The sequence below is a fragment of the Cnephaeus nilssonii genome (genome assembly GCF_951640355.1).
Source record: "Cnephaeus nilssonii genome assembly, chromosome: 6".
Classification (NCBI taxonomy): Eukaryota; Metazoa; Chordata; class Mammalia; order Chiroptera; family Vespertilionidae; genus Cnephaeus; species Cnephaeus nilssonii.
In genome coordinates, this window is record NC_137077.1 from 95,795,384 (window position 1) to 96,071,354 (window position 275,971).

A 275,971-nucleotide genomic window follows, 5' to 3' on the forward strand; every position below is an offset into this window, starting at 1 on the left:
CACACTGATGTTTGCCCCTAAGGCAGCTGGGTGTGGCATGCATGCAGGGCCTGCAGGTGTTTCTAGATCTAACAGACAACCCTGGCCATTGCCACTGGGCTGGGCCTCAGGCAGGAGCAATGGAGGCTTGTTCCAAGGGTAGTCAAGGAAAGCTCTCCAACAGATGGAGGTAGGACTTATTGCCTACTGAATGTTCACATGTGTTTGCTATGTACTAGGGGTTTGATATACATCATCTCATTTTACTCTCACAAATTGTGCAAGTGAGAATGACATGAATATTTCCTTTTACAGAGGGGAAGCGGGGGTTTGCAGTATGATTCTTCCCTGTATGGTTCTGTTTGGAGATAATAAAGTGCACTAACTCACTTATGACCTCTAACACCCAGTGACTCAGGGTCCAAATCCTCACTGCTACTGAGAGAACAGAGTCCTTCCTGTGCCCAAGCTCAGTTACTGCTACACTGCAGCTACTGCTGTGGAGGCCAAAAGTCCCACCCCACAGCCTGTAAGAGGCAAGGAAGCCAAGCTCTGAGAGTGTCTTCCATGCATGCTGATGGGCCACGCATGGCTCTGTCACTGTCCACTCATGGAGGGAGACCCAGTGGATTTATGGCCTGTGGGTGCTCTAGCAAAATACCCAAATAGAGTGGTTTAAAACAATACAAAATATTTTTCTAGAGGTCAGAATCCAGAAATCAGTTTCCCTGGGCTAAAATCAAGGTGCTGGGCTAAATTCCTTCTGGAAGCTCTAGGGGAGAATCCGTTTCCTTATCTTTCCAGCTTCTGGAAGCCCATTCCCCCATCATTCCACCACCTGCTCTGTTGTAGCACCTCCCACTGCTGATTGTGACCTTGTTGCCTCCCTCACAGGATTCTTATGATTATATTTAGGCCCTATTGGGATAATTAGGGTAACCTTCCCATCTCAAGATCTTCACCTTAGTCATATCTGCAAAGTACCCTTTTACCATGTGAGGTAACCTTTGCAGGTTTCCAGGATTGGGCAGTAGACACCTTCAGGAGCCATTATTCAGCTGACCCCACCCAGAATTCACCCAAGGAGCCAGGGTCCAGGGGCAGGATCAATAGGCCAAGTAAAAAATTCACATGGAAATGTAAACTTCAAAATATTGAAAGTATAGAAGAGACAAACCATCCACTGCCACATGAACAAAGCAACACCTTTGATTTTTTTCCTGTTTCCCCTCTTGTCATTGGCTCAATGCAGACATGCTTTTATGTAATCACAGTATCAGATGAATACAATTTTCTGTGCTGCTTTTTTCACTTAATATATATTTTAAAGTATTTGTAATTATAACTGAGAACCTGTTTTAAATTATTTTTAACATAAGGAAGGTAAGATACTTCTTTAAAACACTAGGGACCACTGAGAATAACAGAGTGCAAAAGGATTGTACCCCTGTGTTCTTGCCAGGACCACTATCATCATTCCTGCCCTAAAGTCAACATTAGGGCCCCAGCCCCAGTCCTCTGACGTTATGCCCCTGGACAGTCTGAGATGCTTTAAATAGAAAGCTTTAGAAATGTCTCATTTCTCCAGAGAGGACATACAGATGGTCAATAGACATATGAAAAAATGATCAACATCACTAATCATCAGAGAAACGCAAATTAAAACCACAATAAGCTACCACTTCACACCCGTCAGAATGGCCATCATCAATAAATCGACAAACAACAAGTGTTGTCCAGGATGTGGAGAAAAGGGAACCATTGTGCACTGTTGGTGGGAATGCAGATTGGTGCAGCCACTGTGGAAAATAGTATGAAGGGGAGCTCACTGTATGGGAGAACATATTTGGCAATGATACATCTGATTAAGGGTTAATATCCAAAATATATAAGGAACTCATACAACCTAACAAAAGGAAAATAAACAATCCAATTAAAAAATGGGCAAAGGACCTAAATAGACACTTCTCCAAAGAGGACATAGAAACATATGAAAAGATGCTCAAAGTCAGTGATCATCAGAGAGATGCAAATTAAAATGACCATGAGGTATCACCTCACACCTGTCAGAATAGCTACGATCAATAAAACAACAAATGACAAGTGCTGGTGAGAATGTAGAGAAAAGGAAACCCTAGTATACTGCTGGTGGGAATGCAGACTGGTGCAGCCATTATGGAAAAAAGTATGGAGTTTTCTAAAATAATTAAATATGGAACTGCCATTTGACCCAGTCATCCCACTCCTAGGAATACATCCTAAGAAACCCAAAACACCAATCAGAAAGAATGTGAACCTCTATGTTTATAGCAGCACAATTTACAATAGCTAAGATCTGGAAACAGCCCAAGTGCCCATCAGTAGATGAGTGGATAAAAAAACTGTGGGACATTTACACTGTGGAATACTATGCAGCAGTAAAAAAGAAGAACCTCTTCCCCTTTGAGACAGCATGGAGGGACCTGGAGAGTATCATGCTAAGTGAAATAAGTCAGAGAAAAACAAGGATCACATGATCTCACTCATATGTGGAATCTAAGCAACAAAATAAACTGATGAACAGAGTGGATCCAGAGACATGGAAGCATGGAACAGAGTGTGGAATCTCAGAGGGAAGGTGGATGGGTAGGAGGTAATCAACCAAGGACCTTGAATGCATATATACATGGCCCATGGACACAGACAATGGGGTGGTAAGGGCCTGGGGAGGGGTGCCGGGGCAGGCTGGAGGGGGTCAATGGGGGGAAGGAGGGGACATCTGTAATACTTTCAACAATAAAGAATTCAAAAAAAAGAAAACAGTATGAAGGTTCCAAAAAATTAAAAATGGAGCTGCCATCTGACTCAACAATTTTACTTCTGGGTATTTATCCAAAGAAATACAAAATACTAATTAAAAATATATGTACCCCTATGTTCATTGCAGCATTGTTTACAATAGCCTAGATATGGAAGCAACCTAGGTGTTCATCGATAGACAATTGAATAAAGAAGATGTGGTACATATGTACAATGGAATATTACTAAGACATAAAAAGAATGAAATTTTGTGACAACATGGATGGACCTAGAGGGTATTATGCTAAATGAAATACATCAGACAGAGAAGGATAAAAGCCATATAATTTCACTTACATGTGGAGTCTAAAAAACAAAATAAATGAACAAACAAAACAGAAACAAACTCATACAGACAGAAGACAAACTGATGGTTTCCAGATGGGAGGGGGAGGAGTGGGTATAAAAGGTAAAAAAGATTAAGAAGTACAAATTGCCAGTTATAAAAACATGGGTGTAAAGTACAGTATAGGGAATAGCATTATAACTATGTATAGTGTCAGATGGGTACTATATTTATTGGGGGGGGGATCACGTTGTACGTCATATAAATGTCTAATCACTATGTTGTACACCTGAAACTAATATAATATGGTATGTCAACTGTAATTGAAAAATAATTTTTTAAAATGTGTCTAACCCTTCCCTATCATTTGTAATCCCTTTGCTTTCTGCTGATGCAAAGGACATGTAGGAGTCACATGGATGGTGGGGAAGAGAAGAGGAAATAAATACATTAGAGGGAACACTGAGCAGACACCAGCCTGTGTATTAGTATAAATTTATTTCTGAACTCACCCCAGCCCAGCAGCTGAGCCATTAGAAGGCTGTCATGCTGGCTGACTGTTTGGGCCTCTCTTATACTTGAAGTATTTCCTGCTGAAACAGCAGCTGCATATGCCCCCCACCGAGAAGGAAAAAACAGCCAGCATTAAAAATGGCCTGAAAGTTTACTCAGTTCTTGCATCCAAAGGTTATTCTGAATCTATTTTCTCGTGTTAATCCTATCAAGGTAAAGCAGGAGCAACTTTGACTGCCTAAGAAAAAAGCCCAACCCAACCCGTGGGCCTGTGGTTTCAATAATTAGCTCAATGTGCTAATGAGAGTCTTTAGGGAGAACAGCAATAATTAATGGGTGAATTTCACTTTAATAAATGTATAAGCAATTTTCTAAATGCAGATGGCCGAGTCCGCCCTGATGGCTGCACCTAGAGCCACTCAATATGGTAAGTGTCTGAGGAAAGTGGTTAATTTGTAAAATGCTCCATGATCCTGATTAGAAGAGAAATAATGCTTATGTTTGCTTTCCAATGTATTATTCATCTCACAGTCCAACAACGCCATCCTCACCCCCGCTGCCCCCCATCACAGTGTCCTAAGGCTTTTTGTTGCTCTATTGTCCTAAATGGGAAGACACCTATCTCCCTCCTGGGGGGCGGGGGGTGGGTAACTGGGCTCCCCCGTCTATGAGCTTTCTCTCACAGTTTCTATTCCCAAGGCCAGCCCGGGTCTTTATCTTCTCTCTCTGAAAACCCTAAAGGGCCAGACTATGGTCCAAGTGAGATCACTGGCACTGTTTAGAGAAGGTGCCTTCCAGGAAATATGACACTCCATAGCCATCGTTTCTCTAAGAACTAATTTGCTAGTAGTTGGTTATAGACATTTACAAACACCAGTGATAAAAAAGTAAAAATACCAGTGATGACAGGGAGCTAGGAGAAGAAGTGAATTCCTGTCTTCTTTGAACCAACCCTGAGGGTCAGCTTTGTCTTCCGATGTCACGGGTGAACCTGGGCTCTGATTTGAATCGGGATTTCGAGGCCCGTGGAGCTGCTCTTGCCAATGGATTCAGCACTTCCTTGGGTGCCCCTGTTGGGAAGACACAGCTACAATGCAATCAAACTGATTTGCAGCAATGGACCTGAAAAATTACAATAAGTCAAAATCCATAATGAGCCTTATTGTGACAGTAAGATCTGTTTAACATATTCTCTATTAGCTAGACTCAAACTGATTGCAAACTCCAATGAAATGGAAATGCTTAGGCCTGTGATTTGGTGTTTTAAGAATCAAAATGGGAAAGTGCTCCCGCTCATTGCTATTGCTTAGGGAAAAGATGAACGACAAGAACACCTGTTTGTGCCTGGAGCAGGCTCCTACTGCACTGGGCGTTTCTCACTCACCGGAGACCCTGGTCACCGTCGTGCACCCCACACACCTGCACTGATACTCAGGAGATGACTGAGGAACTGCAAGTGCATCTGAACAGGCCCGCCTCACTGGTGTTTGTCTGACACGCCTGAAGGGGAGGTAAGGTGCCACATTCAAGGGACACTTTCATGTACATGAAGTGGAATATTTTTGCCTTCAATATACAATGAGTAGCAAACTAAGTTAATTAGATGCTACGATTTGATAAATAGACTCTGAATCCAGCACAAAAGTCCAAAGCAGTCACAGAATCTGTATGGTCCCAGAATCACAGGGTTTTACTAAGAATCAGAGTGGGATTTGGGCTGTCAAGTTTTCATAGATGAGAAGAGGTTGGGGGACTTGCTCAAAGCTGCTGGATAAAGCAGCTCCCTACCTACAGACAGCCAGACGGCGTTCTTCAAGACCCATGGGGAAGCTGAGAGCTGCCTGCTGGCTTTTTTCTTGCCAACCCCCCTCTGGGCCATCATCGCTGTGGGCTTGGCTGGATTCTAGTCTTGGGAGTAAGTAGGCTGTTAAATTTAGACAAGGGCAACAGTTAGCAAAGTGAAGAAGCCAGTATGGCCATGTCAGCATGCACAGCAGCTCTACCAGATGTAATTGATGTGTCTGCTGGAGCCACCCTCCTAATTCATGGATCCTGGGAAGGCAGGAGAGCAGTGATCTGTGTCTCATTTTATAAGGAAGCTTAAGAAGAGACATTCAGGCCTGATTCCCTCCCAGGATATTGGTTATTGGGAATTGAATCTTTTTTTTTTTTAAGTGCTTAGAAAATTCCTGCTGAAGAGTTAGAAGAGTGTGTGAAGGGCCAGGAGCACACAAACCCTCTGGACACGGGGCAGAGGCCCTGACTAAACCAGGTGAGCCCCTCTTCTCTGTTATGGGAAAGCAAGGACCACTGACAGTCAGCCTCCATGGCTGGGGCTGAGTCGTGGGCTTTATGGTCTATTCTGAGAAGCCCTCTTACCCATATGGCATTGAGATGGAGACTGAATTACTCCTGTGGCGATGTTAAAAATACCAGAGGAATTGTGTAGACCCTGTACACCCTCCACTGGGTGTGCCAACTGGAGATTTTCATCTCTTAAGTGATTCATTCGTTTATTCAATAGATCTTTAATTGATCACTTTTTTTTTTTTTTTTTTTTTTTGCCAGAGACTAGTGTTGGCAATAAGATAGTGAGGAGAGTGGATTCAGGTCCTGTCTGCATGGAGGGTACAGTGTAGCAGTGGAGAGCAAGTAAAAGGATAATCGCCATTATAGATCAATAAGGTAACACACCCCGAGCTTTGTTATGGGAATGGTGGTGGTGGTGCCTTGGGTGTTCATGGGATAGGTGGGACTAGCTGAGCCAGCAGGTGCAGGCTCTAGATAGCTGAGAGATCTTACAGTCAGAATGCCCAAGATTACTGTCTTGTCCCTGCCACTCACCTGTTCTGTGACTTTGGGTAAGTACACGGAACATGTGTGAGCCTGTAAGCTATACAGCACCCATGGTAACTGTTGGCTGGCCAAGAGTTCTTGGCCAGAAATTCAGTTTGTTGAGGGAAATTCAGTTTATTCCGTTAACAATAACACCAGTCTAAGCAGCAGAGAGGGCCTGGGTGTCTGTCACAGGTACATGGTAGCGGAGTTCACAAAGTAAGGCTGGTCTCGGGCAGGGCGGTCCTGCAGGTCAATGGGCTGGTCCCTGACCTCAGGCCTGACCCTAAGGCTCTGTTTTGCATTTCCTGAGACAGTTAGATGGGGAGTACTTGGGGCATCAAGAGAGACACTCCTGTGTTGGAAGCTATTATACATTCTGAAATCAGAAAGCTTTCCTAACTTTTTCTTCTTGCTCTCCTCTAGGCAGAATTAGCTCAATCCAGGTCACATTCACTCCTGTCCGTGAGCCCCGCTATTCAGAGGAAGACAGGCCCATATTCTTTTCTCTATCTTCTCACTGGAAGCATAAGAGGTGGTTCACCTGTCCTGTGCATGTCTGTAGGAGAGTTTAAGTTCATAGTTTAGGTTTTAGAGTGCAATCTGAGCCCATTAGAGAGAGATTGGGCTCCTGACATACACGGAAAACAGTGCATTAGCCTATTTCCTTCCCGTAAAGACCTGTAAAAGCCAGTGTGATTTGTGCAGAATGAGGCTGATGCAGCCAGCCATTGGCTTGGGAAACCCCAGAGGCCCAGACAAGGTCAAAGAAGGGCTGGATGGGGGCAGGTGAAGGAACAAAGTTCTGTGCCTGATATGAATGTGAACTACTTTATCTTAATACTCATAGTCATCAGATGGGTTCCCCATGAGACCCATTTTATGGATGGGGAAGCTGAGGCTCAAGCCATTTGCAGAGCCAGTTGGGAAGGAGGTGGTGGAGCCGGCTGCTGCTGACTCCCACTAGGAGTGGAGCAGCCCCAGAGGGGAAAGTCTCTGGGGAGACAGAGCCTCACAAGCAGCCCCACGGGGTTCAAATCCTGCCTCTGCACTCACCAGCAGTCTTGGGTAGGTTCTTTTTTTTTTTTTTAATATATTTTATTGATTTTTTTCACAGAGAGGAAGAGAGAGGGATAGAGATCGGTGAGAGAGAAACATCTATCAGCTGCCTCCTGCACCCCCCCCCCGCCCCCACTGGGGATGTGACCGCAACCAAGGTACATGCCCTTGACTGGAATCGAACCTTGGACCCCTGAGTCCGCAGGCCGACGCTCTATCCACTGAGCCAAACCGGTTTCGGCTTGGGTAGGTTCTTGAACACAGTCCTTGACTTGTGTGATCTCAGTTTCCTCATGTAAGTAACCTTGCTTCACAGGACAGTGTGGGAAATAAAAGCAGAGAATGCACCAATGTGCTTATCCCAGCACCTGTGTCTTGGACTAAATAAGGGAAAATACAAAAACAAACAAACAACCCCCCCCCCACACACACACACACACAAAAGCCAAGTGTCCCGGAGCCATCTCCAGCTGCCCTAAAAGCCTTGATGTGGGGAAGCTTTAGTCTGCTCAGCATAGGTCCAGGCAGGGGTAGACAGCACATGGAACAGCAGCTTCCAGCTCATTCCCCGGACTTTTGCCTTGGGATTCCTGGCTTCCTCATCTAGGAGCAGGGGTAATTGCGTGGCCCACCCTTTGGGGAAACTTTGAGGATCATTCATAATTATTTAGAACGCTTTGAGCGCTCAGGGTTAAGGTTGATCATGATGATGATCATCGCTAGGACACTGTGTCTAATGAACTCATCATATGTTTTGCCTAGGAACCACATCTTCGAAAATCATTATTTGTAATTTTGCAAATAGGATGGCCCCAGCCTGATCAGCTGCCAGCCAGGAGACTTACAGGAAGACCCAGGAGGGCCCTGTACTGAGTCTCTGAGCATCCCAAAGGTGGAGTGGGGACAAACCACCTGCTTGAGAGTCCCTTGCTTCTGAGTCAGTAGTTACCACACAAATATAGATGCTGGAATCAAAATAGCTCTTTCTAAGCTGCTGAGAACCAGTTGGCACCCTCCTTCTCTCCCTCTTCCAGGTCCGTGGTCCACCTACATGTTACCTCTTCCCAAATCACTGCAATCAGGATGCTCACCTGAATGTTCTTTGAAAGAGCACTTATTATCAAATGCTAACTGTTCTAGGAGCTGTGGAAGGAAGCTTTTTCCTCCTCGGCTGCTCAGAGGCTGTTAGGGCTGTGGTTGCAGAGAAGGAAGAAGCAGATCATTTGAGATGGGGGGTAGGAGGGATGGGAGAGGGAGACAAGTTGTGGTGACTCTGATGTGGATTTGAGGGGGTTGCTGAAGGCCACTTGCCTTCTTTAAGGGGCTTGGTGGCCCCAGGAGGCAGGAAGCATGCCTTCTTTTTAGAGGAGCTCCGATTTCGCAACCCCAGCACCCAGCTGGTCTACCAGTCACTATGGTTTGCAGCTGGTGGAGGGAGGAGAGCAAGGGATGCTCATGGAGAGGTGAGTGGGGACCACAGATGCACGCACACACACCGAGTGGGGTGCCTGCCCTGGTGTAGAGAAGAGTGATCCTGTGGGAAGGACACAGGGAGGGACCCAAGACACCAGCAACACCTCTGCCACTTGGCTCCTGCGTCTCAGCTGGCCATGGGAAGAGTTCACCGCAAAGGTCGCTTCTGGCTGACTCCATCGTCTCTGTACCTTGCAGATACCATGTTAAGAAGCTGGTGCAAATCAAAGGTCATGTGTGATGTGGATCCCAAGATGCTTCCAGAATCGCTATGCAAGCTGCACCTGTTCCCCTTTGGGTCCTCGTTTTGCCTCTTCTTAGTAGCTCTGTTGTTGCCTGAACTCCTTACAGGCTCCAAGTTCTTTGGAAATCCAACAGTGTGCTAGGGTCTGCTATTTACCGATAATCTGGAGGCTTCCTGAGGCAGAACTGAAACCAGCACTTAAAGGGGAAAGATGGTGGGACTGGGCTCTGGAGATCTCTGAGTGGTATCCACGGAGTGGTCTGCTCACATGCCCTGCATTGGAAGGCAACATGGCCTTGGGAACCCTGTGTGCTACCCTGAGAGGCCTCATGAATCATCTCCACCTTGTTATTAATTCAGCTTACACAGCTCCTGACTGGGCTGCTGCCCGATGCAACGTTTTCAATGTACCTCATGTATGAGGAGCTCAAGAGAGCATAATGTGTAACTACGTCTTCTTAACAAGTCACTCACTGCATTGTGAGGGACAATTCTTTCATTGATGTCTGATTGAGGAAAAGTAGACCTCTGCTATGGAGAGTCTCTGAGTAATTTTGTCCTAAAACAATGACCTAGAAGCAATCAACGGCAAGCCCTGTTAGGGAAATGGGGCTTTCCATGGGTGGCTTTGAACAACTCAGAAGTCATAGACCCAAGTGATGGACAAATTCCCAGGTTCAGACCCACTAGGTAGTCTGAATACTCTGAATGCCACTTCTCCAAGCCCAATGGTGCTGAAGAGGACTTCCCCAGTGTGGCCTCCCGGGAGGGATTGGGGCACACTCCAGTGCCATCTGTTGGTGATCATGCAGCAAGTTTGAGGGTGTTCTCTGCAGAAGCTTTTTACCTGTGGGGTTTATTATCCTGCTTGGAGCTCCTTTAAATGATGACAATCCATGCCAGCATTGTTGCCTCTGGTCTGTTTACTCCCAGCTCTCTTTAGGGAGGAAAAGGCTGGAAACTGTGTCCTAATGGCCAATTAGTCCTAATGCTGCGTAGTGTTGACTGTTTAGTTACCACCATATTGTGTACAAAACTAATTGTGCTGAAAGCAAATGAATGGTCAGGAAACAAACAGGCTACTAGAAAATAATTACTTGGAGTGTCTCTCTTTAGTACCTGCGCAGCAGATTTCATTATCGTCAACAGCCTCTAAGCTGCTCGAAATAGTGGTATTTGTCATTTTCATAGAAACTTGATAATGACATTAATTTATCTTAATGGCCTGTTCTATTGTTATAAATAGTAAAATTAGCTTAAATTGTCTTGCTTTGGCTGGTTTTGGATGGCTGCAGAGGCCCTGCGGTAGCCGACGAGTAGATAATTTGGTGTGCTTGACAGATTTCCAATAATTTGTTATGTGGAACATGAGTAATGCTAGTACCATTAATGTTCATTTTCCTCTAAATTCATTACTGCCCTTTTCCCTTTTATCTTTTTTAATGTCTGGGCCATTTTTCTATATTTCAAGTGGAGCTACAGAGCCTGTTCATATTCAGCCGGCTATTAACATTCTGCACATAGCGAACCTCCCCCAGAAACGGCTCCTTATGAAATGGTGAGCCTGGTCGCTGTTCAGGACAGAAAAACAGGAGGAATGGGGAGCTTCCTGTATCAGGGCCTGGGTATAATTAAGTCAAATGTAATTTTAAAGAAATTTAAATGTTTTTCATTTTATGGCAAAGGTAAAACATACTCAAGGGAGAATCAAAGAAGGCCTAAACGCATTAATACCACCCGTGCCTCCCTTTTCATATCACCCCTGCTTCAACAACATGTGGCATTTCATCAAAGGTGAGTGGGCAACATTCTCTATTCATCCGATTCTAATTAATCCCCAAAAATGTTGTAACTAGTTTCATTTGTCTAAGCAGATATGTTGACATAATATCTGGGAACAAACGGGAAGACTATCACCAGAAAAACTCGTAGAATTGAGTTTATTCACTTTTAGTTCCAAATCTTTGTCTGTATAGGCTGGGAAAGACCACAGAATCAGTTGCTTCCATCTCTCCCCATTTTCCAAATACATCTCTTCTTTTTTCATGTCACGATATGAAGGCTTCTGAGTAATAAACGGGATGATTAGAGATTTTTTAAATTTTAATAATGTGCATGTTTTGCCTAACAAACATGAAAAAAAAAATGTGTGCAGCCATTATCCTGGACAGGGAAAGGACATAGAGACTCAAAGCTATTTTTTGTGTGGGTTTTTTGTTTGTTTGTTTGTTTTGACAACTTGGGCAGAATGGAGGTTGAAAGGTCAGTGCTTATAGATGCGAATTCTTAGCCTGAGAGCCACAAGCCAGCCCCCGACCTCCATCACCCTAGGTGAAAATGCTCCTCTGGGGTACAGTGAAAATATAAGCATAATTAGTGAGAAATAGGCTATAAAACTGTGTCTTTTAAAACAGTAAACTTAACAGAAAAGAGTTACTTTCTTACGATGCTTTGTTCTCAAGATGAGAGCAATTCTCCTTCCTGTAAATGTGCACAACCCGCCCATGGTCTCACTGGGGTGCTGAGGACGGAAGAGGCACCAAATCTTTAAAATGAGACCCTGGACATTTCTGTCAAACCAAAAGTCCTCAGATGACGACTTTCCCACTGAAATAGCAAATAATCATTTAAATACCTTTTTCTGTTCATGAGACAGAATGATTTCTTTTTTCCACTGATACAAACAGATTTTAAAAGCAGCCTGCTCAATAAGATCACTCAAATGTACTCTCGAGTGTATGCCCGGGCCCTTCAAATCTTGGGGGTGGGGGGTGAGGGGAGATGAAAGATAATGTACTAATAATGTGATGTATCAGAGGGGCAATTCATAAAATATTTATCCTAAAGCAGAAAATGTGTCTATCTGCCTTGTTCATTTATAAAATAATAGTTTAGGGGAATTAGGTACCAGCTAAATCCCTTAGTCAATGTGCTTGGTTTCACTGAGAGTCCATTAGACTAGGTTATGTATCTGCTAGGAAGATGCAGCCTGTCAGTGGAGCATAATGGATCATGAAAGATAAATGGAATTAGGCAATTGAATAATTAGAGTAGTGTCTGCCAGCACAGCTCTAAGTAAAGGGTGCAGGAACTTCCATTAGAAACCTCCATTTCCATGGTTAGAAATCCATTGGGGGAAATTTGGCTGGTGCTGGAAGTTAGTGCTCTTTGGGGAACTAAGGGGAAGACTCTCCCCATGGGTATCCTGGTACCCAAGGCCAATGTTGGGTGATTTAGGAGCCACAATGCTAAGAGGAACTTGAGGTCTGTCCGTATCCCTACCTAAGTAGGTCTCCCATGCACCAGATTTGATGGAACGGAACATTTCCCTGGGGAGGGGCCAGTGTGATCTGCTCCTCTGTCCTCAGGCTTGGAGCACCCAGAGATGCCTTAGGAAAAGGCTTTGCTGTGAATGGTGTGCCCTGGGCTTGTGCCTTATACAACCTTCACAGCAGTGCTCAGCCACCCTTTGAGGGCCACTTCTCCCACACGTGCACAGTGCCTGGCACACAGGGGCTGCTCAACAATATCTGATTAATGAACAAAGAAATTATGACTTTTACTGAATTCAGTGAGAAATGAGAGAAGACAAATTGCAAACAAAGATGGCCCCACCACCTCTGACAATATTAGACAAGACAACCTGACAGCCTTTGACAAGACAAGGTTAGAAGAAGAATAGGTGCCACTTCCCACAGGCCCGTTATGAGAAGAGACTAGGTCTCTGGGTCACTTTTAAGTAACCCCAGAATCTATTCGTGACTCATTAAGCATTTTTTGAGCAGCTACAACATGCTAGGCTATGCCAGGTGATAGCAGTACAAAGATGACTCGCAAGCTCCTGCCTCGAGGGCTCCTGGATCCTGGGGCCCATCCCGATGGAAGAGAGGACTGTTTCAGCGCAGGGGGCCTGTGGAAGGCGTCTCCATGTGCCTGGGGGGCCTGCGGAGTCCAAGGACATTTGTGTGTGGTAAAAACTGCATAAACATGCAGATGTTAATTTCAACTCAACAGCTTCTAGCTCTGAAAACTATTGCTGGAAGGAAAAAAGGTTTTTATTAAAGATGTGAAAATCACCTGGCCTTTGGCTTGGCCTCTTATTAGCGGGGAGACCTTGGGCAGGTCACTGAAGGTCTTTAAGTCCCAGTTTTCTTGGTGTTCATGGAGTTCTAAGAGCCAGCTCACAGGGGCCTGGGGATTGAGTGAGAGGCAGTACACCTGAGTGTGCTGTGAACGCTAAATGTTCACATTCTGGTTATGGCCCTCACTATTGACTGGAAGTTCAAACAAGTTCGTGTAGCTTTTATTCATGAAACACGTTTGAATCAGGTCATGTTGGCCTATTTCATAGAGGAGACTGAGACTTCAGAAGGCTCAGGTATTTGCTCAAGTCGATGGCTGTAACTAATGACATGGAAGGGCCCAAACTCAGGTCTGCTGGGCACAGAGGCCTTGGCAGCAGGTTTTGTTTGGCCCGCACAGAGTGGTCCTGGCACAGCAGGACAGGTGCTGGCTGTGTGTGCGGACAGTCTTCACATGCAAATCCGTGATGTTATGCATAAAAAAAGTAGTGTTCAAAGCCACGAACAAATTCTTAATTATGCACATTTTATATCTCCTGATATGTAATAAAGGGGCCTATTTTCTCCTTTCTTAAAGTAGTAAGTTGGAGGGAAAGTCAGTCCTTCCATGATTTCCAGGGATTTGGGGATGGTGGTGAGCAAAAAGAGGGCGCAAAGCTGCAGGTATAGTAAAATCTTGTTTATAACAGTAACAAGAAAATCAACTGGTGGCATTTGGTGAGTTTTTGTGATAAAAATGTTGTCATCATTATTTTACTGAATACTCATAGCAACCCATGAGGTAAGAATTATTCTAATGTTCTCAGCAAGAAAACTGAGGTTGGGAGGGTGTGGTGGAAGAGAGAGACAGCGGTATATTTTGCTGTTCCTGAAAATAGGCTTCTTCACTCTGTAGGGACCTGGGTGTTATTACTTCTTGGTGAATTCTTACAGTTTTCCAATTAACGAGGAGAGAATGGGGTATTCTCTCCATATGCAGTTTGACATCCCATCAAAGAAGACTGACGGGCCTGGCTTGGGTCACATGCCCTTTCCTGAAGCCATCGCTATGGTCAAGGGAGTTGAGTAATATAATTGACCCAGTGAGAGCTGGGCCCTTAAATCAAACAAACACCCATGTCTTGTTGGAGAGCACAAGAGACTTGTTTGGAAAGTTTGTAAGGAGGACATTCTGAGAAAAGGGAAGTGTGTGAAAGGCCGTCTGCCCTGTTTATCAGAATTCCTACGTAGGAGAGACTTAGGGGAGTGTCGAAGGCGGCACCCCTAATTATTCCTTGACCTTTCCACACAAGCCTGTGCATGTGCAGACCCCCGGGTGTTTACTGGAATCCTTATGCTTAATCCCTGGATGCCTTTGCCTAGAGGACAATTTAAACACGTGTGTCTTCCCAAGATTACTCACCCTACTGATGGTATCAAAAGATAAAAATTCCAATAAAAGCCTAATGAGGCAGGCAATCGAGGCTGCCTGGCTTCTTCAGTTGGGCCGTCCCTTAGCCCTCACCCCCACAGTGAAACTGTGTTGGAGTAATCTGTTCATCCATCATTCAGGGCTGCTGGTCAGCCCAGGCAAGGTGGTACTCCGTGTGAGGACCGAGGAATGCAATGAAACACTGCGGAATCCTCGAAAACAAAGAGGAAGGAGATGAAAGTAACTGTGCAGTAAGTCATTGGAGCCCGCTTGGGATTTCCAAGTTCAAGCGAATTGTTTTTCAGCTAAGGTTTCACAATTAGTCAGCAACTGTCCACCGAGTAACATCTCTCTGTTACTTAAAAGTTATTAAATGCAAATGGTGCCTATAATTTATAATCCTTGGTTCCCTGATGATGGAACATTAGATGTTGCTCTCTGGAACAAGTAGGCAGGAATTTAAAGAGAAATCAGGCTCAGGGAAAACAAGTGTCTTTATCATCTTTAGCTATGTGGGCTTTCGTTCGAGCTGCACCATGCCCATTTCATATTGAGATCAAAAGCCTACAGAACACCAGGAGGATTTACCACCGCCCCTCCTCCTGAAGTAGAGCCTGTAAAGCCTGTAATACCTAAGGCCTCCAATCCTCTGCCTCCTGATTTGGAAGGCTCAGAAAGAAAAAAATATGGGAAATAATCATTTAAACCCCCCAACTCTTTTTCCTGGGAGGATTACACCTGTAGAAGTGCCTTCCAGCAGGCTGCAGAAATAGCAGTGGGGGGCCACTCTGATTTTTGTAAAAAAAATGATAGTATTTTCACCTTAAAGCCACTGAAGGCAAGTGAGTTATCTCTGTTACAAAATTTACCAAGAAAATGCCTTGAGTAGTAATAACTGGCTTTAAATGTCAAAGTTGTTAAGTCAAAATAAATAAAACTAAAATGAAGGTTATATGATAAAGCTTTTTCAGTGGTAATTATATATGCCTAAACATAGTTTTCCAAAGTGTTTGGTAACTTAAAACTTTGGAGTTTGCTGGATTAAATAGTAAAAATTCTTAAATATCTAGGTATTTTTAAATTACAGGATACTGAAATACTAATCTGAATTTGCCATGTATGGAAAATCTAGAGGATGGATTTGAATCTGTTAACAAATAAGTATTGTATTTTATTAATATCTCTTACAATGTGAATGTATTGCTAATCTAAGGAATGTTCATTACTTATATTTCACCTAAAAATTAAGGCTTCTAAGGGTTAAGAATTCTAACTAATTAGAAAGAAAGTATGGCTTTGGTGTAATAAAGCATAAGGTATGGAGATGCATTTTGAAGGAAAAAGAAAGTGTTTTCTAGAGCTGGTTATTTCTGAAAGTTGTAAGGTTTCTGAAGAAAGATTTGTGAAAGTTGTAGAATTTTGTGAAGTGAAATGTTGAAAGGAAGTTATGTAAATGATACAGTCCAGTAAGCCAGGACAAGTAGAATAGAGAAATTGAGATGGTTAAACAGCAATTTGGAGCCATCTAGTAAATCTTATCTTCCCTAAACCAAGGACACTTAATAGTAAATGACTAGAGGCCCAATGCATGAAGATTCGTGCAAGAATGGGCCTTCCTTCCCCTGGCTGCCAGCACTGCCTTTGCTCTGGCCGGAGCAGCCTTTCTGCTCCAGCCTGAAGCCGCCTTTCTGCCTTCCCATGCTGCCCAGAGGCCTGGAGCAGCTAGGGTAGTGTGGAATGCCTGGCCCCCCAGCCACTCAGTGCCTGTGTATGCAAATTAACCCACTATCTTTGTTGGGTTAATTTGAATACTCACTCCTGATTGGCTGGTGGGCGTCGTGAAGGTACGGTCAATTAGCATGTTACTCTTTTATTAGGTAGATTTGCATTTTGCCTCCCTAACCAAAGGGTATAACAGATGGTAAATAACTTATATCAATGTACTCAGGGAGACTGATCACAGAAATCCAATTAGTGTCATTTGCTGACCACACCCAAGGTCAAATGAAGTTAGAAACTTTTTCTGGACCTAGAATTGGCTTTAGATCATTCCAATAGGCCTTCTGAAATGCTTCAAGTGTTTGTTTTCTCTCTCATGAAGGAAAATTTTCTGCTTAAGGTACATGGGAAGGTTTGTCAAACAATAACTATATTATGCTTTCATTTATAGCTCTAATGGTTATTCTGAAATCTTGTGTTTTGCAGAAAGGACAAGATTCCATGTCATTTGCAAGTATTGCTGATTCTTAAACTTTTTGTTTTTCTGATATAAGGAAGCATTTTTAAAGCAAATTTGGTAAATTATATATATTCTCCCCACCTGTAACTCCAGAATTTGGCAATTCTTAATAAGTGGCAATACATTTTTTTATATGAATTCAATAAGACCTGTTTCCAATTGTAGCTATTTTAACCAAGATAAACTGATAATGGACCTGCTTATAGCAGCCATGGCTTCGCTGCCTTTTGTAGAACTTGGTCCATCCAGCATTCCACGGGAATCCCTTACAATCCACAAGGGCAGGCCATCGTTGAACGTGCCCATGCTACCCTGAAGGGTATGCTAGTAAAACAAAAAAGTGGGAATATGGGACTCAAGGACCCTGCTATAATACTTTCCAAAGCACTCTTTACCCTTAATTTTTTTTAATTTGAATGATTGCTTTCTATCCCCCGTAGAGTGTCACTTTACTTCTTTAGCACTAGCGCAAACCACAAGTCTTATGGCGAGACATGGACATTAATAACTGGATGGGACCCAATGAATTATTAACATGGGGGAGAGGATATGCCTGTGTTTCTACCCCCACAGGGCTGCTGTACATTCCAGCTCACCGGATTAAACCCTGCCATGGCATGGCGTGGGACTGATCCTCTTCTAGAAATGAAGAATTTGGGCCTGGGGACTCCAGAGCCCCGTACATTGCCCCTTCCCTGGACCCAGATGGTCCCTGGAACAACCTGGAGTATGATGAAGAAGCTGATGGCAGAGTCTGAGCAATTATTGGAGCATACTCACACTCCACGCATTCCAGATAACTAACCATTGCTCTTTTTGTTTTTCTTATAGTCTGTAAAATCAGAACTCCAGCTGTAAACACGCTTCACGGACCCTGACATTCCAAAGCAGAAAGTTCACCACCTCCCTCTGTCTTCTATATTCAGCAAAACAAAAAAGGAGGAGATGTTGGGGAGCACAAGAGACTTGGTTGGAAAGTTTGTAAGGAGGACATTCTGATAAAAGGGAAGTGTGTGGAAGGCCGCCTGCCCTGTTTATCGGAATTCCGACTTAGGGGAGTGTCGAAGGTGGTGCCCCTAATTATTTCTTGACCTTTCCAAACAAGTCTATGTGCATATATAGACCCCAGGTGTTTACTGGCATCCTTATGCTTAATCCCTGGATGCCCTTTCCTAGAGTACAATGTAAATACATGTGTCCTCCCAAGATTACTCACCCTACTGATGATATCAAAAGATAAAAATTCCAATAAAGGCCTAACGAGGCAGGTCATTGAGGTGGCCTGGCTCCTTCAGTGGGCCATCCTTTAGCCCTCTTCCCGCCCCCTGCCCCCAGTCAAACTGTGTTGGAGTAATCTGTTCATTCATCCATCATTCAGGGCTTCTGGTCAGCCCTGGCAATGTCTTATACCTGATTTTAAGGGAGCTGCATCTGATCTATCAACATTAAAAAAGCACAAGTGACAAAAGAAAAAAAATAGATGAACTGAACTTTATTACAGTTAAAAACCTTTGTGCTTCATTATCAAGAAAGTAAAAAGACAACTCAGAAAAGGAGACGCACATAATACATTTATAAGGGACTTCTATCGAGATAATATTGTTAACGAAAAAAAACCATTGAAACCTGTAAAGAATTTTGTGAGTTTATTTGAGCCAAACTGTCGACATATGCCGGGAAGCAGAACCTCAATGAATTGAGATAATGCTCCGAAGAATGCAGGGTTACATCTATTTTTATACATTGCCATCAAAGGAGGGACATAGGTGGGCTACATGAAATTCATTGGATAAAGTCAAACGGTGGGAAACCCCTGGGATTGGACAAAAAGTAAAATGATGGACACATACTTAGGTGGGTACAGGAACAATTAACATGATAATGAAGGAATTTGAGGCATCTGTCCTGGCGCCTACCACATTTGGTTGTGCCCCAGGGGCGCTAGCAAAAGAAGGAAGTTACAAGTTACCTAGACATCTCACAGATATGTTATCTTAGAGGCAAAAAGGCAAATGGGCTCAGGAAAGAAGATCTAAGTTGATCTTTGTCAGGGAAGATATCAGCTTAGGAATGACTGCCCACTATAACCTGTTTGTAGTTAAATATTTAATTTTCAGACCATCTTTTGTGGTTATTTTAGGTCTCTGAGTTTTCAAGACTGCCACACAGGCCTCCCCTGAGCTTGTCAGGTTAGCAGGTGGCTTCTTTCGTTCACAATATAAAAAACTCTTGCAATACAACAAGAAAAAGATAATCCAAAGGATTCAGATACACATTTCTCTGAAAGATCTACAAATGGCCAATAAGCCCAAGAGAAGATGCTCGGCATCATTGCTCATTAAAGTCATGCAAGTCAAAACTACAATGAGACCCACATTGCACCCACTGAGAAGGCTATCAGAAAAGACAATAACAAATGTTAGCAAGGGTGTGGAAAATTGGGCCCTCATATATTGCTAGAGGGAATGTAAAACGGTGCAGCTATTTTGGAAAACAGTTTGACAATTCCTCAAAAAGTTAAACATGGAATTACATATGACTCAGCAATTCCACTCCTAGGAGTATACCCAAGAAAATTGAAAACATATATCCACACTAAAATTTGTATATGAAGTTTCATAGCAACATTATTCATAATAGCCCAAAAGTAGACACAACCCAAATGTGCATTAACTGATGAATAAACAAAATGTGAGGTAGCCATACAATGGGATATTATTCAGCCATAAAAAGAATGTTGTACCAATACATGCTACAACATTGGTGAAACTTAAAAATATAATGCTAAGTGCAAGAAGCCAGTCATCAGAGACTAAATAGTGTATAATTCTAGTTATATGACATGCCCTAAATTGGCAAATACATAGAGATAGAAAGTAAATTAGTTGTTGCCAGGGGAAGGAAGATTGAATATTGATTGCTAATGGCTACAGGTTTTTTTTGAGGGTGATGAAAATATTCTAGAATTACACATTGATGGTGGTTTCACAACTTTGTGAATATATTGAATTGAACATTTTTAATGTAAAGAATTAAAAAGCAATTGGCCCTTGCTGGTTTGGCTCAGTGGATAGAGCATCGGCCTGTGGACTGAAGGGTCCTGGTTTGATTCCTGTCAAGGGCACATGCCTCAGTTGTAGGGTCCTCCCCAGTCCAGGCCCTGGTCAGGGTGCATGCAGGGTGCAACCAATCTATATGTTTCTCTCACACCAATACTTCTCTCTGTCTTTCCCTCTTTCTTCCATGCTCTCTAAAAACCAATGGAAAGATATCCTCAGGTGAGGATTAAAAAAAAAAAAAGCAATTGAATTTCTATGCATCAGTGATACATTTAGAAAATATAAATATATATTGTTTATAATATCAGCAAAAGCATGAAATATGTAGAAATAAATCTAACAAAAATAATTTTTAGAGAAAAATTAAAAGGCATTGAAATATTTTATTTTTCATTTTAGCAGCTTTTCATGAAAGTTTTATATAAGATTTTTGTACTCTTGCATTTATTCTGTTGTTTCTTCCTTATATTTTCCTTTTTATTTTCTCTTGACAAGATTGGTTTTAGACTCAAGGGGCACTGATATGCCTTTCATAGCTCTTGCTCTGGTCGCAAGTCACAAAGGGATTGAACTGGTGTGTCAGCGATGGCCACAAAGGGAAGAGCTGAAAACATACTGAAAAGACCCTCAAAATGTAAAAAAATGAAGTTCATGGATAGAAAATGTTAATATGGTAAATATGTCAGTCCTCTCTGAATAATCTCAATGTAATTCCAATCAACATGCCAATGGGCTTTTTCAAGGATCTTAGCAAACTGAATCTAATATTTATGTAAGAGTAAAGAACTAAGAGCAGACTAAGAATATCTGAAGAAGAAAAAGGCAGAGGGACTCTCATATCAAATATAAAGTCTTGCCCTCCCTCCCTTCCACTCTCTCTAAAAAGCAATGGAAAAAAAAAAAAATCCTCAGGTGAGGATTAACAAAAAACAAAAACAAAAGTCTTATTATACAGCTGTTACCATTGGGAAAAAAAAAATTGAATTCATGTGTAACACCATGTAGAAAGACCAATTTTGATGGAAGAAAGACTTAAATGTGAAAGGCATAACCTAAATATAGGAGAGTATCATAATGACATAGACATAAGGAAGAATTTCCTTTTTTAAAATTAAATGTATTGGGGTAACTTTGGTTAATAAGATTATATAGGTTTTGCTTTGGCCAGTGTGGCTCAGTTGGTTGGAGCATTGTCCCATATACCAAAAAGTCAAAGTTTCGATTCCCAGTCGAGGCACATACCCCAGTTGTGGGTTTAATCCCTGGTCAGGGAGAGTTTGTGAGGCAACTGATCGATGTTTCACTCTCATATCTATGTTTTTCTCTTTATCTCTCTCCCTGTTTCTCTCTCTATATAAAAAAATTATATAGGTTTCAAGTATAAAGTTCTATGATACATCATCATTTGCATTGTGTGCCCACCACCCAAAGTTAAATCTTCTTCTGTCATCATTTATTTCACCCCTTTGCCCTTTAATACCCCCAACCCCTTCCCTCTGGTAACCACCATACTATTGTCTGTGTCTAGGAGTTTTTGTTTCCTTGTTTTTCTTGATTGTTCATTTGTTGCTTTCAGTTTATAACACACATATGAGTGAAATCACATAGTTCTTAACTCTTTCTATTGACTTATTTTGCTTAGCATGGAATTCTCAATATGCATCCATGTTGCTGCAAATGGAAGTATTTAATCTTTTCTTGTGGCCGAGTAGTATTCCATTGTGCATATGTACCACATCTTCTTTATAATCATCTAGTGAAGGACACTTCAGTTGTTTCCATATCTTGGCCACCGTAAATAAGGTTGCAATGAACATAGGGATGCATATATCTTTGCAAATAAATGTTTTCAAATTTTGGGGGTAGGTATCCAGAAGAGGGATTGCTGGGTCATATGGTAATTCTATTCCTAATTTTTTGAGGAATAGACTCTATACTATTTTCTATAGTGGCTGTATCTACCAGCAGTGAATGAGGGCTCATTTTTCTCCACAGCCTCTCCAACACTTGTTGTTATTTGTCTTGTTGATAACAGCTATTCTAACAGGTGTGAGGTGATATCTCATCGTAGTTTGATTTGCATTTCCCTAATAGCTAGTGAAGTTGAGCATCTTTTCTAACACTTGCTGGCCATTTATGTCTTCTTGGCAGAAGTGTCTGCTCAGGTCCTCTGCCCACTTTTCAAATGGATTGCTTGTTTGTTTGTTTTTGGTGTTGAGTTGTGTGAGTTCTTTATATATTTTGAATATTAACCTCCTGTTGGAGCTGTTGTTTGCAAATATCTTTTCCCATTCAGTTGGTTGCCTTTTTGTCCTTTCGGCAGTTTCTTTTGCTGTGCAGAAGCTTTTTAGTTTGATACAGTCCCATTCATTTATTTTTGCCTTCACTTGTCTTTGGGGCCAAATTCATAAAACCTTCTATAAGACTCAGGTCCATATGTTTAGTGCTTAGGTTTCTTCTATGTAATTTGTTGTTTCAGGTCTTATATTTAGGTTTTTGATGCATTTTGAGTTGTTTTTTGTATATGGGGATAAATAGTAGTTTAGTTTAATTCTTTGTACATGGCTTTCCAATTTTTCCAGCAACCATTTATTGAAGAGGCTTTCTTTTCTCTATTGTATGTTTTTGGCTCCTTTGTCAAAAGTTATTTGCCCATATGCATGTGGGTTTATTTCTGGGCTCTCAATCCTGTCCCATTGGTCTGTGTGTCTGTGTGTCTGTTTTTCTGCCAATACAATACTGTTTTATTTCAGAGAGAGAGGAAAGGAGAGAGAGAGAAAAACAAACATCGATGTGACAGAGAAACATTGACCAACTGCCTCCTTCTCTCCCCCTACTTGGGATCGAGCCCTCAACCCCGGGCATGTGCCCTGATGGGGAATCAAACCAATGACCTTTTGGTGCATGGGACAACACTCAATCAACCGAGCAACACTGGCCAGGGCTACAATGCTATTTTGATTATTGTTGCTTTGTAGTATAATTTGCAGTCAGGGAGCATGATACCTCCAACTTCATTCTTTTTTTTTTTCTCTTTCAGGATTCTTTTGGCTATTTGAGGTCTTTTGTGGTTCCACACAAATCTGTTGATGTTTTGTCCTTTTTTTTTTTTTTTTTAATGCCATTGGGAGTTTGATGGAGATTGCATAAAATCTATATATTGCTTTGGGTAATACAAACATTTTAACTATGTTGATTTGTCCAATCCATGAACATGGAACAGTTTTCCAGTTTTGTTGTAGCTTTTAAAATAATGCTTTGTAGTTTTTAGTATCTAGGTCCTTTACATCCTTTGTTGAGTTTATTCCTAGATATTTTATTGTTTTTGTTTCAATTGCAAAAGGAATTTTGTTCCATTTCCCCCCTGAAATGTCATTGTTAGTATATAGGAATGCAGTGGATTTTTGTACACTATTTCTAAAAAAATATTTTTAATTGATTTTTAGAGAGAGAGGAAGGGAGAGGAATAGAGAGATAGAAACATTGATGATAGAGACACATCAGTGGGCTGCCTCCTGCACGTCCCCTACTGGGAATTGAGCCTGCAACCTGGGCATTTGCCCTGACCTGGAATCAAACTGGTGACCTCTTCGTTCCTGGGTCGATGCTCCACCGTTGAGCCACACCAGCCAAGCTGTACATTGATTTTGTATCCTGCCATTGTATGTATTTATTTATTGTTTCTAATAATATTTTAATGGTATATTCCTTCTGTGCTCATTTTATTGAGTGTTTTAATCATAAGAGGATGTGTATCTAATCAAATGCTTTTTCTGCATCTATTTTTATCCTTTAATTTGTTAATATGGGGTATTATATTGATCGATTTGCATATGTTGAACACTTGATTGTGATGTATTATCTTTTTTTAAATAAAAAAAACCTTTATTGAAAGTATTACATATGTCCCCTCTTTTCCCCATTGACCCCTTCTAGCCCACCCTGCCCCCTGCCCCAGGCCTTCACCACCCTATTTCTGTGTCCTTGGGTTATGCAGATATGCATACAAGTTTTTGGTTGATCTCTTTCCACCCACCCACCCTCCCCTGCATTTGTATTATCTTTTTGATGTATTGTATCCAATTTGCTAATATTTTGTTTAGGATTTTTGCATCTGTATTCATAAGAGATATTGGTTTGTAGTTTTCTATTTTTGTGTTGTCCTTGCCAGGTTTTGGTATCAGGGTTATATTGGCTTCATAAAATGTGTAAGGAGGTATTGCCTGTTCTTTGATTTTTTTGAAGAGTTCGAGAAGGATATGTATCAAATCTTTGACTGTTTGGTAGAATTCACTAGCGAAGCCATCTGGTCCTGATCTTTTACTTTTTGGGAGAGTTTTGAGAGTTGTTTCAATTTCCTCACTGTTGATCAGTCGATTTAGATTTTTCCATTTCTTCACGATTCAGTCTAGGAAGGTTATATATTTCTAGTAACTCTTTTATTCTTTCTTTCTTTCTTTCTTTCTTTCTTTCTTTCTTTCTTTCTTTCTTTCTTTCTTTCTTTCTTTCTTCCTTCCTTCCTTCCTTCCTTCCTTCCTTCCTTCCTTCCTTCCTTCCTTCCTTCCTTCCTTCCTTCCTTCCTTTCTTTCTTTCTTTCTTCTTTCTTTCTTTCTTTCTTTCTTTCTTTCTTTCTTTCTTCTTTCTTTCTTCCTCCATCCTTCCCTCTCTCCCTCTCCCTCTCCCTCTCCCTCTCCCTCTCCCTCTCCCTCTCCCTCTCCCTCTCCCTCTCCCTCTCCCTCTCCCTCTCCCTCTCCCTCTCCCTCTCCCCCCCCCTCTCTCTTTCTTTCTTTCTTTCTTTCTTTCTTTCTTTCTTTCTTTCTTTCTCCTCACCCAAGGGTATTTTTTAAATTGATTTTTAGAGAGTGGAAGAGAAGGGGAGAGACAGAGAGAAACATTGATGTGAAAGAGACACATTGACTGGTTTCCTCCCGCACACACCCCAACCGGGGCCAGGGATTGAGCCTGCATTCAATATAGGTGCCCTTGACTGGAATTGAACCCACAACCCTTCAGTCCATGGGCTGGCACTGTAACCACTGAGCAAAACCAGCTAGGCAACTTATCCATTTCTTCTAGGTTATTGAATTTGGTGGCAGACAGTCTTTCATAGTATTCTTATATGATCTTTGTTTTTCTGTGATGCCTGTGGTAACTTCTCTTTTATTTCTGATTTTATTTATTTGAGTCCTTTCTCTTTTTTCCTTAGTGAGTAAGTCTAGCCAGAGGTTTGTCAATTTTATTAATCTTTTTAAAGAACCAGCTCTTCCTTGCATTAAGTTTTTGTATAGTCTCTTTGTTCTCTGTTTCACTTAATTCTGCTCTAATTTTGTTGTTGTTGTTAATCCTCACCCAAGGATATTCTTCCATTGGTTTTTAGAGAGACTGGAAGGAAGGGGGAGACACACAGAGAGAAACATAGATGTGAAAGAGACACATCAATTGGCTGCCTTCCACACGCACTCCAACCAGGCCAGGGATGAGCCTGCAACTGAGGTACGTGCCCTTGACCAGAATTGAACCTGCAACCCCTCAGTCTATGCTCCAATGCTATATCCACTGGGCCAAACCAACTAGGGCAAATTCTGCTCTAATTTTTATTATATCCTTTCTTCTGCGGACTTTGGGCTGCTTTTGGTTTTTGTTTGTTTGTTGTGTTGTGTTTTCTAGTTCTTTGAGATGCGTGTTAGGTTGTTTACTTGGAATTTTTCTTGTTTTTTGAGATAGCTTGTAATGATATAAACTTCCCTCTTACTACTGCATTCACTTCATCCCAAAAGTTTTGTCATTCTCATTTGTCTCTACGTGTTTTTTGATCTCACCTTTTATTTCTTCTTTGACCCAGTCATTTTTTAATAGCATGTTATTTAATCTCCACATATTTGTGGGTGGATGAGGCTTGTTTCCTTTTTTTGCAGTTGATTTCTAATTTCAACGCATTGTAGTATGAGAATATGCTTGGTATGATTTCAATAAGATTCAATAAGGAAGAATTTCTTAAACAAGTTCCCCACAGTACTAGTTATGAAGAGAAGATTAGTAAATGCAATTACATGAAAATTGAGAACTCCATTAATCAAAGACAACATAAAGGGAATTGAAAGACAATGCATAGTGGTATCCTGGATTGTCCTGGAAAAACAGGTAACAGCTGAATAAAATCTAGAATTTTGTTAACAGTCACATATACCAATGTTGGTTTCTTTGTTTTGGCAAATGCACCTTGGTAATGTAAGATGTGAACATTAGGAAAAGTTGGGTAAGTAGGGGATGAAATTTTCTGCACAACCTTTGCAACTCTTCTGTAAATCTAAAATTATTCCAAAATAAAAATTTTAATAATCTGGGAACTGATTTTTGCAATATATATCATCAATAAAGTATTAATTTTAAAGCAGTACAAAATATCAATATGAAATAGTCATGCTATAAAAAAAAATGGGCCCAAGTCATGAACAGATATTTTTCAGAAGAGGAGAAGTTAATGGCAAATAAACTTTAGGGAAGATGACAAACGCATCTTAATAAACAGACAACTATAAATTAAAGCAACAGTGTCATCCCATCTCAATCAATCCTCATGAACTGCTGGTAAGAATGTAAAATGGTACAGCCACTTGAGAAACAATTGGGAGGCCGAGCGATTCCTTTTCTAGGTATATACCCTAGCGTTGCTGTTGCTTTTGCACCTGGGTGCCAAGAGGCATCTGGAAAAATGTCCGCAGCAACATTGCTTAGAAAATACAAAAGCTGGAAGTGACCGAAATGTCCATCAATAGGAGAATGGATAAGGAAATCACACGGTGACCACACAATGGAATATTATACAGCAGTGAAAATGGGTGACTGTCAGCAATATGCACAAGTAAGGATGAATCTTAGGAACAATGTTGAATCAGAAAAGTCTCAGAAAAACCAACATATAGCATAATATATATTTTTAAATATATTTTATTGATTTTTTACAGAGAGGAAGAGAGAGGGATAGAGAGTTAGAAACATCGATGAGAGAGAAACATCGATCAGCTGCCTCTTGCACACCCCCTACTGGGGATGTGCCCGCAGCCAAGGTACATGCCCTTGACCGGAATCGAACCTGGGACCCTTCAGTCCGCAGGCTGACGCTCTATCCACTGAGCCAAACCGGTTTCGGCGATAATATTTTATGAAGTTCAAAATCAAGCAAAATCCAACTTTATATTATAAAACTATAACTAAAAAACACACACCAAGGAGTTGATAAACAGAAAATTTAAGATAATGGTTGCCCCAGGGTTGAGGATAAGGCAGGGGGATAGGTTCATCCTGGGTGACATACTTGTTTTTAGGTCAGAGGGTGGGTTCGCACATGTTTCCAAAATTTATGAGAGAGTTTTTTGTTTGTTTGTTTGTTTTTTTACTCTAGTGTTTCTAGAGGGAAATGAAATCTTTTAAAGTCTTCAAGAGATAATGGAAGCATCCCCCTGTCTTCTCAGCTGGAATTAATGCCAGAATGCACAAAAGACGGCTGGTCTTAGTCACTTTATGGAGAGGACATGGTGGGTGCATCAGGTGAAGTGCTGTTCAGCCTCTCACCAAACCTGCACCGGGAACGGTGAGTGCTCACCGAGATGGGAGGGACTTAGCTTTGTCCACAAGGTCTCTACACAAAACCTTCTGGAGACCTGGCTGCATGCTGAAATGCGTGGGATCATCAAGAAGTGCCTCTTCCCTCTGAGCCCCGATCTGCCCCCTACAATTCCCAACTCAGCACCAGCTCAGCTGTCTGTGGAGATGTCTGCACTCTCCCACCAGCCGTGCAAACTGATGGAGACAGCAGGTGTGTGCCCGGGGCATTCCAGGGTAAACATCTGTATTTCCTCCATCATAACGCACTTGACAAGGATCCCAGAACTCCCTTCCGGACACAGTCCATATTCTGTTGTCCCCCTTTGGGAGTGCCCACAGGAACTGGATGTGACTCGCTCAGAACAAAGGACAATGGGCACTCCCTCCCTTCCGGTAGACACTATGCTCCAGCTGTTAATAAAACTGAAAACTGCTCGGGCAGCCAGGTTACATGTTAATTCACAGGGAGTTTGGGGCAATCAAGAATTTCTAACTCCCCTCCCACCCGTCTTGTACTTATGCAATTAATGATTTGAACCTAAATGAGACACTTTACCTTTTAAAAGCTCATCATTTTAGTTTCAGCGTATTAAGATCTTTTTGAATCCTGATATTTGGTCTGCTGACCTTTCAGCTGTCCCACCTAGCTTTGTGCCATCCTGAGGTAAAATACCGCCTAGGAGAACGCCAAGAACAAACTCTGACCTGTGACATCTCAGTCTCTTCCCAGTGGCCTTTGAAGCATTGAAAATTAGTTAATATCATTTTTAACCATATCTTAATAACTCCGGATATAGTAACAGCCACTTCTCATCTCAGAAATCTTTTTTTAATTTTTTAAATTACTTTTGTCCTAGCTGGTTTGGCTCAGTGGATAGAGCGTCAGCCTGCTGATTAAAGGGTCCTGGGTTTGATTCTGGTCAAGGACACATGCTCGGGTTGCAGGCTCGATCCCCATAGAGGGCATGCAGGAGGTAGCTGATCAATAATTCACCTTCTATCTTTCCCTTCATCTCCCTTCCTCTCTGAAATCAATAAAAAATATTTTTTAAAAATTACTTTCACCATGGAGATTATGCTCTCAGGCCATTTTATCCCCAGTTCAGGCAGGCCAGCATGTTATTCTTTTTGTTTAGGTGGTGGTATAATTAACATTATATTAGTTTTAGGTGTACAATGTAATGATTTTATATTTGTATATATTGGAAAATGACCACCGTAAGTCCAGTTAACATCCATCCCCATACATACTTACACAATTTTTTTCTTGTGAGGAAGGCAAGATCTATTCTTTTAGCAATTTTGAAGTATATAGTAGATTATTATTATTAACTATAGTCACATTGCTGTACATTACAACCCCAGGACTTACTTATTTTATAGCTGAAAATTTGTATCTTTTTGACCCCCTTCACCCATTTTGCTTGCCCCTACACCCTGCCTCTGGCAACCACCAATCTGTTCTATGTATCTATGAGCTTTCTTAAAATTTTAGATTCCACATATAAGTGAGATCATATGGTATTTGTCTTTCTCTGTCTGACTTATTTCACCTAGTGTAATTAGCATAATACCCTGAAGGTGCATTCATGTTATCACAAATGGCAAGATTTCACTCTTTTTTTAAAATTTCCATCTCAGAATATTTTTAAGAAAATGATTTTAGAGAGAGGAAGGAGGAGGGAGGGAGGGAGGGAGAAAGAGAGAGAGAGAGAGAGAGAGAGAGAGAGAGAGAGAGAGAGAGAGAGAGAGGAGAGAAACATCAATTGGTTGCCTGCAGGACACACCCAAACTAGGGACTGAACCTTCAACCTAGGTATGTGCCCTGATTGGGAATTGAACCCACAACCTTTCAATGTACTGGACGACACTCCAACCAACTAAGCCACCCAGCCAGGGAAAGATTTCATTTTTTTTATGGCTAAATAGTATTCAGTATTCCATTTTGTGTGTGTGCGTGTCCATCGATGGACACTTAGGTTGTTTCTGTATCTTCGCTGTTGTAAATAACGCTGCGGTGAACATGGGGCACATATAGCTTTTCAAGTTAGTGTTTCCACAACCCTCCACTCTGTTTTCCTTAGTGGCTGCAACAATCTACATTCCCACTAACCATGTACAAGAGTTACCTTTTCTCCTTATCTTTACCAACACTTGTTATCCCTTGTCTTTTTGATGATAGCCACTCTGACTGTTGTGAAGTGATATCTCATCGTGATTTTGATTTGCATTTCCCTGATAACTAGTGATGCTGAGCAGCTTTTCAGGTATCTGTTGGCCATTGGTAAGGATTGTTATTCTTACTAAAATGTCTTACTAAAGTGTCTGCACTGAATCAAATGTCCAGACAGTCAAACCTTGGGAAGTCCATAACAGCTTCTCACTAATTTCTCCAGAATCTTTTACTGTGTTCTTGATGTCATGTTTCTATGTCACTCACCCTCTTTTATTACCTAAACTCCTTTCATCTTTATCCTTCTTAGGTTTCTTTTAACCACCAGCACGTGTCTAACTTAATTTTGAAAAAATTTCCTGGTGCCCATAAAGATGAAATCCCCCAAAAGCAGGTAATTTGGATGTGGGGAGAAAGGAGTAACAATGGAATGTCCTGACCCAAAATGTTCCTGAAGTCCCCTCCCAGCTACGGGGCCCGATACAGGGACTTGGGAGCAGGGGTAAGAGGTGCCAACTGATGAGCCGGTAAGTTCCACCCCAGATGTGTCTGGCAGGAGGGGCCAAGGGCCAAGGAAGTGCATCCTGAAGTTACTTTACTTATTTCTAATCTCTCCAACGGAAGTGCTAACACTCCCTGTGCAGGGCTCGCTTTGCTCTGGGTCAGGGGGCCAGGTGCTGCTTTTACCTGTCCCTTCCCAGCGAGTGTCTGTGGAAAATGCTCCGCCTCTCTGAACCTGAGTTTCTTCCTTGTCCATAGGAGGTCCATCCACATGTCCTCTAAGGTCTCTTGCAGGGTTAAATAGCAGGTGCGAGGTACTTTTCCTGAGTTCCGTGTTCGTCAGCGTAACACACAGACTGAGGTTTGGTTAGTCCCTGGTTAAATAGTTCAGTTTTTATTTTGAAGAAACACCTACCGCACAGAGTGCGTAGGAGGAACGTTTGCATCACATGAATTATTTTCCCATTTGAAACCCAGAATCTCACTCAAATGGCTTCCCAACCCATATTGTACTGAAGTATCTTGTTTATTCCATTAACTATTCACAGAGTCAACTGGGGAAACATTGTTATTAATTTCAATGGAAAGCTAAAATGCAGTTCATTTTCTATAATTGCAGGCCCACAGTCTAAAGAGCCAGCAAAAGCTTTTAATCTGAGGCATTTTTAGAGGAGTATGATCAGAATTACATTGAACATCTTTTGAAGGTACATAATTATGAAAGCCTCAGTGACATTGGCATCCAAAGAGCTCTATACCATAGATGATAAACTCGCATGCAATGAACAAGCCAAATTGCTGTCTTCGTTTACTCAGGATGGAGAAATGCCCACGGGAAGGGGGGCAATGCTTGCACACCTTGCTCTTCTATTTCATGCCAATGATGTGAGCTCTTCATACCTGGGAGGGCATACTCCCTCTCCCCTCGTACATGTAAGATTTGTGTGGCCTCAGAGAGCCTGCCCTCCTGCTAGGGCCTCACTCACACCGCTTCCCTGGGCAGGACGGGGAGCTAACTCTGGGGAGCACCCGAGGGTGGACACGCCCTCCGGCCACCAGAGGGCGCGAGGACGCGTGCAGCCCCACGTCCCTCCGCACCCCCCACCCCTGCTCAGTCGGGGGTCGCGCAGCTCCGAGGTTCCGAAGCCCCCGCCGCCGCAGTGGCCCAGAAAAAACGAACCAGTCCCTCCTTCTTCCAGACTCTCCCGAGCCTCACGTGTTTGCTCAGGGCTGGCATTCGTGGTCACAACTCGATGCGGACAGAGCCTCACAGGAGGAAGGGCGGGCGCAGAGGGGGAGTGACCCTGAACAGCCACAGGGAGCCGCCGGCCCCGGCAGGGTGCCTCGCCAGCACCGCGACGCCGAAACAGGCCCGCAGACGGTGAGACACCGCGTGCAGGAGAGCGCTTGTCAGTTTCCATTCAAAACCGCAAGTCATTTCACAAACTACCCGGCGACAGCTGCCCGGCGGCGAGGAGAACGCAGAGACAGCCAGGCGTGGCCCGCGCGCCCCAGGCTGCCAGCCTGGGCCCATCGGCACTGACCCCCGCGGGGGGTGGTTGGCGAGCGGCGGGGGGCGGAGAGGGAAGCATTCCTGCCGAAGGGGACGGTCCGCAAGGCGCAGGGAGGCAGTGAGCAGCCAGCCGGCTCTGGCGGACGGGAGGTCCGAGGTGGAGAGGCACAGAGGCAGCAGCGGGCACAAACGCAGGAGGACAATGGAGAGCTGCGCACGGGAAGGCAGGCTGGGGCCGGGGGGCTGGCTCCCCTGTGCACATCGGGCAGGAAGGGCGTCTGGACCCCTCCCAGGGCCCTGAGGAGCCAGCGGCGGCGGCAGGGCCAGATGTGCCGTTTACCTGGACGACCCTGGGCCTTCGCTGTCACCGTAGTTAGATGGGGGAGGAGGCGCTTTTACCTCCGTGGGCAGAGGACACAGTGAAGCCAACTCCTTACTTCACAGCGTCCCTTGGGGTGGGGGTGGGGGGCATCCTCTTCAGTGTCTCTGGGTGGTAGGGAGAAAACATTAGAATTCTATTTTTTTCCCCAAAAAAACTAAAAAAATTAAACTTTGCAAATAGTTAAAATACAGATTGATGCTGGCATCCTCATCCAGTCTGAATGTCAAAAGCACACTCGCCGAAACTGGTTTGGCTCAGTGGATAGAGCGTCGGCCTGCAGACTGAAAGGTCCCAGGTTCGAGTCCGGTCAAGGGCATGTACATTGGTTGCGGGCACATCCCCAGTAGGAGGTGTGCAGGAGGCAGCTGATCGATGTTTCTAACTCTCTATCTCTCTCCCTTCCTCTCTGTAAAAAATCAATAAAGTATATATTTTTAAAAAAGCACACATTATGCAGTAGGTAAGATAAGCCATTAAAAAGAGAGGTGGTCCTCAGAAAGGGGTATCAGAGGGAACCCTTGTATCTCTACTTGTTTTCAACTTGTTGTGACGTGAGTACTTTGTAAACACCCGTTAAGTAGATTTAAGGATTTTATCATTTAGTGTTAACTAAATTAAACCTTGAAAATGGATGGGAGCATTAAAAAAGATTAATGCAAAGAAATGGCAGATTGACATTATCAGGAATGAAGGCACAAGTGAACACCGAGAGAATGGCCGAGCTGAGGCCGCTGGACCCTTCACCACAGAAGGAGCAGCGAGGGGCCGTCAGAGCGGACAGGCGTAGGCCGCCAGCGTTAGTTTTAGGGAAGCCAGCAAGCCCATCATTTTAAGAAAAAGATGATTTAACAGTAAGTGAGACCATAATTTTCTTCCCCCAGAGGAAATGTATGCTATTGGGAGAGCATTTTGGAAATAGAAGGGTTGGAAAAACGCTCATATATGGACCTGAAATTGAAAAAACAGAATTTTCTAATTATATGAAAATCTACCAAATCTCTCCTTACAGTATTTTGAAACCATTTGTCCAAAATGTAAAATTGTGAGACCTTTTGAGTAGCACGCAAAAACAGACTGCCATCAGAAAAGATGAAAATTTGCTAGCAGAAGTGAATGTGTAAGCCTCGTCCAAAATGCACTTCACCCACAGGGACTGACCAGTCTCAGGGACCCATCTTATTTGCTGTGACTGCCAAGTACCAAGGTAAACTAAATTCTACAACCAGTCTTTCCAGATTTCTGTATCACAAAATGCAAAATTCAGGTTAAAAAATAAATGATGAGCCCTGGCCAGTGTGACTCAGTTGGTCGGACGCCATCCGGAGCTGCAGGAGGTTGCTGGTTCGATTCCCGGTCAAGGGCACGTTGCTTGATCCCCAGTGGGAGTGGGGGGGTGGGGTGGGTGGTGGTAGGCGGGGGCGTGCAGAAGGCAGCTGATGGGTGTTGTGCTCTCACATTGATGTCTCTCTCTCTAAAAATCAATAAACTATTCTTTAAAAAATAAAATAAAAGATGCTAGTCAGATTGCTTTAACTAAGTTATTAATAGAGAAAAATTAATTTTACATTTTTAATAAACTAAAGCCATTTAAAATAGTGTTTTTTCTCTTATCTTCACATTCTGTTTTATAATGAGCTTATATGTTAGTAGATATAATTGATAATTAATACTCCTGTGTTTTAGAGCTGGAAGGGGAAGTGCTCATAATTCTTCACTGAGGCGGCACACAATCTTAAAGGTGAGGAAATCTGCTTGGATGAGCAGCACGGTTTGCATCATCTCTGAGCTCTTCCCCCCCCCCCCCGGGGGCACTGCAGCCCGGTCCCGTGCCGGAAGCCCTTGAGAAGTGGTGTGCAGACACCCTGTCCCACGGCTCTCTGTTCCTTCTTTGTGTGGAACCTTGGTGCCTGCCCGCAGTGAGGGAGCAAGACTGTCAGCAGGAGGGGAACTGTGGACCCTGCAGAAGGAAGGCTGTTCTGGAAACAGATGGGCTGGGAAGGGGCCTGAAGCCTGGTGGGACCCGGGACAGTGAGGGATGAAGTTAGAAAGGTGAGGGGGCTGTTGGGAGGAGGGGTGAGAGGCCAGGGAGGCCCCAGGCTGTAATTCCAACCTGGACCACAAGCTGTTTCACCTGGCAGCACTTTGGGACCTGAAAGAAACAGCAAAGCCTCGGTGCCCCTCCTGAAGGCGCTTAGAGTACTTTTGTCAAAGCGAGGCTTCCACGCGTGAGAAGGTGCAGCACGCGCGCGCGCGCGCACACACACACACACACACACACACACACACACACACACACGAAAGTGGAACCCTGGAGAGGCCCACACCAAAGCTCAGGTCATGAGATGCCCCGTGGGCTGGGGGTCTGAGCACCCTGAGAGCTGGCTAGGGGAGCCGTAAGAGGAGCATGTGGGGGAAAGTGCGTGGCAGGCAGGGTTGGGGCTGAGGGATTATATGTGAGAAGAAATTGAAGAGAGAAGAATGGAAATGAAGGTTCAGCCCTCTGGAACTAGGGGCTCCCGTGACCCTGGGGTGCGAGAACAGAGGGGCACTTGAAATTCAGCCACAAACACCTTGAAAGCCCAGCCAAAACGCAACAGAAAAGAGTGATTGGAAATAAGTGTGATTAAAGCAGTGTATGAGGCGGTGAAAGAAAAAGAGCAGAAGGAGGCGAGGAGGAAAGGGGCGGAACTGAGGCACGGCACCAAAGAGCGGTGCGGAGGGGCCCACAGTGGGAGAGGCGGGTGGGGAGGAGAGCAGGCAGGGAAACCTGGGGTTATTTAGACTGACCCGTGTCAGCCACTCCTCATTCATCCCAAACCCACCCTGGGCACAGCCTTGTGGGTGCAGCAGTGACCTTGACAGCCCTGGACTGTAGCGTGTACTCGGTGGGTTCAGCAGGTCTGCTCCTGGCGGGATCACCCCGACTCGTGCTCAGACAGCCGTGTTCTTGAAGGGCCTGCAGCCCAGGCCCCTGTAGCTGGCCCGGGGGCGGGCAGGGCCACTGGCTGCGCCTTTGGAGGACAGGCATTCTGTCAAGGACACATGGTGTTTCTAAGAAGCCCTTTCTCATATTAACGTCTTCACTAAAGGAAATCCCATCTATAAAATCATGTGAAGACAACTGTGCATTGCATATTGTTCTTATCATGCAGCAGCATAAAACAAATTGGAGCTGGGCAGATCACCAAGTCTGTCCAGGCAGCAGGAACCGTCTGGCAGGGGCTGATGGGGCTGGGCCACGGGGGCAATGTTTCCATCTCCCCCCTGCTGCCTAGCCATGGCAAATGGTGACAAGAGAATTGTGATGATGGGGAGGCAAATGTTAGGCAAGAAGACAAAGGCAAAAGCAGGTTAGAATGTAGATTTCTGACTCCTGATCAATGCTTATGCACAAAGTCAAAGGGATGGAGCCCATAGCTGGTGTGGGATCTTTCTGGCGCTCATGTGAACGTGGGACAGAATGTAGCATAATGGATTCCAAGCCCCAGGAGCTAACCTCTGTGCCTCAGTTTCCTCTGCCTGTAAAATTGGGATAATTGCAGTATTTACCTTCGGAGCTTATGAAGGGTGAAAGGGTAAATGCATGTGTACACTGCTTAGCATATAGTCAACTTTCAGTTAGTATTTGTAAATTCCCTTAACCACAGAAACCAAATACTATTTTTTTTTCAGGTTGAGATGTGGCATTTCTGGAGTTCTCCAGATCTTTTACTGAATTCAATGTCAAGTTCTCAACATATGCAGTCTCTGAATCCCAAAGTGCCCTTGAGAATTTCTGCAAAGATAAGTAATGTCAGAGTCAAGAGCAGGAATTGAGACCGTCCACAAAATTCCTCTGTTTAGAAATTAAAATGGAAAATTGGAAAGTAAACAGCTCAGATAGAAAGGATGGGCTGAAATTAGCTGGTTTGACACTATGAACCAAGAATGCCAATCCTTTTCAAAGTCAAGGATAAGAATCAATCAGAACATAAATTTAGTGCAGTTTGCAACTTTGCAAAAGTCCTACTCAGTAGAATTTTAACTCCTGACCTCTCCGAAGGTCTGCAGAGTACAGTAACATTATTTCTTTTTCACCTGACTTGTCTACTTGCACTGTAAATGCCCCAAATGGCAGGACTGGCCTACTCAGTTTCACGTTTGTTGAGTGCATGTGGACGGCTCCCATCATGGGGAAGACCGATGGGAGAGGAGGTGGGAAGCATTTCTCTCTGTTTTCAGGCTGTGCAGTGTGACCAGGAGACCGAGGAAGTGCAGTGAGGTGTCCCGCTTGGGCAGTGGGGAGGGCCAGGGAGGTGGAAGGTCTGGTTTCTCGTGTTTTTTCACTTGCCAGTGATGTGCAAATAAGTCACTTACCCTGGGTTTTCTTTAGCAAATGGGACTATCAATGCCAAATGTACGTCATAAAGGTATGATGAGAATCACATGAAAAATGTGTGATGAATGCTACAAGAGTGAAAGTAAACCGTTTACTGTGTTGAATGTTAGACAAATGCAGGGCCACTGTGTCAGACATTTGTCACCTGTGCTTCTTGAACATGTAGAGAAGGTAAACACTAGCAAATTTGCCTCAAAATGAAGCCAAAACAGGTCAGCAAAAATGAATAAATCACTTTCATGTGTTTCTAGTACAGAATCACTGTACCAATTCCAAACTACAGGGGTCTGGCTAACAACAGCCATTTTTCACTTCCAAACTTTTTTGTTGGTTTATTGCTATTGTGCTATGTCTATGGTGGAAAATTTCAAACATTCCCTTACTTCCTCTATTCCCTTATCCCATTTTTTTCTTCGTTCGCTGCAGAAATCTTCTGTTTGAAAGCAGATCCCAGATACATGTTATTTCATCAACAAACACTTGCACATTCTACCCAACTTCTTGCAACAGCAGCCTGTGAACGCCTCGCTGCCTCAGCCTCCACTCCTTAACCCTTTGCCTTTCCCAGCTCAAACTCACTGTGCAATCTGTTCTCTTAAACGTCACCAAGGATGTAATCCAGACTGTCTTACAATTTCCATCCTCTGAAGCTCATGACTGTTGAATTTAAATCAGTGAGCACTGCACAAACGCCATGTTCCAGGCAGTTAGGTATGTGGGGGCTGCATATCCAGACCTCGGAGGAGGTCACGGCCCCTGAAGGCACAGCTGTGCGGGGACAGAATGCACACACAACGGAAGCGCTGACCACAGGGGGAGGAAAGAATTTGGAGGGCCCTAGCTCATTTGGCTCAGTGGATAGAGCGTTGGTCTGCTGACTGAAGGGCCTCGGGTTTGATTCCAGTCAAGGGCACATGCCTAGGTGTGGGCTCGATCCCCAGTAGGGGGCTTGCAGGAGGCAGCTGATCAATGATGTTGATCATCTCTCTCATCATTGATGTTTCTATCTCTCTCCCTCTCTTCCCTTCCTGTCTGAAATGAATAAAAATGTATTTAAAAAAAAAAGAATTTGGAGGAACAGTGCTGGTGCTGGGAAACCTTACTGCAGCTGGCATTTGAGCTGGGCTTGGAAGGATCATCAGGGCTTGACAGGCTGGGATCATATGTTCCTGGGGGTGGAACAGCATGAGCAGAAGTCTAGCCCGCACAGAGCGTTGGGCCATGTCTGGGGAAGGTGACTCACTTCTGTGATGAAGGTGCATGGGAGAACCTGCTGATTAGTGTGTGGTGCTTAGAACACTCACAATAGGACCAGAGTTCACAGAGGAAACTAAAGGTAGATAACTCCCTTGTAGCATAATCTTCATGATTCCCAGGGATGCGTAAGTATAGTGCAGGTCTTTTAGGCTAGTAAGTGGCAGGAGCAGATCTCGGCTTGCCTGTCCCTGTCCACTGTGCCACAGAGCTGGCCTCCATGTAAAACAGTACCTTGTGTGTACTAGCACAGAGCAGCTTTTGCCACAGAGCAGAAGGAAAAGAGAAGTGTCCAGCTAGCGTGCTGTTACCCAGCAAGGGCTCACTGCCCAGTGTGCATAGAAGCCAACATTATGGCACCAGCTTTGGAGAAAAGGAACAAGCTCTCTTGAGAAATCAACGGGCAAGGAGACAGGCTCAAATCTGTCTCTCCACCCAGGGTCTCGGCACCAGATATTCCCGAGCAGCAGACCCTTTGCTTCTGAAAGCGTTCGGGCCCTCGGGCTGCGGTCGGTCCCAGTCCTTTAGTTCTGTGGGGAGAAACTTTGGTTCCGCGTGTAATTCGCAACATTTTCTCCTCTGCACATGCTTTGGCTGCATAACTTGCAGTTTTGTTCTGTTGCCTCTGAAAAACAAATCAGTATCTTGTAAAAAACATGATAGGGCCAATTTGAGCTGGTTTTGCAGTCACAGTGCCATGAGCCCAGAGCCCATCACATGGGCACAGCCGTCTCAGAGTGGGTGCCTCCAAATGGGACAGGAGCTTCGATAGCCATTGGACAGTTACGCACAGCGCATCGCGCAAGTGACCCGTGATGCCTCCTTAGAGGCCTTCCCTACCACCTCTCATTCATTCCCACCCCATGCTCTCCATCCACCTGTCTTCATTCTCTCCATAGCATTTATCACCACCTAAAATTATATTGCTTATTTTATTGTTTGTCATCCCCTTCTTTAGATTGTCAGGTCAGAGAGCCAACAACTTGGTCTTGGCAACTGATGGATTCTGAGCACCTAGAACAGTACCTGGCACACGATAGATGCTCAATGTTTGTGGGGTAAAAGGAAAACATTAGTAAGGGTTTGTGTATTGTGCTTGCCTAAGGCCCATTTAAATATTTTTTTCTCCCAGTTTCCACACTACAGTTGGAAAGAGGGACAGGGACAAACTATTTCTGAAAGAGCAGCCACTCAGACTTGCCAACAGGGGAAAAACCTGAAGTGAAGTAGGAGGGCCCTGTCATGAAGCACCAAGCAGGAGTTACATGGCCAGGTTACAGAAGTGATTCTCATGCCAGGAACACGGACAAGGACCCTCAGTTCTAAGGTTCTATGATTTCGGGTCAATGTGGGAAAGACTACTCAGGGTGTGGGGACTTGGATGACATGAGGACATCGTAGCCTTTGAGATGACTTCTGAATGAGAGGAGACAAGAACTCATTTTCCTTAAACATTTACAAATTACCCGCAGGGTAAGCTTTGCTGCTTGTGAGCACCCACCAGTCTCCACAGGCACCCACCTACCTCAGCATAGGCTGGGACCCTAGGCAGGAGTCTAGCCCACAGCGCCAAGGCCAGGCGAGGAGCCGGGCTCAGACCACGCAGGCCCGCTGCACAGAGGAAGCAGGCAGAGAGAGGGCAAATCTACACAACTGTCTGGGCATCGCCTCCCTGGAAAGTCAGCTGGTGAGAGAGGTTCTCAGTCACAGGTATGTGCTCAACACATCCAAGGACCAAAGATGTTCTTAGATTGATTCTAGAATTGTGTGCGAAACAAGATTTTTAATACAATCCAGGCAAAGTAAGGAAAAACTTTATTTTTAACTAGATGTTAAAAAAAACAACTTTATTTTTAAAATTTGTGCACGGGGGGTTGTCCCTCAGCCCAGCCTGCACCCTCTCCAATCTGGGACCCCTCGGGGGATGTCAAACTGCTGATTTAGGCCCCATCTCGCAGGGGCCTAAACTGGCAGTCAGACATCCCTCTCACAATCTGGGACTGCTGGCTCCTAACCACTCGCCTGACTGCCTACCTGATTGCCCTTAACTGCTTCTGCCTGCCAGCCTGAGCGCCCCCAACTGCCCTCCCCTGCAGGCCTGGTCCTGCCCAACTGCCCTCCCCTGCTGGCCTGTTTGCCCCCAACTGCCCTCCCCTGCTGGCCTGTTCGCCCCTAACTGCCCTCCCCTGCTGGCCTGATCACCCCTAACTGCCCTCCCCTGCTGGCCATCTTGTGGCAGCCATCTTGTGGTGGCCATCTTTTGACGACATGGGGGTGGCCAACTTTTGATGACACGAGGGCGCGAGGGCCATCTAGGCTTTTGTTAGTAAAGAGAGCTGCCTTCACCCTCAGAACCTTGACAATGGACTTCTCAGCCATCAAATCCTAAAGCAATAAATCTTTCTAACTTGACCGCTCTTAAAGTCAAGTCTGTAGGCAATCCAAGGAAGGGTTATGGTTGGGTTCACCTGAAACTGTAAACTATTGAGGAAACAAGGCCGGCAGAGTTTGTGAAATAGCCCAACTTCAAAGCGTTACTTGCAGGTGAGTGAACAGCTCAGATGGAAATCTTTGTGTCTGGCTTGGGGCTGCAGCCACCTTCTCCTGTGGGAGGCACCTGTGTTTGGTGCCCTCAGGTCTCCAAGGCTAGTCTTCCACTGCTGTGTGATTACATTTCAGCCTCTTCCCCCTTAGACACTTGCCTGCCAGTAGGCACTGCACTTATATGTACAACTTTACTTCTAAAGAGCTTTTGTGTTGCCATAGAAATTAATTGGTAGCTTAATTAAATGGAAGATTTGCACTGTAAAATGGCAAAAGAGCTTTTTGATAAGGACCCTGAGAGTTGAAGCCTTCAATAGTAGAGAAGAGAGACTGAAGAGGGAAAGCACAATTATGAATTCCTAGCCAGTGACCGGGCAGCAATTTACCAGCCCCGTGTAATCTATACAGCATACTGCCAAACATGGACAAATGGAATAAAGTCTGAATTATGAAGGATAAAGTTCACTGTTTTAAAGAAATCATCCAGAAACATTTTGGTGATTGCCAGATGGGAGGGGTGGTGGTGGAGGAATAGGTAAAAGAGGTGCAGGGATTAAGAAGTACAAGTTGGTTGTTACATATTAGTCATGGGGATGTAAAGCACAGCACAGGGAATACAGTCAGTAATAGTCTAATAGCTATGTGTGGTGTCAGACGGGTGCAAAATTTATCAGGATGATCACTTAGTAAGTTATGTAATGTCTAATTACTGGGGTGTACACCCAAAACTAATATGATACTGTATGGCAATTGTAATTGAAAAATAAAAAATGATTAAAAAAAAAAAGAAGTGATCCAGAGCCCATCAATTCACTGTGCGCATAGCTGGTGCTGAATTAATTCTTGCTGAAATGACTCAGTGGAAAGGAAATATACCAAGCAGTTGAACGTGCATGGGTATTCTTCAAGTGCTGAGGGCAACTTGAAGACAGCACGCTTCAGCATGCAGCTTCCACATCCATTTGTTAATTCTTTATATAAAGTGCCAAGTTAACTTCTGCTCTAAGCACTCAAACACCCAACGAGGTAAGTCTGAATTAATGAGGCTTTGCTACACTGTAACATGGAAACTTCAGGCATGATGAGCTGGTGACAACCCTTTGAAGCTGAAATTCAGGTTTGCTAACTTCAAATGTAATTTTAACCATTTAACTGACTAAAGCTTCAAGTTTTGGAGGAACCAAAAAGCAACAGCCCACTTTAGTACACAGAGTGGAAATCAACTTTGGAAGTTGCAGCAATGGGATCTGCAGACTCCATGTCTTTCAGGGAGAAGAGTGGTCTTTTAGGGACGAGGAAGCACAGGACTGGCCGACAACCTGTGGGCACCGTGCAGCAGTTCCATGAGAAAACGGGCCCTCTGACGCTGCCTTCCAACTTTTCCTACAAAACATGCCTCTGGGTTTATAAACACAAGCTTCATTTGCTCCAGCGAAGTTGGTGGCAGGTATCTTTGCTGGACTGCTTTTTCCCTCCAGCCCCCAGCCCTCCAAAAGAGAAACTGCTTTAGTGATCCAAACAGCTAACTGGCAACATGATGGTGGCGATGCTGCTACATCCCAAGCGTTTATGACATCTGCCCTGACCCGCGGACTTCAGCTTCACTGTCCAGGTCTACAAGTTGCCTGTAATCCCCTCTGGGCCTTCTGTTTCCTACACGTTCTGCTTCCATTACTGTAATGTTAAGAGCTACCATGACCTGTAGTTATGTCAGTTTTTCTGTATTTCACATAGCACAGAAACTAGATCTAAACAAATCTTAGACTAATTAAAAAATGAGCCGAAACCGGTTTGGCTCAGTGGATAGAGCGTCAGCCTGCGGACCGAAGGGTCCCAGGTTCGATTCCAGTCAAGGGCATGTACCTTGGTTGTGGGCACATCCCCAATGGGGGTGTACAGGAGGCAGCTGATCGATGTTTCTCTCTCATCGGTGTTTCTAACTCTCTATCTCTCTCCCTTCCTCTCTGTAAAAAATCAATAAAATATATTAAAAAAAAAAACAACAGGGAGGAAGCATATACTAGCCAACATATTAGACTGGAGGGTGACTGGAGACAAGTTCCCTGCGTGGTGCACAGGAAGGGGAAAGCTATTGACCAACTTAAGACCTAACGTTAAGTACGCACAAAGAGAAATGGAAGGGTAAGCACTAAATGAGCAGAAACAGACATGTTCAGTGGAAGAAAACATAAAGCACAGAGAGCAAAGTAAGTTGAAAGCACAACGTAAGAAAGAAAAAATAAAATAATGTAAATGGACAAAAGAAGAAATTGGCAGAAGAAATTTCAAAAGCAGATAAAAAACAGAACCTGCTATTTATACATTTGTCTACATTGTAATGATAAACTGCAGTTTATCACATCGTTACAAATTGAAAAGAGAAGTCACAAATCAGGGGAAGGTATACTCACCACAGATAATCCACTCAGTGTTAATATCCTGAATAAAAAATTTATATAAGGAAAGTGCAAACAACCTATTAGAAAATGGTCAAACAAGTTATTCACCAAAGAGGATACTGGAATGGCTGGTAAACATGTGAAAAGATACTAGATTTCACCAGTAATCAGGAAAATGCAAATCGAAACCACAATGAGACGCCATTTCACCCCCTTAATTCTGGTTGATTCTTCTGTGGAGCTAGTGCTGAATAACCACTGCCCTAGAGAAACTCGCCTGGGTGCACAAGGAAGCTTAGTTCTCAGTGGTCACAGCAGCATTGCCAATGATGGCAAAAAACAAACAAACAAACAAACAAAAAACAAAAAACAAAAAAACAAACAAACGGGGGGGGGGGACGGGGGAGGAGGAGAATAATTGTTCATCAACTAAAAAACAGTATAAAATTGTCAGTCACTGACTATATAGCCATGAACATGAACTTGAACTACATACAACAAACATGAATGCTGTTGAAGCAAAATCAGTTAGTTGCTGAACACCACATAAGCATGGCATCACTTCTATAAAAGCATGCACAACAAAACTGTATTTGAAGGCTAAAGAGGTTGTATAATTATGACGAGACTCCTGGGGAGACCAGAAAGAAAGTGGATCCTTTAGAGAAGGACCTTCAATAGTAGTGGCTGTTTCACTTTGGTCAGTGGGTACACGTATTGTCATTTTCACAACTTTTTGTGTTGGAGAACTGTTATAAAGAGTGAAAAAGCACAAAATGAAGACAACTCTTCTGGGAATTTTACTATGAAATAGCAGAGTCAAGGGAGGGTTTTTAGGAAAGAAATATGTTCCTGATATTCTTAACCAGGGATCCTGCTTCCTTGCTTGCACCACAGACAAGACCTTCCCTTTGTAGCGCCAGCGCCAGAGGCCCCTCATTCCCCTGGCAGCTTAAAAAAAAAAAAAATAGAGCAGATTCCCTGCTCCTTGATCGTGGGCTGTGCAGTGACTTCTGGGGCAAGAGTTAGAGGAAAGAGTAACTTTATTGTGGAGAAACCTGATAAACACAACTGAGGTCAACATCAAACCAAGTCATAAATCATGTCGACAGTACATACTAGTAACTTAATCTGACATAAGGGAAATGGCACTTTACTGTGATTTTCCTTCCCCAAACCAGTAACCCCAGTCTAATCATGAGAAAAACCAACAAATTCCAGTAAATGGCCTTGTACAACATCGCTGACCGGTGACATGGTCAAGATCCTCACAAGGGGACGTCTGACAGAATGGCACAGCCAACAGGAGCCTGGAAAGAAATGACTAGTGTGTCCTGATGGGATCCTGGAACAGAAGATGAATACCAGGCCTAGGTTCTTCCTCTGGGATAGCCTGGGCTCTGCAGAATGAACATAATCTCTGATATTTAATGTCTTTTAAAAACTGCTACAGACAGTGACCATCAAACACCTACCTGACAAGTTTGTTTTCTTCCGTTAAGTGCACATCCATGACTACAAAAATATCCTAATATATAAAAAGCCAGGGGGCGTCATGACCGATACAACCGGACAGACACCCGAACAACAGGCTGCATGGGGCAACCAGGCTGGCAGGGGGGTTAGTGAGGGGCGACCAAACGACTGAACAGCAGGCTGCGTGGGGCGACCAGGCTGGCAGGGGGGTTAGTGAGGGGCGACCAAACGACTGAACAGCAGGCTGCGTGGGGCGACCAGGCCGGCAGGGGGGCAGTTGGGGAGTTGGCAACCAGGCCAGCGGGGGAGGGAGGGCAGTTGGGGCAACCAGGCCAGCATGGGGGGCAGTTGGGGGTGACCAGGCTGGCAGGGGGGGAGTTGGGGGCAACCAGGCCGGCAGGCAGAGGTGATTAGGGGTGATCAGGCTGGCAGTGGGGGCATTTAGGGGCAATCAGGCAGGCAGGCAGAGGCGGTTAGGGGTGATCAGGCTGCGGGGGGCTGTTGGGAGCAACCTGGCTGGCAGAGGGGGGGGGAGTTGGGGGCAACCAGGCAGTTGGGGATGACCAGGCTGGTGGGGGGGGGCAGTAAGGGGTGACTAGGCCGGTGGGGGGCAGTAGCAGGCGACCAGGCTGGCAGAGGGGGCAGTTAGGGGCAACCAGACCGGCAGGGGGGGCAGTTGGGGCGATTAGGCAGGCAGGCAGAGGCGGTTAGGGGTGATCAGGCTGGCAAGGGGGGCAGTTAGGGGCGATCAGGAAGGTAGGAACCAGTGGTCCTGGATTGTGAGAGGGTCCAGGCTGGGCTGAGGGGACCCCTCCGCCCCCGTGCACAAACTTTATGCACCAGGCCTCTAGTAATTTAATAAAACCTTTTAAGAGAGAAAAAATGCTTGCCCCAAGAGGTGGGTAAAATTTCTTAAGAGGCAATGTCACTTGAGCCAAGTTAGCTCCTGTGGACACAGGAGGGCAAAGATGTGAGGGTGTGGGTGGTGGTTTAGATCTGAATCAAGGAAAGGTGGAAGGTACAGTTGAAGAATAGGCAGGGGCCACATTTTGAAGAGACTTTCATGCTGTGCCATGCCCTTCTGACCTCCTCCTGCACAGCAGAGAACCACTGGCAAATTTTAAACAGGGCAAGGATATGGTCAGAACGATGGTCAAAATTAGTGTTTAGAAAAGTTTCTCTGATAGGAGTCCAGATTGAAGATGGAATGGGCCTGGCTGCGTGGCTCAGTTGGTTGGAGCATCATCCTGTGCACCAGAAAAGATGGCGGGTTTGATCCTGATTGGGGTGCATGCGGGAGGCAACTGATTGGTGTTTCTCAGATTGATGTTTCTCTCTCTCCTTTCCTCTCTCTCTAAAATCAATAAACATATCCTTGGGTGAGAAAGAAAGAAGAAAAGAAGGAAAGACAGAAGGAAGGAAGGAAGGGAGGGAGGGAGGGAGGGATGGAGGGAGGGAAGGGAGGGAAAGTAGGCCAATGCTTGGAGATACTGTTTTAGTTTGGAGGACTGAGATGGTGTACCTTAAAGCAATAGGACATTCATACTATAGACTGTGGTAGCTAAGACTTAGGGCAACAATGGTATTCAAAATTACAAGATGGCTATCAAAGATGGTACTTAAAACTGTGACAGTCATTAGGTAGAAAGTGGTCAGAGCCATAAAACATACAAATATGAAGGCTGGCTGAGGTTCCATCACAAGGAGGGTAATTCTCTTGCAAGTGGAAGTGGAGGTAAGAGGGAGCAAGATGCGGTTGTGTTCAAGCTACGCCTCCAGATACAGGGCCATGTGAGATGCACAGAAGGGAGAGCACTGCAGGGAAGCGGCAGAGGGAACTCTGTCAGCCTGTGTATGGGGGCAGCACGGAGGGCAGGGGGAGCCTGCTGGAGTACGGAGGCGTAAACAGGACTGCAGCGTCATCTGAAAAACCAGATTAGGGATCAGACACAGTGGCCTTGGTTTGAACTTAACTTACTAGAAAACCAAGGACAAGTTTCTTTTCATTAAATTTTTTTTTTTTTTTGATGCAGGGAATGATAAAGCTCCAGAAAAATAGAAACCACGTCAGGGCAGCCTGGCCTGGTAAGTGCTGTGACAATGAAAACGTGAGGAGACCATGGCTTCTGTCCAATAGAAATACAAGGTGAGCCATATATGTAATTCAAACTTTCCTGGTAACCATGTTTTTAAAAAATGTAAAAATAGCCCTAGCCAGTTTGGCTCAGTGGGTAGAGCATTGGCCCACGGAGTGAAGGGTCCTGGGTTCGATTCCGGTCAAGGGCATGAACCTTGGTTGCAGGCTCTATCCCTAGTGGGGGTTGTGCAGGAGGCAGCTAATCAATGCTTCTCTCACATTGATATTTCTAACTTTCTAACCCTCTCCCTTCCTCTCTGTAAAAATCAATTCTATTTTTAAAAATGTACAAATAGATGGGTGAAATTAACTTTAATAATCCTACATAATAAAAGCGTAGTATGCAAATTGTCCCCTTGACTGGAGTTCATCCGGGAGTCCGACCAGGGGGCAGGCAGGCCGGGTGAAGGGAGGGAGGCCCTGGCGCTGGCAGGCCGCTAGGGGAAGGGAGGGAGGCCCCAGCTGGGGGAAGGGAGTACCCGGCTGGCAGTCAGCAGCCACTAGGGACCCTACCAGTGCACGAATTTTGTGCACTGGGCCTCTAGTATATGTTATATAATCCATATGTCCAGGGTATTATCATTTCAACATGTAGCACTGGTCGCAATTCAGGCACTCAGTAACCACCTGTCTAGAGGTACTGCACAAGCAAAGAAAGTTACTAGGGATCATATGCCTAGAGGAATGAGAACTAGAAGATGGATTTGTGATCCTGAGGTTTAAGCTTGGGATACTGTAATGACAACAATGGTGCACAAACAAAAATAAGGATCACACATTGAGTTAACATCTGCTGTTCCAGAAAAGATACAATGCTGCTATTATGGAATTGATGACTTTTATTTCCATCAAGAATGATCATCACATCATTATTTAAACATATCTGGAAAATCCTGAAATAATTTAAACTGAAGGCACAGAACAAATAGAAATATTTAACTGTTTAAGCTTCAAATGACAAAATTCAAATATTTCAACAGTAACAATAAATTATGAATAAATTTCCATCACCAAATATCATTCTGACCAAAAGCTATATAATCTTTTGTAATAAAACCAAATTAGCTTAAGCTGATTTCAAGATTTCCATAATAAAAATAATATTGAAAAGTATTTCTTCTTTCAGAATACTCATTATACCACTGGGTTCAATGAAAACTATTTTATATATAACAAAGTAGCAATTAGGGTATTTGTGCATGGATGGCCACTCCCCAAGAAATGACTCATTTTTACAAAATGTTTTAAAAAATAGCAAAGTGGGTTACAAAATTCTACTTGGGGAGTAGGAATAAAACTTGTTCCATGTCAATTAGAATATCAAAGCATTTCAATATCAAATTGCTTCCAAAGCCAATCATGACATAACAGTAATATACTGCATGGGGCATTCCACTGTATCTTGGTTACCTGTCAACTACAGTGTGGCTAAGGGGTTGAACAAGTTAGTAATAATTATTCCATTTCTTATTTATTCAAAAGAGATATATTTTAAAAAATCATTATAAAACTAACTGGAATAATTGGTGACATGCTAGAATACAATGAGCACAGCAATGCAATTGCTAAGTTTGAAAACAAAGTGGTCATGCTTCATAATACACTGTAGTTATTTTGAAATACATTCTCTGATCATCAACACCATTCATTACAGAGGTCATTTGTAAATTAGCTCAGATTCTGAACTAGGTTTCTAATGAAACTTTTTTCAAGTATGCACAATATTAATAAGGTAAGGATATTTTTATCTTATTCACGCCTTTATGTGTTCTTCTGAAGGACAACCATAATGAATAAAGGACAAACATAATGGGCTGGTCATAGCTTTCAAAAACTTCTCAAAAAATATGAAATAGTCTAGTGACCAAAAACTGATAGAAAGATATTCACATCTAAAATCTACTATTTCAGGTTTAAAAAAAAACATAGAATTTTTCACTTTTTTAAAAAAATAATTAAGTTCGTAAGTAAAGGAATAATGATGAAAAAGAAGGGTTTCTAAAACACTCAATCTTACCGAATAAAATTTTAACAGTTTAGCTTCTCCTACTTAGCTGTGTTTGGTAAGTGTGTCTTGAATGGTTTTATCTTTATGATCTAATTGCATAAATCACAAAAACATATCCAGCCAGGTTTATTGACAGAAGAATAATACAAACTCTAGAAAATAATTTTAGCAAAAACTGCTTTAAAATTTTCCTACATAAAACATTCCTTTGGAAATGAATCTTTAATGCTTTTGGACTGTTCAAGTATATGCAGCTTTTAACATCTCCAGTGCTAAACTATAATTATCTGCCAAATTCCTGTCACTGGATAATGTTATCTTTTATTCTCTAATATTCTAATAAAGGTATGGTTTTTTTAAAAATAAATTTCTTGTGGTGTCAAAATTATTTCTTCATCATCTCTGAGCACTGAGAGATTAAAGAAGAAATAAGCCAGAAAAATCACCTTATAAACAGTATGAAGTTTTGAAATGTTGGCATCTATGAAAAATAAGAAATGGTTACCATCCAAATTTAAAATCTATCCATTCCTGGCATTGGCAGTAACAGTAATAGCAAATGCTATTGCTCCTGTCTTCACTGATACCAGTCTTGGGCATGTGTCACTCATTATCTGGTTGAGTCAGTGAAAACAAAGAGCCACCAGAAGTCCTCGGACCTAGCTGGCTGGGTCACAGTTTTGACCGACTTCACTCGTTATTGTAAGTCACATTCTGAAAATATGAACTCATAGGATTAGTGGAAGACTGTTTCCGAGAGGAAAGAAATGTGGCTAACTAGAGTTAAACCACTTAAATAACAACAGAAGGACAGAAGGACAATCTTAGTGGTTTGGGGCCCTGCATATACCAGCTGTGCCAGTAGCTCCTAACAACCAGAATATACAATTTAAAAAAAGGGTTTTCTTTTCGAAAACCTAAAAAAGAAAGATGTTTGACTCAAAACCAATTTCAAAATCTATACCAGGCTGCCAGGCCAGCAAATAACGGTCAGAGTGACTTTGTTCCTCTGCTCCTTCAACATGGGAACTAATGCGGAATGGCTCATGCCCACAGTTGACAGGCCGTTCACAGCCACGATCATATCTCCACATCTGGACAAAGACAGACAGAAACAGAAACAGACTGTCATGATTTTCATGATATTAAAACCATTTAAAAATATGTCTTTATTGATTTGAGAGAAAGAGGAAGGGAGAGGGAGAAACACTGATTACCTTGAGATTTGTTTAGCACCGTGGTCGGCAAACTCATTAGTCAACAGAGCCAAATATCAACAGCACAACGATTGAAATTTCTTTTGAGAACGAATTTTTTTAAACTTAAACTTCTTCTAACGCCACTTCTTCAAAATAGACTTGCCCAGGCCATGGTATTTTGTGGAAGAGCCACCCTCAAAGGGCCAAAGAGCCGCATGTGGCTCTGGAGCCACAGTTTGCCGACCACGAGTTTAGCATAAAAATCAGTTTAACTTAACCATTAATTGTCAATGATTAAAGTGTATTATCTACTGTGAGAAACATCTGGGGTGAATTTTTAAGTCTATGTTGGTTTTCCATGGCCAATTATCCCTCTGCCACCCTCTCTCCTTTAACCAGTGGGTGATTTCAAGGGCAAGAAGAATAATTTTCATGTAAGCATAAGGCAAAATATAATTAGGCGAATAAATCTATCTTTTATGATTTTTGGTCTTTAGTTTGTAATATGAACATACTATTTTATTGTTAGCTACCTCAACTTCTTTTTTGAAGTAGGTGGAATGCAAATTATACACTAACAGAGACTCAATCTGGTTAATTTAGCTAAGAGAATGGCTAATTCATTTCCCCCTACTCTTTCCTTGTAAAATAATGCTTTCCATTTTACAAAATAATCTGATAAAAGACTTATCTGGAGTGTACCAAACCTGACCAACTTTTCACAATATTATTTTAATGTCACTTTCTGTTTGCAAACACTGTAATCTCTCCGTTTGTGCTGCATTTTGCCTACGATGTCAATTTAATTTTTGCGAATTAGTTCTTTCATCAAAAACTAGGCACTAAGAACTTATAATCACCCACCTCCTCTTGGTTTGTATAATCTTTTGATATAACACCTCATTCTTTTCCCTGCACCTGAGTTTTGAAAAAGAAAAGAGGGTTGCACGGAGGCTGAGCAAGTACTTTCTGCCCAGTGGTGACAACTGGCCAAGGGGTTAGTGGGAAAGGCTCTGGAGCCAGGCAGTCTGGGTTTGAGTTGCAGTCAACCACTTTCAGCTGTTTGATTGTGGGCAAGTTTCTTAACCTTCCTAAGCCTTAGTTATCTGGTTTATAAATGGGAATTACAACACCTCCTAGGGCCGTGGTCGGCAAACTGCGGCTCGTGAGCCACATGCGGCTCTTTGGCCCCTTGAGTGTGGCTCTTCCACAAAATACCACAGCCTGGGTGAGTCTATTTTGAAGAAGTGGCGTTAGAAGAAGTTTAAGTTTAAAAAATTTGGTTCTCAAAAGAAATTTCAATCGTTGTACTGTTGATATTTGGCTCTGTTGACTAATGAGTTTGCCAACCACTGTCCTAGGGTTAAGAGGATTTGATAATCCAATCAATCCCAAGCACCTAGCACTGTGCCTGGCACACTGTCAACTATCACACACTCGTTCATTAAATATTTGTTGAGACCTTACTACATATGCAAGGCACTGCTCTGGCTACCAGGGATGTAACAACAAATATAACGAAGTCCCCTCTCCCCCTCCCTGCGTGGAGCTTGCATAAATATATTGTTAGGGAGATGTAAGTGCTGTGGAGAAAAACACAGCAGAGGCATCTAATGACAGGACTAGACCTGAGTGAATTGTGTGGCAAAACTGCTCCGAGCTAGTCACATCAGTATGTGAAGTGCAATGACTCAGGTTCAGGCCTGTCATCAGATTAGCAAAATACAGCTATGAGTGGCAAGATTGTTAAGGTAATGCTTTGTCTACATCAGGGTTGGCAATATTTTCCTATAAAGGGCCAGATGGTAAATAACTATTTTAGGCTTTGCCAATCATATGGTCTCTGTCACAACAAATCAACTCTGCCACTGTAGCTCAGAAGCAGTGACACACAACATGTAAACAAGTGAGCATGGCCATGTTCCTATAAAACTTTATTTACAAAAACAGTTGCATTTTGGAGCTGATCCCTGGTCTAGATCATATCCGTCACAACAAACATGAATCACATCAGTAAATAACAAGACTCACTTTAATCTTCCATCATAATAAGCAGGAGTTCCCAAGACAATGGTTTTAATGAAGAAAGGCTGATTGGTGTGGTTCTCTTCATATCCACCAACAATACTAAAGCCCCAACTTCCCAAGTAGCTTCTTCGTAAAACTATATCATGGCAGCTATGAAGGGAACTATAAACAAATATAACAAATACAGACATCAAGAAACAATCAATGGAGGCAATTACAGCCTGCTCATCTTTGTTATAACTGCACACCATGTCATACTTTCCATCACTAGGAAAAGAAAAATGGGCTACTTTATTTTCTTCTGAATGTATTATTTTGACCACCCATTTTCCAGCACAGATGCAGTTCTACATAGACTTGAATTTCTTTCACTTTTTTCAGTCTTCTCTTCCCAAGTGAATAACACACACACACACACACACACACACACACACACACACACACACACAGGATTTAAGTAAACTTGGTTATAAGTTACACCTCAGAAATTGTGTAAAATGGTTCTGAACCTATATTTTCTCTCTTACTGTCAACAGGTCCTCCATTCTAACATCCATTGGTACCTTCAAAATTTGTATGGTGGTACGCTTGGCTGGGGTGGCTAGGAGGTTAGAGCATCGACCCATGGACTGAAGGGTCCCAGGTTTGATTCCTGGTTAAGGGCATGTATCTGGGTTGCAGGTTCCATCCCTGGCCTTGGCTGGGGCATGTATGGGAGATAACCAACTGATGTTTCTCTCTCTTCCCCCTCTCCTCCTATCCCTTCCACTCTCTCTAAAAAATAAATGGAAAAAATATCATTGGGTGAGGATTAACAAAAACAAAACAACAAAAAAAGTGGTATGAGGGTCTAGTACTGCTGACTTCAGCACTCAATTGAAAGAAAATGAGTAGAGCAGATTCCCCAAAAATGTAAGATCACTATCCATCTTTTTAATCTACCCAAGGAGTTAGAATTTGTTGTATTTTCCTTTTTCACTTAACATGCTTCCATTTTAAGAGAGACTCCAATTGAAAAAATAGGGAACTCAAATCTGGAAAATAGTAACAAAAATCTCCCATTTCAATTTTGGTGCATGGAATAAACAGATATCTAGTAGCTAAATCATCTGTCATAAAAAAATCTCTCTCCACAAGGTCCACATACAAGGTCCCTACAGGTCCCTGAGACATGAATTCTATTACAATTTTAGGCCTCTTTGTTGTTTTTTTAAATTTATTTTATTGATATCAGAGAGGAAGGGAGATGGAGAGACAGAAACATCAATGATCAGACAGAATCACTGATTGGCTGCCTCCAGTATGCCCCCCACTGGGGATCTGGCCCACAACCTGTGCCTGCACCCTGACCAGGAATTGAACTGTGACCTCCTGGTTCATAGGTCGATACTCAATCACTGAGCCACAGTGACCTGGCAGCCTTTTTGTTTGTTTTTAACCAAGAAGACAAGTCAGCAAGTTAGATTATAAACAAACTAGAGGCCCGGTGCACGAAATTCATGCACGGGGTGTGTGTGTGTGTGTGTGTGTGTGTGTGTGTGTCCCCCTCAGCCCGGCCTGCACCCTCTCCAATCTGGGACTCCTCGAAGGATGTCCTACTGCTGGTTTACAGGGATCGGGCCTAAACCGGCAGTCGGACATCCCTCTCCCAATCCAGGACTGCTGGCTCCTAAACGCTCACCTGCCTGCCTGATTGCCCCTAACCACTCTGCCTGCCAGCCTGCTCGCCCCCAAATGCCCCCCCACCAGCCTGATCACCCCCAACTGCCCCCTGTGCCAGTGTACTCGCCCCCAACTGCCTCCCCTGCCAGCCTGCTCACCCCCAACTGCCCCCCCTGCTGGCCTGTTTGCCCCCACCTTCCCTCCCCACTGGCCTGCTCGCCCCCAACTGCCCCCCTGCTGGTCTGCTCACTCCAAACTGCCCCCCCCCTGCTGTCCTGATCACCTCCAACTGATCCCCACTGATGGGGTGAGGGGCTGAGGGCTGTTTTCAGGCTGGCCACACCCCCTTCAAAGTAGGGGTCCCCACTGGGGTGCCTGACCAGCCTGGGTGAGGGGATGGTGGCTGTTTGCAGGCTGGCCAAGCCCCCCCAGCAGGGACCCTCACCCCATGGGAGTGTGGCCAACCTGGGTGAGGAGCTGAGGGCTGTTTTCAGGCTGGCCATGCCCCCCAGCGATCCAGGATCCCAGCCCCTCCTTTTTATCTTTTCTTTCTTTTTTTTTCAGTGCCTCCTTGAGTGGAGGCCAGGGCCGGCTGGAAGCAGGTATCTGGGATTTATTTATCTTCTATAATTGAAACTTTGTACCCTTGAGCGGAGGCCAGGGCCGGCTAGAAGCAGGTATCTGGGATTTATTTATCTTCTACAATTGAAACTTTGTAGCCTTGAGCGGAGGCCAGGGCCAGCCAGGGCGGGTGGGAAGCGTGGCTTCCTCCATTGCTGGGGGCAACCCAAGCCTCCTGCTTGCTCCAGCTCTGTGGCCACCGCCATCTTTGTTGGGCTAATTTGCATACTGGCTCCTGATTGGCTGTGGGTGTAGCGGAGTGATGGTCAATTTGCATGTTTCTCTTTTATCAGTGTAGATAATCTAATAATCCAATTGTATAATCTAATAATATCCTTGTTTTTTTATTGTTCTTTCTGTGAAAGTACTTTATAAACCAAAGTACTATACAAATTCTAGTTATTACAAATTTATTCCAAATGAAGCTAGGTAGCCCAGAAATTGACACATTCTTATCCTGTATTTTTACTTTAAATGAGTAATTTTCATACTTTGTTAAGAATCAAAATGTTTCATCATAGTTCGGTTTTAGGATTCTTTTATATGTTAAGAATCTAAGCTGATTTGGAAACAAAGATACAAAACACATTCTTCCCACCTCAATATCAAATTATGCAATAATCACCTGGAGGTTCCAAGTGTTTCCATGACCAGACACTGACCAAGTTCAGAACACCTTGGCTGGTCAGTCAGTCATGAAGCAGTGAATTCTTTAGAAACATGGGTAGGAGCAGCTATGCTTGAATACCAATCATTGGGCTTAAGACTCTTATGTTCAATAAAAACTGAGTTTTATACCCAGCCTTTTTAGGAGAGTTAAAAGCATTAAGAACAAAGGGCTTTTAGAAAGCCTTCTGGGATAGGACAAGGCTCCACACTTTGACCCCATGAACATGAAGTCTAAGCATGTATCAGAATGAACCTTGATAATGACAGCTTTCCTGAGCAAGAGACTGAACGTCCCCTCTCATTGCCTGCCCACTTATGAGCCTTAACAAAAACAGACAAATGGATTTATTAATTTTTATAAACAGATGTCTTTTTAGCTTAGTTCTTATTATCACATTTACCTTTTAAATATAAGCTAAAAAATGACCATTTTCTTTTGTAACTTGATTTGATGTTGCTACTTTTATCTAAAATTTACTGGGTTACACACTAATAAAAGTTGTAATTATGATCCTATCTAATAAAAGGGTAATATGCAAATTAACCAGCACTCCATCACAAAGATGCCGGTGCCCATAGCCACAAGATGGCAGCACCCAGTCCTCTCAGCCCCACCGGAGTCCCCCAGTCCCGGGGGGGTGGCCGCTGAGAGTGGGCAGCGTGAGCGGCCTGGCGGAATGCTTGCTTCATTGCTACAACAAAGCAAGCGTTCCACCCTGGCCGTGGAGTCCTCTGGGCAGCGGGCACAGAGCGGTGTGTGTGTGGGGGGGATGCTTGCGTCATCACCCTGGCGACGAGGCAAGCATTCCGTGCTCGGCTGCGAATGGGCCTCTGGGCTGTGGAGAGCCTCTGGGCAGCGGGCGCGGAGCGGCCAGGCCCCGCAAAGAGCTATTGGCGCACAGATTCGTGCACAGGGCTACTAGTTACTTCATAAAGCAACAACAAAAGCTGTCAGTACCTTGGAAGCCCAAGCCACATGACCCACGATGGGGACCAACTGGCATCATACTCGTTTTCACTGAAAGTGCTTGGCTGCTCATCCGTGGCCTGGGTGGCCTCCTCAACAACCTGGACCTCAAGGGCTTTAAGGGCAACAGCAGGGGATGCAGCACTGGCTTTCAGCATAGCAACAGCCTCACTATGACTTAAATTGGTCAAATCAATGCCATTGATATTCAATAACACATCACCTGTTCAAATGACAAGACAAAAAAATAAAAAAAAGAATGAGCTGCGCTACTAAGTGATTATCTCCCTGTAAATTCTTCTACTGGTAAGCTAATCAACAAAAGTTAGTTTCAATGACTCAGATGAGATAAGGTAAAAGACCATTTTTTTCTTCTTTGTAATTTTTATAATACTGAGAAAAAATTCGACTCATGAAAATCACTCCAGCCCTGGCCGGTTTGGCTCAGTGGATAGAGTGTCGACTTGCGAACTGAAAGGTCCCAGGTTCGATTCTGGTCAAGGGCACATGCCTGGGTTGTGAGCTCGATCCCCAGTGGGGGACTTGCAGGAGGCAGCCAATCCATGATTCTCTCTCATCATGGATGTTTCTATCTCTCCCTCCCTCTTCCTTCCTCTCTGAAATCAATAAAACATATATATATATATAAAAGAAAATAATTCCAAAACAATTCAAAAATTTAAAATAATTTCATAGTATATAAGGAGAAGTGTGGCTTGAGGGACTGTGATTCCACTGGAAGTCCAAATCCTTGGCCCTGGCATGTCATAGGTTTAGCTGAGTACAGGCCCTTGCACATTCAGTTCTCTTCTTTGAGCTTCAATGATTTCTACTGTTCTTTCCAATTCAAAAATTATGTGACACTTTGCTAACTTAGACATGAATTTTTAATATTCTATGTTTACACAGTTTTATACATAAAGACAGCCCTACATAGTTCACTCAGTGCACACATATCAGAATATGTAGAGGAGTATATTCTTGGGCCTACACAAAGAAATTAAACTAGTGATTTAAACATCTTTTCCTTGAGGGAGAAAAAAAGTATTTGTTCCTCTGTCAAATAATATGATAAAAAAGGCAGTGAGGATTAAATAAAAGGCTAGGAAGAAAAAGATTACTTCTGTAGGAAGCACACACACTTGTATCAAGAAGTCTACATAAAACCTCCTCTCCCAATTCATCTATTATTCAGATTGTTAAAGCAAAACATTTTCATTGTAGAAAATTTAGAAAACATAATAAATAATAAAAAGGAAATAAAATTACCCCCCCCCAATTCTATAACTGGACAAATAACTGTAAAAAATAGCAGCCTTTTAAAGATATTATTCATATAACATTCAATTCATTCTAAGTTACAATTTTATGGTTTTTAGTATAGTCACAGAGCTGTAGAACCATCACCCATCATTTTAAGATCAACCTTCAAAAGACATGTACCCATTAACAGTCACTTTTCTTCCCCCAGGCCTAAGTAATTTAGAAAACATAATAAATAATAAAAAGGAAATAAAATTACCTCCCCCCCCCAATTCTATAACTGGACAAATAACTGTAAAAAATAGCAGCCTTTTAAAGATATTATTCATATAACATTCAATTCATTCTAAGTTATAATTTTATGGTTTTTAGTATAGTCACAGAGCTGTAGAACCATCACCCATCATTTTAAGATCAACCTTCAAAAGACATGTACCCATTAACAGTCACTTTTCTTCCCCCAGGCCTAAGTAATCACTAATCTACTTTCTATCTCTATAGATCTTCCCATCTGGGCATGCCATATAAATGGAACCACATGTGGTCTTTTGTGACTGGCTTCTTCTTTCCATAGGCATAATGTTTTCAAGGTTCACCTATACTGTAGCTTGTGTCAATGCTTCATTCCTCATTATAGCCAAATAACATTCCATTGTATGGATATACCACATATGTTAATCCATTTGTTAACTGACAGATATTTGGGTTGCTTCTACTTTTTGGTTATTTTGAAAAATACTGCTATGAAACTTTATGTACAAGTTTTTGTGTGGTCACATATTTCCATTTCTTTAGGAACAGAATTGTTATAGATCAGATGGTAACACTATGTTTAACTTTTTTGAGGAACTGCTAAACTCTTTTCCAAAACAGTTGCACCAATTTACATTTCCACAGGCAATATCTGAAAGTTCCAATTTTTCCACATCCTTGCCAATGTTTGCTATTGCCTTTTTTTATTATATTTATCCTTGTGAGTGTGAAGTGGCTTTGATTTGCATTTCCCTAATAACTAATGACACTGTGCATCTTTTCCTGGGATTACTGGCCACCTGTATATATCCTTTGGAGAAATGTCTATTCAGATCCTTTGCTCGTTTTTCAATTGGGTTATTTACCGTTTTACATATTGAGTTGTAAGAGTTCTTTATGTACTCTAAATACAAGTCCTTCATCAGATATACAATTTACAAATATTTTCTCCCATTCTGTGGGTTATCTTTTCACTTTCTTGGTGGTGTGGGTCCATCATCAAACTTGCAATTTTGATGAAGTCGTTTATCTATTTTGTCATTGTTGCTTGTGTTTTTGGTGTCATATCTAAGAAAACCACCACCTACTCCAAGGTCATGAGTTTTCCTCTGAATGTTGTAGATCTTACATTTAGGTCTTGGATTCATAATAAGTTAATTTTTGTATGTGGCTTGAGGTAGGAATCCAACTTCACTCTTGAAAAAATAGCTTTTAAGACTCACTTTTCCACATGAATAAACCAAGTGTATGAAGAATGCTGTTTTTACCACTACCACCCCCACATACACAAATAATATAGTATTGATGTGGAATGTGAACTTCTAAATGTGTTAATCCCTAAACTCACTATATTTTTAAAGTTTGACTTTGCTCCACGTCCTCTGTGAACCCGTCCCACTTTAGTTTAAACAACATTTGTATTTTGGAGATGGTCCTTCTGAGAATCTAGCCTGCCATCATGTAGGAAACATAAATTTCTTAGAGAGTCTTTTCTAGCATAAAATAGTCCAACAGTCTCCATAACTGTTAGTAAATGCCAAGCTTCAGCAATTTTCCTTTACAGTAGGCATTTTTCTACCCTTATAGAGAGGTTTTATGCTTATATATGCAAGGGACATTTTAAAGAATTAAAAAAGTAATGTTTAAAAGAAAACGTTGTACATATTTTTTACGTACATAGTTGAATTCAGGGAGAAGATGTAGTGACATCATTGACATTACTGACAAACCTATCTTACCTCTCTTGATTCTGCCATCGCGTGCAAGGCAGCCATGAGGCGGCACACTGGTCACAAAGATGGGCAGTTCCCCACTCTTACTTCCTCTGCCCCCAGCTACTGTCATTCCAAGGGACTCGTGAGGTTCCTTCTTTACAGTAATGTGTTTTTCTTGGCAAGTAACACACTGGGTAAGATCCTAAATCATGGGAGGAAAATTTTGTGGAATATATTTATTGGAATGAATATAAAACGAGGACAGCTTAAACTAATGTAAAAACTTATGTGGTAACTGTAATTTTTTTTTATCACTCAGTACAGAACTGAAAGTAATACACAGTTCCTCATAGGAGGAACTGATCACTGTGGATCACGTCAAACTTTGGATTACCATTTTTTCGTATGACTATGGAACTAAAACAACTTAGGACTATTGGCATGTGGAGGTTAAAGTAAAACAAGCACATCATTTATATAGTTACCTTAAAGTCCAAGATATGATCAATTCTATAATCAATTCTATAAAAGTAAATAATGTTTGAGTGTTAAGATTCTAAATATGAGCCAATTAACTTTTCTTCCATCTTTCTTCCCTATTCTTTGAAAGTAAAGTTGACAGTACAAGATTATATTAATGTTACTAACAATGTCAACAATGGAAATATATGAATTATATTTACAGAATTTTAACATTTCCTTTAGTGGCATAAATTCAAAGATTTGACATGCACATATCTGTTAACCAGGTCCTAGAATTCCAGGCCATGTGCTTTCTCTGTTCCTGGACCCCTGCACTCCTGAAATTTTTATTAAGAGAACTATTTGTAATAATAGCAGAGCATTCCTAGAAATAGTTATGACCTAGCAGAAAACCTGTAAATGTCTTAAGGTGGTCTCCTACCTAAAGGTATGAAATCTATGTTAGTATTCTTCAAAATGGGGCAAAATCATTTATTATGAGGACAAGTCATGTAAACCCAGCCTTGAGGATATTTACTTAAGAGTTTCAGCTCTCAGGTATTTCATTATTTAAGGGTAGGAATTCTATTCCTCTGCCAGCTGAGATGTATGCATTTTTTTTTCCTGGAACAAAACTTAACGTCAATGGTTTTACTGGGTAAGCTTTAAGGAAACTTCTTAGGGTTCAACACCATATGAGTGCTTATCCAAGCAGCTACACAGAAGCTTATTAGTAGACAAATATATATTTTAATTTTTAACGATTATAATCACCTGAACAGGTTATTTTGTGAATTTGTGTTTTGGCTTTCCCTAGGAGACCTTTATTTTTCTACATCAGATTTGACATAATAAGTGCAAGAGTAAATAACTAAATTAACTCTTAAAAGTATATTTCATGTGGTTGTTCCAACTAACAGGTTTGCAGAGTACCTAGAATAAGAATAAATTCAGCATTACTATGTAAAACACTGTGACTTAAAATTAAAGAGAATAAGAATTAGCAGAGTTAAAAGAGAAAAATATATGTGCTCCAAACAAAATGAAGCAGTTATCTATATGAATGTTGAAATAATTAAACACAATTTTAAAAATTGTCTTATGTCTTAAAATTACAATGTTGTCAGACATCCATATCTCAAATCATTGTAGAATTCAATGACATAAAAGATTCAATAATCAACTTTTGGCTTATCCTACAATTCTTTAGGAATATTTATCTTGTAAAGCAAGGACAAGCTATCTGAAACGACTACTATTAAAAATTTCTGTTCAAAACACTAACTCCTTTTTCATAGTCATCGTTATGAAGGCAAAATTACAGGTTTCCCTCATACATTTTGGTTTTTGTTCAAAAATGAGAACAAAGACTGTGGTTATAATTGTGTGTACGTATTAACTAAACCAAAGATCAGTGACAAGTCTATACTTAAACTCAGAAAACCAGATAAACTTGATGGGTCAAAAATACTCATGTCTTTAAGCAATGCTTTTTTAGGGTACCCGTGACATTCCAAAGGTAATTACTTTCTCAAATATTGTACTTACATTAAGAAGCCATTTTAACACACAGGTAACTTCTATAGTTTTTAAGCAGACCAATGAATAAGTTTTTGTTTGGTAAAGTAATTTAATTTTACTTAAGGAAAGTCACTTTAGAACCTCACATTTAGCTTATATTTTCACACAGTTGGGTGAATGTAATTGTTGAAAAAATCCTGGCCAATCAGAAGTTGAGTTCACGCAAAGGATCCAATGAAGTAAATAATATAAAAAAATGCAGTGAAGTACCACCCTTTTTTGATTTCTGGAACTAAGGTTAGAGAGTATCAAAATTCTCAGTACAGATATACATGTCCTAGGAATATATTATAATACCAGTGAAATATTAATGAAGCTGTAAAAATGCTCAACATATGGAAACTTAAAATAATTTAGGGTAGTATTCCTATTAAGCTATAATATTAAAAAAGTGCTATACTAGTACCTATGAAAATGTATGATTTATACGTTTAATAATCACATATCTAATTCTGTTGTTGCAGGCAACCTGCTCGATTGCGAAGTATAAACTTGTCCATCACTGTCTTCATTTTGCTTTTTCAGTCAGACAACCAACTGTTGCATTTAAATGAGCAACCCAAGATAAAGCCCACTTTCAAGGAAGACTAAATAGAAATTTTTTTCTGGAAGATCTAACATTTCTCATCAATCACCTGGCAGAGGGGACCTTCTTCACTAAGAAACCATCTCTATTGTCTGAAGAACTGAGACAACAGAGTCACTCTCCAAGACAGCAAAATATGCACATTTCACCTCCTCAACACCTATGTTCACCTTCTCCAACAGAATAACAGCCTTCATTTACATTTTACCAGCTTGTAACAATGATCCTTTGAGGGTGGATAAATTAAAACACACAAACAAACACAACACCTCACCTTATGTGAGCTGGGTCTGCTGTAATACAGTGGCTGCGCATGGTGCTGGCTGCTGCTCTGAGTTCCTGCTTCTCGGATAGTGTTACCAGGCGGGGGTTTCCCTGGTCTAGCAATTGTTAAATTGACCCTTTCTCCACTAGCCTGGAGAAAACACACATACATACATTACCACCAGTCATTAATGAAGCTTCTCATTGTAAAAATTATAGGCAGTATAATTTCCAATGCACTTATCATTATACCAGAGCCTTGTTTGGGTAGTAAACGCAAGCACCTGGTGGTGAGGAAGAAGGAGGTTCATTTCATGAGTTAATATTTTAAAACTTTTGCAGGTGAATCACACACACAGAGCTCCTGGATATGCCCTCCCCAACTCTACCTCCAAAATAACCAAGGCAAAGCAGTAAAACTGCCTGTGTTCTCATCTAAAAGTAAGGTAACTTTTTATTTTATTTTTTAAATATACTTTTTATTGATTTCAGAGAGGAAGGGGGAGATAGAAACATCGATGATAAGAGAGAATCATTGATCAGCAGCCTCCTGCATTCCCCCTACTGGGGATTGAGCCCACAACCCAGGCTGTGCCCTTGATCGGAATCAAACCTGGGACCCTTTAGTCCACAGGCCAAGGCTCTATCCACTGAGCCAAACCAGTAAGATAACTTTTTAAAAATTCTTCTTTGCCCTTTCAATACTAGCCCTGGCACTGAGAGGGTCACAGCAAAGGAAAGAAGATAGAAAGGAAGAAATGATTCAAAACTTAATTAAAATCCATTGTGACTTTTGCAATAAATTTTATGGTGGCTACTTTGGAAGTAATAATCGAAACTATGCACAGCTTTGTTTTTGCTTGCGATAGGTTTGAGTCAAAATAGGACCAAATTTTTTAACAGTCCTGAAAAGAATGATTATAGATTATAACAAGACTATACACACACACACTCTCTCTCTCTCTCTCTCTCTCACACACACACACACACACACACACACACACACACACACACACAGACTCACACACACACACACACACACACACACTCACACACACACACACTCACACACACACACACACACACACACACTTTATGAGTATGACACAGCCACATGTCCCTAAGGATCATTATGATAAGTTACTTTAGAGGTTTATGATGATTATTTTAAATTTAGAAGTCCATTATCTATATATCTGTATTTTAAACAGAGACTCATATCTAGTATATTTTTAAAATACTTTGTTACTTAATTTTTACTTTAAATTATTTTATCTTTGTTTTTTAATGTACAAGCTTAATTTATTTGATGTTGACTCTTGGTCATGACCACAATTTCCAATTTTATTATTATTTTTCTGGGAAAATAGGATAGCCTACTTTCAAGGAATTGTGGTAGAAAGAGGGGAACTCCCTCATAACTATAGTCAACAATGTTAAGAAATTACTCCATTTTTAGTTCTTAAATGGAAAATAAGTGATAACCAACTTTAAGACACCAATGAAAATCATTTTCTTATTCAAACATTTTACTGCACTAAATAGTTTCAGACAAGTTCTTTAGAATAACTGAAAGAAGAGTTAATACATAGCCATACTTCCAAAGCAGAGCCTGGGGCTTGATCTAAAGGATAAATAACAAAGTAGAATGTTTAGGATTCTGACACTTCAGGTTGTTAGATCACACAGCGTGAAGTGGTGAGACGCTCCCTTTGTGACTTCATTTCGATGTACAGGATCATTTTCATTATGCTTAACACCTGGTAACTACTAAATATTTCAGAATCAGCACTTCAACTTTACTGGAAAACCCCTGTTTACGAAACTTTAAACAGAAACGAATCATTGATCTTAGATTGCTTCAAAGACAAAATTCTTTGCATGTGATGGAAGTGGGCAATTAGACTTGAAACAACGAATCAACATTTGTGTTTAGGCTAACTTTAAACAGACTGCACATGTAATATTCCAGGGTTTCAAACACAGCAAAAGAGTTGTGTTAAAGTCAAGATATTTTAAAATGCAGGATGCCCAAATGACAATACCCATGATTCATAAATAAGTAGCATGCTTTGTTATTGGGTGTATAAATTAGTATGGTCTGATCTTTACAGAAGGAAGTTTAGCAAAATGTCTTAAACTTGAAAACAAAACATAAGTTATAGAACACAACATGCCCACAGGCATTAAAAATCATGACGTGAATCTACACTTACTGTTATGATAAGAAGTCCACAACATACTGTTGACGTAAAGAAAAAGTTGCAAACTCAGAATTTATAAGGTAAGTGCATAATGTTAAGTATTTGTGTAAATATGTACCTATTTACCTGTGGACAAACACATAAAAAATGTTTGTAATGATGTTCTTCAAAACATTAATGTTGACATTTTGGGATTATTAGATTGAATGTGATTTTAACTTCCTTCTTTATTTTCTGTATTTTGTATTTATGATTCTCTTTATGGGACATGGAATACATTTCTTTTTCCCACAAAGAAACTTAAATTGACCAACTTCAGTTTTCTATACTTTGAGGAAACTATGATGCAACTATTTAACTAGTTGCATTATAAAAATCAAAATATACAATATATTATTATGAAAAAAAATTTAATGTATTTTCTACCTGTGTATGTACATTTTTTCACATTTTGGTTAGAAATTTAGTGAGGACTGCCCTGGCTGGTTTGGCTCAGTGGATAGAGTGTCAGCCTGCGGACTGAAGGGTCCCGGGTTCGATTCTGGTCGGGGGCATGTGCCTTGGTTGTGGGCACATCCCCAGTGTGGGGTGTGCAGGAGGCAGCTGATAGATGTTTCTCTCTTATCTATGTTTCTAACTCTCTATCCCTCTCCTTTCCTCTCTGTAAATATCAATAAAATGTATATAAAAAAAAAAAGAAATTTAGAGAGGAACATCTACTTAGGAATTGAGTATTTTAACACTGCCTGAAATATATCTAGTCAATCTATTTATCTGTATCTTACTGATCTGATTTCTCACTATATAAAGTCTACTCAACTCTCCTGTTTCCTTTAATAAATCCCATAATTGGATTAACTTTCTTTTTTCCCCCCCCCTTCTCCTCTCACCAACCTGGCCCTTTCATGATGTACTTGTCCTCACCAGGGCAGCTGCTGGCTGGTATCCACAAGTAAAGGTCCGAATTACTGCCTCTGATTTCAAGAAATTTTAAGGCACCCAATTTCTTTAAATCTCGTCTATGAACTGAGACCAATAACTGAATCTTCCCTCAATGCAATGTGGCTGTGTGTTTCTGTAAGGCTATACTGAACCAAAAAGTTTTAAAAAGGAGTAAGTTATAGAGGTTTGAGAATTGGTTTTCTTATAATCTTAAATATTCATTATTATTTGATTCTGTGTAGTACACACATGTTTAGTGACTATCCACCTACTTTAATTCCTGATGCTCAATTATATTAATTCTTGATTTTCTTTAGAGTGTTCTTTTGGGCTTACTTTTAAAAAAAGGCACTTTTGTTTCACCCTGATCTCTGTAGGAGATACCCACATTGGGTTAAATGCCATGGCATGTTCCAGAACCTGAAATCTTCTCTGGGTCATTTTCTAAATTTATCTGGTTTAATACTCTTACTAAAAAAACATGGTTTTTCTGTGATAATAACTATCCTTACTTTCTTTACAGGGATACTGTGAGATTATTATGTGTTTGAATTGCTTTAAATTCCTTAAGATGAAAAAAAAAGGCATTATAGGGATAACAGTTATTCTTAACAAAAAAAGACTTTCTATTTTTATGTATCTTAAAGTGAAGAAGGAAAGGTAAGAGATGAGGTAAGTCACAACCTTGGTAATCACAGATCCTTTGAACCTTCCTTTTCTCCTCTGTTATATGTGGACAACACCGTACGCTATGTCTACTGCTAGATGGAGCCAAGGGAGCAAAGGAGAAAGGCAACTTTAGAGACTGCACTCTATAAATAGCCAGGCTAAAAGTTCATGGAACACAGTGCTCAGGAAAGATTCTATCTATAATGAAGTTATACGACTGTGGATTTCGAAGAATTTAAATAGCTGTGCTGGCTTTTTCCAATGAAATATCAAATATGCCCAGATTTTTATGTTATTGGCTGATGAAAACAAAATACTGATATATGGTAACAAAGACCAAGCATCTGGAATGCATGTCTCAAGTGTACCTGAATGATCTGTGCAGCCAACTCAGGAGTTCCGTGCTTCAGGTCATGCCCATTGATGGCGAGCACCCGATCGTTGCTGCTGAGTCTCCCATCCTGTGCAGCAAGCCCCCCTTCCAGCAGGTCAAGAATAAAAACTCCTGGCTCATCTGTCCTTCGTACAAGTTTGATGCCAAGCTGTTCACCATAGTCTCGTTTATGAAGAACCACATGGAAAATCTCTTCTCGTGGAGAGTTCCCATCAGAATGGCTATTCGCTCGGTTACCAAAGCGTCTCTCTCGCAGCACAGTGAGCTGTAGGGTGCTGCAGGGCTGTGAAAGGACAGCTCTGGCATAGTTGTGCGACACATTGCTAATATCATAGTTGTTGACCTAAAAACAAAACAAAACAAAAAAAGAATTATGACCATACTGTGACTATCTCCCCTACCCCCATTTACAGAAATAACATTTCCCAAGGAAACTAACATTGTAAAAATGATATACAATCATTATTTACAAAGAAATCCACTCTAAAGACATTTTAAAGTACAGAATTCCTAAAATTAACTTATAATTAGCATTAAGTAGAGAATAGCAGTTAGGATTACAGCGTTAATGACAGTCTTGAATTAGCATCCTTGGTTCTGCTATGTACTAGCTGGATGACCGAGGGTCATTATAGAACTTGTCTGAGTGTGTTTCCTTATGTGGAAAATGTGTTATACATGTGGGATTGAAATTAAGGTAGGAAGAAAAAATATATATTCAATGTATATGGGGAATCAGAAGAAATTACAAAATTCTAATGTTTTACATATAAGAACAGCAAAACTCACCTTCATATACTTTAGGTTCCACAGTACCATGATTTTTCAAGTTTTAAATTTATGAATAAGAACAAAATGATACAAATTAACAGAATTAAAATTGATACCTGAAGAATCTGGTCTCCAGCAAGGAGCCTTCCATCTCTGGCAATTATCCCATCCCGATAGACTTCCTGGATAACAATGTTAATCAGTGGTGTTTCATTGCCACCCACAATGCTAATTCCTAACTGAATGTAAGGATTAGATCGGTGAATTTCAATCGTGGTGATTTCACCTTCTGGTAAACTAGGTGGCTGTTGTGTGGCTGCGAAGTTAAAAATGAGAAAGAAAAAAGAAAGAAAATAAATGTTTTATATTTTGATGTTCTTCAGGTAAATAAGTCATCTTATGTTAATATATGATTAATAACTAACAATACCACTGGATAAGAAAAAGATAGTGACAAAAAATATCTGTATGTTAATATTATCTAAACATTTCCTCTTCCGAAGGTGATCAGTATATAACCAACAAATAGCTACCATGTATCAGATCACTAGGGAAGACACAATGATCTGATAAAGAAATATTGAAAGACAGTCATCTTGTCCTAACTGGTAAGAGAAAGTCTGAACCATTAACAACTGTGAACATGCAAGGCAGTTTAAGGAAAAGACTAACTCTGTGGTATGTAATCACCATGGATGCTGAGAGAGTAATCACAGCTGTAAGAGAGCTGTACGAGGTGAGCCTTGGGAGATGAAAAAAGTTATAGCTGTGGCAGGGAAAATTGGAAATGTTTAGTCAAATTTGAAAATTTTAAGGGAAAATCATATTTAAAAGTAAATACCAAGGGCCAACTACAAGATATGCCCAATATCTGGGACTACAGGCTTTCTGTTTGCTCCTAGTGGTTATACAGTCAGATTGGTGGCTGACAGCAGAGTGCAGTAGTCACAAGTGTGGCTTTGGAGACAGATATCCAGCCATTTCCTGGCAGTATGAGCTTGACCAATTAATCTCTCAAGACTCAATTTTCTCACCATTAAAAAAAATAAACCCCATAATATTGTAACAAGCACTTAATCAGTTAATTTATATGAAGTGCTTGGCCCAGGGCCTGACACAGAGTAAGCACTTAATCCAAGGTATTATTTTTGTCATTCTTGATGTTACTGATTTTTTAGTCAAGAAGCAACAAAGTCTGAACACAGGAGCAAACAAGAAGAAGCTGTTAATGACTAGCAAATTCATGAACTATAACAGAAGAGGGTGGGGGCACCTTCCTCCAGGGCAAAGGTCACGTTCTGTTTCTAAAATGCCAATTGTTTGAATTATAGACTTGGGTGATTCCACCCTATCTCAATAAAATCATTTTTTTTAAGAGGAAAAAAATGCACGTTGGAAAATCGGAGGGAGAAGTAGGAAGGAAGCAAATGTCTGATTTGAAAACATAGAAAAGAAAGAGGTGGCTAGCACATACTATCAGCAATGGTGCTCTCCTCGAAGGCAGGGTTGTCCAGGCCAGGCTCCTCAGTCCACACAGGAAGAGAGGCCGAGGTCAAGTTCCGTTCGGCAGGCACTGTGCCTGTCCCTGAGCAGTCCGTTTCGGGTGGAGAGGTACCTGGGAGATCTATTATAGTGGTTCCATTTTCATTCTCAATCTCTGTCTGAGTTTTACTGGTTTTCCTTCTCTCTAGGGCAACTCTCTGATGAGAAGCTCCAGGACATCTAGAAAGAGAATATCAGGTGGTTTCCAGATTATTTGAAAGGAGAAAAAATGTGATTAATGGCTCGTACCACAACGAAAGAATGGCAGTGGCTTCTATTGCACAAAGCACCTAGAGGTACCCATAAGGATACACAATTCCACTTGAAGTAAGTTCTTACCACTTCACATAGCGAATTTAAAACAAGGCATCAGCATAAACAATGGTTTGGTATATATCTCAAAGAATGTTTCAATAAAAATTTGGGCATATATTAGTACCAGAGACATACACACCAGTATAGTATACAGCAGTGATGGGCAACCTTTTGAGCTTGGTGAGTCAAACTTCACCAAAAAACTGAGCATAACTCGGGTAGTGTGTCACTTTGAGGAAAAAACATTATTTCGCAAATGTTTCATTCTCAGGAGCAGCAAATGTTTCATCCTCGGCATGCGGCCGCCTCAGTGGCCGCGTGTCATCAGAAATGGCTACGCGTGTCAGTGCTGACACGCGTGTCATAGGTTCGCCATCACTGGTATACAGTATAGTTGTCTCAATACTGCAAGACTTATTCTGAAATTCTGAGTATAACCCTTTCTACAGGTTTACTGCCTGGACTGGACTGGACTGGAAATCATATTCTTCTTCCTCAATAAGCCCTTAAGTGCTTAGACCTTAATGCCCATATGCCTGACTCTGCACTCTCACTGCCGATGTCAAACATTTACTCATTAATGATAGCAAAACACTGAATGTTTACAATTTGTAGGAAAACACAGCAAAGGCCCAAATAACTTTATAATAGACATGGAAGGAAATAAAGAAAACATATCTCCTAGTTTGTAAAATTAGAATTGCAATAGTAGAATTACAGTTATGTTAAGTTAAACATATATTCCAAGTACTTGGGAAACTTACATAAGTACTAAGAAATAAGAACTATTAACTTGTTTGATTTTATTTATTTAAGCAAACAAAAGGGCACAAAGGTGCTTGTTTAAACATTTAAATAAAGTTTTACACAGATATTAGAAGTGTCTTTTCCATCATGTACTGGAGAACATGACTAATACCCAGTTTGAAGGGTGGGAGAAGGAAAGGGGATTAGTGGAGAGCTAGATGCACATCCCTACAGCCCAACATGACTCAGACACCATGTTGGGGTAAGCAGGCACACAATTTTATGTCTAGGGTTGTAGATCTTCATTCAATGACAATATTGTTTAAAAATGTAGCATTTTGATAAAAATTAAGTATAGGATTAAATTAAATTAAAATGGAAAGCTATCTCTTAAGTATAACAAAAATAAATTTTCCCTCATGAACTAAAGATTTAAGTCCTGGATTTCAAGTTCTTGAAAAGAATCATTAAGAAGATTTTACTCAACTTTCTCCCACTAGTTATTTTCTATTCCCCTCATTAAGAAGATGACTGACTTCCCTTACTGCACTGCTGTGCAGCACTCTAGGGAATGTTCCTACAAGGACTTGACAAGTAAGTTTAAAAACTGTATCACTGAAAAACTATTTTTGTAAGTACGTTTAATTAGAAATGCATTTAAAAAATACTTACTTCAATAAAAAATTGAGACAAAACTGCATCATAAAAAATATTTGTGACTAAACAGATAAATATTCAAGTTCCAAAATGTATATCATACACAAATATATACAGGGGCAATAGCTAGTCTTCAATGAAAAACATGGACTAGGAAAGGGAAATACAAATAGAATGTGAACACTGGGAATTAGCCTAGGGAACACAAAAAAACTCCTACAAACTAAATAACTACAAAGCTTATCTTATTGTTGTTAAAAATGCAAAATTAATTTTAAAAAGAAAATCTAAAGTTGTTAGAGAGGTAAAAAAACAAGTATACTTAAATTCCCAATGGGGCAGCAAATTGCTAATAGGAACTAAATAAAAATACTTTAAAATATCATGTGAAAATACAAAAGAGTGATCTTAGCCAGCACTGGAGAAAGCTACAGAAAGAACCTTTGAGAATAACCATCCTATATAATAAAAGCCTAATATGCAAATTGACTGAACAGCAGAACAACCGGTTGCTATGATGCGCACTGACCACCAGGGGGCAGACACTCAACACAGGAGCTGCCCCCAACCCGCAGGCCCCAGGCCGGCCAAGGCGGGTGCCCGTGGAGGCCCTCCTGATCACCCCGCTGGTCACCCTGCAGAGGGAGGTGACTGGCAGCAGCAGTGGGGAGATCGGAGGGCAGGGCCAGTCAGTGAGTGGGCTGGGGGGCTCCTGCAGAGGGAGGTGACCGATGGTGGCGGCGGGGCGATGGGGGGCGGGGCTGGCTGGTGAGCGGGCCAGTGCTGCCCCCCTATTGACCCCAGGGTGGGTGCCAGCAGGGGCCCCTGATCGCCCCACCAGTCGCCCCACAGAGGGAGGTGACCAGTGGCGGTGGCGGGGGGTGGGGCTGATGATGAGAAGGCAGCGCCAGGCTGGCCAAGGCAGGTGCCAGCGGGGGCCCCCCAATCGCCCTGCCAGTTACCTCACAGATCGGCCTTGATCGCTGGCCAGGCCTAGGGACCCTACCCGTGCACAAATTCCATGCACCGGCCCTCTAGTCTATATACTAAAGAGGTAATATGCAAATTGTCCATTACGGCATCATAGTAATGACCATTCAACAGGCAGCACATGCAGCAGGGGGACTTGTGTGAGGCTCGCTTCCCTGCCCCAGGCGCTGGGCCGGGGAATGAGTCTGTCCCCGCCTGGTGCCGGAGTCCTCTTTTTCTCCCGGGTGCCCGCGCCCGACAAACACCCCCACGACACTCTGCCTGGGGATGCCACCAACCCCCTGCCTGAGTTGGGGGGGCCGAGGGGTGACACCCACACAACAGAAGGCCGGCTCTCGGGGAGCGGTCGGCAGACACCAACCGGGGGGTGCGAGCGCTGGTGGTGACTCCCGGGAGGGGTCGCACATGCAAGTTGAGAGGGTGTGAAGGAAGGGCCTGGTGCAACAACAGAGAGTGGACATCAAGGTAAGGCACCGGACCTGGATGGGCCACCTGGTAAACAACGCAGGGATCCCACCGCCACAGACACACAGGGCAGCCCCACGACACCTGGGACACTGGTCAATCCTCCCAAGCGCACAACCTCAAAGCCTCGAAGCCTCCTCCTGCTGCGTGGACCCGGCCCTGCCACTGTGGAGACCACAGGCAACCCTCACACCACAGGGAAGCCGCTGTGGCTTTCTCCAGCCGTCCATCCATTCATCTGCCTGGTTCGACCCGGATGGGGGCTTGCATCCTGGGCAGAACGCCCCCTGAGGACAAGCCGGGCCCCAACTGTGCCTGCACCAGCATGCCTGTTGCCTGCGAATTCGGGACAGGAGCGGACAGAGAGCCGCTCGAGGCGTGGGAGCGGGCACTCCGGGGGACGAGAAAGGCCTCCGTACTCCCCGCCCCCCGCTTTATCTATTTATTTATTTTTTAAGTTTGTTTGTTTGTTTATTTATTTATTTATTTATTTTTATATTTTATTGATTTTTTACAGAGTGGAAGAGAGAGGGATAGAGAGCTAGAAACATCAATGAGAGAGAAACATCGATCAGCTGCCTCCTGCACACCCCCTACTGGGGATGTGCCTGCAACCAAGGTACATGCCCTTGACCGGAATCGAACCTGGGACCCTTGAGTCCGCAGGCCGATGCTCTATCCACTGAGCCAAACCGGTTTCGGCACCCCCTCCCCCCCCCCCCCCCCCCCCGCTTTAGCATGCAACAGGAGAAAAGCCTTGCGTGAGCACATAACACAGTGGTCCCCAACTTGGAGCCGGGAGGCGCAGGCCACGGTAGGCAAGACACAGCTGCATTGTTGCTTGGCCCCTCAAAGCTGGTGCGAGAGGGGCCCGAGTGCCCAAATGAGGATATCCCCCGAGGGCTCCCGGATTGGAGAGGGTGCAGGTCGGGCTGAGGGGACCCCCCCGCCCCCGGCCGTGCACAAATTTCATGCACCGGGCCTCTAGTATTGAAATAAGATGGAACAGATGAGTAGATTGAGAAAGAACAACTAGACAAGAGGAGACAATGAGAGCAAGACTTCAAGTAATCAAGGGAGACAAGAGTGTCACCAAAGAAAATGTGGCCAATAACGCAAATGCCACATAAGGGACAAATAAGATAAAGACCAAAAACCATTAGTTTAAGTATTGAAAAAATCATGGTGACCCCAGAAAGAACACTTTTGATGTTGAAGGCAAAAACCCAAACTATAATGCCAGCATTTCTGTTACCTTAATACAAGCATCTACAAAAACGTCACACTAAGAATTACAAGGCTTAAGTGAGTAAGAGAATTGAGAAAGACCATGCAAAACCTCTACACCTGGGAATTGGAATGGCTGCTAATGGGGATGAGATTTCTTTTTGGAGTGTTGAAAATGGTCTAAAAATGTGATTGTAATGATGACTGTGAACATACTAAAAATTACTAAAGTGTACACTTTAAAAATAGATTGACTTTTATGGTATGTGAAATATATCTCAATAAACTGCCCCCCCCCCAAAAAAAAAAAAAAAAAAGACTACAGGGAATGAGTATATCAGAGCAGTTTGGCCAGAGAAAAGCCCAGACCAGACAGACAACTCAGAGCCATCATTCCTAAAGTTTGCAAATACTTGAAACTGAAAGAAAATGAGGAAAGACCAACATTTGTAAAGTATCTAATATGTACCAATCACATGTAAAAACCTTTACATACAGAATTTTAGTGAATCCTCACAATCACTCTATTATCCCAATCTTACAAAATGGGAAACTTGAAAGTCAACTAAGGCACCATCACATCGCTGTTAAATTGCAGAGCCAAAGTCAAAACACACTCAGATCTGATTTCAAAGATGTTTCCTCTTTCCACTTTGTCATACTAAATTCATGCTTATGGAGTTCTTTCTCTAGGCCTTATAAATTGAGTTTGTTCCAGAAACTTGTACCTAGAAACACAATTATAGAATGTAAGAATGAGAAAGGCCTCGGTGATCATTAAAAAAATATACCAAAATCACAAACAACAACAAAAACCCATCCATCTTATTAAATGGAGTATTTAATAATACAATACAAACTGCAACTGGCATTAGGGGACATAACTTGGATTATTCAAGCAGGTAACTCAGTGTAGCAGAAGTCTAGTATAGAAGATATTACAAATAAAAACAATAGAAACAAAATACATGCAACATTTAACTTCTCAGACAATGCAAATGGAAGTGGACCTCTGAGACGGTAGTCTGCCCTTAAAAGAGGCAATGGAGGCAGTATGAATTGCTAGGCTGTACTTTCCCAGGGAGGGCGCTCTATTGCAGCTTTGTTTTTTAAATTTTTAAAATAAAATCAAAAAGCTCTTACAGCAACCAGAGCCAAACTAAGGGACTTTTTCCCTTTCTGCTGAAGGTTATACTTCCATTACCATTAGTCTGGCTCTTCTTATGGAGAAAAAATTACATAAAACTTATGATATAGTTGCATCATTCCCTGATATAACTATGATTCACATTGGGAAATACACAGTGTAACAGAATACACTATCTTATTAGTAGTAGTATTAGTGTCAGAGGTGGGGCAGCTGTAATAGAAGTAAAATAAAACAATGCATGGTTAGAAGTAAAATAAAACACAATGCATGGTAAATGTCAGCACAATGACAAGTACTTAATGAAACTCAAATAATATGAGCATCTTAGAAACAAGAAAAATGAGCCCGGACTGTGGTTGAGCATCAACTGATGAACCAAGAAGTCACGGTTCGATTCCTGGTCAGGGCACATGCCGGGTTGTGGGCTCGGTCCGCACCGTGGGGTCTGTAGGAGGCAGTTGATCGATGATTGTCTCTCATCATTGATGTTTCTATCTCTCTCTCCCTTTGCCTCTCTGAAATCAATACAAATATATTAAAAAAAAAAGAAAAATGATAAAAATAGTTATGGATTAAAATATGCAAAAATAAATTCAAGTGATGTCAGTGAAAATGGTAGGTTAAGGGTACCTGAAAAACCTCTCCTTCATAAAGCAATGCGAACACTGGCAAACACTGTTAGACCCAACTATTTCTGAGTTCTTGAAATTAGCCAAAGTTTGGTAGCAAGCCAAAGTGCATTTACCAGTATTCAAGAAAAATGTCTAAATTTCAGTACAAACAGTGAGCTCTATGGCATTTGAACGTGCCCTGTTCTCGTCCTCATCTCCTTAGCTCCACAGAAGCCTGGAAAAACAATGGTCCATAATCACAGTTTGGTAGCCATTGGAAGGGTAAACTGGCATGCTTTCAAAGCCCCGTTTCTAGAGAATTGTCATTAATTGACCTGTTGATTCCCTGAAAGACCCCACTCACAAGGATGTCTTTTAACTAACCTGACTTGGAGCTCACCCAGTAAAATCAACCTTTACACTGGGGGCATTCATTGGGGGGAAAAAATCAGAGGCAACTGTTTAAGATTGTGGCTGCCTGAGGTAGGCAAAAAAGGCTAATCGAAAGTGTTATTGTTGTTTTTTAAAACTAGGGATAGAAATTTCCATAGGGGTTCTGACATGTCCAGGCTGTGTGCATGCATCTGAAATAACTGAGAAGGCACTAAGCTCTCACTTCTGGCTAATATTGATATTTTGTGAAAACCAGCAATGAAGGCTAAGGAGGAATTGTCTATTGCCTGAGTGTTGAAGATGTGCCCCACCATGAACAGAGTCCCCCAGAAATACTGGGAAATTTATTGGTTACAGGCATTTAAGGAATTACCTGTCTGACCATTAGCTGGCCATAAGCTGAGCAAAGATTTTGCAGAATTAGTTTAGAAATGTCACTGGACAAATAGACAACAAACAAGTCCTGAAAAAGGATGAAAATCTGATTTCCAGAGTTTCTATATTACATTATTTAAAATGTCGAGTGTTCAATAAAAATTTTAAAAACATCCAAAGAAACAAATGAGTATGGCCCACACACAGGAAAAATAGCAGTCAACAGAAACTGTCCCCAGACATTTGCCTTATCACTAGACAATGACTTAAATAAAATATTACAAAAGTGTTCAAAGAACAAAGGAACCATGTCTAAAAACCCAAGGAAAATATCAGATTGTTCTACCAAATAAAAATATCAATACAGAAATATAAGTTATAATAAAAACCAAATAGAAATTCTGTATTTAAAAAATGAATAAATGAAATGAAGAACTCACAGCAGATTTGAACAGGCAGAAGAAAGAATTGGTGAACTTGAAGTTAGGTCAATTGAGATTACCAGTCTGAGGAATAGAAAGAAAAAATAAATAAAAGAATGGATAGAGTCTCAAGAACCTGTGAGACACTATAAAAAAATATTAGATATGTATAATGGGAGTGCCACAAAAAGTCAGAGAGAAAGGGGCAGAAAGAATATTTAAACACAAAATGACCAAAATCTTCCCAAGTATGATGAATCTTGAAAGCAGCAAGAGAGAAATATCTCATTACATAGAAGTGACCCTCAATAAGATTGGCAGCTGATTTCAGAAACCATGGAAATCAGAAGGCATGGATGACATATTCAAACTGCTAAAAAGAAAAAGAAAACAAAACAACAAAATCACAAGACTCTCAACCAAGGTGTCTATATCCAGCAAAACTATCCTTCAAAAAACAGGAGAACTGAAGACATTCCCAGATACTAGCAAACAAAAACAAAGATTTTGTTACTAGCAGATCTGCCATACAAGAAATACTAATCTTTCTGGTTGATATGAAAGGTATTTAGACAGCAACACAATCCACATGAAGAAATAAATAGCACTGACACTGAGGAAAGTCACTTAGATAAATATGAAAACAGCATAAACATATTTTTATAGTTCTTTTTTTGTTATATCTGGTTTAAAAGACAACCACAAAAAAATAATTTTAATTCTGTTTTGACAGGTATATAATGCATAAAGATGTAATTTGTATAACCATAACAGCACAAAGGCAGGAGGAAGGAATGGAGCTATATATGAGTTTTTATATACCAGTGAAATTAAATTAGTATTAATCTGAACTAGATTGTTATAAATTACAATGTTAATTGTAATCCCTAGCACAAACGCTAAGAAAACAAAACAAAAAAATATATATCTGGCCGCTGTTGCTCAGTTGGTTGGAGCATTGCTCCATATACCAAAAGGTCCGGCGGGTTTGATTCCCAGGCAGGACACATACCTAAGTTGTGAGTTTGATCCCTGGTGGTGGTGGTGGTGGAGGGATGCAGGAGGCAACTGATCAGTGTTTTATCTCGCACATCCATGTTTCTCTCTCTCTCTCTCTGGAATAAATTTAAAAACGTATATATATGAACAGAAATGACAAAAGAATTAAAATGACATACTAGAAAATATCTAACTTAAGAGGGAAAAACTGGAGGAATAGATAAACAAATAGAAATGAGATATAGAAACAAGTAGCAAAGTGGCAGACATAAATCTTACCTTATCAGTAATTATATCAAATATAAACAAATTAAACACTCCAATGAAAAGTCAGTGATTGGCAGAACAGATTAAAAAGAAAACATGATCAACTATATACTGACTACAAGAGACACACATCAGATTCAAAGACACAAATAGGTAAAAATTAAAAGGAGAAACAAAGATACACCATGCAAATAGTATCTTTTAAAATATATATATTTTTATTGATTTCAAAGAGAAAGGGAGAGGGAAAGAGAGATAGAAACATCAATGATGAGAGAGAATCATTGGCTGCATCCTGCACACCCCCTACTGGGTATTGAGCCCACAACCTGGGCATGTGCCCTTGACTGGAATTAAACTTGGGACTCTTCAGTCCACGGGTCTATGTTCTATCCACTGAACCAAATCGGCGAGGGAGCAAATAGTATCTTAAAGAGGACTATGTGGGTATACTAATTTCAGACACGATAGACTTTAAGACAAAAATTATTTCTAGTGAAAAGAACATTTTACAATATGAAAGGTTCAATTTATTAATAAGTTATGACAATTATAAACATAACTACAACATATCCCCAAATACATGAAGCAAAAATTATAGAATTGCCTGGCTGGCGTGGCTTGGTGGTTGAGCATCTACCTATGAACCAGGAGGTCCTGGTTCGATTCCTGGTCGTGGCCCGGGTTGTGGACTCGATCTCCACTAGGGGGCGTGTAGGAGGCAGCCAATCAATGGTTCTCTCTCATCATTGATGTTTTTATCTCCCTCCCTCTCTCTTCCTCTCTGAAATAAATAAAATATATATTTTAAAAAATTACAGAATTAAAATAAATAATTCAACAATAGTAATCTAAGATTTCAGTACCCTACTTTCAATAATAGATACAACAACTAGGTATAAAAACATGAAAAAATAGACTAACCTAATAGATATCTATAGAACACTTCACCCATCAATAGCGGAATACACATTCTTCTGGAGTAGATAAGAAGCATTTTCCAGGATAGACCATAAGCTAGGCCATAAAAAAAGAGCCTCAATAAAATTGAAAGGATTGAGTTGTACACAGCATGTTCTCCAATCACAATTAATTCAAATTGATCAAAGACCGAAATATAAGAGCTATAACTAAAAAAGTCTTAGTGTAGATCTCCGTGACCTTGGAGTAGGCAATGATTTCTTAGATGTGACACTAAAACCAAGCAAACAAAGAAAAAATAGATAAACTGAACTTCATAAAAATTAAACGTGCTTGTCCTTGAAAGGACATAGGAAAGTGAAAAGACAATCGATAGAATGTGAAAAAATATTTAAAAGCTGTGTATGTAATAAGGTTCTATAACCAGAATATACATAAAATGCTAAAAACTGACAAAAACACAATCCATTATAAAAATGGACTAATAATTTTGAACATTTGTTCATGTGCTTATTGGCCATTCAAATATCATCCTTGAAGAAATATCTATTCAGACCCTTTGTCCACTTAAAATTGAATGACTTGAGCCCTGGACAATTATCGAATGTTGGCCCAAGCATCGAAGAGTCATGGATTCCATTCCAGGTCAAAGGTATGTACCTGGGTTGTAGGTTTGATATCCAGCCCCCAGGCAAGGCGTGTGCAGGAGTCAACCAAACAATGTGTCTCTCTCACATCAATGTTTCTTTCTCTCTCTTTCTCCCCCCACCCTCCCCACTCTCTTTAGAAATCAATGGAAAATATATCCTTAAGTGAAGATAAACAAAAAAACTGAATGACTTGAGTTTTTATTAACTACTAGAGGCCTGGTGTGTGAAATTTGTGCATGGGGGTGTGTGTCCCTCAGCCCAGCCTTCACCCTCTCCAATCTGGGACCCCTCGAGGGATGTCCAACTGCCCGTTTAGGCCCGAAACGGGCAGTTGGACATCCCTCTCACAATCCAGGACTGCTGGCTCCCAACTGCTCGCCTGCCTGCCTTCCTGATTGCCCCTAACCACTTCTGCCTGCCAGCCTGATAACCCCCTAACCAGTCCCCTGCCAGCCTGATTGCTGCCTAACTGCTCTCCTGCCAGCCTGTTTGCTCCTAACTGTCCTCCCCTGCAGGCCTGGTCACCCCTAACTGCCCTCCCCTGGAGGCCTGGTCCCCCCCAACTGCTCTCCCCTGCAGGCCTGGGTCCCTCCCAACTGCCCTCCCCTGCTGGCCTGATCGCCCACAACTGCCCTCCTCTGCTGGCCATCTTGTGGTGGCCATCTTGTGTCCACATGGGGGCAGCAATCTTGTGTGTTGGAGTGATGGTCAATTTGCATATTACTCTTTTATTAGATAGGATAGAGGCCTGGTGCATGGGTGGGGCCGGCTGGTTTGCCCCGAAGGGTGTCCCAGATCAGGTTGGGGGTTCCCTTGGGGCGTGGGGTGGCCTGGGCGAGGGGCCTGTGGTGGTTTGCAGGCTGGGCACGCCTCCCGGCGACCCAAGTGGAGGCCCTGGGATCTGGGATTTATTTATCTTCTATAATTGAAACTTTGTAGCCTTTAGCAGAGGCCAGGGCGGTAGGAAAGCTTGGCTTCCTCCATCGCTGGGGAAACCCAAGCCTCATGCTAACTCTGTGGCCACAGCCATTTTTGTTGGGATTTATTTATCTTCTATAATTGAAACTTTATAGCCTTGAGTGGAGGCCACGGCAGGCCAGGAAGCTTGGCTTCCTCCATTGCCAGGGGCAACTCAAGCCTCCTGCTCTCTCCAGCTCCGTGGCTGCCGCCATTTTTGTTGGGATTTATTTATCTTCTATAATTGAAACTTTGTAGCCTTGAGTGGAGTTCAGGGCAGGCCAGGGTGGGCGGAAAGCTTGGCTTCCTCCATCACTGGGGAAACCCAAGCCTCCTGCTCACTCTGTGGCCGCAGCCATTTTTGTTAGGATTTATTTATCTTCTATAATTGAAACTCTGTAGCCTTGAGAGGAGGCAGGGCAGGCCAGGCAGAAAGCTTGGCTTCCTCCATTGCCAGGGAAACCCAAGCCTCCTGCTAGCTCCGTGGCCACAGCCATCTTGGTTGGGTTAATTTGCATACTCACTCCTGATTGGCTAGTGGGCATGGCTTGTGGGTGTAGCAGAGGTACGATCAATTTGCATATTACTCTTTTATTAGATAGGATAAGAACTCTATATAGCCTGGATACTAGACTCTTACCAGATACATGATTTGAACATATGTATATCTGTTTTTCACATTATATATGAGAAATGAATGTTGGTAAGAATGTGGCAAACTAACCCTAGCTGGTTTGGTTCAGTGGATAGAGCTTCGGCCTGAGATTGAAGGGTCAAGGACACATGCCTGGGTTATGGGCTTGATCCCCAGTGAGGGGCGTGCAGGATGCAGCCAATCAATGATTCCCTCTCATCATTAATGTTTTCTATTTCTCTCCCTCTCCCTTCCTCTCTGAAATCAATAAAAATATATTTTTAAAAATGTGCAAACTCAAACTTCCCCCAAGCTAAAATGTGAATGTAAAAGAGCAATCTTGCCTCAGCCTATCCTGACCCATAAAGACTTCAAAACCATTAGATGAAACCTGGCTATTGTGGCTCAGTAGATTGGCTCAGTAGATAAGAGCATTGGCTCACGCACTGAAGGGTCCCTGGTTGGGTTCCCGGTCAAGGGCATGTAGTTGGGTTGCAGGTTCATCCCTGGTCCCAGTGGAGGCGCGTGCGGGCGGCAACCAATTGATGTGTATCTCTCACATTGATGTTTCTCTCTCTCTCTCTCTCTCTCTCTCTCTCTCTCTCTTTCTCCCCATCCCTACTTCCCTTGCACTTTCTCTAAAAATATCAATGGGTAAGGATTAACAAAACACAAACAATCAAAAACACCATTTGATGATCTAGGAAAGGTCTCAGCATGGAAAAAGACTTCTTTAAAGGTTTTCTCTATAGTGTACACACTTTTTACCAGAATGTTAAATTGTTATGTTTTTTAAAGAGGAAAATAATGTGGTCCTGAACCTTGTCATAAACTAGGGCAAATGCTCAATTTAACAACAAAAAAAATAATATTTACAATTTCCATAAGCTTTACATTTTAAATTATTGAGGGTGAGGCAGGAATGAGGGGTAGAGCAGGGGAGGAGGGATGTTTTAAAGATGATGGTGTTTGGCAGAATTTCACAAAGTAACTACTAAAATGTAATATGCTTAGTACAATATACAGAATATTTCTTAAATGTTTTAAGTCTCCTTTCAAAGATGTGTACTTTTTCATGTCTTAAAATTCTTCATTGTTTTACTAACATACAATCTGTTAATTACTAGTAATTTTATTTAAAAACACATTCATCTTTCATAAATATTTTTAGTTGTAGCTGAAAAGTCAGTGGGCCAAATCCTAAAAATTCAAGAACAAAGACATCATAACTTTTATACAATGAATCACTTGCTGGTGATAAAATTCTATGCATATTCCATTGAGTTTTAGAGAGTAGAAGAGAGTAGGGGGGGGGGGGGACAGTTATATACATACATATATATATATTTAGAAAGAGAGAGTGTGTGTGAAACAATGTGAGAGAGAAACATCAATTGGTTGCCTCCCGCACTCACCCTGACCAGGGGCTGGGGATTGAACCTGCAACCCAGGTATGTGCCCTTGACCAGGAATTGAACCCATGACCCTTTGGTGCATGGGACAACATAGCAGTAGAGAACATGATTCAACCTGTGGAAAAGTCAGCATGGCATATTAGAATGATAAAGAAGAATATGGAAGTTTAAGTCTAACTATATTATTAACTAGCACTATATATTTGTGACTCAGTTTCCTGATTTGTAAAGTGAGATTAATCTCTTTAAATTCTATGATTTTATGTATGAATGTAATGACAAGCTACTCTATGCCAGATTTATACTATTTCTAAATCTACTATAGAAGGTTTATAGTTTTGAGAACATGAAACAGTTTATTCTTGCATTATTTATTAACTAGAGGCCCAGTGCACAAATTTGTGCATGGGTGGGGTCCGGCTGGCCCGGCCCCAATCAGGATGGATTGGGGCCAGGCCTGTTGGGAGGAGGAGACAGTGGGAGGTTGGCCGGCTGGCCCACCCTGATTGGGGTTCATCAGGGCTGGGCCAGCTGGAGGAGCCATGGGCAATTGACCAGAAGGCCCTGCCCCTGATTGGGGTGAGGGAGGGCCGATCTGGGGTGGGGCCAGGTAAGGGAAGGGGCTGGAGGAGGTTGGCTGGCCGACCCTGCCCCCTATTGGGGTAGAGAGGGGCAATCAGGGGTAGGGCCGGCCGGGGTGGGGGCTGCAGGCCGATCAGGGTGGTGGGGGCCCATAGGGGGTGTGGCTGGCGGGGGGGGAAGGTCCGTGGGGGGGTTGGCCAGCTGGCCCTACCCCCGACTGGGCCCGTTTGCTGGCCACAGTGGGTGTCATAGCGACTGGTCGTTCCAGTTGTTATGGTGTTCTGGTCACTGGCATTTTATATATATAGGTTATTGTATTATTTTCCATACAAACAACTGTAAACCTACTTTTGCCCCACCCTATATTGTACTCAATTGTTTTCACATAACTTAAAATTGCTGCAGCTTTACATTACACAGGTGACTTAAATTTGAAATTTAGAAATGAATACATTTCTTTCTGTCACTTTATGTGATTCTACCTACTTAAGACATGAGATATATTTTATTTCTTCCTAAGGGTATAAATAATTTTAAAGATCAAGAATTTTACCAAAGTCAAATTATAAATCTCACTAAATGATCAGCTAACTAAATTACCTAACCTTTTAAAAAGTTTTTATTAGGATAAAAATAAAACCTAAGTGTTTTAAAATTTCCAAACCCTAGTTCTTATTCAGAATAGTCCCTAAATGCAGAATCTTTTTAAAAATAATCCTCACCCAAGGATATGTTTATTGACTTTTAGAGAGAGAGGAAGTGGGAAGGCGGAGAGAGAAACATCGATCAGTTGCCTACTATATGTGCCCTGACATTTTCCATGTTACAACAAATCTATCATTTTTATTGGCTGCATAATATCCCATTGAGTTGATGTACTACTGTATTTTTAACTCTTCCTCTACTGTTAATTAGATTGAGTCCAATTTACTGAACTATGCACAATGTGACAATGAACATCCTTATATACAATCTTTCCATTTTTTGGATTATTTTCTTAGAATAATAATATGGATAAAAGGATATGTACATTTATAGTTTTCTAAATGTCTTGCAAAAGAGTATATCATTATATCCTGCTACCCATGTGAATATAGCACCTTCATATTTTACCAGCAAAAATATTAATAGGTATAAAATGGTACTTCCTCAGCACAGTTTTTATATTCATGTTTTTTTATAAATACTGATATTCCATACAACTTATTCATTTATTGTATCTTTTGTATTTTATTTGTTCATTTACTTATTGATGCCTTGGTATATTTTTAATCAATTTTTTGAACAGCCATTTTATAAAACCTAGAGTCACTTTTTCTTTCTTTCATATTTTTTACTTACCTGTTTTTAAGATGTGCCTCCAGATCACAGCGCTGCATTACATCTTGGCACACTGAAGAAAAAGGACATGCAACTAATAATTTGTCCAGAAGTTTATGAACTAGAATACTAGACTTCTTACACAACTTAAAGTGAAGTCTTTTTCGGTCCAATGGACAGAAATCTTTCTCTTGTAAGAAGTTTCTGAGGCACTTGCAGCAGAATGTGTGTCCACAGGGGGTGTCTAATGGCTGCAATAGAGGCTGAAGGCAAATATGGCAGACCAGGTCATCATCCACTTCATTCTGGTAATTATACAAGTGATTTTCTCTTGTCCAGTGCTGCTGACCACATTCAAAACACAGAGGATTGAAGGACGAGGAGGTGTGTTCCACCAATACCATCTCTTCACTTGTTGTTCCCATTTTGAGTCAACTGAAGCAGTTTCTGTATCTTCATACATTAGATTTCTACTTCCATTTCAGGTCTGGTTTCCTTTAACAGATAGTGATGTATTTGAATAAAACCAACCGTTTCTAGATTAACAAAACAAACAAAGAAAAAGTAATTAATATCCATCAAGAGAGACTAAAAGTATTAATATAATATTACCAGTTAACTTCTTTTTTAGTAAAATATTAAAATTTAGGTCATGTTGGACTTAGAGTAAAGATGGCGAAGTAGAATGTCAACTGTAATTGAAAAATATTATAAATTTTCAAAAATATTAAAAAGAAATCAGTAAAATTTAGAACAGGTAACAAATTAGTCATGAAACATAAAAATGAAATTAATTTGCTAGTTGGGTAAGAATGAATTACACTGCCAAGTTCTCAGTAAAAAAAAAAAAAAATTGTCATTAAAAGCAAAGATGTCATCTACACTAATAAAAGAGAAAAATGCTAATTGACCGTACCTTCGCTATGCCCACAGCCAATCAGAGCGAGTATGCAAATTAACCCAACAAAGATGGCGGTTAATTTGCACATGCAGGTGCTGAGTGGCCTGGGTTCTGGGAACATCCTCCGGACCCAGGCTGCTCCTAGTCTGTAGGCCCGTGTTTAGGCCCTGAGTGGCAGGGGTCCCAGATCACCCCCTGGCCACTCGGAGCCTATGAGTGCAGCCGCTTGCGAATGCTCCAGCACCAAGAGGCGGTTTGGGTCCATGCCCCCAGCCTGTGGTCTCAGGCTGGCAGCCGCGCGCAGACCCATGCGGCGATCGGGCCCCCGCCCTAGCCTGGGGTCTCAGGCTGGCAGTGGCGCATGGACCCATGCAGCAATCCCCTCCTGGCCCAGCCTGGGTTCTCAGCCACTGAGTCACACCAGCCAGGCAGATATGGAGGAATCTTAAATGTTTCTTTTTATATATATATTTTATTGATGTTTTACAGAGAGGAAGGGAAAGGGATAGAGAGCTAGAAACATCTATGAGAGAGAAATATCGATCAGCTGCCTCTGCACAGTCCCCACTGGGTATGTGCCCCCAACCAAGGTACATGGCCTTGACTGGAATCGAACCTGGGACCCTTGAGTCTGCAGGCCGTTGCTCTATCCACTGAGCAAAACCAGTTAGGGCTGTCCAATATGTTAAAGAAAAAACCCTATCTAATAAAGAGGGAATATGCATGGGAGGGCATTTGGGGGTGACTGGGCTGTCAGGGAGAGCAGTTGGGGACGATCAGGCCAGCAGGAGAGCAGTTAGGCGTCAATCAGGCTGGCAGGGGAGTGGTTAGGGGGTGATCATGCTGGCAGGCAGAAGCGGTTAGGGGCAATCAGGCAGGCAGGAGAGCAGTTGGGAGCCAGCAGTCCAGGATTGTGAGAGGGATGTCCGACTGCCTGTTTAGGCCCGGCAGTCGGACATCCCTCGAGGGGTCCCAGATTGGAGAGGGTGCAGGTTGGGCTGAGGGACACACATCCCTGTGCATGAATTTCGTGCACCGGGCCTCTAGTATACTATATATGATGTGGCATAAGCAACAATCAATTTGTTTTATTTACTAACTGAAATCCACAACTACCTCACTGCTCAATGATTGTTTCAAAGCCCATTAATCTACAGAATATGTAATGTAACTTGAGGTATACTACGTAATACATTTGCACTGGCAATCCCAATCATGGTTCTTTGCTTCTGACTGATTTATGCATTTATAAGACTACATCAAAGATTGCATCTCTGAAATGTAGTTTCAAAAATAATTCAGTGTATGTTTAAAAAATGGCCTTTGCTCCACACTATGTCTGGGGAGAAATGAATTTCAAAATATGTAAGATTTGAATATTCTCTTTATAGATTAAACAAAGATAAATCTTCATAGCATATATAAACTATGCAACCTTCAAAAAATACAATGCTATTTAATGCCATTAAAAAAAATCCCTGCTGTAATTCAATTAAACAGATAAGACATGTTATAAATTTAAATTCCACCTCATATTATTCAATTATTCCATTTGTCCTGGCTTGCTCAGAGCAGCAGCAGTGTGTGTGTGTATTTATATGTGTGCATGCACGCACACGCATTCCCTCCAACACAATACTCTTAAAACAGCCTACCAAAATTTTGTGTAGGCTCCCCTTAGGTAAAGTTTCTATATTCCTGCCGCTGGAGCACCAGGGGTTAAAAAGTCAACTCTAAAGGCAGCAGCTGTTTCTATTCATTTTTCTGTACATATTTACAGTGCCTAGTATGTGCCAAACATTGGACAAGGGCAGAGAGGTAGGGAGAGGACAGTTAAGCAAACCCACTATTAAAATTCAATGTAATAAGTACTCTGAGAAAGTTATGCACAGGATGCTATGTTGATATAGAGAAAGGGGAGGAGAACTGGCATCTAATTTAGTTTAGCTTTGAGGCTGGAATTACTTTCAAAAGGAGAAAAAATACAGACTGCTGGGTTGTGACAGGAAGCATTAACCCTAGAGAAGAAATGGACAAGGGCATCTCAATGCTAAGTCACAGGAGCTTGAGAATGCACATACATTTAGGGAATATGGAGCAGATCAAGACCTCTGAGGCAAAGAACATGTACTTGGGGCAGAGTAATTATAAGACTCAGCGTCCCTGCTCCAAGAACAAAAGTGGTAGGACACCAAGTTAAGGACTCTAGCATTTGTTTCAGTAATAAAATTCTCCTCCAACCATCCTACCTAATAATAGACAAATATGCAAATTGACCATACCCCGACACACCCACAAGCCACGCCCACAAGCCACGCCCACCATCCAATCAGAGTGAGTATGCAAATTAACCCAAACCAAGATGGCTACAGCCACAGAGAGCAAGGTTTCCTAGGTAACAGAGGAAGCCAAGCTTTCCGCCTACCCTTGCCAGGCCTAAGCCTCCACTCAAGCTACAGTTTCAATTATAGAAGGTAAAAAAATTCAAACAAATGGCGGCAGAATGGAGCTTGAGAGTGCAGGCCAGGGTTGCCGCCGGCAACAGGAGAAGCAAAGCTTTCCGCACACCCTGGCTGGGCCCACCCGCTTAAGGCAACAAAGTTTCAATTATAACCCCAACACAAATGGCTGCCGGCCGGCCTCGGAGGGAGCCCCAGGCTTGGCTCTGCTCCAGGCTACAAAGTTTCAATTGTAGAAGGAAAATAAATTCCAGATACCAGGGCCTCCGCTTGGGTCGCCAGGGGGCGTGGCCAGCCTGCAAACCACCACAGGCCCCTCGCTCAGGCCGCCCCACACCCCAAGGGAACCCCCACCTGATCCGGGACGCCCTTCAGGGCAAACCAGCTGGCCCCCACCCGTGCACCAGGCCTCTATCCTATCTAATAAAAGAGTAATATGCAGATTGATCATCACTGCAACACACAATATAGCTGCCCCCATGTGGTCAAAGATCCTGCCCCCATGTGTACACAAGATGGCCAGCAGGAGAGGGCAGTTGGGAGGCACCCGGCCTGCAAGGGAGGGCAGTTGAGAGGGACCAAGCCTGCAAGGGAGGGCAGTTGGAGGTGATCAGCCCTGCAGGAGAGGGCAGTTAGGGGTGACCAGGCCGGCAGAGGAGGGAAGTTGGGGGCAAACAGGCTGGCAGCAGAGTGGTTAGGGGGTGATCAGGCTGGCAGGCAGAAGCGGTTAGGGGCAATCAGGAAGGCAGTCAGGCAAGCAGTTGGGAGCCAGCAGTCCTGGATTGTGAGAGGGATGTCCGACTGCCCGTTTAGGCCCGATCCCGGTGGGCCTAAACGGGCAGTCGGACATCCCTTGAGGGGTCCCATATTGGAGAGGGTACAGGCTGGGCTGAGGGACAACCCCCCTCCGTGCACGAATTTCGTGCACCGGGCCTCTAGTCTATACTAATAAAAGGGTAATAAGCTAATTAGACTGGGTTGACCAGACATCTTCCGGACATCTGACTTCCTTCCGGACAAAGCCACGGTGGCGGGGGCCAAGGCAGAGTTGGTTAGGGGCGATCAGGCCGGTAGAGGAGCAAGCAGTTAGGGGTGATCAGGCCAGTGGGGGAGCAAGCAGTTAAAGGAGAGATCAGGCCAGCGCGGGGGAGCAGGCAGTTAGGGGCGAGATCAGGCCGGTGCGGGGGAGCAACCAGTTAGGGGCATGATCAGGCTGGCACGGGGGAGCAAGCAGTTAGGGGCGCGATCAGGCTGGCAGGGGAGAGCAGTTAGGGGGTGATTGGGTCAGCAAGGGAGGGCAGTTGGGGGTGATCGGGCTGGCAGGGGAGGGCAGTTGGGGGCGATCGGACTGGCAGGGGAAGGCAGTTGGGGGCGATTGGGCTGGCAGGGGAGGGCAGCTGGGGGCAATCGGGCCAGCCGGGGAGGGCAGTAGGAGGCGATCGGGCCGGCAGGCAGGCAGAGGCGGTTAGGGGTGATCAGGCAGGCAGGCAGGCGAGTGAGCCAGCTGTCCCAGATTGCGAGAGGGATGTCCCCCAAAGGGTCCCAGATTGCAATAGGGTGCAGACCGGGCTGAGGGACTCCCCTCTCCCTTGTGCACGAATTTCGTGCACTGGGCCTCTAGTGTATATATATTTCGCTATTTTACTTATCTGACATATTTATTAGAAAAACAACATTAACATTTTAACAGATTTATTAAGAACTGCCATGAATTATGAAGGGGTGGGGCAGGGTTCAGATGGGATGGCTGACATCAGATAAATTGCATGTTTTTTAAAAACTACTTAATATCTATATATATAAAAACCTAAGTGACCGAACTACCAAATGACCAGTCGACCAGTCGCTATGAGTGCACTGACCACCAGAAGGAAAATGCTCAATGCAGGAGCTGACCCCTGCTGGTCAGTGCACTCCCACAGCCAACCTCCTGCCGCCCCTCCCCACAGCCGGCTGCCCTGATCACCATCCAGGCAGAGGGACCCCACCCATGCATGAATTCGTGCACCGAGCCTCTAGTAATATCAATAAGAGCAGCCTGTGATCTAAACTCCTACCAGTGCCAACATGAAGAGAGCAAACACTCCTTGTATTTTATAACCCATGAGACTTCTTCTTTACCATCTGAGCATTGTTAACTTTTTTAACGTCAGTACAAAGTATGTGAGATTAAGGACAGAAATATCATTTATTTCAGGCAGACTATTGCTTCAACCCAGGTATTTAACACAGAAGGTTTACAGACATTTGTTTTCTACTTAATTAGCAAGAAACTTCATATATCCTTTGCTCTTCTTTGTTTGTGACAGTGGATATTCTAATTTTTCTTTTCCTCAAGAAAATATACTGTGATTCTAGCCTCCCACATAATGACTAAGAAAGCATTTCTCTTAAGACTATTATGTTTTAGCTATTTTCTAAGTCTCTAAATAATTTAGTTATTTGATTAGTTCCATTTTATCACAAAATATTTTCAAGAGGAAAAAGAATATGGTCCATTTGTAATATTGAATAACAACTGCATGATCTCCAACCCTGAAATACCTCTTTTACCCCAAAATAAACATTAAATGAAAAATTATCATGGGTAGATCGCTAACATGTGCATATGAATATTGATTCAAGGCTTGCGAGACCATATAGCATAAGTAGTTTAGCACATACCCCGGTGGCTCAGCCAGTCTCTGAGGATTTAAATCATCCCTCTGTCACTTACTAGCTTTGTGACCTTACTAAATTTGTTTCTTTCTCATCTGTGAAATGGGAGTAATAATAAATATGTATGTGTGTGCTCAACACATAATAGGTACTATATAAGTGTTAGCTATTGTTACTCTTATTAAAGATAAAGAAACAAAAGTTTAGATAGATAGATTTTCATTTGCCCCAAGTCATCTATATACAGTAGGTCCTCGGGTTACATCAGAGATCCATTCCTACGGCGTGATGTAACGTGATTTTTGCCGTAAGTTGGAACCCACCTACATAAGCACCTATGTCACTCACATGGGGCACATACACAGCAGTAATGAAGTGAAAGAGGAAAAAAAATTTAAAGAAAGATAACAATTCTTGACCTTTACTTGTGGTAAATAAGTAATAAAAAACATAAAGCACATATGTACATACTTGAAATGATGGAACATTTTTTTAATAAATAAATGGGAGATGGCGACATAACCATGAAACGATGTACGTTGAGTCCGACGTAACCCGAGGACTGCCTGTATATAAAAGCCTATGTGACCATCCAACCAGCCAGTAGCTATGATGCGCACTGACCACCAGGGGCAGACACTCAATGCAGGAGTGGAAACCACAGGCATGAAAACATGGAACAGACTGATGAATCTCAGAGAGAATGGGGGAGGAGGGAGGGCAGGAAGAGATTAACCAAAGATCTTATATGCATACTAGAGGCCCGGTGCACAGACCTGTGCACCAGTGGGGTCCCTCGGCCTGGCCTGCAGGGATCGGGCCAAAACCGACTCTCCGACATCCCCCGAGGGGACCCTGGATTGCGAGAGGGTGCAGTCCAGGCCGAGGGACCCCATCGGTGCACAAATCCGTGCACCAGACCTTTAGGAAAATTTATAATTACTTAGTACAAGAAAAAGAAGATAAATCCAGTTCTTTCTTGCTTCAAAATAACCCAATAGTAAATTAAGTAATTACAGGAACAAGGTAAGGTATTTTATGAAAGCCTGGGTGTGTGAGTTTTGTTAAGGACAAAAGTAGCCTGACCCTGGTTTTCCAATCCCCAGTCTCACCCCTCTATTCCCAATCCAGGCATATACTTTTATTTCCACTTTGTGTGCAAGTCCACAGTAATACCTTATACTACTTCTCACACTTTAGTCCCTCTTTAAGAGCTGGACATGGCACAGGGGAGAAACTCAATAAATGCTGAATGACCAAGTGTGTGACGATATGCTTGCTCTCTCGGTAAATTTAGGTGACCAGAAATATATCCATGTAAATAGAAGGATTTGACCATGTTTGTATAATTTTGATTTCAGATATTCTATGTGCACAATTAAAAATATTAAAATTCAAGTTAAGTAAATAATAGGCTGAAATCTTTTCCAAAATATAAAATGTAGCCTAGTGTGCATCGAAGTGTCAGAGATGAAATAAGATTACTAAAATGTATATGAAAATCTTCCTCCTGTCAGAGTCTGGGGCATGCCACGGGACCCAGAGTCAAGTCCTCGCCCACCTGCAGTGCCTCAAAATCACGAGAGATCCAGACCCGGCCGGCCCGACCTTGTCAAGCCCCAATGGGCAGGGGGTGCAGCCTCAGGTCCCCCAGCCCGGTGCCGGAGCATGCGGCCTGAGGTCCCCGGGCCTGGCGCTGGGGTGGGGGGGTGCGGCCTGAGGTCCCCTGGCCCAGTGTCGGGGTGGGGGGCAAAGCCTGAGGTCCCCCAGCCTGGGCCAGGGCGGGAGGCGCGCCTTGAGCTCCCCTGTCAAGCCCTGCCAGGTGGGGGGCACAGCCTCAGGGCCCTGTCAAGCCCTTCCAGGTGGGGGGTGCAGCCTCAGGTCCCCCGGCCCAGCGCCGCCATATTTGTGACTGTGTGATGGTCAATTTGCATATTCCCTCTTTATTAGATAGGATTCTTGAAATGACAATGCAATTAATTTAATTAATTAAATATTAAACTATCCATTTGTTAATGAAATAAACTCATCACATTTTTATGAAAACATAACTTTTTTCTTTTTTTTAAAAAAATATATTTTATTGATTTTATACAGAGAGGAAGAGAGAGGAATAGAGAGTCAGAAACATCGATGAGAGAGAACCATCGATCAGCTGCCTCCTGCACACCCCCCACTGGGGATGCGCCCGCAACCAAGGCACATGCCCTTGATCAGAATCGAACCCGGGACCCTTGAGTCCACAGGCCGACGCTCCATCCACTGAGCCAAACCGGTTTCGGCCAACATAACTTTTTTCAAAATAAAAAATAGAAGAGAGGTATTGTTTTACATTTTTGCAAATCTGAAGTCTCAAATCTGTTTTTGTTTTCAATCTGTTGTGAGATCACATGTCAGGTACCCTCTAAAAAACTACTCATGAGAGAATGAGAGTAAAAACGGCAGATAACACCTTAGGAAAATAGTTTTGATTTTGTGGATCCAATGAAAGATTATAGGGGGTCCCGAGTCACACTTTGAGAACAACTGGTACAGAAAAGTAAGAAATAACGAAAAAACCAACACTACTTTAAAAAAAACAAAATTGAAAAAGGCAAACTATTGAGATGAACCCACAATGGAAGAGTCTGTCTTTCCTGGAGTAAAGTTCTCTCCCCAGAGTCTTTTCCTATGGGAAGAAGCATGTCTGGATATTTAGCTGTATAGAAATAGTTTCCTTATTATATGAGAGCCTTATAGAAGTTCTATTCTTAAATCAAAACTATTTCCTATTGTATGTCAATAGCAAAACTATCAAAAATCAATTTCCAAAAATTCCACATTTATAATGTATAACTAGTGGCCTGGTGCACGAAATTTGTGCACATTAAAAGGGGGACCCAGAGTCAAGTCCCCGCCCACCCACATGCACCTCAAAATCGCGTGAGATCCAGACCCGGCTGCCCCCCCCCCCCCGCCAATTGGGTTAGATCTAGACCCAGCCAGTCCCACCCTTGTCAAGCCCTGCCAGGCAGGGGGTGGTAGCCTCAGGTCCCCTGGCCCGGCACCAGGACGGGGAGCGTGGCCTGAGGTCCCCCAGATGGGGTGGGGGGCATGCCTTGAGGTCCCCTGGCCCAGTGCTGGGGCGGGGGGTGCGACCTGAGGTCCCCTGGTTTGGTGCCGGGGTGGGGGGGCACGGCCTGAGGTCCCCTGGCCTGGCGCCGGGATGAAGGGAGCAGCCTGAGGTCCCCTAGCCCAGCACCAGGACAGGAAGCGCACCTTGAGGTCTCCCATCAAGCCCTGCCAGGCGGGGGGGGGGGGGGGGGGAGGGGGGTGGCCTCAGGTCCCCTGGCCTGGCACTGGGGCAGGGGTCATGGCCTGAGGTCCCCAGGCTTGGTGCCAAGGCAGGAAGCGCAGCCTGAGGTCCTCCAGCCTGACGCCAGGGCGGGGGACACGGCCTGAGGTCCCCTGTCAAGCCCTGCCGGGCGGGGGACACGGCGTGAGGTCCCCTGTCAAGCACCACGGGGGTGGAGGAGGGTGTAGCCTCATGTCCCTGCTGATTGCTCGTTAAGTCTCCTTAAGGGAACTTGGCCTCAGCTGTGGGTGCAGCCATCTTTGTGACAGAGTGATGGTCAATTTGCATATTCCCTCTTTATTATATAGGATTCTTTCATTTTCTACATAATATTATAATTGAGCACACTTAGCTATTTATTTCCTGCACATTTTAGCAAGTACAAATATTTGAAAACCATTTAAAAATTCTTAAGATGCTACTTGTAGTTGATGTACCCAATTTAATAAACTAGGAAATTGGTAAGTTAAGAAAAAAATGCTAGAAGCTATGAGACTTAGACTCTGAGTTCTATACCAGCTGGGTAACGAGGTCACTTCAGAACTCAATTCTTTCATTCACCACATGTCTATCCAATGTCTACTATATGCTAGTACATTATATATATTCTGGCGCCTTAGCATATAAACTACCAACTGTGCTTAAATAGTAATTGACCACACACACACACACACACACACAGTTTAAATCTAGTTCTACAATGCTTATAATTCTGTATCTTTTTATACACAATAAAATACTTACTGCTGGGACATATTTACCGTTTTAGTCTCAACATCTGTTAGGTGTTGTTTTGATAACTTTAATAATCTGTTAAATATTCTATAAAAAAGAAGGTTAAATTGTGGCTAGTAGAGAATTTACAAATTTCAAACGTCCTTCTATCTTTATTTCTTCTAATTTTGAACCACAAAACTATGATGAAAAACTTTAACACAAAAAGACAAAGGCAAAGACTAAACTGGATTACCAGTCCAATTCCTGCAGGCTGATAATTATACTAACGTTATATTTTTTTAAAATTATATTAAATTGTTAATTAGGAGTAATTTAAAAACAGAACTGATATAAAACTATTTTAAAAAGAAAATATGCCATACGAAAGCTAAACATTTCTATAGAGCTAACTATTCTTCCAATAAGAAAAGAGCTCGTCACCCGGCAGGCGTGATTCAGTGGTTGAGCATCAACCTATGAACCAGGAAGTCATGGTTCAATTCCAGGTCAGGGCACAAGCCCGGGTTATGGGCTTAATCCCCAGTGTGGGGTGTGCAGGAGGCATCTGATCAATAATTCTCTCTCATCACTGATGTTTCTATCTTTCTTCCTGAAATCAATCAATAAAATATATTTTTTTAAAAAAAGAAAAGACCTGGAAGCACCTTTTTCCAGGAAAGATACTCCTACAGCATGAGCGCTCTTCTCAGCAGCATTCCTCACCAGCCACCTGAGTTGGGGCAATTAAACGTCTTAGAGAATGTCACATATTCATGTGTTGCACAATACGTAAAAGATGCAACATGAGTGGTGAGGGGAACTATAGCTTTTATTAGTTTGGTTTTATTGCATGTGATGTTTACATTATATTCAAAGACAAGGGTTCTGATTTTAATAAATTAAAGAACCTGTCGCGACCCACAGGTTGAGAACCGCTAGCAGGGTCGCCTAAGACCATCGGAAAACACAGATATTTACATTACGATTCATAACAGTACCAAAATTACAGTTATGAAGTAGCAACAAAATAATTTTATGGTTGGGGGTCACCACAGCATGAGGAACTGTATTGAAGGGTTGCGGCATTAGAAAGGTTGAGAACCACTGTTCTAAAGGATGAAATCTTTCAAGTGTTTAACTTCTTACACGATAAATTTAGGAAACATCTGTTTTCCTGTGATTGATAAATTCTTATTTTCAATCTCTAATTTCTACAATTGTGGGTCACAATTCCTCCACTAACTCTTAATTATCCCAGGGAGTAAAGGGACTTAGGAAAGCACTAATTGCGTAGTTAGAGGCCTGGGTTCAAAATCTGGCTCTGTCACTCACTCACTAGCAATGTGACATAATGTGGCACAGCACTTAAATAGCTATAAGCTTCAATTTCCTTCAATTAAAAGTAAAATGGTAAGTTTACTGTGAAGCTAAAAATGTTACATGGCCAGGAAAACATTTTACAAGCCACAAAGCTTCATAGTCCAAATTTATGACTAGATTAATGATTATAAAGGACTAGAGACCTGGTGCACGAAATTCGTGCACAGAGGGAGGTTGTCCCTCAGCCCAGCCTGTACCCTCTCCAATCTGGGACCCCTCAAGGGATGTCCGACTGCCCGTTTAGGCCCACCGGGATCGGGCCTAAACGGGCAGTCGGACATCCCTCTCACAATCCAGGACTGCTGGCTCCCAACTGCTTGCCTGACTGCCTTCCTGATTGCCCCTAACCGCTTCTGCCTGCCAGCCTGATCACCCCCTAACCACTCTGCTGCCAGCCTGTTTGCCCCCAACTTCCCTCCTCTGCCGGCCTGGTCACCCCTAACTGCCCTCTCCTGCAGGGCTGATCACCTCCAACTGCCCTCCCTTGCAGGCTTGGTCCCTCTCAACTGCCCTCCCTTGCAGGCCGGGTGCCTCCCAACTGCCCTCTCCTGCTGGCCATCTTGTGTACACATGGGGGCAGGATCTTTGACCACATGGGGGCAGCTATATTGTGTGTTGCAGTGATGATCAATCTGCATATTACTCTTTTATTAGATAGGATAGAGGCCTGGTGCACGGGTGGGGGCCAGCTGGTTTGCCCTGAAGGGCGTCCCGGATCAGGTGGGGGTTCCCTTGGGGTGTGGGGCGGCCTGAGCGAGGGGCCTGTGGTGGTTTGCAGGCTGGCCACGCCCCCTGGCGACCCAACCCTGGTATCTGGAATTTATTTTCCTTCTACAATTGAAACTTTGTAGCCTGGAGCAGAGCCAAGCCTGGGGCTCCCTCCGAGGCCGGCCGGCAGCCATTTGTGTTGGGGTTATAATTGAAACTTTGTTGCCTTAAGCGGGTGGGCCCAGCCAGGGTGTGCGGAAAGCTTTGCTTCTCCTGTTGCCGGCGGCAACCCTGGCCTGCACTCTCAAGCTCCATTCTGCCGCCATTTGTTTGAATTTTTTTACCTTCTATAATTGAAACTGTAGCTTGAGTGGAGGCTTAGGCCTGGCAAGGGCAGGCGGAAAGCTTGGCTTCCTCTGTTACCTAGGAAACCTTGCTCTCTGTGGCTGTAGCCATCTTGGTTTGGGTTAATTTGCATACACGCTCTGATTGGATGTTGGGCGTGGCTTGTGGGTGTGTCGGGGTATGGTCAATTTGCATATTTGTCTATTATTAGAGAGGATGATGTGGATAAGAACGGACAACAGACAAACTGGATTGCTGGACGGCCCAAGCTCTTTCCACTAGACTGGTCTCAGGAGGCCTGGATTAGATTCTTACCTCTGGGACTAATAGCCAGGCCATGCAGCCCAGCACTTCACCTCTCTAATCTTCCGCTATCTTAACCTATATACTAGTGGGCCAAACTAGATAAACTCTAACGTTACTTACAAGGCCCGTGATTCTTCTTCCCTCCAAAACAGAACAAACATTTCCCTTTACTATTATTCAGCATTGTGATTACTATAAAATGACCTCAATCCAAAGCTTATCAGGAAGGTTTCTTTGTGAGCATTTCTTTTTTGTTTTTGTTTGTTTGATCTTCAAAGTACTGGACCCTCTAAATATCCTGACGTGAAATTTTCCATTTTCACAGACAAGTGTATGTAGAAGAGAGTAGTGCTAGATATATAATTGAACATCTCTGAATTTTTATTATGGTAGTATGACATAAGATAACACAATGCTGTAAGACAAAAATAACTTTCTTTCCTGGTTCCCAGATAAGATGCTGATACTTTGTTCTAAAGGACTAATATGGTTGGTTGGTTTGTGTTTCCTTTCTTTAAGGCAAGCACAGTAATTGTTAGTAATATCTGATGGTTTTAGATGGCAGATTTTGCTTCAGAGCCCATCTTATATTTTTCCATAAAAACCCTAAAGCTGCCCTAACTGGTTTGGCTCAGTGGATAGAGTGTCGGCCTGTGGACTGACGGGTCCTAGGTTTGATTCCGGTCAAGGGCATGTACCTTGGTTGCGGGCACAACCCCAATAGAGGGTGTGCAGGAGGCAGCTGATCGATGTTTCTCTCTCATTGATGTTTCTAACTCCCCGTTCCTGGGGAGCAGGCCTAAGTCGTCAGTCGGACATCCCCCGAAGGCTCCTGAACTGTGAGAGGGCACAGGCCAGGCTGAGGGAGCCCCCTACCCCCGAGTGCATGAATTTCATGCACCGGACCTCTAGTTATTTTATATTAGTTTCAGGTGTACAAAAAGTGGTTAGACATTTACATAATTTACAAAGTGATCCCCCTCATAAATCTAGTACCCACCTGGCATGATACAGTTATTAAAATATTATTGTTTATATTCCCTAGGCTCTACTTTAAATCCCAATGACTATTTTGTAACTACCAATTGTACTTCTTACTCCCTTCTCATTTTTCACCCAGCCCCTCTCCCATCCCATATTGCAACCATCAGTTTGTTCTCCATCTATCAGTCATTTGTCCATTTATATTGTTTAGATACCACATAAAAACAAAATCATATGAGATCTGTCTTTATCTGACTTATTTTCCTTAGCATAATACCACCTAGGTCCATCCACGTTATTGCAAATGGTAAGATTTCATTCTTTTTTATGGCCAGGTAATATTCCATTGTATATATGTACCACTTCATCTTTATCCAATCATCTATTGATGAGAATTTAGGTTGCTTCCATTGCTTGGCTATTGTAAATGAACACAAGAGATGCATATATCTTTTCTAATTAGTGTTTTAGATTTCTTCTTTAGATAAACACCAAAGTAGTTCTATTTTTAATTTTTTGAGGTACCTCCATAATGTTTGCCATAGTGGCTGCATAAATTTGCAATCCCAACAACAGTATATGAGGGTTCCCTTTTCTCTACATTCTTGCTAATACTTGTTATGTTGATTTATTCATGATAGCCATTTTGACAGGTGTGAGATGATACCTGAATGTGGTATTAATTTACATTTCTCTGATGATTAGTGATGTTCAACATCTTTCCATATGTCCATTGCCTATGTGTATGTTCTCTTCAAAGAATATCTATTCAAGTCATCTGGCATGTTTTTTTTGTTGTTGATTTGTATGAGTTCTTTATAAAATCTGAATATTAACCCATTACCAGATGTATCATTGGCCAATATATCCTCCCAATCTACTGGATGTCTTTTCACTTTGTTGATGGTTCCTTTTGCTGTGCAAAAACATTTTAGCTTGATGTAGTCCCATTTGGTTATTTTTTGTTTGTTTCTCTTGCCGAAGGAACTATACGAACAAAAATATTACTAAGAGTAATATCAGAGAGTTTACTGCCTGTGTTTTCTTCTAGGAGTCTTATGGTTTCAAGTCTTACATTTAATTCTTTGAGTTTACTTTTGTATATGGTATAAGAAGGTTGTCTAGTTTCATTTCTTTGTATGTGTCTGTCCAGTTATCCCAACACCATTTATTGAATAGATGTCTTTAATCCAATGTATAGGGTTGACAAAAGTAGGTTTACAGTTGTTTGTATGAAAAAAGACATGCAGGTTATTATTACAAATAGCTTTATTAGTAAAAAAAAAAAAAAGTCACAATGGCACAGTGTACTTAGGTACAATCTCATAAGTGCTCAAATTGCCTATCTTCATTATTGACACACCAGAGGCCCAGTGCATAATTTAATCATGCACGTGTAGGCTGTCTGTCCGCTGGTCGGGACCGGAGTGGCCTGCAGCTCCGAAGTCCCTGGGCCCCTAGGGCGAGGCAGGGCGGGGGAGTGGTCCTCCGGCGGCCGGAACCCAGGCCGGGGTCTTGCCTTCGCCTCCTGCCCAGGAAGGCTGGGGCTGCCGCCGCCTCCTCTGCCTTCCGGCTCCCTCATGAGCCCTCCCTCAGCCGGCCCACATGGAAACCCGTGTCCTCTGCGGCCCAACTGCCGCTAGACTCCTCCCCCGGGAGCCGTGCCGCCCGCCCGTTTGCGCTGCCTCATCAGCCGGGGCCTCAAAACGCCCGGCTCACTGCCCCAGAGGCCCCTTCTGTGCCGCAGCACAGCCATTGCGCAGACGCTGAGCTCGCGCCGCCACTGGCGACGCGAGCTCAGCATCCTGCTGGCCCAATCACCACCCCGGCCACCCCAAGTCCCGCCCCCTGTGCCTCCTGCTGGCCCAATCGTGGGCGTAGCGGAGTGATGGTAATTTACATATTACCTTTTTATTATGTAGGATTCTTGTAGCCTACTTGCTACACTCAAGCACACCTTAGCAGAGTATTACGTACTTTTGCCCACCCCTGTGGGTTCTGGCCTCCTTTGTCATAGATTAATTGACCATATAGGTATGGATTTATTCCTGTGTTCTCTATTCTGTTCCATTGATCTATGTGTCTATTTGCATACCATTTTAAATACTTTAGCCTTATAGTACAGTTTGATACAAGGTAGCATGATACCTCCAACTTTGTTCTTCTTTCTAAAGATTGCTTTGGCTATTCCGGAGTCTTTTGTGGTTCCATATAAATTTTAGAATTATTTGTTCTAGTTCTGTGAAAAATGCCATTGGTATTGTATATAGAATTGTTTTCTTAATTTCTCTGATAGTTCGTTATGGGTGTATAAAAATGTGACCAATTTCTATATATTAGTTTTGTATTCTGCTACTTTATGGAATTCATTTATCAGTTCTAGTCGTTTTTTAGAGGAATCTTTATACTTCTCTCTATTTAGTATCATGTCATCAGCAAATAATGACAATTTAACTTCTCCCTTTCCAATTTAGGTGCCCTTATATATCTTTCTTGTCTGATGGCTGTGGCTAGGACTTCTAGTATTATCTATATATATAAAAGCCAAGTGACCAGAACGCCAGAACGACCGGAACTGGTTGCTTTGATGCATACTGTGGCCCCAATCGGCCCCTCCCACCCCAATCAGGGTTGGGGCTGGCTGGCCGACCACCTGAGGCCCCTCCTCCTGACCGGCCCCACTCCCAATTGCCCCCCCACCCTGATCGGGGGCGGGGCCAACTGGCCAACCTCCTGCATCCTCTCCTCCCTGCTGGCCCAGCCCCCATTGACCCCAATCAGGGTGGGCCAGCCAGACCCCACCTGTGCACGAATACGTGCACTGGGCCTCAAGTGTTAAATAAAAGTGGTGTAAATAGGCATCCTTGTTTCTAATCTTAAGGAAAATGCTTCTAGCTTTTCCCTACTGAGTATGAAGTTAGCTGTGAGTCTGTCACAAAAGGCCTTTATTATGTTGATGTATCTTCTCTCTTTTACAGTTTGCGAGAGTTATCATAAATGGATGCTGGATATTGTCAAATGCTTTTTCTGCATCTACTGATATGATCATATGATTTTCATCATTTGTTTATGTGGTGTATCACCTTAATTAATTTGTGGATATTAAACCAACTTTGCATCCCAGGAATAAATTTCACTAGATCACAGCGTATGATCCTCAATGTATTTCTTGGTTTGGTTTGCTAATATTTTGTTGAGAATATTTGCATCTGTGTTCATCAGAGAGATTGGACTATAATTTTCTTTTTTTGTAATGTCTTTGTCAGGTTTTAGAATCAGGGTACTCCTTCACAGGAGACCTAACATGCTGCTGCTGCCATGTCTCTAGTGATTCCTGAGAAGTTCCAGCATATTTTGTGAATACTCAACACCAATATTGATGGCCAAAGGAAAACAGACTTTATTATCACTGAAATTAAGGGTATGGGCAAAGATATGCTCATGTGGTGTTGAGGAAAGCAGACATCAATCTCACCAAGAGGGCAGGAAAGCTCAGAGAGGATGAGAAGGAATGTGTGATCACCATTATCCACAGAATGCACACTAGTACCAGATTCTAGACTGGTTCTTGGACAGATGGATGTGAAGGACGGAAAATAAAGCCAGGTCCTGGCCAATGGTCTGGACAACAATCTTCATGAAGACCTGGAGCAGCTAAAGAAAATTCAGGTCCACATAAGGCTGCACCACTTCTGGGGTCTTTATGTTCAAAGCCAGCACACCAAGACCATGGGATGCTGGGGTTGCACTGTGGGTGTGTCCAAGAAGAAATAAATCTGTAGGCCTTGCATAGTAATAGTTTATACACCTAAAAATATGACCTGAGGAGCCTTCCCTCCTCTTGAATTTTTTGGAAACAGTTTAGGGACAGGTATTAATTCTTCTTTGAATGTTTGGTAAAATTCACCTGTGAAGCCATCTGGTTCAGAACTTTTGTTTACTGGGAATTTTTTATTTCGTAAGTTATCAGTCTATTCAGATTTTCTGTATCTTCTTGATTCAATTTAAAAGAGTGTATGTTTCCAAGAATTTATCCATTTCTTCCAGACTGTCCAATTTGTTGGCATATAACTATTCATAGTATTCCTTATAATCCTTTGTATTTCTGTGTTTCAGTATTCACTTCTCCTCTTTCGTTTCTGACATTATTTGTGTCCTCTCTCTCTCTTATTTTTCTTGATGAGTTTGGTTAAAGGTTTATTCATTTTATCTTTTCAAAGAACCAGTTCTGTTTCATTGATCTTTTGTAATTTTTAGAATCTATTTTATTTATTCACACTCTGATATTTATTATTTCCTTCTACTCATTTTGGGCTTTGTTTGTTGTTCTTTTTCTAGTTCCTTTAAGTGTAACGTTAAGATTGTTTATTTGAGATTTTTCTTGTTTCTTGAGGTAGGATTGTAATGCTATTAACCTTCTGCACTCGGATGTTGAGTGTGACTCGACACAGCATCGGTAGCAGCTCTTTTTATACTCTTTGAATGTATCAATAACTTGAAATATAAAAAAATCCAAATAAATAAGTTTGTATGAAAAGAAACTCCAGTTTTTTATTCTACTGCCGCGCTTTGTAAAATCTAGGGTATTTAACCCTTTGCACTCGCTTGCTTTTTTCTCGAGCTGCTACCGATGCTAACTGTGTTGAGTCACACTCGATATCCGAGAGTGCAAAAGGTTAAAAAATTAAATCTCGAGTAGAATAAAGGAATCGAGAAAAAAGCAAGTGAGTGCAAAGGGTTAATTTCGCTCTTATAATTGCTTTCATTGTGTCCCATAGATTTTGGGTTGTGTTTCATTTTTGTCGCTCTGGATTTCTTCCTTGATCTCATCAATTTCCTCCTTGATCTCAGTTAACTAATTCATTATTTAGTAGCATGTTACTTAGCCTCCAAGTATTTGTGTGTTTTCATTTTCTTCTTATAACTGATTTTAAATTGTGGTTGAAGAAGATGCACGATATGACTTCAATCTTCTTAAATTTATGGAGACTTGTTTTGTAGTCTATACCAGAAAATGTTCCATGTGCACTTGAAAAGAATGTATATTCTGCTGCTTTGGGGTAAAGTGCTATTAAAATATCAATTAAATACATCTTGTCTAATAGATCACTTAAGGCTGCTGTTTCCTTGTTGATTATCTGCCTGGATGTTCTATCCTTTGATGTCAACAGGGTGTTAAAGTCCCCTGCAATTATTGTATTACTGTTGATATATCCCTTTAAGTCTGTCAATATTTACTTTATGAATTTAGGTATGCCTAGGTTGGGTAAATGTTTATGTTTATAAGGGATTCATCCCTTTATTATCATGTAGTTTCATTCTTTGTCTCTTGTTACAGCCTTTGTTTTAAAGCCTATTTTGTCTAAGTATTGCTACTCTAGCTTTCTTGTTTGTTTTGTATTTGCATGAAATATCTTTTCCCATTCCTTTACTTTCAGTCTGTGTGTGTCTTTCAATCTGAAATAGGTCTCTTGTAGATAGCATATGTGTAGGTCTTGTTTTCTTATCCAGTCCATCATCCTATGTCTTTTTATGGGAACATTTAATCCATTCACATTTAAGGTGATTACTGATAGGTATGTAGTTGTCAGTTCCTTATTTAGATATTTTCTTCTTTTTTTTTTATTGAGGTATTATATGTGTACATATCTTACCATTTACCCCCCCCCCACCCCACACCCATACATGCCCTCATCCCCCAGAGTTTTGCGTCCAGTTTATGCTTATATGCATGCATACAAGTCCTTCGTTTGATTTATCTCCCCACCTCTCCCCAACTTTCCCCCTGTAATTTGAAAGTCTGTTTGTTGCTTTACTGTCTCTGTATCTATCTTTTTGTTCATCCTATCTATAAAACAGTAATATGCAAATCATCACTCCGCTACACTCACAAGCCACGCCCACCGGCCACGCCCACCGGCCAATCAGAAAGGGAATATGCAAATACACCTAACCAAGATGGCTGCAGCCTAGGAGAGCAGTTGTTGGAACTGGGATATTGGAGCTGAAGATCAGAGGGGGATATCAGAGCCAGCAGGGGTCCCCCACAGGTGATCAGAGCCAGCTGGGGTCCCCTGCAGGCGATCGGAGCCAGCTGGGGGTCCCTGTCCAGGGCCCGAGCCTCAGCCAGAGGCTTGCGGCATTGGCTGGGGGTGGAGCTGGGCCACTGGAACCAGCTGGGGTCCCCTGTGGTGATTGGAGTCAGCTGGGGGTCCCTGACCAGGGCCCAAGCCTCAAACAGAAGCTTGAGGCCTTGGCCTTGGATGGAGCGGGGGATAGAGCCATCTGGGGGTCCCTGCCCAGGGGCCGAGCCTCAAACAGAGGCTTGCGGCATTGGATGGGGCGGAGCGGGGAGATCAGAGCCAGCTGGGGGTCCTGCCCAGAGCCCAAGCCTTGGCCAGAGGCTTGCAGCCTTGGCCGTTGGGGCGGAGCCTGGTGATCGGAGCCTGGCGATCAGAGCCAGCTGGGGTCCCCTGAGGGCGATCGGAGCCAGCTGGGGGTCCCTGCCCAGAGCCCAAGCCTCTGCCAGAGGCTTTAGGCCTTGGCTGGGGGTGGAGCCCATGAGCGGAGCCAGCTGGGGGTCCCTGCAGGTGATTGGAGCCAGCTGGGGGTCCCTGCCCAGGGCCCAAGCCTCAGCCAGAGGCTTTAGGCCTTGGCCGCTGGGGCGGAGCCTGGCAATCAGAGCAAGCTGGGGTCCCCTGTGGGCGATCGGAGCCAGCTGGGGGTCCCTGCCCAGAGCCCAAGCCTTGAGGCTTGCAGCCTTGGCCGTGGGTGGAGCCGGGCGATAGAGCCAGCTGTGGGTGTCTGTGGGCAATTGGAACCAGCTGGGGGTCCCTGCCCAGGGCCCGAGCCTCAAACAGAGGCTTGCGGCCTTGGCTGGGGGTAGAGCAGGGCGATCAGAGCCAGCTGGGGGTCCCTGCCCAGGGCTGGAGGCTTTAGGCCTTGGCAGGGGTGGAGCCGGAGATCACAGGAGATAGGTGTGAACTACAGAGGAAATACCTTTTCTGACCGCTCATTGGCTAAGCTCCCTGTATGCCACTGGTAATATTCTTAGTAACTTGGGTATAAGAATCCAAAAAGGTGATCTAGGGCTTTTCCACCACACTCCTGGAGAAAAAAACGAAGGTCCACTGCTGGAGGGCTAAGAAATGTCATAACCTGCCCTACATGGTTTGGCTCAGTGGATAGTGTCTAGGTTTGCCAACCGCAGAGTCCAGGTTAGATTCTGATCAAGGGCATGTACCTAAGTTGCAGGCTCCTCCCTGGCTGGGGCCCAGGTCAGGGCTCAGGAAGGAGGCAAGCAATCTAAGTATTCCTCTCACTTTGATGTTTCTCTCTGTCTTTCCCTTTCTCTTCCACATTCTCTAAAAGTCAATAAAAACAAATCCTCAGGTGAGGATAAAAAAAAAAAAAAAGAAAGAAATGTCATCCTATCTAATAAAAGAGTACTATGCAGATTGATCATCACTGCAACACACAATATAGCTGCGCCCATGTGGTCAAAGATCCTGCCCCCATGTGGACACAAGATGGCAACCACAAGATGGCCAGCAGGAGAGGGCAGTTGGGAGGCACCCGGCCTGCAAGGGAGGGCAGTTGAGAAGGACCGGGCCTGCAAGGGAGGGCAGTTGGAGGTGATCAACCCTGCAGGAGAGGGCAGTTAGGGGTAACCAGGCCGGCAGAGGAGGGAAGTTGGGGGCAAACAGGCTGGCAGCAGAGTGGTTAGGGGGTGATCAGGCTGGCAGGCAGAAGTGGTTAGGGGCAATCAGGAAGGCAGGCAGGCAAGCAGTTGGGAGCCAGCAGTCCTGGATTGTGAGAGGGATGTCCGACTGCCCTCAAGGCAGTCGGACATCCCTTGAGGGGTCCCAGATTGGAGAGGGTACAGGCTGGGCTGAGGGACAACCCCCCTCTGTGTACGAATTTCGTGCACCGGGCCTCTAGTCAGTTTATAATGTCCTTTACTATCCATAAATGAGATCATGTGGTATTTTTCTTTCATTGACTGGCTTATTTCACTTAGTATAATATTCTCCAATTCCAACCAGGTTTCTGCAAATGATGAGAATTCCTTCTTTTTTATGGCAGCATAGTATTCCATTGTATTTTCTTCTTTTTTTTAAAAAAAATGTTTTTATTGATTTCAGAGAGAGGAAGGGAGAGGAAGAGAGAGATAGAAACACCGGTGATGAGAGAGAATCATCAAACAGCTGCCTCCTGCATGGCCCCTACTGGGGTTTGAACCCACAACCCAGGCACATACCCTGACCTGGAATTGAACCAGCGATTTCCTGGTTCATAGGTCAACACTCAACCACTGAGCTACACCAGCCGGGCTCTTCTTCTTCTTCTGAAAGAATTTCCTTGAACATTTTTGTAATACTGTTTTCTTGTCTAGGTAGCTCTTTATCTCTCCTTCAATCTTAAATCCTTGCTGGGTAGAGTTATCATGGTTATAGGTCCTTGCTTTTCATCACTTTAAATATTTCATGTCAACCATTTCTAGTGTGCAAAGTTTCTGTTTTAGAGAGATTTTAGAGAGAGAAGAAGGGATAGGGATAGAGAGGGAGTGAGATGGAAACATTGATGAGAGAAACATCTATTGTCTGCCTCCTTCACACCCCCTACTGGGGAGCAAGTCTGCAACCCAGGCATATGCCCTGACTGGAAATTGAACCAGCGGCCTCTTGGTGCATAGGACAATGCTCAACCAACGGAGCCACACTGACCAGGTGTCTCTTGCTCTTTTAAGATTCTCTCTTTGGCCTTGGCCAGGTGGTTCAGTTGGTTGGAGCATCATGCTGTACACCAAAAGGTTGTAAGTTTGATTCCCTGTCAAGGACGTACCTAGGTTGCGGGTTTGATTCCAAGTTGGAATGTATACAGGAGGTAACCAATCAATGTTTCTCACATCAGTGTTTCTCTCTCTCCCCTGCCCCTTCCTTTCTCTCTCAAATCAATAAAAACTTATCCTCCGGTGAGGATTAAAAATAAAGGTTTGTTTTTAACCTTTGGTATTTTAATTATGCTAGTCTTGGTGTGGGTCACTTTGGGTTCACCTTGTTGGTGACTCTACACTTACTGGGATGTGTGTCTATTTTCTTTACCAGGTTATGGAAGTTTTCAGTCATTATTTCATCCAATAGATTTTCAAACCCTGGCTTTCTCTCCTTTCCTTCTGGTACTCCTATAGGCAAATACTTGGTATGCTTGATGGTGTCCCAGAGGCCTCTTAACCTTCCTCATTTTTTAACATTTTTTTTTCCTTTTGCTGTTCTGATTATTTCCCACTACCTTATCTTCCTATCACTGATTCCATCCTCTGCTTCGTCTATTCTACTCTGATTCCTTCTAGTATATTCTTCATTTCTGACTGGTTCTTTTTTATGGTTTCTATGTCCTTTTATTGCTTTTTGTTTTTGTTAATCCTCATCTGAGGATATTTTTCCATTGATTTTTTAGAGAGTGGAAGGAAAGGGGAGAGACACAGAGAGAGAAGCATCCATGTAAGAGAGCCAAACTGGCTACTGAGCAGGGCTCTATGTCCTTTTCTATGCTTACTTTCTCTTTGATGAAGTTCTTTCTCTATGTTCCTTGAGCAGCCTTATAAACAGTGCTTTGAACTCTGTATCTGGTAGATTGCTTGCCTCCATTTTATTCAGTTCTTTTTTCTGGATTTTTCTCCCCTTCTTTAATTTGGGACATGTTTCTTTGTCTCCTCACTTTGGCTGCCTCTCTGTATTTGCTTCTATGTATTAGGTAGATCTGCTATGTCTCCTGGTCTTGGCAGGGTAGCCTTCTACATAAGGGACCCAGTGACCTTCTTTGGCCGCCTGAGCCCGGTGTTCCAGGAGTGTCCCTTATGTGGATTGTGTGTGCCCTTTAATTGCAGTTAAGCCTTTATAGCTGTGTGCTAATCAGTAAGTAGGGATGATCCTCAAGCTAACTGGCTGTGAAGACTGGCCACAACCACAGTGTGAGGTGAGTCTACAGAGTGGGATTCACCCCAGTGGGACTCTGGTGCCCAACAAGACCTTGGGTATGCCATTCATGGAGCTAATTAGGTAGTGTTCTATTGTGGTCTGAGACTGACTACCAGGTGTGTTGGTTCTGGCGCCTCTTGGAAGGGACTCCAGTGCAAGCCAAGGTCATCTGCTACCTGTGCTCAGCCTGGGTGATAAGAACTACAAAGTGATCCACTATTTGCAGCTGGACCTGGAGGCACACGGAAGAGGCCAAACTGCAACCAAAGGCTGGCTGTCACCTGCAACATGCCTGGGACCATTCAGCAAAAGGCACAGGGCACACCAAGGTAAGTTGCCACCTCCACAGGAGCTTTGAGGAGCTTTTACGAAAGTTTGAAGTCCAGGCCGAGGCTGCCCAAGAGGCACAGCCTCTGAAAGAACCAACAGCAGTATTGAGTTGGGTGGAATGGTGTCTCAGGGAGTCATCAGTGTGGAAGAGTGGTGTTCAATAGGTTAATGCAGATTCAGATTTGGCATCCTCTTGCCCCTATAGGCTTTCTTGGGGGAGGGCTCAACACAGGGACAATGGCGGCACTTGGTTTGAAGCCTACACAATTTAGTTTCCCTCTGTATGTCTTTGGTGCCTTTCAAGCTGCTTTCCCTTCACTAGAGCCCAGGGTAAGAGCCTGTGAGTGAGCCTGTGCATGGGTCCTTTAAGAGGACACCTGGATTTTCAGCAACATTCCATCTCATGAGGACAGAATCCTCGCTGATTTTCACAGCCAGCTGCTGGCTCTGGAGCTGGAGCCCTGGGGTGTGGAGCTGTGACCCCTCGCTCCTTAGGGGGCACCCATATAGATATCACTCCCAATTCTCAACCACTACACTTGGGTATGTGACCAGCCTGTTCTGTGTCTCCATCCCTCCTATAGGTCTCAAAGTGGCCTCTACTTTATATCCTTAGTTATAGAAGTTCTGTTCAGCTAGTGTTTAGGTGTTTCTCCAGGTTGAGTGCTCTATAATTTAGCTGTAATTTTGATGGTGTCATGGGAGGAAGTAAACACAGCACTTACCTACTCCACCATCTTGACTGGAACACCAAGAAGCAATTACTCTTAAACCCCTTTACCCTTTCAAACATTCCACCACTTAAGCTCTAAGACCACTAGCCAAAATTAAACAAATAAGAAGCTAAAGCATTGTGTTAAGAATACAACTAGTACTTTCTCCGGTTTTAATAAAGATAGAGCTAAAGGATGGTCATATGTTAGGTAGGCAGGAAGAAAGAAAGATGTGGCAAGCAATCAGCTTTTCCTGTTCAGACTTTATGATTAAAAGCATGGTTTCTCTAAAATCATTCACTGCATTATCATGAGACAATCCCACTGAGTTGTGTGGTATGTTTTTGTGTGTGTGTGAGTTGTTTCTTTTTCTTTTTAAACCATCTTACTATGGGCCCTAGAAAATAATTGCCTTTTACACAAAGAACCTGCCTCTTTGTTGGTCAACTCTGTGGTTTAAACCGAAATGATCTTCAAAGTCCTTTTTAGCAAGAAGGAATAAAACAATTAAGGTTCTATCAGAACTTTATCTTTTCATAGAAACCACTCAGTAAAGAGTAATGGCTTTTAGATCAAATAGGTCTGACTTCTAATCATAGGTAGTTATTATACTTTTTCCAAACTGTTTATTATCTCTGAAACTTTATGAACTTCCATTTCCTGAAATGCAAAGTACTGACTTCACAGGATTACCATGACAATACACTGCTAAATGAAACAGTGAAAATTTAAAATCTTTATAGGGTGATACTCATAAATTACTGAGGATAATTTACCTTTTCCTCCCCTCCACATCTGACATCATATTCTAATTGGAATCAAGGAAAAAAGTGCCTTTCCCTCTTCACCTTTTAGAAGAAAAGGAATGCAATCAACCCTTCTCAAAATGAAGGTATTCTAAAAGTACATAACACAAACGTTAATACTGTAAAGGTACAATCTGTAGAACTGATAGACCAAGATACTTCCAATTGGCAAACAGACTAGTTAAAATAAGTAATTTTTAATGCAGTATAATTTGTACTATAATATTCCCTAATAACCAAGCTTTTTAGCAAAATTCAAAAATTTCAAACAGATCTTTTCCCATGGTTGTACTATATTTGCCAGATCAAAGTAACTGAGGAAATGTTCCATTTTATCTTAGGTTATCATAAAAATGCCTAAATTAATTTTTATTATGTTTAGCATTCCCTTTAAAAAGGAATAACCAACAGGGTCATGATTTATATGTTTTTAAAAAGTTCATGCCGAAACCGGTTTGGCTCAGTGGATAGAGCGTCGGCCTGCGGACTGAAAGGTCCCAGGTTGGATTCCGGTCAAGGGCATCTACCTTGGTTGCGGCACATCCCCAGTAGGGGGTGTGCAGGAGGCAGCTGATGGATGTTTCTCTCATCGATGTTTCTAACTCTCTATCTCTCTCCCTTCCTCTCTGTAAAAAATCAATAAAATATATTTTAAAAAAAAGTTCAAATAATATAATCATATCCAGCAGAGAAAACCTCTGCAAGGTATGTTCATGTGTTCTTCAAGAGATAAATATTTTTTAAGGTAATATAATTCAGGTGAGATCAGCAAACAGAAGGTGACTAAGTTAAATTTCAAAAAGACTGGCAAATTAAAAACATCTTGAGCTAATTTAAGTCAAGGTTCAGAACAGTATGTGTTTCAAAATATCTCGCTATACAAATATACCCCTGAGTTCATATGCACAAATTATGTCTAGAAGGAAATACAAAAAACTCCTAACAGCAGTCAACTTTGGAGGAACTGGATGTTTAGGGTAAAGAAGTGGGAGTGAGACTTTTTCTTCATTATCTATTTGTAAAGACTGACTTTTATGTGTATGAGAATATAACATGGTGGGAGCATGGACAAAAGGAAATAAAGCAGGAAGTAGAAAGTAGCCAAGCTTGGTTCCTATATACATGATTAGAAAGTAAAGCAAACAAGAAGTCCACATCAAAAAATAAAAACAGTTTTATGGAGCACTAAAAATGAAGTAGTATGCCCAAGACAATGCTTTATCTTCATTGCTTCATCTCTGTTTCAAAACTAAGTAAATCACAAACCTACAAAGTGACTTCATACTATAAAAACTGGAAAAATGTTGCACAATAAGGATCTTTTTTTGCAAGAAATACACACAGGTTATGCCTATTCTGTTCAAACACATTGGAATGTCCAGTGTTGCAACACATTTCCAAGAATCAATTTAACATACAGCATAATAACAACAGGACACAAACATACAAATTTGTGTTTTCTTGTATTTGCTTCCACTACTGCTGCATAAGGGAAATCTGCTATCACATTCTTTGTTTCTAAAAATGTACCACAATGTCAACTGATGAGTCATGGGTCACACTCCAAATTCTTATGTACTAAAGAAAGCAGGACACAAGTCTTACACATCCATTGTAAAGACTGTCAAATCAGGAGGTTTTTAAATAAGGTGACACAGATGGTATTTTTTTAACAGATGTGAGAAATTAAAAAAACACACACCTGAAAATTGCACAAGGATTAATAAAATTATTTTCCCTTGTTTCCTCTCCTAATACCTGGTAGAGTTTTATTTTTCTTAATTCAGAACATACAAAGAGTGAATATTTTGGGGATACTGACAGGTACAAACTAAACAAACTCCCTGCTTCATGAAAAGCCAAAATGATTTTCCATATGCCTTGCTTCTCTTAATTCCTGCCTACTTTTATTATTTCTTCACTGAACAAGAAATCTCCAAAAGAGAGTACAAAAGGGCAAGAAACAAAGATGACACTGGGTGTTTCTTTTGGCCAGGATTAGTTAAAAATTTCCCTGGTGAAGAAAACAAATTATTAATAGCTGAAAGGAACTCTGGTGACCAGCTGTAGATTTAATCACCATAGCAGACTTGAGATCTGACCATATCATCTTATTTTCTTCCAGTCATTGGCCACTAGACTTTATTAATTTGCTATCTTGTTTATTATTTCTCTCTCCTGCCTCCCAGCATGTAAACTCCCTAAGAACAGGGATCCATTTCATCTAGTTCATTGCTATATTTTTACCATAAAACAGTGCCTGTCACATTATAAGCAATCAGTAAATATCCAGTAAGGAAAAAAGATACATAATACTGTTCTTAGCTATCTCAGGACCCGCACAATCGCTAAAATTTGTATTCACATGAGAATATTCTTTATAACTATACTAATAAAAAACTTTTGCCTTGTCATAAGATTCTCTTTGCTTAAGTTCTATCATTTAAATATAACATTTGTATTGAAATATAGTATTTGTAATGAAACTAGAATCTGACATCTCATTTTCTGAGAACAAGAACTTCTAAGTCATTTTCATATCCCAAATATCTAGAATGGTACACAGTATAGTAGATAGTCAAATATTTGTTGAATACGTGAATTATTTTTTCAAAAATTATTAACTGGTGGGACTATTTGTAATTTTTACTTCCTTTGCATAATTTAGGATTTTCTGAATTTTCTATATTTAGCATGTATTTTTCCATAATTTAAAAAATTCTGTTATTAAAAAATACCACATGTATACCCTTATGCTCTCATGTACTTGATAATCCTATATAATAAAGAGGTAATATGCAAATTGACCATCACTCCAACACACAAGATGGATGCTCCCATGTGGTCAAAGATGGCCACCACAAGATGGCCGGCAGGGGAGGGCAGTTGTGAGCGATCAGGCCTGCAGGGGAGGGCAGTTGGGAGGGTCAAGGCCTGCAGGGGAGGGCAGTTGGGGGCGACCAGGTCAGCAGGGGAGGGCAGTTAGGGGTGACCAGGCCTGTAGAGGAGAGCAATTGGGGGTGACTGAGCCAGCAGGAGAGGGAAGTTGGGGGCAATGGGGCCAGCAGGGGAGCAGTTAGGCGTCGATCAGGCTGGCAGGGGAGTGGTTAGGGGGTGATCAGGCTGGCAGGCAGAAGCGATTAGGGGCAATCAGGCAGGCAGGCAGGAGAGCAGTTGGGAGCCAGCAGTCCTGGATTGTGAGAGGGATGTCCGACTGCCCGTTTAGGCCCACTGGGATTGGGCCTAAACGGGCAGTCGGCCATCCCTCGAGGGTGCAGGCTGGGCTGAGGGACACACCCCCTTCCTTGCATGAATTTCGTGCACCGGGCCTCTAGTGTATGTAATAAAGCAAATCAAACAGCTCTGTTACTTGCTTCCTAGGAATTATCAAATAGAAAAATACTCTTTAAAACAGAGATGTAATTATTTTAAAATTCAATTATTATTATTTTTTAAAATTTCTTTATTGATTAAGGTGTCACATATTTGTCCTCATCCCCCCATTCCCATCCCACACCCCTCCCCACGGATGCCCCAACCCCCTGCTGAACTTAACCATTGGTTAGGCTCATATGCATGCACACAAGTCCTTTGGTTGATCTCTCGCCCCTCCCCCACCCTCCCCTATCCTCCCTCTGAGGCCCGATAGTCCGATCGATGCCTCCTTGTTTCTGGTTCTGTTCTTGTTCATCCGTCTATGTTGTTCATCATTTCCCCTAGATGAGCGAGATCATGTGTCACTAGACATATACTTATAAGAACTGAATGTGAGACGAGCAATAATAGTTATGCTGACAGGCAAATGAATCAGTCTGTAGTGAGTTTCTTTCTGGACCAACAGTTCTTTTGAGACCCAATATCAATGTCCACCAGTTCCTTATGTGTACATGTCGGCACTGACTTTTCAGCTCTGGATGGTGGACAAATGGTGGTAATGCAGGTCTGACTCCCTCTGGTTTGGTCTCGGCCGGACCCAGGGGCACAGCTTCACCCGGACTCAGGGGCACGTGGCCTCACCTGGACCCAGGACCCAGCCTCACCCGGATCCAGGGGCACACGGCCTCACCCGGACCCGGGATCCAGCTTCAACGGACCCAGGGGCGCGTGGCCTCACCCGGACCCAGGGGCGCGTGGCTTCACCCGGACCCAGGGGCGCGTGGCTTCACCCGGACCCAGGGGCGCGTGGCCTCTCCCAGACCCAGGTGCACGCGGCCTCACCCGGGCCCAGGACCCAGCCTCACCTGGATCCAGGGGCACACAGTCTCACCCGGACCCAGGATCCGGCTTCACCCGAAAATTCAATTATTTTTAAGAACACTAAGCTTTATTTTCCAGAGAGCTATCTTTCAATAAATCATTGTATACATAGAGAATAATTCTTTGTTTTTTATTAACAGAACTAGAGGCCCGGTGCACGAATTAGTGCATGGGTGGGGTCCCTTGGGGTGGCCTGCAGGGATCGAGCCCCAGCTCGTGCCCCCAGGCTCGCAGCCCTGCCTGGCATCCCACCATGACCTGGTGCCGCCCCCTCACCTACTCCACCATCCTGCCTGTGGGACGATCAATCAAGGCCCCCCCCCAGCCCGACTCCCTCAGCACCTGGGAGCTGGGCGGTGCCCCCCCCCACTGCCACTGGTCGCCATCTGCGGGGCAATCGGACCCTCCCTCACACCCACCTTGGCCTGGCGCCACCCATTCACCTGCTCCACCATCCCACTGTGGTCCTGCTCTCGTCAGTGCCCATTGGGGCCAGCAGCGCCACCACTGCCACCTGCTGCCAGAGCCGCGTTGCGGACACCCGCCATGTTCCACGCCGCCCCCAGTGGTCAGCACATGTCATAGTGCGTGGTCGAACTCCCGGTCAAACTCCCAGTGGAACAATTTGCATATTAGGCTTTTATTATATAGGATTATTTTCTTTTCAAAAGGTTCAAGGAACCAAAAAAGAGTAATTCTTTATGAAGACATAAAGAATACTGTATTGTGACCCAGCCGGCATGGCTCAGTAATTGAACACTGACCTATGAACCAGGAGGTCACAGTTGAATTATCAGTCAGGGCACATGCCGGGGTTGTGGGCTTGATCCCCATTGTGGGGCATGCAGGAGGCAGCCAATCAATGATTCTCTCATCATCAATGTTGCTATCACTCTCCTCCCTTCCTCTCTGAAACCAATAAAGATATATTTTTTAAAAAGAATACTGTATTGTTAATAAATATTTGAAGAACTACTTTTAATGTTCCATTTTCCTTTCTTCCAGCACCAAGTTTAACCTACTGCTTCTGGCAAAACCAAACTATAAGTAAAGAAAATTCAGTTACATTGTCTCATTTAGAAAGACTATAATCTGAGCAACTTTATAATATAAGGGGAAAAGTTAATGAAATATACAGTAGTTGAAAATTGACTTGTTAAAAAAAAACGAATAAAAGAAAGTTGATTTGTTTGAATCAACTTGATATCTAAGAATACATAGATTTGCCCTGGCCAATTGCTCAATGGTTAGAGTGTCAGCCTGTGGACCAAAGGGTCTCGGGTTTGATTCCCAATCAAGGGCATGTGCTTTGACCAGGCTCATGGGAGGCAATCAATAGATGATGTTTCTCTCTCTCTCTCTCTCTCTCTCTCTCTCTCTCTCTCTCTCTCTCTCCCCTCCTCCTCCCTCCTTTCCACTCTGTCTGAAAATCAATGGAAAAAATATCCTTGGGTGAGGATTAAAAGAAAAAAAATACATAGACTTTATCATCTTTCTGTATCCTGCAAAATGGATTCATTAAAATTTTTTTATCCCTTTCTGTAAATAGCTACCATAAAAAATTCCAGACTCAGAATAAATCCTGAAAATGTCTCAATGTTATTGATTATATGCCATCAAAGGATAGAAAAATTCAAATGTGCTGACAAATGTACAATATACAGCTGGAAAAAAACTAGGTCAGAGAGCCAGAAAAACTGTATCTATTTTTAACAAACTCTGAAAATAGCCTATTGAACGTATCAATTAATATATCTCATCTATAATGAAAGCACAAAGCCTAGAATAAGGGAAATTAATGAGGTTAATAAATATTTCATATAAGTTCTAATTGCTAAGGATACTTCGAAATCTTATTCAATGGCCTTGACAGAATAGTCTTAAAAGGGATGCACGGCAACTATTGACCACACGGAATACATATTTAGTAGTAGAGGCAGAGGATGCAATCAATCACATGCACTCTGATACCTGGCTTCTTCCCAAGCATTTTAATTTTTATCTTCGGCTAGCCCTAGTCTATTGATTGCTTCCATATTGGTGTCTCACAACTATAAGAAACAAAAAGGAAAGAGAAATTCACACTAGAATATCCTATTCAGCACCATTTGAGAAGTGTGTCCTAGCCTAATCACTATTCTCAATCCTTCCAAATTAAAACTATTCTATATTTCAGATCTTTCCCTTTTGTTTCCTATAAGCAAGGTCTCAGAAGTATGTTCAAAATATTTTGTTTGTACCCTTACCTTACACCACATTAAAAAACTGACCCAAAATTGATTAAAGACCTAAACATAGGACCTGAAACTACAAAACTCCTAGAAGAAAAGATAGAGGTAAAGCTTTATGACACTGGATTTAGCAAAGATATGACACCAAAAGCACAGGTAACAAAATCAAGAATAGACAAATGGGATTATATCAAATTAAAACTTCACATCAAAGGACACAATCAACAAAGTGCAAATGGGAAAAAAATACTTGTAAATAGTATATCTGATAAGGGGTTTACCTAGAATCCTATAATAAAAGCCTAATATGCAAATTGTCCCCCGACCGGGAGTTCAAACAGGAGTTTGACTGCTCACTGACCACCAGGAGGCAGAGCAGAATATAGCAGGTGTTGGTGACGCGGAGCTGGCAGCGGGCAGCTGTGGAGGTACTGCCGGCCCCGAAGGGCCCCGACGAGAGTGGGACCATGGAGCAGGTGAGTGGGCAGTGCCAAGCCAAGGTGGGTGCGAGCAAGGGGCCCAATCACCCCACAGACAGAAACCAGCGGCGGCGAGCGGGGCTGTGGCCAGGCTCCCAGGTGCTGAGGGAGCCGGGCGGGGGGCCCAACCCCAACCAATCACCCCGCAGATGGCGACCAGCGGCCAGCAGGCCCTGATCGCCCAATTGGGACCATGCCCCAGGCTGGGACGGGGAACTGGGGGTGGGTGATGGCAACCAACCTCCCACAACACCCAGGCGGGGGGCTGCGACCTCTCGCCGGCTATCTCGGAGCAGGAGTGACAGGGACGGAGGTGCGGTGAGAATAAGGATTGTCCGCCCCAAGCTCACTCTCATTCCCCCTGCTACCCTCCTTCGGGACACCAGGGCTCGCAAGCCGGGGAAGCCCCCGCGCTCATGTGCCAGGCACCTGCGAGGAGCCCACCCTAAACCCGCGCAGCCTCTTCTGGGTGAGCCGGGCCGCTGCCACTGGAACCGCAGGGTCCAGTTGGGCTCTCCATGGGTTCGTGCAGGAGCCAGTCTGTGAGGCTAGCTGGGAGAGAGCGCGCTGCCCACCTGCCTTCCGTGCGGTGCCACTGGACAGCCCAGAGGCCCACGCTGAGCCCCGGCCCACAGCATCCGGCCGCGCTCACCACATCTCTGCGTGGGGACTCGGGCGCCATGACTCAGGTGGAAGGGGGGAGTGCATGGGAGCCCCGGGGCCCAGGTGCTGCCCAGGGTCCAGAGGTCAGCTGGGACCTGCCCTTCCATGCCAGACACTTGCGCTTCGATCACCGGCCTGGCCTAGGGACCGCACCTGTGCACAAATTTCATGCACCAGGCCTCTAGTATATAAATAACTCCTATGAATCAACAACAAAAATCAAATAACCCAATTTCAAAATATGCCAACAACTGAGACATTCTCCAAAGATGATCTATAAATGGCCCACAGCCATAATAAAAAGATGTTCAACATCACTAATCATCAGATAAATGCAAATCTGATACAATGAGATATCATCTCAAACCTGTTAGGATGGCAACTTTAAAGAAAAACAACAACAGGAAATAACAAGTGTTTGTAAGAATGTAGAGAAATTGGAACACTTATGCACTGTTAGTGAGATTGTAAAATATGCAGCTGCTATGGACAACAATATAGAGGTTCTCAAGAAATTTAATAAAAGAACTATAATATGATCCAGCAAAAGCACTTCTCAGTATATAATGGAAAGAATTCCAAGCAGGTTCCCAAAGAGATTCCCACACCTATGTTCACAGCAGCACTATTCATAATAGCCATGAGGTGGAAGCAATCCAAATGCTCATCTAGAGATGAATGGATAAACAAAATGTGTATTCCAATGTATAAATACAATGGAATATTATTCAGCCTTACAAAGGAAAGAAATCCTGTCACATGCTACAACATAGATAAACCTTGAGGCCATCACACTAAGTGAAATAGCCAGACATAAAAAGACAAATACTGTATCATTTCACTTATATGAAGTATCTAAATTAATCAAATCCATAGAAATAGAAAGTAGAATGGTGGTTACCAGGGACTAAGGGGAAGAAGAAATGGGGGTTGTTGTTTAATAGATACAGAATTTCAGTTTTGCAAGATGAGAAAGTTCTGGAGATCTGTTGCACAGCAATGTGAATATACTTAATACCACTGAGATATATACGTAAAAATAGTTAAGATGGTAAATTCTATGTTACATGCTTTTTACCACAACAAAAAGAACCTGGAGCAGTGAAAAATATTTTTCTGTTAAATTATTTTGACAAGATTCTTTTTATTTTAACCACTGACACTTTAGCACCTTTCCTAGATATGCTATAAGTATAAAATATAACCAGATTTCAAATACTTAATATGAAAAAGTCAAATATCTTTTTTTTAATATATATTTTATTGATTTTATTACAGAGAGGAAGAGAGAGGGATAGAGAGTTAGAAACATCGATGATAGAGAAACATCGATCAGCTGCCTCTTGCACCCCCCCCACCGGGGATGTGCCCGCAACCAAGGTACATGCCCTTGACCGGAATCGAACCTGGGACCTTTCAGTCCGCAGGCCGACGCTCTATCCACTGAGCCAAACCGGTTTCGGCCAAATATCTTATTAATACTTTTATACTGACTACCTGTTAATACAGCTTTAATAAACTGCTTTAAATAATATAAATATTAAATTTAAAAGTATTTTTGTTATGCTTCAAGAACAGTAACTTGAGGGTAATGCAAGGTCAAAGGACTTATAGACTAGTATGAAAAAGCCAGTGAGGAGAAAGGGATTAAATACAGAAGGGAGTTAATTAATGAAGCCTCTCCTGAAAGAGACTTTGAAGGATGAAATCAAGGGCACATGTGGAAAAGCTAGACTTCAACAGATCTAAAACTGATAATAGGTAAGTTAAGGAGGGGAGGGACAGAAATCTGAGAAATCAAACCAGATCATGAAGCGACTAGATTACCTACAGACTATACAAAAAATCGGGGTTGGATAAAAGGGTCTGTAAATGATGAAGGTTTGGAATAATCTATGAGTGATAAAGAACAAAATCCTTATTAGGGCCAAAAAGGCCTTGTCTACCTCCCTGGCCTATCTCTCCCAGCTCTCTCCCACCAGCTTCTCACCCTCCCTCAAAGTGCCATCCACTTCTGACTGCTTCCTCTGAAGAGGGTTTACCTGTTCAACACCTCCTCAGCCTTCCCTGTCACAACTTCCTCAGGGAAGGCCTCAGTGACACCCTGCTCCGTGGACAACACCCTATGCCAGCACTGTCAACAGAAATAGAATGTGGCCACATGTCATTTTAATTGTTCTAATAGCCATATTTTAAAAAATATATTTTTACTGATTTCAGAGAGGAAGAAAGAGGGAGAGAGACAGAAACATCAATGATGAGAGAGAATCATTGATCAGATGCCTCCTGTATGCCCCACACTGGGAATCAAGACCGCAATCCCAGTAGGTGCCCTGGCTGGATTGAACTATGACCTCTTGGCTTATAGGTCAATGCTCAACTACTGAGTCACGCTGGCCAGGCTAGTAGTCATATTTTAAAAAAATAAAACTACTGGATGATTTTTAACGTTTTATTTTACCTAATATATCCAGAATATTATCACTTCATATATAAAAATTATTGAGATATTTTACCTTTTGGGGATATAAAGTCTACAAAATTTGGTGTGTATTTTACATTTACAGCACACCTCAGTTAGGATGAGACACATTTCAATAGACACATGTGCTAGTGACTAGTACTGGACAACACTGTCCCATACTATTGCTTCAAAGCACTTACCATGTTTTGTAACTATACTAGTAATGTGTGCTAATATTTGATGAATGTCTATCTCCTCTAGATTGTAAGTTCTATAAGGACACTCCAGTATTCTTAGCACTAGTTGACTGAGGGGAATGGGGGAATGGTTGGTTGTTTGAGAGCCAATTATCTACATTAAGTGTCTGGCCTTTTTTTAGAAAAAATATGTTTTTATTGATGTTAGAGATAGAGGAAGGGAGAGGGAGAGAGAAACACCTATGAGAGAGAGTAACATGGATCAGCTGCCTCCTCCATGCCCCCAACTAGGGAGAGAGCCCATAATCCGTCATGTCCCCTGACCTGGTGACCTCTCAGTGCATTCGAAGACGTTCAACCAACTGAACCACACTGGCCAGGGTGAAGGTCTGGCCTTTTAATGGTGCTACCAAAGCACCTCAGGGAAAGAAGCAGGAGAAGCAGAGTTAATCAGGGATGTTTTCTGGCAGGCACAGCACAAAAACAAGTTCAAGAGAGGCAAAGGTACCAGTGAAAGTGCTTAACAAAGAATTCAAATTGGACAGGGAATAACTCAAGGCCAATAAATGTAAATGCAACAGGTTAACAGGAAGTGGGGATGCAATAAAGGACTGGCAAGATGTCTTTGTCAAAAGGAAGGGTGTTGTAATATAAAGTGTGGGTGTGAGGGAGCTAGAAGGACAGGAGGATGTGGTCACAGGGCAGGATATACAAATTTAACATTTCTATTGTGGAAAATTTTGGGGAATGTTAAAATACAGCAGAAGTGAAGGTCACTGGAGTTGAAGAGCTAAGGTACTAGAAATCAAGTGTATTAGTCACCCTACTGCAAATGCTTAACTCTTTGACTGAACGTTTTTAAGATTTCAAGTTCCACAAGGGCAGAGACGATCTTTTGTGTTCCACATAGCCCAGGGTTGACCACATCATGGATGCTTAGGTATTCCATGAATATAAGTTCAAACATTAAAATCATGTGGAAGTGGTAATGGTCACAATACAATAAAGAAATAATGTATAAGTGAAGGACTCCAATTTATTGTTCAATAGTTATTTATGCAGTTTAATGGAACAGAATTAAGAATTCTGATAAAGGATTAATTTTTCAGATTGGTTGCCTAATCCCAATTTGGGGGAAGGAAGTAGGTGACAGGGGTGTTAATATTTCCTAGACTTGCTTTACTTTTAACTAAAAATAAAATAATGGCTAGTAGGTCCTTTGGAAGCTTTATTATAGCCAAGCACACTGTTTTACATAGGTCCTCATAACTTGGTTATAAACATTTTTTGCAGTGGCCCCTATTACACATTTTACGGCAATTTGTTTTTTTGTTTGTTTTTAAATAATTCTTTATTGTTGAAAGTATTACATATGTCTCCTTTTTCCCCCCATTGACTCCCTCCAGCCTGCCTGTTTCCTGCCCCAGGACCTCACTGCCCCATTGTCTGTGTCCATGGGCCACACATATCTACATACACAAAGACAAGCGACTGGAATGCCGGAACGACTGGAACGACCAGTAGCTTTGACGCGCACTGCTGCCGGACAACCGGCTGAATGGGGGGCGGCTTCCCCCTCCCCGGCCCCCTTCCCAAATCGGGGACCAGGCCGGCCAACCTCCCACGGCCCCTCCCCCTGGCCAGCCCCGCCCCTGATCGGCCCCCATTGCGGGGACTGGCCAGACCCCACCCATGCACGAATTCATGCACTGGGCCTCTAGTATGCATATAAGGTCCTCGGTTGATTACCTCCCACCCATCCACCCTCCCCCACCTTCCCTCCCAGATTCCCCACTCTGTTCCATGCTTCCACATGGATCCATTTCTGGATCCACTCCGTTCATCAGTTTATTTTGTTACTTCAATTTCATGTATGAGTGAGATCATGTGATACTTGTCTTTCTCTGACTGACTTATTTCACTTAGCATGATACTCTCCAGGTCCCTCCATGCTGTCTCAAAGGGTAAGAGATTCTTCTTTTGTATTGCTGCATAGTATTCTGTGGTATAAATGTACCACAGCTTTTTTATCCACTCACCTACTGATGGGCACTTGGGCTGTTTCCAGATCTTAGCTATTGTAAATAGCACTGCTATAAACATAGGGGTACATACATTCTTTCTGATTTATATTTCAGGTTTTTTAGGATATATTCCTAGAAGTGGGATCACTGGGTCAAATGGCAGTTCCATATTTAATTTTTTTTTGAGGAAACTCTATATTGTTTTCCATACTGGCTGCACCAGTCTGCATTCCCACCAGCAGTGTACTAGGGTTTCCAAGGCAATTTGTTATTTAAAAGAACTCAGATTATCATTTTAATAAAGACAAAAATTAAAATTCCATTTGTTTTACATATGAAAGTGGTATGTTTTTAAGTAGATAACACTGTTTACAGTACACTTATACATATATGTATATTACATATAGTAGTATACTTATATATATTGTATATACTTATACTTTTACTATTGCCTATTTTCTGCATTTGTTTCTATTTCTCATTTCTCCTACCTAGTCTAATTTTGAGAAAGAAATCATTTTTCCACTACATAATTTTTCCACTGATGGATTCTTATTGCCAGAAGTAATAGTCCTAAGTCTCGAGCCTGGAAAGATATAGGTGTGAAGTATGCTTAACCCTCTCTGCCCACAACACTTCTGCTCCTTTCTTTTCAGCTTTTCTTATCAAGACACCAGAGACCCCACTCTGGAGATTTACTAATACCCAAGAGAGGACAAAGTTATGACACAGCTATTGTCAGTTCAACTCTGCAGGAAGCAAATTCCCTAAACAAGTCTGTTTCTCCCTATCACACTAATACATACATACATAGTTGTACATATAAGATATATTTGTATATATGTGCACAAATATATCATACATACGTATACACTTTTTTTTTTCAACCAACACAGCTTCCTAAGTAGTATGGAACCTATAAAATGCGACCTTTGATTCTTCTAGAAACCTTATTGGATTGTGATATGGGAAGGTGGGCCTGGAGTGAACTTTTGCCCCATATGCAAAGAAAAGTTAAATGTCTCTGCATTTAAAAAAAAAAAAGGGGTTTTTGAGGGGCAATCAGAAAGGAGAGAAAGAAGGGAGAAAGGTACAGAACCAATCAGATTATATGAGCCTGGAGTTCCCCTGTGATGGTGGCCAAATGCACTTTAAAGATTTTAGAGATGCCTAATAAATATTCAAAATCAACACTCCTGGTATTGCTACAGCATAAACCACTTCTCTGACTCCCTTTTCCCCAAATCTTCCAGAAAGCGTACCAAACCCACAAAGGCTTTATTTTTTTTCTTTCCATTCTTTCCTAGATCCTGTTGGATACATCTATCCAACAACTTCGTCACAGACACCTCAACCATCCATTAGCAGCTGACTGGGTTGGTCCAAAACTAATTTATCTTCCCTTCCCCACTCCTACCACCAACTGTTTTTAACTGCTCCTTCTCATATCTTCTAACATTCCATTAGCTCATTAATGTCGTCATCACTAAAGAAACAACTAATATTTATTGAGCTCTTGTAATGTACTCGGTACTCTGCCAAGGGCATTACATGCATAATTTCATTTGATCTTCAAAACCTACTAGACAGGTACTATGATCATTTCTGAAACATTAGGAAACCAACACTCAGTCAGGATGGTAATTCTGAGGGTAATAGAATTTAACCCTTGTTCTGATTCCACAGCAAACTTAACCAGTACACTCCAATGCCTCCACTCAAAAAACCTAGAAGCCATCCCTCTCTCATTAATCATATCCAGTCACTTACCTAATCCAACCAATATACCTCCAAAAGACACATCATTTGTACTTCCACTGCCTGCACACAGAATAACAACTCACATTTACCAAGTCCTAAGCATGTGCCAAGCATTATTCTAAGTAATATACATGTTTTTCCAAGCTTCATCCCCCAAACCCTATGAAATGAAGAACCTAAGGAAAAGAAGAGGTTACTAGAGCAGGGGTCCTCAAACTTTTTAAACAGGGGGCCAGTTCACTGTCCCTCAGACCGTTGGAGGGCCGGACTATAGTTTAAAAAAAACTATGAACAAATTCCTATGCACACTGCACATATCTTATTTTGAAGTAAAAAAACAAAACGACAAAAACACCCGCATGTGGCCCGCGGGCCGTAGTTTGAGGACGCCTGTACTAGAGAGTGACACAGCCAGATTCAAAACAAGACAATGTGAATCGAGAAGCCCTGAGCACTTACCACCTATAGTGTAACAGCTCCTATTTTGTCTCCTTAACCCCCATCTGGACCTCACTATTCTCCACTGCTGCTGATACCTTTCTGGAATACAAATGTCATCATGACATTCTCCTGATTAAAGTTCAATTTTCTTAATTTGGCAGACAAAATCCTTCATGTTTCTGTTCAATTCAGTTCAATAAATATTTGAGTGCCTGCTGTGAGCAAGACAAAGTGCTCTGGAATGAGTAATACACCAGCCCCTGACTACCACACCAACCCCAGACACTGTGTGCTCCAGCCAGATTAACTACATGCAGATCTCATAATGCAATACCCTATACCCTATATGTTAGTCTCTCTGCTTAGAATGTACCTGGCAAAATTCCGCACCAATCTGACGTGGGGTTTTGACTGTGTGGCCTTCCCTAACAAACTCCAGGCAGAAATGCTTCCTCTTAAGTTCCCACAGCACTATGCTCAAATTACCTTCAGGCAGCCAGTGGGATAGAGGTATGGATCAGCTTCCAAATGAGACTTCAGCAACTTAGAGCAAAAGCTGACTCCTGCCATCAATGCCTGGCATGCAGTAGGCACTCTACCATTTGCTGAATGAATAAATAATGAAAAATATTTAACTTGATGAGGAAAGGAGAGGAACAAGATACAGAATTAGGAATGTTAACACATAAGTGGGCCAAATTAAAAGTAGTATGATTCTACTTTGGTGCTGATTTGGCCTACATTTTATCCCTAGGGAACAACTCACATGTGTGACTTGGACAAACTTAAAAGGCAAAACTTTGCCCTAGCTCCGTGGACAACAAACTGCGGCTCGCGAGCCACATGCGGCTCTTTGGCCCCTTGAGTGTGGCACTTCCACAAAATACCACGGCCTGGGCGAGTCTATTTTGAAGAAGTGGCGTTAGAAGTTTACGTTTAAAAAATTTGGCTCTCAAAAGAAATTTCAATCGTTGTACTGTTGATATTTGGCTCTGTTGACTAATGAGTTTGCCGACCACTGTCCTAGATGGTTTGGCTCAGTGGATAGAGCGTCAGCCTGTGGATTAAAGGGTCTCAGGTTTGATTCCAGCCAAGGGCACATGCCTGGGTTTCGGGCTTGATTCCCCTCCACCCCAGTGGGAGACGTGCAGGAGGCGGCCAATCAATGAATCTCTCTCATCGTTGATGTTTCTATCTCTCTCCCTTCCTCTCTGAAATCAATTTAAAAAAATAAAAAGGCAAAACTTTGTTATTCATTGCATAACAAAGCTTTGACAGGCCCAAAAGGATACTAGCTCAAAGTCCATTTTTGAAAGGGGCATGGAGAGAGGAATCAAATTAATTAAAGTAAATAAAATTGAACTACTGAGGTCCAACTTAGTGCTGTGTCACAGTACACTCAAGAAAAAAATAAAAACCAAAGTCTGTCCTGGAAATGAAAGCCAGTTTACAAATAAGTACTACTCGGCAAGAACGGGAAATTTTTAAAGTGCAGGCAGTTCCCCTATACCAGAGCTCATCATTGCTTTCCACTCAACCTCATTTCTGGTTTCTGTGATTTAAAAAGAAACATCTATAGTTAAGCCCAGTCCATGCAAGAGTGTACAGTACCTCCTGGCAGATATGATGTCTTGATTCATAGCATTATTTGTTAACTGAAATATCAGCAGAAACAGTACACATAAGTCGAAGTCCTTAGCCAAAACAGGGCATAAAGCTTTGCAGAGTGAGCGATGTATTTCCTGAATGGTGCTTTGTGTGCAACTGCTTCCAAATCAAGCTCCATATTTTGAAATCCCCTTCTCCTGGTGTAGAAGATGTTAAATCTCTCTACCACCTTCTCCTGCCTAAAGAGTAAGGTGACAGAATGGCTACTATCAACAGATTAATGAATGACAAGTGCTGGCAGGATGTGGGGAAAAGGGAACCCTAGTACACTGCTGGTGGGAATGCAGACTGGTGCAGCCACCGTGGAGAACAGTATGGAGTTTCCTTAAAAAACTAAAAATGGAACTGCATTTGACCCAGTGATCCCACTTCTGGGAATATTTCCTAAGAAACCCAAAACACCAATCAGAAAGAATGTATGCACCCCTATGTTCATAGCAGCACAATTTACAATCTGGAAAGAGCCCAAGTGCCCATCAGTAGATGAGTGGATAAAAAAAGCTGTGGGACATTTACATCATGGAATACTATGCAGCTGTAAAAAAAACCACACACACACACAAAAAGGGGGGATCTCTTACCCTTTGAGACAGCATGGAGGGGGACTGGAGAGTATCATGCTAAGAAAAATAACCCAGTCAGAGAAAGACAAGTATCACATGATCTCACTCACATGTGGTTTCTTTTCTTTTTTTTTTTTCCACATGTGGTTTCTAATGAACAAAATAAACTGATGAACAAAACAGATCCAGAGACACAGAAGCATGGAACCGACTGAGGATTCTGAGGGAAGAGGGGAGGACTGGAAGAAATTAACCAAAGAACTTATATGCATATATGCATAACCCATGGACACAAACAAAAGTGTGATGAAGGCCTGGAGGGGGGGCGATGAGGGGTGGGGGGTTAATGGGGGGACGTGGGGGACATCTGTAATACTTTCAACAATCAAGTTTGTGGTTTTCTCTTGTTTTTTAAGGAAAAAGAATAAGGTGAGATTTACAGGCAACAGGCTGGGGTGGAGGATATGGTCTCTTCCCATTCCTTTCCAGGTGACAAGACCCAATGTCAGGCGGCTGGTGCCACTCTTACTCATGAAAACATACACGCGGGAACCAAGAACTCACCCCCATCTCCCCCCTCCCTAAGAAAGCAAAGGGCGCAAAGATCAGCAGCACCGCCGCCGGAACCGCCAAACGGTAACAGTCGGGGGCCGCCCGCCTCCCCCAGGCGCCTGCCGGGCGGCGGGCACTGGGCGCAGGGCAGCTGGTCCCTCCCGCCCCGGACAGGCGCGGCCAGCCCCACTCGGGTCCACGTTCCTCCGCAGCCGGGACCAGACAGAAGGGGAGCGGTGGGGCACCGCTGCGGCGCCGCTCCGGCCGCCTCCCAGGCGCAGCGGCGCCCCCACACCCCACCGCCGCCCGCACCTGAGGCGGCAGCCCGGGACGCGGCGGGAGTGCGCGGAGCGCCGGGGTCCAGACAAAGTTACTCACTGGGAAAGCGCGGCTGTCCGGGGCGCGCACCGGCTCCGGGCGCCGCAGCCCAGCGCCCGCTTCGCTCTCCTGGGCCCGCTGACGGAGCCGGGAGCGAGGCGGCCTCCGCTCGGCCGGGAATCGCCGCCGCCACCGCCGCCGCCGCGGCCGCTGCAGATTTCCTGGCAAGAAGCAAACTCTGGCTAAGACTTCACTTCTCAACCGCCCCTGCTGCCTTCCCGGGGGTCAACGCCAGGGCCCCGCCGCCCAACCCGACACGCACCTGGACCAATTGGCAGCAGAGCAGGGCGGGAGGGGGCGGGACAGAGAGAGGATCCGCCTATCCGAGGACGCAGGGGGCGGGCCAGGCCAGAGCCGTCACTCCCTAGTTAGAGTGAGCCCACTCCGCCCCGCGCCGCCTACCGCCCCCGCCCGCTCTCGCCGGGGTCTCGGGATTACCGCGCTGAGACCGGCTCTGGAAGTGTCTCTGCGCTCTCTGCCGAGGCCGCGGGGGGCCCTGGGTAGCGCGGGGAGGCAGCGAATATCTAGGGGAATTCAGGAAGAACAGGTGGCGCAGGGAAGCAGAAATGTAGGTGTGCTGGGGGAAAGGACAGCTGGGGCGGGGTGGTAGGGACCGGGGTTGGCCGGAAGGAGGAGGGCGAGGGGAGCAGGAGAGCGAGGAAGGGAAGGAAGACTGTTAGCGAAGAGTAACTGAGGGCACGGAGAGCGAGTCTGGCTGGAAAGGTTGCCGAGGCGGGGGGGAGGGGAAACCTGACAACAAAGGTGAAGAGGTTGAAGAAGCCAAAGGGGTAAAGGGAAAAGGAAGTCCAAAGCGAGGGAGCACGGACTCCAGGGGTAGAAAAGATCCTAGGAGAGAAGGGATGGGAGGGGAAAGTTTCCTCCCAAACTCTCACTTTCCCCCCAAAAGATCAAGACAAACGCTTGTCCTTTGACCCAGCTGAGATGTGTAAAGATCCTCGATGAGACGAATATCATCTTAAACCTATCCTATTCCACTGTGAAATTTATTAAGATGTGTCATCAACTATAATTTAACCTGACGTTCCATGAAAGCCCCCCAAGGGCCGGGGTCCTGCGCGAGAGTAACGCCGTCCCCCGCAGGTCTAGTCTGCCGCCAAGACCAAAAGAAGCCGGAGTCGGGCCCTAAGGAGGAAGGAGATTTGGGGGAGGCAGGTGGGCCGCGCCCCCTTCGCCTACACCTGGGGTAGGGTGCCAAGGGCTGGGTTCCAGCGCCCACAGGGCCGTCTCGGCCTCGCGGGTGGGGCGGGAGCCCGGCCCCACCTGCCCCGCTAGCTCTGCGGCTGAACTTGCTCCCGAAGCTCCGGGGAACCGCCGGGGCCCCGCCCCGCCCTCCTCGCGCCGGGGGGGGCGGGGCCGGGGGGGCGGTGTGGGCGGGGCCTGTGGCGCCGCGGCGGCTCCTCCTCCCTCCTTCCGTCTTCCGCTCCTCTGTCGGTCGGTTGTTCCTTCCTTCCTGCTTCTCGCGCACGTTTCGCGATATGGGGCAGAGCGTCCCGTCCGCCCGCTGCACCTGAATATCCCGGGAGCCGTGCCCGCGATGGAAGAGGACCAAGAGCTGGAGAGGTAACGGCCCCGGAGGCGGCCGGGCGGAGGGAGCGGGCGGGAGGAGCGAGCCGCGCCCGGCGCCGGAGCCAGCGGCCGAGGAGGGCCCGTGGCCGGCCGGGTCTCAGCGTCGGCGTCCAGGCCTGACTGGGAAGGCAGGGGACGAGAGAGGAATGGGCGCCCGGGCGGGAGGGAGGAAAAGGAGAGGAGACAGATGTGTTTGAACAGAAACGCTCAGAACACTCGATACCACGGAGGGAAGGCAAGTTGTGAGAAATCCCCAAACTGCCCGTCCCCGATTAGAACAGCACGAGCAAATGAGCTAACTGTGAAGTCACACTCCAGGCCTCCGTCCCTGTAACGTGGCCCAACGCCCTCCTCTGTGCTCCGAGTTCTCTTTCTCCCTTCTGCCTGACTGACTCCTCTCAGACTTACCCCTCCAGTTCCCTTACCTCCTCCAAATGGAAGCCATAGTTGGGCCTGCACGTTAATCATCTGTAGCCTCTAATTTTACAATAATCTGTTTCTCTACGCCTTCCTACTCCCTTTTCATTCTCTTGCAAGGCTACCCTATTCTAATCCTATCATTTCTTGTGATTCTTTCAAAAGAATATTTTAGCAAACATTTAAGTTTGTGTTTTAAGAAAACTCCCCTTTGGCCATGTAGATAGATGGTCAAATGGACTAGGGAGAAACTGGAGGCAATAAATTAGGTATTTACTGATAGAAAATGTGGAAGCAGGAAAATAAGGGGCTAATGCTGATAGTTTTATGTAATTGGAGTGCATCGCGTATTAATGTGTTGCAATTGTGATATAGTAAATGAAAAAGCTAGTTACAAAACCATATTCAGTATGATCTCATTTTTATAAAAAATATGTACGTAGAAAAATGTCTGGATTGAAGACCTCAATGGCTGAAGGCGAGAGGAAGACAGCTCTGGAAATGGTCCAGGCAGCTGGAACAGATAGACACTGTGTGACATTTGTTTTGCACGAGGAGGACCATACCCTAGGAAATTCTCTTCGTTACATGATCATGAAGAACCCGGAAGTGGAGTTTTGTGGTTACACTACAACCCATCCTTCAGAGAGTAAAATTAACTTACGGATTCAGACTCGAGGTGCTCTTCCAGCTGTTGAGCCATTTCAGAGAGGCCTGAATGAGCTCATGAATGTCTGCCAACATGTGCTTGACAAGTTTGAGGCCAGCATAAAGGAATATAAGGACCAAAAAGCAAGCAGAAATGAATCCACATTCTAGTCCCTGTGCACTGTAGAGGGAGGAACATCCTCTGGGATATTCTCTTCGTGATCTTGCAAAACCCAGAAATAGAAGTTTATGATTACAACATGATCTGCCCTTCAGAGAGGTGTGATTCCAGCTATTAACTCATTACAGCTATGGAAATCCCTGCAAAAACCTTTGTATTCTAATAAATTCCCTCTTTAAACTAAATTGAGTGGTTTCTGTTCCTTCATCCACAAGGTTGACTATTCGGGGGGTATTTGTTTATTAATTGAGCCAACATTGAAAGTGAGGAAACTATGAGAAAAGCACCGGCCTAGACAAGGACTTCTATTAAGGGAATTAAAAGAAATCAGCATTCATGGCTGTGATTGGGGCAGGGGAGGGAGATGTGCAGTAAAGCATGACCCCAGATAGACTCTGGTTGTTTTTTGGGGATTGGGGAGAGCAAGAAAGAAAGATGGAAGTAGGGGGGAGAACTTGGCTTCTTGCTACATGTTTTTTAATAATTCATGAGAAAATTAATTCTTTGCTGTGATTGGTAGATTGGGTAAGGGTGGGGAATTATTTGAAAAAAACTGAGAATTCTGGTTTCACATAAGAATTTTAGGTAGTATCAAGCTCCATCATATTTATAGGATAGATATCAGTTTACTGCTTTATTTTGACATAAGTAAGTCAAGAGAATTCAATTCTATTAGAGAGGAAGATTGCTGGGATGACCAGATAACCTTTCAGTCCTTAGGTATCTTAAGTATAGCCCATGGTTACATAAAAGAAGCAGTATTTGAAACAAAGTAAGGCAGGAAGAAAGAAAATTCCATGTGACCAAAATGATTTTTTAAAAATAAGATATCAGTGAATCACATCTAAGAGCTGTCCTATTTATTTCTTCAAACTTGATTCATATCTATCCTATGCCAACTTGATTCTTAATTTATCTTAAATGTCTGTCACCCTTTGAACCTGAGCACCCCACACCCCAGTACTCTATGCTTTGTTCCTTCTTCCTGGAGGACTCTTACTTCTGCCATACTGAAGTGTAGGTAAGAACTTAGATGTAAGACTCCCCATCCTAGTTTGGGTACTTGCCTGCGCTTTCATTATACTCTGTTTCCTGGTCTTGGATTTATTATGTGATTATTAGTGCTTATGTTGTCTACCATTATACCAACTTGTAGCACAATGCCTAATAGGTAGTGGACCATTAGTAAATACCAGATGAATCCATGTAGCTAGTTATGATATGTAGCCTTTAAAGAACCTGCATTTTCTACATGCAACTTCTTTAGATAAATATATTTTGTTTTTATTGGTCACCTAGCATATACCAGGTCCTAGGATAGATATGCTAGTGGATGAGACACGGGTCTTATTCTTATGGAGTATACATTATAAAAGGAGTAAAAAAATTTTACATTGTATTTGTGGGGGTAGGAGGAGAAAGAAAACGTGAGAGGAGATTCTACTTTAGGTGTGGAAGTCAGTGAAGATCTTCCAGAAATTATGGGGAGCGGACCTAAGCCGTCAGTTGGACCTCCTTAGTGCTTCCATGGAGGCAGGAGAGGCTCCCACCACCGCCACTGTGCTTGTCAGCTGTGAGCCCAGCTTCTGGCTGAGCGGCGCTCCCCCTGTGGGAGTGCACTGACCACCAGGGGGCAGCTCCTGCGTTGAGTGTCTGCCCCCTGGTGGTCAGTGTGCGTCATAGCTACTGGTCATTCTGCTGTTTGGTTGATTTGCATATTAGCCTTCTGTTATATAGGATAATAAAAGGCTAAGCAACTGTTTGACCAGCCAGTAGATGTGACGCGCACTCACCACCAGGGGGAAGATGCTCAACGCAGGAGCTGCCGAGCTGCAGTGACTTGGCAGCAAGGGTTCTTGGGTGACGCACCCCAGAACCAGAGAGGAGGGAGCCCGATTCCTCGCACTTCTATTATAGAGAAAGGGTGAATAGTGATATTAAAACATTTCTCCTAATTAATTTCCTTTCAATGTGCACGAATCTGTGCACTGGGCCACTAGTATATAATAATTTGCTTACCTAGCACTTTCCATTTTTCAGAGCACTTTACAAATTATAAATTGCATATGGCTGTAATATCTAAATGCTCTAATTAGTTGGTATAACACACAAGTGCCTACAGAATCTCTGTAGAGATAAAAAAAAGTGTCTATATAAAATGTCCATTCAGTATCATTCTGATCCAAAGACTTTCTTGTATTTCAGGAAATATGAAAGCATATCAAGTTCTATGGCCCACCATTTTGTTTCCTTTGAACAAGTTATTAAGATTGTAGTTACACCCTGGCCGGTTTTTTCGGTGGTTAGTGCATCAGTCAGTGGATGGAACGATCGCAGGTTCGATTCCTGGTCCAGGGCATGCATACCCGTACCTCTACCCGTATTGCGGGTTTGTTCCCAGCCCTGGTCGGGGCGTGTTTGGGAGGCAACCAATCAATGTGTCTGTCTCACATCAATATTTCTCTATCTCTTTCTCCCTTCCACTCTCTCTAAAAAATCAATGGAAAAAATAACCTTGAGAGAAGATTTAAAAAAAGAGAGATTGTAGTCTCCAGATCACTAGGCAAAAGTCATTGATTTTGGTTAGCATAATTTTAGAATCAAAGACAATCTTTGTAATATCCCTCCAACTGAGATCCTAGGAAGTTTACTCAAGTCCACTAGTGTACTTTCAAATACTTATAAAGATCCCAAATCTTTTGAGCTAAAGTTTTTAATTTTGTTTTGTTTGCTATTTGAAACTTTACAAACTATCCCAGTTTGGTTAATGTATGGTTTGTATTTTTTTTCCATAATGAAATTTCTTCCAAACCTAAATTAGTGGATCTCTATGCAACAAATGTACATAGTCATGGCACAGTCCTGAGAAATGGTGCAGATAGGAGATGAGTCTGTCCTGAAAAGCTCTATGTGGTTTTGGAGAGAAGACAGTTGTATATATGAAAAAGAAAACAGATTTCATTTATGATGAAGTGCCCTAATGTTCAGTATAGAGTATTATGTGCTGAACATAGAATGGTATCAGTGAGAGACACTATTGAAGAATGATTGTTTCATGAGTACCCCCTCAGCCAGCCACTGTGCTAGGCACTGCAGATAAATAGTTTCCTGTTTCCCAGTGTAAATGAACCATTAAAGACTCTTGAGCTAGGGAATGCCATAAAGGTTTTGTTTTTTCATCCCGTGCCTGTGCATAATGGATGAGTAGAAGGAAACATTGGGAGACAGCAGTGAGTTGGGCATATGTAACAGTCCAGGTGTAATATAAGGAGGCCGAGTTATAGGAATGGAGGTAAAAGGATGAATACCAGAAAGCTAAAAAAGAATTAAAATAACTTGGAGACAGATTCTATATAGGGTTAAAGGTAACAGAAGTGTTATAAATGGCCTCATAACCATGTCGTTGACCCCTTTATTTTCCTACCACCCCCTCAAGACCCAAGCCAGAATGATGGAGTATACCATCTCGTTCCCAGCCTGTCCTTGCTAATGGGAGCAACCACTCTTACCTCCTTCTCTCACCCATGTTAGAAGAATTTACATCTTAGACAAGAACTTTAATCCAGGGTTGCAGATGTGAAGATTGGGGATAGGAAGAGGCAGTCGGGGCAGTAAGCTGACAGACTCTTAGAGCTGTCTGCCTTCACCAAGTTGCTCTTCTCAGAACATTTCATTCATCTACTCAATCCATAAATTATTAGTGAGTACATATATATTCAGGCACATTTAGGGATGTAGAAAGAAACAAATTGCCTACATGCAGTTTATTTTCTAATAGAAATAAGTGCATAAATATATCATGTAATTTAAGGTAGTGATATAAATGGGAAGTAAAAGAAGGATGGGGGTGAGAGGGCACTGAGAGATTGAATAGTTAAGGAAGGCCTTTCTGAAGAGGTGACATTTGAACAGAAATAACAGACAGACCAAGCATAAAGAAGAATATGCTCAGAATTTTCTAAAAGATGAACTTAGATTATTTACCATAGAAAAAGCAAAATTATGAACCTTTTTAAAGAAACAAACTCAGCATTGTGTATATGTGGGTTTTATTAGTACCTAGATTTATATCACATTTTTAATCCGTATGTTTTTACCCAATAATTATAGAAAAGAATATTAAGTTACTACCTGGGACACTAGGATATTGTGTAGGAGTTTTGAATTGGGTAGTATATATATGTATTAGGAGTTGAATTTATTTTAATGGGACTGTTTTGTGTGTGTGTTTTGTATTTTTGAGAAAAGCATATCTTTCTTAGAAGCAGAAGTTGGTGGGTTTGGGATCCTGCATATCTTTTCAGGCTAAATAACTGAGGCAGTATAGCGTAGGAACTAACAGGTTGCACTATTGAAATCATATTGCTTGGATCTTGCCTCTAGACTGTAGCTGTATGTCCTTGGACAAGCTGTTTGACCTCTTTGTCCTTCGTCAGTAAGATTGGGATACTATAACTATTATTCAGCCCATCATTTCTGCTGATATATAGGATATTATCTGTCCCATATAGCATACTCTCAATCAATGTTAGCTATTGTTGTTATATCATTAATTCTGTCGAACAAGCTAGCTTTGTTAATTTTCTTTTAGGTGAAAACTTGAAAACAAAGAACTTTAGTAACCTGTTATTTTTTTGTCTCTAGCCCACGCAGCACTATAATATAAATTTGTGAACACCAATATGGAATATTATCAGTATGCCAACACCATTGCTTTTCAGAAAAACAGTTTAAAATAGCATTCCTATTAATAGGATGTAAATAAAAATTTAAAAAAATGGATTGTGTGTCTCCTCTTTCACAAAGAAATTAAGATTCTGATGGAACATTTATAATATTTCCCAAGATTCAAAGCAGGTTAAGCAGGAAGGAAAAGCAAGTTCTATAGCAAATGGATACCTGGTTTGGTACCGAAATATCTGAATATTGATAGGAAGCCAGGACTCAGGCTAGGTAAGCTAAGTATAAAATTGCAGAAAATGGAATATATTAGTATTTTATCTAATCATACTAATCCTCAGTAAATTCCATATTTGTTAATTAAGGCATTTAATATATGTCAAAAAGAAAAGTTGCCTGTTTGATTTTCTAAATTTATCATGCTGACCTGGATCAAACCTCAAAAAATTGTACATAATACCTCAACCAATACTAGTAAAAGGGCTCCAAGAGAAAATCAAACTGCCGGGAGCATCTAATCAGAGACTAAACTAGTTGGTTTAAACAACAGTTTCGGTTTTGTTTGTCTGCTTTCTTTTTCAAGGGTGAAAGAGGCTTTCTTTCTAAGGGCCTCTCTTTCAAGATAGTACTGTGTAGAGATGAAGGGCAAGGCCTCTCAAGTCAGAAGGCCTATCTCCCACATTCCTAACTTGTGAATGTGGGAGAGTGACTTAATTTTTATGAGCCTCAGTTTCCTTATCTGTAAAATTGGGCTAATAATAATAATACCTATTTTATAGGGTTATTGTGAAGACTAAGTGAAATAAAGCACTTAGCACAATGCCTAGTACTGTATATTTAAATGTGCAAATATTAGCTATTGCTATTATTGTTGTTATATTGGTTATTGTTTAAGACAGTTTGTGGTAGTTGGAATAGTAGCCTTCATAGTACTAGTTATGTCTCATTATCCACAGCATTCGTCAAGGCTGGCTTGCTCCAACTGGTCTCTGTCCATATTATCACCTGTGTCTGGCTGTCATACTGGCCTTCTGCCTTTTATATGTGCCTAGCTTGTTCCATATCCACACTGCCATTTACTCCGAGAGACCATTCTTGACCACTGTATTAATTATTTAGTGTTGTATAACAAATTGTCCTAAAACTTAGTGGCTGAAAAACAAAAACATTTCTCATAGTTTCTGTGGATAAGGAATCTGGTTGGAGCTTGACTGGGTGATTGTGACTTGGTCTTTCATAAGGCTGTAATCAAGGTGTCATGTGGGCTGCAATCATCTCAAGACTTGAATGGGGGATATTTTACTTCCAAGCTCATTCACATGGGACTGCTTCATGCCATGGCATCTGGCTTCCCCAAGATCAAGCGATCCAGGAAAGAGAGAGAGCTAAAGATGGAAGCCACAGTCTTTTTATATCCTAGTCTCAGAAGGATAGCCCATCACTTCTGCTGTATTCTGTTTGTTAGAAGTGACTCAATAGGTCCAGCCCACACTGGGGATGAATTTTACAAGGGTGCACATATCAAGAGGAGAGGATCCTTAGGACCTTCTTGGAAGCTGTCTACCGTAATTACCTTCTCTAAAATAGCATGTGTGCCTACATATAAACCTCCACCATTTTCTTTTTTTGAAATACATTTTTATTGGTGTCAGAGAGGAAGAGAGAGGGAAACATCAATGATAAGAGAAAATCATTGATCAGCTGCCTCCTGCAACACCCCCAATTTGGCATCAAGCCCGCAACCCGGGCATGTGCCCTGACTGGGAATGGAACCATGACTTCCTGGTTCATAGGTCGACGCTCAACCTCTAAGCCACGACTTCCGGGCCCTCCACCATTTTCTATCCCTGACCTTCATTCCTTTATAGTACTCATCATTAACGATATCCTATATAATAAAAGCCTAATATGCTAAGTGTCTGGTCGTCCAGTCAGCTGTTCAACCAGTCAAAGGGTAATATGCTAATGATATGCTAAGGCTGCTCAACCACTTGCTATGATGTGCATTGACCACCGGGGGAAGACAGTCGACCAGTCGCTATGACATGCACTGACCACCAGGGGGCAGACCCTCCAATTAGTAGGTTAGCTTGCTGCTGGGGTTTGGCCAATCAGGACTGAGCGAGACAGGGCGTGTCCATAGAGCCTTCCCATGGTCCCTCCCCAGCTGCCAACCTCCCGGGCCCCTCCCTGGCCCCTATCGTGCACCAGTGGGGTCCCTCGGCCTGCCCTGCACCCTCTTGCAATCTGGGACCCCTTGTGGGAAGTTAGAGAGCTGGTTTTGGCCCCATCCCGCAGGCCAGGTCGAGTGACCCCACTGGTGCACGAATTTATGCACCGGGCCTCTAGTTATATATGTGTGTGTATTACATGTTTGTTGTCTGACTCCATTTAAATATAGGCTCCCTGAGGGCAAGGGCTTCATCCTTGTTTGCGTGTGTATCCCTAGTACTTAAAACCCTACCAGGCATAGAGCAGGGTATCATTAGTATTTATTCAGTGAATGAGAATGCATACATGACTAAATGTCAGTGTTGGTAGGACTGCTGCAACAGAGAACAGACTGCAGAGAAGGACTGATGATTTTTAATGACATTAGTTTGTACACTCATCAGATAACTTGCATACTCAGCCACCACAGTTAACAAGCTTTGAGAAGAAAAAAAATTCTTGAGTGAGGCAAGGAAGCATGCCTCTCCTGTGGCTTCCATGGGAGAACTGAGGTAATAAGCATCAAAGAGCTTCCATAAAGGTAGTTGTACGTTGGAATCGTTACATTTATGTCTTCTCTCTATCCCCAAGAGCCTTAGATACTGCCATCCCTACCACCTTTGTCCCATGCTACATTTGTTACCTTTGCTCTTATTAGTCTACAATAAAAGGTACCATATCTCCCACTTGAAGTTAAAAAAAGGACATTTTTGTTTTACAGCAGCAACAATATGAAACAGTGATAAGATTGTCCTTGGAATCTGGTCCCCACAGAATTCCAGTGGGGCAAAAGTTACAGGGTTATTGTTTTGGGGACCATGAGGAGGAATTCAAATAATTTGACTCTAAGGTTTGCTGTTTTGTCAATGCCAAATAATACATTTATTTCCTGACCTGCTGTTTTGATAAATTGATGCCATAAATTATAAGTAGCATTGCTTTGGGAAAATGTAGACTATATGTATTTTATTTCAGCAGCTGTTTTTGAAGTCCTGCTGTGTCCCAGGTACTAGGCATGCAAAGGTGAATCTTACTTGGTTTCTGCCTTTGTAGTTTACAATCAGGTTGAACCAAAGAACTGTGAATACATGTGTCATTTTTTCTAACTCTTTCACCTTATTTAACCCTTTGCACTCACTTGCTTTTTTCTCGATTCCTTTATTCTAATGCTGTGTCGAGTCACACTCGACATCCGAGTGCAAAAGGTTAAAATTGTAGCCCCTCCCCCAACACCATTTGGCAGTATCTACAGCCCCAGGAACAGTGCCTGACCCATAGTAGATGCTCAAAAAAATACTTATCAATAAATGAATAGTATTTTTTTCACTGAATATCCTAAGCTAAATTTGAATTTGAATGGCTGAAATAACTATTCTATAATCTTTGGAGTTAAAAACCACAAATGTGTGGTTGTATGTCTTTAGCTCCATAGTCTGTCACATATAAATGACAACAGACTGGGACTGTCAGGGAGGAGACAGACTAGAGTTCTTTAGGCTAAAGGTGGTCATGACAAAGATAGAGTGGCAAAGAAGAAGCCTGCACAGTGGGGACCTAGTGGACCTTACAGATGGATCCATCTGTTATGGTCCATGAATCCAGAGAGGTCACGTGAGCTAAGAAGAGTTGGGCATGTTGTGTATACACATCTAAGAAGGCAGGACTTGGATCTGGAAAGCCCAAATTTGGCTATAAGTGAGTATATCTCACATTAGTGAGAAATCCCCCCTCTCAGTGTGGCCACAGTTGGTTTTGTGAGCACCTGCTCTACTTTATACCTACTGCATGGTTTCAGATTTGGGTCAATAATATTTCAAAAAATAAAATCTAATAGGGTTAACTGATGTATGCTTGCTTGGGTTTTATTTTGCCTTTGAAAGTGTACTTTCCCTTGCTTTGGTAGAAAATTGTCAGAAATTCTAGTCTTTGTATGGCCCGATAGAAAGTAAAGGCCTCCAGTGCGTGTTTTCCACAGCAGTTAATTCTGACACTGAGCCTGGAGATAGCACAAACCTCTCAGGTTATTGTATAGGCTTAGTCCTACAAGACTGCACACCTCCAACCCCATTCCCAACCCTTCAGAAGCCAATTTCATGTCCAGGTTGTTACCTGGGCTTCTGGCAAATTGGCTATAAATTGGAGGTTCCCGTGACCCCTTCTTCAGGTTCAATTACTTTGCTAGAGCAGCTCACAGAACTCAGAGAAATATTTAGTTACATTGATTAGTTTATAATAAAGGATATGGATGAAGAAGTGAATAGGGCAAGGTATGGGGCAGGGTGTGGAGTATTTATGCCCTCTCCCCCTTAATCTCCCCATGTTCACCAACCCAGATGTTTTCTGAACCCCCATCCTTTGGAGTTTTTAAGGAGGCATCATTACATAGGTGAGATTAAGTCATTGGCCATTGGTGAATGAACTCAATCCCCAGCCCCTTTCCCCTCCCTGAAAGTCAGGGATAGGACTGATGTTCCAACCCTCCAATCACCTTGTTGGTTCCCTGGCAACCAGTCCCCATAGTTAGGTTACCAAGGGGCTTTCCTAAATCCATTAACATAACAAAAGACCATTATCAAGCCAATTAATTGATCCAGTTATCTTGGATCCTCCTGAGCTTTACAATTACAGTTCTTAATTTCTCACTGCCAGGTTTGGTAAATTATATGGGATCTCAGAATGAATTTTAATTGGAACTCAGATTTCAAGTTAAGGATCACACATCATTGAGATTCCCCACCTAAAGTTATCTCAGACCTTGTTTTGCTTGTCTTCTCTGTCCTGCATACTTAAACTTAAATCATGGTGCTTGGAATACTTCACAGAGTTTTTATTCAAAAGTGATTAATATAAATTTGGCGATATAAGCATCAATTATCTCTTTCCCTGAAGTTGAAGAATAAAGCATATAAGCATCATGTTCTTTATCAAAGTAAACGAGTTGGATTATGTTCTGCATCAGACCTTGTAATCTAAGCTTTTGGGACTTGCTTTCTAGAGGGGTGTTTTTTTCCCTGTTTTTTGTTTATTTGTTTACATGACAAAGATTACAATTTGCCCTTAAGTGGATGGGAAAAATTGGGGATTCTAGGGCCTTATGATTAGAAACTATTTTGCTGAAAAATGCCTGTCTTTAGAAGTGTCAGCCTACAGGTATGTCACTGTCTGCTGTCCAGACTTGTAGCAAGCAAGCTAAAGCTCCCTTTCTATTTTCTTGTTCTAGTAAGTTGGTCCCCATCTAAGAGCATTATGCTGAACAAGCTAGGGCATGAGGAAGCCAACTGGGCTTATTCTTAGCCAAAAGCAGACGCTTAACAGACATGTAGCTGTGACTATGAAGAAGACTGATTCACCTACCCAAGTGGGAAAAACCAGTTTAATCCTGTTTCAAGGTAGATAATGTTTTTTGCATTTATAGAAATGGAAACTGGGGTTTGCAGAAGTAACCAGCTTCAGCTTATACAGCTTATAAGTAAATACAAACCCAGGAGTTGCCTGACTCCTTAGGCTCAGCTTTTAATGTCCACGATGTTGCCTTTGTTATCTCAGGTACATATGAAGATACTAAAGCTTTGCTAGATGTTCAGTTTGAGAAACTAAACAGTTGACCAGTAATCCTTGTTTACGTCTAAATTCAGGTTGAAACATGCTGGAAATGGGGCTGTTTTTGTACATCTTAACCATGAGAAGAGTCAATGAGTTAGAGAATATTTGGTTAAGAACCCAGATGGGTTCACTAATACTTGGTTCATAAAAATTATCATTTTTCATAATGGTAAACTCCATTGGCATTATTTTTAAATACATTCATTTTCACTGTTTAATCTATCTTGTACCAAAGCTACACTTGATCATCCTCAAAATGTGGAAAATATCTTCATAGATAGACTAGAATATGGAGTCAGAAGTTAGAATCAGGTGTACCGCTTATTGGTTAACCTTACTGGTGGACAAATCAGCCTCCCTACGCATTAATTGCCTAACAAATAAAAGGGGGACAATGACTTCAAGGGTTCTTCTGAGGGTCGGTGATATCATTATATTATGCTGTTAATCACTTTATTTTGGCTTCTTTCCTTGCATGTTATAGTAAAAAGAGTTTTGTATATGCTTGCACCTGTATGAATTAATATAGAAGTTTAGTATATGGCCCAGTTTCTATCAAGCAAATGCTGAGGGAGAATTGTGAATTAGGGATTTGCTATTTCAAATCAGTTGTGAAAGTATGGTCCTGAACATTTATATTAACATAGTGCCCTTTTTATAAGTATAAGACCTTGGGAGCAGGCCCAATTATGTTGTTTGGGTAATCAGCATGAACTGTTTCTCAGAATTTCCCCTGAAGTCTCAATTGGGTACCTGTTCCATTTTTAACACAGTCTAAATTCTTCATTAGCATTGCTCCAGCCAATCCAACTGCAGCAGCAAGCATGGGTTGTATGTCAGTAGTAAACGAGATGTTTCTAAAGTATGCAGCAACTTAACGTATAGCAGTAATACAGGTACAGAAGATTGTGTTTAAGTTTTTTGATATGTTGTAAAATTAATCTTGAAACGTTTGCTCCAGAACATGTTTTCATATTTTCCTTCTCGGTTGTATCATTGCATGTAAGTAATTTATAAGTCTGAATAGCTCAGTTGGTTAGAGCATCTTCCTGATACCCCAAGGTGGCGGGTTTGATCCCTGGTCAGGGCACACACAAGAAGCAACCAATGAATGGGCAAATCAGTGGAACAGGAAGTCGATGTTTCTCTCTCTCTCAAAAAAAAAAAAAAAAAAAAAAAAGTCTGAATAGTAAAGTTTACTTTAGAGTTTGCTGGCTCTTTTAAATATGTTTTTTATTGATTTCAGAGAGAAGAAGGGAGAGAGGAATAGAAATATCAATGATGAGAGAGAATCATTGATCAGCTGCCTCCTGCATGCCTCCTATTGGGAATCCCTGACTGGGAATTGAACTGTAACCTTCTGGTTCATGGATTGATGCTCAACCACTGAGACACACCAACAGGGCAGAGTTTGCTGGTTCTTGACTGTATTACATCTGGTTTCGGATGCCCAAATCCCCAGTTGTATTACTCTCTGTGGTTTCCTTTCTTTTTTTGGCAGTTAATAGATTGTTTGCATGGGGTGATACACACTTAATGGTTGGATTAATCAGTAATGGAATTTTCCATGCTTTTCTCCTGTAGTGGTTAGTCCCATGTGCTAGTTTCTTCCCAACTCTGCAGATTTTCTAGTGATCCCTCCTGTGCTGCTGAATTTAGCATCTGTAAGAATATGTTCGCACTACACCAGAGCTCTGACTTCTTCCCATTAACAGGAAACATCGCTGGGGTCTTTACAAAAGAATGAAAAACCTTATTTGCACAGTTGTGTAGTTTTGGCTGACTTATTGTTCAGTGAGCTTTGAACTTTTATATAACGTTTTTCCCAAAGCAACACTACTCCCAAAGTTAGTTTTGCTTTTATATTTAACTGCTTAATTCCATTAACTACTGCATTATAGAAATAGAGCTGTGGTGTGTTTTTATTTTCCAAACACTTGTATGTCTGTTAAGTAAGATTTTTTAAATTGTAAAATAGGATTGACATTGCCTTGTGCTACTTAAATTCCTTGTTATCAAATTAGCACCTGAAAAACAACTTGAAACTTGACACTGGAATGTCTATAAAGAGTCAAGAATTTACTGATTGGGTTCAATAAGTTATTTTTTATAGTAGATTCTTATACTTAATTACTGATGTAGGAAATTCTGTGTGTGGATTTACTATTTATCCAGAAACTCTCTCTGCCAAAGTACTCTTCGATATCTAAAGTGTGAAAGACAGAAAACACCTGGTGATCCAGAGAGGCCTACTGCTAGAAGTCCACAGGGCAGGAGGGCTGCACCCTGCTCCAAGTGGGCTGCATCCTCTATTTCACTGGCTCTCCATCATCTCCTGCCTCCTGAAGCCAGACCGAAGTATCAATATGTTTTCTTCATGGGATAAAAATTGCTTAATTCAGTTGATGACAGATAAATTATTTATCTTAAAGTAGCACCTTCAAGAGACTACTTTCCATGTGTGTTTTTAAATGAAAATATATGTTGTTACTGATTTTAGAAAGAGCGGAAGGGAGACGGACTGAGAGTAATATCTATGTGAGAGAGAAACATCGATTGGTTGCCTCTAGTATGCACCCAACCTGGGAACAAACTCGCAACCCAGGCATGTGCCTCAACCAGGACTTGAACCGTTGATTTTGCCGTGCATGGGACGATGCTCAACCAACTGAGCCACACCAGCCAGGGCTAAAATGAAAAGACTTTTTAAAGAGCATGAATCAGGAAGTCCTACACATTCTGGAACTTTCTATCTTCATGTTTTCCATTTCTTGGTTCTTGGTACCAAGTATAGTTTATAATCATTTGATGAATTAGATCAGATCTTCAAAGTATGGACAGCTTGTCTTTTAGCAAATTACTGCAGCCTTGACACAACTGAAGGAAATAGCTTCAGCGGGCTGAGCAGACTTTCTGCTGAATAGGCCATTCTTGGGGCTGAGATCCAAGAACTCTGAAGCATTGTTTTGGACAGTCTGCAGAGAACTGCAGATCATTTATATGAAATAAAGCTCTTTTAGGATTAAGAGATTTGTTTACAGACCATGGTTTGATGAGGTGGTGTTTTCTGGTATGTGGTGTGTTTATCAAAGGACAAACTTCAACCCCCACTAAAGAAAGCCATAGAAGCAAACTTTAGAGGCTTTATAGTCTAATATTTCTTTAGTGCAGTTATTGTGTGTTTTTCCATTTTGCATTGTTGTTTGGTGAGAGTTGGAATTTTATTTTACATTTCTGTCATATTTTCTTGCCCTTTTACTAAGTTCGAGCAGCCACCACATTAGCTTTTCCCTGCTGTGATATTGGCTCCCTTCCACACCCATCTTCCTATATTTTATTCCACACCCCCTTTTTTTGCAGTTTTCTTTTCACTAATTTTGTTCTTCAGAGTATCTGTTCTTTTAAGGACGTCATAAAATGTTTTCATTTAGTAAAATAGCTCAATAATTATTTTGACTTCATGTTCTTTGGGTTATTTATATTTCAGTAGGGCATATATATATTTAAACTTACTAATTGACCTATCAAACAAATATACTGTTGCTGATATTGGTGTAATTTATGTGCTTTTCTATTCAGAGTTTACTATTTCTAAGTTAATTCTCTACCATCCCCATTTCACCTCCACAAAGTTTTTTTAGTAAGAAATGTTTTTCTCCATTACTTTTATAAATTTACCATGGCACATTTAATGTCTTATAATATTAACCAAAATGAATCACGGTACTTCTGAGCAGCTCCTTAATCAGGATTTAAGTATAAATATTTGTAAAATTACTACTTTGAATATGAGGTCATTTCAGTACATCTTTTCTACATGAGGTGTCTTATGAACTGAGGAATAAGGTTTTTCTCTAAGAGCTAAACTAATAAGAATCAGCCCACATATTAAGTTATTAACTGAAGAAGTCATCTCTCTGTAAGAATAGCCCATCCTCAGAGGTCACCTAGAAAAGGATAGTGTTGGACATTTCAGAATGTCAAAGTCTAGGTGAAGGGACTAGAGTGTTATCTTCACTGTAGCAGTTCTTGTCATAAATACAAATAAATACAGTAAAATACTGCTGTCATACCTTTACTTGCCTTCTCTCTCACTAGCCTGGACTTCATAAGGGTTGAAGTCATGACTTTTATCATAGCTGTAGTGTAAGGGTTTACTAAGATCCTGGGCCCTATAGTCAACTGCCTGGGTTCACACCACAGCCCCATCACTTAAAGGCTTTGTTGCCTTAGTAAGTTTCTGGGACCCTTATTTTCTTCTTATTTCTTTATCTGTGAAATAATAGTTACATAGAGGAGGTGTGAGGATTAAGTGTAAAATCCATGGTATGTAGGCACTGTTGTCATTATTATTTTACATCATATCCTTGGTGCTTACTATATCGATATTCAAAGGAGAATTTCCTTTAACCTGGGCAAGAAAGGCAGACCCTATATATACAAACACGGATTTCTCTGTCACTGGGGATCCAGTGCTTAGTACAATTTATAACCCAGGAAACAACCTCCTCATGTTTTGACTTGCATCCTTGAATGAAAGGAAGCTTGCATACGTGGAGATAGGTGGGTTGTACCACTGTTGACTTTAGAGTACAGGAAATATTTGAGTTGCAAAAGTGTTTAGAAGAGGAAAGACATTAACTTGTCAAAACCATCTCTGCATGAATGCAATAGATTGTACCATAAGAAAATATTATTTCCCAGTAATGCTAAGCTTCCGTTTTCTTGCTTGTCTTAGGATTTCAGTTCATGGTTCTGGAGATGCTCATGACTTAGTACAGTATTAGAAATAGTTAGTTATATTTGGAGGCTAACATTTGCAATGTTACTCATATTACTTATATATGTATGTTTATATAGAACCTAGATGAGCCCTGGCTGGTTTGGCTCAGTGGATGGGGTGTCGGCCTGCGGACTGAAGGGTCCTGGGTTCGATTCTGGTCATGGGCACATGCCTGGGTTGCGGGCTCCGTACCCAGTGGGGGGCGTGCGGGGAGGCAGGTGATCAGTGATTCTCTCTCATCATTGATGTTTCTATCTCTCTCCCTTCCTCTCTGAAATCAATAAAAATATTTTTAAAAAAAAGAACCTAGATGAAGTTTTCTACTGATTTATTAATCATATTATTTTGCAGGGAAATTTTAAAACATAAAATTTAGATTATCAATTTTTTACATTTTAGGTAATTACATTTTGACAAATATATTCAAATTTTATTCACATTGAATATAGTTACATTTTCTTTTTTAATACTTTAGATTATTACAGCGCATAGAACATAATTTATGTAAAAATCTTGATTATAACAATAGGTGATTTTGCTGAAATCGAGGTAAGAAAATACATTTTGTGTAATATATAATATGATTTGTGTCTTTTTAAAATCAGTTTTAATTAATTTATTTTTTAATTTTTAGTTTATTTTCAGTACTTTTTTTTAATCCTCACCCAAGAATACTTTTCCATTGATTTTTAGAGAGAGTAGAAGAGATAGGGAAAGAAAGAAATATCGATGTTAGAGAAACACATCGATTGGTTGTTTACTTCATGAGCCCTGACCAGGGCCCAGGCTGGGGAGGAGCCTGCAATTGAGGTACGTGCCCTTAACCAGAATCGAACCTGGGACTCACAAGCCGATGCTCTATCCACTGAGCTAAAACGGCTAGGGCTACTTTCAGTATTATTTTGTATTGGTTTCAGGTGTGCAGCATAGCGGTTAGATAATCACATATAGAACTTTGCAAAGTATTCCCCCCTGATATTTCCAGTACCCACCTGACACCATACATAGCTATCGCAATATTATTAACTATATTAAGAGGCCCGGTGCACAAAATTCGTGCATGGGTATGGTCCCTAGGCCTGGCTGGCAATCGAAGCAAAAGCATCTGACGTGGAAAGGCAGGTCCCAGCTGATCTCGGCCCTGGGCAGTACCTGGGCCCCCGGACCCCTGTGCACCCGCCTCTGCCTGAGTCATTGGGCCCTTGCCCGGCTCCCTCAGCGCCTGGGACACAGGTGGCGGCCCTGCACCCTACCACCACCTGGGCCATCGGACTCCTGCCTGGCTCCATCAGTACCTGGGAGCCGGGCGGCGGCCCCACCGCCACTGCTGGTCGCCATCTGCGGGGCGATCAGTGGGGTGATTGGGCCCCCACCCGGCTCCCTCAGCACCTGGGAGCTGGGTGGCGGCCCCGCCATGTGCCACCACTGCTGGTCGCCATTCGCAGGGCATTCGGTGGGGCAATAGGGCCTCACTTGCACCCGCCTTGGCCTGGCGCCACCCTCTCACCTGCTCCACCATCCTGCCGTGGTCTCGCTCTCGTCAGGGCCCATCAGGGCCAGCAGCACCTCCACTGCCGCCCACTGCCAGTGCCGTGTTGCTGACGCCCACCATGGTCCGCACCGCCCCCTGGTGGTCAGAGCATGTCATAGCGAGCAGTCGAACTCCCAGTCAAAGGGATAATTTGCATATCAGGCTTTTATTATACTAGGTGTACCAGTTAATGCGGATTTTTTTCAATAGTTGGAGTTACACATATGTTGATATATATGCGATTTGATATGTATGCTATTTTGTTGTATTGACAACAAGCTTCAGAACTTCATATGTCAAATTTTCTGAAGGTGTTAACATCATAGATATTTTTACACTTAAAAGTGTCAAATGTCGTGCCAAAAAAAGAGCATGTGCGGGAAGTTTTAATTCATAATTTTGAAGAAAAGTGCTGCTGAATACTCCGGGAAGCTTATGGTGAACATGCTCCATCTCAAGATACTTGTTAACGCTGGTTTAAACACTTTAAAAGTGATGATTTCTATATGAAAGACAAAGAAGGTCCAGGTCAACCGAAAAAGTTTGAAGACCAACAATTACAAGCAATTTTTGGATGAAGATGCATGTCAAACTCAAAAACAACTTGCATAAAGATTAAATGTTGCTCAGCAAACGATTTCCAATTGTTTACAAGCAATGGGAAAGATTTTAAAGGAAAGAAAATGGGTGCCACATCAACTGAACGAAAGACAAATGGAAAACTGAAAAGTCATCAGTAAAATGTTGCTTCAACGGCACAAAAGAAAGTCTTTTTTGCATCGAATTGTGACTGGTGAAGAAAAGTGGATTTATTTTGAGAATCCCAAACGCACAAAATCATGGGTTGATCCAGGTCAACCATCAACATGGACTGCAAGGCCAAATTGCTTCAGAAAGAAGACAATGCTCTGCGTTTGGTGGGATCAGGAAGGTGTGGTGTATTATGAGCTTCTAAAACCAGGTGAAACTGTTAATACTGATCACTACCGACAACAAACAATCAATTTAAACCACGCTTTGATTGTGAAACGACCAGAATGTTCCAGAAGACATGGCAAAGTAACTTTGCTTCATGATGACTCACCATCACATACTTCAAAACCAGTTAAAGACAAGTTAAAAGATTTTGCCTGGAAAGTATTAACCCACCTGCTGTATTCACCAGACCTTGCTCCTTCAGATTACCACTTGTTCTGATCGATGGCACACGCACTTTCTGAGCAGCACTTCAAAACATATGAAAAAGTGGAAAATTGGGTCTCTGAATGGTTTGCCTCAAAACAAGGAAAGTTCGCCCTAGTTGGCTTGGCTCAGTGGATAGAGCATCAGCCTGCGGACTGAAGGGTCCCAGGTTCGATTCCAGCCAAGGGCACATGCCTCGGTTGCGGGCTCGGTCCCCAGTAGGGGGCGTGCAGGAGGCAGCTGATCAAGGATTCTCATCATTGATGTTTCTATCTCTCTCTCTCCTTCTCCCTTCCTCTCTGAAATCAATAAAGAAATATATTTTTTAAAAAAACAACAAGGAAAGTTCTATTGGGATGGTATCCACAAATTACCTGAAAGATGGGGGAAATATGTAGCTAGCGATGGACATTACTTTGAATAAAGCACTTTTAATGTTTCTCTTGACATCATCGTGTTTTCTTTGATTACAAAATCCGCTATTATTAACAGGTACAACTAGTATAGGATTCCCTATGCTGTACTTCACATCGCTGAAACTATTCTGTGACTACCAATCTGTACTTCTCAATCCCTTCACATTTTCACCTAGTCCCCCAACCCTCCTGCCCTCTGGCAGTCACCAGTCAGGTCTGAATTATGTGTGTCTTTATTTCTGTATTTATCCAAATATTACCAACTCATTAACAGAATAACTAATGTGTGCAATTAGTTAATTCTGACATCTTTAATACTTGGCTGACTTTTAATCATTTTTAAAAATCATAGTTTTACACTTGTTTTTATTTTTGTTGTATATATGTCATGGTAGGAGTTAGGAAGGAGTATAATTTTTTTTAGTTTATTTTATAACTTTTAAATACTTAGAACTATGGTGTGTGGGACTTTATTTGCCTCTTGGTGGGCCTAAAAGAAAGGAATGGTTACATCCATTTTTTATTTATTTAACCTTTTGCACTCGGATGTCGAGTGTGACTCGACACGGTTAGCATTAGATAAAGGAATCGAGAAAAAAGCAAGCGAGTGCAAAGGGTTAATAAATCTTTTTTTAAAAAAATATTTTATTGATTTTTTACAGAGAGGAAGGGAGAGGGATAGAGAGTTAGAAACATCAATGAGAGAGAAACATCGATCAACTACCTCCTGCACACCCCTACTGGAGATGTGCCCACAACCAAGGTACATGCCCTTGACTGGAATCGACCTGGGACCCTTCAGTTCACAGGCCGCCGCTCTATCCACTGAGCCAAACCGTTCAGGGCTATTTAATAAATCTTCATTGTTCAGATTATTACCATTGTTTCTCTTTTTTCCCTCCATAGCTCCCCTCCACCTGGTTCCCACCCCACCCTCTTCCCTTACCCACCCCCACTGTCCTCATCCATAGGTGTACAATTTTTATCCAGTCTCTTCCCGCACCCGCCACACCCTTTTCACCCAGAGGATTGTCAGTCCACTCCCATTCTATGCCCCTGATTCTATTATATTCACCAGTTTATTCTGTTCATCAGAGTTTTTATTCACTTGATTTTTAGATTCACTTGTTGATAGATATGTATTTGTTGTTCATAATTGTTATCTTTACCTTTTTTTTTCTTCTTCCTCTTCTTAAAGAATACCTTTCAGCATTTCATATAATACTGGTTTGGTGGTGATGAACTCCTTTAGCTTTTTCTTATCTGTGAAGCTCTTTATCTGTCCTTCAATTCTGAATGATAGTTTTGCTGGGTAGAGTAATCTTGGTTGTAGGTTCTTGCTATTCATCACTTTGAATATTTCTTGCCCCTCCCGTCTGGCCTGCATAGTTTCTGTTGAGAAATCAGCTGACAATCGTATGGGTGCTCCCTTGTAGGTAACTAACTGCTTTTCTCTTGCTGCTTTTAATATTCTCTCTTTGTCTTTTGCTCTTGGCATTTTAATTATGATGGGTCTTGGTGTGGTCCTCTTTGGATTCCTTTTGTTTGGGGTTCTCTGCACTTCCTGGACTTGTAAGTCTATTTCTTTCACCAGGTGGGGGAAGTTTTCAGTCATTATTTCTTCAAATAGGTTTTCAGTATCTTGCTCTCTCTTCTTCTGGCACCCCCATAATTCTGATGTTGGTACGCTTGAAGTTGTCCCAGAGGCTCCTTACACTGTCTTCATATTTTTGGATTCTATTTTCTTTTTGCTTTTCAGGTTGTGTGTTTTTTGCTTCTTTGTGTTTCAAATCTTTGACTTGATTCTTGTGATCCTCTAGTCTGCTGTTGGATCTCTGTATATTATTTTTTATTTCAGTCAGTGTATGCTTAATTTCTAGTTGGTCCTTTTTCATATCTTCGAGGGTCTTGCTAAATTTATCGGCCTTTTCTAGGAAATTCTTGAAAAACCTTATAACCGTGGTTTTGAACTCTATATCCAGTCGTTTGCTTTCCTCCATTTCTTTCATTTGTGACCTGTTTCTTTGTCTCTGCATTTTGGCTGCTTCCCTGAGTTGATAGAGTGGCTTTGTGTGCTAGGTGTCCTATAGGGCCCAGTGGCTCAGCCTCCCCAGTTACCTGAGGTGGACACTCTTGGTGCACCCCTTTGTGGGCTGTGTGCACAGTCTTGTTGTAGTTAAGCCTTGATTGTTGTTGGTATCACTGGGAGGAATTGACCTCCAGGCCAGTTGGCTGTGAGGATCAGCTGTGTCTACGCTGGGGGAACTTCTGTGCTGGAGACACCCTTATGAGACAAATCTTGCAAAAGCCTCTGTGCTCAGCTTGGATGGGGCGGAGTCTCAGGTTGGAGCAGACAGCATTGGCTTCCCGTCAGCCCTGCCCTAAGAGGCCCCTGGGTCTCAGTGTCTGGTGGTAATCGCTGCAAGCACCTCTGAGAGAAAGCCGCCCTCGAGTTCTGCCCCCTGCTATACAGTCCAGTTTCTCTCCGAATCAGTCTGGGTCCCCAGAGTCTCGCCCAGAACTGGAGTTCAGCGCAGTTGGGACCTTTTGTCTCCCTCCCGCTTGAGAAAGCCAGCTGCGTACTCAGTTGCCAGCCCTCTCCGCGCGCGCGCGTCTCTGTACCTCTGCCTTCTGCAGCTCCTCTGAGTCTCTGTGCTTTTCTCTTTCCTTCTAAGTTGTAGAATTTCCACTCAGCCAGCCTTCCTGTGGTTCTGGATGATGTCCATTTTGTCTTTTAGTTGTGGTTTTGAAATTGTTGTTCGAGGCAGCAGTTTAGGTGTTTACCTATGCCACCATCTTGGTTTCTCTATCAGTTACATCCGTTGATGTGGAGCATACAGGGAGATCATTAAAGGCTGTAGAGCAGGAAACATCTGATCCCTGTCCAGTGATAAGGATGTGGCTGAGTGGAGAACTATTCAGAGTGTAGCCTAAGCAAAGTTCTGCCATGCATTCATGGCAACTGTGTGGTTGCAGTCAAGCTGGGTGTCCTAGCCAAATTGGGCTTCTGGACAAACTACGGCCCTAGAATGTGGTAATCCCACAGGGCATACAATGTCCGGCTGAGGCCTTGCAGAGAGGCCAGTAGCCCTCTCCCCCCCACCCCCACCACACACACACACACACACACACACACACACACACACACACACGTCTCCAGTATCTATATTAGCATCCTTGGACTCCCAGCACTAAAACACTTTCATTTCAAAGCACAATTAGCAACCTCACTAAGAGATGGAGTTTAGAGAATGCTAACAATATGTGAATGATGTGGGCTTTTAACCATTTGCATAATGAAGCAAAAGACTGGTCTTTCTAATCTAAACAAAGGCCATTCACCTCTAACTGGTAGGGTACTAAGGGAAAAGTACATATAGTATTTCTAGATATGAAATGTTGCTGAGATTTTCAAGGAGCCCAAGAGGATTAAAGACCTCAATCGTGACAGGAAAAATTGTTTCAGTGTCTTTAGTCAGTGCCTGCAGTGTCCCACTGACATAATATGTGATGCGTCTGAGGCTGTGTGGAATTGTTCTCCTGTTCAAGTGTGACCACTGCTTTAGATCTCACAAGGAACCTATAGCCAGACACAAATTCCTTCATCTCATTTCTTTGCCCCGTGACATGTTCTTACTTTTTCTCTCCTGTCCTCACCTTTCTTGTCTCGCTTCTTCCATCTCTCCCATCACCTCCTCTTCTGACTACAGATACAGTGTTTTTATTTTTAAATCCTTGCATTTTTTACATGTTCCACTCACACCCAGAACTTGTTCATTCTTCAAATCTTTATTTAGTATCTACTGTGTGATAGGCATAGGAAAACTAAGATAAAATAGACAAGTTCCATGACCACTAGTAGTTAAGTCAAGTGAAAAATACCTATCATATTTCTTGTGCTTCTAATAAAATTCAGAACACTTGGATCTAAAGAAATACCTTATTTTATCCTCATAACAATCCTGTGAGGTTATAATCATCATAGTAAAAAGCAAGCAACAGCTTTGATTTCTCCAGCCTTGCTTAAAATACCAGTTTTTCTTTGGTGCATGTTGGTATGAAATAAAGAAGTCTTGTTAATCCTCCACTCAAATTCATGCTCCTGCATCTTCCTTCAGTGATTTATTGGCATAAGTTGTTTTTAAAAAATTAAGCAACTTTTATCACAACTTCCCCTCTTTGTTATATAATAAATAAATATTGGGACTTCCCACATCCTCCTAGGTGATCCAGTATTTGTTTCTAAAGTACATATCCGAGTCTTTATTTAACATATACAGTCACCAGTATTAAACCTCTTCATGGAAGGGCCTCACTCACAGTATAAATCGTCATACCTTACAGAGCAAGTGCTTGGTAGAAGTTGGCTAAATTTAACAATTTACAGAACTAACCTGTACCTTCATCTTTTACCCATGAATAATTTTTATCATTTCCCAAATGACCTCAATGTCCCTAGTGATTTTTGCCTGTCTTCAAAAACCTTTTCTACAATTTGAATTTTCATACCTTTCTTTACAAGTGATAGGTTACCCCAGACAGTTTGATTCTACAATTTGAATTTTCATATCTTTCTTTACAAGTGATAGGTTACCCCAGGCAGTTTGATATTTTCTGAAATTAAATAAGGATGGCCTGAATTTCTTCACCTATGTCTATACCTGAATTGCTAAGTAATACACCGCCCAGTCTTTGTCCTATGGGTTCTGCCAGTTCGCACGATCATGACCACTAATACTGCTGACTGGTCAGGAGTCGGTACGCAGCTGTTTGCAGATACCAGCAGGGATTCAAACCATCTGTCCATATCTTTTCATCAGAATGTTTGTGGTCTAATAGCAAATCCTTAGAGAAGATCAAGTAAACTGTTCAGTTTCTCTCTCTAAGCCTGAGTACTCCATTGTGGGAGGAAATTTAGATTGCTGTAGTGAAGTTTCTCTTAAATTCTGCCCAGTGCTTTGATGGACGATAGTGTAAGCTGGTTGCCTTCAGCATTGGTGATGTGCTGGGCCTGTCAGATGCCTCCCAATCATAAGAAGCCAGTGGTGCTGCACTCAGTTTTCCAGTTTTTTAGTCTGTGAGCTGTTCACCGAGTTGTGCTTGTTTGAACTTATTGAGGTCTTCAGAGTAGTCTTAGATGACTTAGTGCCTTATTTGAACCTCTTTTTCCATCCATCATGTGACAGATACCAGATTCACAGTTAGTTAATCAAAGGTGGTTTTATTTATTTTTTTTTTATTTTAAAAAAATGTGTTTTTTTATTCCAGAGAGGAAGGGAGAGGGAGAGACAGACAGAAACATCAGTGATGAGAGAGAATCATTGATTGGCTGGCTGCCTCCTGCATGCCCCACACCAGGGATTGAGCCTACAACCTGGGCATATGCCCTGACCAGGAATCAAACCATGACCTCCAGGTTCATAGGTCGATGCTCAACCACTGAGCCATGCAGTCCAGGCCAAAGGTGGCTTTTTAAAGACTTAAGGGAGTCACAAAATGTGGAAAGCATCTAATGCTCATTCAGTCTTTATTTCCTTACTCTCTATCTTGATCTGTCCAGGCTGCTAGAACAGATACCACAGACTGGGTGGTTTAAACAAAACATTTATTTCTGTCAGTTTTCTGGTTCATGGACAGCCATCTTCTCACCGTGTACTCACATACCAGGAAGAGCCAGGGAGCTCTGTGGGGGTCTTTCATAGGACACAATCCAAGTCATGAGGGCTCTACTCTCATGATCTAATAACCTCCCAAAGGCACTAATACTATCACATTGGGGTTAAGATTTCTTTCTTTCTTTTCTTTTCTTTCTTTTTTTTTTTTTTTGGCTTATAAACAGAAATTTATTTCTCATAGTTCTGGAGGCTGGTAAATCCAAGATTAAGGTGCCAGCATATCATTGTCTGGTGAGCGCCTACTTCCTGCTTCACAGATGGAGTCTTCTAGTTGTATTCTCACATGAAGGGCCTAGGGAGCCCCCCGGATTCTAATCCCATTATATAAGTGCACTAATCTGTTCATGGGGGCTCTACCCTCATGATCTACTTACCTCCCAGAGGCTTCACTTCCTAACACCATCACATTGGGGGTTTGGGATCCCAACATATGGATTTGAGGAAAACAAACATTAAGACCAGAGCAAAAGGCTATTGCTAGGTTCCATTGGTATTTTACAAAAAGAAAATTAAAAACTGTGGGTGTTTAACAAGCAACTGAAAGCCAAGTTTTTTTCTTTTTTTCTTTTTTAATCTGTATTGTTCAAAGTATTACATATGTCCCTACCCCCCCCCCCCCACAATGAGCCCATGTAGCCCCCCCCCCCCCCAGGCCTTTACCACACTATTGTCTGTGTCCATGGGTTATGGATATATATGAATACAAGTTTTTTGATTGATCTCTTCCCACCCATCCACCCACCCCCACCTTCCCTCTGAGATTCAACAGTCTGTTCCATGCTTCCACGTCTCTGGATCTGTTTTGTTCATTAGTTTATTTTGTTCATTAGATTCCACATATGAGTGAGACAGTGTGATACTTGTCTATTTCTGACTGGCTTATTCCACTTAGCATAATGATCTATGGTCCCTCTATACTGTCTCAAAAGGGAAAGAGATCCTTCTTTTTTACTGCTGCATAGTATTCCATGGTGTAGATGTACCATAGCTTTTTTATCCACTCACATACTGATGGGCAATTGGGCTGTTTCCAGATCTTAGCTATTGTAAATATTGCTGCTATAAACATAGGGGTGCATATGTTTTTTTGATTGGTATTTCAGGCTTCTTAGGATATATTCCTAGAAGTGGGATCACTAGGTAAAATGGCAGCTCCATATTTAACTTTTTGAGGAAACTTCATATTGATTTTCATAGTGGCTGTACCAGTCTGCATTCCCACCAGCAGTGGATTAGGATTCCTTTTTCTCCACATCCTCACCAGCAATTGTTTGTTGATTTATTGATGGCAGTCATTCTGACAGGTGTGAGGTAGTACCTCAATGTCATTTTAATTTGCATCTCTCTGATGATTAGTGACTGTGAGCATTTTGGCCATTTGTAGGTCTGCTTTGGAGAAGTGTCTATTCAGGTCTTCTGCCCATTGGTTGTGTTGTTTGTTTTCCTTTTATTAATTTTATGAGTACTTTATATATTTTGAATATTAACCCCTTATCAGATGTATCATTGGCAAATATGTTCTCCCATACAGTGGGTTCCCTTTTCATTCTGATGCTGTTTGCTTTTGCTGTGCAGAAGCCTTTAATTTTGATGTAGTGCCATTTGTTTATTTTTTCCTTTGTTTCTCTTGTGCTAGGCATTTGTATGAGTGAAAATTTTACTATGTGAGATGTCTGATGTTTTCTGCCTATGTTTTTTTCAAGCATTTTTATGGTTTAAGGACTTGCATTTAAATCTTTTATCCATTTTGAGTTTATTCCTGTGTATGGTATGAGTTGGTTGTCTAGTTTCATTTTTTTTTTTTTCATGTAGCTGTCCAATTATCCCAACACCATTTATTGAAGAGACTGTCTGGACTCCATTGTATGCTCTTGCTTCCTTTGTCAAATATTGAGTGTAATGGCTTAGGGTTTGTCAATTTTTAGGGTCTCTGTTCTGTTCCGTTCACCTATATGTCTGTTCTTGTGCCAATATCAGGCTGTTTTGATTACAGTGGCTTTGTAGTATAGCTTAATATCTGGTCTTGTGATCCTTCCAACTTAGTTCTTCTTTCTCAGGATTGCTTTGGCTATTTGGGGTCTTTTTTGGTTCCATATACATTTTTGGAGTGTTTGTTCTAGATCTGTGAAGTATGCCATCCTATATAATAAGAGAGGAATATGCTAATTATCCATTACACCATGAGGCATAATGACTGACCACATAACGACCGGATCACAGATCAGCAGGAGGGTGGAGCAGAGAGCTACAGGAGGGGGCAGGGCAGCAAGCAATGAGGGAGGGGGCGGAGGGAGCTACAGGAGGGCAGGGCAGCGGGCGGAGAGCTACAGGAGGGCAGCAGTGAGCTACTGGCACACGGATTCATGCGCAGGGCTACTAGTTGGTATTATAATAGGGATTGCATTGAATCTATATATTACTTTGGGTAGTATGGACATTTTTAATGATGTTAATTCTACCAATCCATGAACATGGTATATTCTTCCAGTTGATTATATCCCTTTCTATCTCTTTTCTCAGTGTTCTATAGTTTTCTGAATATAGGTCTTTTGCCTCCTTAGTTAAGTTTATTCCTAAGTATCTTAATTTTTTTTTTGTTGCAATGGTAAATGGGATTATTATTATGTTTTTTAGTTTCTCTTTCTGAGAGTTCATTATTGGTGTATGAGAATGCCATTGATTTCTGAGTGATGTCAGTGGTGTGTTACAGTCCCCTACTATGTTGGTATTGCTGTTGATCTTTCCCTTTAAGTCCTCCAGAAGTTTATTTATGTATTTGGGTTCTCCTATATTGGGTGCGTGTATGTTTACCAGGGTTGTATCCCCATGTTGTATTGATCCTATTAGTATTTTGCAATGTCCTTTATTTTTTCTTGTTATGGCCTTCATTTTGAAGTCTTATTTTGTCAGATACTAGTATTGCTACTCCAGCTTTTTTAAAATTTCCATTTGCATGGAAAAATAAATTTTCATCCCTTCACTTTCATTCTGTGTAAGTCTTTTGTTCTGAGGTGGGTCTCTTGTAGACAGCATGTATATATGGGTCATGTTTTCTTATCCATTCAGTTTCCCTATATCTTTTGATTGGAGCATTTAATCCATTTGCATTTAAAGTTATTATTGATAGATACTTGTTTGTTGCCATTTTTATTCTTTATCCCTGCATTCCTCCCTCTCCTTCTATTTCTTTTTCTTACAGCAGTCCCTTTAGCATTTCTTGCATTGCTGGTTTGGTGGTAATAAACTCCTTTAGCCTTTTTTGTCTGTGAAACTCCTACTGTCACCTTATATTTTGAATGATAGCCTTGCTGGATAGAGTAGTCTTGGATTCAGTTCCTTGGTATTTATTACTTTGTAGACTTCATGCCACTCCCTTCTGGTCTGTAGTGTATTGAGAACTCAGCTGATAGTCTAATGGGAGTTCCCTTGTAGGTAACTTTCTGTCTCTTTCTTGCAGCCTTTAAGGTTCGTTCTTTGTCTTTAACGTTTGTCATTTTAATTATGATGTGTCTTGGTGTGGGTCTTATTTTGGTTCATCTTGATTGGGACTCTGTGCTTCCTGGACTTGTATGACTTTTTTCTTCACCAAGTCAGGAAAATTTTCTGTCATTATTCAAACCGGTTTTATAGTCCTTGCTCAGCTTCTTCTCCTTCTGGCACCCTTATTATATGGATGTTGTTTCATTTCATGTTGTCCCAAAGTTCCCTTAAACTCTCCTGCTTTTTAATTTTTTTTTCCAATTGCTGCTCTGATTGTGTGTATTTTTCTATCTTGTCTTCTAACTTGCTGGTTTGGCCCGCAGCCTCCTCTAGTCTACTGTTTAATTCTTCTAGGGTGGTCTTTATTAAAGCTATGTCATTCTTCATTTCCTCTTGATTCTTATTCATGTTGTTGTTGTTTTTTATTCAGCTCCTTATAATTTTCATTGCTTGTAATTCTCACTCAGATGTTTGAGCATCCTTATAACCATTACTTTGAATTCTTTATCTGACAAATTACTTGCCTCCATTTCATTTAGTTCCTTTTCTGGTGATTCCTCCTTTTCTTTCATTGATGGTTGTTTCTTTGTCTTCCCATGTTAGCAGTCTATTAGTCTGGGGAGCCAGGTGAGGCAGGTGCGTTCACAGTGGTGGTTCTTGTGTGTTCGGAGGTAACTGGTCCCACCAGGTCACAGCGGTGTATCCAGTCTTCTGGTGGCACCAAGTTAGGCATGTCCTGTCTCTGTGGCAGGTCTGTGCTTCCGGGGCGGGGGGGGGGGTGTAGGGGGCATCAGTTTGTGTCTACCAAGGAGTATTAGGCAGCAGTGCCATTTGCCCAGGGGCACTGGGTAAGACAAAGTGGGCCACAATGTCAGGTCCATCTATCTGGTAGTGTTGGGTCACGATGGTAGGGCTGGGCACACTACGTCAAGGCAGTGGGGCCAGTTATCCAGGGGCATTGGGTCAAGCATGCTGGTTTGGAGCAGCAGGTCCCATTGTCCAGGTGGGGTTAGGATTTCAGTATATAAATGTTGCGGGTGATACAAACATTCAATTCATAATACTTTCTTTCATTTCTCAAGAAAGTATGTAGATCCATCTAAGTCTCTGTCTCTGTCTTTTGAACAATTACTTGATATTTAGCTTTTCTGATTTTATTTCTTTAAAAGTCTCTCTTTTTTTCATTATTACATTTGCCTTTCAATTTCTGGTGTGTCAATTCAGTTGCCTCAAATTTCTTGCTATCCTTTCTATATCCCAATATACTACTAGTTAACTCACAGTTGATTTGTGTGAATGAAAAGAAACACAGACCCAGATAACTCAAAAGTAATTTGTTAGACTTTGGATTTTTAAGATGATTTTGCACTGGATTTGCATTCCTGTTTGGGATTTATTTAAGCTGCTGTTATGATTAGTTTACATTCCTTAAGCATGTACCAGTTGGCTAATGGAACAAATAGGCAGGCCTAAGGAAGCTGAGCTAGGATGGATCATTGAAAATTTATTGTAGTTTGTTCTTGTGCCCAGAATACTGTCTGCTTAATGATCTAGCTTTCTTGAATTTCTTGTTTGTATTGAAGTTTATATTCTAATAAAATAAGTTTGTCTTACAAAGAAAACTTTAAGATGCTTAAAGGATAAAGTATAGAAATTACTGTACCTAAAATTAAATTTGATGTTTTAATTGTTCATATTCTCTATGTACTTAGTTCTTATACATTCTCCTATTGTTTTCTTTTTCTGTATTTTCATTTTAGATTATACTCTGTTTCATCATCTCATTAAAAACCACTTTGTTGCATGATGTTGATGTTTCATAATCTTTGCTAATTTAATTATTTAGCCTCTGAAAATGTGCAGTAGAAAATGGACTTGCTATCTCCTTACCCAGGAATTCACTAGCGAATGTTCCAGGCTACAGTAGTAAGGAAAACTGGCTGACTTCCTATTTTTCCTCCTTAATTTTGAAGGTGATATTATTTCAAGAAAAGACATTTGTTGTGGGCTTTACCCATGAAAAGACGGGATGTCTGAATGCCATCCCCAACCAGGCTGAGCCCCACCTTTTATCATCTTTTAACACAGGTGACTTCATTTCACCTCAGGCAGTTTTTCTGATGCATATACCTTCTTTTCCCTTTGATTGTAGTTGTAAATCAGAAAGTTCCCTTTATTGCAGCAAATAAAGTTAATAACAGTGTTGGAGATAGTTTTAAATAAATAAAAACTACCGAAGAATCTGTGTCAAACTTCATAGCTTTAGATAGTGCCTAGAATATACCTGCAGGGGCCCTACAAAGTTCCTGACTGAGTATTGTTTCCTGCAGACATACAGCATTTCAGTTGTATTATCACACAAATTGGCTGGTCCAGAAAGCTAACCAAATATTTTAACAAAGTTTTTATGGGAAAATGCATTCTAGTTTATTTATAATGGATACATAGTTTATTCATATTGGGGAACTGTCCAAACAAGTTTTTCCCTAATTATTTTTTAACTAGTGGCTTGGTGCATGAAATTCGTGCACGGGGGTGGGGAGGTTGTCCCTCAGCTGGGCCTGCACCCTCTCAAATCTGGGACCCCACAGGGATCGGGACTAAATCAGCAGTCGGACATCCCACTCATAATCCAGGACCACTAGCTCCTAACCTCTCACCTGCCTACCTGCCTGCCTGATTGCCCCTTACCACTCTGCCTGCTGGCTTTCTCGCCCCCAACAGCCCCCCTGCCAGCCTGCTCGCCCCCAACTGCCCCCCCTGACAGCCTGATTGCCCCCAAATGCCCTTCCCGTCAGCCTGCTCACCCCCAGCTTTCCCCCTCTGCTGGCCTGCTCATCTCCAACTGCCCCCCCTGATGGCCTGATTGCCCCCAACTGCCCCCCCTGCAGGCCTGCTCGCCCCCAACTGCCCTCCCCTCCTGGCATGATCGCCCCTAACCGCCTCTGTCTTGGCCCCGCTACCATGGCTTTGTCCGGAAGTATGTCTGGAAGGTCTCCCAGAATGTCTTCTGGTCTAATTATATTACCCTTTTATTAGTATAGACTAGGGGCCCAGTGCACGAATTTGTGCACCTTGAACTGTGGGCCACAAGGCTATGGTGGGCACAGGGGTTGGTCTTGGCCCATACTCCATGCCCCTGCCCAGCCCCTCCTGCCGCGGTCCCCAGTCCCCTCTCTGCCAGCAGCCCTGCTCCTGCTGCCACTGCTCCCACGTGCTGACTATTGCTCCTCAGGAGCAAGGGGAGATGGAGAAGCCCTCAGGGGCAATTGGGGCCGGCAGCTGCCACTTGCACTCGCTGACAGTGCTGAGCAATTGGGGCCGGCGCCCAGCACCGGCAGCACGTGCAAGCAGCGGCTCCGGCGCCAGCAGCAGGTGCGAGTGGGGCAGGCTCTGGCAGCAGGTGTGAGTGCCAGGCGGGACTGTGGTGCGTAGGAACAAAGAATTTTCAGTAACCACCAGAGGCTTGCCCAGATGACAGCAACCGGCGCCCCCACTCACCTGCTCCACCATTCTGCCAGGGCCGACGCACACCCCACCATATTCCGCGCTCTGCCACCTGCTGCCGATGCCTACCATGTTCTATGTGTGCCCCCTGGTGGTCAGCGCACGTCATAGCAACTGGTTGTTTGATTGTTCCACTGTTCGGTCTATTTGCATATTAGCCTTTTATTATGTAGGACTAGATGCCCGGTGCATGAAAATTCATGCACGGGGAGGCGGGGGGTCCCTCAGCTTGGCCTGCCCCTCTCACAGTCCGGGAGCCCTCAGGGGCGGGAGGTGACCCAGCAATCAGGAGAAGGCGATGTCCCATCACACCTCTGCTGCTGCCACTGCTGGCAGCGCAAGCCTCGGCCGGCCCTGGTTACCTGAGAGAGGCTGATCAGGGGTGGGGCTGGCTTGTGGGAGGGGCCGTGCGAGGTTGGCCGGCAGGCCCCACCCCTCCATCGGGCCGGCAGTGGGCGTCCTAGTGACCGGTTCTGGTCATTATGGCGTTCTGGTCGCTGGCTTTTTATATATATAGATTTCATAGCATAAAGTAGAATTTTTACATCAGCAGGTATGCATTATTTTTAAGACTCTATCATGTTATCAAATTGTCCTCTAGAAATGTTATATCAGTTTCCGGCCCCATTAGTAGAGAAAAGAATATCCATTTCTCTACTCCCTCACAGATGACAAAAAAAAAGTCTCATTGTTGAGTTAATTTGTATTTCTTAGAATAATAATGCATTTGAACATTTTTAATATGGATATAGTTTGTCATTTTGTCTTTAGTTTTTAGTGTTTTTCTGCATTGTATAAAAAGTTTTTTTCTAATTTTTGTATTCAAAACTATCAACCATTTTATAAAAAAAATTTCTCCCCCAATTTTGAAAATTTGTTTCAGAGCTGTCCCTTTCCAATGATCACATACATAGAATAACTTGATTTTTAGAATTTAGTGGGGTGACTATCTCTCAAATTTCTTCCTTTTTCCTACCAGGAAAGCAATAGAAGAACTGCTTAAAGAGGCAAAACGTGGGAAAACAAGAGCAGAAACAATGGGACCTATGGGTTGGTGAGTACTTGAGTAATCTTCCTTAAAATTTAAAATACATATTAAAGAAAAAAGCCTTCTTTAGCATATAGTAGAAGGATTGTAAAACCCTAAATGTAAAGGAAATCACTCAAGGCAAGTGGTAGAGAAGAATACCACTAAAGACTGAAGCTGAGAAACTCTAATAACTTGAAGAAATGGGCAGAGGGATGTATATGGAGAATGTCTGTCATGGTTTTATCATCCCTTTGGTTCCCAAATCCCCGAGAGATATATACATACTAGTACTACTGTGCCTACAGGCACCTGTGTGAGAGTAATGTTATATCAGTGTTTATTGTTTAAGAATTTTGTTTTAATTATAGTTATTAGTAAATTAAATTTTACTTTAAAATTTTCTAATTGTATGCATTTTGATTATGTGACAAATTCAGCCATATAGAACTTAAGTTTACCTTTGCAGTTTCTATATAAAATAGAACTGATTAGCCCTAGCCAGTTTAGCTCAGTGGGTAGAGTGTCAGCTATAGACCAAAGGGTCCCAGGTTCGATTCCATTCAAGGGCATGTACCTCAGTTGCCTGCTCCTCCCTGGCCCGGGCCCTGGTCGGGGCTTGTGATGTTTCTCTCACATAAATATGAGAGATGTTTCTCTCTGTCTTTCCCTCTCTCTCCCACTCTCTCTAAAAATCCGTGGAAAAATATCCTCGGGTGAGGATTGAAAAAAAAAAAAAAAAGAAAGAAAAAAAATACCCATGGGAGAGGATTAAAGAAAAAAAAAGAAGAAAAAGTAAAATAGAGCTGGTTAAAAGTTAGTAATATAAATAAAGGAAAAAATTAGCCCTAAGAATAAACTCTACTCTTTTAAGCATTTATTTAGCAATAGCATTCCCATTAAATAAATATGCTGATTTTAGATCTTTTATCTACAATTTAAAATTTATTATGATGGAGTATTGTGAGCCATTAAAAGTAAAATATAAAAATAAAATTCCTGTCAAGATGGCAGAATAGATATAGGCTGTGCTCACCTCCTCCCACACACATCATAATTACAACTAAAATATAGAACATCCATCATTAAGAACTGCCTGAAGATTAGCTGAACAGAAGTCTAAAAACTAAGGATATACAGAAAAAGCTATGTGGAAACTGGTAGAAGGGATTGACACATGAAACAGGCAGGCCCCACAACCATGGTGTGGCCATTAAGAAACAGGAGGAATATCTTTACTGTGGAGATCCCCCCTGAGGAGTAAGGGGTCCCAGCCTCACAACAGGCTCCTCCATCCCAGGGTTTTAGTTTGGGGAAGCAAAGTCCCCATAACTTCTTGCTCTGAAAACCATCAGGGATTGTGGCTGAGTGAGATAGAGGGCTGCGGGAGTCCCAGGTGTTTCTCTAAAGCAGGGGTAGAGAATGTCCAGCCCCCAGGCTGTATAAGACTGCGAAATCATTTGGTCTGGCCCTGCCAAGGCATTAGGGGTGAGTTAATTAAATGTTTGACCAAATATAGCAGGCTAATTTTTAAGTTGATAATTTTGTATGGCCCAAAAATTATGTTATAAATATCCAAATGGCCCTTGGCAGAAAAAAAGCTTCTCCACCCCTTCTCTAAAGGGCCTGCATGGACTTACTCAGTGACAGACTCACTTACTCTAAGCTCCAGCAGTTAGAAAAGTGCCAGGGACTTATGGGGAAGAATTAAATTATCTGGCTTCAGAGCAAGGGCTGGAGGGGTAGCTTTCTCTCAGATAGAATTGCAGGCAGACACATTTTCCTTTGTTGAAACCTCCCCCCACAGAGCCTGCTGGTGCAGGTGGGCTCTAAAACAGTCTCCATCAGCCTGGCTAACACGTTCACTTGGTGATTCCATAAGACCCTGCCCCACCCAACTTGCAGGCTCCCCCAAAAGGCTTCCAGTGGCTTTTCCAGACAAATGGCTAGTCTCAGGTCACTCTGAGGACTTTTCCTAAAATGTCTCAAAGGTTCACAAACCCCAGACAAGCAACAGCTGGCCTCAGCCATAAGCTGCCCAATAATAGGCAGTAAAGGAAGCTGGCCTTGGTTCCAAGCTTAGCCTCGCTAGGCACCTCCAAGCCCAGTAAGCGGCAACCTTCTGCAGATCACTTTGTAGTTCATGTCAGATGACCCAAGACCAGGCACAGGCAGCAGCTGACCTTGGCCTACACTAGAGCCCCTCCCTAGAGGACCCAGAACTAACACACCTGGTGGTCAGGTTCAGATCACACCAGAGCATCATCCAACCACCTTCACAAACCACACACCCAGAGGGCAGACTTAGCAGGTGCCAGAGCCCCATTTAAGTGACTCCTGCTCCATGGGGTCAGCCTTTGCATAACAGCTCCTCCACTGTAATCATGGTCATTCCTCCAATCAGCCTGAGGGTCAGTCCCTCTCATTGATGTGCTAACAGGAATCAAGGCTCAACTACAGCAGGAAGGGACACCTGCAGCACACTGCTCAGGTGACCAGGAAGATTGTACCACCAGGCCCCACCGGCACCTACTACATAAGACCAGGAGATATAGCAGATCTACTTTATATATAGAAACAAACAAAGAGAGTCAGTCAAAATGAGGAAACAAACATGTCTCAAATGAAAGAACAGAACAAAACTCAAGAAAAAGAATTCAGCAAAATGGAGACAAGGAATCTACCTTGCAGAGCTCAAAACAGTAATTATAAGGATGCTCAGTGAACTTAGGGAAGAGTAGATGAACTCAGTGAGAACTTTAATAAAGAGATGGAAAACAGCCCAGCCTGTGTGGCTCAGTGGCTGAGCATTGACCTATGAGCCAGGAGGTCATGGTTCAATTCTTGATCAGGAAGCAAAGTCCCCATAACTTTTGGCTCTGAAAACATGCCCAGGTTGTAGGCTCAATCCCCAGTAGAGGGCATGCAGCAAGCAGCCGATCGATGATTCTCTCTCATCATTCATTTTTCTCTCTCTCTCCCTCTCCCTTCCTCTCTGATATCAATTTTTAAACATTTTTTTTTTTAAACATAGAGAACATAAAAATGAAGATAGAAAACTTAAGAAAGAACCAGTCAGAAATGAAGAATACACTAACTGAAATGAAGAATAAATTACAGGGAATAGTAGAGTAGATGAAGAAGAGAATCAAATCAGCAATTTGAATGATAAGGAAGCAGAAAGCACCCAATCAGAACAGGCAAAGGAAAAAGTATTTTTAAAAAATGAGGGTAGCCCTAGCCAGTTTGGCTCAGTGGATAGAGCGTCAGCCTGCAGACTGAAGTGTCCTGGGTTCATTTCCAGTCAAGGGCATGAACTTCAGTTGTAGCTCCTCTCCAGCCCGGGCCCTGTTTGGGGTGCATCCAGGAGGCAACCAATTGATGTATTTCTCTCACATTGATGTTTCTCTCTGTCTTTCCCTCTCTCTTCCACTTTTTCTAAAAATCATTGGAAAAATATCCTCGAATGAGGATTAAAAAAATAAAAATGAGGATAGTTTAAGGGGCTTCTGGAACAACATCAAGCATGCCAACATCATAAGAGTAGCAAAAGGAGAAGAGAACAAGGGATTGAAAATGTCTTTAAAGAAATAATGACAGCCCTAGCCAGTTTGGCCAAGTGGATAGAGCCTCGGCCTGCAGACCGAAGGGTCCTGGGTTCAATTCTGGTCAAGTGCATGTACCTCGGTTATAGGCTCCTCCCCAGCTCGGGCCCTGGGCTCATGCAGGAGGCAACCAATATGGAAAAATATCCTCAGGTGAGGATTAAAAAAAAATAATGACAGAAAACTTCCCTAACCTGGCGAAGGAAATAAGACATACAAATACAGGAAGCACAAAAGTCCCAAATAAGACAAACCCAAAGAGTCTCATACCAAGATGTATCATAATTAAAACGTCAAAGGTTAGAGACAAAGAGAATCTTAAAAGTAGCAAGAGATAAGCAGTTAGTACAAGAGAGCTTCCTTAAGACTATCAGCTGACGTTTGAATAGAAAATTTGCAGACCAGAAGGGAGTGGCATGAAATATTCAAAGTGAAGAAAAGAAAGGACCTGTAACCAAGATTACTCTATCCAGCAAAGTATCATTTATCATTTAAGGAGAGATAAGAAGCTTCCCAGGTAAGAAGAAGCAAAAGGAATTCATCACCAACAAACCAGTATTACAAGAAATGCTAAAGAGACTTCTTTAAAGAAAAAAAATAAGATAAAAAATATTAATAACAAAATGGTAATAACTACTTAATGTAATTCTTAACTCAATAAGGAGTCAATCTAAAAATGGACAAAGCATTTGAGTAAACATTTCATCAAAAATGATATACGATTTTCCAACAAGCATATGAAAAGATGCTCAAATCATTAGTTATTAGGATAAAGCAAATTAAAGTGACAGCTACCACAACACATGCACTAGGATGGCTTAAATAAAAAAACTTCCAGTACTAAATAAAGGTGAAGATGTGGAACAACTAGTTGGTGGAAATGTGAAATCATATAGCCACTTTGAAAAACAGTTGGCAGTTTCTTACATACATACATAATTCTTCTAACCAAGTTCCAGAGAATTGGAAATTTAAGCCCACACAAAAATCGGTACTGAAATGTTCCTAGCAGATTTATTCATGATAGCTCAAAACTGGGAATAATCCAAATATCCATCAGTTGATAATGGATAAACAAATTGTGGTTATAACCATACATTGAATACTAGTCATTAGTAAAAAGGAAAAGAACTACTGATGCTCACTGCATAGATATAATCTCAAAAGCATTGTGTTAAGTGAAAGAAGCCAGACAAAACATCACACAGATTCCATTCATATGACATTTTAGAAAAGCTAGAACAGATCATTGTTTGCCAGGAGGTGGGGGTAAAAGGGAGGGATCTACTACAGAACTTTTACTAATGATAGAAATGTTCTATATCTTGGTAATTACATGACTTCATACATTTGTCAAAACTTGTAATCCTGTTTATTAAAAGGATAAATTTTATTCTGTATAAATTGTACCTCTGAACCTGGTTAAAAAGAAAATAATGTCATCATTTTACCATCCCTAAAGATAGTCTGAATCTAGGTAAAGGTCATCAGTGGCTGTTAAATTTATCAGATGAAAAATTGATAGGGAATTTCCTGATGACTGCATCAGGCTGAAAACACCTAAACTCATTGAGCAGTCTTTGCACCACAATAGGAAGAGCATACCATGACTTAAAACATCCTTGTCAAAAAATTGAACTCAAATATGGTCAAGTCACCAGTTAGAACTACTAGTTTGCAGGAAATACATAGGGCAGAGAAATATGTTACATGACATGATAGGGATAAAATAACAAAAACCTAAAATGTGGGGAATTCTACGGAACAAACAACCTAGTTTTTTTTTTAAATAAATCTATTGTTCAGATTATTACAGTTGTTCCTCTTTTTCCCCCCCATAGCTCCCCTCCACCCTGTTCCCACGCCACTCCATGCCCTTACCCGCCTCCCCTACTGTCCTCATCCATAGGTGTATGATTTTTGTCCAGTCTCTTCCTGCACCCTCCACACCCCTTTCCCCCCGAGGATTGTCAGTCCACTCCCTTTCTATGCCCCTGATTCTATTATATTCACCGGTTTATTCTGTTCATCAGATTTTTTTATTCACTTGATTTTTAGATTCACTTGTTGATAGATATGTATTTGTTGTTCATAATTGTTATCTTTACTTTTTCTTCTTCTTCCTCTTCCTAAAGAATACCTTTCAGCATTTCATATAATACTGGTTTGGCGGTGATGAACTCCTTTAGCTTTTTCTTATCTGTGAAGCTCCTTATCTGTCCTTCAATTCTGAATGATAGCTTTGCTGGGTAGAGTAATCTTGGTTGTAGGTTCTTGATATGCATCACTTTGAATATTTCTTGCCACTCCCATCTGGCCTGCATAGTTTCTGTTGAGAAATCAGCTGACAATCGTATGGGTGCTCCCTTGTAGGTAACTAACTGTTTTTCTCTTGCTGCTTTTAATATTCTCTCTTTGTCTTTTGCTCTTGGCATTTTAATTATGATGTGTCTTTGTGTGGTCCTCTTTGGATTCCTTTTGTTTGGGGTTCTCTGCACTTACTGGACTTGTAAGTCTATTTCTTTCACCAGGTAAAGGAAGTTATCTGTCATTATTTCTTCAAATAGGTTTTCATTATCTTGCTCTCTCTCTTCTTCTGGCACCCCCATAATTCGGATGTTGGTACGCTTGAAGTTGTCCCAGAGGCTCCTTACACTGTCTTCATATTTTTGGATTCTTTTTGCTTTTTCTTTTCAGGTTGTGTGTTTTTTGCTTCTTTGTATTTCAAATCTTTGACTTGATTTTTGCGATCCTCTAGTCTGTTGTTGGATCTCTGTATATTATTTTTTATTTCGGTCAGTGTATGCTTAATTTCTAGTTGGTCCTTTTTTATATCCTCAAGGGTCTCACTAAATTTATCGGCGGTTTCTAGAAAATTCTTGAAAAACCTTATAACCATCATTTTGAACTCTGTATCCTCCATTTCTTTCATTTGTGACCTGTTTCTTTGTCTCTGCATTTTGGCTGCTTCCCTGAGTTGATAGAGTGGCTTTGTGTGCTAGGTGTCCTATAGGGCCCAGTGGCTCAGCCTCCCCAGTTACCTGAGGTGGACACTCTTGGTGCACCCCTTTGTAGGCTGTGTGCACAGTCTTGTTGTAGTTAAGCCTTGATTGTTGTTGGTATCACTGGGAGGAATTGACCTCCAGGCCAGTTGGCTGTGAGGATCAGCTGTGTCTACGCTGGGAGAACTTCTGTGCTGGAGACACCCTTATGAGGCAAGACTTGCTTCAGTGGGGCTTTGGTGCTCACTGAGTCTGCCCCCTGAGTGTGTCCCTTATGGATCTGAGGAGTTGTAATCTGGATGGTCCCACTCTGACCACTGGGTACACTGGCTCTTGTATCTCTAAGGAGGTGCTAATTTAGCCTCTGCCTGAGGCCACCCAGCAGGAGCTAGGAGAGATCTGCAGATTCCTCTTTGTTTGGGTTTTAGAAGTGCCCAGATGAGGCCCAGCTGTGAAGCAATGCAAGCTGCTGTGGGGCCTTGGACCTTCTTTTGGATGTTCTGGGTCTCTCTGACTCAGCTGCAGTCATTAGGTAATTTTAGATTTCAAAGGACCAGGCCATTCATATGCAAAGCCTCTGCGCACAGCTTCATGGGGCGGGGTCTCAGGGAGGAGCAAACAGCAATGGCTTCCCGTTAGCCCTGCCCTAAAAGGCCCCCAGGTCTCAGTGTCCTGTGGTAATCACTGCAAGCACCTCTGAGAGAAAGCCCCCCTTGAGTACCGCCCACTGCCAGACAGTTTCTCCCTGTATGAGCCTGGGTCCCCAGAGTCTTGCCTGAAACTGGAGTTCAGAGCATTCGGGAGCTTGTGTCTCCCTCCTGCTTGAAAAAGACGGCCGCGTACTCAGTTGCCAGCCCTTTCCGCACGTGCGCGCACCCGCCTCCATACCTCTGCACTTCCACAGCTCCTCTGAGTTTCGGTGTGCTTTTCTCTTTCCTTCTAGTTGTAGAATTTCCACTTAGCCAGCCTTCCTGTGGTTCTGGATGATGTTCGTTGTGTCTTTTAGTTGTAGTTTTGAAGTGGTTGTGCGAGGCAGCAAGTTCAGGTGTTTACCTATGCCTCCATCTTGGTTTCTCCTCACAACCTAGTTTCTTTAACAACTGGATTGCAAGGAGAAAAGGAGGAATAGGAGTATCCTATGAATTAATAGATTTGAGACATATCACGTAAAACATGTAGCCTGTTAGAATCCTTATCCAAACTAACAAGTGGGGTATTTGATGATATTAAGGAATTAATGTCGATTTTTTAATATGTGAAAATTGTATTGCTGTTACTTTATTTTTAAAAAGCTATTATTTTTTAGAAATTCACCCTGATGTATTTATAGATGAAGTGATATAATAAAATGAAATAATACAGTGTGAGTCTATCTGTATATAACACAGATTCAATAAAATACCTACCTCCTGGAAGGACAGTTGTAAAACGTCGGTGAGAATATATGTCTGAAAACACTCAGCATGGTTTCTGACATGGAACAATCAGTGAATGTTAGTTAAATCAGCTCTTCTTTCTAGTCGTCTGTCCTTTACTGAGATAAACTGCCTCTGCTAATGGGAATCACATTAGTACAAACTTTATTAGGCTGCTTTGGTTTTTGGTTAAGGCAGGACCTTCATCATTGGTCCAATCTAAAGAATTAGCATACAGTAAAATCATAAATTCAGATGACTTGACAAGTGAATAAGAATATATCAGTCAGAGTTCTTGCTACATGAGGAGTGCCTAGTTTTTCTAGGCAGCTGGAAGTCATTCATTCTGACCACCCTAGTGCCACTTATTGGCTCAGTAGAACTTTCTGGTAGTACAATAACTAGTTTATCAATGTCAGCTCTGTGCCCCCTTTGGAGAGTTACCACATGTACAAGCCATCTTGAGATTTATGAAAGTGTTGAAGTACTCTTTGGATAACATTTCAGTTAGGTTGGAGTTCTCAAAATTATGGAGGACCCAGGTTCCTTTCAGTTTTCAAATCTCCCAACTATAGGGTGTCATTCTTTTCCACATGATCTAATATAGTAACAACTATTAAAATCTACATTTTCGTTAGCAGAAAGGAAGCAGAAAAGAAGGAAAGCAAACCTTTCCCTTTAAGGACACGTCCTAGAAGTTGTGTATACCATTTCTACATTATACTCCATTGGCCAGAATTTAGTTCCATGTCTACCTAGCTTCAAGGCAAAAAAATTAGGGTTTCCCCCCCCCCCCAGGCAGTCATGTGCCAGATAAATATCTGGGGTGCTTTACTACTGAAGAACAAAAGAATGGATATTGGGGGGAGAGGGGGCCAACTAGCAGTCACTTCCCATGAAGGAGGGAGAAACATGCTGGAAAGGAAGTAAAAGATGGCAGGAAAAGTAAGATATTCCAAAGTTATAAGATAAGTCCTGGGAAAATAGGATATGAAACTTACATTTTACCATTAGTCTACATTGTTAATTTTCTCAATTGTCTTATAACAATGGTCCTCAAACTTTTTGGTTTTAGGAAACTTTACTGTCTTAAAATTTATTGAGGACCCCAAAGAACTTTTTTATATGGATTATATTCTTCTATATAATAAAGAGGGGATATGCTAATTGACCACGCCCTAAAAGATGGTGGCGCCCACAGCCAATAAGGAGGGAATATGCTAATTGACTGTCACGCCCTCAACGATGGCATCGCCCAGTTCCCTCAGCCCCGCCGGAGCAGCAGGTGCGCAGCACGGCTGGGCCCGCCCCCAGGCAGGTCCGGCCACTCCGTGCAACTGCCTCCAGAGTCCTCCAATCCTCTCAGCCCCCAGCCACCCAGGGCTGGCCCGTGGTGCAGGCAAGTTTTGGATGGCAGGTGCCCAGCCAACGCCCGAGGTGCAGGCAAGCCTCAGATGGCAGCTGCCTAGCCACCCAGGACCGGCCTGAGGCACAAGTAAGCCGCAATGGCGACTGCCCAGCCGCCCAGGGCCGACCCAAGTTGCAGGCAAGCCTCGGATGGTGGCTGTTCAGCTGCCCAGGGCCACCCGAGGCTGAGGTAACCAGGGCCTGCTGAGGCTTGTGCTGCCAGCAGAGGCAGCAGCAGAGATGTGATGGGGGCATCGCCTTCCCCTGATCACCGGGTCACCTCCCACCCCTGAGGGCTCCCAGATGGTGAGAGGGGACAGGCTGGGCTGAGGGACCCCCTCCCTCCAGTGCATGAATTTTCATGCACCAGGCCTCTAGTCTATCTATATTTTCTGTGTTATAAGTTAACATTGAGCAATTCTTACAGTATTTATTAATCCATTTAAAAATAGTAATAAACCCATCAGATACTAATGTAAAGAATGTTTTTATAAATATAACAAAACTAGTGGCCCGGTGCACGAAAGTCGTGCACATTAAAACGGAATTAATTAGAGGAAATATTTTAATATTGCTATTCGCCCTTTCTATATAATAGAAGTGTCAAAGATGAAAGAAAATTAGTAAAATGTACATGAAAATCTCCCTCCTGTCAGAGTCGGGGGCACGCCGAGGGACCTAGAGTCAAGTCCCCGCCCACCACCCGCACACACTTTGAAAACGCAGGAGACCCAGACCCGGCCAGCCCCACCCCAATTGGGTGAGACCCAGACCTGGCCAGCCCCACCCCCGTCAAGCCCCTCCCAGCGAGGGGGTGCAGCCTCAGGTCCCCCAGCCCGGCCCCAGGTGGGGGGGGCGCAATCTCAGGTCCCCTGTCAAGCCCCGCTGGGTGGGGGATGCGGCCTGAGGTCCCCCGGCCCGGCGCTGGGGTAGGGGGGCGTGGCCTGAGGTCTCTCGGCCCGGTGCCAGGGCGGGGGGCGCAGCCTGAGGTCCCCCATTAAGCCCAACCTTCTCCCCCCCCCCACACACACACACAGCCTCACATCAGCATTGAACGGGGACACACGCAAGCAGTGTCAACAGGGATGCAGGCAGGCAGCTTCACCTCAGTGCTGGGCAGGGACGCACGAAGGCAGCGTGAAGTTAGCACTGGGGACGGGAGTCCCCGCCCCCATCCCCACCCACAGACGGGTCGTGACTGGGACACCGTAATGGACAAATTAGCATATTACCTCTTTATATGTATAGATATATAAATTGAGTAGAGTGGCATTGTTTAATGTTTTTGCAAACCTCTAATGTCTGGCTTATAAAAGATACATGGAACTTCATACCTGCTTCTGCAGTCAATCTGTTGTAATAGGTTATTTTGGTTGAAGTAGATAAAGAAAATCTGACCTCACACAAATATGTCTTTGGAAAAAGAAGAAGTATTTCAATGGCCTTTTCAGAAAACTGTGATATTCTTTAATACTACATAAAAACTTTGCAAGTAATCTCAACGAGTGGTAGTTTCCTTCTTTCTCAAATTTTTTTTTACTGATTGATCTTAGGGAGGGGGAGGGAGGAGGAAGGGAGTGAGGGGGGAGGGAGGAGGAGAGGGAGGGAGGGAGGGAGGGAGATTTGTTGTTCCACTTACATATACATTCATTGGTTGATTCTTGTATGTGCCCTGGCCAGGGATTGAACCCTCAACCTTGCCATATCAAGACAACACTAACTAACTGAGATCCCCAGCCAGGGCAAGTGGTAGTTTCTTAACATTCTTTTTAATAATGTGAACTTTTCATATTCTATTATAATAAAACCCCTTGATCTACCTTGCACTTTGACTGGATCTTCTACTCATGCATGATTTTGTAATATCATTAATCGGTCAACTAGAAAATACTGGTTTACTGAGCTATGAAGATCTTTCAAATGTTGACACATTTCATTATATAATATATTTTTAAAACACATTGGTAAATATCACCACTAATCTCACCAGAAAAGTCTTTTAAGTATTGGGAACCAATCAAGTTCAAAGTTTTCCAGAACTCTAATTATCTTTGACTTGAAAACACCAGTTTTATAATTGGCAATGAACACTGAGTTCTTAGTCCAGCATACCCTAAAGGATGTGAGCTATAAAAGGTGTGGCCCAAGGAAAACCACGACTTGTTTCTGCTTTCTGGTGCTGGGCCAAAGAACAGCTTCCCTTCCTGCTCATCCTGAGAGAACACCTGGTGTCTGTGTCTCTCTCTCTCTCTCTCTCTCTCTCCCCGCCTTCCCCCTCTGTAAATAGAAATGTTCAAGCACTAATCCATTTATTTCCAAACATATCTGCACAGTTCAAATCATCTGGGAAACTTTCAAAAATACATGTCTGTGTCCCACTGTCAAAGATTATTAGTTTGCGGTATGGCCTGAGCTTTGGAGTTTTAAAAAGATACCCAGGAGCCCTAGCTGGTTTTGCTTAGTGGATAGAGCTTAGGCCTGTGAACTAAAGGGTCCCGAGTTCAATTCCGATCAAGGGCACATGTCGGGGTTATATAATATAATGAATATTATATAATGAAATGTGTCAACATTTGAAAGATCTTCATAGTTCAAGCCCCAGTAGGGGGCGTGCAGGAGGCACCCGATCAATGATTCTCATCATTGATGTTTCTCTCTCTCTCTCCCTTTCCCTTCCTCTCTGAAATCAATAAAAAAATATATATAGGTGAGTCTAAAGTGCACACAAATTTGAAAACCACTACACTGATCCCTATTTATTAAAAGGAATGATACCAACCTGCTCTGCAGAATTCAGAGCGTCCCCATACGTCTCCCGGGCACACAGTCTGACTGCACTCGGGTAGCCAGGAGTCCAGCCATAGGTGTTCCCAGCTCATCCCTGTCAAGTGGACTTCCTTGGTCAGATCTGTAAGAAGTAGACAATTTTATTTACTAGAAGGTCTATTTTTCTAAGCATCTAGAAGACTTATATTTGCTTTAAAATAGAACAGGAATAAGTGACATTACTTTTTCCTCTTGGATATTCCATAAAGTGATCTTAGTGAGGTAGTTGAGTCATTGCCAGAAAGAAATTGCTGAACTAAAGAAAATGCAAGTGCGATGCCATTTTTATTTTATAAAGAAAAAGACCATTTGATGCTCTATACTTTCTGAATGTATTTCAGCAAAAGAATCTCTTTAGAAGTGTCCTTTAGAAGAGACCTTGGAGAATCTAAAATAGTGCCATATGACTTGCACAAATTTCAGAAATGTGCCCAGCTTCATTGTCTACAATGCTGTTTTTATTCTGCTCATATTCACTTTAGCTTGTCTATACCCAGTATAATTTTTTAGTCGAATGCCTGTGGAATTTCAACCTTATATGTGGAAAGGCTTATCTTTTGGTACAAAAAGTTCCAAAAATCTAATCTGACAGAAAATGATTCTCTAGTTTTCTTGACCCAGATGTTTTAAGGCAGGGGTAGGGAACCTTTTTCTGCCAAGGGCCATTTGGATATTTATAATATTTGTGGGCAATACAAAATTATCAACTTAAAAATTATAGTATACTGGGAGCCCAGCGCGCGATTTGAAATTGTGTGGCGCCACCCACCCTGGAGTCGCTGTTCTGGCCCTGCCTCGCTCCCTGGGCCCTGGCTCTGCCTCCCCCTCCAGACCTTGAAGCAGCCGCAGCCTGCTGATCAGGCCCTTCCCCAGCTCAGGCACGCAGAGGCCCCTGCTCGCAACCTCTTCCTGTCGGTCGACCCCGACCCGTTACAGCGTCCCCTTTAATTAGCATGTTTCTCTATTATATATGTAGATATCTAGAGACAAAGAAGTGAAGTTCTAGTCCCATGAGAACTTCACTTTGTGTAAAGGGACAAGTGGCAGTATTTCAGAGCCTGACGTTCCCCACCCGGGTTTTAAGAGGAATGACATTTTGGGCTTCTTTTCTGTTTTGGCATGGGGTCAATCTGGTGATAAGGGGAAACATCACTTACATTGTTCTTCTATTTTATCTATCTATCTATCTATCTATCTATCTATCTATCTATCTATCTATCTATATATTTTAATTGATTTCAGAGAGGAAGGGAGAGGGAGAGATAGAAGCATCAATGATGAGAATCATTGATTGGCTGCCTCCTGCATGTCCCACAATGGGGATCAAGCCTGCAACCTGGGCATGTGCCTCAACCAGGAATCGAACCATGACCTCCTGGTTCATAGGTTGACTCAACCACTGAGCCTCACCGGCCAATCTGTTCTATTTTATGTCATCAGCTTTTGGTTATTAGAAAGCACATGATTTCTCCAGTCTTTATTTAGGCATGTGTTTTTTACTCATTTGAATATTCACAGAGCACCAGTAGGTAGAGGTCAGGCACTCTCCTGGCCTTTAAGTTTTTAATCTAATCATGGAAAGGGACAAGTGAGCAGGTGAGCTCAGTGCAGCAGCTAGAAAGAGAAAGGGCTCCAATTTCAGAGTGACACATGGATGAGGCTCTTGGCAGTATTTCAGGGCCACAGAGATCCAAAGCTTTTACTTCATACTTTAGGAACCTGGGGCCAAAGATGTACGTAGGCCCTGGCTAGCCAACTGCTGATGGGACTAGAACTTCACTTCTTTGTCTCTAGCTGTATACTACCTCTCTTCTGTGGATCATTGTCTGTTAACATCAACACATCACCAGTGCTTCATGCCCCTGCTTCCCACTTTCTTTTCGTATCCAATTCTGAAAGTGCAACAGAGAGCCCAGAACGTGTTGCGATTGGATCAGATAGCTGTGTAAATGCTTTGTGCTACAGAGGGAGCAGGAGGCCAAGGAGATAGCCTGTTGTCTATCCCAGTACACCACTGTGTATAAGTCTGCTTCTGAACTTCATCTTCCCATAGCTTCTTCCTCTTGGTAGTTCCCTAAAGAGCATAAATACCGAGACAGAGTCTAGTATTTATCTTTACTTCAGGACCTCCCCTAATGCCTTACATATGAAAGATTCTCAGATTTATAAAAATAAATATTATAGCTATGTGCATCTATGTTACTTTTAGGTGTAATGTTACAGGCAGAGTGCAGTGAAAAACCTACATGGGCCTCAGGACTGTTGTACGCAGGGTAATTAAGGATTAACAGTTTAGTAATGGGGAGCGTAATACTATAAAAGAATTTCTCATGTGGCCACATGCTGAGGCGTTTGATTGCCAAATTACAAACCACCCTGGGTGGTATGGTAGTTGTGGCAGCATTAAACAACAAAGTGAGTTGTGATCAATCACAGCCTCGGGATTTGAAATATTGCCCTTGTTTCATAGCATGTTGGAAGCATAGTTGCACTTGTTTCTACTAGTGTTATTTCAAACTTATATCCATGAGAGTGCACAGGTATGTACAGAATGGAAGATAAAATGCTATCTGCTGGTGTGGGGATGAGTTTGGCTATAGAATAAAGGAATTAATTGGGATGCATCGCCTGGAACCTTGCTTCCATGATCCCAAGGCCTCTATTTACCTAACCATAAAAATAAGAACCATAATTCCCACTGCCTGTTATACTTCCTAAATAGCAAAGTCAATTCAAGTGTGTTGGGGCGTTCTCTGCCTTTGTTCTTGTTGACACTGTGTACAGATCTGCATCTTGGTGCCTGTCCTAGACGAAGAAGCTTCGGCTGCACACGGACTGATAGGCTTTTCACCTACGGTTTATTTCCGAACTGGTCTGGAAATTGCCCATCTGACTAGACCCGCAGCACACCTTCCTTCTGCTCCTTCTACCCCACCTGGGGTAGTGCTGAGAGGAGGGCTCTAGAGTCAGAACCCTGGTTCCAGTTCCAGCTCCATGCCCTACGGTTGGAGAAATGAAATGAGGTGACATTGGTAATGTCATAGCACAGGTGATTGCTTCGTAAGTGTTAGCATCACCATTGTTATTATTCTTTTTTTTAAATATATTTTTATTGGTTTCAGAGAGGAAGAGAGAGGGAGAGAGAGATAGAAACATCAATGATGAGAGAGAATCATTGACTGGCTGCCACCTGCACATAACCTACTGGGAATTGAGCCCGCAACCCGGGCATGTGCCCTGACCAGGAATCCAACCATGACCTCCTGGTTCATAGGTCAATGTTCAACCACTGAGCCATGCTGGCTGGGCACCATTCTTATTATTCTTATTGGCTAGTGATCATGTGTCACTATTGGATGGGTCATATTCATGAGACTATTTTAGAAACCCAAAGCGGCAGGTCTAAATCTGTAGAATGCTACTCCCTCCAACCTTTAGCAGGAGACAGACAAAGGTATTAAAATATGGGGGGGGGGGGGGGAATCAATCTGTCTTCCCCTTTTTGTTTTCTAGGTTTATTATATAGTTTACTGTTTTTCATAAGTCAAGTATGATAACTGCAGAAAGAAAGTGCCTTATTTTTGCAAATTATGTTCTACCGTATGCCTACTCAGAAAAGAAGAGAAAAGCTTACAGTCCTACCTAACCTCGATCGATCCTAGTCTCTCTTATGGCAGATTCTCTAGAAATCTACCTCCCCTGTGGTGTGCAGAACCCTTCAGCACAGCTTCTGAGATGACAGCTTCAAAAGCAAAGGGGATGGCTTCACTTTTAAAGTTTAACATACATAGAATGCTGGATCTCCAGTCCAACGGTGCTGCCAGGAGTGCTTTCTATATTTAGTTTTATATCATTTTATGTTGTCAGTATCTTAAGTCTGGCTCTTCCCACATGAGCTAGTATAACTTTCTAAAACCAAAAATAAAAATAACTATTCAGGGTGAGAAAGTAGACATTGTGTGGGTCAGAGCTGCAGACAGGAAAGTGGCTGCCCTGTCCTGTGGGCCTCCTTCAATCCCCCACCCAAGCACACCTTCAGCATCGCCAGTGACAGACAGAGCAGACTCATCAAGCAGCCACTACCCATGCCCTTACTGCATGGCTTAGGGTTTTACCTCAATGCTGGTATGAAAAAGGCTGTAAAGCAATTGAGCTCGATACTCATTAATGCTAGATACTCATCTAATGCTAGCTTGTCATGTCATCTCAAATACAGAAAAACCTGACTCTAACCAAGAGCTGAGAAACGAAGGCAGAGAGATCAGTGAAATGAAGTAATATCCTGACATGATGCATGAGAACAGAGTAATTTTCTGAAGGGTGAACATAAAGAATATGAGCAGAGAATCTTAAATCTGGAAGGGACTGTGGAGACCACCTACTTAACTTCAACCTTTAGTTCTATATCTGAGGATCATCTATGAACAGCGTTTTAAAAACATTAGGAAATGCAAGTTATAAGCTCAGAGGTAACACCCAGTTTCCATTGACCCTGATATCCATGGAGAATTGAGATAGCCTGGAAATAACTGAAACTTTTTTATTTTAGCTATTTTTATGAAAATTCCTATTAAATGTCCCATTAACTTTTTTTTATGGTGTTTTTCTTTTTTTCTTTTTTGATATGTTTCTTATTGAGAAACATAAGATATTCTACTCTGTTCTTGATTGGCTTATTCCAGGTAATTTGAAACTGGGATGTTCATTTGAGTTACCATCGTGGAAAAATTCCTTGGTATATTAATTTATTTGAGTGCTATATACTTTTTCATGAATAGAGAGTGATATAATAATAATATAGGTCTTTAATTCCTGGTTTAAAACTCTTGGATCCAGATTACCTTCTAAATTTAGATATGAATTTCACATTTTAGAAAGGTACAGGAGCACATCTGGTGTGCACTAAAGGTACCCGTAGTGGTACTTGCTCAACACATCATTTCTTCAGCAAAACGTATGAGTGCCTACCCTAAATGGACCAAAGACTAGACGTAAATACCCCAGTGTGAGCTTAGGTCATTTTGCTGCCAAATGAGTTGTGGTATCATAAAAACAACTTGATTTTCAGAGGTTTTTAAATTTTGGAATTGTGAATAAGAAATTATAGACCCAGAGGTAAAGTGTATTGAAGATTTACTGTATGCCAGGCACTGTGCTAATAAGCACTTTATGCGTCATCTCATTAAAACCTAACAATAGCTTTACAAGGTAAATATTTCTGACTCCCATTTACAAACGGGGAAAACTGATTTACAGAGAAGTTAAGTAACTTGTCCATGCTCAGACAGCTAATTAAGTAGTAGAGATAGGATATGCACCAAAGCTAACATTTACTAAGTGCTAGTTATTAATGAGGTATTATTCTAAGCACTTGACATGTTCTCATTTGATCTGCATACAGCCCTTTAAGATAGTTATTATTATTATCCTCATCCTATCTAATAAAGTAGTAATATGCAAATTGACCACTCCAACACACAAGATGGCCACCCCCATGTGGTCAAAGATGGCTGCCCCCATGTGGACACAAGATGGCCAGCAGGGGAGGGCAGTTGGGAGGGCCCAGGCCTGCAAGGGAGGGCAGTTAGGGATGACCGGGCCAGCAGAGGAGGGCAGTTGGAGGTGACCAGGCCTGCAGAGGAGGGCAGTTGGGGGGACCCGGGCCTGCAGGGGAGGGAAGTTGGGGGCAACCAGGCCTGCAGGGGAGGGCATTTAGGGGCAACCAGGCTTGCAGGGGAGGGCAGTTGGGGGGGACCAGGCCTGCAGGGGAGGACAGTTAGGGCGACCAGGCCTGCAGGGGAGGACAATTGGGGGCGACTAGGCCGGCAGGGGAGGGCAGTTAGGGGTGACCAGGCTGGCAGGGGAGCAATTAAGTGTCTATCAGGCTGGCAGGGGAGTGGTTAGGGGGTGATCAGGCTAGCAGGCAGAAGCAGTTAGGGGCAATCAGGCAGGCAGGCAGGCAAGCGGTTGGGAGCCAGCAGTCCTAGATTGTGAGAAGGATGTCCGACTGCCTGTTTAGGCCCAATCTAAACGGGTAGTCAGACATCCCTCAAGGGGTCCCAGATTGGAGAGGGTGCAGGCTGGGCTGAGGGACACACATGCACATCCCCTCCCCCATGCACAAATTTCGTGCACCAGGTCTCTAGTTTAACTGATAAGAGGCAACGGGGAGATTATATAATGTGTCTCACATTTAGTCTAATAGGTGGTATGATTCCAGCACATGTGTGCTCAGCTAGTGTACCATGTTGTGTGAGTTCATAGCAATAAAAAGCTGGCTGTAAAAATTCAGCAAAATTAATTACCACATTAAGGCCAATGTGATTTCCTCAAACATCAGCATTGATGTTACTCTCCTTATATTTTAACATATTTAGTGAAGATTTTATAATTATACAGAATCACTTACCACATGTAACTTCACATCTGCTTGCAACTACCCCCTTGACATTGACCTGCCTTATTTGTTAATAGAATTTGAATGAGCACTTATCATCATTTCTAACATGTGTCCTGGCATGTTTGGGAGAAATCACTTTTGAAACCTCTCCACTCCTGCTCTCAAGAAAATCAGTTTTCTCTGAGTCACCCTTAACTTTTCATCTTGAATCAAATGCTAGGCATAATCAACATTAAGAATGCCACCTTTGATGTTACAAAGAGATGTAAATGCCAGTTTTCTTGTGGGATATTCTGGAAAACTACCTTATTCTCTGAGTAGCTCTTTTCTCTTATTCTCAGTTGCTCTGTTGAGACAGAGAGCATGTCCTCTGACAGCCCTTGCTCTCCATGAACTCAGCTGTTCTCCAGCAGCACAAGAGCTCTGTTCATCTCGGCTAAGCAGGAGGTGTTAAAGATAATCTCACATGGGCGATAGCAAAATATAATAGAACTCACCAGGAGTTACAAAGGCTTTGTTTTAAGACCCTGGATTATTGTCCCATTTGGCAATAATCATTTTTCCTCATTTGTTTAATCTAGGGAAGAGCTGACTAGATATACCAACACTGAGATGGCCCACTCCAATGAAAATACCCTAAATTCTTCTGTAGCTGGATAGTTTTCACCACTGTTCCTAATCCTTCAGTATGGGCCACAGTTGGCAACGAGGGGCAGTAGCGTTTTATATTTCACATTAAAGGACAGTGTTTCCTGTAGTCTAGCAGTGCTGTGCTGCTTTGTGACACCAGTGTGCCATACTCTTTTGAATCTTTGCTGAGTTGGCAATCACAGTGGTTCAGGTTTCTTCACCAAAGTAGTACCTTGACTCTGGTACCCTGTGAAGCCACTGAAGTAAGAGCTTGCCCTGCCCTCTCATCACACACTCTCTTATTGTGCAGGGCACCCAATGCGGAGGTGCCTCCAGGAGGTATAAATGGCTTTGCCTTGTTCCTACTGAGGCCGCACGATGCTGGTGTGCTTTTTCTGGAAGCTCAGAGAAGCCCTACAGAGGTACAGAGAGCTAATCATTTTGTCCCCCCAGTACTTGCAGACCTGTTTTTCTTTGCTCTTCATTATCACCTTTCCTCTTTGCTCCTCATCTCATTCAACTTGGCTTCTAAACTCCAGTGCTAAAAAACTCCTCCCCCCAAAAAATTCCAGTGCCGTCACTACCTCTAAACATCCGCACTGCTTCTACTGCATTCCATTGTCCTTTTCTCTCTACATTATCTTCTAGCTCATCCTGTGCTAGTTCATTCCCCTGCCACTTTTCCTGGCCTGAGCATGACCCGCGCCCAGCACATTGGGTGGATACACCATCACTGATTCTTCTCAGATGTTTTCTCTGTCCATGTAAGCTTGCAGGAGGAGACATTGTTTTTCTCCTTTTACTTCCAAATTCAGTGCCATTCTGGTTGCTTGAGGTGGTCTGACCTCCCTATAGATGACACTAGGCTGATGACTGCTTATATTTCATTTACACAGTCATAGGCTAAACATCACTACAGTGGGGTGCTGGTGGAGTGATTTGGAAGTACTGTGTGAGAGTTTCTTTGAATTGAAGTTTGATATAGAGATGAAGATTATAGAGTCCTACATTCATTTTAATACCAGTCAGCCCAATATTGGGGATCAGTAGCCACCTAAAATTAGCTCATCATATGGCAAACCGCTCAAGGCCAAGTGAAATATGCAGGTTTTCATTTGTATGGGGTTTTCTTTTCCAAAGTGATAGATTTGTTACACCTGAAAAATAAATATTGTGGTATATAAGTGTGACTCAGCATGTTGATTAGCAGTTAATTAGTTGCATTCTCCCTCCTGGATAACCTTGAATCATGAAGCTACTCAGACATACACTGCACAGAAATGCAGCCCGAGGGTGGGTGTGTGCACAGTGCTCCCCAACAGAGTAAAGGCAGCAGTCTTGAAATAGAAAGTGGAAGAGGTTTTTAAAAGGTAAAAGGTGATTATTGTATTTTTATGGATTCTTTTTTATTGAATTTATTGGGGGTGACATTGATTATTTTTATGAATTTTTTTTAGATTTTTCAAAGTATATTTTTATTGATTTCAGAAAGGAAGGGAGAGGGAGAGAGAGATACAAACATCAGTGATGAGAGAGAATCATTGATTGGCTGCCTCCTGCATGCCCCCTACTGGGGATCGAGCTCGCAACCTAGGCATGTGCCCTTGTCCGAAATCAAACCCAGGATCTTTTAGTCCTATGGATTTTTTTTTTTTGATGATTTTTATTTCTCGAGTAGATAGGTCATTTAGCTCCGTATTTACGATTTAGCAGGGTATACTTCTTTCCCCTTGATGCGGGACTCATTTTTACTCTGGTAATTAAAAGCAAGCCACGCTGTAGTATTTCACTCAAAATGCAGATTGTAGTCAGATCAGTCGTTTATTGTTTAAGGAGAAAATATTAAATGATTCAGTTCATTTGCATTGCAGTCAATACCTGTACATACACATAGAAGTAGAAGAGTTAGTCCGAGTGAGGAAGAAAGGGTAAAAGTGTTCAGATGAGGTCCAGGCCTCAGGAATTCCAAGCATCTTGCTTTCCCCCTTTGTACTCAGAGTTTACACTAGGTGGCACGCAAGGAAAGCTGAACAGGTTCAGAAACTTGGCGCTGTTGATGGGGAACTCTTTGGCAGTAGCCATGCTTGTGTTCTCAGCTTTGAAATCAGCTATTTGATTTGTGATTGTTTTCTTTTCCCCTAACCCCCAGGATGAAGTGTCCTCTTGCTGGTACCAATAAAAGATTTCTCATTAACACAATTAAGAACACACTCCCCTCACAGAAAGAGCAAGATAATGAACAAAAAGAGGGCGATGAGGAACCTGCGAAGAGCCAGAGCCAGAAAGAAGAAAGCCGGAAGAAGCACAGAGCCCACCCTTACAAGCACAGCTTCCAAGCTCGAGGCACAGTCAGTCATTCTCCACCGAGGAAGCGGAGCAGCCAGGACAAATACGAAAAGCGGTCACACAGGCGATGAGGCAGGGAGGGAGAGCCAGCGAGGCTGTCCCCAGTCACAGTGCTGTTACCTGTGGGAGACTGGGATGTGCAGAGGTTATTGACATGCCCTGAGCTGACAGAGCAAACACCTAAGAGCAATTTTTACAGTAGGTCCTTTGTCCTTGTGACAAGCAAAAATGACCTAGAAACTCTTCAAGGAAATTAGTACAAAGGAACTTGCTCTGAATATGTCTTGGCCAGTGTAAGCTACTTCCGCAGTGTAGTATACATATGTATTGTTTCTATTCTATTTCATTTAGAAATTGGTTCCAATAAATGTAGAACATAAAGGTTTGCAGAGATTGTTAAAACTAGTTTCAGTTTTTCTGGATGTGCTGCAATTGTAGTCATTTCTCAGATTTTCTCAAAAAATGAAATACTTGTAAATCCTATGTGTTACATTTTGGAGTGACAAATTTAAAACTTAGAAATAATTTTTAAGAAAAGTTATAGCTTTCCAAGGGCTATAAATTTACCAAGAAACTCTTTGATAACTCTGCATTTGTTTTCCTTTAAGTGAACAATGTAGGAAACTCTCAAATGGCTTTGAATTTAGTGCTCCCTCAATGGGCAGTGGTTAAAGATCGGCTCTGTTGTCCCTGTGCACTCTCACACTTATTCCTGAGGTGAAACAGTTTTTCTATAGTTAGTTTCTTTTGAATATATAAGGTTTAAGGGTGCTTTAAAAAGAAATCTCTCAAAAGTTAAAGTGGACATAATTATTTTAATGCTAAGTCTTATTTAGCTAAAGACCTATAATAACCACTCTTAGTATAGTTGTTTCAGAAATCTTAATTTTAAATAAAAATGTGTTTACAATGCCCTTTTTGTTGTTTCTCAATATCAGTGTGACTGTTTTAACATACAATTACAAACCTTCAAACCTGTATTCTTCCTTTTATACTCAGCAAAATGTCACCAAACACCCTTTTCCCTAGTCTACAAACGGAAGAAGAATCTGTCTCTCTCTGCCCCTCCCCAATTTTCCAAAGCGGCTGAGCTTATGCCTGGCTGCTCCCAGATAATCACTCTGCCGCAGCCCTGCTCTCTGCTTCCTGGCAGCCAATAAAAGCCCTTTCTAAAAGCTAGAAAGGAGCACATCCGAAAAGTTCACTTTGGGCTGTTTATAGAGAAACCAGAATAGACTGTATTGCTCCCCCCACCACACTGCTCTGCCACAACCGCAGTCTGTTCTGAGCTAAAGGCCCAAGAGAGACAAACCCAGAGCGCTCTCACTCCATCCACCCAAGACCCCGGGGTCTCATCCTGCCACTCTCAAACACACAAAAGGAGTATGTATGTTCCTTGGTTCATAAGACTTCATCCAAATTTAGTTATGCATTAGCCTATATTTGTGTTATGTTTGAAATGTTTCATATTTAAATATTTATCAAAAATAGCTAGACTTGTGAGGGTTTTTTAAATTCTTGTTATAATTAAATAAAGTTGAATTAAATCATTTGTCTATGCACTCTATAGAGCAAACTGGCAAGTTCATTGTTCTTTAAGAGGAGATGATTTTAATGAGCATATTCTTTACTCAAAAGTAAAGGAAGCTCTTTATCCTAATCATATTACCTTTCTTATATAATTGTGCTAAAGGACGAGTGTTCTACAAAATAATTTTCCCTTTAAAAAAGCTCTGTTCCCTGTCTATCTTTAAAACCTTCATCAAGGGTAGCCATAGTTTCCTGTATATAAATGTTAACTGCAAATTACCTGTGTTGTTTTTTTTAAATATATTTTATTGATTTTTTTACAGAGAGGAAGGGAGAGGGATAGAGAGCTAGAAACATCGATGAGAGAGAGACATCGACCAGCTGCCTCCTGTACACCCCCTACCGGGGATGTGCCCGCAACCAATGTACATGCCCTTGACCGGAATCGAACCTGGGACCTTTCAGTCCGCAGGCCGATGCTCTATCCACTGAGCCAAACCGGTTTCGGCAAATTATCTGTTCTTATTCCATATCTATTCAGCAAATGTTAGGGACGGATTGGGCCTCATATACTCACCAGCTGCCTCCTACCTCTGTGGTTAACATACTGGCCCGGCAGAGAGCTTTTGTTCAGTGTCAGTATCCGTTCCACAGTATATATTTAGAGATTGCACAGCTCAGGATAGAAGTTAGAGAAGTTAAACCTTAGTCCTGCTTCTGCCATCAGCTACCTTCGGGGCCTTACCTGGATCACTTCCGGTCATCTTCCTCATCCATAATTAAAATGGTTGGACTGAGTCTCTAATGTTTAAATAAATAGAGACAAAGGTGCAAAATGTTTACCCCTAAGTATTAGGAACTGTTTTCATGCTTCCACTAGAAAGCGAACAAGATTTAGACACAAATGTGAATTAGCAGAATTTATTTTCTGTTTTACCTTATTTTAGGAAACATATTCCCTAAGAAATATGAATGAAAAGCTGTGGTCACTCACCTGTTAGTGGCTGATCTTTCTGAACAGCCCATGTATGGTGGAGGAGGGGTCTGGGTGGATAGTTTTACTTAGGGTAGGCTGAATCCTAAAGGACATTTTGTTGGTCTGATTCTGGAAGATGGCCCTAGAGTTTTGAATTTCCCTGTGATGTTGGCAGAGGAGGGAGGGTGGGGGGAGAAGCGGGTGTTACAGGGAGCAGTAGATTTGCCTCAAATCTATTGGGTAAAATTTATCATTACTTACTAGCGTTCCCGTTGCAGGAAGTTTCCTGCAATAGGGCTTCCTGCTGCACTCTATCCCGCCCCGCCTGCTTTCCTCCCTTCTCCGCCAGCCCCACCTGTGCTCCTCCCTTCTCCTCCACCCCGCTTGCTTGCTTCTCCGAAGCTTTGCTCCCTTCTGCAGCTCTTGGCTTCTTTCTGCGCTGTCTTGATATGCAAATTAATCGCCATCTTGGTTGGGGTAATTTGCATATTCGCCCTGATTGGCTGGTGGGCGTGGCTTGGGCATAGCAAAAGGTGTGGTCAATTTGCGTATTAGTCTATTGTTAGGTAGGATTGGTGTATTTGTATACTTAGCATGGCACTTATATTTTTATATTATAATTAGTAAAATCTGTCACTCCTAGAGGTCATGCCATTGTCTTTGGATCATAAGGAGTATCTGGTGGGTAGTCAGTGCTTGTTAATAGACAGTACATGAGGGGAATTCCTGATACAGAAGCCTCAGCACTTCCTAAGGATTGTTGAACCCACAAATAGTCTTATCACAAGGTAGGCTGTACTGAACATTGTAAACAGTAACATTTATTGTCTATCACCTCTGAGCCAAATATTTTTAGGCCCTTTGTTCCCTAGCTTTATTGGGATTTATTTGTCATCTAACATTGTGTTAAGATACAATGTGATGATTTAATGTGCTGCAGAATGATTACCACAATAAGGTAACTTAACACATCTACTACCTCACATTTACCATTTTGAGGGTGCGTGGTGAGAACACTTATGATAAGACTTTTACCTGTGTCTCCTGTCATTTCACAATCCCATGAAGAAGGTGCTATTGCTCCCCTTTTACAAATAAGGAAACTGAGGATAGGTTAAAAAGTTTGCCGAAGGTCACAGAGCTTGGAAGTGGCAGAAATACTATCAGAAGCCAGGACTGTCTGAGGTAAAAAAACCTACATTCTCCCCTGTACCTTTGGCCAAACTTGGCTTCCTGAGAACAGGACGGGCATGTCTCAGTGGCCCCAGAAATCCCAGTTTAAGAGCTAAAGAACTTTTATAACCAATGCACTTTATATTGGTTGAGATTTCCTGGAGACCTGAATGCAGAAGCCCCATCTAGGAACATCTGCATGGGAGCAGTGTTTCCCTGTGGCCAGTTTACACAGCCATCTAAATCCAAGAGAAAACTCTCTTACCACTCTGTTGTTAAATGGTGAAATGGCAGCTGATGGAATATATCTAGGAGAAACTAAACTTATGTGAAGCAAGTATTTTAGGTTATTTCACATTTACCTCTCCTTTTTCCATCCAAAGAATCGAAAGATTTGGGAGTTAAAGAGTGTTAGAGTCAAGGCCTCTTTAGTCCTATGAATGACATTCTACGATCCAAGGAAAGTATATTGCCTCTCTCCCTTCCCTGCCTAGGAAAGCTGTATCAATACATCATAGATTGAGCCCTGCCCTATGGCTCATCTGAGCCTAGATGATGGCAAGGCTAGTTTGCCAAATGGAAACTTGTTCTCAATTTGGAAAAGACTGCCAAGAATCATGTTCTCAGGAGCACATAAAGAAGTAAGTAAATCTACATTAAACTGGCAGAAAACATAAGCATAATTTAAACAATTTTGATTTGGATAACCATGCGATAAATCTTAGTAGAAGACCCTGGGCATTATTGTTAAAGGCCAATAATAAACAGATTTGGGCGCATCATTAATAGTTGATTAGATGAGTGATTTCTCCCACTTATCTAGATTTGTAATTTTCACTTTTGGCTTTTATAACTTATAAGAATTTTCTATGTAAGACAAACTCCAGATATAACATATCATACAAAATACCTGAGGGGAATATTTCTCTACCAGATAAATGAGTGGCCTGCCTTCAGTGGTGGTCCCTGTCCTTCCTAATTGTTTTTTTCTCCTTAATTCCTCCCATGTTCAAAATGAACTAGTATGTACTGTCCAATTACAAGTCTCCATTTACTCTAAATTACAACCTATCAGTCTGATGGATAGTCTTTCAAAGTTCAGTGCTAACTTACAAAGGAAAAACGGCAAGACTGACTTTTAATCCTATTCCCTACATGAAGAACAACCAGTCATTCATTCACTCACTCACTCATTCAGTAAACACTTGGAGAACCAAGCATCTATGACAAACACATGCTGGGCTCAGACTTGAGCAATTTCACTCCTATCTTCAAAACCTTGGCCATGTTCGCATCTTTCACATTTAAAGCTGTAGAGCATTTGAGCAGCATGCTATTTGCTTCTCAAAATGTTTTTGGCCCTGTCTGTGGGTGTCCAATCTTCCACACTTGGGAAACAGTTGTTGGTCATCAGCACAAAAACTGCACAGATGATTTCATTATTTTTTTTAAAGAACCAAAATATTTTATTTTCACAAGTTCTAAAAATATGTATATATCTAATGAATCTTAAAAATATGTATGTGAATTTCAAAAATAACCAGCACAGAAGGCAACATATCATGTACTAGAGTCCCGGTGCACGAAATTCGTGCACGGGGGGGGGGGGGGGCGGGTTGTGGGTGTGTCAGTCGCCCAGCCTGCACCCTCTCCAATCTGGGACCCCTCGAGGGATGTCCGACTGCCCATTTAGGCCCGATCCTACTGGCAGTCAGACATCCCTCTCACAATTCAGGACTGCCGGCTCCCAACCACTTGCCTGCCTGCCTTCCTGATTGCCCCTAACCGCTTCTGCCTGCCAGCCTGATCACCCCCTAACTACTCCCCTGACAGCCTGATTGATGCCTAACTGCTCTTCTGCCAGCCTGTTTGCCCCTAACTGCCCTCCCCTGCAGGCCTGGTCCCCTCCAACTGCCCTTCCCTACAGGCCTGGTCGCCCCCAACTTCCCTCCTCTGCCGGCCTGGTCACCTCTAATTGCCCTCCCCTGCAGGCTTGATTGCCCCCAACTCCCCTCCCTTGCAGGCCTGGTCCCTCCCAACTGCCCTCCCCTGCTGGCCATCTTGTGGCAGCCATCTTGTGTCCACATGGGGTGAGTCATCTTTGACCACATGGGGGAAGCCATCTTATGTGTTGGAGTGGTGGTCAATTTGCATATTATTCTTTTATTAGATAGGAGAATTAGATAGGATAGAGGCCTGATGCATGGGTGGGGGCCAGCTGGTTTGCCCTGAAGGGTGTCCCGGATCAGGGTGGGGATTCCCTTGGGGCGTGGGGCAGCCTGGGCAAGGGGCCTGTGGTGGTTTGCAGGCTGGCCACGCCCCCCATCGACCCAAGCAGAGGCCCTGGTATCTGGGATTTATTTATCTTCTATAATTGAAACTTTGTAGCCTTGAGTGGAGCCAAGCCTCCTGCTTGCTTCGTGGCCACAGCCATTTTTGTTGTGATTTGTTTATCTTCTATAATTGAAACTTTGTAGCCTTAAGCGGAGGCCAAGGCAGGCCAGGGCAGGCAGAAAGTTTGGCTTTCTCGATTGCCAGGGAAACCCAGGCCTCCTGCTCTCTCCGTGGCCGCAGCCATCTTGGTTGGGTTAATTTGCATACTCGCTCCTGATTGGCTGGTGGGCGTGACTTGTGGGTGTAGCAGAGGTACGGTCAATTTGCATATTACTCTTTTATTAGATAGGATAACCAGCTCATGCAAAACTATTAGAAACTACAAAGAGCACAATAAAAAATTGGCAAAAGATAAAATATTCACAGAAAATACTAATGTTCAATAGGCATATGAAAAAATATTCATCTCACCAGTAAACAAAAAACTGCAAATTACTAGTAAAATATCTTTTTTACCTTTCAAATTAGAGGTTCTTTTTTGTAATCCAACTGACAAGAGTGTAGTGATACATACTCAAAAAACTTTAGTAATAGGTTACTGGCTCAATATTTCTAGGAATCTTTAAAATGCCCTCTTTTGTTAAAGAAATCCTGCTTCTAAGAGTTCCACAGGTTTTGTATTCAATTTAGTATAGACCCTTATCTAGATACTAGAGGCCCGGTACACAAAATTCATGCACTGGTGGGGGGGGGCGTGTCCCTCAGCCCAGCCTGCACCTTCTCCAATTGGGACCCCTTGGGGGATGTCCGGCTGCTGGACATCCCTCTCACAATCCAGGACTGCTGGCTCCCAACCACTCACCTGCCTGCCTGACTGACTGCCCCAACCGCTTCTGCCTGCCAGCTTAATCACCCCCTAATCACACCCCTGCCATCCTGATCAATGCCTAACTGCTCCTCTGCCAGCCCGATTGCCCCCAACTGCCCTCCCCTGCCGATCTGGTTGCCCACAACTGCCCTCCCCTGCCGGCCCGGTCACCCCCAACTGCCCTCCCCTGGTGGCCAGGTTGCCCCCAATGGCCTTCCCCTGCCGGCCCAGTCCCCCCCCCCCCCCACAACTGCCTTCCCCTGCAGGCCTGGTTGCCCAAAACTGTCCTCCCCTGCAGACCTGGTCACCCCTAACTGCCCTCCCCTGAAGGCCTGGTTGCCCCTAACTGCCCTCCCCTGCCGGCCAGGTTGCCCCAAACTTCCCTCCCCTGCAGGCCCAGTCACCCCTAACTGCCCTCCCCTGCTGGCCTGGTCGCCACTAACTGCCCTCCCCTGCAGAACTGGTTGCCCCCAACTGCCCTCCTCTGCAGGCCCGGTCCCCCACAATTGCCTTTCCCTGCAGGCCCAGTCCCCCCCCAGCTGCCCTCCCTCCCCTACAGGCCCAGTCACCCCCAACTGCCCTCCCCTGCTGGCATGGTTGCCCCCAACTGCCCTCCCCTGCAGGCCTGGTCACCCCCAACTTTCCTCCCCTGCTGGCCTGGTGGCCCCCCACTGCCCTCCCCTGCTGGCCTGGTCAACCCTAACTGTTCTCCCCTGCCAGCCTGATCACCCACAACTGCCCTCCCCTGCCATCCTGGTTGCCCCTAACTGCCCTCCCCTGCCGGCCTGGTTGCCCCTATCTGCCCTCCCCTGCTGGCCTGGTCACCCCTAACTGCCCTCTCCTGCTGGCCTGGTCGCCCCCAATTGCCCTCCCCTGCCTGCCTGGTAGCCTCCAACTGCCCTCCCTGGCAGGCCTGGTCTCCCCCGACTGCCCTCCCCTGCAGGCCTGATCGCCCCCGACTGCCCTCCCCTGCAGGCCTGGTCACCCCCGACTGCCCTCCCCTGCAGGCCTGGCCACCCCCAACGGCCCTCTCCTGCAGGCCTGGTCACCCCCAATGGCCCTCCCCTGCAGGCCTGGTGCCCCCCCCCAACTTCCTTCCCTCCCCGCAGGCCTGGTTGCCCCCAACTGCCCTCCCCTACAGGTCTGATCACCCCCAACTACCCTCCCCTGCTGGCCTGATTGCCCCCAACTGCACTCCCCTGCTGGCCCCATCACCCCTAACTGCCCTCCCCTGATGGCCATCTTTTTGTGGCCATCTTGTGACCACATGGGGGTGGCCATCTTGTGCGAGGGTGTGACAGTCAATTTGCATATTTCCTCTTTATTATATAGGATTTGTTGAAGCTATTTTCTTTTCAATTATTTCACTTCTTATTCTTGCCTTTGTTTGAAAATATATATTTTTTAATCCTTGCCCAAGGATATGTTTTTATTGATTTTTAGAGAGAGAGATAGGAAGCGGGGTGGGAGAGAGAGAGAGAGAGAGAGAGAGAGAGAGAAACATGGATTGGTTGCCTCCCATATGCACCCCAACCAGGGGTGGAACCTGAAACCTAGCTGTTTGCCCTGACCAGGAATAGAACCCACAAGCTTTTGGTGTATGGTCATCGCTCCAGTCAACTGAGCCACTTGACCAGGGCTTGCCTTTTTTTGAATGATACTGCATGAACAAATTTAGTAATAATATCAATGTATAAATGTAAATAAATTATCTCTTTTCTTACATGTCAATTACATTCTTTTTCCCATATTCCTTTGTAATTCTGGTCACACATTATAATGTTGAGATGATCTTTTGCAGGATGTGGTATCTGCTCTTAATTAGTGACCAATAAATAGTGTTTTGTTTTTTTCTCCCAAAGCCAGAACACACCAGATCTGGAAATTAAGAAGAATCTGTGACAAATCTCAAAGTTTAAATTAATAATTCACTCTCAAAAACATGTGCTCCTTATCCCTGAATCTGCACTCTACAGGTCTATTTTAGTACCAGAGGCCCGGTGCATGAAATTCGTGCACGGGGGGGGGGGGCGTGTTCCTAAGCCCAGCCTGCACCCTCTCCAATCTGGGACCCCTCAAGGGATCTCCGACTGCCTGTTTAGACCTCCAGTAGGATCAGGCCTAAATGGGCAGTCGGACATCCCTCTCACAATCCAGGACTGCTGGCTCCCAACTGCTCGCCTGCCTGCCTTCCTGATTGCCCCTAACCACTTCTGCCTGCCAGCCTGATCACCCTCTAACCACTCCCCTGCCAGCCTGTTTGCCTCTAACTGCCCTCCCCTGCAGGCCTGGTCACCCCTAACTGCCCTCCCCTTCAGGCCTGGTCCCCCCAACTGCTCTCCCCTGCAGGCCTGGGTCCCCCACAACTGCCCTTCCCTGCAGGCCCAGTCGCCCCCAACTTCCATCCTCTGCTGGCCTGGTCACCTCTAACTGCCCTCCCCTGCAGGCTTGATCGCCCCCAACTCCCCTCTCTTGCAGGCCTGGTCCCTCCCAACTGCCCTCCCCTGCTGGCCTGATCGCCCACAACTGCTCTCCCTTGCAGACCTGGTCCCTTTCAACTGCCCTTCCCTGCTGGCCATCTTATGGCAGCCATCTTGTTTCCACATGGGGGCAGCCATCTTTGACCACATGGGAGCAACCATCGTGTGTGTTGGAGTGATGGTCAATTTGCATATTACTCTTTTATTAGATAGGATACCATGGAGAAAGAGCACTACCTGGGGTAGTGGTACCAAGCATTGGAAGTTAAGATTACCCCATGACTGTTTTAGTCATCTCTTAGATCACACTGCTAAAGTGGGATTTTACCATAAATATTAAAAGGAAATTGACACCACATCTTGGGAACTGAAAGAAGCTTAAAAAAATTCTTGTATATCTTTGTGAGTGATCATGCTCAGGGGTAAAGGTTAGTGGAAGACTACTAAAGCTTCAAAACAGCCATGGCCTCATAGGCCAAAGTCATGCCTAGTTCATACAATGCCTTTACATGAATGAAGGCAAGGTGTTCACTTTAAATGGCTGAAGTCTGTGGCTTATGTGTTTGCCACCTCAGTGCAAGCTGGATTTTACCTTCATTTTGAACCCTATATTGTCTGTTTACAGAACAAACCCTAACTTCATCTCACAGCTGTTATCATACTTGATTTGAGTCTTCAATAGGCAATTCCATTATGCTATAGGACCAGCTGCTTTTAGCTGATGGAATTTGTTGTAATAAGAGTGAATCCCTTGGACATATTGTCTCACTTCTGTTGCTATAAAATAAAGTTTTGACAGAATTAAAATTGTAAGGAATAACATGATGTATATAAGACACTTGGTAAGTCCAGAGGTGAAGATATTAGAATCATGGTGGACATGGAAGTGAAATCTATATTCAGAATAAGTGTCTACTCTAATAAGCATGAATGACTGCAATTTGGAAGGAGTCCCATGCAATTAACCAGCCACAGAAGTTGGCTAGTTCCTTCAGGGCAGGTACTTGATGGGGTTCCCCATTGATCTCTATTGTTAGCAGGTTGGAGACTCAGCAGTGGTGGTAGCCAAATCAGCCTTATTGACAAGCATGTTGTGGAGCTCATGCCTAACCTCTGCCCCTGCCACCATGTTTACCTTGTACACAAGCCTACTGGGAGGTCAAGGAGAGATGCTTATTGATATCTACACAATGAATCATTTTCTCCACCTGTTATGAACTCCCTCTGATGAACATTCACACGGAACACCAATTTCTTATACTGTGTGCATTCTAAGACATTTCCCCAGATACCTCTAGCCCAAACCTCCTTATCTCTAATTCTCTGATCTTGTTCCTGCCATGTCTCTAGCCATCTGACCAAACCTTTAGCTATTACATATGAATCAGTGAGATATGCACCTCTGACCTTCTCTTCTTCCATTTAAGATAGGCAAACAAGTGCCCAGCTAGAAGTTCTACCCACTGGGAAGATTCCTTTCAGGCCCCCCCATAAATGAGGCTAATAGAGCTATAGTCATCTCTATGACCAACAGACAGAACTTGTAATGAGGCCAGAGGGGTAGCTTGAAGGAAGTGATGAGCATAGCAGCAGGAGTAGATGCATTGGGAGTGTAAGCCAATGTATTATGAGTCTTACCTATGCCTTCAGGACCTGCTTAAGCCCAATTTCATATTAACACTTCATTTGAAATTGAAGTGCTATTTCACATGTATGACTTTGGGGTGACATCTAGTTCAAAATGGGCAGTTCAGGCCATATTGTCTCTTGGTGTCCTATGATCAGGTGTTTAGTATCTACCCAGACCCAGCAGCAATACTGAAACCTTTGCTCCATAGGAGATTAGCTATTTGCCCAAGAGAATATGGCACTTCTCCTAAATACCATGACCTAAACTGTAATTCTCTCATATGAGTTTTCTCCAAGTTCTACAGAGTATCTCCATCTGCTGCAGACACACTGAGTGTCAGTGGGTCTGCTAGGTCACAGGCCTGGGGTGACAGCCACATGCAGCCTGAACTAGTTAGAAAGAATTCTCTTGTTCTGGGTACCACTCAGATCTGCTAGCTTCACAGATTTCTCAGTAAATGGGTAGAGAAACACATTCAAATGTGGTAGAGCAGGGTGCTACAGGATTTATTGTGCAGTTTTGTTTGTTTGTTAATCTTCACCCAAGGATATTTTTCCATTGCTTTTTAGAGTCAAAGGAAGAGGGAGGGAGGGAGGAAGGGAGAGGGAAAGAGAGAGAGAGAGAGAGAGAGAGAGAGAGAGAGAGAGAGAGAGAGAGAGAGAAACATCGATGTAAGAGAGACACATCGATTGGTTGCCTCCCGTACGTGCCCAATCAGGGCCGTGCCCTTGACTAGAATAGAACCCGGGACCCTTCAGTTCGAGGACCGATGCTCTATTCATTGAGCAAAACCGGCTAGGGCAAGCCAAGGCACTTTTAAATGAACGAGGTGCTATTTAAAATTACATCAAGAAAGCACACATAAACTTGGTCTGCTCAAGGCAAATGATTCACTCTAAATACATATTGCTTCCAAGACTCAAAGAAGCCCACCACTCTATGAGTCTGTTTCTATTTTGTTTGTTAGTTTATGTTGTTCATTAGATTCCATATGTGAGTGAAATCATATGGTACCTAAACAAACAAAATAGAAAAAGACTCACAGAGAACAAACAGATAGCTGTCAGAAGGGAGGGGTGAAAAAGGTGAAGGGATTCAACAACAAAAGAACAAAAAACAAACAAAAAACCCCACAAAACTCATAGACACAGACAATAGTATGGTGATTGCCAGAGAGGAAGGGAGCAAGGAGGAAGTAGAAGAGGATATAGGGGAGATAAATGGTAATGGAAGGAGATTTGACTTTGGGTGGTAAACACACAATACAATATACAATTGATGCATGATAGAATTGTACACCTGAAACCAATATAATTTTTAAAATGTGTTTTTTATTTATTTGTTTGTTTGTTTATTTTAATTCTCACCCAAAGATATTTTTCCATTGATGTGTGTGTGTGTGTGTGTATATATTTATTTAGAGAAAGTGGGAGGGGGAGAGACAGAGAAAGAGAAACATCGATTGGTTGCCTCCTGCACATGCCCCGACCAGGAGAAGCTTGCAATCGAGGCATGTGCCCTTGACCAGAATTGAACCTGGGACCCTTCGGTCCACAGGCCATCGCTCTATCCACTGAGCCAAACCAGCTAGGGCTGAAACCAATATAATTTTATTAAGCAACGTCACCCCAATAAATTCAACTAAAAAATAATTAGCAAAGAAGCAAACCAAGCATTTTGATGTTTCCTTAGTGGTAGGGGGTATAAACTATTGTGTTACATAATCAATGGGCTGTGTCCACGTTTTAGTTGTAGTCTGTCTGTTGTCTTTGGCTCAAGGCTTTCTCCTGTAGGAAGGCAAATTCAGACTTAGTGTGCAATGAGTAAAGGGGTTAGCCCTAAACGGTTTGGCTCAGCAGGCTGCATGGGGGGTTAATGAGGGACGACCAAATGACTGAACAGCAGGCTGCATGGGGCGACCAGACCAGCAAGGGGGTAGGGGTGGGGAGCAATTGGGGGCGATCAGGCCGGCAGGCAGAGGCAGTTAGGGGTGATCAGGCTGGCAGGGGGGCGGGCAGTTAGGAGCAATCAAGCAGGCAAGCAGGTGAGCAGTTAGGAGCCAGCAGTCCTGGATTGTGAGAGGGATGTCTGACTGCTGGCAGTCAGACATCCCCTGAGTGGTCCCAAAATGGAGAGGGTGCATGGTGGGCTGACAGGGACGCCCATGCACAAATTTTGTGCACCAGGCCTCTAGTATATATATATAAGCCCAGCGACCGAACAGCAGAATGACCACAATGACTGGCTGACCAGTCGCTATGATGTGCACTGACCACCAGGGGGCAGACGCTCAACACAGGAGCTGCCCCCTGGGGTCAGTGCACTCCCACAGTGGGAGCACCGCTCTGCTGACTGGGATGAGTCACTGCTTCCACAGTGGGAGCAGCCACTAGCAGGCCCAGGGTAAGGCCAAGTCTCTGCACCTATCAAATACCTGAGGCAATCCAGACTCTGGCCTGACCCCAACAGCTGATGTAGGCCCTCTAAGGTGTGTTCTAGAAAGAGTGTGGGGAGCTGGCATAGGCCGATGGCAAGAGGAGATGTGACTGTGGACCCCCCCGGGGAGGCTGTCCTGATGGCTGAGGATCCTGGAGCACAGCTGCCCTGAACATCCCCGATGGTGTCACCAACCTGGCATCACACATCAAGGACATTCACCGAGTGGCTTTGGGGTACAAAGCTCTCCACCAGGTTCCTCCAGGACACAGAACACGCTTTTACCCAAGACATTACCCCAAAATATCAGCTCAGACTAATTTCCTCATTCAGCAGCCGCTCAGAGGGTGGGTCCATAGCTGCTCAGCTGACCGGGATGTTTTCCAATGGTCTTAGGCGACCCTGCTAGTGGTTCTCAACCTGTGGGTTACAACCCACAGGTTGAGAACCGCTGCTGTAGAGCCTAAGATCATCGGAAAAACACAGATATTTACATTACGATTCATTAACAGTAGCAAAATTACAGTTATGAAGTAGCAACGAAAATAATTTTATGGTTGGGGGTCACCATAACATGAGGAACTGTATTAAAGAGTCACAGCATTAGAAAGGTTGAGAACCACTGTTCTACAAGAAGCACATCACTCCCTGTTTCCATCATCAATTACCTTCTATTCTGTAGTCAACTCTCCTCCTGTGTCCCTCTTATACGAACTCTTGTGATTATATTTAGGGCCCATCTGGATAACTCAGGATAACTTCCCCCTCTCAAGATCCTTAATCACTTCTGCAAAGTTTCTTTTGCAGACAAAATGCACAAGTTCCAAGGATTATGACCTGGATATATTTTTGTTTTTGTTGCCAATCCTCACTCAAGGATATTTTTTCCATTGATCTTTAGAGAGTGGAAGGGAGGGAGGAGGAGGTTGAGGGGGAGAGAGAGAGAGAGAGAGAGAGAGAGAGAGAGAGAGAGAGAGAGAGAGAGAAACATCGATGTGAGAGAGATACATCAACTGGTTGCCTCCTGTACATGCCCCGACCAGGGATCAAACCTGACACCCAGGTATATATCCTTGACAAGGAATGGAACCCGAGACCCTTAGGTGCATGGGCCAATGCTCTAACTACTGAGCACACCAGCCAGGACTGATGTGGATATCTTTAAAGATCATTATTTATCAGACCACAGCTCTTTCAATTACAGTGGCATTCTATATAGAATTGTGTAGCCTGGTTTTTGCCATTTACCATAATTTATTAGCAATAATTTGTCCATCATGAATGGGCTCAAAAGTTATAGAAAAGGTTTATTATTCTCTTAAAAAAATTCCCAGTCCAAAATAAAGGTGGAAATTCTTGGGATGATTTGTGAAAGCATAGGCATCCTATGAAAGGAAGCCACATACTCATTCATGATGGAGATAATCTTTTTCTGGTCTAGTAGGGTACACCATGAAAGTAAAGTATAAAACAAGAAAGGTAAATTACAACTGATTAATTAGTGTACTAAGCAAACATTTGTTGAGCATCTACTATTTGAAGGGCATGCGTCAGGTGTAGAGGTAGGAGTGAGTAGAGAGAAGAGGGGAGGGAAACTAACAAGAATACGACAAAGTCCTGCTACCAGAGACATACATTTGGGGAAACAAGTTCAGAAATGATGCCACAGAAGGTAGAATAAGCTAAGTGCTAGGAAAAAGGTTTCCACGTATAGAAGAGGAAGGGACATGGTCAGCAGGGGGACAAGAAGTTTCATGAAAGAAAACAATATTTGGTCTAGGGTTTGAATTTAAGCTTTTTCAAATGTTTATAATGGAAGCACAAACTTAAGGTTAACTATATATCCTTCCAACTGAAAAGTAATAAAACTTAGGGCCTGTCTTGATAGTGTTATCATAAAAAGAATGTCAAGTCCAGACCGCTTTGGCTTAGTGGATAGAGCATCAGCCTGCAGACTGAAAGATCCCAGGTTTGATTCCGGTCAAAGGCATGTACCTTGGTTGCAGCCACATCCCCAGTAGGGGGTTTTCAGGAGGCAGCTGATCGATGTTTCTCTCTCATAGATGTTTCTAATGCTCTATCCCTCTCCCTTCTTCTCTGTAAAAAATCGATCCTACCTAATAAAAGAGTAATATGCAAATTGACTGTACCTTCGCTACACCCATAAGCTACTCCCACCAGCCACGCCCACCAGCCAATCAGGAGAAAATATGCAAATAAACCCAACCAAGATGACTACCGCCACAGAGAGCAGGAGGGAGGCTTGGGTTTCCCCGGCAACAGAGGAAGACAAGCTTTTCGCCTGCCCTTGCTGGCCTAGGCCTCCACTCAAGGCTACAAAGTTTTAATTATAGAAGGTAAACAAATCCAAACAGAAATGGCGGCAGCCACGGAGCTGGAAAGAGTGGGAGGCTAGGGTTGCCCCCGGCGATGGAGGAAGCCAAGCTTCTGCAGCCCTGGCAAGCCCAGGCCTCCGCTTAAGGCTACAAAGTTTCAATTATATTAGATACATAAGTCCCAACAGAAATGGCTGCATCCACGGAGCGAGCAGAAGGCTTGGCTCTGCTCCAGGCTACAAAGTTTCAATTGTAGAAGGTAAATAAACCCCAGATACCAGGGCCTCTGCTTGGGTCGCCAGGGCCATGGCCGGCCTGCAAACCACCACAGGCCCCTCGCCCATGCTGCCCCACGCCCCAAGGGAACCCCCACCCTGATCCAGGACACCCTTCAGGGCAAACCAGCTGGCCCCCACCCATGCACCAGGCCTCTATCCTATCTAATAAAAGAGTAATATGCAGATTGACCATCACTCCAACACACAAGATGGCTGCCCCCATGTGGTCAAAGATCCTGCCCCCATGTGGACACAAGATGACCACCACAAGATGGCCAGCAGGGGAGGGCAGTTGGGGGTGACCAGGCCTGCAGGGGAGGGCAGTTGGGGGAGACCAAGCCTGCAGGGGATGGCAGTTATGGGTGACCAGGCCTGCAGGGGAGGGCATTTAGGGGCAAACAGGCTGGCAGGGGAGCAGTTAGGCATCAATCAGGCTGGCAGGGGAGTGGTTAGGGGGTGATCAGGCTGGCAGGTGGAAGTGGTTAGGGGCAATCAGGAAGGCAGGCAGGCGAGCAGTTGGGAGCCAGCAGTCCTGGATTGTGAGAGTGATGTCCAACTGCCCGTCTAAACGGGCAGTTGTACATCCCTCGAGGGGTCCCAGATTGGAGAGGGTGCAGGCTGAGCTGAGGGACACCACCCCCCCGTGCACAAATTTCATGCACCGGGCTCTAGTAAAATATATTTTTTTAAAAAGAATGTCAAGATTACTTCCTCAGTTGTACCAACTTTGAGCTTCCTCTTGACAGCCCAATAAAGAAGCAACATCAGAAACTTTTCAGAGAAAAAAGAGAAGAAGGCTGATAGAGGATTGGCAAGATTGGAGGGAAGTGGCAGGGGTAGTTTCCTACTGGATCAACTTAGCAGAGCTGGGGCTGTGTTTCCCAGAATTCTCTTCCTGTGTGAATCTAGGCAAAAGGACTCGAAAGTGAAGCAGCATCCATTAAGCTCAAGATTGTCACAAGGTATGGGTACCACTACAGCTCATCCACATGGTTGCTGATCTGCTGGCCTCCTTGTTGGTATGGGGCAGCATCTGGGACAGCAGCTCCTCCAGCTCCCACCACATCTTCTCCTTCAGCTGCTTTGAGTTTCAGGCCTGGCCCAGGTGCAGCTCCATAGGAGAGTACCATTTTCTTCTGTAGGCTGCCCATGCAATCCAGGTTAGAGGTGGTGAGAGACAGACACAGGTTCCAGTTTGTCCTGTGGTTCTGGTTTGTCTTGCTCTATTCTGTTTCACATCTGTGTTTTTTCCGTACTGTCAGCCCTGATGGCCTACAGCAATGTATGCTCACCCCAGACAACAGAGACAAGGGCTTTCTATAGGCATCTTCACCAGCTTATAACTGGGAAAAGCCGAATGCCTACAGAGTCCCTTAGTGCATATCACTTCTCATGGTTCTGCTTCCCAAACTGAACCCTGAGTGATGCAGTGTGGCCTGCTACAATGGCCCTGTCTGATTAAAAGGTGTGTGTGGTGGGGGACGGCGGGGGATGCCTTTTTTATTACTTTGGAAAAGAAAAGTCCAAGAGATTGCTGACTTCAAAAATTTACAGAGCTATCATCAAATAAAAGGATCTTTTTATTGTTGGGAATTTCTCCCACAAAGTAAGTGTTACAGACCTCAAACTGCGAAATCTTAACATAATTACTAAGTTTTCTTTAAATGTTTTGCAAAAATTCTAGACTTTTAAGAAAATGAAAGAAGCCAACTCAAAATCAAAGTATAACATTGGTGTTAATCTCAAAATATTTTTATCTAGCTAAATCCTTTTCCCCTCTTTAGAAAGCCTCTTGAGAAATCCCATTTGACAAGGGATATTATTACAGTTTGTAATGGGCAACATCAGGGCAAGACTTTTTTTTTTCTCTTTTGTAAAATCAATTTGAGTTATTTACAATGAACTTAAAAACCATGAACTTTAATGAAAAAGCTTGACAGGTTTGATGTATGGTAGACTAGAGTTAATAAAAAAAAGCCAGAAAAAGATTTTTTCTTTTTGGCTGTAGAATAAAAACATGGGTCTAGCCACTCAGAGTTGCTGCTAAGAGAGAAGTGAAATAGAGTTGCCCGGTGATTATAAAATATCTACAAAAAACTAGTTAACAAAGGAGATGTAAATGTTTTTCCATCAATGGAATAATGTAGCAGGAGGGGGTTGCATTTCTCCCAACAAACAATCATTTGTGTGTGTGTGTGTGTGTGTGTGTGTGTGTGTGTGTGTGTCTGCAAGCTAGTTACTGATTGAATTGCATATTTTATTCAATTAGACTAGTTTATAATAATTATTTTTCAGGAGAAGCACAAAATAGGTAAGATGTGGGACATCTTTGTGGAAGAGTCTGCATTCCCTGACACACAGGACAGCTGTTTCTCAACACATTTCTTCATGCCTTCCATTGCATTTGCACCCCAGCTCCTTGCTTTGTTAATGCCTTCAAAGTAGTTGTAAGCAGTTTCTCAAACATAATCTTCAACCGGGTGTTTACTTTGACCACTGACTGTTGATTTAAAAGGAGCTCCCTTTTCAAAGGAAATCCATCCACTTTTCTTGTGTCTACAGGCAGGAGAGAATAATTGTGTCATGGCACCCAACCCCATGTGTTTCAAGCCTTGAAGTGATCACAAAATTACTTTTCCCCTCTCACTTATTTTCTTCTTAAATCCTGTTTTACAGTAATCATTCAAATGACTTCACTACACGGTCAGCTAAATAATGGCTTTAGGAGGCTGGCTATTTTAAATAGTAGAGACTAAATAGCCACTTCTCAGTACAAACCTTTTAAGAAGTATTTGTTTAATGAACAAGAAAAGCCTGGAATATGAATGAAAATGTGTCGGAAATACAATTACATTTTTTCAAAAACAGTTTTATTCAAGAAAATGTAGATTTTATTCCTTGTTTGTAACTTCCTTCAAGATTGTATTTGTAATTATCTCTGCATGACATAAAGAGGAAAAGAATAGGATAAAAATTAGAAAAGAAAACGTATTTTAAAATTATTAGTGACATCTACCGAATAGTTTACTAATTAATATTAATTCAATGACTTTGCAATATAAATATCAAGTAAGTTATTCAGTTGGGAGAAACTCTATACCAAATTCTATCTCTTTCACCAATTCTTTCACTTTATTAACTTTATTCTTTGTAATGAGTTCATTATTTGGCTAAATTTAATACTTAAACTACAGAAAGATTAGAACTTGGCTTACTCTAAATTAGGTTTGCTCCTCCTTTAATTTGGTAGTTTCTATTCAATTCCAACAACCTCCTACCCCCAAACAATGACTACAATATCAAACAGCAATGGGGATACTGGTTGAGAAGGTGCTTCCTCAATGGTCTGGGGAGCTGTTAATTGCTGAATGCGCTGTGGTGTCTAAGAGGCTGGTAGAGTTGGATATATTCAGATATATTCACGAGGAATTAAAATAATTGGATTAAGCCTGGCCTGCATGGCTCAGTGGTTGAGCATCAACCTAGGAACCACGGTTAGATTCCCGGTCAGGGCATATGCTTGATCCCCAGTGTGGAGCCTGCAAGAGGGAGTAGATCAATGATTCTCTTTCATCCTTGATGTTTCTCTCCCTCGCCCTTCCTCTCGGAAAGCAATAAAAATGTATTTTTTAATTGGATTAAAATTTTTTCTCAATACTGCTTTGGAAAATGTCAGGTTGTAGAGAGAATGATGGAATTAGATAATCACCATTTGGCGTAATTGTTTCAGTTCAGAATCACCAATTGATGCTAAATTTCATGGGCAAAAGTAAAATTTAAAAAGGGTATTTGCATGGTTTCACAAATATCTCTCCATAAGATACTTGTTAATTACAAAGAGGGAATTTGCAGTGGAGAAACCTGGCTTCCACCTTAACCAAAGGTCAAAGCAATACAGTGTGCCTTGAGGACACACTGAGGACACAGAACTTCTATCTTATGTAACATGAATCTGGGCATGAAGAAACCAGATAATTCAAAATGAGGAACATCAGACAAAATAGCTGGCCTGTGCTCTTCAAAAGTGTGATGAAGGACAAAGATCAGCTCCACTGGTTGCCAATCAATGGATACCAAATTTACATGATGTCTAAACAATTCATTATGGAAATTATCATCTGCATTTTATTTTTTAAATATTTTTTATTGATCTCAGAGAGGAAGGGAGAGGTAGAGAGAGATAGAAACATCAATGCTGAGAGAGAATCATTAATTGGCTGCCTCTTGCACTCCCCCTGCTGGGGATCAAGTCCGCAACCCAGGCATGTGCCCTTGATTGGAATCGAACCCAAGACTCTTCAGTCCGAAGGCCAGTGCTCTGTCCACTGAGCCAAACCATTTTAAAAGTCAGAGTGTTTCAGAGCCTTGCCTACAACACCAGTTTATGATGATACAGTGACCCAATCCAAGGAATTCAAACAAAGGGATACAGATCAAAAAGGGCACAACAAAAATAATTTTTGTCAGAGGTAATTCTGTGTAGTGAAAACCTGTGCATTTCACAGAACAAAAGTCATAGGCTATTGAACAAGAGGTTTTCCAAAATGCAGGCTAAGCAGAGAATGAAAAAGAAAAGATGCACATGAAGGTGTGGGGGAACAGACACCAGAGGAATTTTCCCAAGAGCCATCCCATCACCTCTTCCACCCGCCCTGTGTTTGCTGTGACAGGCAATCCTGGAGTGGAGTGAGGTTACCACAACAAACACTGTCCCATAATAAATGCTCATATGACTTTATAGGGTTTTGTTTTGTTTTCTTTACTGCATTGAACTTTTTCTGTAGGCATTTTATTTTATTTTTAAAAAAATATGTTTTATTGATTTTTTTAGAGAGAGGAACAGAGAAGGATAGAGAGACAGAAACATCAATGAGAGAGGAACATCATCGATTGCCTGCTTCCTGCACAACCCCTACTGGGGACTGAGCTCACAACCTGGGCATGTGCCCTGACTGGGAATCAAACCTGCGACCTCTTGGTTCCTGGGTCGACACTGTATTGCTAAGCAACACAGGCCTGGCATTTCGGTAATTTCTGTAGGCATTTTAAAGAAAATGAGTGTGCCTTGCAAATTCAGGATTTTAATATTTTTGGAAATGAATATACAAAATGTATTGCTGACTTTTATGGCACTGAGAATATGAATTTTGCATAAATATTTTTCATTTTAAGATATCACAATGCTTTTTTAAACAATTATCTTTATTGTTAAAAGTATTACAGATGTTGTCTTTTTTCCCCTTTTGACCCCTTCTAGTCTGCCCTGCCCCCTGCCCCGGCCTTCACCACTTTATTGTCTGTGTCCATGGGTTATGCATATATGCATATAAGTTTCCCCATTAATCTCTTCCCACCCACCCACCCCCAACCCCACCCCACACCCCTGCCTTCCCTTTGAGATTCATTAGTCTGCTCCATGCTTCTATGTCTCTGGATCTATTTTGTTCATGAGTTTATTTTGTTCTTTAGATTCCACATATGAGTGAGATGTGTCTCTCTCTGACTGGCTTATTTCACACAGCATAATACTCTCCAGGTCCCTTCATGCTGTCTCAAAGAATAAGAGATCCTTCTTTTTTTTACTGCTTCATAGTATTACATGGTGTAAATGTACCACAGGTTTTTTATCCACTCATCTATTGATGGGCACTTGGGCTGTTTTCAGATCTTAGCTATTGTAAATTTCACTGCTATGTACATAAGGGTGCATTTATACTTTCTGATTGGTGTTTTGGGTTTCTTGGAATATATTCCTAGAAGTGGGATCACTGGGTCAAATGACAGTTTTATATTTAATTTTTTGAGGAAACGCCATGTTGTTTTCCATAATGGCTGCACCAGTCTGCATTCCCACCAGCAGAGTACCAGGGTTCCCTTTTCTCCACATCCTCATCAGCACTTGATTTGTTGATGATAGTCATTCTGACAGGTGTAAGTTGATATATCTCACTGTGGTTTTAATTTGCATCTCTCTCGTGATAGCAATGTTGAGCATTTTTTCATATGTCTGCCGGCCATCTGTATGTCCTCTTTGGAGAAGTGTCTATTCAGGGCCTTTGCCCATTTTTAATTGAATTATTTGTCTTCCTTTTATTCAGTTGTATGATTTCCTTATATATTAATGTCTTATCAGATGTATCATTGGCAAACATGTTCTCCCATACAGCGGGCACCCTTTTTATGTTGTTGTTGGTTTCTTTTGCTGTGCAGAAGCTTTTAATTTTCATGTAATCACATATGTCTATTTTTTTGTTTGTTTCCCTTGCCCTAGAAGATGTATCAGCAAATATATTGCTACAACAGATGTCTGAGATTTTGTTTTTTATCCATTTTGAGTTTATTTTTGTGTATGGTGTAAGTTGGTGGTCTAGTTTTAGTTTTTTGCATGTACCTGTCCAATTTTACCAGCACTATTTATTGAAGAGACCATTTTTACTCCATTGTATGCTCTTGTCTTCTTTGTCAAATATTAATTGAGTGTAATGGCTTGGGTCAATCTCTGGGGTCTCTGTTCTGTCCCAATGACCTATATGCCTGTTCTTGTGCCAGTACCAGGCTGTTTTGATTACAGTGGCTTTGTAGTATAAATTGATATCTGGTATTGTGATCCTACCAACTTTGTTCTTCTTTCTCAAGATTGCAGTGGCTATTTGGGGTCTATTTTGGTGCCATATAAATTTTTGGAGGATTTGTTCTAGATCTCTGAAGTATTTTAATAGGGATTGCATTGAATCTATAGATTGCTTTGGGTAGTAAGGATCCTATCTAATAAAATGGTAATATGCAAATTAACCGTCACTCTGTCACAAAAATGGCGGCACCCATAGCCACAAGATTGAGGCACCCAGTCCTCTCAGCCCCGCCAGAGTCTCCCAGTCCTGGGGGGTAGGCCGCTGCGAGTGGGCAGCATGAGAGGTTTGGTGGAATGCTTGCTTCGTAGCCACAGCAACGAGGCAAGTGTTCCACCCCGGCCGTGGAGGGCCTCTGGGCAGCAGGTACAGAGCGGTGGGGGGGAGGATGCTTGCGTCATTGCCCCAGTGATGAGGCAAGCGTTCCGCGCCCAGCTGCGGATGGGCCTCTGGGCAGTGGACAGCTTCTGGGCAGCGGGTGCAGAGCAGCCAGGCCCCGCAGAGAGCTACTGGCACACGGATTCATGTGCAGGGCTACTAGTACTTTAATAATGTTAATGCTACCAATCCATGAACACAGTATATTCTTCCATTTGTTTATATCTTTTTTCAATGTCCTGTAGTTTTCCAAGTATTTAACCAAGGTCTTTTACCTCCTTGGTTAAGTTTATTCCTAAGTATCTTAATTTTATTGTTGCAATGGTAAATGGGATTGTTTTGAGAGTTCATTATCTATACTAATAAAAGCCTAGGTGGCCCTTGCGCCCTCATATGATGCCCTCATGTCATCACAAGATGGCCACCACAAGATGGCCACCACAAGATGGCCAGCAGGGGAGGGCAGTTGGGGGTGCTCAGGCCAGCAGGGGAGCAGTTAGGCGTCAATCAGGCCGGTAGGAGAGTGGTTAGGGGGAGATCAGGCTGGCAAGCAGGCGAGTGGTTAGGAGCCAGTAGTCCCAGATTGTGAGAGGGATGTCCAACTGCCAGTTTAGATATCCCCCAAGGGGTCCCAGATTGGAGAGGTGCAGGCTGGGCTGAGGGACACCCCTCCCCCAGTGCATGAATTTCATGCACCAGTCCTCTAGTCTATATATAAAAGCCTAAGCGACCAAATGACCTAACAACTGAATGACCGGTAGCTATGACACACACTGACCACTAGGGGGCAGACCCTCAACCTAAGAGCTGCCCCCTGGTGGTCAGGGTGCTCCCACAGCCAACCTCCTGCGGCCCTGATCAGCCCAATCTCTGGCCAGGCCAAGACTCCACTCTGGTGCATGAATTCGTGCACCAGGCCTCTAGTTGGTATGTAAGAATGCCATTGATTTCTGGGTGTTAATTTTGCATCCTGCTATATTACCAAATTCATTTATTAAATCTAGTGTTTTTTTGGTGGAGTCTTAGGGGTTTTCTTTGTACAATATCATGTCATCTGCAAATAATGACAGTTTTACTTCATCCTTTCCAATTTAAATGTCTTTTTTTGTTTGTTTTCTTTTTGTCTAATCACTGTGGCTAAGACTTCCAGTACTATGTTGAATAAGAATGGTGAAAGTGGATAACCCTGTATTCTTCCAGTTTTTAGGGGGAATGGTTTTAGATTTTGCCCATTGAGTATGATAGTGGCTGTAGGTTTGTCATATATGGCCTTATTATATTGAAGTATGGTCCCTTTATTCCCACTTTGCTGAGAGTTTTTATAAAAAATGGGGTTGGATTTTTGTCAGATGCTTTTCTGTGTTCATTGATATTATCATGTGATTTTTGTCTTTCAATTTGTTTATGTGATGTATCACATTTATTGATTTGCAGTTGTTTTGGAAGATTGTATTTTTTTAGGAATTTATCCATTTCATCCACATTGTCCAGCTTGTTGGCATATAGTTGTTCATAGTATTTGCTTACAATCCTTTGCATTTCTGAGGTGTTGATCATTACTTTTTCACTTTAGTTTCTCATTTTGTTTATTTGTGTCCTCTCTCTTTGTTTCTTTTTTTTTATTTTTATTGATTTTTTACAGAGAGGAAGAGAGAGGGATAGAGAGTTAGAAACATCGATGATAGAGAAACATCAATCAGCTGCCTCTTGCACACCCCCTACTGGGGATGTGCCCGCAACCAAGGTACATGCCCTTGACCGGAATTGAACCTGGGACCTTTCAGTCCGCAGGCCAATGCTCTATCCACTGAGCCAAACCGGTTTTGGCTCTCTTTGTTTCTTAATGAGTATGGCTAATGGTTTATCAAACTTGTTTTTCTTTTCAAAGAACCAGCTCTTTGTTTCATTGATCTTTTGTGTTGTATTTTTAGTCTTTATGTCATGTATTTCTACTCTGATCTCTAGTATTTCCTTCCTACTACTTATTCTGAACTTTCCTTGTTTTTCTCTTTCTAATTCTTTAAGCTGTAGGGTTAGATAGTTTATTAATTTTCTTTTCTTTTCTTTCTTTTTTTTTGAGGTAGGCTTGTAGTGGAACTTCCCTCTCAGAACTCTGTCCCATAGATTTTGCTGTGTCCCATAGATTTTGTGTTGTTGTGGGTCCATTTTCATTTTTTTTCCAGAAAGTTTTTAATTTCTTTCTTGATATCATTGGTAACCCATTCATTGTTTAGACTCCATGTGTTTGAAAGTTTTTGAGTGTTTTTATTGTAGTTGATTTGTAATTTCATGCCATTGTGATCTGAGATCATGCTTAATATGATTTCAATATTCTTGAACTTGTAAAACACTGTTTTGTGTCCTAACATGCGGTCTATCTTTGAGAATGACCCATGTACACTTGAGAAAAATATATATTTTGCAACTTTGTGGTGAAATGGTCTGTAAATGTCAATTAATTCCATCTAATCTAGTGTGTCATTTAGAGTCACTGTTTCCTTGTTAATTTATTGTCTGGAAGATCAATCCAGTGAAGTCAGCAGGGTATTAAAGTCTCCTAATATGACTGTATTGCTCTCAATCTCTCCCTTAAAGTCTTCTAGAAGTGTTTTTTTTTTTATATATTAAGTTGCTCTTATGTTGGGTGCATATATGTTTACCAGGGTTATAGCCTCTTGTTGTATTGATCCTTTTAGTATTATGTAGTGACCTTTATTGTCTTTTGTTATGACATTTATTTTGAAGTCTATTTTGTTAAATATGAGTATTGCTACTCTAGCTTTTTTTTTTTTCCATTTCCGTTTGCATGGAAAATATTTTCCATCCCTCCACTCTCATCCTGAGTGAGTCTTTTGTTCTGAGGTGGGTCTCCTGTAGACAACATATATTTGGGTCATGTTTTCTTATCCATTCAGCTTCCTTATGTCTTTTCATTGGAACATTTAATCCATTTACATTTAAGGTTATTATTATTATTTTTTGTTGTTCAAAATATGAGACTAGGTATTAAAATACCACAAATCTTTATTTAGATCCTGTTAATTATTTTTTTTAATTTCTTTATTGATTAAGGTGTCACATATTTGTCCTCATCCCCCCATTCCCATCCCACACCCCTCCCCATGGATGCCCCAACCCTCTGTTGAACTTAAGCATTGGTTAGGCTCATATGCATGCACATAAGACCTTTGGTTGATCTCTCCCCCCTCCCCCCACCCTCCCCTATCCTCCCTCTGAGGCTGGATAGTCCGATCGATGCCTCCTTGTTTCTGGTTCTGTTCTTGTTCATCAGTCTATGTTGTTCATCATTTCCCCTAGATGAGCGACATCATGTGTCACTAGAGATATACTTATAAGAATTGAATGTGCGACGAGCAATAATAGTTATGCTGACAGGCAAATGAATCAGTCTGTAGTGAGTTTCTTTCTGGTCCAACAGTTCTTTTGAGACCCAATATCAATGTCCACCAGTTCCTTATGAGTACATGTCGGCACTGACCCCTCAGCTCTGGATGGTGGACAAATGGTGGTAATGCAGGTCTGACTCCCTCTGGTTTGGTCTCGGCCGGATCCAGGGGCACGGCTTCACCCGGATCCAGGGGCCCACGGCCTCACCCGGACCCGGGATCCAGCCTCACCCGGATCTAGGGGCACACGGCCTCGCCCAGACCCAGGATTCAGCTTCATCCGGACCCAGGGGCGCATGGCCTCACCCGGACCCAGGGGCGCGTGGCCTCTCCCAGACCCAGGGTCGCGTGGCCTCACCCGGATCCAGGGGCCCACGGCCTCACCCGGACCCGGGACCCAGGCTCACCCAGATCCAGGGGCCCACGGCCTCACCCGGACCCGGGACCCAGGCTCACCCGGATCCAGGGGCCCACGGCCTCACCCGGACCCGGGACCCAGGCTCACCCGGTAGATCCTGTTAATTATATTTTGCTCCTGTTTGTCTTTTTTTTCACACTTTTATTTTATTAAGGTATTATATGTGTACATATCATACCATTGTCCCCCCCCCAACCCACACCCATACATGCCCTCACCCCCCAGAGTTTTGTGTCCATTGGTTATGCTTATATGCATGCATTCAAGTCCTTTGGTTGATCTCTTATCTCCCCCACCTCTCCCTAACCTTCCCCCTATAATTTGACATTCTGTTTGATTCTTTACTGTCTCTGTATCTATATTTTTGTTCATCAGTTTATAATGTTCTTTATTATCCATAAATGAGTGAGATCATGTGGTATTTTTCTTTCATTGACTGGCTTATTTCACTTAGCATAATGTTCTCCAATTCCATCCAGGTTGCTGCAAATGATGAGAATTCCTTCTTTTTTATGGCAAAATAGTATTCCATTGTGCAGATGTACCACAGTTTTCTGATCCAGTCATCTGCTGACGGGCACCTAGGTTGTTTCCAAATCTTAGCTATTGTAAATTGTGCTGCTATGAACATAAGGGTGCGTATATCCTTTCTGATTGGTGTTTCTAGTTTCTTTGGATATATTCCCAGGAGTGGGATTACTGGGTCAAATGGGAGTTCCATTTTCAGTTTTTTTGAGGAAACTCCATACTGTTCTCCACAGTGGCTGCACCAGTCTGCATTCCCACCAGCAGTGCACGAGGGTTCCTTTTACTCCGCATCCTCGCCAACACTTGTCGTTTGTTGATTTGTTGATGATAGCCATTCTGACAGGTGTGAGATGGTACCGCATTGTTGTTTTGATTTGCATCTCTCGGATAATTAGTGACTTTGAGCATGTTTTCATGTGTCTCTTGGCCTTCCTTCTGTCTTCTTTTGAAAAGATTCTATTTAGGTCCATTGCCCATTTTTTATTGGATCATTTATCTTCCTTTTATTAAGTTGCATAAGCTGCCTGTAGATGTTGGAGATTAAACCTTTATCAGTGATAGCATTTGCAAATATGTTCTCCCATAAATTGGGCTTTCTTATTGTTTTGTTGATGGTTTCTTTTGCTGTAAAAAAGCTTTTTGTTTTGATGTAGTCCCATTTTTTAATTTTCTCTTTAGCTTCCATTGCCCTAGAGGCAGTGTCAGTGAAGAAGTTCTTTTGGCCTATGTCTGAGATTTTGTTGCCTGTGGATTCCTCTAGTATTTTTATGGTTTCCCGTCTTATGTTTAAGTCCTGTATCCATTTTGAGTTGATTTTTGTGTATGGTGTAAGTTGATGATCTAGTTTCATTTTTTTGCATGTATCTGTCCAATTTTCCCAACACCATTTATTGAAAAGACTGTCTTGACTCCATTGTATGTTCATGCCTCCTTTGTCAAATATTAATTGAGCATAGTGGTTTGGGTCGATATCTGGATTCTCTATTCTGTTCCATTGATCTATATGTCAGTTTTTGTGCCAGTACCAGGCTGTTTTGAGAACTGTGGCTTTGTAATACATCTTGAGATCTGGTATTGAGATCCCTCCTACTTTATTCTTCTTTTTCAGGATTGCTGTGGCTATTCGGGGTCTTTTTTTATTCCAGATGAATTTTTGGAGAGTTCTTTCTAGGTCTGTGAAATATGCTGTTGGTGTTTTGATGGGGAGTGCATTGAATCTGTAGATTGCTTTGGGTAGTGTGGACATTTTAATGATGTTGATTCTACCAATCCATGAACATAGTATGTTCTTCCATCTGTTTACGTCTTCCTCTATCTCTTTTTTCAGTGTCCTGTAGTTTTCTGTGTATAGGTCTTTTACCTCCTTAGTTAAGTTTATTCCTAGGTATCTTAGTTTTTTTTTGGTGTGATGGTAAATGGGATTGCTTTTTTAGTCTCTCTTTCTGTAAGTTCACTATTGGTGTATAGAAATGCCATAGATTTCTTGGTGTTAATTTTGTATCCTGCTACATTGCCGAATTCATTTATTAAGTCTATTAGTTTTTTGATGGAGTCTTTTGTTTTTTTTATGTACAATATCATGTCATCTGCAAATAAGGACAGCTTTACTTCTTCTTTTCCAATTTGGATGCCTCTTATTCTTCTTCTTTTCTAATTGCAATGGCTAATACTTCCAGTACTATGTCAAACAGGAGTGGTGAGAGTGGGCATCCCTGTCTTGTTCCTGTTCTTAGGGGAAATGGTTTTAGTTTTTGCCCATTGAGTATGATGTGTGCTGTGGGTTTATCATATATAGCTTTTATTATGTTGAGGTATGATCCTTCTATTCCCACCTTGTTGAGAGTTTTTATCAAGAAAGGGTGTTGGATTTTGTCAAATGCTTTTTCTGCATCTATTGGGTACTATGGACATTTTAATGTCCATGACTATGTGATTTTTTTCTCTCAATTGTTTATGTGATGTATCACGTTTATTGATTTGTGGATATTGTACCATCCTTGCATTCCTGGGATAAAGGAACAGCTGCAATGAGAAGAAATATATATATAGAGAAACATAGGCATAAAGTACTGCTGGAGCTGATTTGCTAGAATTTTGTTGAGGATTTTGGCATCTATGTTCATGAGGGATATTGGTCTGTAATTCTCTTTCATTGTGTTGTCTTTATCTGGTTTTGGTATTAGGGTGATGCTGGCTTCATAGAAGGAGCCTGGAAGTGTTCCTTCCTCTTGAATTTTTTGGAATAGTCTGAGGAAGATAGGTTTTAGTTCTTCCTTGAATGTTTGGTAAAACTCTCCTGTGAAGCCGTCTGGCCCCGGGCTTTTGTTTGCCGGAAGCTTTTTGATGACTGCTTCAATTTCTTCCATAGTTACTGGCCTGTTGAGCTGTTTAGATTCTTCCTGATTGAGTTTTGGAAGGAATATGTCCATTTCTTCCAGGTTGTCCAGTTTGTTGGAACAGAGTTGTTCGTAGTGTTTTGTAACAATCCTTTGTATTTTGGCGGTGTCTGTTGTTATTTCACCACTTTCTTTTCTGATTTTGTTTATTTGGGTCCTCTCTCTTTGCTTCTTGGTGAGCCTGGCTAGAGGTTCATCAATCTTGTTTATCCTTTCAAAGAACCAACTCTTGGTTTTGTTGATCTTTTGTATTGTTTCTTTGGTCTCTATGTCATTTATCTCCACTCTGATCTTTATTATTTCCTTCCTTCTGCTTACACTGGGCTTTTCTTGTTGTTCTTAAGGTTATTATTGATAGTTACTTATTTATTGCCATTTTAATTCTTTATGCCTATGTTTCTCTCTATATATATTTCTTCTCATTGCAGCTGTTCCTTTAGCATTTCTTGCATTGCTGGTTTGGTGGAGATAAACTTCTTTAGCCTTTTTTTTTTCTGGGAAGCTTTTTGTATAACCATCTATTTTGAATTATGGCCTTGCTGGATATAGTAGTCTTGGTTTCAGATCCTTGCTTTTCATTATTTTGAATATTTCATGCCATTCCCTTCTGGCCTGTAGAGTTTATGATGGAAAATCAGCTGACAGCCTTATGGAAGCTCCTTTGTAGGTAACAAATTGCTTTTTTCTTGTTGCCTTTTTTTTTCTAATCCTCACCCAATGATATTTTTTCCATTGATTTTTTTTAGAAGGGATGAAGTAGGCGTAGGAAGAGTGAGAGAAAAACATCAAAGTGAGAGAGACACATATATTGGTAGCTCCCCATTTGCACCCTGACTGGGGCCAGGGATTGAGCTTGCAACTGAGGGATATGCCCTTGACCAGGAATCGAACACGTGATCCTTAGGTGTGTGGGTTTATCCTCTAACCACTGATCAAAACCAGGCAGAGACTCTTGCTGCCTTTAAGATTCTCTCTTTGGCTTTAATTTTTGGCATTTTAATTATGATGTATCTGGGCATGGGCCTCTTTGGTTTCTTGCTTGGGACTCTCTGTGCCTTCTGAACTAGTAAAACTTTTTCCTTCACTAGATTAGGGAAGTTTTCTGCCATTATTTCTTCAAACAGGTTCTTTATCCCTGGCTCACTTTCTTCACCTTCTGGTACACCTATGATGTGAATGAATATAGTTATAATTCATGTTGTCCCATAGCTCCCTTAAGCAGTCCTTCTGTTTTTTAATTGTTTTGTTTTGTTTTGTTTTTCTTTTTGGTTCTCTGATTGTTTGATTTCTTCTACACTGTTTTCTAATTCACTGGTCCAATTCTTGGCTTCCCCTAATCTGCTGTTCATTCCTTCCAATGTGTTCTTTTATTTTTTAATCTTTATTGTTCAGATTATTACAGTTGTTCCTCTTTTTCCCCCTATAACTCCCCTGCACCCAGTTCCCACCCCACCCCATGCCCTTACCTCCCCCCAACTGTCCTGATCCATAGGTGTATGATATTTGTCCAGTCTCTTCCCGCACCCCCCATCCCCCTTTCTCCCTGAGGATTGTCAGTCCACTCCCTTTCTATGCCCCTGATTCTATTATATTCACCAGATTATTCTGTTCATCAGATTTTTTATTCACTTGATTTTTAGATTCACTTGTTGATAGATATGTATTTGTTGTTCATAATTGTTATCTTTACCTTTTTCTTCTTTTCCCTCTTCTTAAAGAATACCTTTCAGCATTTCATATAATACTGGTTTGGTGGGGATGAACTCCTTTAGCTTTTTCTTATCTGTGAAGCTCTTTATCTGACCTTCAATTCTGAATGATAGCTTTGCTGGGTAGAGTAATCTTGGTTGTAGGTTCTTGCTATTCATCATTTTGAATATTTCTTGCCACTCACGTCTGGCCTGCATAGTTTCTGTTGAGAAATCAGCTGACAATCGTATGGGTGCTCCCTTGTAGGTAACTAATTGCTTTTCTCTTGCTGCTTTTAATATTCTCTCTTTGTCTTTTGCTCTTGGCATTTTAATTATGATGTGTCTTGGTGTGGTCCTCTTTGGATTCCTTTTGTTTGGGGTTCTCTGCGCTTACTGGACTTGTAAGTCTATTTCTTTCACCAGGTGGGGAAAGTTTTCTGTCATTATTTCTTCAAATAGGTTTTCAGTATCTTGCTCTCTCTCTTCTTCTGGCACCCCCATAATTCGGATGTTGGTACGCTTGAAGTTGTCCCAGGGGCTCCTTACACTATCTTCATATTTTTTGATTCTTTTTGCTTTTTGCTTTTCTGGTTGGGTGTTTTTTGCTTTTTCATATTTCAAATCTTTGACTTGATTCTTGCGATCCTCTAGTCTGTTGTTGGATCTCTGTATATTATTTTTAATTTCAATCAGTGTATGCTTAATTTCTAGTTGGTCCTTTTTCATATCCTTGAGGGTCTCACTAAATTTATTGGCAGTTTCTAGAAAATTCTTGAAAAACCTTATAATTGAGGTTTTGAACTCTATATCCAGTAGTTTGCTTTCCTCCATTTCTTTCATTTGTGACCTGTTTCTTTGTCTCCACATTTTGGCTGCTTCCCTGAGTTGATAGAGTGGCTTTGTGTGCTAGGTGGCCTATAGGGCCCAGTGGCTCAACCTCCCCAGTTACCTGAGGTGGACAATCTTGGTGCACCCCTTTGTGGGCTGTGTGCACAGTCTTGTTGTAGTTAAGCCTTGATTGTTGTTGGTATCACTGGGAGGAATTGACCTCCAGGCCAATTCGCTGTGAGGATCAGCTGTGTCTACGCTGGGAGAACTTCTGTGCTGGAGACACCCTTATGAGGCAAGACTTGCTTCAGTGGGGCTTTGGTGCTCACTGAGTCTGCCCTCTGGGTGTGTTCCTTATGGATCTGAGGAGTTGTAATCTGGATGGTCCTACTTTGACACCTGGGTACACTGGCTCTTGGATCTCTAAGGAGGTGCTAATTTAGCCTCTGCCTGAGGCCACCCAGCAGGAGCTAGGAGAGATCTGCAGATTCCTCTTCTTTGTTTGGGTTTTGGAGGTGCCCAGATGAGGCCCAGCTGTGAAGCAATGCAAGCTGCTGTGGGGCCTTGGGCCTTCTTTTGGATGTTCTGGGTCTCTCTGACTCAGCTGCAGTTTGTAAGGTAAGTTTAGATTTCAAAGGACCAGGCCATTCATATGCAAAAGCCTCTGCGTACAGCTTGGATGGAGTGGAGTCTCAGGGCAGAGCAAACAGCAATGCCTTCCCATCAGCCCTGCCCTAAAAGGTCCCCAGGTCTCAGTGTCCCGTGGTAATCACTGCAAGCACCTCTGAGAGAAAGCCCCCCTCGAGTTCCACCCACTGCCAGACAGTCCAGTTTCTCCCCGTATGAGTCTGGGTCCCCAGAGTCTCACCTGGAACTGGAGTTCAGAGCCGTCGGGAGCTTATGTCTCCCTCCTGATTGAAAAAGCCAGCCGCATACTCAGTTGCCAGCCCTCTCTGTGCGCACATGCGCACCTCCGTACCTCTGCAATTTACTTCCACAGCTGCTCTGAGTCTCAGTGTGCTTTTCTCTTCCCTTCTAGTTGTAGAATTTCCACTTAGCCAGCCTTCCTGTGGTTCTGGATGATGTTCGTTTTGTCTTTAGTTGTAGTTTTGAAGTGGTTGTGCAAGGTAACAAGTTCAGGTGTTTACCTATGCTGCCATCTTGGTTTCTCCCTCCAATGTGTTCTTTATTACTGCTATGTCATTTTGCATTTCTGACTGGTCATTTTCATAGTTTCTGTATCTTTTCTCATGCTGTTCATCATCCTTGTAATCATTATTCTGAACTCTATATCTGATCAATTTTTTAAATCCCCTTTTCATTTAGCTCTTTTTCTAGAGAATTCTCTTGTTCTTTCATTTGGTGTTATTTTCCTGTCTCACCATTTTGGATGCCTGCTTGGATTTGTTTCTATGTATTATGTAGAACTGCTCTGACTCCCAGTCTTTTTGGAGGGTCTCTGGTGTAAGACAATGTCAGATGCTGTTTGTGACTGGCTCTGAGTTCCCTGTCTGCCTTTCACAACCAGATGTTATATGAGCACCATTCTAATTTCTGGTGCTCTGGGATGGGGATCCCAGCTTGGGGTTTAGACCCCAGAGTTCTCAGGGGGAACTCCCACAGCTGAGGTACCCTCTGGAACTTCAGCTACTGTCTATGGGATCCTGGCCAGTCCTCTTGCACCTCTGCACTTCTTACCAATCTCTGTGCAGTCTCCACTTTACATCTTTGATTATAACGGCTCTCTTCAGTTATTCAGTTGATTAATCAGGATGGTTTTTCTATATTTTAGTTGTAATTCCAGTTTGGTCTGGGGAGAGTGTCAGTATAGCTTCCACTTAATCTGCCACCATTTTGGAATCTCACCAAATGCTTTTGAATGATGCAAAACAGCTAATTCTTCTTAAAATAATTTATTAACATATAAGATTTCAAAAAATATATAAAATATTTCTAAGTTATATGTACTTTTAAAACCTATTAATTTCCTACAATTTATGTGCTATATTATATATCATACTTATGAAAGAATGATTTTAAAAATCTTCCTACTCAAGCAATCAAGCCAGGCTTTCCTCTTCTCTTATAATCCGTAACTGGCACAATTTATATGTCAAATTAGCATGCAATAACCTTCCTGTTGTGTGGTGGCTTCATGAATAATTGCTACTTTGTTAAAAACTAATTAATTAACTAATTAAGTAAAGCAGGCCATGCATGGATAATAATGAGAGTGTCCTGAGCCCTGGATTATTATTAGTCCAACTAGAGGCCTGGTGCACGAAATTCATATATGGGGAGTTCCCCTCAGCCCAGCCTGAATCCTCTCAAATCTGGGACCCCTTGGGGGATGTCCAACTGCCGGTTTAGGCCTTATCCCAGGGATCAGGCCTAAACCAGCAGTTGGACATCCCTCTCACAATCCTGGACCACTGGCTCCTAATCGCTCACCTGCCTGCCTGCCTGGTTGCCCCTAACTGCCTCCCCACTGCCTTCCTGATTGCCCCTCACTGCCTCTACATGCCGGCCTGATTGCCCCTCACTGGTGCCCCTGCTGGCCTGGTCACCCCCAACTGCCCCCCCCCACTGGCCTAGTCGCCCCTCACTGCCCCCCCACCAGCCTAATCACCCCAACTCTCCCCCTCCTGGCCTGGTCGCCCCCAACTGCAGCCTCCCCACTGGCCTGGTCATCCATAACTCGCCCCCCCCCCCAGCTGGCCTGGTAGCCTCTTACTGCCACTCCCTGCTCTCCTGGTCGCCCCACACAGCCTGCTGTTCAGTCATTTGGTCGTCCCTCACTAACCCCCCTGCCGTCCTGGTCATAGGCAGCCATCTTGTGAAGGCGTGGGGGTCAATTTGCGTATTACCTCTTTATTATATAGGAGTCTGTGTATCTGAGGCTCAATATAAAATTATACTTGAATATATGTGTTCAATCAGTACTCTTTTATCCTAAACATTTAGCATTTAACTTAAAAAGTGTTTTTGAAATTTTGCAAGGTGAGCAATTATAGCTCTGGGAATTTACATATACAAAGCTGCTGTGGAAAAAATATGCACAAAACTTTATGGAAAGTGAGTAAATACATGAAAATTCATTAGCCTTCTGTAAGAATTAAATTTAATCTATTTCTATAATGCCCAATGATGAATTTTAAAATGGGAATTATATTAATTCATTAATTCATTCAATAACTATTTATGGAGTGCCTACTATGTGACAAACATATTCTCTAGAGGATAGAGAATAAACCATTGATTGGGGCAAGTTGGAGGTCATTGGTAACCTTGATGAGAGCAATACCAGGGGAAAGGGAAAGATGAGCCTTCATCAGAGTAATTTAAAAAGAAAATGGGAGAGTCTGGTTAGTGTTGCTCAGTGGTAGAGTGTCAACCCACAAACCAGGTGGTTGCTGGTTTGATTTCTGGTCAGGGCACATGCTGGGTTGTGGGCTTGATCCCCAATAAGAGGTGTGCAGGAGGCAGCTGATTGTTGATGTTTCTCTCTCATTGATGTTTCTATCTCCTTATCCCTCTCCCTTCCTCTGTCTCTAAAAATCAATAAAAACATTTTAAAAAGAAATGAAAATAAGAGATAATAAAGTAAGGGAAGTGAGTCTACTATATTGTTTACTTATATAGATCTTCTACAAAAATAAACAATATTGGGTTATAGTTGGAAGAAACATAAAGTCAAGTAATTTTTTTTTATGTTGAAGGTATTATAGCATATTTGTAGGTTAAAGGGAATTGCCCAGTAGAGAAAGAGGAATTGATGATGCAAGAGAGAAAGAAGGACATTTCAGAGCCAAGTCCCTAAAAAGGTGAGACGGAGTGAAATTCTAGTACCAGCAGAGGTCTTGGCTTTAGGAGTAGAGGAAAGGCAGCCTATGTAGGTACAGACAGGGGTCTGCTGAACAATTTGGTCAGGGGAAGATGAGGTACTTTTATTTGCTACACTTTTTAAATGACATAATGAAATATGGAGTTATGTCAATATCTGGCTTGGTATGTGTGTAGGATTGGAGGTCTGAAACAAAAGAAGAGAGTGCAGAAATAGCAGAAATCTAATGATAAAGGCATGGAGTGAGATGGCTGGACAGTGCCATTAATGGTAGTAAATTTAAAGTGAAAACTGTCTGTGTGGTGTACATTAAAAAAAAAATACTCTTGCCCTAGTTGGTTTGGCTCAGTGGGTAGAACGTCAGCCTGCGGACTGAAGGGTCCCGGGTTTGATTCCCTCCAGGGGCACATGTCCAGGTTGCGGGCTCGATCCCCAGTAGGGGGTATGCAGGAGACAGCCAATCAATGATTCCTTCTCATCATTGATGTTTCTATCTCTTTCTTCCTCTCTGAAATCAATAAAAATATATTTTAAAATAAAAAAATACTCTTTATTGTTGAGAGTATTATAGATGGTCCCCCTTTTCCCCCCATCATCCCCCTCCATATGGTTTCTGCCCCACCCCAGGCCTTCACCATCCTATCTGTGTTCATAGGTAATGCATATATGCATATAAGTTCTTTGGTTAATCTCTTCCCGCCCCCTCTCCCTGCTTCCCTCTAAGATTTGTCAGTCTGTTCCATGTTTCCATGTCTCTAATTCTATTTTATCATCAGTTTATTTTGTCCATTAGATTCCTTGTCCTTTTATTTTGATTCAATTGCTCATAGATATGTTTTATTGCCATTTTATTGTTCATATTTTTTAAAATATATTTTATTGATTTTTTACAGAGAGGAATGGAGAGGGATAGAGAGTCAGAAACATTGGATGAGAGAGAAACATTGATCAGCTGCCTCCTGCACACCCCCCCCCCCCACTGGGGATGTGCCCACAACCAAGGTACATACCCTTGACTGGAATGGAACCTGGGACCCTTCAGTCCACAGGCCGATGCTCTATCCACTGAGCTAAACTGGTTAGGGCTGTTCACATTTTTTATTGTTGTTGTTGTTGTTGTTGTTGTTGTTGTTGTTGTTCTTCTTCTTCTTCTTCTTCTTCTTCTTCTTCTTCTTCTTCTTCTCCTTTCTCTTCTTAAAGAATATCCTTCAACATTTTATGTAATGCTGGTTTGGTGGTGATGAACTCCTTTAGCTTTTTCTTGTCTGTGAAGTTCTTTATCTGACCTTCAATACTAAATGATAGCTTTGCTGGGTAGAGTAATCTCAGTTGTAGGTCCTTGCTATTCATCACTTTGAATATTTCTTGCCACTCCCTTCTGGCCTGCAAAGTTTCTGTTGAGAAATCAGCTGACAGTCATATGATCACTCCTTTGTAGGTAACTAACTCCTTTTTTCTTGTGTGTGTGTGTGTGTGTGTGTGTGTGTGTGTGTGTGTGTGTGTGTTTAAGATTCTCTCTTTGTCTTTAACCTTTGGCATTTTAATTATGATGTGTCTTGTTGTGAGCCTCTTTGGTTTCATCTTTATTGGGACTCCTGGATTTGTAAGTCTATTTCTTTCACCCGGCAGGGGAAGTTTTCTGTCATTATTTCTTCAAGTAGGTTTTCAATATCTTGCGCTCTCTCTTCTCTTTCTAGCACCCCTATAATTCAAATGTTGGTATGCTTGAAGTTGTCTCAGAGGCTCCTTACTCTATCTTCATATTTTTGGATTCTTTTTTCTTTTTGATCTTCTGCTTGGGTTTTTTTTTTTTTTTTTTTTTTTTTTGCTTCCTCATATTCCAAATCACTGATTTGATTCTCAGCATCCTCTACTCTACTGTTAAATCCCTGTAAATTTATTCTTTATTTCAGTTAGTGTAGGCTTAATTTCTGATTGGTCCTTTTTTATGTCTTTGATATTCTCACTAAGATCCTAGAAATTCTCATTAAGTTCCTTAAAGCTCTCATTAAGATCCTTGAGGATCATTATAACCATTGTTTTGAACTCTGTATCTAGTAATTTGTTTTGCTTCCATTTTATTTAGTTCTTTTTCTGGAGATTTCTTCTGTTCTTTTATTTATGACATGTTTCTTTGTCTCTTCATTTTGTCTGATTCACTGTATTTGTTTCTATTTATTAGGTAGAGCTGCTATGTCTCCTGGAATTGGTAGAGTGGCCTTGTGTAGTAGGTGTCCTGTAGGGCCCAATGGCTCAGTCACCTGAGCTGAGCACTCTAGGTGTGCCCCTGTGTTGGCTGTGTGCCTAGTCTTATTGTAGTTGAGCCTTGATTACTATTGGTGTCACTGGGAGGAATTGAACTCCAGACCAATTGGCTGTGAGGACCAGCTGTGATTGCAGTGGAAGAGCTGCTGTGCAGAAGACACCCCTATGGAGCAGTAGTTGTTTCAGTGGGGCTTTGGTGCTCACTGAGTCTTCCCCTTGAGTGTGTCACTTGTGGATGTATAGAGTTGTAATCTGCTGTGGTCTGAAGCTGTCCACCAGGTGCACTGGCTCTGGGTCCTCCTGGGAGGTACAAGTCAGCCTCTGCCTTGGGCCACCTGTCAGGAGCTACAGAAAAATCTGAAGATGGCTGCTACTTATGTGGGCTTCGAGGTACCCAGGAGAGGCCAAGCTGTGAAGCAAGGCAGGCTGCTACTAGTGTTGGTCCTTGGGTCTCTTATTGAGGGTATGGGGCACACTGACTCCAGCTGCTACTTGTTTGAGAGATTTTAGGAAAGTCTGAAGCCTGAGCCAGGACAGGCCATTCATATGAAAAAGCTGCTACAAACAGCTTGGGTGGGACTGCAAATTGTGTAGGGTGGGGTCTCAGAGAACCACCAGTGAACAGTGTGCTTCAGGTTGATGCAGACTCAGATATGGGGCCTGCCAGTCAGTTCTGTGATGTGGAAGATCTCAGCATAGGAACAATGAACCCTGTGAGCACGCCTGTCTGGGAGAAAACTGCCCCCGAGTTCTTGCCCTGATGCCAGAAATCCAGTTCTTCCCATATGTTACTGGATCCCCCAAGATTCTGCCCTAGCACTGGAGCTCAGAGGGAACAAGTCTGAGTAAGTCTCTGCACTGGCCCTTTAAGAGGAACTGCTGATACAATGGCAGCCTCCGTGTCACGCAGCCACAATACTTCTCTTCCTGGCCCTGGAACCCTGGGCTGAGGGGACTGTTGTGGGGCTGGAACCCCTTGCTCCTCATAGGAGGCCTCTGGGATATGCTTTTTTTTTTAATTTCTTTATTGATTAAGGTGTCACATATTTGTCCTCATCCCCCCATTCCCATCCCACACCCCTCCCCACGGATGCCCCAACCCCCTGTTGAACTTAACCATTGGTTAGGCTCATATGCATGCACACAAGTCCTTTGGTTGATCTCTCCCCCCTCCCCCCACCCTCCCCTATCCTCCCTCTGAGGCTGGATAGTCCGATCGATGCCTCCTTGTTTCTGGTTCTGTTCTTGTTCATCAGTCTATGTTGTTCATCATTTCCCCTAGATGAGCGACATCATGTGTCACTAGAGATATAAGAACTGAATGTGAGACGAGCAATAATAGTTATGCTGACAAGCAAATGAATCAGTCTGTAGTGAGTTTCTTTCTGGACCAACAGTTCTTTTGAGACCCAATATCAATGTCCACCAGTTCCTTATGTGTACATGTCGGCACTGACCCCTCAGCCCCGGATTGTGGACAAATGGTGGTAATGCAGGTCCGACTCCCTCTGGTTTGGTCTCGGCCGGACCCAGGGGCACAGCTTCACCCGGACCCAGGGGCATGTGGCCTCACCCGAACCCAGGGGGTGCGTGGCCTCACCTGGACCCAGGTGCACGCGGCTTCACCCGGACCTGGGACCCAGCCTCACCTGGATCCAGGGGAGCGTGGCCTCACCCGGACCCAGGGGCGCGTGGCCTCACCCAGACCCAGGGCGTGTGGCCTCTCCCAGACCCAGGGGCACATGGCCTCTCCCGGACCCGGGATCTAGCTTCACCCGGACCCAGGGGCGCGTGGCCTCTCCCAGACCCAGGGGCACGTGGCCTCACCCGGACCTAGGTGTGTGCGGCCTCACCCGGACCCGGGACCCAGCCTCACCCGGATCCAGGGGCCCACGGCCTCACCCGGACCCGGGATCCAGCTTCACCCGGACCCAGGGGCGCGTGGCCTCACCTGGATCCAGGGGCACACGGCCTCACCCGGACCCAGGATCCAGCTTCTCCCGGACCCAGGGGCGTGTGGCCTCTCCCAGACCCAGGGTCGCGGGGCCTCACCCGGATCCAGGGGCCCACGGCCTCACCCGGACCCGGGACCCAGCCTCACCCGGATCCAGGGGCACACGGCCTCTCCCAGACCCAGGATTCAGCTTCACCCGGACCCAGGGGCGCATGGCCTCACCTGGACCCAGGGGCGCGTGGCCTCTCCCAGGCTCGGGACCCAGCCTCACCTGGATCCAGGGGCACACGGCCTCGCCCGGACCCGGGATCTAGCTTCTCCCGGACCCAGGGGCGCGTGGCCTTACCTGGACCCAGGGGCATGTGGCCTCTCCCGGGCCCGGGACCCAGCCTCACCCGGATCCAGGGGCACACGGCCTCGCCCGGACCCGGGATCCAGCTTCACCCAGACCCAGGGGCGCGTGGCCTTACCCGGACCCAGGGGCACGTGGCCTCACCCGGGCCCGGGACCCAGCCTCACCCTGACCCAGTTCCCAGCCTCACCCGGACCCAGGGGCGCGCGGCTTCACCCGGATCCAGGACCCAGCGGGGTTTCGTCTTCTTGATCCCATTTCCTGTTGGTCAATTCCATCTCAGCAATTCCTTCGGCCCTTTTCTCAGAGCTCCAGGGCAGCCGCCGCAGAACTCATTGGGCGGCGGGCTCGGCGAAGCTCCGGTGTGCCCGGTGTGCGGCGGCGGGCTGGTCCAGGGTGGTTGCGTCAGCCCTTGGGTCTGCAGCGGTGGCCGGTTGCCGAGCGTGCACACCTGGCCGCTTCCGGGGCGTTGAGATTCTTGAAGACTCGGAGGTCAGCAAGCGCGGAGTCTCCCACCCCATGTCTCCCAGTGGCTCGTCTGTCCGTGCTCGGCAGCGAGTGAGGCCTTCCCCTCAGCCAGAGACCGCCGGGGGAACTGCGCCGAGCACGTTCCAGGCCGCCATTGTGTCGCCTGAGCCGTAGTTCTTAAAGTGTGATCTTTGGGTCACCGGCATCAGCATCATCCCGAGTATCCCTCTCTTTTATTCTAGTTGTAGAGCATCTGCTCAGCCAGCCCTCCGGTGGTTCTGGATGGTGTCTGCTCTGCTCTCCTGTCGTAGACTCAAAATTGTTGTGGTAGGCAACAATCAGGCTTCCGCCCTATGCCTCCATCTTGGTCCTCCTTTGTATAGTTAAGTCTTGATTGTTGTTGGTGTCGCTGGGAGGAATTGTCCTCCAGGCCAATTGGCCGTGCGGATCCTCTGTGTCTATAAAGGAAGAGTTGCTGTGTAGGAGACACATTTATGGGCCGGGTCTTGGTGCAGCAAGGCTTTGGAGCTCACTGAGTCTGCCTCTTGAATGTGTCCCTTATGCGAGTGGTTGAAATCTGGTGTCATCTCACACCGACCACTAGATGCCCTCGTTTCTGGGTCTCCAATGGCGTGTAGGTCAGCTACTGCCTGAGGCCACTCAGCAGGAATTACAGCAAAAACTACAGTTTCCTCCTCCTGTCTGAGCGTCCCTGGAGCAGTCCGACTAGAACTGCAGTTTATCTGGTCAAGCTGCCATAGGGCAGGCCACCCACATGCAAAAGCCGTTGCTTGGAGCCCAGGTGGGCCTGCAAAACGAGCGGGGCGGGTCCCAGGGCGGGGCGAGTCTCAGGGCGGGGCAGGGCCTTAGGGCGCCACCAGGCCATGGCGTGGCGAACCGCACTGGCTGCAAGTCTGCTTTTTCTGCTTTCCATGTTTCTAAGCCCCCTCGTTCTGCACTCCAGTGCAGCAAACACTGATTGCTGGGTGCACCTCCGCAAGGAAGTCACTCCCACTCTCCGACACGAAGGCCGAGAGTCCAGCCTCTCCCCGCAGGCGTCTGGGGTGCTGCCTGAGAGGAGCAGCCGCCCGGCCTGGGGAGATGCGAGCAGGAGTCGCCGCGCTCACCAGTCCATCTTTTAGTTGTATTTCCAAAAATGCCATGCGAGGCAACAGATCAGCCGTTCACCTCCGCCGCCATCTTGGCTCCTCCTCCTCGGGATATGCTTTTTTAAAGACACATTCAGCTGCTAATATGGCAGTCCAGAGAAGATAGAAATCTAGGGCTAACCAGAGTTTGCTTCTCGAGTCCTGCCCTAATTATATAGGCAATTATAATGGAGTAGAAGGAAGTCAAGGCAGGAGTAACTGACAGAGAAGTATTAACGAGATAAGGTCCCACTGGAGTTGAAAATGGTGTGGGGAGTATTAGAGTACATGACCAGCCAGAGGGGAGGAGAGTAATGAGTAGGACACAGGGGGTACAGTTCTTGATGAGATCAGGAGAGATTACATGACATGAAGATAGCAAGAAACTGAGCTGTCAAAGTGTTGACTTGGATGTTGAAATGATTCTGAATAATGCAAGAGTACTTTTGAAGAGAAAGACAGTATCTTGGGAGCCAAATCATAATAAATGAGGGGAGACATGAGGAGACTGGTAGATGACAGTAACAAGGAGGAATGGCTGATGACAAAGGCTATTGGAATGCAAGTCAAAGGAGCTGGGAGGTCGGCAGGAAGATGGAATAAAGAGCATGGCAGAATCAGGAGTGTGATACATGGAGAGTGGCAGAAAAAGTCTCCAAGAGAAATAGAGTGGAAACAGTGTCCTTAGGAGAAAGCCAGGTTTCAGGTACAGCAAGAAGGGAAATTAGTAGGTTATGAATCAATTTTGTGCAACACAATTGAGCTTTAAAAATTTGAAAGAATATATATAATAGAATAGAAAATGTAAGCACCTAGCTGGTTTGGCTCAGTGGATAGAGCCTCTGCCTGTGGATTGAAGGGTCCCAGGTTTGATTCCGGTCAAGGGTTGCAGGCTCTTCCCCGGCCTTGGTGTTGGTTGGGGCTCGTGCAGGAGGCAACCAATTGATGTGTTTCTCTCACATCAAAGTTTCTCTCTGTCTTCCCCTCTCTTTTTTCACTCTCTTTAAAAATCAATGGAGAAAGATGGCAACCGGCAAGAAGGTAGGGAGGGAGAGTGTGTGAGAGACTGAGGGAGTGATAGAGGAGTGTGTGGACATGTATGGTGTGTGTGTGTGTGTGTGTGTGTGTGTGTGTGTGTGTGTGTGTGTGAGCTAGGGACAGTTAGTTCCTGCAGGTCTTTCAGGGGGCTGCCAAACTGGGCAGTCTTAGATGGCAAAACCCTGCTGCCACCATAAACACTCGGGGGAGGACACCTCTGGCACAATAACCATGCCATCTTGAAGAACAGAACTGCTTGAGACTAGGATTCTAGTTTTGCCACCACTCAATCTGGTCTCAGATGCAAACTGGGACCCTACAGCCACTAGGGACAAAGACCTGCAACCACAGTTGCAGACCCACGAACACTAAAACTCCAGGCATCCCGGCTGCAGATTTCTGTGAGTCACAGAGCCCATCCTCCTCCCTGCTGGCCCTCTACAATGCCATAGGAACTGCTAGACCCTCTCCACACAAGCAGGCCTCCTGCCCACACATGGCGGCGGCGCTACCTGAATCTGACCCTGGGTGCGTGGACATGGGGAGTTTGTTTCCTGCAGCGTACACCTGCATGACCAGACCCTGTGCCCACACAGGAAGGCTGCGCTGAATTTGAGCCTGGGTGTGTGGACACGGGGGGTTTATTTCCCGCAGTGTGCACTCCCACGACCAGACCCCATGCCCACACAGGCGGCTGCGCTGAATTTGATCCTGGGTGTGCAGTCACATGGAGTTTGTTTCCCACAGCATACACTCCTGCCACCAGACCCCATGCCCATACAAGGAGGCTGCGCTGAATTTAAGCCTGGGCGTGTGGATATGGGGAGTTTGTTTCCACGATCAGACCTTGCGCCCACACAGGGAGGCTGCACTGAATTTGAGCCTGGGTGCCCGGTCACAGGGAGTTTGTTTCCCACAGTGCACACTCCTGCGACCAAACCCCACACCAACACAGGGGCGCTGCGCTACCTGAATTTGAGCCTGGGCACGTGGACATAGGGAATCTATTCCTTGCAACGCATACTCATGCAATCAGACCCCAGGCCCACACAGGGCAGCTGTACCACTTGACTTTGATTCTAGGTGAGGGCACATAGAAGTCTGTCTCCCACAGCGCAGGAGTGGACTTCCCACCGACACAGGGCGGCTGTGCAACCCAGTCCCCCAATCAGACCGGGGACCCTCATTCTCGATGCGAGAGGCAGCACTGAGCACCAGTGACTTGTCTCTGTTCCTCGTCGCCAGCACACAGGACCTCTGATTCCAAGTACACACACACTAAGAGCCAGTGACTCCAATTCTTGGTGCATGTACACACAGGGACCCTGATTCTCGGCACAAGGCCACACCAAGCAACAGAGACTCCAATACTCAATTCTCAGTGCAGGCACAGGGGGACACTGACTCCTGGCGTGTGCTAGGGGACTCTGATTTTTGGCCCACAACAGCGGGGTCTTTATTTTCAGCATGGCGCAGGCAGGGTCCCTGATTCTAGGTGCATGCATGAGGCCACACTGAGCACTGTTGACTCTAATCCTGAGTGAGTGTGGCTCCCACAAACCTACGGCAGCCACATGTCTTGGTGTCAGAGCTCTTTAGTGACACTTAGGTGACACGAAGCTCCCACTGCACACAGCCCAGGCCCCCACAACTTGGTGATTGGACCTTCTGGTGATAGGTAGAATGGGGAGACAACGAAACAATCCCCAGTGGAAAGAAAAAGAGGAATTGCCCAGAAAGGAAATAAGTGAAACAGAGGCATGCAACATGACAGAAAAAGAATTCAGAATAATGGTAGTACAGTTCATAAACCTGATGGATGAGAAAATCAACAACCTATGCAAAAATCAGGAAGAAATCAAAAGTGATAAAGCTATAATAAAAAATACCATGGAAGGTTTCAACAGTAGACTAGAAGAAGCAGAGGACCGAATTAGTGAGTTAGAAGATAAGGTAGAGAAACAAGCCCAATCTGAATAGCAATTGGAAAAAAAAATTAAAAAGCAAGAGGAGAGCCTAAGGGAGCTTTGGGACAACATGAAACGAAGTAACATATGTATAATAGGGGTGGCCAGGACAAGAAGAGCAGCAAGGATTAGAGAATCTATTTGAGGAAATAATGACAGAAAACTTCCCTGATATGGGGAAGAAAAATGTTACACAAGTAAAGAGAGTCCCAAGCAAGATGAATCCCAAAAGACCCACACCAAGAAACGTCATAATTACAATGGCAAACGTTAATGACAAAGAGAGAATCTTAAAGGCTGCAAGAGAGAGACGGAGAGTTACCTACAAAGGATCCCCCATCAGATTATCAAATGATTTCTCAACAGAAACACATCAAGCTAGAAGGGAATGGAATGAAGTATACAAAGTGATGCAAACCAAAGGTCTGAATCCAAGAATACTCTATCCAGCAAGACTATCAATCAAAATTGTAAGGGAAATCAGGATCTTCACAGACAAAGAAAGGCTAATGGAGTTTATCACTACCAAGCCAGCGATGCAAGAAATGCTAAAGGGAATGCTGTAAAAAGAAGAAATAGAAAGGGAGGAAGGAACACAGGCATAAAGTACAGAAATGGCTACAAAAAAGTACCCATCAATAATAACATTAAACGTAAATTGATTAAATGCTCCAATCAAAAGACATCAAGTGACTGAATGGATAAGAAAACATGACCCATATACTCTATATGCTATCTACAGAAGACCCACCTCAGAACAAGGGACTCACACAGACTGAAAGTGAAGAGATGGAAACATATCTATCAGGCAAATGAGAATGAAAACAAAAGCGGGGGTAGCAATACTTATATCTGACAAAATAGACCTCAAAGTGAAGACCATAACAAGTGACAAGAAAGGCTACTTCATAATTCTAAAGGGATCAATACAACAAGAGGATATAACTCTAGTAAACATTTATGTGCCCAATGCAGGAGCACCCAAATACATAAAAAAAACTTCTGGAAGATATCAGAGAAGAGACTGACAGCAACACAATCATAGTAGGAGACTTTAATACCCCATTAACATCACTGGATAAATCCTCTAGACAAAAAAATAGAAAGAAACTTCAATCCTAAAGGACTCACTAGATCAGATGGACTTAATTGACATCTTCAGAACATTCCACCCCAAAACTACAGAATATACACATTCTTCTCAAGTGCACATGGGACATTTTCAAAGATAGACCACATATTGGGACACAGGCAAAGTCTCTCCAAATTCAAGAGGATTGAAATCATATCAAGCATCTTCTCAGGTCACAATGGCATAAAATTAGAAATCAACTACAGTGAAAACAATCACAAAAATTCAAACATTTGGATGCTGAATAGCATACTATTAAACAATGAGTGGGTTATCAAAGAGATCAAAGAAGAAATAAAAAAAAATCCTGGAAACAAATGACAATGAAAACACAACAATCCAAAATCTTTGGAACACAGTGAAAGCAATTCTGAGAGGGCAGTTCATAACATTACAGGCCTACCTCAAAAAACAAGAAAGCCGAAACTGGTTTGGCTCAGTGGATAGAGCGTCGGTCTGCGGACTGAAAGGTCCCAGGTTCGATTCCGGTCAAGGGCATGTACATTGGCTGCGGGCACATCCCTGGTAGGGGGTGTGCAGGAGGCAGCTGGTCGATGATTCTCTCTCATCGATGTTTCTAGCTCTCTATCCCTCTCCCTTCCTCTCTGTAAAAAAAACAATAAAATATATTTTTAAAAAAAAACCACAAGATAAACTGGTAATAAACTATCTAACTCTGCAACTTGAAGAATTAGAAAGAGAGCAACAAGAAAAGCCCAGTGTGAGCAGAAAGAAGGAAATAATGAAGATCAGAGTGGAAATAAATGACATAGAGACCAAAAACAAACAAACAAACAAACAAAACACAAACAAACACATAATACAAAAGATCAATGAAACCAAGAGCTGGTTCTTTGGAAGGATAAACAAGATTGATGAACCGCTAGCCAGGCTCACCCAGAAGCAAAGACAGAGGACCCAAATAAACAAAATCAAAAATGAAAGAAGTGAAATAACAACAGACCCCACAGAAATACAAAGAATCATTAAAAAATGCTATGAGCAACTCTAACAAACTGGTCAACCTAGAAGAAATGGACATATTCCTAGAAAAATATGACATTCCAAAACTCAACCAGGAGGAATAAAAAAATCTGAATAGGCCTATAACTATGGAGGAAATTGAAGCAGTAATAAAGAAAACTTCCAACAAACAAAAGCCTGGGACCAGACGGCTTCACAGAGGAGTTTTATCAAACATTCAAAGAAGAAATAAAACCTATCTTCCTCAGACTATTCCAAAAAATTCAAGAGGAAGGAGAAACTTCCAAGCTCTTTCTACAAAGCCAGCATTACCCTAATCCCAAAACCAGATAAAGACAATACAAAGAAAGAGAATTACAGGCCAATATCCCTCATGAACATAGATGCCAAAATTCTCAACAAAATTCTAGCAAATTGAATCCAACATTACATTAGAAAGATAATACACCAGGACCAAGTAGGATTTATTCTGGGGATGCAAGAATGGTACAATACCCACAAATCAATAAATGTGATACACCATATAAACAAACTGAGAGATAAAACCCATATAATCATATCCATTGATGCAGAAAAAGCATTTGACAAAATCCAGCACCCTTTCTTGATAAAATCTCTCAGCAAGGGGGAAATAGAAGGATCATACCTCAACTTAATAAAAGCCATATATGACAAACCCACAGCCTACATCATACTCAATGGGCAAAAACTAAAACCATTTCTCCTAAGAACAGGAACAAGACAGGGATGCCCACTCTCACCACTCCTGTTCGACATAGTACTGGAAGTTCTAGCCATTGTGATCAGACAAGAAGAAGAAATAAAAGGCATCCAAATTGGAAAAGAAGAAATAAAACTGTCCTTATTCGTAGATGACATGGTATTGTACATAGAAAACCTCAAAGACTCTATCAAAAAACTACTAGACTTAATAAATGAATTTGGCAATGTAGCAGGATGCAAAATTAACACCCAGAAGTCTATGGCTTTTCTATACACCAATAATGAACCCACAGAAAGAGAAATTAAAAAAGCAATCTCACTTACCATTGCAACAAAAAAATTAAGATACCTAGGAATAAACTTAACCAAGGAGATAAAGGACCTGTACTCAGAAAATTTCAGGATGCTGAAAAAAGATTTAGAGGAAGACATGAACAAATGGAAGAATATACCATGTTCATGGATTGGTAGAATCAACATCATTAAAATGTCCATACTACTCAAAGCAATCTATAAATTCAATGCAATCCCCATTAAAATACCAACAGCATACTTCAAAGACCTAGAACAAATTCTCCAAAAATTCATCTGGAATAAAAAAAGACCCCGAATAGCTGCAGCAATCATGAGAAAGAACAATGTTGGAGGGATCACAGTACCAGATCTCAAGCTATACTACAAAGCCACTGTTCTCAAAACTGCCTGGTACTGGCACAAGAACACATATAGACCAATGGAACAGAACAGAGAAACCAGAAATCGACACAAGCCACTATGCTCAATTAATATTTGACAAAGGAGGCAAGAGCATACAATGGAGTCAAGACAGCCTCTTCAATAAATGGTGTTGGGAAAACTAGACAGATACTTGCTAAAAAAATGAAACTAGACCACCAACTTATACCATACAAAAAAATAAACTCAAAATGGATAAAGGACTTAAACATAAGATGGGAAACCATAAAAATATTAGAAGAAGCCATAGGCAGCAAAATAGTAGACATTTGTCGTATCAATATATTTAACGATACAGCTCCTAAGGCAATGGAAATGAAAGAGAAAATAAACAAATGGAACTACATCAAAGTAAAAAGCTTCTGCACAGCAAAAGAAACCATCAGTAAAACAAGAAAGCCCACTGCATGGGAGAACATATTTGCCAATGTTATCTCTGATAAGGGTATAATCTCCAACATTTACAGGGAACTCATACAACTTAACAAAAGGAAGATAAACAATCCAATCAAAAAATGGGCAAAGGACCCAAATAGACACTTTTCGAAAGTGGACATTCAGAAAGCCAACAGACACATGAAAACATGCTCAAAGTCACTAATCATCTGAGAGATGCAAATTGAAACAACAATGAGGTACCACCTCACACCTAACAGAATGGCAATCATCAACAAATCAACAAAGGACAAGTGCTGGAGAGGATGCGGAGAAGAAGGAACCCTCCTTCAGTGCTGGTGGGAATGCAGACTGGTGCAGCCACTGTGGAGAACAGTATGGAGTTTCCTCAAAAAATTTAAAAATGGAACTGCCATTTGACCCAGTAATTCCACTTCTAGGAATATATCCCAAGAAAACAGAAACACCAATCAGAAAGGACATATGTACCCCTATGTTCATAGCAGCACAATTTACAATAGCTAAGATTTGGAAACAGCCTAAATGCCCATCAGCAGATGAGTGGATTAGAAAACTGTGGCACATCTACACAATGGAATACTTCTCTGCTATAAAAAGGAAGGAATTGTTACCATTTGCAACAGCATGGATGGAACTGGGGAGCATTATGCTAAGTGAATTAAGCCAGTCAGTGAAAGAAAAATAACACATGATCTCACTCATTTATGGATAATAAAGAACATTATAAACTGATGAACAAAAATACAGAGGCAATAAAGCATCGAACAGACTGTCAAATTACAACGGGAAGGCTGGGGAGGGTTGGGCAGGGGGAGGTAAGAGATCAACTGTAGGACTTGTATGCATGCATATAAGCATAACTAATGCACACAAGACACTGGGGCGGGGGTGAGGGTATGTGCCGGGGGGGTAGGGGAGGCTGGGGGAAGGTCAATGGGGGCGGGGGAAGGCAATATATGTACTACTATTTGTAATACTTTAAACAATAAAATAACATTTTTTTAAAAAAGTAAAAAAAATCAATGGAAAAATATCCTCGGTGAGGATTAAAAAAAGAAAATGTAAGAGCATATCTGAAACTTTAGATAAACATGTTTTGTAATTTCTGTTTGTGTGAGTGCATGTATGTGTGTACAAGATATAGACATGAAATTTATTCCTTACTGTAAATTGGAGTGAAAAAGTGTAAAAGCCGACATTAAGCGACAAAACCCTATGGGATAAGAATCTTTATGGTGATAGATGACCTGGGTGGCTTGGGAATTAGAAGAGAAGTGAGGCAAGATGAGACTAATGCTGCTGATCTGTAAGCAAAACTGAGTCCTGAAGTACCAGGCTCTGGTGGCCTGACCAGGACCTGTCTTTCACCTGGGCCCAAGTTCATGTGACATCTTCAGCATTCAATTGAGGAGCACTAGCAAGAGGTGATATAAAGGCTCCTGGCACCTACTCTCTTGTACAGAGTGGAGGGTGCCTCTTTGTCAGCCAGGCAGCTGTGTTGGGAGCATGAGGCACACACCGGCTCTGGAGCAGGGGTCCTCAAACTTTTTAAACAGGGGGCCAGTTCACTGTCCCTCAGACCGTTGGAGGGCCGGACTATAGTTTAAAAAAAAAAACACTATAGTTTAAAAAAAAAATTCCTATGCACACAGCTAAGTCGGCTGCTAAGCAGGACAGGCAGCGGCGGCAAAAACACCCGGCGGGCCGGATCAATGTCCTGGGCGGGCCGCAGGTGGCCCGCGGGCCGTAGTTTGAGGACCCCTGCTCTGGAGGTTTTATGATCAGGTAGAGTGCGGCTGGTATAGATTTGTTTAGTCTAAGAAGTCTTCATGGAGAGGTGATTTCAAGAACTGCAAGGGAAATAATCTGTGGCCTTGGCAATACAGAGTTCTCAAGTAACGCTTAGCTCAATTTCATTGTGATTAATCAAAGAGATAATTATACAGCAATATCAGCAAAATAGATGTGCTCATTCGTTTTCCCAATTATTAAAGTCAAGATTTAGTTTGTGCTAATTTTTGTATGGATTAATTGGGTATTTTAGCTCTATTAGTCAGAATTCACTGTAAGGAGATCATGACCATTAATTCAATATCCATAAATATGAAATTTTAAAAATATGTTTTTATTGATCTTTTTAGAGAGAGAGAGAAAGGGGAAAGGATAGAGAGATAACAACATCAATGAGAGAGAAACATCAATCAGCTGCACGCTCCCCCCGCCTCCCCCCCAACCTCCGTCACTGGGGATTGAACCCGCAACCAGGCATATGCTCTGACTGGGAATCGAATTGGTAACTCTTGGTGCATGGGTCAGTACTCAACCACTGAGCCACACCACCCAGGCCATAAATACGAAATTTTAAAAAGTGAAACAACTACATGGCTTGACCTGAAACTTTCCTTTTAGCCACAATTATCTCAGCTCACCATTGGGTCAAGGTCACAAAGAGACCTACCAGTACTTATAAATGATTCAGAGCAAATCCATTCAATGATGAAGTTAAAAACAAACAAACAAAAAAACAAACAAACAAAGATTAGCACCACCTGTAAGCAAAACTTGAATTAATGGTTGTGATCTCCTTACACTAAAGTCAGAACATTATGGAATTTCCTTCTCTTTAAGGAAAGATAACCTCACTAGTGATGCTTAAAAATTACCCATAAAAATTCTGTAAAAAACAAAAAGTTTAATGAAAAGACTAGTTTCTTTCTGTTTTTTTGGAGGCCTTCATCACCATAAATCATGCACATTTAGGTAGTCTTCCTTATGCTTTGAATGGAGTGTTCACATATATCATTTCCTTAGGTTTTAATGACCGTGCTCATAGACAGGCTTCACTGACAAAAGGAAGGCTCAGATAGGTTCTTCCATCATTCTGCCAGTATATATGACTGTCATGTGTCACATGCTAGATGTCATTCTGTATGGTGGGAGTAGGGCAGTGAACCGGAAAGTTGGTGCTGACCCCTCGGTCCCTGTGCTCTGCAGGAGGACTGTGCTAGGTTCCCCGCAAGAACTCGCTGGCTCAGGTTCCAGTGCGCCTCCTCTTGGTACAGAACCGAAACGGTCCATCCACCTGGCGCTGGCAGAGCCAAACACTAAACACCAAGCGTTGCAATGAGAATGATTTACTATTGCAATGATGAATGGAGCCACCCAGGAGAACAGGAAGCTAATGCTCAAAAGCCCAAACTCCCTGGTGGCATGCAGGTTTCAGATTATACAGGGCAAAATCAGAAGACACCATGGGTGAGGGCCGAGGGGTTTTACTGGAAGCCAATTGGTTGGAGGTGAGGTGAAGGTAACGAGTCACTTCTTTAGGTCTTCAGGACAGCTCTGGTGTCTGTTCTGGTGTCCCTCTGTCCACTCTCATGGAAAAGTAGCCAGGGGATCCTTTCGCCTTGGGGCTCAGGAACCGAAGCATAACTTAGATCAAGATGTTATCTTTACTAATTCATGAAAATGGAAACAAACAAAAAGTTGGGGTAGAAATACTTATACCAGACAAAATAGACTTTATAACAATGGCTAAAACAAGCGACAACAAAGGACCCAGCAATTCCATTTCTGGTTATTCCAAAGAAACCCCAAACACTAAATTGAAAAGACATATGCATCCACATGTTCATTGCAGCATTATTTATAATATAACCAAGATATGGAAGCAACCGAAGTGTCCATCATTAGATGAGTGGATAAAGAAGTGGTACATATATACAAATGAAATATGGCTTAGCCATAAAAAAAAAAAAAAAGAATGAAATCTTGCTATCTGCAACAACATGGATGGACCTTGAGGGTATTGTGCTGAGTGAAATAAGTCAGACAGAGAAAGACAAATGTCATATGATTTCACTTATATGTGGCATCTAAAAAAACAATATAAATGAACAAGCAGAACAGAAACAGACTCATAGACACAGAGAACATTTGACAATTGCCAGATGGGAGGGTGATTGGGGAATGGGTGAAAAAGATGAAGGGATTAAGAAGTACAAACTGAGCACTGTTTATGCCTGGTTTTCTCTAAAGCTGGGATGGCAGCCGAGCACCCGCTCTCTGAAGAGTGGAGTGTTACTACTAATCACGTGGCATCTTATGAACTGCACATCAGTGACGCTTATTTATTTATGGCCTATAATCCCATTGAAGACTCAGTACAACCTCTCTTTTGCCGCATTCTTTGAAGATCAAGCTGAGGTGAAAAGGGAAAATGGAAAGTAATTCCTAAGATATCTAAGAGGATGTGAGAGTAAAATCTGCCTTCCAATGTTTAAGAGGCCTGAGATAAATAACTGGCAAACCAGCACACAAGCTCTAGAGTCTGCCCTGGAATTGGAGAACCAGTTAACCAAGCTCCTGCTAGACCTGAAGACCACAGCTTCTTCCAAAAAAAAAAAAAAATGAATATGATGTCTTATGCTTCATGGAAAGTACCTGGATGAACAGAAGAGTAAAACAAACCACCTGCAATGCCTGGTAGGATACTGTAAGGAATTAGAAAATCAGGCCCAAGAGCAGGAAGACCTATTTAAAAAGTCTGCTGATGTGTTAGGTAAACAGACTTAATATCTGGAGGCAGCAAAGCAAGTTCTTCCCATTGTAGTAGGTCCCAAATCATCCACTTAAGAATCTTGATCTACTCTATTTGACAGAAGACTGCTTTACTTCATTGGTGTGTGTACAAATAAACTCATTTTTGCATTATTTTTTTAAAAAAAGAAGAAGAAGTAGAAATTAGTAGTTGTAAAACAGTCATTGGGATGTAAAGTACAGCATAGGGAATATAATCAATAATATTGTAATAACTATGTATGGTGTCAGATGGGTACTAGATTTATTGGGGTGCTCACTTTGTAAGTTATATAAATGTCTAATCACTGGGTTGTACACTTGAAACTAATGTAGTATTACATGTCAACTGTAATTGAAAAATAAAAATTATTTTTAAAAAATGTTATCTTTAGCCTGCCAGAGGTCTGAACCAGGTGGCTATTAGTCAGGTCCCGGCTGCCGTTTTTCTGCTGCCTCAGCGATTGCTGATTCCTGGGGGAAGCTAGGTTTCTGAGGGGACAAGGGAGAGAGAGAGAAAGAGACAGAGAAAATTTCCAGGGCGAGGACTTCAAACTAAATGTCAGCAAAGTCATAAGGACCCTTGGTTTCACTCTGTCACTCCATCTTTCTTGAGGAAATCAGACAACAAATCCTATGATTTGCCTTCGACTTGCACAGTGCTTTTCCTTCCACAAAAATGTAAAAAGAAAAACGCTTTTTTCTTTCCCACAAACCCCCAAGATGAACATTACAGGTTAGAATTCGCATTTTGCAAAATTTAGAAGTCTTTTTCCTGTGGCGAGAAAATAGGGAAGTTGGGAATTGAATGCTTTTTTTTCTTAGAGATTACTCTTTTAATCAATTAAATTTTGACTGCATTTGACTAGATTATGATATTTATGTGCATTGAGAGCACTTTAAGTCCTCTGTTTTTCTATGGGTTCTGTCCCAAACCACTTCCGAACCATCGGTGTTGGCAAATGTGCACCTAGAGGTCTAAGTCTGTGCAGAGGCCACTGCAGAGCCAGGAACGCCGGACAGAGAAAGACAGAGACCTCTGGTTTGTGGTCAGGCTTTGCTGTAATGTCCAAAAGCAAACATGTTTCAAGTGACAACATTACATAGTGGCTGTTGAACAAGTATTCGGGAGCCCAGATGTCCACCAAGCTGGAGGACAGTGACTTACAGTTTTGCATCTACGCTGGGTAGAGACCAGAAAAGATTGTTAGACACGTGCTGATTCGGTTCCATTTTAGCCACTTTTTCATTTGTGCCTAATTAGTACAAACTTCCCCAAAGGAGCTAAGGTTCACTAAGGCTTTTCATTCATGGCAGAGGGAGTATGTAGCGAGGAGCTGGTGAAGGGAAGCCTAACAGTGAATTGTTCCAACTATATCTCTGTTCAGTGTGTCAAATACATTCTTGAGGCAGGTGCTTGAATTCACAGGCTCTTTAGAGAGAATTTAGCAGCCCCAGGAATATATTGGTTAAGAAGAAGAAAGGAGGGGTGGGGGAAGCACACAGCATCAGCTGCTACAAGGGAAAAAGCTAATCGTAGAAACTTCTCTGCCAGAGAGGTGCAGCTGTCAAAGCAATAAGGTAAATGAGTCTCAGACTAAAATGGATTTTGTAGGAGAACTGTGTTCTCTGATAAATAGGGGAGATTGAACTCCAGCACCATCCCGCTATTCCTTGGTAATGCCCCATTTGGGCACTGACTGGGTGGTCTTAAGCCCACTGCCACCCTGGCTTCAACCGGCCACACCAATCAAGGCCCTGCAGCTGAGACCCTGGCTGACCTGCCTCAGGAGCCTTTTACAAACTCTGATTCACTCATTTGTGTGGGATGCTTTTTTTGCTACTTTATTTATGGGATTACATAAATGAGCCATTAAAAATGTAAATCTTCAGAACAGTGGAATAATACAGATTTAAACAATAACCTCAGGCGGTACAGTACAGAAACAGGCTATCGCCCCATCGTGACTATGGCAACAATAGGGGGTTAAGGGAAAGACAGAGCGGAGAGAACTAAAGCATCCTGCACTGTGGCAGTCATTGGCACCAGAGAAAGATTAGGGTGTTTTTTTAAGGAGTATTAGAACAATAATGAAGATGAGCCATTATAATCAACAAAGGAGCTGTGGCATCCCTCACACAGTGCAGGCCTGGGGACAATCAGGCCACCACAGATTGGAGAAGTTAATCCCATCTCATGGCAAAGTATTTAACCCTTTTGTGGCTTTTTTTTTCAGAAGTAAAACAACAAAACAAACAAAAAACAAAAGAAAAGAAAGGGGGAAGAGTTGGGGACAGAATCACTGTCATTTCCTTATCTTGTGATAATTTTAGGGTTAATTTTTTTTTTTTTTTTACTCTATTTCTACATATGAATTCTATGGGGTCTTCTCACCTGGGTAGTCAGGCCAGAACAAATGCTGCTGTCTTTTTCTACTCAGCAGGGCATTCCTGAAGGGAGCAGGGGCCATGTGTCATGAGCTGTCACCTGGTGGCTTGGGAGCAAGGCAGGGGAGGCAGGGGTGATGAGCCTGGCTTGGGAGACACCAGAGGAGGAGCTTCACCTCAGGGTCCTCTCTCTGTGCCCATGAAACTGGGAGGGGAAGAGCACAGTGTGCCAGGCGCAGACTGGCAGAAAAGACCCAGCAGGGTGAGGAGTGGGACCACGCGTGGTTGTAGAAATATACTTAGTGAGCTACGGGCACTATGCTCACAGCAGCTCTCTTCACAGTTGCCAAAGTGGAAGCAGCTGAATGTCCTTCGATGGAGGATGCATGGATGAACAAAATGTGGTCTGTCCGTACAATAGAATATTATTCAGCCTCATTAGTCCCCACAGGCTGTGGAATCCAGGTAAGGTGGGTTCAGTTATAGCTGCCTTGGATTGAGATCAAACAGCTTCAAGGTCTGAGTTGGGGACCAAATCTCCTAGGCAGCCTTTTCCTGGGGGCTGCTTATCTTGTTGCCCCTCTGGCTTTTTCCCCTGGCCCCCAAATTTACCCTCTTCTTCCCTCACCACATTCCTGGAAACCTCCAGCTACTATCCCAAAGAAGTGGCTTCAAGCTTTATAAGGTCTAATCATTTGCTTCCCAAAGCCAATCCAAGTCAGAGAGAAAAGGTCCAATTCATGGCTCTTTGAGGAGGTTGTGAGGAGGGAAGGCACAGACAGAATGACCCTTCACATCCCAACTCACGAGGGCTTCCCATCACAGATTTGTAGAACTCCAAACCCAATAGGAAGAGTTTATGACAACTTTCCAGATAAGAGATTGTCAACCTTTGACACATGTTGGAATAATCTAGAGAACATTAACAATATTCAGTCTAAGTGCAGCCTCCAGAGGTTCTGATTTGACTGGGCCTAGGGTACAACCTGGGTATCCGGAGTTAAAGCTCCCCCAAGTTATTTTAATGGTGCGTCTTGGGCTGAGAACCCTGGTCTAGAGGTACTGCAGATGAGTAAGCATTGTGAGCATTTATAGAGTGCTTTTATCTTAGATGTCATAACCACGGGCCTGTCAGAGTTTAGGACAGTTGGGAATAGGGCTGCAGAGGCTATACAAAGTATGCAGAGTGGGGGAAACCATGTGTCTTTCTGTTTCAACTAGGAAATGAGGGTGGATGTTGCCTTATAGCAGGCACGGAAGGTTGCCCAAGAAAGACCTGAGTGGAGACCTGTTATGTTCAGAGACAATCTCAATGGGGATGAGAGGTGGCCACATGGCTGCTGGAAGGATCTCAGAGAATCTGAAACAGCAGTGTTGCTGGATGCATTCACTCTCTCGATCAGCAAATATTTGTTGAATGACTACTGTCTTATTGGCACTTTACTCAGCCTGGAGTTACAGCAGAAAACAGGAAATCTTCCCTCACGGAGCTTACATTCTAGCAAGGGACACAGATAAATCAAGCACTGCTCCTCATTATTATTTCAATTACAGTTTCTGTAAGTGCTGTGCAGGGGGTTGTGGGAGCACGTCACAGGGTTGTGTCTATACCTCTCTCAGTCCTTCCTTCTCCAGCCCTTCATCCCATAACCTGGACTCATCCTGAGCACAGAGTGGGATTCATTACATGACGCTGAATTCATGGGTCAAATTCTTGTTGTTAGCTGATGTGAATTTACAAATTGACAATTAGGCTAACATTGGTGGATTTTCTGATCACTTCTCTAATTCTCAAATTGGGAAAACTTTTGGGGATATGATATTAAAAGTGTGAAGAAATAATATCTTCTGCCAGAGTCCTGCAGAGTAGCAGTGATCTAGATACGCTAATCAAGTAAATTTCAATTAACAAAAGCAATTGCAAAATGACACACTAACAAATTGGGAATAATACTGTTTATCCTAAATACTTGATTAGCGCTGGGGTGGGGAGCTGAGAGGACAGGACATAAGAGGAGTACAGACAGAGAGAGAGGCATTCACTGGAGAAGGAAGGTTGGAGTGGCTCCCTAGGCTCCTCATCTCAGGCCTGGCCCTGGGCCTCCCCCTCCCCCGCCACACACACACCCTTACGCACTCCCACCCCCTGCTCTATCTCTCTGCTATCCCCAAGGCTCCTGCAACCCACAAAAATACAGTCCTACCCAAGGCTCCTCCACAAGGCCCCATCCAGAAGTTGTCCCTACACATACAGAGGTTGCATATGGCACATAGACCACAGGGCTTCCAGGGAACATGACATACTGGTACTTTCAAATTGCACATAACAAAAAATTGGCCATAGTTAAGAGTGAGCATAGTTAATCCTCAAACTTTTAAATGAGTGCAGGAAATCCATCTTTGTTTCAGAATGCATATTTTTACCTTGTTAGACTTAAAATGGTAGATTGGGAGTCTTTTGGGGGGCAGAGATTGTGATTAATTCTTTTATTCTATTAATCTGGTTACTTGCTTATATTAATAGGAATGCAATAAATCGTTGCTGTGTAGTTAAATAAATTATTTACTTAGAAAATTTGGAGGGGGAGATTGAAAGACTACTTCAACTATCCTGACTTCTTTATCTGTAGAAAACCTATCCTCTCATACCTCCATGCTTTTATACATTTGGGTTCATCTTCCTAGAATTCTTTATCATGCCTATCTTATCTTCCTCCCCAAATTACAAACCACACTCATCCTCCGGTTTTAGATGAGTGATGTCCTCCCTTCTTTACAGCCAGGCATGTCCCTTACACCTTGAACACACTCCACTCGCCGCGACACACTGCTGTGAAGTGTCATTGTGTCTAGCTGTCTCCCCAACTCAGTGTCTGTTCAGTGAGTCTTAGAGCTGCTTTCTTTTGCCCTTAGTGCCTAACACTGTGCTTAATATATAGTCACAGAGAAAGACTTAATCTATAAAGTTTCAGCATAAACAAACGAGTGGATGAAGAAATATCTATTCAGTAGTGTGTACATAGTTAAGAATTAATTTAAGAATCCCATTGGTTCTTAAGTAAATAAGTTATTGAAGAGTTTACTTTTTACAAGTGTTGCCAATCCTATGTTGTGTCAAGTATTTTGAATAAATGAATGAATAGAATTACTAGGATAATAAAAATCATTAGCACATTATGGTACTCCCTGTGTGCCAAACTCATCACTAAGCACTTTAGATACAGAATGTTTTTTACTCCAGAATTTACATCTGACTATAGTCTGGATATATTGTGTGTGTGTATGTGTGTGTGTGCATGCACACACACACACACACACACACACACACACAGGCACACCACACATCTATTGATGAATGGAATCTTGTTTGTTTACTGTTGCTTAAATATATTGGTACATTTTTATCAATGTTTTACAAAAATCAAAACCATGTTAGTTTAGGTTTTCCAGCCCAAACTCATATAATTTGTGCTGGTCTAATGCTTTTTCTGTAAAATAGATAACTTCAAAAGAGTTGTAAAACAAATGCTGTGGGTCTCAAAGAAAGATGGTTTCCTTGGATATTAGTCCTATTAATACTGCTTTTCATTCTTCTTTTCTTTTTTAAAAATTTATCTTTATTGTTGAAAGTATTACAGATGTCCCCTTTTTAAAATTTAAATTATTTTTTTATTTTTCAATTACAGTTGACATGTAATATTTTATTAATTTCATATGTACACTCCAATGACTAGGCATTATATAACTTACTAAGTGATCATCTCAATAAATCTCATACCCCTTTGACATCATACATAATTATTAGAATACTAGAGGCCCGATGCACGAAATTCATGCAAGGGTAGGCCTTCGTGGCCCTGGCTGCCTCACAGCCCCACTCCCCACCCACACCTGCCTTGGCCTGCTGCTGCCCACAGCCGCCACCACACACCCTCGGTTCCCCAGTTCTATGGAGCCCCCCATCAATTGCCCCACAGAGGGTGGCCTGGGCCTCCCTCTTAGGGGTGATTGTGGAGCTCCTACCCATCGATCACCCCCCCTGGCTGGTGGCCTGAGCCTCCCTCTTTGGGGCGATCACAGAGCCCCCCAATTGATCACCCTGCTGGCCGGTGGCCTGGGCCTCCCTCTGTGGGGCAATCATGGGGTGATGGCGGGCACCCACCTTGGCTGGCCTGGCACCAGTGCGTGTCCTAGCATAGTTGTCCAGAAGGTCGTCCAGACAGTCATTCTGCTGTCCGGTCATTTGGTCGATTTGCATATTATGCTTTTATTATTATAGATTATTGACTATATTCCTTATGCTGTACTTTACATCCCCATGACTATTCTGTAACAACCAATTTGTACTTCTTAATCCCTTCACCTTTTTCACCTATCCCCCTAATCCCTCTCATCAAGCAACCATTAAAATGTTCTCAGTATCTGTGAGTCTGTTTCCATTCTGCTTGTTCCTTGTTTTGTTTTATTTAGATTCAATTGTTGACAGATATGTATTTATTGCCTTTTTATTGGTCATATTTTTGATCATTTTTTTCTTCTTCCTAAAGAAGATCCTTTAATATTCCATATAATACTGGTTTGGTGGTGATGAACTCCTTTAGCTTTTCCTTGTCTAGAAAGCTCTTTATATGTCTTTTGTTTCCAAATGATAGCTTTACTGGGTAGAGTAATCTGTTTGTAGGTTTTGCTTTTCATCACTTTGAATATTTCTTGTCACTCCCTGCTGGCCTGCAAAGTTTCTGTTGAGAAATCAGCTGGCAGTCTTATGGGAGCTTCCTTGTAGGTAACTAACTGCTTTTCTCTTGCTGCTCTTAAGATTCTCTCTGTCTTTAACCTTTGGCATTTTTATTATGATGTGTCTTGGTGTGGTCCTCTTTGAGTTCATCTTGCTTGGAACTCCCTGTGCTTCCTGGATTTGTATGTCTATTTCCTTCACCAGGTTGAGGATGTTTTTTGTCATTATTTTTTCAAATAGATTTTTAAAAAATATATTTTTATTCATTTCAGAGAGGAAGGGAGAGGGAGAGAGAGATAAACATCAACAACGAGAGAGAATCATTGATTGGCTGCCTCCTGCATGCCTCCACTGGGGATTGAGCCCAAAACCCAGGTGTATGCCCTGACCAGGAATTGAACCATGACCTTCTGTTTCATAGGTCAACCCTCAACCACACCAGCTGGGCTCAAATAGGTTTCCAATGTCTTGCTATCTCTCTTCTCCTGGTATCTCCATGATGTGAATGTTGTTACGCTTGAAGTTATCCTAGAGCAGTGATGGGCAACCTTTTGAGCTTGGTGTGTCAAACTTCACCAAAAAACTGAGCATAACTCGGGTAGTGTGTCACTTTGAGGAAAAAACATTATTTCACGATATTGATAGTTTAAATAACATAAATGTATAATTGTTATATATAATTGTATTTAATAAACCAAAAACTAAATATTTAACTTACCTGCTTAGTGACTTCTTTGTTCATCCGTCAGTCGGTTTCTTTTGTTGGTCTTGATATTATTTAGCTTGTGAGGGGTGCCCTGAACTAAGATAAGTGAGGGGGAGGGGGAATTCTTTAACTAACCTGCCTATTAGTGATTTTTTTGTTGTTGTTGCTGAATTTCATTGGCTAAATCTTCAATTGAAGGTTGGTATTTTGTACACTTCAGGCCCAAGCAAGCGCTACTAACTTCATCTGTCAATCTGTTTCTTTTGTTGGATTTGATATTATTTAATGCTGAGAATAAGGCCTCACAAAAGTATGTAGAGGGAAAAATTGTGAGTAAAGCCATTGCTATATTTTTCAGGGTGCTAAAAGTGTCTGGTAGTTGGTTCCAGGCACTCCAAATTTCCTGTTCGTAGTGGCACTCCTCTTGATTCTCCAAGCGGCACCTTCCCAGATTCTCAAGCTTTGACCTCAAGTCGACAAACACCTGAGCCCAGATACTGTCTTGAAATTCTGCAAGTTGCATCTCCAAATCATCAATTTGCATCCATTGGAAACCATTTAATTCCAAACTACTGTAGACTACTACATCAGGATACTTAATTATTTTCATGGTCTGTTCTAGACTTCTAAATTGACTAAATCTATCACTAAACTGGTCAAGTAACGAGTCTAAAACATGCTGGTACTTCATATGCAAGAGTTCCATTTCATTTTGTACAGCTGCACTGGCCTTCTCAAAATACTTTGTTACTCGAGGAAAATACTTATAAGTTTTAGTTTCTACATCTCGCTTGAAAATTTTAACTTTACTTTCAAAAGCTTTTATGTATCCAAACATAATGTCAATACTTTTGCCAAAACCTTGTAACTTTAAGTTCAGTTCATTAATATGAACAGAGAGATCTGTAAAAAACATCAGGGTGTTGACCCACTTATCATCATTAAGCTGAGGAAAGTTTCCTAGATCCTTATCGTCAGGAAATACCTTAATTTCTTCATAGCACTCCACAAAGCGCTCAAGAACTTTGCCTCTGTTCAGCCATCTCACATTATTGTACATCAGCAGTCCACTGTAGGTGGAATCAACATCCAGTAAAAGTGCCGAAAATTCTCGCTTGTGAAGGGGGCGAGCAGCTATTAAATTAACTGTTTTTGTAACAACTGACATTAAGTCGTTTAAGTTGGTGAATCCTGCCTTGGCACATAAAGCCTCCTGATGGATAATACAATGAAAAGGCACAATCGGATGTCCAATAGCTTCTGTAAACAATTTGACAAATCCGACTTTTTCCCCCACCATATTTGGTGCCCCATCTGTCGTCACTGACACAACTTTAGAGATATCAATGCTTAGGTCACAAAATGTTTGTATAACAACCTTACATATTTCGCTTCCTGATTTACTTGTTGACACTGATACTAACTTTATCAACTCTTCTCTCATTGTGAGACCATCAGAATATCGACCAATAATGGCCAACTGAGCATGTGATGTGACATCAGTCGTTTCATCAAGAGAGATCGAAAAATATTTACACTTCCTTATGTCTCTCTTTAGTTGATGTTGTACGTTTGTGTTCAGTCTCATTATTCAGTCTTTTATGATATTTCTACTGAGTGGTAACTCAGATATTCTCTTAATAATTGCATCTTTATTCTGCATATCGTGAAATAGAACTGGTGCACATCTTAGGAGAGTTTCTTTAATAAATTCTCCCTCACTGAGCGCTTTTCCATGCTGAGCTATAGAGTGAGCAATGCTCAAACTTGCAGATGTTAAATTTGTAGAGCCTTTCATAAATTTAAGGGTGGAATTAGATTGGCTCTTATAAAGGTGTAGCTGCCTGGAAATGTATTCATTCCTTTCATCCTCACTTTTTTCCAAGAGCTGGGAATGATTAGTTTCAAAATGTCTATTTATATTCCACGTTCTGCTTACTACCGTTTCAGTACACAGAATGCAAAATGATCTGCCATTTTTTTCTATAAAGCCATACATCTTGGTCCATGTCTCTTGAAAGGGTCGGCCACTGCTACTACCACTTCCTTTACTTAACCTTAGTTTTTTATTTTTTGGGTTCTCCATCAGGAGGGCAGTGACAGAAGATAGAATTATAGATAGCTTGTTAGGCTTGCAGGCAATTAGGGGTTAACTAGCCTAACTAACCACAAAATGGTGCATATAACTGTCTTTTAGGAAAGGGCAGGGTTAATAAGCAGAAATAGGGGTTAATAAGGGTGCACAACAGTAATAGTGGTGAAATGGAGTCTGCACTATGGAGCAAGATGGTGTTCCTTATGTGAATTAAAATGGCTGCCACTATTTCTAATGGCGGGAAATGGCACCCATAGCATGCCACAAACCCTGGCCTCTCCCAGCCTCCCCCTCACTTATCTCAGTAATGATGGATTAGAAATCCATGACACCCCAGAACAGTAGATAATGGTTGCTGTAGTTAACTGTTATTTGGTTATTGGTAATGGCAGGGCCCCCAGAGATGCGTCCTCTGCTGCGTTCCGCTGCTCCCTGCTCTGCCGGCGGAAGGGAGGGCAAAGATCCCAGCTTAACCGGAAGTCCCAGAACTAGACGCTCTGTGCCGGACTTCTGTTGTTTTGGCCTACAGACTTCCGGCACAGAGTGTCTAATAGCGGAGGATGAAACATTTGCGACTAGAGTCTTGGAGTTAGACTCTAACTCCAAGACTCTAGTCGCAAATGTTTCATCCTCCGGAGCAGCAAATGTTTCATCCTTGGCATGCGGCCGTCTCAGCAGCCGTGTGTCATCAGAAATGGCTACGTGTGTCAGTGCTGACACGTGTGTCATAGGTTTGCCATCACTGTCCTAGAGGCTCCTTATTCTATCCTCATTTTTTTTAAAATTCTTTTTTCTTTTTGCTGTTCTGATTGGGTGTTTTTTGCTTTCTTATATTTCAAATTGTTGATCTAATTCTCAGTTTCATCTACTGTACTGTTGGTTCCTGTATATTATTCTTCATTTCAGTTAGTGTATCCTTCATTTCTGACTGGTTATTTTTTATGATTTTCATGTTCTTTTTTATGCTATTGAAATTCTCACTAAGTTCATTGAGCATCCTTATAACCAGTGTTTTGAATTCTGTATCTGGTAGTGTTCTTGTTTCCATTTCATTTAGTTCTTTTTCTGGAGATTTCTGTTCTTTCATTTGTGACATATTTCTTTGTCTCCTCATTTTGGCAGTCTCCTTGTGTTTGTTTCTATGTATTAGGTAGAGGTTCTATGTCTCCTGGGCTTGGTAGAGTGTCCCTATGTAGTAGGTGTTTTTAGGGTCCAGTGGCACAGCCTTCCCGGTCAAGCTGAGCACTCTGTGTGCCCCACCCCCATATGGGCTATTTACACCCTCCTGTTGTAGTTGAGCCTTGATTGCTATTGGCATGTCAATGGGAGGGATTTACCACAAGGCAAATTGGCTGCAAGGACTGGCTGTGAATACTGACCACCATGAAGGATCAGCTGTGTAGGAATCCACCCCATGGAACAGGACTTACTTCAGCAGGGCTCTGGAGCCCATTGAGTTTGCCCCTTGAGTCTGTCACTTGTGGAAGTTTGTTGGGTAGTGCTTTGAAGTGGTCTGACACTGTCCACCAGGTATCCTGGCTCTGGGGCCTCCTTGTAGGTGCAGGCCAAGGTCAACCACCAACTATATTCAGCCTGGGGTGACCTAGCATGAGCTACAAAGCAATCTGCAGATGGCAGCTATTTGTGCTGGGCTTCAATATGTCTAGGAGATGCAAACCAAGGTCATCTGCTGCTAGTGCGGGGTGCCTGAGGCCACTTAGTGAAAGGTACAGGGCACATTGAGGTCAGATGCTGTTTGTTTGAGACATTTTAGGAAAGTATGAATCATAAGCCAAGACAGGCCATTCATATGGAAAAACCACTGGAAAAAGCTTGGGTGATCCCACAAATTGGGTGGGGTGGGCATCTCAGGGAATCATCAGGGTGGGGCAAACAGTGTGAACTATGTTGATGGAGACTCAGATATGGTGCCTGCCTCTGTGGGGAGGGGGGCTCAGAAAAGGAACAATGTTCTCTACTGTCAGGACTGACTAGCAGATCCTGAACGATGGATGAATCATTATTCCGACATGTTTTTGTGAAAGAAAGGCTAAGGGACTACTTGGCTATTGTCACCAAGTAGCCCGGTTCATCTGTTTTCTTTGGTTTTTATTGTAATAACAGCTTGAACTAAAATTAACTATTAGATACTATCAGCAGGGTAAGCATCCTTGAGAAAACATATGCATCCTTTAAGCAAGGATGCTTTGAAGTCTAAACATAAAAGATTCTAGTAAAACACCTGGCAGTGGGGCAGGGGCGAGGGTGGGGGCGGCTCGGACTTCTTTGGAAAAGTTAAGGCAGGGGCTACCGCCTTCGGCAAGGTCCCCCAAAGGCATCTGACCCTTCAGAGATTTCTTCTTCCAGACCTTCCAACCAAGTCCCATGCTTCCCCACACTCTACCAGCACTTTTGTCTGACGGAGAGCTGTCCTCCCAGCTCTCACCCTGATGCCAGATATTCAGTTTTTACCTATATGTCCCTGCTGCCTCCAAGTTGCTTCTCCTCACTGGAGCTCAGAGGAAGTGAATTTGAGTAAGTCCATGCAGGGCCCTTTAAGAGAAACTGCCTGGGACTCTAGCAGCCCTCTGTCTCACTCAGATACAATCTCCATTGGTTTTTATAGCCGGAAGTTATGTGGGTTATCTTCCTGGCACTGGAACCCTGCACTGGGGGCCCTGGTGTGAGGCTGGGACAACCTTGCTCCTCAGGGGGCACCTCCACAGTTGATGTATCCATCCCAATTTTTATCTGCCACATGTGGGTGTGAGACTAGCCTGTTCCACATCTCTGTCCCTCCTACCAATCTCAATGTGGGTTCTTCTTTAAATCCATACTGTAGGACTTTCATTCAGCTAGATTTCAGGTCATTCTGAATTATGGTTGTTCTATAGTTTAGTTGTAATTGTGATGTGGTTTGGGAGGAGCTGAGTACTCATTTACCTACACCACCATATCTATTGGAAGTCCTCATTCTTATTTTCTACAAATTGGGGTAAAGGAGGGAGGGTGGAATAAGTTGTCCAAACTTCATGACTAGAGACAGACATTTTAATTTTCTAAATGTTGAGAGAAATGGAAACTTCCAGATTATGGAAATCATCCTTTCAAGTACTTTAAAAAAAAATTTATCTTTATTGTTGAAAGTATTTCAAATATCCCTCCCTCCCCCATTGACTCCCCTCCTCACCCTCCCCCCACCCCAGGCCTTTGCCACACTATTGGCCTCTTCCATGTGTTATGCATATATGCATATAAATTCTTTCATTAATCTCTCCCCACCCATCCACCCTCTCAGGTTCTTTTTATTTTCAGATTAGGGGAGCATTGTTAAGTGACATTGAATCCACAGGGTCAAATTCTTGTTGTTAGCTGAATGACTTACAAATTGGCAATTAGGCTCAAATAGGTTGATTTCTTATTGCTTCTCCAATCTCAACTTGAGATAGAAAACTTTTGGTGACATGATATGAAAAAGTGGCTTAGTAAATCTGATGATAACGAGGAGAAGGATTATGATGTTGATGGTGGTGGTGGTGACGGTGATAAATGAAGAAGAAGAAGAGAGGAAAGAAGACGGAGGAAGAGGAGGAAAAAGAAGAGAAGAGCTACTAGTGTTGTTATTCACACATCACCAGGATTTATTGGTTAACATTGTGACAACATCGATCATTTTCTTAATACTAACAATATTGTGAAAGTGCAGACTATTCTGCAAGGATTGCCATTTGGTCTTTTGTGCCAAATCAAGCATTTTCACTTGCATAATGCCTTGAAGTTTTATTCATTTTTCTGGGTCCTGAGCACTTGGCAAGCAAAACAAGAACTCAGAGGTGTAATTGTTTAATGACCTTAGCCATAGGCCTCTGCCCAAGATCTCTCTGCCCCCTCCCCACCGAGAAACTTGGATTGATGTTTTTAGTTGTTTATCCAAAAATGAGTAAACAAAACCTGGTGACAGCATTGTCACTTCTTTCATAATGCTTGCTATTTTAAGGCAATCAACATTTTAAAATTCATCTCCTATATTTGCCTTCTTTAAAAAAAAAACACACCAAAGTTCACTAACTAGTTTAAAAAAGATGATACAGACAAAGCAGGCTTTTTCCTCCTCATGAACTGTGTATATAATTACTTGAATCATGTTGAATTTCACCCATATGCTGGGAAAGAAAAAAAAACACACACACAGCAAAAATAACTACTGTGAATTCAAACTGCAAATGAATGGATCGGGCCTCATTCATAAATGTCATATGAAGCTTTGGTTAAAAAGGCAAGTCTGTCATTCCAGGGACAGCAGCTGTTGTTATGTTGAACAAAATGGATACAAATGGGTATTATTTTAAAGTGAAATGCTTAATTTCAGGCCTAACAAGCACACTGTCCTCTGTGGAGCCCTGTGTCATACGAGCCACGATCTCCAGTAGAGGGCTTGATTGCACAGGAAATCAAGCTCACAGGCTGCAGCCAGGGGGACCGAAAACACACTGGCAATGTTTGAGTTACTATGGCAATCACAAAATAGGAAGGCCTTTTCTTCTTTTCCCCATCTCTGCATGCAGCCACAGCCTGCTCCTGAATAGGCCACATCTGCAAAAAGTTTTAACACGGTACTCAGATAAAGAAAAGGATCCAAAAAATGGGCACTGACCCGTCTCAAAAAATGTTGCAAATTTTACATACAAGAGTTGGGGAGCTGGGCCACTCTGCACAGGTTATGTCATAATGCAAACACAAAGGGATAAAAGCGCATGAAGGCTTTAGCTGTCAGATATTGAGAGGAGGGCACAGCAGAAGTAAATGACAGCTTAAATGCAGATGTAAGGAGAAAAGTCAAAGATGGGTGACAGAAAGTTACTGGTCAATGAATAAGGGAGAAATTTCAAACACACACACAAAAACCAGACAAAAGGGTAAAATACAATAAAATCTATCTATAGAGATTTACTGAGAAAACCCCCCAAAGCATATTTAGCAAATCTTAGAACTATGAGACCCTGTGAAACCAACACATGGCTCTTTAGATGGGGTCTTTGTAGACGTTTTGCATCCCACCACTGTTTCCATGCAACTTACTGACAGGCTGAGGATGTTTTCAAACAATGGCGGAGGCCCCCGGGAACTGATATTTTAGACACAGCTTCAAAAAATGTCTATTTGCTAAATATATATATATATATATATATATATATATATATATATATATATACACACACACACACACACACACACACACACACACACACACACACACACAGGTACGGATGATCCTTGGTAACAAGCCTTCCTTGCAATCAAGGGGACTGGCTCATGCTAATTCCTAAGGCATTGGTTTAGATTGAGAAGACTCTCACCCAAGCCCCACTTCCCTGCACACTTTTTAAAAAATTGACATTTATTCAGATTTTATTTGAGTCTCCTCATCTCTCCCAGTTTTAAGAGTGGGTGGCAGTTTTCTGGAATGGAGCTTCCTGCTCGTGCTCTTGGCATGAAGGACACCATCTTTAGGCTTTAGAATAATGTGGTTCAGTTCCTCTCATGGCAAATTCAACCACCACCCCTCTACTGAGCCAAAGGGTAAGCACGGGTGCATTCCCTCTTGAAAAATCCAAGTGTCAAGAAGAAGCAAAAATAATGAAATTAATCTTCTGTTCTTTTTACTTAAAGAGCTATTCATGGCATGAAAGCAATTGGAATAGACTTGGGTGGGTAGCAGACTGAAAAGCCGCCATTTGCAAGAGTTGAAACTCAGAGGGAAGAATACTTTTAAATAGCATGAACTCACCACAAAAAGTCCACAGTGCTGAAAAGCATCCAGAGTCCAGTAAAACTGACACTACATTTCACATTCATTGACTCTTGTTCTTTTGGGGGAGTTTTCATATGAAGAGAAAGAGACAATGGAAGACAATAGTGCTACCTTATCAAAGTTCATTCATGCAGCTATTTCAAATACTTTTAACTGCTTGTCAATAGGTCTTGCAAGTCTCTGAGATTCTAAACATTCTGTCACATTTGTGTACTAACCACTTAAAGTTCTGCTAAAGCTTTGTGACCTGGACTGCCTCCCCTTTATGTGGGTCAAAATGCAAGGCGAAGCCATTGTGTTAAACGGCCTTCATTAAATTCATTGATTTGACCTGTATTTTAAAGACCAAAAGTCAAATGGAATGGGAAGTTAAAGTTCCCATACAAAGTCTCCTCCTGGGCACTCTTTGGCTCCCTTGAATTATCTGGTGTGCAGGCAAAGGACATTTTAGAGCTGTTTGAAGTCTGGCTTGCAGCTAGACAAGCTTTTTGGGGAAAAGTTTGGGTTTGTTTTTAATTTTATGCATGGATGAAACAAATGCTAAGGTTGAAGGAAGCTGTTGTCTTGAACTTGATTTTCTTCCTGAAGAGGTATTTTTATCCCCTTCCACACTCACAAGGCTGCAGCTAAGGCTGCCACCCTCTACCAAGGGGTACCTGCTCCTGCTCAGGACTCTCGGAGGGTGAATTGTCACCCTTTTAATCTGTATGCACTTTTGGACTTGAAATGAGCTTGAATTTCCTTTTGGGTATATTGAGGAATGTTGACTTTTTATTTTAAAGCCCTATCTTTTTGGGAGTGAGGGTTTTTATGACAAAAATTGTTACAAACAGTACTCATTTACGTGGTGGGGGCAACGGAAGAAGAGGTATTGCCAATAAAAAGCAGAAAAGTGCCATTCAGTTATAAGTTCACCTTACCCTGCTGTTTCTTTTTTCCTCTCCCAATTTGAACCTTAATCATTCTCCGATATTTTCCAATTAAAATGAGTAGAAAAATCATCCATTCATTTTTTTATAGAAAAAAATAGCACAGATCAAACTGTTGATACCACTTACTAAATACCCCAATTCTGAAGATTTATTTTTTTAACTAACTCTGCCAACACAATTGGGCCGGGAGAGAAGATACTAGTGAGATGGAGTTAAGGAGTCAGAACCTCAAGGAGATGAGGTGCCCTGAGAAAGGCAACACTGAGTGAACACTGGGAGGCTCTCTGTCTAACAAAGAAGGATGCAGACGCCCAGAGGTGAATATACTTGTAGAAATCTCAAAACTTCTGGGACAGAGTTCTCAAAAGTCATGGACAACTATCTTTGTGTCCAGAAAGCTGACTCCTAATTGTTGCTAGGTACTATGACAGGATCATTGTTGAGGGAGCTATTGCTATCCTCACTTTATAAATGAGGAGATTAAAAGTCAAAGGTCAAATAACTTTCCAAAGTCACATAGCAAAAAGATAGCAAAATAGAACCAGGATCTATGTGATCACAAAGCCCACACTCTGAGGGAAACTATAAATTCCTTCTAATCACCAGTTGCTATGAATTTGTGAATTTCACTGAGAGGTATATAAGAACATGTTAAATTAAGTATTGATAGTCACTGATGGGAATTATTGATGTAAGATAAGAGGTATTTTCCTGATGTAAAAATATATTTCTTGGGAAGGATGTAAACAGTAGTAGAAGTCAGGAAGGTAGGCCAAGAAAGTGAACTGTTAACTCTACGCTCACCCTCACAGAAATCACACCCATATATTATTCCCCGTCTTCATGCTGTCCCCAGAGTATATTCCCTAAGACTGAGATAAGGATAGAAAAGTGAGCCTGGAGGGGCATGATTAGGGCCACCATTCCATGCTCCCTACTCTATTATTTTGCTCTGCTTACCTGAGGAGTGTGGTCTCTTAAGACATAACTTGTACTGATATTTAATGTCTCTGGAGTGATTGCTTTTCTTCATATTTTTTCCATAGTTCATGTTTTTTTTCCAGGAACAGAGTTTTAAGTTCAATATGTATCTCTTAGAGATGAAAACACTAGAGCTTAGAAACCTTTAGGTCTTAGTTTATTGCCCTCCATGATAGGCATACGACCTTGTGTTCAAAAGGCAATTTTTTCCCATCCTGCAGCTGAACTTTTTTTATTTTTATTGATTTTTACAGAGAGGAAGGGAGAGGGAGAGAGAGCCAGAAACATCGATGAGAGAGAAACATCGATCAGCTGCCTCCTGCACACCCCTTACTGGGGATGTGCCCGCAACCAAGGTACATGCCCTTGACCGGAATCGAACCTGGGACCCTTGAGTCCGCAGGCCGACGCTCTATCCACTGCGCCAAACCGGTTTCGGCTGCAGCTGAACTTTTAAAGTACAAAGGGAATCTTTTGATTTGTGACCATTCATTTTCGTTTTTGTTGTTGTTAATCCTCACCTAAGGACATTATTTCCATTGATTTTTAGAGAGAGTGGAAGGGGTGGGGGGTGGAAAAGAGAGAGAGGGTGATTAGAGGATCCAAGATGGTGGTGTAGGTAAACACCCAAACTGTGGCCTCGCACAACAATTTCAAAACTACAACTAAAAGACAAAACGTCTATCACCCAGAACCACAGGAAAGCTGGCTGAATGGAAGTTCTACAACTAGATGGAAAGAGAAGAGACCATTCAGTGCATAAGTGCTGAAAAGCTGAGGTACGGAGGCGCGCACTAACAGGGCTGGCGACAGACGTTGCTTTCTTCAACCCAAAGGGAGACAAGCTCCCGATTACTCTGAAATTCAGTTTCTAGGGAGACTCGGGGGACACAAACTCCTACAGGGAGAAGCTGGAATGTCTGCCATCGGGTCGGAAAGTGAGGGTGGCTTGCTTGCAGAGCTGCGTGCAGGAATAATTGTTTGCTGCGCTGGGGCGCGGGACACGGGGACACGGTCAGAGGTGCGGGGACGGCTGGCTGCCAGCCATAGCTGTTTGCCATGCCCTAGCCTGGTGACACCCTGAGACCCCGCCCCGCACAACCTACAAACCCACTCAAGCTCCAAGCAGAGGCTTTTGCATATGAATGGCCTTCACTATCGCTGCTTAACCTAGCAAACTTGCAACCTGGGTCACACAGCTCCAAAACCTCCAAACCCCAAGCAAAGAGGAGAAAAGTGTAGTTCTTGCTGTAGCTCCTGCTGGGTGGCCCCAGACAGTAGCTGACCTGCACCCCATTGGAGATCCAGAAGCCAGTGTACCTAGTGGTCAGTGTGAGACACCAGATTTCAACTCCTCACATCCATAAGTGACACATTCAAGAGGCAGACTCAATGAGCACCAAAGCCCCACTGAAACAAGTCCTGCCCCATAAGCGTGTCTCCACAGTGCAGCAGTTCTTCCATTATAAACACAGCCAATTGGCCTGGAGGTCAATTCCTACCAGTGTACCAACAGCGATCAAGGCTTAACTACACCAAGACTTTGCACTCAACCCACAAAGGGGTGTACCAAGACCGTCCACCTCAGGTGATTGTGGAGGCTGAGCTACTGGCCCCTATAGGTCACCTACCACACAAAGCCGCTCCATCAACACAGGGAAGAAGCCATAATGCGGAGACACAGAAACATGTCACAAATGAAAGAAATGGAGGAAAGCAAACTACTGGATGACATAGAGTTCAAAACCACATTTATAAGGTTACTCAAGAATCTTCTAAAAACGGCTGAGAAACTTGATGAGACCTCCGAGGAGCTTAGTGAGACCTTCAAGGACCTTAATGAGAATGCCAAAAAAAATGTAAAAAATTTAGCATACACTGCAGAAATTAAGCATACACTGTCTGAAATAAAGAATATACAGAAACTCAACTGTAGATCAATGTACCCCAAGAATCAAACCAAAGATCTGAAATATGAGAAAACAAAAAACACCCAACCAGAAAAACAAAAAGAAAAAAGGATCCAAAAATATGAAGATAGTGTAAGGAGCCTCTGGGACAACTTTAAGTGCATCAACATCTGAATTTTTGGGATGCCAGAAGAAGAGAGAGAGCAAAATATTGAAAACCTATTAGAAGAAATAATGACAGAAAACTTTCCCCACCTCGTGAAAGAAATAGACTTACAAGTTCAGGAAGTGCACAGAACCCCAAACAAGAGGAATCCAAAGAGGACCACACCAAGACACATCATAATTAAAATGCCAAGGGCAAAAGACAAAGAGAGAATCTTGAAAGCAGCAAGAGAAAAACAGTTAGTTACCTGCAAGGGAGTACCCATACGACTGTCAGCTGATTTCTCAACAGAAACTATGCAGGCCAGAAGGGAGTGGCAATAAATATTCAAAGTGATGAACAGCAAGAACCTACAACCAAGATTACTCTACCCAGAAAAGCTATCATTCAGCATTGAAGGTCAGATAAAGAGCTTCACAGGCAAGAAAAAGCTAAAGGAGTTCATCACCACCAAACCAAGATTACATGAAATGCTGAAGGGTATTCTTTAAGAAGAGGAAGAAGAAGAAAAAGGTAAAGATAAAAATTATGAACAACAAAATGACATCAAATACATACCTACCGACAAGTGAGTCTAAAAATCAAGTGAATAAAAAATCTGAAGAACAGTCTGGACTGGTGAATATAATGGAATCAGGGACATAGAAAGGGAGTGGACTGACAATTCTCAGGGGGAAGGGGTTCTGAGGGGTGCGGGAAGAGATTGGACAAAAATCTTACACCTATAGATAAAAACAGTGGCGGGTGGTAAGGGCATGGGGTGGGGTGGGGAATCAGGTGGAAGGGAGCTATGGGGGGAAAAAAAGAGGAACACCTGTAATAATCTGAACAATAAAGATTTATTTTTTTAAAAAAGAGAGAGAGAGCGTGAGAAAGAAACATTGATGTGAGAGAGACACATTGACTGGTAGCCTCCCACATGCGCCCTGACTGGGGCCAATATTAAACTTGCAACCCAGGTCCATGGGCTGATGCTCTAACCATTGGACAACACTGCCCAGGGCAAACATTCCTTTTTTAATTTTATTATTAATTCGAGAAACCCAGGGTCTGTCTCCTCCTCAGTTTTTAGAGGGGTCAATTGCCTCTCTGGGACCCAAAACCAAGACCACCCCAGTAGGCCTGGATGATAAAACATGGAACATTTGAGAAGCAGCTCTATCCTGAAACTCCATCCCCATTCCATTCCACTGGGCATTTACCTCCCCCATCACAAAAGAAGACTGCAGGTTTGTTCTCTGAAGAGGATTCGTGGACAAGAAGACATGAGACTGTGCCTTTTAAAAAACCAAAGGATTAGGCAATCATGTTCTGAGTGCATGCCCAATGCTGTAACAGCCGCTGCTCCACTCCCCACCCCAGCCTTACCAGTTACATTTTCCATTTGTTCCAAGAACATGAACAGCCAGACTCTTATCCTCAAGGCAGGAGATTTGGAACTCTTTTAGCCCCAAAATAAGTAGATACTGACATTGGAGATTCCTTAAGAGTGAACTCACCAAGACCACTGTACAGTGAAACACAAAGTTAACTAGCCCACTCATTACAGCCACAGCTTCCAAACAGCTTTATAGACACCACTCTAAATTATTAGCAGATGTCAAAGATTAACAGACACCTGAAAATCCCAAAATTAAGAAAGGCATTGTAATAAAACAGAGACCAAGAATAGAAAGAAATTCTACAAATTTATCTGAGGACAAATAGTAAAAAAAACCTGACAAGACCCTTGCCTTCATGGAGGATGGTACATGTTAAAAGCCTATTGAAATAATCCAGGAGGGATTATTGGCAGGCTGGGCAGGTGGAGGCAGGGAACATGGGAAAAGGTCAGACTCTGACCATATTTTAGGGTAGGGCTAATAGGATTTGATGATAACTTAGCAGTAGAATATGAAAGAGAGGAATTAATGAATTGTGGATGACTCTATGAGGAGGAAGATTGGAACATGGTTTGGTACCTATAGAATTTGACATGCTTATTATACATTCAAGCAGAAATGTCATGAAGCAAATGATGTATGAGTCTGGAGTAAGGGAGAAGTCCAGGATAGAGACAATTGAAGAATCCTCATTCTTCCTTCTATGCCTTTCCATGCCCTACTGTCTGGATCAGCTGAGGACATTGATCTACCCTTGTGAGATGGAGGAAGGTCATGGTGAACTTGGAAGCAGAAAATACACTCAATCTCTATGACTACTTTCCTGCTAGATACTCAGTACCTGGTTTCGTCAGGTGCCCTGTAGAAAGCTCTGCGCTTCTTCAAATTCACAGGGAGACTGACACCACTCTCTTCTCCTTGGAATCTTCATCTAACAGTAACAATATTGCCCTTCCCTTACACAAATAATTTGTGCTTACTACTTAGTTTTCAAAACTAAACCAATATATAATTTGGGATATGTACACCAGCATTAAAACATCAGAAGAGAAAGGAAATAATTAACCTAAAAGTTAGGATATGAATAACTCTGGAAGGAGAGAGAAGCAGGCAACTGGGAAAGAACACAAAAGACTGGCCATTTTCTATTCCTTAATCTGAGTGAAAGGCACATTGACACCTGCTTAATATTGTTGCTTTAACTGTAAATAAACATGTGGACACTTCTGTAGATGTGATATATTTCTCAATTAAAAATGCTTGAAGAGCCCGGCCAGTGTGGCTTAGTGGTTGAGCATTGACCTATGAACCAGAAGGTCATAGTTCGAGTCCCAGTCAGGGCACATGCCCTGGTTGCAGGCTCTATTTCCAGTAGGGGGCGTGCAGGAGGCAGCCAATCAGTGATTTTTTCTCTCATCATTGATGCTTCTATCTCTCTCCCCCTCTCCCTTCCTCTCTGAATTAATAAAAACATATTAAAAATTTTAAAAATACTTAAAGATAGAAATGAAGTGGGGTTAGAGGTTTGTTAAAGTGATGAAGATAAAAAAAATAAGGGGCTGTTTGAGGTATGGTGGTCAGAAAGGCTTCTCTGAGGGAGTGACAATTGAACAGAGACTGGAATGAAATGAAAGCTCAAGCAATGCAAAGCCACTTGGGTAAGAGTAACATTCCAGGCAGAGAAAACAGCAGCTACTAAGATCCTGAGATGGGAATGAGCTTGATGTTTTCAGGGAACAGCAAAAAGACCAGTGAGGGAAGGCAAGTGTGTACCAGAGAGGGGCCTGGATCCAGGTGGTGTAGGCGCAGTGGGCAGAGCTTGTTAGCTATTTTCATCAGTACTGTTTTTAATATTGATATTATTCCCAATAAACAGAAAGCCTTAGGATGTTCTTGAGCAGTGGAGGGATGGGATCTCACTTATGTTTTATAAGAATGACTCTGGTTATTTTGTGGAGGATAAATAGATGGTAGGGTTGCAGAAGTGGAAGAAAGAGGCCACCTTAGGGAGCTATTGCAATCATCCTAGGATATTTTCAGGCTATTTCAGATATTTGGCTATCATGAAAGCAACCCATATATCCAAGCCCCAAATGAGGTAACATTAAAATTAGTCATTAATGAACTCCTGATAGTCTACCTAAATCAATTTTTCTCTTTATATAATAGATTTCTGTTTTTATTCAACAATTCTCCTCTTCCCTATGTGATTGAATAGAAGTAAACCCCATCCTCAGCTTCAGCATAGACCCTGCTTAGTTTAAGCAAACCAATGGGTAGGAATGGACTTTGAAATATGGTTCTGGCCAACAGAATATGGGGGAATATCAGCTGTCTCTGACTTCTGTTAAGTCTTTTTTTAAAAATAAATCTTTATTGTTCAGATTATTACAGGTGCTCCTCTTTTTTCCCCCCCCATAGCTCCTCTACACCTGATTCCCCACCCCACCCCATGCCCTTACCCCCCGCAACTGTTTTCATCCATATGTGTAAGACTTTTGTCCAAACTCTTCCCACACCCTTCAGACCCCCTTCCCCCTGAGAATTGTCAGTCCACTCCCTTTCTATGTCCCTATTCCATGCATAGTTTCTGTTGAGAAATCAGCTGACAGTCGTATGGGTACTCCCTTGCAGGTAACTAACTGTTTTTCTCTTGCTGCTTTCAAGATTCTCTCTTTGTCTTTTGCCCTTGGCATTTTAATTATGATGTGTCTTGGCGTGGTCCTCTTTGGATTCCTCTTGTTTGGGGTTCTGTGCGCTTCCTGAACTTGTAAGTCTATTTCTTTCACCAAGTGGAGAAAGTTTTCTGTCATTATTTCTTCTAATAGGTTTTCAATATTTTGCTCTCTCTCTTCTTCTGGCACCCCAAAAATTCGGATGTTGGTGCGCTTAAAGTTGTCCCAGAGGCTCCTTACACTATCTTCATATTTTTGGATCCTTTTTTCTTTTTGTTTTTCTGGTTGGGTGTTTTTTGTTTCCTCATATTTCAGATCTTTGGTTTGATTCTTGGGGTACATTGATCTACAGTTGAGTTTCTATTTTTTTTTCAGACAGTATATGCTTAATTTCTGCAGTGTATGCTAAATTTTTTCCATTTTTTTGGCATTCTCATTAAGGTCCTTGAATGTCTCACTAAGCTCCTCGGAGGTCTCATCAAGTTTCTCAGCCGTTTTTAGAAGATTCTTGAGTAACCTTATAAATGTGGTTTTGAACTCTATGTCATCCAGTAGTTTGCTTTCCTCCATTTCTTTCATTCGTGACATGTTTCTGTGTCTCCACATTTTGGCTTCTTCCCTGTGTTGATGGAGCGGCTTTGTGTGGTAGGTGACCTATAGGGGCCAGTAGCTCAGCCTCCGCAATCACCTGAGGTGGTCGCTCTTGGTACTCCCCTTTGTGGGTTGAGTGCAAAGTCTTGGTGTAGTTAAGCCTTGATTGCTGTTGGTACACTGGGAGGAATTGACCTCCAGGCCAATTGGCTGTGAGGACCCGCTGTGTTTATAATTGAAGAACTGCTGTGCTGTGGAGACACGCTTATGGGGCAGGACTTGTTTTAGTGGGGCTTTGATGCTCACTGAGTCTGCCTCTTGAATGTGTCACTTATGGATGTGAGGAGTTGAAATCTGGTGTCTCACACTGACCACTAGGTACACTGGCTTCTGGATCTCTAATGGGTGCAGGTCAGCTACTGTCTGAGGCCACCCAGCAGGAGCTACAGTGAGAACTACAGTCCTCTTCTCCCTGCTTGGGATTTGTAGATTATGGAGCTGTTTGAACCAGTTTGCAAGTTTGCTAGGTTAAGCAGTGATAGTGAAGGCCATTCATATGCAAAAGCTGCTGCTTGGAGCTTGGGTGAGTTTGTAGGTTGTGCGGGGCAGGTTCTCAGGGTATCACCAGGCTAGGGCATGGCAAACAGCTATGGCTGGCAGCCACTCGTCCCGCGCCTCCGACCGCATCCCCTTGTCTTGCGTCCCAGCGCAGCAAACAATTATTCCTGTGAACAGTTCTGCAAGCAAGCCACCCTCACTTTCTGACCTGATGGCAGACAGTCCAGCTTCTCCCTGTAGGAGTTTGGGTCCCCCGTGTCTCCACAGAAACTGGATTTCAGAGAAATTGGGAGCTTGTCTCCCTTTGGGTTGAAGAAAGCAACGTCCGCTGCCAGCCCTGTTAGTGCGTGCCTCCGTACCTCAGCTTTTCAGCGCTTATGCACTGAATGCTCTTTTCTCTTTCCATCTAGTTGTAGAACTTCCACTCAGCCAGCCCTCCCATGGCTCTGGGTGATAGACGTTTTGTCTTTTAGTTGTAGTTTTGAAATTGTTGTGCGAGGCCGCAGTTTGGGTGTTTACCTATGCCGCCATCTTGGGTTCTCTCTAAAAGTCTTTTTTTTACTCTCAGAAAAAAGAGTGTCTCCTTTGTTTTATCCAGAGCACGACAACATCCAGAAAGGGGAGGGGGGGCCCATCTCTTTCTGGGCCTTCAGCCTCAAGCCAGAGAAGAGACAGCACAGAGAGGAAGGCAGAGCAGCGAGAATGGCAGAGAAGCCAAGCTGAAGCCTTGAAGTGCCTCACCAGGAGCTGCTCCACCGCTGGACTTCTCCGGGTGAAATAATGAAAGTCCTAATGTCAAGCCAGCTGGGAACAGGCTTTCTGGTATCCTACCTAATAATAGACAAATATGCAAATTGACCGTACCTTCGCTATGCCCACGATTGGCCAGGAGGTGCAGGGGGGTGGGACTCGAGGTGGCAGGGGTGGCTGATTGGGCTGGCGGGACGCTGAGCTCACGTCGCCAGCGGCGGCGCGAGCTCAGCGTCTGCGCCATGGCTGTGCTACGGCACAGAAGGGGCCTCTGGGTCAGCGAGCCCACGTCCTGCTGCTGACCATCAAAAACGGGGAGCAAAAGTGGGGGAGCTGTCTGTCTGTCTGCTCCAGCACCAGCGGACAGACAGCCAGCTCCCCCGCGATCGCAAGCGGGGAGCTGTGTGTCCGCTCCAGCACCAGCGGACCCCCTGCCATCAAAAGCGGGGAGCAGGCTGCTAGCAGTGTTAGCAGAGCGTGCTAGGCTTTGCGGGGCAGTGGATATGGCCTGGATGGCAGGTTAGGCCTAGGGGACCCTACACGTGCATGATTTAATCATGCACTGGGCCTCTAGTTTGTATATAACCTCATTCTGGGAGCTCAACAGTTCCCATCAGCTGGTCCTTAACCTTGAACCTCTCTTCAAAGTCTTCTCCTGGGAGACTCTAGAAGGTGATTTACATGTGCTCAGGGACATCAGCACCCTTTTTGCCTGTCTGTTTACTCACAAATCCTTTAAGGGAAGATCTTCAGCATGACCACTTGTCCCTGTGACAGGCTTACCCCTGCCAAAAACACTGTCTTGTTGTGTCCATTGCTGGATGTGGAAACAGTCTCCACCAGCCTTCACTGTGAGCAACACCAGGACACACATTTTATGCAAAAAGGGAGAGTATAATTTCTTCCATAGTTCTTATCATTAGCCTCTGGCCCAGATACCTAAGTACCCAAACCTCCATTAGTTACTACCCATCCTCATCACATCAACTTGTGCAAAATATATGTGGAAAGATCAGGACACCAGCCTCATCTGGATGTTCAGCAAAATGCCAGACTCTGAACCACAATTTAAGATTATTTGAAACAGGCCTCTCCATAAACTTAAGCTTTATTTGTATCTCTGATTACCAATTCCTCTGAAGACTAAATCCTAGAAATTGAATTATTACTCTTGATAAATATAGACAAAATTTGAAACATTTCCCAGTACTTAAATAGACAAACCTTTCCATCATGTCTTAGTCTGGATCAAGTACCAAGTCTGAGAGGCAAGTACCAAGACAGGATTAAATGTACAAAGATATTATTAAGGGAAGTGAGGAAAACTAGGGAGTTAGTGGGGGAAGGCAAGGAGGGCTGTCAGACCATGATGCAAATCTGACCCTGCATGAAGGAGAGAAGGATGAAAGGTAGGATGAAAGCCTTCTGGACTGCTCTGGAGTCTAAGGAAGGTTTAAACAAGCCATCATGGAGTTCTCTAATCAAAGTCAGCAGTTGCTCTCAGAAGAAACCATAGTGGTAAGTCTTCATGGCCTTGAGTTTGGCAATGGATTCTTAGATGTGACACAAAAGCACATGCAACAAAAGAAAATGTAGAAAAATTGGACTTCATCAAAATTAAAAACTTTTGTGCATCAAAGGGCATTTATTATATATCCTAAGAAACCTGAAACACCAATCAGAATATATACACCCGATGTCCATAGCAGTACAATTTACAATAGCTAAGACCTGGAAACAACCCAGATTACACCATGGAATACTATGTAGTTGTAAGAAAGAAGGATCTCTTACCCTTTGAGACAGCATGGAGGGACTGGAGAGTATTATGCTAAGCAAAATAACCCAGTCAGAGAAAGACAAGTATCACATGATCTCACTCATATGGAATCTAAAGAACAAAATAAATTGATGAACAAATAGATCCAGAGACATAGAAGCATGGAACAGCGCTGACTGGTTTGGCTCAGTGGATAGAGCGTCGGCCTGTGGACTGAAGGGTCCCAGGTTCGATTCCGGTCAAGGGCATGTACCTTGGTTGCGGGCACATCCCCAGTAGGGGATGTGCAGGAGGCAGCTGATCGATGTTTCTAACTCTCTATCCCTCTCCCTTCCTCTCTGTAGAAAATTAATAAAATATATTTTAAAAAGAAGAAGAAGCATGGAACAGACTGACAAATATCAGAGAGAAGGTGAGGGTGGATAGTGGATGGGAAGAGATTAATCTGGGAACTTACATGTATATATGCATAGCCCATGGACACAGACAATAGTGTGGTGAAGGCCTGGGAGGGCTGGGTGTAGGGTTGAGGGGGTCAATGGGAAAGAAAAAAAGGGGGATATCTATAATACTTTCAACAATAAAGATATTTTTTTAAAAAGGACATTTATCAAGAAAGTAAAAAGACAATCTCCATAATGGGAAAAACATATTTACAAAACTAGGGAGTTAGTAGAAGAAGACAAGGAGGGCCGTCAGACCATGATGCAAATCTGACCCTGAGTGAAGGAGAGAAGGATGAAAGGTAGGATGAAATACAAATTCTTTAAGGAACTTGTATTCAGAATATATATTAAGAAAATAAACAAGCTCTTGCCCTGGCCGGGTGGCTGAGTTGGTTGGAGCATCATTACACCAAAAGGCTGTGGGTTCAATTGCTGGTCAGAGCACATATCTACTACATTGCAGGTTCAATCCCCAGTCAGAACATGTATGGGAGACAATTGATTGAGGTTTCTCTCTCATATTGATGTTTCTCTCTCTCTCTCTTTTTTTCTCTCTCTCCCTTCTTGTCTCTTTAAAAATCAATGAAAACATAACTAACCTTGAGTAAGGATTTAAAAAGAATACTCAGCCTTTATAACTTTTAGGAAAAAAATCCACCTCTTACAGATTAACAATAAAAAATAAAATAACCTGGTTAAAATATGGGCAAAGTATTCTAATAGAAATTTCTCCAAAAATAATATGCAAATGGCCATCAGGCATCTGAAACTATGCTCAACGTTATTGGTCATTAGGGAAATGCAAATAAAACCAGTGAGGTACCACTTCATACCCATTAGACTGGCTGCAATTAAAAAAAAAAGGAAACTAGCAGGTGTTGACAGGGATGTGGAGAAGTGGGAATGCTTGTGCTGCTGTGGGAAAGTTTGTTCATTTTTCAAAAAGTTAAATATATGATTATCATATGACTCAGCAATTCTATACCCCAAAGAATTGAAATCAGGTACTGAAACAAAAACATGGACACACATGTTCATAGAGCACTATTCATAACAGCCAAAAAGGAGAAACAGCCCAGATGTGCATTAACAGGGAGGTTATAACAAGGATATACCATTAAAACACTATGCTAAATGAAAAATATCCTCAGGTGAAGATTAACTATACACACACACACACACACACACACACACACATATGAAATCTTTGTTTACAGAATGCATTTTTTTCCATTCAGTAACATGGTATGTCTCATATCTTAGTTTGCTTAAACTGCTAAAGCAAAAATACCATAGATTGGGTGGCTTATAAACAATAGAAATTTATTTCCCGTAGTTCTGGAGGCTGGGAAGGCCAAGGTCAGGGTGCTGGTAGATTTAGTATCTTGTTCATGGACAACTGTCTTCTTACTGTGTCTTCACATGGTGGAAGTGGGGAGGGAATTCTTTGGGTCTCTTTTATAAGGGCACTAATACCATTCATGAGGACTCCACCCTCATGACCTAATCACCTCACAAAAGCCCCATCTCTAAATACTATCATGTTGGGGAAATAGGTTTCAACATATGAATTTAGGGGGGACACAAATATTCAGTCTACAGTATCTTATCATTTGCTCATAGATGGTGTGTGTGTGTGTGTGTGTGTGTGTGTGTGTGTGTGTGTGTGTGTGTGTTGGGGAAAGTTTATTTCTAACATAAAGGGATTTTTTTTCTTCTTATATGCTCTAATTGATATTTTTGTATAAAAACACTATGTTGTTGTTGTTTTTTAATATATTTTTATTGATTTCAGAGAGAAAGGGAGAGGGAGAGAGAGAGAAACATCAAATTTCATGCACCAGGCCTCTAGTATTTTTTATATTGATCTTATATCATGTCACCTAGCTGAATTATTTTGATAGTTTTTCTATCCTTAAAATTTCTCTACAAATTACATTATCTACATATAATGATAACTTTTCTTCTCCTTTCTAATAATTATATTTTTGTTTCCAGGACTGCCATGGACAGGTGCACAAGCATAATTACACAATTCCAAGAGCATCATTCTCATAGACTTATATGAATAATATTCCTTGGAGTTGTGCAATGTATTATGTTGGCAGTTTCCAATTTTCCAGTGTTAAATAACAATATACCCTTGCTTGTTATTTTTTAATTTTGATTCTTCCACTGTTTCACCATTGGGGATATTTTAATGGGAGTTTGAGAATGTATGTAATCATTGTTTAACCTTAATCTAGGATTTTTCCATATGTCATGACCTATAAAACCTTTTATAATGTAGGCTAGTCATTCATATCCTAATTTTCTAGGTCCACCAGTAGTGTCTTTATCCAAGATCCTGATTAAAAGTATTGAATAAGTCATGGCATGGTTTGTCACCAAAAACTTTCTTCTATTCCTACCAATTGGATTTTGTTGTTTTTACCTACCTAACATTTATTCTTTCTTCTTTTGCTAACAGTATCAAATTTTCTTTGGAGACCATCACCTCATATTTAAAGTGTTTTGTTCATTCTTTATTATAGTACTTATCACACGCTATAGTAGGGTTGGGGAACATCCAGCCTGTGGGCCATATAAAGCCCACGAAATCATTTGGTCTGGCCCTGCCAAGGCATTAGGGGTGAGTTAATTAAATGTTTGACCAAATGTAGCAGGTTCATTTTTAAGTTGATAATTTTGTGTGGCCCATGAATGATGTTATAAATATCTCAATGGCCCTTGGCAGAAAAAAAGGTTCCCTACCCCTGTGTTAGTGGTTCTAAAAGTATTTCCAACATTCCTTCCTACTTTGAGATGGTGCTCCAGCTGCATCATCTGCAGCTTGGCTAGAAAGTGTCCTGACCCTTCTTAAGACAGTGGCTCACTAGGTGTGTGTGGGGCCGTTTCAAGGGGAAATGCTGGGAAGCTCCAAAAAGGTAATTCAAATTTCTTTGAGAGAAGGGAGGTTCACAGGAGATTGTAAAGTACCTTCTTACTCCTGGACTGATATCTGGATGAGTCCCTACCCAACAAGGACATTTTCACTGACTAGTCTTCATGTCCAACCCAACAGTGACTTTTTGGTCCTTTTGGGTAATGGCTGAGTCCTCTCACCACTCTTCATTCCTTGTTCTACATGACCCCAAGGAAAAGAATGTCTCAAATATCTCTTCCTCAAACTCTAGCTCACTTCATCCCCTATACTCAGTTTCTGCTCCCACTACCAGCTACTCCTCCACCTGGCATTGCTTCCTGAAAGGAACCCTTGCTTCAGATTCTAGTGAAGGTCCTCTGTGGTAAACACTCTGTCATGCATTATGTCATTTACTCTTTACGAAGACCTGTGAGATAGTAATACTGTCACTCCCATCCTATATAATAAAAGCCTAATATGCAAATTGTCCCCTCAACCAGGAGTTCGACCTCTTGCTATGATGTGTGCTGGCAGGCCCTGAGCACCCTATTGGGGACAGGCCCCGGGCTGGGATGGGGAACTGGGGGTGGGTGGCAGCAACCAACCTCTCATGGTGCCGGATGGGGGGCTGTGACCTCTCACCTGCTACCTGGGGGTGGGGGTGACAGGGACAGAGATGTGGTGAAAATGCGGGGTGTCAGCCGAGCTTGCTCTCACTCCCCCTGCTACCCTCCCCTGGGATGCCAGGGCTTGCGCTCCGGGGAAGCCCCCTCTTCCACCACCCCCACCCCCCCGCCCTCAGGTGCCAGGTGCCTGCGAGGAGCCCACCTGCACCTGCATGGCCTCTTCTGGGTGAGTTGGTCTGCAGCTGTGGGGACCACAGAGGCCGGTCGGGCTCCCTGTGAATTTATGCAGGAACCGGGCTGCAAGGCTGGACGGGAGAGAGAGCACTACCCACCCAGCTTCTGTGTGGTGCCACTGGGTGGCCCAGAGGCCCACGCTGCACCCCGGCCCGCATTGTCTGGCCGCACTCACCGAATCTCTGCATGGGGACTCAGGTACTGAGACTCAGGCGAAGGGGGGCGTGTGAGGGCTTGGGGGCCCAGGTTCTGCCCAGGGCCCAGAGATCAGCTGGGACCTGCCCTTCCATGCCAGATGTTCATGCTTTGATCGCTGGCCAGGCCTATGGACCATACCCGTGAACGAATTTCATGCACCAGGCCTCTAGTTTTATAGAAAAGAATACTGATTAAGGTTAAATAATTTTCACAAAGTCACCCACTATTGACTACTGACAGTGGGATACAAATCCTGAGTAACTGTATACAAAGTCTGTGTGCTTAACACTATGGCTATAGGATGTTCCTCTGCCTTCAGAAGTCAGCCCCTTTCCCCTTTGGCCAACCCCTCAGCCAATGCCAACTCCACCATCTTTGTCAGCATCCTTTGCCAACACCACCACCCAGCCACCTCTACAACCCATGCCAACAACTCTTTTAAGAGCAAGACTTTCCTTACACCAGGGTTTCCCTACCCTCAGTACTATTGACATTAGGGACTAAGTAATTCTTTGTTGTCAGGGCCTATTCTGTGCACTAGAGGATGTTGAGCAGCACTCCTGGCCTCTGCCAAATAGATCAGTAGCATCCTCTACCCCCCAAATATCCTAAGACATTGCCACATGCTCCTAGGAGGAATGGTGCGGAAGGCTGGCAAAATCACTTCTGGTTGAGCACCACTGCCTGAGGGCACTCATTCAGTCCATTTTCTTCCTGCTTTTGAGCTAGGGTTCCTGAGAAATTAAGGTCTATAAAGCAAAGCCTGTCCCCACTAAGGCACTCTAAAACACTGCTCTCATTGGGACAAGTGCCAGACCAGGCTTCCTCTCCCCATCACTGTCCATGTGCTCCATGATGTACAGCCCCTTCCTGGGGAACTCAGGTGGCTTCAATAGACTTAGTTTAGTCATTGGTCAGGCTCCGTTTCAAGATAGTGTGCATCTGAATTCCCCTCCCCCACTCCCACGCCCCTCCTTCCTCCCTCACTTCAGCCTTCCAGGAGGACCATCCCCCCTCCCTTAGTACAACTGGTACAGCGACAGATTCCCCAGGCTCACCCTGCCCTGCTGTCTAGAGCGCTGGGTTACCTGTCCTCAATGGGATGTGAAGAATAATTTGGAGTCTTTTCCTGTGTTTTTATCTTTTTCTTTGGCATTTATTTAGTGGAGAGCAGTGCCTGGCTCTGATGCCCACTGACCATCTCAAAGGAAGTTGGCTCCGGCTCTCTCTGCCTGGACTTTTTCTCTGCCCCATTCTTGAGGGATCAGAAAACAAAGAATGAGGAGCAACAAAGTTTTATTTTCTCTCTTCCTTAAAATCAACTGCACCTTTATTTTTAATTAGTTATAATGCTCATTATATACAGGGTGCTTTAAAATATTAACTCATTAACTGTGGCAGCTACTTTGACCCCACCCTTCCTCTAGATCAGTGGTTCTCAACCTTCCTAATGCCGCGACCCTTCAATACAGTTCCTCATGTTGTGGTGACCCCCAACCATAAAATTATTTTCGTTGCTACTTCATAACTTTTTTTTTTCATAAGTAGTAATTTTGCTACTGTAATGAATCGTAATGTAAGTATCTGTGTTTTCCGATGGTCTTAAGATACTTACAGACACTTACATTACGATTCATTAACAGTAGCAAAATTACAGTTATGAAGTAGCAACGGAAATAATTTTATGGTTGGGGGTCACCACAACATGAGGGGTGACCCCTGTATTGAAGGGTCGCGGCATTGGGAAGGTTGAGAACCGCTGCTCTAGATGCTGAGGTAAGTGCTTGCCCCAAATGTCCCTTCCCTTGGATTCTGAATTAAAATTAACAGATTGGAGTTCTCCCTGTGGGTGCCTGGACCCCTAAAATGTCAACACAGCAGCCATCAGAGGCGATGCTTTCCATTCTTTACACCAAAACAACAGAGGAACCCAGTGTGCCAAGCGTGAGAGAAGAAGGAAGAAATACATCAAAAAGAGCAGAGTGAGTAGCAGAGAGAGCTCTCAAGTTCAGTTCCAGCTCCCAGCACATTCCTGAGGCCAGGGTACACCCTTGTCTCTGGGATCCCTGGCCCACTCCTGGATCTTTACAATAAACTCTCGTGTTTTGCATAATGTGTTTTACATCTGTTTATATTTGGAAGACAGTCGGATAATGCTTGTTAATGAAAGCCAATGTATAGACATTCTAGTGAAGAGAACCATCTATTGGCACTCGTGTTGAATAAATGTTTCACACTGCCACTGTCAAGAGCCCCTTACAGTTACATGTAAAATAAAGATTTAGACATAAATCAGGATGCATTTCATGAGAGCTTGATGCCTGGGTGCTCTCTCTTTCCCTTTTAGATGGGAGCAGAGAAGATGTTAGAAGTGAAACTCTGGGGTGAAGCTGGCAAGGAAACCAGGCTTACCCTCTGGGGGAGACCAGGCCCAGGGCTTCACTTCAGGCATGATAGTCGGGGGAAGGCGAGGAAGCACGTGATCAGGGAAGTCAGGAAAAGACAAGGATCAGAGGGAAGGAGGTGAAACCTACAGCCAAAGAGGTTATGGCTATTAGTGCCCAGGGATTCACACCCAGAGTGAGAAAGGATCTGAAGTACAGCGTCAACAAACAAGTACCAGCCCAGCCACCAGAAGCCCTGCTTCAGTAAATGCATTCAACATCCTCAAAGATGTGAAATGTTTGCTTTCTTATGGATTCTTTTCCTACTTGCTTTCAGGTCAGATAATCAGAGCAGAGTGGAGCAGAGCATGAATAAATAAACCTAAGTTGATCCATTTGAGCCAACACCTGGCAGCAGAGATTAGAAAAGGAGAACTGTGATTCGAAGAGCGTTCTGATGTGGGCTGGGCCAAGGGGAGGCCTGAGGCTGTAGGTGGGCTCTGAGGGCTTGGCTCCAGGAAGCAGACCCTTCCTTACAATGGAGTCCGATCATGTGCTTGTTCTTTGACACTTGGTGTTTTGTGCATTTATTCGTCCAACACTTATTAGATGTCTACTATGTGCCAGGTATCTGTGGGTATCAAAATAAGATGGGAAGGGTACTGATTATTTTTATATCAACCCATGTTCATTGATCTGGGAGGTATTTTTATCCAAAGACTGGAAGAGAATGTCCATTTAACAACAATATCAATCGCTGCCATTTATTTGGCCCTACTTATGTTCCTGGCCCCGGGCTAAGCCCTTCCTGTGCCTAACTGTAACCAGACAACCAAGGGGTCCAGACTGCCTGTCACCACTTGAGCCAATTAATCAGAAACAGGGTTGAATCACATGTGAGCGTTTATTCCAATCCTGCTGGCAGTGTGGGAGAGCAGCAGGTCATCCACAAAAATCTGCTCTGCCTCCCCATCAGCCAGCTGCTTATATTGGGTAGAAGGACAAAGGTTGCATGGGAAAGTGAGCAAGTATAATCGTTATAGGTCACAGGCAATGTGGGCTGGGAGGGTGGGCGTCGCAGCGGGTGGGTGCCCCTGGGACTAGGTGTCTCAGCCACGAGGTTGTAAATCACGCACGTCAAATGAATATTTTTGCGGCCCAGCCAATATAACGGTATGTAAGAAACGTTTTAACAAAAATTTCGTAACTTAATTTTTACAATGTCCTGTTATACATAATTATTAATAACGAACTACAACGTTCGCTAATGACTAATTACTATAATCGTGTTGCATTCATTTCCCTTACTCTCGTCACGCACAGGCGCACCATTTTCTCCACTAATATTAGCAGCGAATATTTTAGTAGCCGGTTATGGCAATAGTCTTGTACTAACTTGTTTGGTGTGAGCAACAGGAAATATTTCGCTTTTGGAGAACAAGAAAAATAGGTTTATTTGTGTTACACTTATTAATTTGTGCAGTTGTGTGGTGTCTGGTAAGTTAATATTCAAGAAAAAAATATTAATTTTTATTAAAATGTCCTATTATTTTATGTTAACGATTACTCATTTACTTCAGCCCTTTATATTCAGCCTGTCTCTATTGAAATAAACCTACGTTTCTATGAAAATTGAAGCTTTTGTTATTTTTGCTGCCCACATAAACTTAAACCTTGTTTATTTGGCCCGTGTTAGCCTTTGAGTTTGACATGCTTGTGGTAAATCTTTCCATAATGATAGGCAGTTCTCGGAAGGAGGATGGCCTGCATTCCGATGTGAGCTCCCATACCCCAGGGCATACAACTCTCAGCCGGGTTAGAATGTGCTTTTTCTAATCAGAACAGAATAATCATGGTTAACGGAGCATGATTAATATTTCTTATAATTATAGCTAGTCCCCAATATTTTATTTCTGCTCCTAACACAACCTCATTTCAGATGCTCAGGGACCCTAGAGGAAGGACACTATTATTATCTCCATCTTACATCCAAGGACACTGAGGTGCAGATGAAGGCTAACTCACCCAAGGTCATGCAGCTAGTAATTGACCGAGCCTGGATTTGGACAGACAGCCTGGCCCCACAACTTGTGCTCCCCAATCCTACATTGTCTAAGAGTCATTATGAGGTGTGAGTGCCGCCTGGATGAGAATGAGCCCTCCATTGAAAGGGAGTAGGTGGGGACAAACCTGGGCTCCCCCAGAAGGCCCAACCTTCAAGAGTCAGGCAAAAACCCGTGGAAATGCCACGCAGGGCACCTCGGTGGCCAGTTGTGTGTGCCCTCTTTAGAGGAGATACACTGTGTGGGCAATCCATCATGGGCTGACGGTGGCGCCGGCTGCTGGCTCTCCCTGCCTCTGCTTGTCTCCATCAACATCATCCAGTTTTTAGACTTTTCCTAATTAAGAAAGGTTCCCACCAGCAACAGCAAAAATCCTCACCACCTCTTTCATTATCTCAGCTTTTCTTCTCCTTAATTACTATTGAGCTCCTGTTTGATTAAATTAGTTTGCTGAGGTCCTTTCTGAAATCTTGGGGAAATTATCTAAAAATCATGAAATCAATTCCCTTACGCAGTTTTAATCTTTTATGCCCCAGGCTCAAAGAAGGATGGGCAGACAAGTGCAGGCCCTCTGAGAAGTGTGCAGCCCTACACTGCTTGCCAGCCTTCTAGGGCCTTTGTGGACCATCTGGGTCAATTTCCTTCCAAGTAAATGAAATGCAAATAAAAATTCCAGCAGTTTTTCAGCTGCCGGCTGCCCAGCTGATTAGCATGACAGAGGCTGGGAGATGAGGCCTGACCCGGTGCACTTCCCCTCATCTCATTAAGTTGTAACTCCACCGCCGCTGCATTCATGGTGTTTATTGACGCTGAAAGGCGGCTTTATCCAAAACTAGCTAAATTCACATTCAGAGTTTTTACTTGGAAGTCTTGCCTACTGCAGCATCCACATGAAAGTGAACCTATTGTGGCGGGCTCATGTGTCCTGCTGATTCTGAAACAAGCTGGAGGTTTCCCAAAAATGTTGATTTCACAAGTTTGTCTCCTTCCTTCCTCCTCCCCCAGCCGCCAAATGCACAGGGGTGCCCAGTGCAGGAAGAAGTAGGTGAGCCCGGGAGGAATTCCTAACACAAGTTCTGCGGATGCTGGAAAGCGAGGTCTATGAGAGCCTTTGGGTCTGCAGGTACCAAAACCCGTCACAGCTCACACGGGTTTGAGAAAAGCTTTCTTATTGGGCACTAGCTTTGTGGAGACCTCTGGCCGGGTGCACCGCTCACAGATCCCATCTCCTGGATCTCTGTCTTTGACAAAGCCTCAGAAGGGCAGTGTCCCTCTACCGCATATGAAAACATATCATGACAGCAGCCTAGATTTCCTGTGTGGTCGTCACATTTTTATGACTTGGGTGTTTGCACACCGAGAGATGATGATTCGCTTACCATGGAGGCAGGACCTGGTGACCTTTCACCTGCTTTTATCTGACAGAATGCCTGCAGAAGCTATACCCTACTTCACCGAAGACAAGGCATGTTTATTTTTGGAAAATGAGAATGAGGTTCAAGCGGGGGAGGAAGTCATTATTATTTGTGATTCTCTTCTGGTCATCACCCCCCTCAAGAAAAAAGTATGGTCAAACCCTATTTCTCTGACCCTGTTGGAATGATAGCCAGGGAAGAGCTTTGAAGTTGAGTTAATGAATGATCTGAGTGATGAATGACTTTTGTATATGAAAGTAAAACCTGAGGCTTTTTACAGATTCTGATTAGCATTTAGCCAAACTGGGTGTGCATGGATTTCTTTGGGTAAATGAGCTGGTGTCCTTTGACGGAGACGAGTAGCAGTCCAGAAAACAATTTTTAACAAGTAAACAACACTGGACCTGTGGCCGTGCTTCACCAGTCCACAAAACCACCTTAATCTTTTGTTCACAGTTCTGTGCTACGTGTTATTATATTTAACCATTTCCACTATAATCTTTTCCTACGCTCTGTTTTCTTTTAGGTACAACTCAGTAGGTTGGTCACTTCATAGCTTGATTGCCATGACTGTTAATGAAAACATTTTGTTTCCTCTTCTGTTGGCCAAGAGGAAGGTGTGAGTGGAGCAGGGGCTGAAGGCGAGTGACCATCCACAGGGACTGCACGGAAGGCTATCAGATTTGCTCAGTTTGCTCAGCTACAGGTCTCCAGCTTGTCCCATAAGGCTTGTCACTGTACAGGAACAAAGGACAGTCCCAGGCTGTGACTTCGGTAGAAGATAAGGGATGGCCAGGGCCAGGCCACTTTACTGTGGGCTGCAATGCAATGCAACCTCAGGTTTGAGAATCAAGAGAGTGTCTGCTGATGCCGAGACCGGTTTGGCTCGGTGGCTAGAGCGTCGGCCCGTGGACTGAAGGGTCCCAGGTTCGATTCCGGTCAAGGGCATGTACCTTGGTTGCGGGCACATCCCCAGTGGGGGGTGTGCGGGAGGCAGCTGATCTATGTTTCTCTCCCATCGATGTTTCTAACTCTCTCTCCCTTCCTCTCTGTAAAAAGTCAATAAAATATATATATATATTTTTAAAAAAAGATAGCGTCTGCTGAATGAGTGCAGCAATTATATTGAGGGACGATAACTGAAGTGAGGTTGCCTGCCTGACTACCTGAGTGGAGGCTGCTGC

General features: G+C 42.8%; 3 protein-coding genes and 1 pseudogene across 4 annotated transcripts; 3 read left to right on the top strand and 1 right to left on the bottom strand.

Moving 5' to 3' along the window:
• Positions 1-48,751: 48,751 nt before the first annotated feature.
• Positions 48,752-126,779, bottom strand: LNX2 (ligand of numb-protein X 2). The gene is made up of 10 exons (XM_079773540.1): positions 126,576-126,779; positions 83,298-83,812; positions 68,112-68,359; positions 66,754-66,953; positions 65,841-66,209; positions 61,668-61,808; positions 58,789-58,966; positions 55,526-55,757; positions 51,619-51,777; positions 48,752-49,482 (listed from the first exon to the last, which is right to left on the bottom strand). Exons 2-10 carry the CDS (start codon positions 83,699-83,701, stop codon positions 49,347-49,349), a joined length of 2,067 nt encoding a protein of 688 aa, XP_079629666.1. The 5' UTR covers positions 83,702-83,812; positions 126,576-126,779; the 3' UTR covers positions 48,752-49,346.
• Positions 99,925-101,489, top strand: LOC307101533 (small ribosomal subunit protein uS13-like; annotated as a pseudogene). The gene has a single exon. The product of its transcript is annotated as a small ribosomal subunit protein uS13-like (transcript).
• A 1,245-nt stretch (positions 126,780-128,024) lies between the features above and the next one.
• Positions 128,025-129,723, top strand: POLR1D (RNA polymerase I and III subunit D). The gene is made up of 2 exons (XM_079774402.1): positions 128,025-128,156; positions 129,023-129,723. The coding sequence occupies exons 1-2, from the start codon at positions 128,131-128,133 to the stop codon at positions 129,396-129,398; spliced, it is 402 nt and encodes a 133-aa protein (XP_079630528.1). The 5' UTR covers positions 128,025-128,130; the 3' UTR covers positions 129,399-129,723.
• LOC307101442 (protein POLR1D) lies at positions 128,025-187,571 on the top strand. Its single transcript, XM_079774403.1, has 3 exons — positions 128,025-128,156; positions 161,456-161,530; positions 182,938-187,571. The coding sequence occupies exons 1-3, from the start codon at positions 128,131-128,133 to the stop codon at positions 183,203-183,205; spliced, it is 369 nt and encodes a 122-aa protein (XP_079630529.1). The 5' UTR covers positions 128,025-128,130; the 3' UTR covers positions 183,206-187,571.
• The last annotated feature ends 88,400 nt before the right edge of the window (positions 187,572-275,971 follow it).

Bases quoted from the DNA above. Each gene is read 5' to 3' on its own strand.
- LNX2 (XM_079773540.1), bottom strand. From the start codon at position 83,701: ATGGGAACAACAAGTGAAGAGATGGTATTGGTGGAACACACCTCCTCG. The intron at 66,210-66,753 runs GTATCAATTTTA...TTTTGTTTTTAG, and splicing joins CTGGAGACCAGATTCTTCAG to GTCAACAACTATGATATTAG. The intron at 51,778-55,525 runs GTACTGACAGCT...ATTTGTTTATAG, and splicing joins ATGTGGCTTGGGCTTCCAAG to TTCCCTTCATAGCTGCCATG.
- LOC307101442 (XM_079774403.1), top strand. From the start codon at position 128,131: ATGGAAGAGGACCAAGAGCTGGAGAG. The intron at 128,157-161,455 runs GTAACGGCCCCG...TTTTCCTACCAG, and splicing joins GAGGACCAAGAGCTGGAGAG to GAAAGCAATAGAAGAACTGC. The intron at 161,531-182,937 runs GTGAGTACTTGA...CCTAACCCCCAG, and splicing joins ACAATGGGACCTATGGGTTG to GATGAAGTGTCCTCTTGCTG.
- POLR1D (XM_079774402.1), top strand. From the start codon at position 128,131: ATGGAAGAGGACCAAGAGCTGGAGAG. The intron at 128,157-129,022 runs GTAACGGCCCCG...ATATGTACGTAG, and splicing joins GAGGACCAAGAGCTGGAGAG to AAAAATGTCTGGATTGAAGA.